The sequence below is a fragment of the Eublepharis macularius genome, chromosome 11 (genome assembly GCF_028583425.1).
Source record: "Eublepharis macularius isolate TG4126 chromosome 11, MPM_Emac_v1.0, whole genome shotgun sequence".
Taxonomy (NCBI): Eukaryota; Metazoa; Chordata; class Lepidosauria; order Squamata; family Eublepharidae; genus Eublepharis; species Eublepharis macularius.
In genome coordinates this window covers 57,206,201-57,494,558 of record NC_072800.1, presented here as the reverse complement: position 1 = coordinate 57,494,558, position 288,358 = coordinate 57,206,201, and the positions used below count along the sequence as shown (strand labels likewise).

Sequence of the window (288,358 nt, the reverse complement as noted above, 5' to 3'; positions counted from 1 at the left end):
GTAAGAGGGCCTTGGTGGCTGGATGATGGGCTTGCCAGGTTGGGAGGGCTAAGTCTGACTCCGAATAGTACTGCGAAGCTCCTGGTTATATGAAATTCCATTAAAGCATCTTTCTCTCTCCTCTACTGTGGAACATACACATAATCTTAAATAGCCTACACAAGTACAAGAAAGAGAAGGCCTGAACATTCAATAATACTCCTCTCCAAATGTAATATTAAATTACAAGGAAAAATTATGAGAATACTTCCTGAAACAGAGCAGCACCTCACCAGCAACACTTGGCATCTACTAAAGCTAGAGAATTTTTTAAAAAGAGAGCAATATTTTGTCAGCAAAGCACCATGCTTTCTCATAATGTCATGCGTCTCACTCACAATAATTCTTTCTTAATAACATCTTAGGTACAATTTATTTTCCTCTCAGGCTATGAAGGCAAGTGTGAGTGTGGCGGGCTCTGGTTGGAGCTGATAAGACACCCTATAGAAGCAACACTGCTGGCACGATGAGATTTGTAAGGAAGACAATATCCCATTGGCCTCAACAAACCAGGCTGTATATCAAAGCTATCAAGAATAATATCTGCAAAACAATGCCTTTGTGCATCTGCCAACAGCCACAGAAAGCTCTCTGGTGTTCATCTGGAAATGTTTTCCCCTCTTTCTCACTTCCTCCTTTTTTGTCGCTGCTGTGGGGCTGACACAAACCATTAAAAGGATACCTGGCCAGATTGGCTTTACTGTCTAATAAATCTAGATGGGTGTTCTAAAAACTAATGTATTTAAATATATATCTAAAATTTCACAATCAAAACATTATAATTAATCTGGTTGAAAATATTCTTCTTCTCTCCCCAATAGACTAGCATTACAGTCCTGAGATCTATATCCATTCAGATGTATACAGTTGTTTTACATATGTGAACTCCATCGACTTGTAGAATTATCTTCATAATTGTCAGTAGCTCTGATCCAATGATCACTTTTCACTAGGTGATAGGAACTTTGCACATGCAAAATGCTTCAGTTGGTGCTGTTGTACAAGAAGTGTGGGGTAAATTCAGTAATGGATGTCAATTTATATGTAGAAAATTACCTGCCCAGAATGGGAAGCGCATCCACTGAGCTAGATGCAGGATCAGGCATATGTGATCTCACTCCCAACATACGATGAATAAGGGCACATCTTCTGATTTATTCCTCAGTGCAAATGCAAATGCTTTCCACTTCTGATATTTATGCTACTATGCACAATTTCCCCAAATGTGATAACAGTCAGATGCAAAATCAAACAGAAGTCAAGTAGTGCCATAAATACTAACTGAATTTATTTCAGCATATGTTATCACAAGTCACATTCCCTTCAACGGATGCATAGCATGTACATCTGTAGGAGATATATTTGCACTGCTCATAATTTTATGTATAAATATATTTCCTATGGATGTACACTTTGTGCATCCGACAAAGTCAGCTCTGGCTCAGGAAAGCTAGGATAAATTGTGTTAGTTTTTAAGGTGCTGCTAGACTTCAGTTTGATTTGCTAGACTAGCTCAAATATTTGGCCATAAATTGAATTTCATTTAGGCCAATTAATCTACCAAATGTCACTAATCTCTTCCAAGAACAACAGCATTGTTCCCAGTCAAGAGTAGACATGGGCTCGAATGAAAAAAACCCCAAACACCCTGTGTTGCATTGCCATCCACGAACAATGAACAACGAACATGGATGAACATGAACTGTTCCCAGACATGCTCGTTGTTCATTGTTTGTGGGGACCAGAACCACCACCCCAACCCCCCCACTTAGCCTCCCTCCCCTCAAACCCACTTACTTGGCCCTTTAAAGATCCCTTTAAACTATCAGCTGGCAGGCAGCAGGGGGAGCTGATAGTTTAAAGGGCCCTGTCCTGGCAAAAACAGCAGTGTCTGCTGGCAGCTAGTTTAAGGGGTTACAAAACTGACCTTCCCAAAGTCCAATACCCACCAAATTTGCAGGGGACATAGTCCTCATTATCCTCTGAAGACCCCCCAAGTTTCAGAGAGATTGCACCCCAGGAAAGACATGATCCACGAGTCTCCCTGTTGGCTGTCATTGTCTCTTCACAGTAGCAAAAACGGGACTCTCTGCTAGAAGTACTTTGAAGGGTTAAAGCCAGAAGGAAAGCCAGAAAGAGTTCAGACAGAGTTCAGTCCTCCCTGTCTCCAGTTGCCAAGGGGATTGATTGCAGCATGTTCCAGACTGTTTGGCTTGCCGAACAGCTGCCCAAGGCAATGAAGGAGACTTTTAACGACTACCTGTTTGTTTAGGATGGGGATTCACAGACAGCTTGTTCGAGAACAGCAGATTAGGCTGTTTGTGGGTTTTTTCTGTTCGTAATGCTGTTCGCGCCCATGTCTAGTCAAGAGTAGTGCTCTCTGATGCTCCAGAGTAAAGCAAATAACTCGTATACTCTGATTCCTCCTTCGCTCTTTACTAAAGTTGCCAACTCTGGGTTGGGAGCTTCCTGGAGATTTGAGGGGTAGAGACTGGGGAGGATGAGGCTTGGGAGGGGAGAGACCTCAGTCTACTCCCCAAAGCTGCCATTTTCTCTAGGGGAACTGATCTCTGTAGTCTGAAAGTAAATTGTTATGATCCCAGGAGATCTTCAAGCCCCATCTGGAGGTTGGTAACCCTACTCTTCACCCATATATGGTTGTCATTATCACTAAGCCAGCACTGCAAGTTGCAAGAGCTTAAAAGGTAACCACTTATTCATTAATTTTTGTTATTATTATAGGAAAGAGACCAGTAGCACCTTTAAGACTAACCAACTTTATTGTAGCATAAGCTTTCGAGAGCCACAGCTCTCTTCGTCAGATGCAGGCTAACTCCTTTGTTATTATTATCTAATCAATATATTGATTTGTAGTTTAAAATATATTCAAGGTGTGTATGGGAACATCACTAAAGGCAGTGCTGGAAAAGAAGGTAGTATGTGAGAAGTATAAAAGTGAGATAAGGTTGAAAGCTGAAATTCCTGAGAGATTATAAATGATGCAGTAATAAATGAACTGGACAATCATGAGGGTGGTAAGAAGAAACAGCAAGAAGGGCAAATAGAGTGAAAAGAAGATGTAACAGGATAAATGTGCTAATTGGTGGTTAAAAGCAGAAATATATATCAAGTTATGGTGGAAGACCAAGTTAAAAGCCAGAGCAGCTCTAAAGGCATTAAGGGCCATAAAATGGTAAGCCAAGGTAAGCTAGTTGAATCCAGCTGAAATGGGAGAGTTCTCCAAGACAGACAAAGACCTTGAAACCCTACATAATGCTCATGGACTATGAAATAAGTTGGAAGATTCTACTTAGTTTACCAGGCGGGTGCATCAACTACCCTTTGTGTCTCCTGCCTCAGCTGGATACCCAGTGTTCATTCTCTTGGATTTTTCCAGTGCCTCATATGGAATAATCTTGTACATCATAAAAGAAGATTTTCTTCCATTTAAAAAACTTTCTTCACACCAACTTTCTTCAGACTACAACAGTCTTCCATTTTGCAATACCTCATGTGAAGGTCTGGCCTGCCCCTACATGAGTGGGTGAATTTGATGCTTTTGAGTGTGAGTGTGTGTGTCTCCTTTTGTTCATCTTACATGTCACGTATTATTTCCATAATAAACATTACATGCTTGGTGAAGTAAAACAAACAAAAAAATCACATGGTCCTCTCACTCATTTCTTACCTAAAGGATCCCTACATTTAGGACAGCAGGATCCCCCTGAGGACAGCTGGTTCCTTCTGAGAAGAGTACAGAAATCCAAACAAGAATGCAGCTTTGAACTTTGTGGTCTGATTGCCCAAGAAGGCTCTTCAAATCCAGAGGAATTTGAAAGACAGTTTGGGAATTGATTGAAGAAACTGCAGGTAGAAAATTGCTAAAAAATAAAAACGCATTACACTCACCTGTATCCACCCCACTACTGGAATTTAAAATGAGAGCCTCAAAATAATTTCACTGAGATGTCCAGTGAAATTCAGGCATTGATACTTAACAAGAAGTGGCCAATTGTGATATGTTATTTCTATTTTTTAGTGCTGGAAATTTTGCAAAATAGGGGGGAGGGATTAACTATGCACAAAATAAAAAACTCTAATGCCTCTAACTAATTAAGCTTTACCAACAGTATTATTGTGTCTTGTACATGTTCAAAGTGAAAGAAATATATTAGATTCCATGGGCATTCTTACAAATACATTTTTTCTTCATTATGCAATACAAAGTTAAATGATAATTGTGGGAAATAAGCTACTTACTACTTTTATCTTGCAATAGTTTTATTCAATAATACAGTGTAATGTTGCCATTGTTTTCTAAATGTCATATTCATGTTTGACTCTCCTCCAATATGGACTACTATAATGAGGCTGAAAATATGGGGTCAACATTAAATGAACCATATATTAAATTTTCTTTGCCCCTAGACCCAGCCTGTAAATGATAAGAGGAGAGAGGAGGTCTCTCATTAATCAGATCACCATAGGTCAGAGGTGACTTGACAACACATAACACAACACACAGATCCAGCCTGTGTGTTCCATAATGTGTAAGGAGGAGTTTCTAAGAACCATAATGCCTTTTAGAAGGAGATGAAAATGCATTTAGAAATGTTTGTATGAATAATCATTCCAAAGTGGCACTTGAAAGGAAAATAACATCAAAAGTAGACTGTGAGAAATGGACATAAGAATTAATTCATACCATAGGAGGATTCCATTTTCGGAGGATCTTAAAATTGTTGTTTCTGTAGGTTATAGCACAAGCAAAAATTATACCTGGGTAACCAACTCTATTCCCCTCCACCAGGGATAGAGAATAAATGGCATGATCCAGCCCCTTCTCTCATGATAAACTTGAACTGACACTTTAAAGTGGTCTTGCACAGCTTTCCCTATGTTTTAATTATTGCTTTTTTGTGCTTTCAAATATGTATTTCTGTTTTGGTTTTAATTGTTTTTATGATGTGTTTTTATAATGCCTGTATGTAAAGTATGCATACCAGTACATGTGTTGTTATTGTAATAACATCCTGCCAACCAACTTCCAAACTCACAATCTGTTTCTCACACACACACACACGCTCCTTCCCCCTCAATCTTTGAACTGGGGATAAGCTGCCAATCATATTCCCCTTAATCTTTTTGTATCTTGATTGCTTGTTTTGTTTTTAGGTGAAATTGAGTATTGTCCAGTTTCATCATACCAAATTGTTGCCCAAATCAATACACCCATAGGGCCCATAATGTACAAAATGTCCTCTACATTTGTAAGGTTGGACCACGTCACCAGGGTAATTATTTTAGGGGTGAACAGTCTGGCCTGATTTGGCATAGCACTCCAATTAAGAAAAAAAAAAGAGATTCCCGTTCCTCAAAAAGAAATAATCTTTACTCCCCTAATAAACCACAAGACTAAAAAGATGAAATGCAAAGGAAAACAAAAACCTGAAACAATGTTGCAATGCAGTAACACAATCCTAGCAATGCTATCCTCAGTTGTTGCTTTATTGTAATAAATGAGGAATCCAAGGGGGAAATGAAGGTTGAAAAGAAAATCATGTGTTGTCTTATCTTGAAGAGAAGAGCTGCTGGGCTGTGATCCAGAGTAGAACAGAAGGGAAGATGATCTGGGGTAAAAGAAAAATCCAAACCAAAGCCAGCTAAGAAGTTGGGGGCCTAAAGAGGGGATTCAATGATTCAGCAAAAAGGCCAGGAAGCAAACCATAAAGCCGGGAAAGCAGGCTTGGGTACAAAACTAGCTACAGGGCTGGAGGGATTTCAGATGCTACTTTTAAGGTCTTGGGAAGGATGAGGTTGGGATCCACATAGATATTAGTTCAAGAGATTGATTAGATTGAGGTTAGAAATGGAGATGTTAGTGTCAGACTAATATCTGGAAGAGCCAGGTTCAAATCCGCGCTCTGCCATGGAAACTTGCTAGGAGACCTTGGGTCAGTCAGACACTTTCAGCTTAACCTACCACACAGGGTTGTTGTGAGGAAGAAATGGAGGAGAGGAGAATGATGTAAGATGCTTTGTGTATCCATCGGGAGGAAAGGCAGGGTATAAATGAAGTAAACAAATACATAAAAATTGAACCTGGGAAGAGCCATGTTGATTTCAGGTTAAGTGTCTGAGTTACTTGAGCAGGGACTGGGTGGACCAGGTTCAACAAAAGCTGAGCAGTAGCTTGCAAATATTTCCCTAGATACGAGATTAAATTACCAGGGTATACTGGATGAGGAAGAAAGATCTGCAGCCTTATATTATTAACCAGCAAGCCTGAGTCAGTCAGTCTTGGGTGTGAGGGAGCTTTTGGAGGCTGAAGACAAAAGAATTTATTTATTTATTTATTTATTTATTTATTTATTTATTTATTTATTCTATTTCTAGCCTGCCCTACCCGTGAACGGGCTCAGGACGGGTTACAATAAAATGCTCAATAAACATTAAAACATCTAAATTACATTTAAAACCAAAAAACACCACAAATACATACAATAACAGATGGCGGGCCCCCTCCAATTTCCCCAATCATGATATAAACAAGTAGAAGAAAGCCTTTTAATCAATGTACTCCTTGGAGCATTCTAGCAGGTGGGCTATTCTCTCTCTCCCTCTCCCCCTTATTCTGTTCTTAACTTACTAGTTTTAAGCAGACTACTAAAATATAAAAACTAGACTACATTTAAACAGTTGCAAAAATCAATCACAAGCACACAAAAAATTGCAACTGAAAGAGTGATGGGTCTACTATTATCTTTGAATAAAAGACGTAATGTCTCCATGTCATCTATATTTTGGAGTGAAGAAAAAGTTAAAAGATTCCAAGCCTCATAAAAATAGCTGAATTCAAAAGTTAGATGATATAGAGTAGACATGGGCACGAATCGGTATACGAATCATATTTCATGATGAATCAGGCTGATTTGTGTTTTGTGAAATGCATTTTGCGGTGCCATGATTTTTACACAATTCATGACTTTTTGGCCTGATTCGTTTGATTCATGAATGATTCGAGATGCTAGACAGGCTGGCACCTCTTACCTGGCTGATTCGTTTGATTCATGAACGATTCGAGATGCTAGACAGGCTAGCGCCGATCCATTGATTCCCTAGACAACATAGGCCCGGAATGTCTGCAGACCTTTTGTTGCCATTGGAAACCCCACTCTTAGCCCACATAACCTTGATAGGCAGGTCTCCTTGCCAAGTGAATAACTTCCATTCTGCCCTATACAGTGAGGAGCAGGGGGGTTAATCTCCTAGGCAACTGAGGAGATAGGCCTTCTGCAACCATGGGAACACCAATCTCATCCCTCCAAACCCTGTTAGGTAGGTCTGTCAGCCAACCACAGACCTCCTGTTCTGCTCTATGTGAGCATTTCTTATATAAGGCAGAGCTCTCTGCCTCGTGCTTTTCAGTCCCAGTAGACAGAGGGAGAGGGAGGACCTGTTGCTGGGATTTGGAGTGTGAGATAGAGCGGAATTGAGCTGTTGGCTGCTGCAGGTTTAAAAGAGACCGAAAAGCCTCTTATTTTCAGCTCTTGGCCTTGCTGGGAAGGTCTTTGAGGGAGGGTGCCTTTTTTTCCTTTGCCTGGCTCTGGGGCCTTTGCCTGGCTCTGGGGCCTAGCTTGACTGAGGCCTCTCTTATTTTTTTTTTTGCTTGTCTTTGTTTCCTCTTAATTCTTTCTCTGCTCTTTTGAGGCTCACACTCTTGTTTTTTCCTTTGGTTTTATTTAGTGTCTCTCTCCCACCTGGGCAGGTGTCTGTGTGGTGGTTTTGGGGCCCTCCCCCCAAGCCCAGGCTTTCTGAGTATGAAGGGGGCTGTTGAAGTTCCCCAGGGTTCTGATGAATCATGAAACTAACGAATCATATCGCAAAACAGGACAATTTCATGGAACTTTATGTTTTGTGATTCATGGAATGTGACGAAACACGAAAGTCTCATTTTGGTTTTTTCCCATTTCATGCCCATCTCTAATATAGTGTCCATACTACCTACAACACAGTTGCATAGTCTGTCAGAGTATCATATCCTAGCAGGTGGGCTACTGCCATGTGCCAGCATCCAGGGAACATTCTTGCTAGTTCAGAGGTAGGGTTCCCAAGTTCCCTGGTTGGAGATGGGGATCCCCTGCTCCCAGCACCCGCTTCCTGTCACCTCTTACCTGGCTGGCAGAGGGGAGGTGCGGGGAATGAGAATGGGAGCTCCAGAGTGCTCTCCTGTGCATTTCAGAAACTTCATTGTCACGCCGGAAATGATATCATTCCTAGTGCAAAAACTAAGGCTCTGGAGTGCGCACACACAGTAAGTTTTACCCATACACACACACCGCATACCCCTGTCCCTGGTTTGGGCCCCAGGAGACCTGGCAACCCTATTCAGAGGGCCCCATGTTGATATTAATCTGGATCATTTTATCCAGGCCTCTGGCAGGTTAATCATATATGGGGATCTTGTGGTTGGCAGCCTTGCTCGCAACAAAATCTGCATTTTCTTTTACAAAGTACAAAATTTTATGCAAGAAAATGAAGTGCAAACCATGTCAGATGATCATATGCAATGCAGAACCTGCAAGTGATCCAAGGCACTCAGTGAGATTTATAACAGATGTTGGAATTAAACAGATGATGGAATTAAAGGAATTAGAGTAGCCTCCAGTCCTACATTCTGTCTCTTGTTGGTGACATTTGACACATATGATGATGAGAAACTGGACTGATGACACTATGGCTGTTTCTACACATCCTTATTGTAGCTGCACACCATTGCTATTCCACTGTTTTATTCACATCAGTACACATACCCTCGTAATCCAGCCACACATATCCTGTCATTTTCCCATTATTATCACACTTTATCCAAGAATGCACATATGCCATTTTATCTGCTTGGAAATGGAGGAGTTTTTAATGCATAAGAATGCTTACAAATGCATCTTAAGAGAACGTCCACACATATTCAGACACTCCTCCTATCTCGCTTTCCCCTCCCTCCGAACATCAATCATCCTAGGGTTTTCCTAGTCCATTCAAAAGTTTCTACCATTTTTTTAAAAAAATTATTATTAGGTTCTTGTTGTACTATTGTGATGTCACACTGGAAAAGAACCTTAATTGAATAATCCTGACATGGAGACAACCCTGGAAATTCCTCACAGATTTTTGTTTTACATGATGGTCCCCTCCTTGTGTGGATAATGCAAGCTCTGATCCTTTATATATATATATATATATATATATATATATATATATATATATATAAAGGTAAACAGCACTGCACAAATGCTTTTACATTCAGGAATGTACAACTTCAGTTTTGAGTGGGAACATAATGGTCAGAAACTGTTTTGAGCATCTCTTGTTCCCTGGTAACTTTGGCAGGGGGCCCAGTCCTATTTTCAAGATACTCTCTGCCATCACTGGTGCTGAGAATGAGAGTCCTCAAGCAACCATACACACTGCCTAGACATGTTATCATCAGTATGAACCAACAACAGAAGCTGGGAGAGAACTTGAAAGATTATCAGAACTCTCAGGAAGTTCTTTGAGCATCCAGCAAGGAAATGTGTACCAGTTCCAAATTGAGTCAATGTCAGTTCACCCACCACTAATAACATATTTTTTTGTTTAGCTGCTTCAAATACTCCCTTTTGGTTAATGTCCTTGCCAATGTGTCCATGTCTGGACTATTTTAATCAAGCCTATTTGATGAATATAAACTTTACTGTGCTTTGCATTACTGTTTGAGAGATCTATATGAGCCCCTTCCCCATACACAGAAGGATTAACCAAATGACTCATAAATCTTTTGCAATAACACCCTCCTGTTGTATTTAAAGGAGGAATATCACAATCCAAAATTACAATGCTTATTTGGATAGCCTTGACATTCTGAAAAGTTCCATTCTTTTGAGTAATTGTTTCTTCCTGGCTTTCTTTTTTATTCTCATTCATCTTTCAGTGGGCAAGGGGCAGAAGTTAAAATTCTTTTCAAATGAAAAGTAGCAGATTCTGCTCGAACAGTCATAGATTCCAGCAAGCCTTTTCTATTCCCAGGCTTTTAGCCCTGTGTTTCTTTTTCCACCTTTCCCCCCACTCTTTGAGAGAAGATGAAAAGCATTAAATCTTACCAAGTGTCTGACCTTTAGTACCAACAGCAAGCACTATAAAACTCTGGACATTGTTCTGAAAGATTCTCCATGTAATCCTTCACTTTCCTTCCCACCCCTTTTCTCTACTATCATGTTCAGAAAAGTAAGTAAATCCATAAAGAGAAAAAATGAGACTCTTTCCACGTAAGTGTAATTTCTGAGTTCCATAATGCATACTACATGGGGATGGAGATGTGGAGAAACACTGTGTGTGCTTCTGAATTTTGAGGCTGATATTTAATGCGTGCTATAATTTTTTGCTTTGTTACAAGAATACAGAAGGGCACAACACAAGTAGTGTAGGGAGACTATTGTGAAGAATAGTGTTAAGAATGACTGGCGTAACTCTGCTTAGGACTGCATGGTTAGTCTATGCCAAGTTCTTCTTGTGGCAGCTCCATACATGGGTAGGAATTCAACCCCAGCTTTGTCTAGCTCCATAGAGGGATGTGAGCTGTACAAAAGATATGGATGCTGGTCCTTTGCAAGACTTTACCCACTAAGTATAAGGAATAAATATAAAATGAACATTATTGAACTACAAGTGTGAGAAATGTATGAACAACCACCGAAATAAATTAAAATGAAAGAAGCTATCAGATCATCTAGATAAGCTTGCATTATATGCTTCAAATCGAAATTACTCTGAAACATACTTTTCAGCCACCCTGTATTAAGAATAGAGATGGGCACGAACCTAAATACAACCCCAAAAAAACACATGAACCAGGTCAGTTTGGGGTTCGTGAACCAGGGTTCATGGACGCTCCTTTCCATGCTGGTTTGTTGGGTCATATTTACAGGGGCAGTTTAAATGGCCATTTCCCCAGGGAAATGGCCATTTAAACTGCCCCTTTCAGGGTCCTGCCACAGCAGGTCCCTTTAAACTATCCCCCCTGCTGCCTGCCAGCTGATAGTTTAAAGGGACCTGCCATGGCAGGGCCTTTTAAACTGCTCAAACCCCAGCCCCCCTACCCCCCAGCCCCCAGCCCCAGCCCCACACTTACCTTATCCTGCAGTGAAGCATCCTTCCTCTCCTCCCAGGAGGGGTGGAAAGGTCATTTTCAGCCTCTTCCGCCACCCTGGGGGCCTTCAGGGTGACAGAAAAGGCTGAAAACGGCCTTCCTACCCTTCAAATGGCTGCTGCGGCAGCCATTTGAGGGGCAGGGAAGCCAAAAATGGCCTTCTCGCCCCTCAAACGGCTGCCGCAGCAGCCATTTGAAGGGCAGAAGGGACATTTTCAGCCTCTTCCTTCCCCCTGCAGGCCTCCAGGGTGGCAGAAGAGGCTGAAAATGGCCTTCCCGCCCCTCCTAGGAGGAGAGGAAGGACTGAGCTGCAGGATAAGGTAAGTGTGGGGCTGGGGCTAGGGCTGGGGCTGGGGCTGGGGCTGGGGTTTGGCCAGTTTAAAGGGCCCTGCCACTGGCAGGGCCCTTTAAACTATCCGCTGGCAGGCGGCAGGGGGGATCCACTGGCAGGCAAGGCAGGAAAGGGCCCTTTAAACTGTTAAATGCCCCTTCCCCTGCCCTGTTAAGGCCAGAAAGGGGCATTTAAACCCTACAAACCATGAACCACGAACTGGTTCGTAACTGGTCCAGTTCCATGGTTCATGGTTCTTTTTTTTTGTTCCGTCCCCATGTCTAATTAAGAACATTCATTCATTCATTCATTCATTCATTCATTCATTCAATTAAGATTTCTGTGCTACCTTTCTGCCCAATCAGGGACACCAATCAGGCCCTAGCAATTAAAACAAGGTGTAATAAAACATATCTTAAAAACAAAAACAAAACTAAGATACCATACTTAAAAACTCATAAAACAAGATGATTGGGGGAATACCAGTCTTCACCCATTAATGGAAAACAGTAACAGAAGGGGGCAGATAAATACCCCTAGGGAGATAATTCCATAGATTTGGTGTCAAGGTCCTCTCCTGAGTTCCTAATCTCCAAAGTTGGGTGCATCCAATACAGGGCCTCAGAAGATGACCTTAGCTACCATAGTGGATTTCAGGCATCTAATATTCACATGAGTGTTATGCAAGCAAGTTCTCACTCGACTGCAGCAGCAAGTTGAGAATTGCATGTGTGAATGAGTCATTATAAATCAAATACCAGAGACAAAACTTACATTATGAGTTCAAACATAATGCTTTCCACTGGATTGTGCACATTTTAGCTTCTTCAAGCCATGTGATGGGGGAGGGGTGTCAAATATTTTTCATGCATGTGTAAACTGGCCTAAGGCTTTCACAGGTTGTATGAATTGACCCCTACTCAGGATGAAAGAAGGTGGGGGAAAACAGCACAGTGCAGCCTAGACATAAAAACAAAACAATAGAGCTGAATCAAATGTATATAAAGAAAACAGAAACCCCTTATTTCTAGAATATTGTATTCATTTTGTTATCCAGAGAAGCTGAATCTGCTATTCTGACTAAAGAAGATATCTTGGTTATAGTATGAATTATACTTTTAAAACATGCTTTCCTATGCCTTCCAGATTATGTTTACAGGTACATTTATTCATGTCACCTATAATTAGAAGGTGTTGTGCTACCACATGCACACATACTAACATGAGTAGGCTTTCTAATAAATAGCTTGTAGGTACTCCTAATAGTGCCTTTCTCATTTATTTAATACATTTGTTACCTTCAAAGATGTACAGTAAAGTGGAGACACCATATTATTCTTTTTTGTAAAAAAAGAAATGTTGGGAAATGAGGGGCCTATTACCTTTGCATTTTATGAGTTGCTTGCTCTTTGGTGTTTGGCAAGAAAAATAGAATTGCATAGTGTGAGTGACTCAGAACAGAACCTCCATATCAATCATCTGCCTAGCTCTCCATAAATTCTGTAGGGCATTCAGGACATTTTGCTGTCTATGAATATTTTAGACAAGAAGAATCCCTGAAATCTTCTTGATGGATTGAGACAGGAAAGTGGGATTTCTTCCTTGTCTTATAGCTGTTTGCCCAAATGCTATTGCTATTACAGCTCTTTAGTGAATGCATGCTTCTTTAAACAACACCCCCCCCAAAGGAAGTGGTAACCCACTGGAATATTGCCAGCTATCACATACACAAACTCACTGGAAGGTAATGATATTTAATATATGAATATTGTATGAACTATCCAGAGGAGAATGGGAGGCTCTATAAAGCTTTAAAACCTTTTAAGGCAAGGGATTGATTTTAGGAGTGATTTTTTTAATGGTTGGTTTTATAAAATGTTTCAAATGCAGGCAAACAGCCAACATCTCTCCAGAGTTCATCTAGGCCATGGTTGCTGTTCTTATGACCCACCAAGCCAAAACCATTTAACAATATGGTGGCTCAAATGGAGCACAGAACACCTCCAGTCACTGGAGGCAGTGACACCTCCAGTCACTGCCTGGGATAACAAAAAAAAACAAAAAGGGGATAGACAGGAGTATCAAACTCCCAATAGCCAAAATAATAGGCACATAGGATATTTTCATCGTACTGTCTACTCACAGAAATATCCTCACTCATAGAGAGCATCCACAAAGGCCCTGTTCAGGGTGCCCCTGCTTTCTGAGATAAAACTACAGGTAGAGCCTTCTCTTTAGTGGTGCCACATGTTTGGAAAGCCTTCTCCCAGAGATGATGTCTGGATGGCACCTAAATGGAGTCATTTAAGCTCCAAAAATGTCTGTTCTCTATAGGATTATTTTGTTTACTGCTGTTTGTTGCCACTACCCTTAATGTCTCAGATACTTTGAAATTAAGTGATATTTTAGTGTTTCTATCCATTGTCCTTGATTTATACCTCGACATGGCTGATCTGGCCACCTGGATGCATGTCATGGTAACATCAAGACTTAACTAGTGTAATGTGCTATACATAGATCTCCCATCTAAGTTAACTAGGAGACTCCAGTTGGTGCAAACACTGCAGCTCAGCTGCTATCAGGAATGAGCAGAAACATAAATATCACTTCCATCCTGCAGACCCTCCATTGGCTACCTGTCAGTTACCATGCTCAGTTCAAGGTATTAGCTATCACGTACAAGGCGCTTCATGGCCTCTGCCCAGCATACATACAGGACCGCCTCTCTCCCAATGTCCCTTCACGGCAGCTTTGCTCATCTGAACAGAGTCTCCTGCAGATGCCAACATGCACATGGGTGAAATCAACAGCTGCCTGTACACAGGCATTTTCTGTGGTAGCCTCTGTCCTATGGAACAGTCTGCCTGAGGATGTCAGGAGAGCCCCCAGTCTCCTGGCCTTTCTGCAAATAATGCAAAACTGAATTATTCAAAAGGGCTTTTACACAGATAAGAAAGATGTATTGTAGGGAGATGATCTCAAAGAGATGCTTCACTAATGAGTTAGGGACATAGACGTCACCATTATCTATAGCTTTAAGTATGTGCTCCTATGAACTATCTGTTGCTTTAAGTATGATCCACTGGGTAAGTTCTATGTTGTCTAATGTCAGTCCTAGAATCGCTTATGCTCTGTTTCAGCATTTCTTCAACTTTGTATTGGATTTTTGCTAACGTTATGTCTTTGTAAACTTGCATATTTATCCTACGGAATTGTTTATTGAAATGTCCTTGATATTGACTGAGCTAATCTCATTCTACGTAATCCGCCTTGAGTCATAGTGAGGAAGGCGGACTATAAATGAAATAAATAAAATAAAAATAAATCTAATGAGTTCTAGTGTAGATTTGAGTTAGTTACTGTCAGACACTTTGAATTTTATTTGATTATTTACTTCCTTTACACCCCAGTTTTCTCCCCAATGGCGATCCAAAGTAGCTTACAACATTACTTCTCAATGACCCTGTGAGGTAGTTTAGGCTGAGTGTGTGTGACTGACCCAAGGCCACCCAGCAAGCTTCCAAGTTAAAGTGGGGATTCAAATCCAGGTCTCCCAAATCTTAATCCAACATTCTAACCACTATACCATGTTGGCTTTGTTTTGTGTTTATTTTTAATTAAACCAGCTAACTTTTCCACTCAGTGATCAATAAGATCTTTTTAATGATTGGTTTCAACTGCCATGGCTAAAACGTAGTCTTCCACTGAACAGCATTTCTTCTTTTTGAAATATTTTATATATTTGTTCTCACAACACCACTCTTGTCAAAGGATCCTCTTGGCAGTAAAGGGTAACTTTCAAAGGGATCACAAAAGAGGGAATTTGTTTCAAGGGATTTGTGGCTCTGTGGGTCGCCACAGGTCAGAGGCAAGTTGACAGTATATAACACACACACTGTCAATTTCCTTTCTCTTCCAAGGATCCTTTGGGTTTTGGGTATAAGCTGTTAATTCTCCTTGAAAGGACTGTGGAGAGTAAGGGGCAAAGAATTAGATCCATGCATCCTCCAAGCTTAATTATTTCCTGAAAAGGATCCTTTCAGCATTGAAGGAGGTCTGCCTCTACCCTAATTAAAGGATGGCAAGATGTGAGGAATTGAACTCAGAAAATGCACTGCCTGTCAGCCAATTCTTTTAACCCTCCATTTCTCCTGTGCATTATCATAGTTTCCACTTGTTAATATTTCCCATCCAGCAGGAAGAAGAATTCTTCACATACATTGTAGACATTGGTTAGTTAATTGTTTTATTATACCTATGAATGTTATTCTAATGGACTGACATGGTTACCTACCTCAGATAGAAATTTTGTAATTTGGACTAATCTTTTTGCAAAGGTATTATAAGAAACAAAAACCATCACCACCTTTATCATTGTCTTCTTAGACTATGGTCTTCATCCTCTTTAGCCTATAAGACTCCAAGTGAAATTATGGGTCTGGAGTAATTGGTTTAAGAATTGTAGGCGTTTGTGTTAAAACTTCATAATTTGTCAAATGACAAAATATTTTTCTTTATTAGCAAATCTATTAAATAGGACTCGGCTAGTATCAGTGCAGTACATCTGTTGTAGTAATGGATATGAATTTGCCAAGCCATTCTCTCATTCTGTGAAGTACGAATAGAACAAGCCCAGCCCATTAACAAGGACTAGGCAAATGATCGCACTCTATCATTTTCAAAGGAGCTGATGGAATGTGAAATGAGTTTCCTGGCAGTAAAATATCATGGAAGTATAGAAATTATAGGATGATGCATGGATGGATGGGTAGATAGACAGATAGATAGTACTGCCCTTCCCTCTCTCCTTATGCCTACATCACATTCATAAGGTTGCCAATTCCTCACTTGGGGACAGCATCTGTGCTTTTAAATGGTCCAGAGCACAAGGGAACAGCTGATTTGCATCCAGCATACTCTTTCCTTCCACTGGTCTTCTCACCCATCCTTCAATAAAATTTTTATGGTTTACAATAGGAAACCTGATAGTGCAAAAAGAGATATCATTTGTATCCTACCCTGTCCCATATATATGGGTAGGTAACAGCTGTTTTTAAAAAGAAGATTCCAAGTTTTCTCACAACATTAGAGATCAGTGGTGAAGATAAAATTTCTGAACGATCAGTCTCATCCTGATTTCTCTGATACACATTCCCTGACATGCTATTATTAGCCCTAGTATGAAAAAAAGTCAGGCAACTTCACATTCACATGTAGCGAAAGCAGGGGCAGGATCTTTAAACAAAATCAGAGCATATAGGAGAGAAAATAACTGTGCCATCCTAAGCAGAATTAGCCTCTTCCACGAACTAAGACCCCTAACTCAACTCTCATAACATCTCTTGCAGGAAAGGGGGGAACTGTGCAGGGTTTTGTTGCTGATGAGGCATCCCCTACCAAGAACTTCTCCAGTCCAACACACACACACTCCTTCCCTCCTCCCCCCTTCAGTCCTGGAGCAGGCAAGGGCCATGGCTGGCTGTCGCCCCTCTAGTTCTAAGGCTTGGCTGTGGAGGGCCTAGAGTGCCCTCCCTACACCTTCCCCCAGCAACTCTCTCTTCAGTCAGGGCACACCCAGCAATATGACTGAGTATGAGGCATGAAGGACCCAGGCAGAGTGAATGAGACTAATTTATTAACCAAATTACCTAAGTAAAAGAAGAGATATGGAAACATAGAAGAACATGTGGGGATCTGCCAGACTCGTGTGAGGCTGATCCCATCCTCCCCCTCCCCTACTTCTCTACCAGGCAAGTCATTTGCCAGGCAGCTCACTCACTGGCAGTGCCTTAGACACTACACCCCTCCCACCCCAGAGCTGCTCACTTGCCTTGCTCACCCACTGTCTCCCAACAATGGGGATGGGGCAGCAGTAGAAGCTCCATCCTCTCCACCCATATTGCCACCTCTCTGCAGCTTACACAGTAGCATTTGGGAGGACAGCAGAGATGGCTCCTGCTGCTCTCCCACCTGCCTTTCCATCTGTCTACCCATTTGTACTCCACCCCACCCCATCCCACTTAGCAGTAAGGGGGCAGTGGCAGCTCCTTGTCTTACCCATCTGCCTGCCTGCATGGCTGAAGAAGCAGGGGGTGGCAGCAGCTCCTGCTGCTCCCCATCCCCCTCAGTACCACCACATCATTAGACAACATGTTCCTGTGTTTTGGGGGTAGGTTAACCCCTCCCTCTATTCTAGATTTTTTCCTGATAACCTGGGGGAGTCTCCCAAGTTTCTTTTTTCCTGATAACCTGGGGGAGTCTCCCAAGTTTCTTGAGAAAATCACCCTTCTCTCTACATGGCTCCAATCCATGGATTTAAGTATCCATAGATGGAGTCATGTTGACTAATACTTACATTGATTAACACAGGGTACACTGCAAAAACACAAGGCAAAAATTCCAGGGAAAGAAGCAGCCTGGAAAATAACCTAACAGTCTTTACTAAACTTCTAACTACACTGATACCTGGTCCCCTTCAGGTCAGAATCAACACCACCCTGGGGTGAGGGATCAAATCCCTCTAAAAGCAGCCTCACTGCCACCCCGCTTCAGGGAGTGAAAACCCTCTAGGGTTGCTAGTTGGGCTTGTCACTCCCGTGGGAGCAAAGCGGGGGAGGTGGAGTGACATTGTAATATCACTTCTGGTTGTTTCAGGAAGTAACCCTCATGAGCGTGTTCCTTTTGCCCAGTAGGGCGGAGTCAATGACTGGAGCTAGGCAGCTGAGAAAGAGGTTGGTTGTTGGGGAGCTAGATAACATTTTATGCACTCTAATCACCATGTAAAGTTAACTTGAAACATATTGTATGTGAAAATTAATGAGTAAAAGTGGGAGTGTGTGTTATATTTAGTTTGGTATAATTACCAGAAATATACTATTATTGCAGGAGTGTACTTTCTAAACTGAAGACTGAAGCCTAGGTTCCAGTTTGTTTCTATAATCAAGAGGACTATAGCAAGGGACTCTGGCACTTGGTAGACCCCAAAAATTTGACTTTGCTCACCCCAGAATGGATATCTCTGTTGCACCTGTGCATTTGATTACAAAAATCTAGTTGTATTGTTCTATTAAATGATTTTAAAGAAATTATTTAACTTACAATTATCTTGTAAGTTTACTTCCTAATTTAGCCACATAGAACCTATACAGAAAGAGGTTTACTGACACTCTAGGAATTCCTCAGTTTCTATGGTAAAAATCATAGTGATTCAGGGAATTCCTGGAGCATTGGAGCATCACTTCCCACCTCTCATTTTTGTTCCTGCTGGAGTGAAGAGCAGCAGTGGGGGCTAGGACAGCAGTTGAGGATGAGACATTTCCTGCCATAGTAGGCAGTCTGGTAAGCCTAGCACTTTTCCTTTCTGTGCAGATTCTTGTATGCTCTCTCTCAAAGTTCTGCCTCCTTGATGACAACTGGATCCTGATTTTCCCTCCAATTCCAGCTGACTTCTCCCACAATTACAACTTATCTCCAGGCTGCGGAGGTCAATTTCTTTGGAGGAAATGGCAGCTTCTGAGAGTAGACTCTATAACCTGTTTGGAGACAACTTTTAGTTAACTGCACTTCAGTGAGATCCATAGCTCTGCCATCATGCAGGACAATTATGTCATTTTTTGGTACAACAGGGGAGCACAGTAGGGCACATAAGCAAGAAGTACCCCTCTGCCCCTCCTGCTCCTTGCCACCCACTTGGGTCCCCAAGGGATCTGGAATCCCTACTTCAGGAATATTTGCCATAAGGCCTTTGTGTTAGGATGTCTTGAGGCCTATAGGCCACTCCACTTCTCAGCCTCAGGCCTAGATCATGACGGTTTCTTGGCTGTCTGTAGTGTCCAGCTACAGATTCTTTTTACATCAAGAATCTATCAGAATGCAAATTGATTTTGGAGGTGCAAGAAATATATATTTAGGTCTTTATTAATGGGATGAATCAGCTAATGAAATGTGTACCTGAGGAGATTTATAATCAAAACTTAACAATGAAAGGAAAAACTATAAGGAAAAACATATTAGCACATAGCTTCTGACTGAGTGACAGAAAAATTATTATTTCTGTGACAACATCACTGATGTTCAAGGCTCCAAATATTGTCTGCCAGGTGTAAATATGAAATGATACCCCTTTTCTGAAAATTCACAGTCCCAAATTTCAAGCCACATAATTTATCTGGTAACGTTATGAAAAATAAATGTATGGAAATTCTTTCCAAGTTTTCATGTTGAAGGTGTGAAATTAGTTTTGTACCAGAGCATGTTTTCAATTGTTGGGGATTTAGAATATCAAGCAGCTTAACCATTGATGGAATAATTGCTTCTGTTCTATTACAGGAATGATAAAGAAATTCATATAGTAAAAAGAAAGAGAAAAAATAGATTTGTTATAGAATATGTCATGTGAAATTAAACAGTGATTTTTAACACAGTGCTGGGTATTCAGAGCATTTGTAGGAAATCCTTGTTGAAGCCGTTGAGTACGTTAGTCATCCCACCCATTCCTACTAATTTTTCCTCTGAGGCCCCTTTACATTGCAGTTATCACAAATTCTCTACAATAACAAGATCATTTTGTTTACAAAAGCATAATCTTACCAAACATTTGCATCACTAATGTAATTAAGTACTTGTGGATATGATAATAAGCACCACCTAATCTTAGGTTTGCAAATTTTCATTTTGATGCAAGGGATGGAAATTATAATTTTGTTCCCGTTTTAGTAAATGCTTCAGGGTTTAATGATGAAAAATTACTTGGCTGACACTGCTGTTTTTGCAGTAGCTGAGAAATCTGGGCTGAAGGGAATTATTCCATTACAAACCAATAAATAAAAAATAAAGCCGCTGACAATTTACATTTTGAAAAACAGGGGAATGAGGGACATAAAGACGGCTCAAGAAAAAGTACTGAGCTGCTTCTACCTGTTGTTTCTGCAGTTTGTATGAATCCACAAAACCAAAAATTAGTCTGGAATCTTGATCACAATCATTATGCCTAATTTGTATGGACAAGCTCTTACAAGATCAAGAATTTCTGGTGGGCTTCAGTACATGGTTTTAATAAGCACCACCAAGTAATACAAATCAGTACAATATAAATCAGAAAATGAGTTTGCCGTAAGGTTCTAGTAGGGTGTTTGTTTTATTAAATCACTCACAGTTTTACTTGGTAAATGAGCCGGAGGCAGTCTCACTCTCATACGCACTCTCTGTACAGTCGCCTTCCTCCAACCAGGGCCTGGAATTCTCCTGAAACGGATCTCCAGGCTACAGGAAGAAATGGCAGCTTCAGAGGAAAGAATCTCTAGCATCACATCTCCACTGAACTCCCCTCCTCCTCAGATCCTGCTTTGTCCAGGCACCATCCCCAAATCTTCAAGAATTTCCCAAGCTAGAATTGGCAGCTCTAACTCTGACTCTCACTTAGCCTGGACTATTCAGCCTTTGTAGTGTAAGAATAATGAGAACCACTTTGAACACTGAAAAAGCAGCACAAGCACTTAAGTGTTCTTAAGCAACTTTCACTTCTCCCTGCTTCTCCCACATCTATGCTTTTATGGGAAATGAGAAAAGGACCAGGGAAGACAAACTACCTTTACTACACATTACTGCATAGCAAGTAGGGTTGCCAGCTCCAAGTTGGGAAATTCCTGGAGATCTAGGGGGTGAAACCTGGAGAAACCTGGAGAAAGTGGGGTTTGGGGAGGGAAAGGACCGTGGCACGGTATGATTCCATACAGCCCACCCACCAAAGTAGCCATTTTCTCCAGGTGAACTGATCTCTGTGGCCTGGAGACCAGTTGTAATTCCAGGAGATCTCCAGGCACTACCTGGAGGCTGGCAACCCTAATAGCAAGCTTCTATTGCACAGTCTGTTTCAACAGGGTTTTTTTTTTTTTGCTTGATCACGTTAATGAGAACAGTAATAAAAAGGATCATTAAAGTCATCATTTTGAAACTGTACATATTAATGAACAATTTTTTCCTGCAAAATGTATTTATTTATTTCCTGCTCTCCTACCATCAGACATAATTTGTGACATTACTGCTGTGACCCAGATTCTTCAGCAACAATCAGAAGTGCTCCATTTCTTCCAAACCTCATTATCTTTCCATGGTTCTAGAATGAAACTGAGATGAAAGATTTTCAAATTGAGGCAGACCAAATTCTTGACTGCTATCATACAAGTACTGAGCTGCACTTCAACAGTAAAATATGCATCTTTTGTGCAGAAGGTCCTAGGTTCAGTTCGTAGCCTGTTCACTTTAAAGATTTCTGGCAGCAGGTCTGAGCCCTTGCAGATCCGCTAGCAGTCACGATAAACAAAACTGGGTGGGCCGGTGGCTGTTTAAAGGAAGTTTCCTATATTCACATATACTGAGATTAGCTTGTCATGTTCCAAAGACTGAAGAAGCATTGCAATGTATTGTTATCATCTCAACATTTTCTGAGTTAGTTTACAATGAGAGACAAGGCCAGGAATCTTGTATGGAACATCATGGTGGAGTAAGGATTTCCACTTAGGTCTCCTGTGTCCAACTTTACATTCTAACCATCTGTACACATTCTAACCATCTACTACACGGAGGCATCAGAGTAATGAACTCTTTTTGTGAGCTGGCCACCCTTAAAAATCTAAGCTCCTAAACAGGAATGCTCCGAAACTGGAATGTTTGCTCATCTTATGGTTTAACTCATAATTTGTCACTTGCACTTTGGAAAGTTGATCATTCTACAAACTCTTTGTCAGTGCTCAAGCACATTAACAATGATTGATTGCACTAGAAAGCTGATTAGGCATGCACAGTCTCATACTGCTTTCTCAGAATTTTCCCCTAGCCTCAGCCACTTCCTCCCCTATCTTCTCTCTGCTTGCAGTTCAGCACGTTTTTATTTAAAAAAAAATTCAGTGACTTACAGATAGACATAGGCACAAACGGGGGAAAACCCCGAACAAACTGATCATTGTTTGTTGTCATCCACGAACAACGAACAATAAACAGTAATGAACATGACCCTGTTCACAAACATGTTCATTGTTCATGGCCCCTTAAAGATCCCTTTAAACTATCAGCTGGCAGGTGGCAGGAGGAATTCCCCCCTGTTGCCTGCCAGCTGATAGTTTAAAGGGCCCTTTCCTGCCACATGCAAGGGGCAGGGCCCTTTAAACACCCCACAAACTGACCTTCCAAATGTCCAATACCCACCAAATTTGCAGGGGACATAGTCCTCACTGTCCTCCAAAGACCCCCCAAGTTTCAGAGAGATTGCACCCCGGGAAAGGCATGATCCATGTGACCCCCCCTTTGCTGTCATTTTCTCTTCACAGTGGCAAAACTGGGAATGCCTGTTCAAAGGCAGCTACTTTGAGGGGTTACAAACTGACCTTTCCAGTGTGCAATACCCACCAAATTTGCAAGGGACATAGTCCTCACGGTCCTCCGAAGACCCCCCAAGTTTCAGAGAGATTGCACCCCGGGAAAGGCATGACCCATGGGTCCTTCCCTTTGTTGTCATTTTCTGTTCACAGTGGCAAAAATGGGACTCTCTGGTGGAAGCTACTTCGAGGAGTTACAAACTGATCTTCCCAGGGTCCAATACCCACCAAATTTGCAAGGGACATAGTCCTCACTGTCCTCCAAAGACCCCCCCCCCAAGTTTCAGAGAGATTGCACCCTGAGAAAGGCATGATCCATGGGTTCTTCCCTTTGTTGTCATTTTCTCTTCACAGTGGCAAAAACGGGACTCTCTGCTGGAAGTACTTTGAAGGGTTAAAGTCAGAAGGAGTTCAGAGTTCAGTCCCTGCCGTTGCCAGGGGAATTGATTGAAAGGCCCCAGACTGTCTGGCATGACGAACGGCTGATGAAGGTAACGAAGGAGGCTTGCAACAACCACTTGTTTGTTTAGAATGGAGCCTCACGAACGGCTTGTTTGCGAACAGACGAACGGGCTGTTCGTAAGTTTTTTCCTTTTGTAATGCTGTTCGTGCCCATGTCTACTTACAGATAGGAGGTAAGTTGCATCCTAGTCCTTTATCTTGGCATTTGTTAAACCCAAAGGCAGGCAAAGTGCCTTGATGTAGATGAATTTGGCAATTGTCACACTGCCTCATGAGAACTGTAATATCACCTCTCCACCTTTCAAATTCATATTGTCAGAAGTTTGTTCAACTAACAAAAAAGCATCTGAAGGATCCATAGCTTGTGTTTGTAGACCACCATACCCACATGATTTGGAGTTATTTTAATAGGAAATTTAGGTGAACTGTGTATGATGAGAATACATCACACATATGTATTCTTACACTTCCTCAAAGGAGTTGTTCTTACCCAGGAAACCATGTGACTACCAAGGCACCATGAAAAAGAGCTGTTCTGCCCAGCTGCCTTCACATACAGATACTCATGTCCTCATAGCAATATGTGCAGAAAAACCTGTAAAAGAGGCTACTGCACAATTACAAAACTGCTCAGCGTGGCATTCAATTCAAACATCAAACAAAAACATCAAGGTGATTTATTAAAGGGCTTGACTCATGTATAAACAAACTGTTTGATCACAGTAAGTTCAACTGCTGTTCATATTAATTTCAAAAGTTTTCCGTATCCTGTCTCCTCATTGGTATTTGTGCTTTTGAGCTATTCTATAAACTCTTAAACAAAGACGGTGCCAGTAGTGCCACAGAAGTACCATGATAGAATAATTGTATAAAACTAAGATCTTTAAATTCTAAACTAATTTGGAGAATGCAAGACTGAGAATTAAATATGAGTAGCTACTTTCACTATGAATTAATGTATTTTAAACTATGAAGAAAAGAATTATTGAAATCTACTTCTCATTCACTTAGCATACTTGACAAATGCTAAGACACCCTTGGTGAAATTTTCTGCTATGAACCTAATACCTCGTGTATTGTTAAAAGTTCTGGCTCCCTGCTGTTGAGGTCTCTATAAGGTTTAATAATTCCTTGGATGAGAGATCGCTGGAAAATTATAGTATCTCCTTATTTGCAAATATCCAAGGAGATGATAATGGAAGCAAATAGACTCTCCTAGAACAGGCACCAAAACCACTGATCCCACAGCAGATTCTCCAGTGTAACTTCAAGAGCAGCCAACAAGCCGCTCCAAGTCCAGCTAATTGTTTCAGTCTCAAACAGTGCAATCCTAAACAGAGTTACTCCTGTCTAAGCCCATTGAAGTCAATAGGCTTAGACTGGAGTAACTCTCTTAAGGACTGTGTTGAAAATTTATTCAATCCGCCCCCCCTCGCTGCCTACATAGTGCAGAGTGTTGATCTGTGCATCTAACCTGCAAGTAAATTGTCATCCAAGAAAAAGTATCCAATCTTTATGTCCCACTGAAGAAATCTCTATAAATCACTATGAAGGGACATTGGTCACCTAACATTCATAACAAAATTTTAGTCTAATGTTAAGGTTACAGAAGACTTTGAGGTTATCTGAGCTACGGGACAACATCCTTCTTCTGTGGTAGTTCCAGAGGCCACCATCCAGGTAAGAGGCTACCCCTCTGCAACAAGTGCAGCCACATAGATTGCCATCTCCCAACATTCCTGGCAGAGTCTTATACACTACATTGCAGAGGAAGTCAAGTGGGTTTGGTTAGTTCAGTTGAGGAGCTTCCTGTTCTCCTTTTGCATCTGCCCCAGTATCTTAGTTCTAAGGATTTTTTTTCTCCCAAGTTTTGTTGCTCAATGAGGCTCCTAGTTTGCTATTGTGTATAGTCAAGCATGCTGATCCAAACCAGGAGCCCTATCTAGCAACAATAGTAATGCCTAAAGCATTATACATTTTAAAAAAATATACTAGACAACACGCAAAGTGCATGCAAATACATGCTATGCATGGTATTCAGTGTGTACTCAAGGGCTTCTCAGATCCTTCCCCTCTTTCCAGTGGCTGACTCCCAAAAAGTCTTGCCTCCAAAACTAGTAGAGTCTCCACCATTCCATAAAGTACAATAAGCTGCCACTTTAAGGAAAAATTTACCATCATTGTTTTATTTACATATGCATAGGGTTGGGTCCTGGACTCCTGGCCATTTTCTCCAATATATTTATTGCAGCCTTTAGCCTGTTTGCATGAGTAAAGGCTATAGTATTAATACTTTCTGTTGGTGCTTGGAGGAAGGAAGACTGTCTTGATTATTGAATACTATCTATATAAAGTGATTTATTTTTTAATAGAACTGTTGTAATATAAGCTTAAATCATATTAATGTAAAAGTATGCTTCCTAGCCCATTAAAACTTAAATCATGCATATTAATATACTTTTCCTTCTACAAGGCTGCTTCAGAAAGTAATGGGGGATGCAGTATATTCTGAAATAAACTTGATTATTGTTGTGAATGTGTATGTATTTTTATGGGTCTACGTGCCTGAGAGCAATTGAACAGGAAAGACTGCATGCAATGTCCATGCCCAGTATTGGCTTGGAGGTGCATAACTTCCACACATGCAATTGGTCATAAGCACCAGTGAGGTTACAGTTTATGGACAGCACATTTTGAAGAGAATTTGTGCAAACATTTCCACCATTTCAAATTTGCTGCCTGCCGCATGAAGGTTGCTGAAGGTTGGTATCATTCTGGGATGTCACATGATAGTTACTATTTTTTTCTAAAATAGCTGAGCTGCACCCCATTCTGTCAGAGGGTTTTCTCCCCTAAACTCATACAATATTTTACTTTGGAAAATTTTTATAAAATGGAATATATCCAGATAAAACAAAATACGACTTTTTTGACAACTGTATAGTAGCTGTAGAGTTCTTTTATACTAACCTGCTTTGTATTTTAAGTATTTTGAAAACTAGACCATTCTCTTCTTTCTCTCCCCCACCCCACCCCATCACTTGGGATTTGGAAAAATTCCTTGATCTGTGCCAATATATAAGTGTACTATATTTTTTAAGAGATCATCATTTATATAGAAAGACAAGAGTTAAAATGGAAAGGTGCTGAAGAACACAGCACTCATAAAGTGGAAAAAGTGCTAGATAGCATCTAGATGGCATAACATTTATCAGTAAAATGAAAGAGCTGTCTTAGGCAACAAAGATAAACAGCAAATGCCTTCAACCTAAAAGAAGCTCAGAGCTTCCAATTAATGTCTGAAACGTAAAGCATCCTCTTAGTACTGAATACATAGGACCAAAATAGAAATTACATCTTCCACAAGTTGTTTTAAAGACAGACTTGACCTCAGGAAACTAGTATTCCCATTCACTCAGGAGGCTGATTCAGCCTGGGAGCATGGCATGGGGGGGGGGAGCTCCAGCCTCTCCCTACCCTCGCACCATTTTCCCATGCTGAAATGGCCAGGGCGGGGGGACGGGACTGAATCACCCCTACCTACCACACCAGGCTCCTGAGCTGAATGGGAACATTAGTTCCCTGATCTCACATGTGTCTGCAAAATTAATCAGGAAATCCTGATCCAACTCATGGCAAATGTAACATCTAATTTCAAGCTAAAAGGAAAAAGAGAAGGGACACAGGATGGGGGGACATACTATAGGTTGTTCTATCTCCTCATGGTTCATTTCCCACATGTATTCTTCTAACTTTAAACCAATGTAATCCTTTATAAACAATCCTTCAGTTTATCTAACAGTCCAGTCCTAAACAGCGTTACTCCCTTCTAAGCCCATTGATTTCAGTGGATTTAGAATGTTGTAACATTACGTAGGATTGCTCTGCAAATATTTAGGAAGTCTTCCCAGAGACCATTGAAACAAATATACAACATGCAATAAATAAATGATGCCGTTATTCTGGAAACTGTGCTTTTCCCATGCAACAAAAGTTAAATGTGTGGTATTTTGGATTTTAAGCATAAAATTCTATGGTGGTGATGCACAGATCCTCTTGCTACATGAGTAACAGTCAGTAAGAAGAGAAAGGAAGTGTTTGTCTTCTTTTCTCTCTCTCTCTCAAACAGCTCATCAAGACAGACAGATTCAACAGAATTATCTGTGCAGTGGTACATGCACAGTGTGGGAGTGCTCAGGTGCTAGATGCCAGATACCCCTATACACACATACAAGAACAAGTTACAGTGAATGCATGTACAATCCATGTACAGTATACACTTACTATTTCTTTAAAAATACATTGAATACTCATGTTACATCCAATGCATGTACAGCTGGATATATGACAAACTCCATATTAATACATGTACTGGTCCTCAGTTTCATTTGTAAAGTGAATGCACATTGATTCTTATTTACAGATGCACATGCTTACATGCAGGATGTACAGCCATTCACTGTAATATGTGTACAGGAAGAGAAGGAGAGAATGTTACTGGGTGCATGGCAGAGTGATCTGCTTAAAAATCATCTGCTTCCATGCACTCATCACCTGGGGTGCATATGTTTAGGCAATTTCAAATTCTGTGGAGATAAAATTGCTTGAATCCCAATTAAGAGAAAGAATTAGTATCTGCTCCCTTGAAGTTCCTTTTTAATTAAGTAAGCGAGCCAGAATTAATGCATTGTATCCAGGACAAAAATATCATTTTAAATGCCCTCCAGCAGATCAAGCCAAATATTCCTGTTTCCAAAGATACCTCATTAAAGTTGATTGGTGTGATTGGTTTTGATTAGGCAAGAAATGGTCAAATATACAAGAAGTATATCTCTGTACTGGGAAAGCTTTACATTTCTTACTGATACACAAAGTGGAAACTGAGGATATGATCCACAGTTGAATAACCCCTGTTGTGTCCCTTTGTGGATATGATCCACAAAGGGACTCTGCTGTGGTGGTGATGTCGTACCTCCTGATCAGAGGTACTTGAGCCCTCCTAGCAAATCCTGTGCATACTTGGGAGCAAGATACCATGCTGCCCAAAGGCCCTGCAACTGCAGCCGATTCTTCCCGTTTCTAACTGGGAAGTTTTGTGACTGCAGTCTTCACTCTTTGGTTTTACTCTTGAATAAGTATTGTGACATGTGAATGAACTAATTAAGTTTAAAACATGAATACATTTTCCCTTTCCACAAAAGAAATCTAACTTCTTCAAATGAAGTGCAACATCAAGTGGATATGAGGAGAAGCTTATCGAAGTGCCCCCCATTTTCTATTGTACTTGTGTCAAAAGCAGATTTTGCTAATTAGATTGGGCCACAGGACAATCCAAAGATAATTATATTTTACAATGGGCAAATGTAGCCACAGACAAATTACTTGAATCAAGCTGTAAAGCTATTTGAGCATTAATGCATCCTTCACAGCAGATTAACTTGACAGTTGGCAGAAGTCTCTTACACCCGGATCCTAAACACATGGTAGAGATATAGTTCCAATGAAATCAGTGGGCCTTCCTGATAATTCTGTAGACATGGACTTTTATTAGTTATGGGCAAACTTCTCAGCATCCCTAGTAGGTCTTTGTCGACTTTGGGAAGAAGGGATTTCTTAATGGTCCCAGTATCTGATTTTGGCACAAATTGACTAGCTCGCCACAGAAAGTAACTGTTCCTCTTTAAACTGTTCCTCTTTACGTGTTTTATTCAATTTACTTTGAAAATTCATCTGTAGTTATATTTAGGTTGCACTAACTCCGATTTGATCTTTTGGGGGTTTTTTACTGGATCTTGTTTTGTATGTGTGCTCTGCATAGTAACGAGAAAGATCCTAAGCAAGTCTACTCGGAATCCTATTCAGGTCTTTCAGTGGTGCTTACTCCCAGGAAAGTGTTTGTAGGATTGCACTGAATGAGTTATATTTATCTCCCATATCACTGGGCTTTCTAGTCTCATTGTTTAATAACATCACTCCCTTTCATACTTTTCCTTTTCCTTTCCCTTTTATTCCCTTAGAAGCTCATTTATTCATAAATCCTGAACAGCAGTTTCTGAAGTATAGGGGGACGGTTGGTTAATTAAAGACAATATAATAATCCCTTATATTTTTGGAGAACCCACATTCGAGCAGGGTATGAGAGGATGTATCAATCCTATTAAGGCCATAAGGGTAAATTCTGTCGAAAGAAGGCCTATTCAAAAATCTCCCCTGTAAAACCATTGTGGCTGTAATATTCAGTCTTAAAACAGGAAAGCTCTGTAATATCATGGGATGGTATAGATTATGTGAAAGAAAGACCAAAAGATAGGGGTGAACAAACTCTTCAGGCTCTCAAAATCAAGCTGCTATGGTCAATTTCTAGGACAGAGTTTTTAATCAGAGAAAAAGCTTTGGATTTGCTCATCTCAAAAATATCAATCAACATTCCAACTATCATCATTTTATCACCCAGGGCTTTCATCTACGGTGATTTGTGGATATCCCAATTTAGAGCATCTAACAAACCATCTTCAGCACAGAGCAATTTTAATCTCCATTTAAAGGCATCTAACCATGCTCTTGCTTCCAAGGAAAGCTGTCCAAATTCTGCCCGCAATTAAACACGAGGCACACAACAGGGGTTATTCAATATTTTCCTAAGAAATTATGTTAGGGTTGGTCAATATTATCAGAGATTGCTTTAATCCAAATAGCTGAGCCATAAAGAATAATGGAGGGCCACTTCCAGATTAAAAGCTTGCATTGCTCCAGGAATATACTTCCCTCCTCTATTGTTGAAAAATTTATGTATAGCATTTGTACATTGTTTTGCTTTATTAAGCACTGTTCTAAATTGGGGAATCCAGGAGACATCTGCCAAAACTAGAATCCCCAAATAGGAGGAAGTCTTGACTTGCTCAGTGTTGGACCTCGGTTGATAGACAGTTGATAGACCATTGAGATGGATTTCATTTCTTAGTTTTGGTGAAAACTAAGATCTTAGATTTCAAGTAGTTGATCATCAATTTCACACGAGAGCAATAACTGGAGAAAGATTGCAGGGCCCTTTGCAACCCCTTTCACATTACATTAAATTAGTTAGGCTTTAAGTGTCTGTGATATCCATGTGGAGGCAGCTCAACCATCTCTCCGTGGAAGAAGTTTCATGAGGGTCGAATCCACATTCACCCATTACCCGCATGTTTATCGGATATCTTCCGTTTGCCTCCAATCCGTGATTTTTTCCTCTTCGTTCACATTCCTGCTTCCAATCCGTCTCTCTCTTGTGCGTCCCTCCGGTCACACGGCCGCTCAAAAACCGCTTTTTTGGGCGCGACCTTTTTTCCCCCGCCCATTTTTTTTTATTTTTTTAGCGCACTTTTCCGTTATTTCGATCTTGCCTTATAAAGAAACATCATTGAAGATAATGATGCCTCTCTTTCCCCCACTGACAGCACTGATGGCTCTCTCCTGTTTCTTTTTTGGAAATTTGGAAGCATGTGGGAAGCTTTCGTGGGCATTTCCTATGCAGGACAGTTCAGTGCCTGAATTTTACTGAAGTTTCACTTCCTTGGAGTGTCATTATTTCGATATTTCGTAATTTCGATATTACAGTAATATAAAATAAAAAAAATAAAAAACAGTTAAAAAGGAAGTTTCGTGAGTCCATTCTGAGGATGGATTCACCCCAAAATGATTTTTCAAACTACCAGATTTGATTCAGAAACAGCATAATCAATAAATCCAATGCTATGAAGTCAAAAACAGTCTTTTGCAGACTACGCAGCACTTGCAAGTTGAATCAGCCAATAGGATCTCTCAGAACGGCCGGAGAGACAGGAAGGGGGGTGGTTTTTAAAAAAACCACATAAATTGCGCATTGGCCTGTTCACGGCCACCATGAAACTCCCGTTGAAAAGCTGTGACCACATATTCGGGAGAAATGCGAATGAAATGCGTCTGTTTAATGAGGTAATGTGACCGGCACTCGGGATTGCGTGGGGAATGCGGGGAATATGCAACTTAGAATGAGTAATGTGGATTCGACCGAGATCTCTTTTGAAAGGTTATGGAAGCAGCATGACTGAGGGCTAAACTACATGTGATGTTTAGAATCCACATAATGTTTTGGAATTGTTTCAGGTCCCCACTCCCCACCAGCATACCTGAAACAATAAAAGCAATAAAATACCATACACCATATAAAAATAAACAACAAAGACAAGGATTAAAAGACATTCTAAAACCCCAGATTTAAAACCTGCCTCAATCAAAAACTCCTTGAAATAAAAAAAAGTTTTCATCTGCTGATTAGAAGCTGGGGGTGGGGAGCAAATCTCTTTGCACAGGAAACTCCATAGATGGGAGAAATATATACTGCGATCCTATGGAGAGTTACTCCTGTCTAAATTACACTGGAGTAACTCTTCCTAGGATTGCACTGTTAATGTCTCAACACTGAAGTAGCACAGGGCTTAATCTCAACCAGAGCTTAGACTCCCAATTTACCAGGTAAGAACTATCTTATATAAAATAGAATATATGAAATAAAGGCAAGACTATGTGTACTTCCCTCGGAGCTGAATAACCCCAACTCATTCGCACAGTCCAGAGATTAGCAAAATGATTAACATGGTGGAAAGAGAAGTATTCAAGCAATCTTAAATCCCATTTCTCTCTTTGTGACAACTGTCGAAGTCTACCTAGTAGAGGATGCTGGAAACTGTTACTGAATTTACAACATTATAATTATCATTATCATCATCAGAGAAAAGTCTATCTGACATAATTTGGTTTGCTAAAGTCTTTCACATCCTGAAGGGCAATGCATTGTATTAATGTGTGATGTGCACTTCATCATGTTATCGGAATAATACTAATCACCCTTCTTGCTTGCATCTACCATCATTCTTCAGCTCTTAATCTTAGTATCTGAATCAATCTAAACTCATTTATATTAATCATGTCTTGTTTGTATAGAAAAGCATCAGCCATGAGTAATATGCAAAAATACCGTACTGCAACCTCATAAAAGGGACAGCCAGAGAACTTTAAAAGAGAACTATTTTAGAAAAAGAGCAGCAATGTATGTGTGCACTTAACAATGACTTGCATCGTTGCATAGACTGGGGCATCCTGCATGAGCCAAGCTGTGTGAAGTGCAACCCAATATAGCATGATAATAAATCAGCCTCACAATGAACTTGAAAGTTAAGCTACGTGGAAATAATTCTACAGTTTCACTGCTGGCAATGGTGGCAGATATCTTTGTAAAGCCACAGGCCAGACCTAAAGAACTTTCGACTTCCAGAACCTTGCTGTAGAGTAGTAGCATAAAAGGTGACTTAAGAGTCATACCAATAGCCTGACCGGACAACCAGTCACAGGGCCACACAGAATTTCTCAGAAGAAGCCATAGATCTACTTTAGGGTACACCAGGGAAAAGAGATGTGCTTATAATCATATTATGATGAGTCCATTGTTGTTTTAATTTGTGTGTGTGTGTGTGTATTCTTCTCTTGAGATGTTGCAAAGCATAGGACTGTGTGTTAGAATTCAAATTGTGTTGGAAACTGACTGGTTGCATTAGTCAGTGCTTTGATTTCTAAAATGAAAAGTTCCAACAGTATACCTGCTTGCAAAACACACCCTCCAACAAAGATATTATTCCCAATACTGCGAGATCACAGTGTTGTGAAGAAAAAGTACATTTGCAGAGTGTTCACAGTACTAGAATTCAGTGAAGAGATTACTCTTAGCTCAAATTTATGAGAACCTCTGAATCTAGGGCTGCCAGGCCCCCTGGTGGGGGCAGGGGATCCTTCACTCTCAGCCTCGGCCCCCTACCACCACTCACCTGGGGGAGGCCTGGGGAATGGGCTTGGGTGGCAAAAAACCTCCAAGGCCAACATGCTGCCACCAGATGCAACAACATCACTTCCTTAAGTGACATCATCGCGGCCGGTAGCAGGCATGCTCCTGCCCTTCACAGGGACCAATTTGGGACCGCCATCAGGTGTAATGACATCACATGAGAAGATCGTGAAGGTAAGTGCAGGTACCAAACCCTCCCCCCTCCACCGGGAGGGTAAGGGGAACTGGCAACCCTATCTGAACCCCCTCCACCTTTTTCTTGTTTTTGCAGTGTACAGCTTAAGACTGCCTGGATATTATATCTCCCCAGCACTTTTGTATTCTGCAATGAAGTAGAAGTACTTTTTCTACATTGAACATTTCCAAAATTTTCTACATTGAAAATTTCCAGAATTTAAACATGCTTAAGCATTATGCTGATCAGTCCTTTAGTCCTAATCCCAGATTTTGGGAGGACGGGAACTTGACAGTGGCTGTTCATTGGAGAGAAAAATGCATTCTACACATGCTCAGTGGCATATGTTCTTTCACACCAGCAAATTACACCAGGATGTTTGCAATTAATTACTATAAATAGATGCTAAGCTGGATGTAACTGCACTTGTAACTGGACTCTTTCTGCTTCTGCCCCACCTCCTAGTACCCCACTAACTCTGAAAGCAAATTCCCTGCAAACAGAGGAGGCAACTACCAGACTAAATAGCACTCCAGTTTTCTACTCTGTGTTCTTACTTGTTACTATGACTTGTCAAAGAGGAGTGAAACAAGGAAAGAAGCAAAGGGTCCAGAGATAGAAGAACAGAGCAGAAGAATAAATTTTATCTGGAAGGGTTTAACTAACTGCTCCAGCCATCTTGTAGCTTTCCTTCTCTCCATAATAAAAGGAGCTAGAAACTTACTTTTTTAAAATGGGAATTCAAACAGGTGCTGTGCACAAAAAAATTGGGGCCATGGAGTGCAAAGCAGGAAAAAACTGAAAATATGACAAATGAGGGACCCTCAAGGACTTGCAGGGGACAGCGCATTTTCCCTTCCTCTTTCCCCTCCCTGAAAGTCCCCATAGCCTCTCCCCTTTTCTGGCCTCCTTCTTTCCTTCCCTCCTACTTGCCAACCTTCCTTTATCTAGAGATCTCAGGTGCCTGCAGGTAGCGGACAGTATCCCGGAGCTTTTGGGCTGCTCGGAGATCACCTGCCACTGTCAGGCACCCCAGAAACTTGTGTGGCACAGGCACTCCCAGTGCACACGATTATATCACTTCTGGAAATGACATCATTGTGCCAACTATGGGACTACTCCTGTGATTCGTTCCAGACTGATTTTGGCCCAAAACAGGCCAATTCTCAAAGAATCAGCTGGGCCCAGAGCACAGGAGTACTCCCACAGCTGGCGTGATGATGTCACTTCCAGAAATGACAGCATCGTGCAAGTGCCAGGAGTGCACGCTCACTTTGTCCACATGCAAAAACACAGACACAGAAGGCAACCCAACCTTTATCCCCTGCTTCAGCTTCATCCTCTTTCCCTCCTTCCAGCAGCCCCTCCCTGGGAAAACACCAAGCCAGGCCCACTTCCATAGTGGGGAACTTCTAAGGACTTGGGGGGCACTTTGCAGGGCAAGCTTAAGGCAGGTGTCTAGTGCAGGAAAAATTTATGCAACAGCTTTGCTGGATGAAAACAGGCCACAACTTTATTGGTTACAGAAAGGAAAAGGAGCGTTGGCAGCGTAGGGCACAGATACCAGCATCGGGTGACCCGCCTGTCAGCCAATGACCCTCTCACCCCCTCAGCACACCTGCTGAAGGGGGACACCCCGGGATGATGCTTGAGGGGTCCACACCGGGCGGAAGCCTCTGTGTGGTTCCCCCATCACCTGGAAGCAGGCATGCCTTGGCAGCCCCCCGAGCTGGGCCTGCCGCTGCCATGCCTGGTCCAAGATCCCTTATGGGGATCCCCATCTATGGGAAAACAGTGCCTCCCAGCCTTGATTTTCCCCACAGGGATCAGTGCCCAACACCCAACCGCCACCCCAAGTTGTGACAATTTTATTGTAACAGCGAGACTGTTCCAACGAGTCTCTTTATTCAACAAATAGTTTCAACAGTATATTAGACATTAACACAGAGCGCTAGCCGTATGCTAATACAAAGCCAAACCTACTGCAATGGAACCAGAGAGCCACTGACTACTGATGTAAAATAGCGGAGGGTGGGAGGGGTTCGCAGCTCTGGAGCCGACTGACGTGCGTGCGCGCCGGCCCCGGCTTAAATGGGTTATGCGAGGACCTGAGGGAAAACTCCTTCCCTCAGGTCCTGCAACGGATCCACATTCGAATTCCCAGCCAGTGTCTGATTGGCTGGCTGGGAAACACTTTTGCGCAGCTCGGAATAGAGCCGCGCAGATCGGCTGGGGCCGGAGAGGAAGAAGCCGCTCCTGCACGTCTCCTGTCTGCCTGCAAGCCCCGCAAATGCCGGCCCCGGTAAGAACGGGCCGGGGGCTTCCTCTGTATCTCTTCCCCACATGCTTTCCTCTTTCCCACTTCCTGGCATACTCCATATCCTCACTTTTCCCTGGTTCCTTTTCTCCTTTGTACCCAACAAAAAACCTTTTATCTGCCCACCTTCAGCTGCCTTTATTATTTGTTTACTTCACTTATACTCATCTTTCTCCCCAATGAGGACCCAAAGAAGCTTACATCATTCTCCCATCCACCATTTTATCCCCACAATGACCCTGTGAGGTAGAGTAAGCTGAGACTGTCACTCAAGGCTTTTTTTCTGGGAAAAGAGGTGGTGGAACTCAGTGGGTTGCCCTCGGAGAAAATGGTCACATGGCTGGTGGCCCCGCCCCCTGATCTCCAGACAGAGGGGAGTTGAGATTGCCCTCCTTGCCATGGCACAGAGGGCAACCTAAACTCCCCTCTGTCTGGAGATCAGGGGGTGGGGCCACCAGCCATGTGACCATTTTCAAGAGGTTCCAGAACTCCGTTCCACCACGTTCCAGCTGAAAAAAAGCCCTGCTGTCACTCAATCTAGCGTTGGGGCTGATTTTTACTCAATCGGCCCCTAGTATGACACCGTGCTTCTGTGTCACATTGGAAATGACATCATTCCCGGCATGATGAAGAAGTGCTCTAGAGAATGTGGGGGCACACTGCGGGGTTCTTGGTCCTGTTCCCATGCCTTTTCCTCCTGCCAGTCACATGAGAGATGGAAAGAGGCAGAGGCTGGGAGAAGGGAATCCCCTGTCCCACTGGGGGAATGAGATTCCTATTTAGTAGAGTAGGAATTTGAACCTGGATCTCCCAGATCCTAGTCCAAAACTAACCACTATGCTACACTGTTTTTTCATGGAGTGTCTGCTGTTGGACAATAGACCTGACTGAATTAGACAGTTGCATGATAGCAAGTAACTCAGTGGTTGCTGTCAGGCTGGATCACAATGATTCCTCCCTCAAAGGCCAAAAGAGCCATAGAAAGTGTCCTGCCTCCTCCCCTGCATTTTGCTGAAAGAAACCAAGGCTGCCAACTAAGATTGTGGTTGCCTTACAAAGTGCATCTGTTTCTTAAGCAACAGGCCCCCAATATCTATATCTATATCTATATCTATATCTATATCTATATCTATATCTATATCTATATCTATATCTATATCTATATCTATATCTATATCTATATTACAATTTCAGATTTTTCTGTAAACCTGTGGCTTTTCTCAATTTGTAAAAAGATCTGCCCTAACTATTCATGGTTTCAGTCTTTGGAGCCAGAGATTTTGCTGTGTTGAAATATATTGATATTAACTAAACCTTCTTTTCTTGTAGATTCTCACATTGGATAACTTCTGATTCTGGTTCTTAGTTTCTTATGTAAATTGGCCTTGATAATAACAGAAGATGAAAATGAGGTGTATTTGAGAGCTATTGCTGCATACCGACAGCTTCTTTGCCATTTGGATTCTATGTTGAATCTTTTAACAAAGCCATAATACTGAAATGTAATACTTTGAAGAAATCTAGACTAGGGGTTATGGAAACATGAACTAACCAGCTTGTATCCGACAGCTCAGGGTACTGTTCTTTTCAGACAGAGTTAAGATGTCACTCCTTTTATTTAGAACTAAGAAGTCTGGAATTAAGAGCAGTTCTGCCTTTAACTTCCTCTCAACAATAAAAAGGGGGGGGGGTTGCAGACTGATCCAGAAAGCAAGCTATACTCATTTGAATGTTAAGAAGGAATAAATATATAAAATTGTCACAGATTTGAGCTACTGGAAACTATCCAGTCAGCAGTAATTTATTTGTCTCATTTTGGTTCTATACTCAAGAAACATAGGATAGGATATATTGTTCTCTGTTGTGGAGAAATGCTCTCTATTCAAGAATTCATCCCAATATTGCAACAGTTGGGACTGCAATCTGTCCATGAGTTGAAACCCAGCTGTAAGCTCACAGCTGGCAGAAAGGAGGGAGCTACAAGCCATTAAGCTACAAACACATAGCACTCAGATCTTGGTTATGCTAATGACTCTGGCCAAAGCAGGACAATAATTTACCAACCCACACCCTGTTGGAAGGTGATGTGCAAGGACAGAGAGTGAAACAGCCAAATTGTTGCCAAATCTGAATGACCCCAGGGATGGAATCTGCCAAGGGAAGGTAATAATTGTCTGGACACAGAAAAGGAGGTCTCTTAGCTTCAGGCAGGCAGCTCAAGCCACAAAGGGCTGTCTACCTAAAGAGACCATCTTGTCCATGCTGCAAGGGACAATGGGGAGAAGTCCCGGCCATGAGACCTAAGATAATGCTGAACTTTGACGGCTTCAACTTTAAATAAAGGTAGCCTGTCCTACTTAAACATAATTTCGGGTAAGTACCAAGTGCAGGGTAGAGAAAGCTTTTTCTTTTTCTTTTTCTTTGTACCCTTGGTCAGAATGTGTGGACTCTTTATTCATTTATTAAATTTGCTGTTGTTTTGAATGCTCTAAAAGCCTGGTCGCTGGAAACACACCACGCCTATTTGACCTTACTATCTCAAGTGTGGTAATGCAGGGGGAGGGGCAGCAGGTAAGTTCACCATTCCAGGAGCATGATAGTTTGAAATTGTGAAATGGCAATTGATTGCCCATGCACTAGCTTGTAGGAGAAAAGCAGACAAGCGCAGTAACTATGTGGAGCCTCTAAATAGTAACACAGGTATTGTACGCTAGATGTGTGAGTCCTTTAATAGTAGATACTTTCAGAGATGCTGGTTACCCAGCAGCAGCAGTTACCCAGTTTGTATTTGGCATCCCTGGGGTGCAAGGGGAAGAGGCAGCATCACCAAGTGGAGACTTGAGATGGCTGCAGGGTTTTCTAAGCTCCTAGGGAGCAACCCAAAGGAACAGAGAGTGCTTGTAAGTCCATTCTTCCATATATGCTGAGATGGGGTGGAGAGGGGCCAAAAGTCATCCAATGACAGAGCTGCTGAAGCATAGTAGTTAAGTGATTGGGCTGTGACTCAGCACTCTGCTGGTTCAAATCCCATAACTGCCATGAACTCAACAGGTGACCTTGGGTAAGCCACTCCTCTCAGCCCCAGACCCCAGCTGCATTGTGGGGATAATCACACTGTTTGCTACTCTGAGTGGGCACTAATCAGTTTAGAAGAGTGGTATATAAGTGCAGTTATTATTGTTACTATCTTCATGGCAGAGCCAAGATTTGACCTCTGGTCCCCCTAGTCCTACTGTATTACTTTAGCCACTACACCACAAGGGCTTTGCTAATAGCAACAATATTTAGACCAAGATTACTCCAGGTTGCTGGCCAACAAATAAGAATCTCAAGAGTCTCCATCAATTTGGCCCCGATTAGGCAGAAAAGCAAGATATAATTTTTGTAAATAAAAAAGTTTAGGGTAAAAGCAGACATGAAAAAAGCCGTGCATCTCCATCTATCTATACAATTTAAATTTGCTTTGGGACCAGGTGGGAAAGGAAGAGGAGGTTGAACCTTAGCCTTAATCAAAACTAGGTAGCCAATAGATGCATTTTTAAATGCATTTTTAAAGAACACTTCTTTTTTTCCTTTTCTTTTAAAATGCTAACTGCAGTGTGAGAGCTGGTGTGTAACTAGATTGAAAAGTTAAACCCTCTCCCCTTTCCATGCATGGTCTCAATTCAAATCAGGGCTGCATGAACCTGAAAGGCAAATGGGGCTGTATCTGTTTTTGTCTGGTGTGATTTCATGATTTCTAAACTAGTCTTTTCATTTGGCTCCTACTTATTTCTAGCCTGCATTAAGCACATTGAGCTCTCTTGTTCTAGCCTCACGGGGCTTGTGTTAAAAAGCTAATTGTGTGACTATTAAATGCAAACCTTGTAAGCCTTCTCCAGTTCATAATAAACTCTATGTAGCCCTTGGTATGGAGCCCGTTGCCCTCTTCTTCTTACAGCCATTTTCATATAATGTATTACAAATGCAGGTTTCTTTCCTCAGAAGATATCTGAAGAATCTTGAGAGAGAGAGGAAAAGTTGAGAAGGACCAAAAGTCAAGTATTATAAGGAGAATGAAAGGAGTTCAACATTCTTCAGAATGTGAGATATTATGAAGAGGACTACAAAGTACAGAAATTCATTTTCCCCCCAACTATAGGACTGGATAAAGAGAACTTTCACTATAAAAATAACTATTATTGAATAAAACTTTCTCTTGGTGTTGATTGCAGTTTGAATTACAGTGTTTTGAATATTTCATATCCTTAATCAAGACCAGTAAACAATATCCATTCTCCAAAGCAGGTCTTTCAAAGTTAATCAGGATACTTCTATTATTTATTTGTTTATTCAAAAACATCTGTGTGCTGCCTTTCCACCCAAAATACAGTCCCCAAGGCAGCAAATATTAAAACACTAAAAACAGTTTAAAACAACCATTTGAAACTATTTAAACTTAAAACAATATTTAAAATAGTATAAAACAATTTCATAAACACAGTTTGGTGTGGGAGCCAGTTTGGTGTAGTGGTTAAGAGCGCAGGACTCTAATCTGGAAAACTGGATTGGATTCTCCATTCCTCCACTTGAAGCCAGCTCAGTGACCTTGGGCTAGTCAGCTCTCTGGAACTCTCTCAGCCACCCCCACCTCACAGGGTGTTTTGTTGTGAGGAAAATAATGACATACTTTGTAAACCGCTCTGAGTGGGCATTAAGTTGTCCTGAAGGGCAGTATATAAATTGAATGTTGTTGTTGTTGTTGTTGTTGTTGTTGTTGTTGTTGTTGTTGTTGTTAAAAACAGGGAGGAGAGCCAATAACAGTTATTGGGGGTATCCCAGACAAAACAAAAGAGTCTTCACCCACTTGTGGAAGATAGTAATAGAGGGGGACAGATGAATTTCTCTGGGCAGGGAGTTCCAAAGTTTTGATGCCTTGAATGAGAAGGCCCTTTCTCAGGTTGTCACCCATCTAGCCTCAGATGGTGGGGACACATGAAGCAGAATGATCTGAAAGAATCCACAGGTTTATATGGGAGTAGGTGGACCTTAAGGCATTATGCATTTATTGTGAATTGAAGCCCTGGAAAACCACGTATCTCACATTGCCTCTGATTTACCTAAAGCCCTTATGGTTTCATCTTTCTACATAGAGCTACCATCTCACAGCCACTTGCATTCCAACATGAGATCTGTTTAAGACAGACGAAATGCAGTAACCATATAGGTAGTTGCCAACTGCTGATACATCCTCTATTTTTTTCAGTGTATAGCATGAAGTAACAGTGGGGTACATGGGTGATTGCCTAGCATTGGCACTGTAATAGGATTGCCAGGCCAAGTCTGTCAACCAGCAGGCATGTTGGGGGTGGGGACATGGGAGCATATGATGTTGGCATTGATGTCACTAAATCACTTCTGGGTACAATCCCAAAGAGACAATGGGTAGCTCTAGGAATCGCTGGAAACTCTATGATAAATGGTATGATTTTACCATAGAGTTTTGAGCAATTTCTAGAGCTACCCACTGCCATTTCCAGGTTGTACCCAGAAATGAAGGTCACTGGCCTTTTTTTGTTTATTTTTCTTCCACCACAATTTGGAACAGCAGCAGGCAGCAGAGGTAATCAGTGGGAGGCTGTTGTTGTTCCACAGCCTAGTCCCTGGGTTAGGTGGCCCATCAGTATTGTTAAATATCTATTCTGGATTAGGAAAACTGCCTCTAATCAGCACATCAAGGCTTGTAAGAATATTATCAAACTTCACTAGTATGAACAGTTAGAAGAAAAGCTTGATATTCTTAGGAAGAATTCCTACACAAGTGTCCCATGCTATGCTAGCAGCACAATCCCTATGCTGAATTCCTCCAGTCTAAGCCTATTGAAATGAATAGGCTTAGACTGGATTAACTCTGCCTAGGATTGCACAGTTACCCATTAGAAGTATAAACTGCAAGCAAACAGCTTTGAACATAACACATTGCTTTAATAAAGTAGCATTGGCAATGTAAGCAGAAAGTACACTTTTATCAGGTAAATCTTTGTGGCAGCTATTATTTTAAACATGAAAATTTAAACCAGATAAACATTTTCAGTGCCATTATTTTAAATAAATCTGTGATTAAAAATAATTACTTGGACCAAGAACATTCCATCATGTTTTGTATTGACCAAACACATTTTTATAACCTATCTACATTGTTAACTCTTCGAAACAGGCTCCGTAACAGAAGAGCTGATAAAAATGCAAAGCAAAGGTATGTGAACATGATGTTCTAATTGACAGAGGAGAGCTACAAAGATGTCATTTGGGCTCTCTGGAAGCCAGTGAAACAAAGAGAGTGTTTTATATACAAGCTATTTTATTTCTGCTAAAAAACTGAGTTCTATAGTCTTGACATTTCATTTTTGTTTGCACACAATTTGTATCTCACTGACTAAATAATTTCAAAAATCACCTTGATCCTGTCATCCTCATTTATTGCTTGACATAACCACCAGATTGTTTTTGACCAATTTATATATCAAAAGCATTTGCTTAAAGAAGCAACATGTGTGGTTCTCTTTTAATACAGTCTCAGATTAACCAAATAGTAACGAAACCTGTATGAGTAGAGATCAAATCACATTTGATAGGAGTGTGTTTCAAGACCCATTTAAATTAGTAGGAGTCCTTTACTTTTGCCCTGCAATGTTCCACAGGTGAAAATGGGAGACAGATATGCCTGTAAGTAACACTCCAGTTCTCATAAGCTCCTCATCAACATTACACATTAATGCTGAATCTATGCTGTATTCATTTATTCTGCTATAGTTTGTTTTTTGTAGATTCTGAGCCAAGAGGGTGACATTCTTTAAGGTATACTAGAGCAACATTACTGTCCTGCAATATGTTATCGACAGTTCAAACTATGCCTCAGACACTGCAGAGTGTGAAATGGCAAGGCTGTGTGCAATCTAGTTGGAACTAACCAGATGAGTTACAGGTAGGGTTGCCAGGGGCATGTCTGCAAACCCCAGGAGACATTGGCGGGACATGGGGGTGGGGGGAGGCATTGTGTACAAGTTGATGTCACTTTTGGCAAAAGCCTGAAGGTGACATCACCAATGCTCTAAGTTTTACCATAGAGACTGGTGAAACCCTAGAGTATCAGTGATACCACTTCCCCCTTCCATGTTCATTTGAGCAGCAGTGGAGGTAAGGAGTCAGTAGCAGGCAATCACCTGTCCTAGCAAGTCAGCTGGCAAGTCTAGTTACAGGGGGTAATGGGTTAGGCTGACAAAATACCTTGAACCAGTTCTGGACACTGGGAGATCATGATTAGATCCCCTCCCAAGCAATTTTTAAAGTACATGGACATGAGCTAGGCATAAGATGTATCCCTTTCACCAAAGCAAATCAGGGGGAAACCTGGAAATCTGTGTGGATGCTCTGAGAAACACTGCAGCAGTTTGTAATCCAAGGCAGAGCAAAACAGCCATGTGGATATTCCCTGAGTGAGCAGGATTCTTTGTTACCAGTTGCCCTAACCTGTTACACTTTACTTATGAGTTCCCATTCTGAATATCAGGCCTTCTTTCCTCCCAGTTTCAGTAGATATTTATAGGCCAGGCCAGCAGCTCATGCCAATAACAAGGGCGTGTGTCAGTGTTTTCGTGTTATCATGTACATATGCGGTGATATCCATATGGCTGTTTTGCTCTGCCTTGGATTCCAAACTGCTGCAGTTTTTTTCAGATTATCCACACAGATTTCCAGGTTTCCCCCTGATTTGCTTTGGTGAAAGGGATACATCTTATGCCTAGCTCATGTCCATGTACTTTAAAAATTGCTTGGGAGGGGATCTAATCATGATCTCCCAATGTCCAGAACTAGTTCAAGGTATTTGCAGGGCCGGATCTAGGGTTGCCAGCACCCAGGGCAACCCAAGTCTGCCCCCCACCCCGCATGCACTCCCGGCGCTGCGTGATGATGTAATTACTGTGACGTCATCATGCAGGGGCAAAGCATGCCACCAACGTGGTAAGCCAGCTGCCCCAGCGCACGGTGCGCTGCGGAGCTGGCGGCGGCAGCGCGGGCGTCTGGAAGGCCACCTGTGCCACTCACCTGCTCCGCTGAGGGGGCGGCCAGCTTGCCGCAGGCTCCCTGTCTTGCAGGGCAGGCGAATGGTGTGGGTGGCCTCCCCCCCTCCACTCAGTTGCCCATGCTGCCACAGGCGCACTCCTGGTGGCTGGCAGCTGCGCCCAGCACCCCCTCTTTGGTGGCACTGGGGGCAGACTACCCCCTGCTCCCCCGTTGATCCAGCGCTGGTATTTTGCCAGCCTAACCCATTACCCCCTGTAACTAGACTTGCCAGCTGACTTGCTATGACAGCACACATATGCTCTAAGGAACTATAGAAACCACCATTTTCAGATTACTGGATGTAAATGCACAAACTCTGCTCTGCCATGTGGCAATATATGTTTCAAAAAGGTGCTTCTGCAGTACGTATGGACTCCTCCACAGAAATAAAACTGTAATACTGAAGCCTCCTTGCACTGGTGGGTAGGAACACAAGGTCCTTAACAGACATGGCACTCTTCTGGCTAAACATGGAATTTAGAGAGAAAAGTCAAAATAACACTTACAAAGATCAGAGGCAAAAGAAACTGGTTGCTCTTTGGGCAACAAAAGATTTCTACATGTGCATAGCAATAGCTTTTATTCAAGAAATTCTGACAAACGTGGATCTCTCAGACCATTGTGTTCTTCGTTTTAAACAGACCTAGCTATTCAGAATGAGTGAAGAGAAGCTGCTAAGTAATATCCAAAGTTCCATTCAAATAATGGCTTATTCTGGAGCTATTTAAAGAACATCACTATCACAATAAACTAGGGCAACATGCTTGCATAAAGTTACAGAATATTACCTTCAAAGTATTTTACAGCAGCATTATTTTTAAAAGGGTATATTTCAATGGTAGCACCTCCATCTACTCTGAAAGCAGCTTCTAAATGAGGTAAGACAAAGATTCTTGAGCTCGCATTCTGCCCTAGAGCAAAATGACTGCTGAGGTGGGAAAACTATAAATCTCTTGAAAGCCAGTAACTTTTATTTTTGCCGCAGCTGCAGTTCTTTGCAGGGAAGAGCAGCTGGAAGATTTCCTTTTTTTGCCAGAGATCATGTGCATGTTTTCAAAATAGTTTTCCCACATATTGAAGATGGAAGCTTGCTGCTAATTTTAAAGGCATTTATTATATGCATTGCTTATAGGTGGTGTAACCATTTCTCTGTCTATAAGCCAGCTCATTCATACAATATTTTGATCCTATAAATGAGCATTTGCCCACACATCCCAAAATGCAGATGTAAGGCTCATATAACAGGTTAAACTAGAGTCTTTCAAGTGACAGCTGAACTGCAAAACTTACTAAGTCTCCCCATCCTTTTGGTAAGGGTTTCCCAAAATGTAGCCTTAAGCAGTTAGGACAATCTCACCCTGGCTCCAAACTACACACAGTAATGCTGATGCTTTTCATTCTTCCTGGCCTGTACACAAACCTTTTCTGAGAGATGCTGTTCATCAACCCCATTCCCCTATGTTGATCAGTATGAAGGCTCAAACAATGATGCTTACCACCCCATAAACCTTGCACCCCCTTTTGTGATGGTAATAGAGGCAAAAATGGCTCCCTTCCCAAAATGGCTCCCATTCCAAGACTGGCGGGAACCAGACTTGTGCCCATACCACATTCACATAGGGAAGTACATTGCATGAATTGATGGTATCCCAGCATCTCCAGTTCTTATGGTGTTACAGCTACCAGCTAGAAAAAAAATTACAATCACAGAAATCTGAGTATCTGTAAAAAGCAGTCTAAAAACAGGCCTTAGAACATTTTGAAGATTAAATGTTTGCTTATTTCATCTCTTTATAGACTTTGTTGAACAAATTATTGAAGGTTACAAATTATATTGCATAAAACAAAGCAATATATCAAAATATAGCAATATAGCAAAACATAAAAACTACAAAACATAAAACTACAAGAAGCAATGGAAACATACAATACCAAAAGCCAGACAACAAACTAAAATGTAAACTTAAATGACAGCAGCCTATTAAAAAAATCAAGAGCCCTACCCACTATAAAAATAAAAAAACTAATGATCAAATATTAGTACAGCAATTGAAAAGCAAGAGTAATACGAAATAAATAGCAAAAAAACAGCAATACAGCCTCTTGGAGAAATTCTTCCATACGAGCAGGTGCCACTTTCGGCTTATATATGATTTTTAAAATCATTGGGCAGTAGTATAACGATTGGCAGAAGCACAGAAACTTATCAGAAGAGTCTTCTTTGGAGGTGAGATCAATATACCCTCCAGGGCTGGATCGAGGGGGGGCAGGGTATGGCTGCCAACCACCGGGTGTGCACTGCAGCTTGACGTGCAGGGGGCTGAGCACAAGGTTGGGAGGCCCTTGCTTGCCCCGCTGATGGGGCAGCTGGCTTGCCGTGTGTGCAGGACATCCCAGCCCTGCACTCAGCCACACGCATGGCAAGCCAGCCATCCCAGCGCACACCTGCGCCACCGCCACCAGCATAGGGGCACCAGGCACCGGGGCGACCAGCCTGCCGCATGGGCGGCACAGGGCAGCGGGGAAGGTGAACCAAACGGAGGGCCTCCTAGCCCTGTGCTCAGCTGCCCACACGGCAAGCCAGCCACCCCAGCATATGCATGCACCGCTGCCGCCAGCTCCGTGGTGCACCAGGCACTGGGACAGCCGGCATGCTGAGCGGGCGGCATGGAGCAGTGGGGCAAGCGAACCTCATGGAGGGCCTCCTAGCCCTGCACTCAGCCACCCATGCAGCAAGCCGGCTGCCCCAGTGCACACAGGTGCCGCCGCCGCCACAAGCTCTGTGACGCACCAGATGCTTTGGCGGCCAGCTTGCGGCGGCACACAGAAGTGACATCATCACACAGTGCCGGGAGTGTGTGTGTGTGCACGCACAGAGGGCCGAACAAGGGTTGCACTGGGCACCGGCAACCCTAAATCTGGCCGATACCCTCTGCTGGTTGGCCAAAAATGTCTACCATTTATATTATCCACTGACTCAACCTCTCCATCTGTTGCTGACCTCATCTGACTGAAACAGTGTCAGCAAGAAAGTGCCAGGATATGAAGGGTTAATGACCTTCCCTGATGATTTTTAATGTAAATTTTCTAGTACAGATTCAGTATAATATTAAACAACAGTATTTGGCTGAAACATTGATTAATCATTTTTAAACTTTTATTTAAAAATATTCACACATTCCTAGTTTGAGCCAATGTGTATTTATGATTAGATGAGATGCATATGGAATATAACAAAATGGTAAAGTTAACTAACATTGTTCTGGTTATTAGATTAGCTTTATTAGTCTTAAAAGTCTGTTCTACCTGTGAATTGGCTCAGAGTGGATAATATCAGTATTAAAATTTACATTAAAATCAAAAAGAACATACAATTCAGTAATAAAACAATTCTAGATGGCGTCCATATTTCCCAGCCCCAGCTAAGACATTCTATGAAGTAGGAGATGAAAAGAACAGGAGTGGTCCAACTGGTGGAAAAGCCAGGGAGGTTACACTTGTCAGGGCTTGTTGCTGCCGCCGCTGGGCGGGGCGCCGGCTGGGCCGGCCCTGACATCAGAGGGGCACCAGGGATGCTGCAGGACCTTGCTCTGTGGAAGGAGGGGCGGTATACATCACCCTGACCCCCTCTCAATCCACTCGCTGGCCTGCTCAACCTGGCCTGCTTACCCCCTGCGTCCTCCATCATATCCTCCTCCCAGAACTCTCCTCCAAGCCTCCATTCTTGCACTGCTCTGCTCTCATTCCACGCCATCACTCCTTACTCACACCACCACCTCAGAGCTCTTCCTAGCCACCTTATATAGGGTTTCCTTTCCCCGCCCCACCCTCCTTCTAGGCTTGTTCCCTCTCCTGACTTGGCCCAGCTGTGCCTTCCCTCAGGTGTTTCCCTCCTACCACTAATCCCTTCTTGGCTTCCTTGCCTTGCTGGCAGGGTGGGGTTGAATGCAAGCCATCCCCAGCTGAGGTCTCCTTGGCCTTGCTCGTGAGGAGCTGCCCCAGTAGGCCTTTGAACTGCTGAGCTTGCCTGGCCTTGCTCGCGAGGAATTGCCCTGGCCAGCTTCTGGGCTGCCTGCTCATTGATGCTGGGCGGGGCTACCCATCTCCTCCCCCAGAATACCTGTGGCAGCTCCACCTGGAGGGGCTTGGCTCCTAGCAACTCCTGAGCCAGGTTACTGTCCTCTCGCCGGGGCGTGGCTCTGGGCTGTAGTGGCTGCTTCTCCTCCTTGGCTGGTAAGGGCTCTGTTTGGGCTGCTGCTGGGTCCCTATTCCCCCTGCCTTGGCCCTTTCCCTCTGTCCTACTTAGCCCCCTCTCTTCCCCCTGGAGGGTGGGACTGGCTGGTCTCTCCCTGCTCCCTCCAGCCCTCTGAGGCTTTGGCCTTTCGCCCCTTCCCCCTGGAGTGGGCAGGTTCTGGACCTGGTTGCTGGCTGGGGTGGTAGGACCGCTGCCTCCCAGTTGCCTCCCACTGCTCCCTCCTGGCAAGTCTGGGGGCTGGGACTCAGACCCCGGACAACACCTCCCCTCCAATAGGAGACCAGCGAGAAAGTTCAGCCATAGCCCAACTTCAACCATATGCCTGGTGGAACATCTCTGTCTTACAGGTCCAGCAGAAAGATGCTGGGCCCGGGTTTCAGCAGACTGAGTTCCACCAGGCTGGTGCCAGGACCTGGAAGATGAATGTATATGATAACAATACACAGAAAATGTCAAATATAAAAATTTCTATCATATGAAAATATAAAATGGATGACATAAGAAATATAAAACAAGCACCACATGTACAAGCATTAGCAATAAGATATTACCACAGAACAAAGAGCATTATTTCTTAAGATGTAGGTGGAAAATTCTCCTACCCACCTTTCTCCTTGAAGAAACCATACGTGCGCCTGTCTTTTACTCACTTGGTACAGATAAAGGAAACCAGGCAGTGACAGAAAAAGTAATCTCTCACACACAAGAGCCACTGGGCTTTACATGCCAGGAAATTGGGAAACAGCATGGCTTGGCCATAAGAATCCTACTGACAAGTGGAAGATGCAAGAGTGAGTAGGACTTCCCCAGAAATTGAATGGAGAAAGGGATAAGGGAATAAAAATGGAACAGTAATTGAGACCCCCAAGCAATGTACCTGTTTACCAAAAACATTTTAAGGCTTATCCAAATAGAAAATCTGAAGAGCATTCAATATGCCTTTTTTCCTCTCCAAAGCACTGAAATACTCCAAACTGCAGCTGATATATTCTGCTTTAGGGGCATTTTCAACTCCAATTTGTAGCAAAATTGTGTCATGAACTAATGGGCAGAGGGGGAGACTTTCCACTTCTTCCACCCAGCATTTTTCTCCCAGTGGGGGGTTGTAGTGTACTGGGAGCTTCAAGAAGAAAGCTTTAGTAGCAAGGTTCTGTACAGCTGCATTCCAATTGGCCGGGTTGTTGAGCTGGCCAATCAAGATTCCCCTACAGACTAGTGAACCAGCAAATAGGGTTTCTGGATACCGGGTGTTTGCTATTGGTTGAATTTAATTGTTTGAATTTAATTTGGTGGGGAGTTGAGTGTTCTATAACTGCTGTTTTGATGTTTGTGCTTTGAGTGGTGATGTTCCTGTTAATAAAAGAATTATTGGAAATCATGTGAACTGTCATACCCACTATATAACAGGGGTTATTTCTGGTCTCAGAATCCCACTGAGAGAAAAACAGTTTGGGTGGGAAAAGTGGCGGGCAGGATACAGCGCCCTCCATTGTTCCCTTTAAATCGCCCTCCCCCATCCCACAGCTTTCTATTAATTTCACAGCATTTACCCTTGTAAAGCCCCCAATTGGCTCTTCAGTCTATACAGTCTGTTTTCTTTTGCTTTCAGAAAGTAATTTAAAACTGTTGGCATATTCATTCTTTCTTTTTCCATGTCCTAATTCACGCCACATCCTAACAGTACAAAAGTAAATGAATCACATTTCTATCTAAATATTGTGAAGCCCTGAGCAGTTTTTGCATTTCTCATCTATGGTTGCAGTTTGCATTTCTCATCTATGGTTCAGTTTGTCCTCAATACAGGCACCTCTTTCTTTTTTTACTTTCTTTTTCCAAAACAAACTAGAAAGAAAACCCAATTCTAGTTCTGTTTTCTTTCTCCCACTTTTCTCTCACTGTTTTAAACATAGTTTGGCACAAGCAAGCAAACATTAGCTGAGAGAGAAATCCCTTCACAATGCAACATATTGGGTAGCCTCGGGTTTTCCACATGGGTTTTACCACTGGTTCTGGCCGCATACTGCTTCAATTTATCCCCTGGTCTTCATACGGATTTTTTCCCCTTTAGTTTTTACTTTGGATTTTTAGTTTCTCTCCAGGTTTTTTCCAGTTCTTTTAAGATCTCTTTTACTTCAATCTTTTCCTGGAACAGATTTTGGGTTTTTCCTTGTGCGTAATGTTGCTTTTGATTTTGTATAACTAAACACCTAATTTTGTTTTGGTTTTGTTTGTTCTGTCCTCTCCCACCCACTTCCAACCCATTTTTTGATGATTGGACTTTTATCATTGTCAAACCTCCCCCACATTCTTTTCTCTTCTCCTGGTTTCGTTGCCTATCTTTTTAAATTGTCATTTTCATAGTGTTAAATTGACCTACCACTGTAACGATGCATGTAGCAGATTCTCTGAATTCCTAGCTTTCATTTAAAAAGTAAATCTCCAGCCTGTTCCATTGTTGAGATGTGTCTTTTCCCTTATATCTCTGCAAGGGAAGGAGCTAGAGACTTACTTAATTTTTTAAAAAAGAAATCTGGGGATTCAGAGAATCTGCTGCATGTATTGCTACAATTACTATTTTTTAAAAAATCAGCCCCTATATTGATGTAATGTTATAAGCATGCACAAAAAATAAAAAGGGGATTGCTGTGAAGACACCAATGATGCCATCGACGACAGCACCCTCTCTTGAGAAAATCCTGATTATTTAAGGCATGTGCAGAACAAAATAAACCAGCTCCACAACTGTAAAAATGTAAACAGAAGGTAGACTTATGGAAGAACCATACCCAAACCCATTCCAATGCTTTGGGGATTGACTGCTAAGAAAATCAGAAATAAATCCAGTGTGCAGAAAAGTCCCTGTCTTGCTTTTCTTGGATTGTGTGCCATTGGTGTGGATTGATAGCATATAGGGGTGTGCACTAAAAAGAACTGTTTTTTTCATTTTCAGGTATCAGGAAGCCAATAAATATTGATATCCCTAACATTTGGGTCCAAAAATACCAGCACAGTATTCTGATTCCAGTTCTATTTGGTAATCCAAATATATTTGGCTCCATTATTACCAGTTGGGGAAACTATCCAGAGGGCTGGGAGGAGCGATTTTTGGTCAAACTCCACCAGAATTGATGGGAACCTACTTTTTCCTTTCCACTACAAACTTCCCCCACCCCAGGTTTCAATATGGTGACAGAACAGAACCAACAGAAAAGAACACCAATTACCAATATCAACCACACAGTGATAGTGTAATGAATATCAACCTAACAGCCCATCCGAGTGTCTTGTTGATTTTCTCTCTTTTTTTTTCATTTAAGTGTGTGGAGCAGAGGTATTCCAAGAAGAGTCTCTAATAGATGGGTAAGTATTTAACAATAATGTAATAACGTATCTCTCTTTGTTTTCTTGCAGGTGGAGAAAAAATCATAGGAGAAAAAAATCCCCTCACAAACCCAACAAGGGACCAGCTATCAAACTCTTGTTTCATATCAAAAAACTTCATCAGGGGTCATGTACCCAATCCACCATGCATCCACAGACACACTTGAACACTCCTGTGTGTCAGAGCGGAACTACAAGTGACAAAAGGCACAGGTTGGACACTTGTCAGTTTCCCTCAAGTTTTGATGGGAAATGTAGGCATCCTAGTCTTGCAGCTTGGCTCTCTGACTGCTGTCCAATGGACTTTTCAACTGTCACTTGTCCAACATTCTGCCAAGCTGCCTACATTTCCCATCAAAACTTGAGGGAAGCTGACAAGTGTCCAACCTGTGCCTTTTGTCACTTGTAGTTCTGCTCTTAGTCTAGGCACACCCCACATCTTGGCTGTGCATACCACCAAGAGTTTGACAGCCGTGCAGCCTCAAGTTAACAACAATAAAAAAAACCACCACCGCCCTCCCACAGCAACAATAAACAACCCTTTAAGTGTGGGACTCTAATCTGGAGAACCGGGTTTGATTCTCCACTCCTCCGCTTGAAGCCAGCTGGGTGACCTTGGGCTAGTCATGGCTCTCTGGAGCTTTCTCAGCCCCACCCACCTCACAGGGTGTTTTTTGTGTGGGGATAATAATGACATACTTTGTAAACTGCTCTGAGTGGGCATTAAGTTGTCCTGAAGGGTGCTATATAAATCGAATGTTCTTCTTCTTCTTCTTTTGTTGTTGTTATATTGCAACACAATGCCAAGAAACAGGCAAAAAATCCTGTCCTTCCTGTAAAATGCAACAAGTATTAAAACAGAACAAGCAAGACAGCAACAAAACCCCTTTAAATTTTAAACTCAAGAGAACAATTCAGAACACAATCCAAAGGTAAGAAAGAAACACAGCAACCACCCTCCCCAAAATAACCTGAAAGGAATGAAAAGAAAAATAACTTTTAAAAGTAAAACAGCAACACAAAACTTGAGTTTAAAAAGTTGAAAAAATAAAATCAAAATTCACTCCCAACCAAACAATTATAGATTTAAAAAAAAAAACAGAAACCCTTAGAACCAGTGCACCTCCCCAACTAAAGCACCAAAGAAGAGGAAATTTTAAAAGGAATTAGAAAGAAAAGGCTACACCCCCCCTCCAAACCAAGAAAACACAAACAGTAAAAAATTAACTTTTAAATATTAAAAAGGGGGGATGATGTCCGCTCCTCAGGTCTCCCTCCAGGAAGGCAGTAGCTCAGTTGGTCCAGACTCCAGGCAGGCAGCAAAGTAATCCACAAGGCAGACACTCCAGAGCAGTCAGAGGCTAAGAGCACTCGATAGCAGGGTCTCCAGAAATCTCACTCTGAAATGGAATCTGCTCTGAGCCAGACCTGCTTTCATATTCTTGCAAGAATTTGAAAAAGTTTCTCCTATGAAAGACTCCATGATGAGCCAAACAACTAAAGCTCCTCCAGCACCACATCCCATTGATCACTCTCTCTTTCTCCCCTTCCCTCCTGCCCTCTCTTCCCTGCTGTTTGCCTTGAAGGTAAAGCCCAGGGAAAAACAAGCCAGCTAGCTTTAAAAGGCCTGGCGTAGGGATTCCCATATAAATAACTTGGTATTTCAAGAATTCAGAATTCTCTATACTTGAATATATCTGGATACATTCAGGTATGCTGAATAAATCCAATCAATACCAGTAAGGTATTATTTGGGTATATATTTGGCTTGGAAATACTGAATCACACACCCTAATAACATATAAACAGGTTTTGGAATATCTTTCCCTTTTCTTCTCCTCTCTTCTTCCAAAAGCTAAATTACGTGCTAAGAAAAACCAAATACTGGCAAGAGAATAAGCTATGAAAATTAAGGGTCTTTAAGCTACTTCCAATTTTAAAAGAATTTGAATATATTTAAGAAATGGACTGGAGTGACAGAAAGCATCAAGTGAAGAAAATATAATTAGAAGATGATCTCATAAAGACCCTTTCTGTTTGTCTGGAAATTCAGAAAGTTGCACTGCCATCCTGGGTCGCTAATCAGTGAGACATCATTTTTCTTTATTCTTGATTTACCAGTTTATTTGAGTATTGTCCACTGCCATCAACTAATCTGGAAGAATATCTGCTGCTAAAAGGATCAGTACTTCTCTATAGTGCATTGTCATTTAAAGGTACTGTTTACTGCATCTCCTGCTTTGCTTGTACTAGCTAGTGTGGGGATGCCCTATCACATATTTGCACTATCACATTTTAGGGGTGGTATGTTAAACTGCTGCCCATATGCTTTATGACTCTTTGGAAAGCATGACTGAATTATGTATGCTATGGGTACAGAGATCAAGCTTTAGGCATTCAAATTATAGGAAAGTTTAATAAAACAAATAAATCATACACATAGTTTGTAGAAGTAACAGACTGAGTCAGGATAAAAAGAAACGGTCTAAACATGCAGTCCTCTACACATGAACTCAATACATACCTAAAGTTGTTGAATTAAGATAGGTTAGTGTAACTTTTAAAACTGCAACATTTAGAATCTTCTATTAGCTTAGGTGCTCAAAGTTTGGGGCTAATTCTCTTTTTAGAGCAATTATCCCTTAAATTTCTGATCAGATGTAACTCTGGCTTTTTCAGATCTTTATCTAGTCCATCGTTCTATTTCAACAGCAGCTAGCTAGTAGACATGGGCACAAATCAAAATACTAATCAGATTTCATGACAAATCGGGCCTAACTGTGTATCACAAAAATGCGTTCCGTGGGGCTGCGTTTTTCACAAAATCCATGACTTTGGGGGCTGATTCATTCAATTTGTGAATACTTTGTGATGCCAGACTGGCTGGCACTGATCCATTGATTCCCTAGGTAACATAGACCTGGTATGTCTGCAGACCTTTTGTTGCTGTGGAAACCCCAATCCTAGGCCACATAACCTTGATAGGCATCTCTCCCTGCCAACCTGAGAGCGCTTATTCTTTTCTATGAGAGTAACAAGCAGGGGGGAGATGGGCCTTCTGTAGCCATGGGAACACCAATCTCATCCCTGCAAACCCTGTTAGGCAGGTCTATCTGCCAGCCAGACAGCTCCTGTTCTGCTCTATGTGAGCGTTTCTTATATAAGGCACAGCTCTCTGCCCCATGCTGTCAGTTCCAGTAGACAGAGGGAGAAGCTGTTATTTTCTCTTATTTTCTGCTCTTCCTTGCTGGGAAAGTTGTCAGGTGAGGGTGCCTTTGAAGTCTCCCTGCAAGTTTGGCATCTCTGGGTATGAAGGGGGCCGTTGTAGGGCCCCAGGATCTGACAAATAACAAACCTAACTAATTGTTATGCAAAACGTGGCAATTTCATTAAAGTTCATGGTTCGTTGAACACAACAAACTCAGGGTTTGTTTTTTCCCGTTTTGTGCCCATCTCTACCAGCTAGCCTCTGGGCACTCACCATTAGGAGTAGGGTACTCACAATACAGGAGATGGATTCCCCCTATAGTTTGTCCCCAGTACTTGATACCCCAATACAAGGTGAATGGAGCCGCTCCTGGACGTAGAGGCTCCATTCACCTATCATAGTTCATAGCACTGGTTATGTAATGATTAACCAAGTGATAGGGTGATTTTTTTCAGCCTGGTAGGTAGTACCCACCATGGGCGTTAAGAATGTGCTCTATAGCAGAGAAAGCAATAGTAGTGGAGTAAGGAAGAAACAGAAGTTCTTGACAACCAACATATGATTTTGTTTTCAGATAAAATGACAGTAACAGAATAAATAAAGAACACAAATTTTCTCATTCTATCTAGGGGTCAATATCATGAACATTAAATCTCTAGATAGAAAAATTGTTTTTATATGGTTGCATGCTTATAAATTAAGTTGGTTAATCTGATACTGATGTAATTTACAGGGTACAGTTTATGGTAAGGAAGATTTCTGTCTGAAAATTAAGCAGCTAGGGAGTTTTAAAGTGCAATCCTAAACAGAGTTACACCAGTGTAAGCCCATTGGCTTGAATGCGTTTAGAGCAGAGTAACTCGGTTTAGAATTGCACTGTTAAGATGAGGGGCATCTTTCTTTAAATGTATTCATTTACACTCCACTTTTTTTCCTCCTTGGGGACTCAAAGTGTCTTACAACATTGTCCCCTTTTCTCTTTTATCCATACAACACCCTCTGAAGTAGGTTAATCTGAAAGTGTGCAACTGGCCCAAAGTCATGCAGCAAGTTTCCATGGCAGAGTGAAGATTTGAACCTGGATCCTTATCCAATGCTCTGACCACTGACCACAGCTAATGTCATATATCAGTCCTGGCAAATGGAAGTCGAAATTTGGTCAGCCAATCTGTGCAACAGCATAATTTAGCCAGTTTAGTTTTGATGGTTGTTGTGGATTTTCCGGGCTGTAGTTTAGTTTTGTTTATTAATGAAAAAGCATAAATCAGGGTACAAATTTAATGTAAGCATTTTTTAAAAAATAGTTTTCCAGGTTATTTGGACTCTGTTACTATTTTGTTACTTGAAAACAAAAGGGCACATTGGTTGCTAGAAGCAACATTTATCTCCGGTTTTTGTTGCTCACCTACTGACTGCGGGACAGAGCAATCCTAAACAGAGTCAATGAAATTAGAAGGATTTAGCTTTGTTTAGGACTGGAAATGCCCTAGACATGAATCACCCAAGGTTAAGCTGTTCAGTTTTTATGGTTTGCATTCAATATGAAAAACAGGCCTTTATATTTGTCTCTGAATTGCAGTCCTGGTCATCACCTATATTGTGAAATCAAAAAGAGTCCAGTAGCACCTTTAAGACTAACCAATTTTATTGTAGCATAAGCTTTCGAGAACCACAGTTCTCTTCGTCAGATGCATGGAGGGCAGAAAGAAACTGGTTAAATATAGAGGAGAGGGGAGGGGAGGAGGAGAGGAGGGATGTAAACAACTCCTTTGATACGGAGATGCAAACAGCTCCTTTTGATGTGGGGATCAGTTTGCTTGTGTAAAGGTTCAAAGGAGTTTGCCGTGTTAGTCTGTAGTAGCAAAATCAAAAAGAGTCCAGCAGCACTGCCAAGACCATACAATTCCACTGCAGCACAAGCCTTCGATAACCACAGCCCTCCCCGCCAGATGCATCTGACAAAGAGAACTGTGGTCCTCGAAAGCCCACGTCAGGTGCCACTGGACTCTCCCTGACCCAGCCTATGTAAATGAAATCAGTTACCTGTGATAATGAGATAACCATTCATAGTCCCTATTCAGTCCCAGCTTGAAAGAGTCAAATTTACATATGAATTCCAATTCAGAAGCTTCCCGTTGGATTTTGTTTTTGAAAGGTTTCTGTTGAACTACAGTGACCTTTAAGTCTTTGATGGAATGTCCTGGTAGATTGAAGTGTTCTCCCACTGGTTTCTGGACGTTGCCATTGTCAGGGCTTGTCGCTGCCACCGCTGGGCAGGGCCCCAGCTGGGCCGGCCCTGACATCAGAGGGGCGCCAGGGATACTGCAGGACCCTGCTCTGTGGAAGGAGGGGTGGTATACATCACCCAGACTCCCTCTCAGTCCACTCGCTGGCCTGCTCAACCTGGCCTGCTTACCCTCTGCATCCTCCATCATCTCCTCCTCCCAGAACTCTCCTCCAAGCCTCCACTCTCGCACTGCTCTGCTCTCACTCCACACCATCACTCCTTACTCACACCACCACCTCAGAGCTCTTCCTAGCCACCTTATATAGGGCTTCCTTTCCCCGCCCCGCCCTCCTTCTAGGCTCATTCCCTCTCCTGACTTGGCCCAGCTGTGCCTTCCCTCAGGTGTTTCCCTCCTACCACTAATCCCTTCTTGGCTTCTTTGCCTTGCTGGCAGGGTGGGGTTGAATGCAAGCCATCCCCAGCTGAGGTCTCCTTGGCCTTGCTCGTGAGGAGCTACCCCAGCTGGCTTCTGTGCTGCTGAGCATGCCTGGCCTTGCTCACGAGGAGCTGCCCTGGCCAGCTTCTGGGCTGCCCGCTCATTGATGCCGGGCGGGCTACCCATCTCCTCCCCCAGAATGCCTGTGGCAGCCTCACCTGGAGGGGCTTGGCTCCTAGCACCTCCTGAGCCAGGCTGCTGTCCTCTAGCCAGGGTGTGGCGCTGGGCTGTAGTGGCTGCTTCTCCGCCTTGGAAGGTAAGGGCTCTGTTTGGGCTGTTGCTGGGTCCCTATTCCCCCTGCCTTGGCACTTTTCCTCTAGCCTGCTTAGCCCCCTCTCTTCCCCCTGGGGGGTGGGACTAGCTGGCTTCTCCCTGCTCCCTCCAGCCTTCTGAGGCTTTGGCCTTTTGCCCCTTCCCCTTGGAGTAGGCAGGTTCTGGCTCTGTTTGCCCGACAGAGCAGTTGAACTACTGTCTCCCGGCTGCCCCCTGTCAGCAAGTCCGGGGGCTGGGCTGCTGACCCCGAACAGCCATTTCTAATGTCAGATTTGTGTCCATTTATTCTTTTGTGTAGAGGTTGGCTGGTTTGTCCAATGTACAGAGCAGAAGGACATTGTTGGCACATGATGGCATATATCAGATTGGAGGATGAGCAGCTGTAAGAGCCAGAGACAGTGTATTTGATGCCATTGGGTCCTGTAATTGTAGATATACAGGTAGATATAAGGGCAGAGCTGGCATCTGGGTCTGTTGCAGGGCCTGGTACCTGTGCTGGTGACTCTGCTAGCCGATTCATGATTGTAAGTGAGAAGTTGTTTAAGGTTGGGGGGCTGTCTGTAGGCAAGGAAAGGTCTTCCACCCAGGGCTTCTGAGAGAGAGGTATCATTTTCTAGGATGGGTTGTAGCTCACTGATGATACATTGGATGGGTTTGAGCTGGGAGCTATAGGTGACAACCAGTGGTGTTCTATTGTTAGTTCCTTTAGGTTTGTCCTGGAGCAGGCTGTTTCTGGGTACTAGTCTGGCCCTGTTGATTTGTTCCCCCACCAAATGGTACTTCTTGAGAAATGTGAACTAGCAGTTCATGCGATAACCAGATAAACACTGCAGATTTTTTTGTTTTGTTTTAAAGGGGCATGAACAATTCATGGCCTATGGCACTGTAGAACAAATTAACAGCCTCCTTTTTCAAATGATCCTGCAAGTAATAACCATTAGTTCTCATTGTCTCAGAGGAAGTGTCTCTGTCTCAATCAGTTGAATTCAAAGTAATAGTTGGAATATTGAAGAGGATAAACTGCTTTGACTTCTCTGCCCATTTGAAATTATTCATCACTTGTTAAAGTATGCTATCAGCCTTTAGAACTCTTCACCTTTGACTTCAGAGAAATATGACAGTTCAATCCAGCTTCAATGGAGCAATTACTCAGTTTTATAGGTCATTATATAGCCATTCTTCCAAGTCACCTTTTAAGACAAGACAGAGTTAGGAAACATATCTGCAGTATGACTTCTCAGATTATATTTGACAAAAGAACCCATGCAAAATTAAAGTAATTCCCTTCAATGCTAGGCACAGATTAATTCATTTTAACTTCCAACTGCCTGACATTCCTGACAAAATTTTATACCCCATTCTTTTGTGCTGTTCTAGAAATACAGAGGGCATTATAGCATGCCCATTTGTCACATTGTTTCAGATGCAATCACTTGGAAAGGATATATTGGCTCAATCCTAAATCAACAGCATTAAATTTACATCTTATCACTTTCTTTTAAGGTCTGTGAAATTGGAGGTAAAGAATTGTCCTTTAATTAACTCCCAATAGGTGCTCTTTGCCTGAAAAATAATGCTGATAGATTGTCTTAGCAGTTCGCAGTTGTATAAGTTTCTTTATAACAACCATTCTGATTGCACACCACTGTTGCACAGTTGCTAAAAGAATGGACTATGATTCAAGAGGTCCTCTCTTCAATCTCACCTCCACCATGCACTCACTAGGTGACCTTAGGCATGCCAGGCTCTCTCAGCCTCAGTTACACATCTGCAATACAGTGATAATAATACTGGCCTACTGACTTAAAGATGACTGTAAGACAATGTGTATACAGCACTTCGAACACTCTGTACAAATGCTTTTACTAAATGAATGGTTCTCTGTCATTCAAATTTATATACAGCTTTACAACAAAAATGCTTGGAGCAGTTCTCAAACACCCAAACTATAAAAAATAAAGGATTAAAAGAGCAATAATTCATCTTTAAATCACCTCAATTTTCAAATTAGATTTCCCACCCTCATTGAGGTCAAACAGATCGATGCCAAGCAAGTCTTCCCGACCTTTAGAATTGGTGATATGTGGCCATATATCTTATATGCCAGTAGCCATTCAGAGGTCAGTGAAACTGACCAAAGGGCCTCTTTGGACAATATCAGTAGACTGGGGAGCTCTATGGGAGGAGGGGCATTTTTCAGCTAACTCACAGAGTCTAACTCATATAGGACTAGAAAGATCAAAAACAGCCCTTTGAATTGAACCAGAAACAGACAACTAAGGCAATTCTTTTAGCAGTGGTTTTGCAAAGTCCTGGCAATACTTCTGTCAACTGCAATTTAGACCAATTGAAGTTCCAAACGACCCACCCACAGTGGATTACAGGAATCCAAACTAGAGGTTACCAAGGATAAAACATGGCCGATCACACTCATCAAGGAAAAGGAGTGACAGACATATCATGCAAACTTCTGGCAATATGTGTCTCTTGAAAATCCAGGAGCAAGGATAGATCAACTTACCATACTGTAGAGGCACTCCTTCAGTGGAGGTGCAACATCATCTACAGTAGATCGTTCTTCACCTCTGTCTTACCTGTATAAAGTTTCTATTTATTGGCCATGCATCCTTCTATAGCTCTGTTACTTTCAATGCCCCATTGATGCAGCTCCATGAATTATAAACATGTGGCACTGGTGCCTTTTCCCTTCTTAGTGTATATGTGCTGGTGTGGTGTAGTGGTTAGTGTTGGACTAGGATCTGGGAGACCCAAGTTCAAATCCTCACTCTACCATGGAAGTTTGCTGTGTGATTTTGGGCCAGTCACACACACTCAGCCTAACCTACCTCACAGAGGTTTTGTGAGAATAAAATGGAGAGGAAAATCTGCTTTGGGTCCCCGTGGGGGAGAAAGGGGACGTATAAATGAAGTAAGTATGTAGATACTTACTAGCTCTCCTGGTCGGGAACACTGGCCATTTGAAGCCGTCTTCCTTTGTGGACTACCCCTCTTTGTGGATAGGTAATTATCACCCGAAAATCTCTCAAGTCTATTCCATTTTCACCAGTTTTTCCTAGGAATCTTGCATGCCTGTGTATTACTTCTTGTGTGTGTGTGTGTGTTTTCTCCTTTAAATAAAAATTACTCTTCGACTTTGAAGAACACCCAGCTCATCAGTTTCTTTGGGGAGGGGACTCCGTAAAAATGGGTGGAGTATTCCACTTCATTACCCCTCTCACACAGCCTTCTCCTTGCCACTAATTCCCCTCTCTTACTCACAAGGAGTTCCATTCAAGTAATATTACTAGCATAATTGCTCTCTGTGCACTATTGCTATGGCTAATAACTATTGTAGCATAGTGTCTCACACATTTCTACCACAATTTAACACTACTATTAGTTTGCAGCCAGAAGCAATAACTAGTGTCAAGAAACCTTACCAGTTTAATTCATAATTTGCTAACCTTTCTTGGATAACTCTGAGAAAGAATGGGGTATTTCAGAGTTCAGTAAGAGAACTTGGAAAAACCAAGCACAGAGCAACTGCCCCTTCCCTTACTAACTTGGAGCAATGGAGGCTCCTGAGTGTGCTCAAAAATAGGCATTGCCTATGGAGAGGATAGCTCTTCATTCACAGGTTTCCTGCCAGTAACAGATGCTTCCCTAAAAGCATCTTTCTTACCTCCATTTGGGTGGAGCCAAATCAAGTTGGTTCAAAATTCTAGTCAGGTATGTAATAGACTGGCGGGAGCATATTGACTCCTGAGCTTATTATTTCAGAAGCCTTTTAGGTTACTAGTCTTAGTGCCATTACTAGTTATATCAACTGTCAAGAACGAAAAACAAGAGCTGGAATCTAAAGTAGATTTAGCTAAGAATCCTCACTGCTAAAGCTACCAATCCAGTCTCATCTCTTGACCGTAGCAGAGAATTTTAATAGACAGAATGCAGCCTTTTGGGGAAAAAGCACTGAACAAATACCACGGTATTAAAACTAAAGCTGTTAATTAGACTTTCAGGTTTTCAGGAATAACTCAGATACATATTGGAGGAGGTTACTTGGAAAACTTCATAGTTCATTCCTTTAATAAATCAGGGGGAGGGGCCTGTGGCTCAGTGGTAGAGCATCTGCTTCGCAGGCAGAAGACCCCAGGTTCAATAGTTGGCATCTCCAGGTAAAAGTACCAGGTAGTAAGTGATTTGAAAGACCTCTGCCAAAGAAGCTGGAGAGCTGCTGCCAGTCAGAGTAGACAATACTGTCCCTTGATGGACCGAGAGTCTGGTTCAGTATAAGGCAGCTTCAATTAAGTTCTGTTAAGTCTCTTTTTTAGTTTTTCTTTGCTTAAACTATATTTAAATATGGTTATCTAAAGATTTTAAATTTTATGATCGATTTATCCTGTAATTTATATAACTCTGTAATTCAAATAAAATATTTGGGCAGTCGTTTTTTTTAAAAACTACAGCTGGAGCATGTATACTTGAGACATCAGTAATTTCTCAATTGTCTACCTCAATTTCTGTTCAAAACACTAGTCTCAAAGCAGAATAATAGTTCTAACAGTGTGACTGAGGCCCTTCAGAGTGTGAAGAAAATGGTAGGACTGCTTACCCTTACATGCTCTTCTTTATTAAGTCTTACGGAACTTGAATGCTTCTAAGATTTCAAGTGTAGGAAAGTCAGCTGGGCCAGCCCAGCCCTGCCCTAGTCTCTTCAAATACTCAGAAGGGAAGCAATTTTATTTTAACACAGAGAAATTAAGAACACCCCAACACTAAGTCTTCAATACTATCCTAATTTATCTACTTGTTTTAGCTGAATTATATACATTGCCAATATCTTCTTATCTCTTTTGCCTATTTTAACAGGTCATTAATATTCTTTTCCAGAGTAGGGATAAAAGCACTCAGGACACACTGTGTCTATGATTTACAATATGGATCTCCAGCCTCACCTACTAAGCAGATAGATTCATTCTTTTTGGCTGATTTTCCTCTGATCTCCCTACAATGACATTTCCTGGATCACAGAACAAAGCATGTAAAGCTCTTTGTGTACAGTGGAAAGAGACACATTTTCATTATTGCATTAGTACAAGCCTAGCAGCGGTGAACTAAAGGGTTAGGAGTGTTATTTTCTGGGTATTCACATCTGACAGCTGTCTTTGAAATTCACAAAATAAGCATGCCACTGATACTGTATGAGACTCCACTCGCATTTTGATGACTATGATTACAGTTTTGATTTCTACATAAAGGCTTTCTGTAGTCCTTCCAGGTGCTTGGAAGTTGAGCAAAGTAGAATGAAGCACGTCTTAACCATAGTTTGCTTTCATCTTCACAATGCTTTGTGTTTCAGAGGAAGACACAGCAGCGTTTATAAGGGTAGGAATGGTAGAGGCAAGATAGCCTATGACTGACAGAGCCAGTTTCAAAAATGAAGCTGTAGTTTAGAGAACCACTATGATGTTTTGCATGTAATATATTTAATTTGGATTTTATTTTTGCTTGTTAATGCAGGATTTTTAAAATATTTGTTACTGTAGGTTTAAATGCAGATCTCTGAGGAAAGGAGGTGGGGGGCTGGATGGGTGAACGGAGTATGCTCTGATTGGCTGGTTACTGTATGGGGGGAGGGGAGTTTTTAGTCAGTGTGCTGAGGAAAAGTGTTCATTCTGGCTAAGTTAGACCAACTGTGTGGAAACCTGAAAGGGGTCTCATTCCATGTATCTGTGTGGAAGCCTGACAACTTAATTCTGGCTAAGTCGGGTAATCTGTGTGTATGCCCGGGTCAGTCTGTGTATTCCTGAAAGATTATCTTGTCTAAGTCAGGCAAACTGTGTGGAAAGGACTGAGTGACTATATGTCTGTGTGGATAAAAGTTTATTCTGTTAGTGAAGATCTGTGTGGAAAATTAGTCTTGTGTGACTGAGTCTGTGAATATATCTTCAAGAAGATATACTTATTTTTGAAACCATCAAGCTTAAAAACAATTCTGAAACCAATACGCTTATCAAAACTTTGCTACCATCATGCTTATGTACTTACAAATAAATTCTACTTTTAAGTGGGAAAAGATCTTTTTTTAACCGCACAACCAACCCCATATGCTAACCATTCTGTTAAACTACAATCTATAACAAAGCCTTCCTCCTGTAGTACCAGTTAAGCAGAAGAGATCTAAGGCTAAAGCCTTTGGCGGGAGCAAAAACCTTTTGGGAAGGTAGCAATATACAGGTCACACAAACACAAAAGGGAAGGTGTTCTTGAGGTAACAGCTTGGGTAAAGTACGTGGAATTAAAAAGTGTGTTGGCTGTGACCACAGCCGTCCTGAGGTACAAGTTTAAGGTAAGGTAATGTAAAGAGGAGCTGAACTGAAAGTTCAAAGACAAAAGTTATTTAAAAAACAGCAAATCATTACATACACCGACTCATATATTGCTTGAAGTTAACTTTGCTGCTGTGTGGCTTCAGAAATTCCGTATCAGTTCATAAAATTATTCACTTTATTCAGTACAGTATTTAGCAATAGCATACCCTCAGTGATTTCACAGAAAGGCAAACCATAGAGACTTGAATGCAGGTAGGCAGAGGAATGCAGGGAGCCCGGAACAGAAATTGGGCAGTCACACCGCAAAAAAATGTATTTCCCAAGCAGACAAAATTTTTTCAAGATTTTCCTGTTCACATAAAAGCTTGCTGGATCAGACCCATGTCCAATCTAATCCTGCATCCAGCTTCCCACAGAAGTCAACCAAATGCCCCTGGAAATCACACAAAACCAGTACAAAAATCCTTCAGTTATTGTCAGCACCACCTGCTACTGAATTATACTGCCTTTGAACATGGTGCCCCCATATAGCGACCTAAACTAGTGGCCATTGCTTAATCCTGGGATAGTACTTTGGATCAAATTACAGAGTCTGTTCAAAGCAGCTAAATGTACAGAGCTCAAGCAGCGGAAAAGAGGAAGTGATGTTACAAGAAAAGACGTTGTAAAACAAGAACCAAAGCGTAATCAATCCATTCAGAGGGGTGAGAAGCATTTTCAACTGTGGTAAAATGGATTTATGTTAATCCTGTTTATTTATTTACATTATTTATAGTCCACTTTTATTGCTGAGACTCAAGCTGGACTACACAAGTCAATACAATCAATGGCTGGAACATTCAATAAACAATGCAACAGGATACGCAAATCTGCAGAAATTTAAAAAGTAGCAGAAATACAATATACAGCTGAAACAGATCATAAGCAATTAATCCTGACATATTAAATAACGCTGAAATTAACCAGTAGGGACATACTTAATGCAACCGACAGTACAGAGTAGTATGATCTCAACATACCTCTTTGTTCCATTTCCTTACAATACAGTCCTCCTACCTGTATAAAAAAGGCTCTCCTGAATAATTCACTTGTGCAGATTGTGGAAAATCAGGAGAGCGGGAGCCCACATAACCTTTTCTGGCAGGCCATTCCATAAGGTGGAGACCTCAACAGAGAATGCTTGTGCACAGGCAGTTGATTTTGCCCATCCTAATCAGAATAAGGAAAGCTGCCATGGCAGAATGTAAGGACAGAGAAGGTCCCAAAGATATGAGGGACCAAGGCCATGAAAGACTTTGTATGTGACACTCAAAATGTTGAACTGAGTCCAGTAACTGATGGGTAGCCAGTGGAGTGACTGCAGAATGCTGTATTATGTGCTGTTGAGTCCCTTCTGACTTATGGCAACTCTCTGAATGAAAGACCTCCAAAACAACCTATCATTAACAGCCTTGCTCAGATCTTGCAAATTGAAGGTCATGACTTCCTTTATTGAGGCAAGCCATTTCATTTTGGGTCTTCCTTTTTTCTACTGCTTTCCACTTCTCCTAGCTAGAGGTGTGCACTTCGAATTTCCGATTTGAGAAGATTTGGGATTTCCAATTGGGCCCAGAATTGCTGAGCTGATTTGGGAATCCAAGAAAATTCCTTACTCCACAAGGTATTGTGCCTGTGGCTTGAGGGATATAGAAAGTACTGAACATGTTCTCCTGTACTGCTTATTGTATTGTGATATTCACGCCGTTTATCTAGAACCTTTGCTTCAAAACCATGAAGGTCAATCGGATGACAGTAAGACATACCTTTTACTGTCCACACATAACCATGGGATCATTGAGTCTGTGGCTAAATTTCTTTGTTGTGCATCGAAGAGGAGAGGAATGTTTTTTTTTTTTTTGAAAAATTTTTATTGGGTTAGAATCCATTATTTCCACATTTACATTCAATTTTCCCCAATTTTTTCATCTCTAACCCCCTCCCTTTCCCCCCCCCTTTTTGTTGACTTCCAACAGCTTTCCAACCCTTTGTCCCCTTTCCCTTACTTTTATTAGCTTGAGGAGAGGAATGTTTTAAGTGATGAGGCAAGGGATTTTTTTTTTGTCTCCTTGCAGACTGTGCATATGTATGTCCTGTTATGCCAATAACGGTATTTGATTCGATGTGAAATACAGATTTGGGAATCCCGAAGCAAAGCTTGTTGAAGCTATTCATATTGCTTCGGGAAGCTTCAGGCAAAGAGCAACACTTTTTTTGCCGCTTGCAAGTGGCAAAAAAAGTTTTGCTTTCAAACTTGCGAAGCAAGAAAAGTGTTGCTGCTTTCAAACGCCAGCAGCTTTTTTCAGCAGATGGGGGATCCCCCTCCCATCAGCTGTAAAGCTGCAGGGTTTTGAAAGCAACACTTTTCTTGCCATTTGCAAACAGCCAAGAAAAGTGCTGCTTTGAGCTTCAGTATGCTTTGTAAAGATTCCCGAATCCTTACAAAGCATACTAAAGCATTTAAACATCTGAATCCCAAAGCAGCTTGCTGCTTCGGGATTCGGGTTTTCCTGAATTGTTTTCCCACTTAGGGCAAATGTGTGCTATTCCTAGCATCATTGACTTTTGCAGTGAGTATTGTCTTCTCATGATATAACCAAACTATGATATCCTCAGTTTTATCGTTTTAGCTTCTAGAGAGAATTTTGGCTTTATTTTATCTAGAACTCACTTATTTGCCTTTTTAGCCATTCATGGTATCCATAAAACTCTCCTCCAGCACATTTCAAATGAATCAATTTTCTTTCTGTCAGCTTTCTTCATTACCGAACATTCACATCCATACATAGTAAAGGGGAATAACACAGTGTGGATTATCTTGATCCCCAGTGATACATCCACATCCTTAAGGATCCTTAAGGTACTGGAGTAGTCAGCAGTGGGGAATAATCTTTCATTAGCCTTGTTATGTAGTGGATTTAGGAAAGGTACATCTGTTATGGCTACATATAAATTCAAACTATTTTTCATAATTAGGCAGGAAGCATTCTGCACCTTTCCTAAATCAACTAAATGACAAGGCTAATGAAAGATTATTTCCCACTGACTACTCCAGTGCCATAGTCACTGATCAATTAACAGCTTTCACTTGTAGAACACCTAATACTGTATGTTTTCAGCATTCCCTTCTTACTATTCAGAGTCACTTTTCAAGCAGCTGCTTCTGTGCAGCTTTCTTAATTTTTCAGCCTTCCTCCCTGACCCTGTAATGTTCAAGATGCAAGTACACTCCATTCACATTTATCTGTTATTTTAACCCAGCAGTCTTTAAGCTTTTCAGACTTGAGATGCATTGAGTGGTAGACACAAGAGGGTTATATGACAGGGAGTATAGTAGCTTTACTCTCTATTAAATCAAACTAGAAGCATATCCTTCTTTTAAAAAAGGATTTCAATAGGGCATTGCAACCCAATGAGAGTCTATTCTGCCAGAGGCAGAGGTTTTTCAGAGGATTTGGAAGGTCAAAGGAACCCAGAGTCTGGCACAATAAACAGGCTTTTAAATTGTGAAAAACAGGCAATCCACATAACAGCAATGCCTTAAAAGAGGGGGGAAACAAAACATCAATCCCTTAGGTTCTGCTAGGGGTGGGGTCCATACAGCAGACAGCACACCCCTCAGCACCTCAAGATCTCCAGCGCAGGCTCTTCCTCCTGCTCTTTTATACTGGGCCTCTGCTTATCAGGCACAGCTTTGTAGGACCAGGAACACCAGGCAATCTGTTAAGTCATGCAGGCCTAAAGCTACTGGCTGCACCTGGCAGTTCCCTTAACCCTTCATTGGATGGTTACAGGAGCAGGTAATCTTGCAGCTACTTGCAGCTATGGAAACTAGATACCAACATGCTGGTAGTCAGAATACAGATCACCTGACAACACCTTCTTGGGTGTTCTTCTGCATTTGCACTACAGGTTTCCAAGCCATGGGGTTGAATGTTATCTAAGAACTGAAGAGGTTTTCAAGGAGAATTTGGAATAGATAATAGGAGAGCCATATGGGGATCTCATATGCGCTGTTTTATGCCACAAAATGCTTTCTATAGGATGCATTTAAGAATAAGAACAAGTGAAACAAAAATAAACGCCTGTATTTTTGGAAGTTTTTTGAGAAGTCTTGGTTTTCACATATAATTCACATAAGCAGTTGTAGCTAAATTGTACATTGCATCAGCAATAACATCTAATTTAGGCAACTGTCCATGCCAGAAAGTTCTTATTTCACAAATGACATTAAGATTTCAAGCTTCAGAATCTTATTAAGCTCAACAAGCTTTTTCCAAAACATGATTAAAGAGCCATGTGCAACAAAATTCAGTATTTCCTGAATGATTAAGCATATGAGTTGTGCGAACAGCTTCTGGAAGACCTAAAGACCTTCATTTTGTGCAGCTTGTAAATGGAGTAAGTTTGTTCTTCAGTAGTCTGGGCCTTCTTTTTTCAGCTTACTGTAGTCCACATTAACTGCATAGAACTAGAGAAAGGAAAGATGTTAAGACAGAAATCATGCTAGTATAAAGGTTACATCAGGTTTTTGTGAAGATGTACCATTTCATACTGCCTTGCAAAGTCACTGCCTGCAGTTATAGATTCATCACTGTGGGCCTACTGCAAAATCCTGCTTTATTTCCATTTATTTCTAAAGCTTCAATTCTTCTTTAAGTTTGAAAACTGTGTATTATTATGCAGTGAAAGGGCCTTTTGTGAAAGCACTCTCCCTTTAAATTGTCCAATTTCTATGATTTAGACAATGTGCCTCTGTTGGCCCACAGTGGGAAATGGCGAGGACAGCAGCTGCCACCATACAAGCCAGATGGATGCAGGGGGTGGGGCTGTATAATCATCTCAGCCCCATACAAGTCGTAGTGCAAACTGTAACGACCATTCCTCCCCCTCCGCCCCCCCCCGGTGTACTATCGGCAGGGGTAGGTTATATTAATTGCCATCTGGGGGCTGTTTTATGAAAATGTGGTTTTATTGTGATTTTAAAATGTAATTTTTACTTGCTGTAACCTGCTCTGAGCCCGCTTTTGGGGAGGGAGGGCTAAAAGCCTAAATAATAAATAAATAATAAAGCAACACTGCAAGTGGGCAGGTGAAGTTGCCACTGCCGCCATCAGTCCCCCCAGCCTGGTGGAAAGAAGGCCGGAGAAGTGGGCAGGCAGGCAGACTGAAGAGAGGGAGACAGTTGGGTGTGCACAGCAATGGGGGTTGGTGAGCAAGATTCTACCTCAAATTTCTCACTAGTTCCTAGAAGGCGGGGGATTCCAAAGATGGATGGGTGAACAAGCTGGGGTGGGGGTGGCGTTCCTGTCCCCCCGTGAATCTCATGGGTTCCTGCTTGTATATTATATTCCTAATACGTCTGAATGCTAAAAAGCACTGGTGTGATTCAGTACAGCAGCGTTTGAACACTAATGCGAACAGCACAATACCAAATGCTAGAAACATTCACCACATGTTCCAGCAGTTGTACAATTTCATGGGGTACAGATACCATCATAGTTCTGCAAAATTCAAGCCATCTAAAAGCAAAATCCATTCCATATCTTTGCATTTCTTTATAAGAAATGTACTACAATGTCAGTAAAGTTAATGTACTGTGTTAATGGCCCTGTTCTCCAGAGTGCAGAAAAATGTGTATCTATGCTAAGATACTTTGAGGCAGAATCAGAAGAATTAAAGAAATTGTAGCTAATTAATTGTATAAAGTTTTAACCAATTGTATTAGCATACAACTGCACATAAAAGCTTTGAAGAAATGCACACTAAATTGAGATGATGCATGACTGTGTCATGGCAGGCATGTTCTCAGAAGAGACAATCCCTTCCGCCTCACACAAGAAAGCCTTTTCTAAGAGCCAAGCTACAAGTGACACCTGACACAGGTTGGACACTTGTCAGCTTCCCTCAAGTTTTGATGGGAAATGTAGGCATCCTGGTCTGACCCCTTGTCTCTCCATTTAATTAAAGTTTACAGACACCCCCCCACACACACACACACAGCGGAGGGGAAGGGGGGTGCCCGGCTGCACTCCCCTCCCGACTGCATGTTCTCCCTCCCATAGACTGCCACTCTGTAAACTTCTGTAAGCTGCAAGACCAGGATGCTTACATTTCCCATCAAAATTTGAGGGAAGCTGAGAAGTGTCCAACTTGTGTCAGGCGTCACTTGTAGCTTGGCTCTAAGAGTGCCCACTAACTATAGTTTGTATCAGTACTTTTTAAAGTGTGCCAAGTTTTAACATCGTGAGTTGCCTAATTAACTGGGCTACCTTTGTAATCAACTAAACACTGTGGCCCTATTAAAAGTGCATAATAACATTACCTCACTGTTTCAGTATCTGAAAATAGTTAAGTTCTACAGATATTGGAATAATGTTTTCAATTGTGTGATTTCATATATCTGCCAAGAAAATGTTACTAAAACATTTGAAGCTGTTTTAAATCAAGTATACATCTTTATTCTTTCCACAAGCCTTTACAGTCCCTTTTAGAAACACAGCTGGATGGCATCTTTTATACAAAACCAAATAAGGGAGAAAGAACATTCTTCTTTCTTCTGCAGCGAAGCTAAGATTGCCCTAACTAATAAGCTGTTACACAAGGGCAACCAGTTTACACTGAATCTGCTTGCAAGACATTTTAGTGTGACTGCAAATGATCCTCTTAGACAATAAATAACACAAGAAAACATTTTCAGACTAAAGAAACAAGCCCAGTAGATAGAAACTTCACACGGAGTTTTTAATTTAATTTTAGTATTCTTCTGGGTCTTACTATAACTAATTATTAGTTTATATTTGCTTCACACTAAATACATTTCAATTGTTTTTGCTTCTCTTTCAAGTAACATTACAGCTGACCCAAACTACGTTAATTCACAAACTGAAAAATCACTAACAGACCAGAATCAGCTTGGCTAGAAATACTTACAGTTCAACATGCTGCCAAAGAGATATCTGATGTTGCTAATTTGACTAATACATTTTGCCATCTGAGGGTTCTGCCTTCTAAATTTTTAAACTAGTTCTAATACCAGATGAAATGGAAGAAAATCATGCCAGTTATATACCAAAGCATGACATCTGCTATTTACTGCTTTGTTTCCAAAAGTGCTTTTTGTAACCCAGATCCCATCAGCAAGGCTTAACCACTTGTAATCTAATCTGAAGTAATGTCTGGAAACTGGCCAAAATAATGAGCATTAACAGGCTGAAGCTAAAGTCAGACACAACAGAAGGGATGTTAATAGAAAATCTACTGCTCTAGGAACCAAACGTTCTATCAAAGATGAAACCTGGGGATATTCCAGAAAAGGCAAATGTAATGGCACCTTCTAATATAATGGCAATATAACAGCAACATTGGGGGAAAGGGATTAAAACCTTGCCACTGTCATCAATGCACCTGTATCCTCTAGTACTGACTATCAAAATGAATTCGGCACATAGAAGATATACTACTGGTATATACTTTTTCTTATGGACACTGATCTTTTTCTTATGGACACTGAAGTAGGGGGTTTGGAGGCATCAAGGAACAGAAAAGGCAAGGAGCCTCTCTGTATATATTGTACTTACAGAAGCAGGAGCCCTTCCAGCAGCTCTCTGTAACAGACTTATTCAAGAACAGCGAAGCATAAAATGGGGAGCAGCAGTAAGCTACATTGCTACAATCGTTCCATAGGAAGAAAAAGTACTTTTGTTTTCTAGTATAACTATTTCCTTTCAAACCAGGGGGGCCATAGGTCTATAAGGCAACCAGTTACAAGCTCTGATAGATACTTTGCATCATACCTTGTACTGGTCATTGGGTCCCAACTTGTTCCAAGGTTCTGGGTTATTCTTCTTGTCCCAACTGCATAGAAAAATATGACAAAGTACAGTTACCACTACATGCTCATAAAGAAAGACAGCACAATGTATGGCATAATTTTTAGTTGTACATGGCCATGAAGACTCTTGCTAACATAATAACTGTGTCCTGTCCACTACCACTTAAAAGCACAGAGCTCTCCTGTAACCCAGGCTGTTATGATGAATAGGCCATCTCAACAGCCACAGTTTAAGATACCATTTAACAGGAAAACAGTATTTTCACAGATATATTAAATTTTATGCTACTTAGTAGAAGATGGTGGCAGTTTTGACAAAATAAAGGGTAATGCTTGAAACTCAATCCGGGATACTCTGTAAGCAGTTTAACCTCTATACTTTCTTAACTGGTTATTTCATTTTAAACTGTACATATTTTAGAAAAACTTAATTATTAGTTAGTTAAGCTATTCTTTACTATACACAAAACATAACTTTTTTACAACTCAAGTACTGCCACAATGAGAATGCTAACCAGTAAATTTTATGCTATAGCAGGCCACCTTCGTCTACATAATTAAATAGGAACACTACTTAAAAATCATATTTACCAGACATCAGGATTGAAAAATGCCAGACGCATGGTGTACAGGGCAGCACCAGCCCCTCCAGCTCCAATAAACAAGAAGAGAGGGATCAACTGTAAGAAATAAAAAGTTGTGATGTTAAAAAGCACACCTGAAAGTTATTGTTTAGCTGTCAGTCTGGAACCATATAATAATACATAATAAGTAATCACATAGGAATTGAATAAATGGAAGCATATGGAAGAATATGGAAAACCTTTAAATAGAAAAGGAAGAGCAGCAAAAAATGCAGCTACTGTGCTAGCCAAAAATATGCTAAACCTTCCAGCAATCTCAAAGAAGACAGAAGACTCATAGGTAAGAGAAATTAGTCCTGCAGGATTCAGAAGGGTTTCCACACCATTGTTTTCTACAGGAGGCCTTCCTAATCTGTTGGGATAGCAATTTTTGAGATGCCAGACCCTCTAGAGGTAAGGCACCTCACCTACATTTGCATTAAAACAAAGCTTCCGGCTAAAACGTTCAAAGAAATATAGCAATTGTAGTTTTGACTCTCCAACAAACCCCAGTTCATAAAATACTTTTGGAAACTGAGACCAGCCGCCTCAAACTAGTTTGTATTTGCAGCAGAAAAACATGAGGAGGGGTATTTAGACAAAGGCATGTGAGGGGAGCTTCCATAGAGCCCCAGATATGAGTCAGCCTCCATCTTCCACAGGTTTTAACTAAAGCATAGAGAGCCCTTAACACACCAGGCTAGCATCAACACCACCTGTTGTAGTGGCGTGAGAAAAATTAACACATTAAAAAAAAACACGTGCACTTAGGCAAATTCCAAACACATAATGATCTGCCACGTTTCCCCCTCAAATAAGGAAGATAAATGAAGACGGCAGAGGAAGGGAGAGTGGGAAATCACAAACAGTTAGCTTAGGGACTAACTCATTTTCAAGCCACTTCAGGGCTAGAGACTGAAAAGGTTAATCCATCTGCATACATAAGACCGCCCACTGCAGGGAATATAGTGAGTAAAGCAGCCTGCACAAAAATGCAGCCCTTCATCAGCCTCCTTCCTATTTGCCCCAATTAAAAGAGAAGAACTGGAAGCTGCTAGGGCTTCACTGCCACACAAGGAAGTTTTTTTAAAAAAAATTATTTCTCTAGAACTAAAAACGGGGAGGGGGTCGTCGGGAGTGGTACAAGAGGACCGGTGCCCGCTTCCGCCAGCCCCGCCAACACTTACGCTTGGGTGCTTTTTAGCCTGGCTCATCATGAGGCGGAACATGGTGGCAAAATAACCAGATACCCCCCCGCCAAACAATCTCCTCTTCTACCTCCGTCCGTTTCTGCTATTCTTGAGGGAAGCCCAATGTCACTTCAGGACCCCTCAAACCCTTCCAAGGAACTCATAGAGTTTGTCTAACACAGCGCCTGATTACGACTTTCCATTAAGAAAGCACTCACTGCCCTGACTCGTACTCTCAAACCAATGATATTGGTAGCCTAGAAGTGCATCGTGAGTTACTCGATCCCTAATTAGCCCTATAAGCCGCTGTTCCCCTTACTCCATGCTGAGAAAACAGGCACTAAGTTAGACACTCGCAAAGGACGCCCGCAACAGGGGATGGCACATGCTCGAGTGTAAATAGCAAACAATCAGAAGGGGGCGAGGCGGTGCTGGTTTCGCAGAGCCTTGGGATTGGTGGATTTGTTGCTATGGTGATGGTGGATGCCATCGGTAACGTGCATGAGATGGGCGTTTGCCGAGGAAGGTTGTGACTGGATGATGCTTGGCGTGTTGTTAATGTCACTCTTGAGTACTTCCAGACGGGTCGCAGTCTTATGTTAGTCTATAGCAGAAAAATAAACCAAGAGTCCAGCGGCATGTTACAAAGTAACACGATTCATCTCCATATAAGGTCCGACTCACGAAAGCATACGCTAGAATAATTTTTGTCTGGAAAGGGTCAGGGAACTCGTGTTTTAGTCTCCAGCACAGGAGGTGTGGTATCCCTGTTTCCATGACAAGGTTCACTACTAAGCGCTGAAGAACAAAACAGTGTTTTGTGACACTTTGATTTGAGTCTAGTGGCACCACAGAGACCAAGATTTTCAGGGTGTAAACATTTGAGGGGATGTACTAAAAGGAATGACAGGATTGCACATGGAAAATAAGGGGAGAGGCTTGAAGGACCATTGGAAATAATGGGAACCAGGAATGTCCATTTACTTACATGGGCTCCATTGAAACATATTACAGCAAAAAAAAAGTTGCACAAAAATGTGGAATGGATTATGAAGGAAGGTCTCTGGGCCCAAATAGACTATTCACGGACTGGAATGATAGGCCTTTGCGTGGAATGATGGCCCCTGGGCGTGACAGAAAGGCTCTGAGACTGGAATGACAGGCCCTTGAGTGGAATGAGCTCTGAGTCTGGAAAGGGGATGTTCTAAAAGGAATGGCTCACAAAAAGAACTCTGGCTCACAAAAGTTTCTGTCACAATAACAGTGCAATCCTAAGAAGAGTTACTCCAGTCTAGGCCCATTGAAATCAGATATTCAGGGTGTAAGCTTTCGAGAGTCAGAAATCCTTTCAGGTCTGAAGAAGGGAGCTCTGAGTCCGGAAAGGGGATGTACTAAAAGGAATGACAGGATTGCCCATTGAAAATAATGGGAGAGGCTTGAAGGCCTATTGGAAATAATGGGAATCAGGTAGGGTTGCCAGCCTCCAGGTAGTGGCTGGAGATCTCCTGGAATTACAACTGGTCTCCAGGCCACAGAGATCAGTTCACCTGGAGAAAATGGCTACTTTGGTGGGGGGGACTTCATGGAATTATGCCATGCCAAGGTCCTTTCCCTCCACAAACCCCACTTTCTCCAGTTTTCAACCCCCAGATCTCCAGGAATTTCCCTATTTGGAGCTGGCAATCCTAGAACCAAGAATGCCCATTTACTTACATGGGCCTCCTTGAAACACATTACAGCAAAACAAAAGTTACACAGAAAATGTGGAATGGATTTTGAAGGAAGGTCTCCGGGCCCAGATAGACTATTCAGGAACTGTAATGACAGGCCATTGAGTGGAATGATGGTTCCTGGGGGTGACAGAGGGGCTCTAAGACTGGAATGACAGGATCTTACTGGAAAGATGCCTCCTGGGTGTGACAGAAGGGCTCTGGGACTGAAATGACTGGACCCTGACTGGAATGACAGCCCCTGGGTGTGACAGAAGGGCTCAGAGACTGGAATGACAGGTCCCTGAATAGAATGACGGCCCCTGGGTGTGACAGGAGGGCTCTGGGACAGGAATGACAGACCACTAACTGGAATGACAGCCCCTGGGTGTGACAGAAGGGCTCTGGGATGGGAATGACAGGCCCTTGAGTGGAATGATGGCCCCTGGCTGTGAAAGAAGGGCTCTGGGACTGGAATGACAGGCTCGTGAGTGGAATGATGCCTCCTGGGTGTAACAGAAAGGCTTTGGGACTGGAATGACAGGCCCTTGAGTGGAATGACATCCCCTGGCTGTGACAGAAGGGATCTGGGACTGGAAAGAAAGGCTCTTGAGCAGAATGACGACCCCTTGGTGTGACAGAAAGAACCTGGGACTGGAATGACAGGCCCCTGACTGGAATGACAGCCCCAGAGTGAGACAGAAGGGCTCTGGGACTGGAATAACAGGCCCCTGAGTAGAATGACGGCCCCTGGGTGTGGCAGCAGAGTTCCGGGACTGGAATGATAGCGCCTTGAGTGGAATGACGGCCCCTGGGTATGACAGAAGGGCTTTAAGACTGGAATGACAGGCCCCTAACTGGAAGGATGGCCCCTGGGTGTATCAGAAGGGCTCTGGGACTGGAGTGACAGACCCTTGAGTAGAATGACAGCCCCTTGGTGTATAAAAAGTGCTCTGGGACTGGAATGACAGACTTCCAAGTGGAATGACGGCCCCTGGGTTTGACAGAAAGGCTCTGGGACAGGAATGACAGGCCCCTGAGTGTGACAGGAGGGTCTGGGACTAGAATGACAAGCCCGAGTGGAATGAAGGCCCCTGGGTGTGACAGACATTCTGGGACTGGAGTGACAGGCCCTGAAGTGGAATGACAGCCCAGGGGCTGTCATTCCTATTAGTGATCTGTCATTCCTGTCCCAGAGCCCTCCTGTCACACCCAGGGGCCGTCATTCTATTTAGGGACCTGTCATTCCAGTCTCTGAGCCCTTCTGTCACACCCAGGAGGCGTCTTTCCAGTAAGGTCCTGTCATTCCAGTCTTAGAGCCCCTCTGTCACCCCCAGGAACCATCATTCCACTCAGTGGCCTGTCATTACAGTTCCTGAATAGTCTATCTCGGCCCGGAGACCTTCCTTCAAAATCCATTCCACATTTTCTGTGTAACTTTTGTTTTGCTGTAATGTGTTTCAAGGAGGCCTACGTAAGATACATGACCGGCACATGCAGTTAGCAGGGAGTTCAACATGGTTGTGCAGTGGCAGCTTGACAAGTTGTTTGTAAGTGGATAACTTGAATTGCTGCTATATGCCAATAAAGGCTAACTTGACTTGACTTGACTTGACAAGTTGTTGCCTGAGGCTTCTGTCCCTTGCATCCCGTGAACTGGATCCAGAATATCTAATGCTCCTTCCCTCTTTGTTGCCCAGGTGTTTCAAAACAGTGCCAGCTCTGGGTTGGAAAATTCTTGGAGGTTTGGGGGTGGAGCCTGGGCAGGGCAGGGTTTGGAGAGGAAGTACCTCAGCAGGGCATAATGCCATAAAATCCATCCTCTACAGCAGTCATTTTCTCTACGGGAAGGGAGCTGAACTCTGTAATTTGGAAATCACTTGTAATTCCAGGCCCCACCTGGAGGCTTGCAACTCCAGTAATCATTATTGGTGCAGGCTAACCATTTGCTGGCTTGGTTGGGCAATGGAGAACCAGTGTGGTGTAATGATCTAGGAGATATGGGTTCAAATCTTACATTGCCATGAGCTTTCTGGGTGATCTTGGGTCAGTCAATCACTGTCAGCTGCACTTCTACCTCACAGGCTTTTTATAAAGATAAAATGAATGATATACACTGAGCTCCTCAGAGAAAGAGCCGAATAAAAATGTAGTAAATAAATAAAAAATGTATGGCCTAGTGTCATTTTGAGTACACCTGTCCTGTCAGTGGAGTTCATCACATGGGCACATGCTCAGAATTTACTGGATTGAACTGCAGCTACCAGGTGGCTGTCTGAGAATGTGTAGATAAAATTCAGAATACTAAATTACATAAATGTGTCTGGCTGTGGGAGTAAGGCAGGCAAACTTGGCAAGGCTGAAATACTAGACATACCATACCACCACTCTGTAAGTAAGGCCCAAAATAACCAAGGAAAGCACCTTTTAATGTTTTAATCTTGGGTGGATTGGGCAGATAGCAGATGCGGTGGTACAGGGATAGCTGTGGAAAAGCAGCGTGAGAAAGGAACCATGTGCAAATATAATACAATTAAGAGCACTTCTGAGCTTTCAAAAAAGTGAACACATTCTTGACTGTTCAAGGGTGCTACTTACAACATGATCAAATTGTGATTTGATCAGAGGGGTTGTTCACACCATTTTTAATTCTGTTAGGAAGAAATTCTGTATTCTTCTCTGTAGTCTATCCCAATCTCCTGCCTTCCCTGGATGTCGCTCCTCATTGCCTTCCAGCACTCAGTGCCAACACACTATTAAGTTCCTTGTATCCATCAGCTGGAAATAACAGAAGTGAAGTTTCTCTGTCACTAAATGTTCCATGTCCATATCTGGGCTTAAACAGGTCCCCAGTTACTTTCAATGGCTATCTATGGCTGTTTCCACACGGCTCCCCGCTGCTTGTAACAACCCGGAATATCAAAAAAAACCCGTGGAAGATCGCGTTTTCTCGTGTGAGATTTGCGCGACATCACATGACGTCGCACAAATCTCGTGCAAGAAAACGCGATCTTCCACGGTTTTTTTGCGATATTCCGGGTTGTTATGAGCAGCGGGGAGCCGTGTGGAAACGGCCTATGTTAGTTTGTAAAAGCAAAATAAAAACAGTAATCCAGGGGCACCTTGAAGACTAATAAAATTTATTCAAGCATAAACTTTTGCCAGTCAGTGAGCTATGGAATGAAGTTTGTTAGTCTCCAAAGTAGCGCTGGACTCATGTTTTATTTTCCAGATGAGAGTCTCAGTTTGACAGGTTTGGGTCAGGAAATTCCTGGGGATTTGAGAGTGGTGCTTAGGGTAGGGATTTGCCCTCTGAAGCTACCATATCCTTCCTCTAGGTGAACTGATCTCAGTAGTTCGGAGAACAGCTGTCATTTCTGGGCAACTCCAGGTGCCTCCTGGAGACTGGCAACCATATGGGGGTTCTGCAGCTTCAGGTAGCAGCACTGCATATTAAGGGAGAATGGCAGGGAGGAAGAGGAGAAGCAAGGTTCTTTCTCCCCAGAGAAGCTGGCCATGTTTGGAAACAAGATGGTCTTCTGTTTCAAGCTGATCTCCATGGAAGAATGCTGAAAAAGCAAGGTGAAGCAAGGTATTTAGTTCCCAGTGCAGACTGGATAGTAGATCTCTGATAGCAGAATGGACTGCCTCTCTAGTACTATTGTCGACCCAACGGAACCTTAGTTCTGCTGGAAGGTGTTGTTCCTTGGAGAAGACTGCTGGGAATTTAAAGGGCCCATGCTTGCTGGAGGAGGCAAACCCCCCAGCAGAGTGAAACTGCCAAACTATGTTACATATTAACGCGGGATTATCATGGGGACTTGCATCAGGACTCCAGTTGCAATTTCTTAGTGGGAACTCAATTCTGAAGCAGTGCAGGGGCCAGATTTTGGATTGGAACCATGGTACAGGAGGAGGAGAGGCTTCAGCCTTCCTGCCCTGTACCGTTTTCCAGACCCCAAATGGTCCGGTGGGGTGGGGGGAATATTGGCCCTGTGAAGGGGCCTACATGTGTAAATATTCTTTGATGAAGGAGAAAGGGCTACTTCCATAAGAACAGGTGAGTGGGATTCCCATGTGGCTTGACTTTTCCCATTCTCCATAGAGTCTCAGTGAGTGGGGGAGGGGGTGGTTAACTTCCTCTAGGGTTGGTTCCTAGACGTGGATCTCTACCTCTCAATCTTCAGATCCTGCCTTAAGAAGGAGGGGTCCAGAGTCTTGGCCCATGATGATTGCTCACAGAAACAGAATGCTGGGCATATCTCTGTCTGAAACAGAAATGGTTGGTTTGTCTCTTTAACCTTTTTATGTTTTTAGTCAAGGAGTGTGCCAGTCACATGCAATCCAAGAATTGCATCCCAGAATAACTTGTGGCATCACAAAGGGGCTTTGGATGTATAGACAGAATTTTCTTGGATTTGTCCAATGTTTTCTATTGGTACTCTCACTTTTATCCCAAATGAGACAAAATAAAACTTCAAAAGACAGCTAGGAAGTATGATGCCAACTGCCTGGAGAAAACCTATTAAAAGAACACTTTCCCCCATGCCTATTGCCAATCTTCCTTAGTCCTGTCTCCAGAGAATGAATGCCTCAGTCTTTTTTTTTCTTTTTAAGTTTATGGAGGCTCACACCTTAGACTGCATACTGCCTCACTGGCACCTTAGGCTGCATACTGCTTCACTTCACTAGTGGTGAAGTTGCTTGAGTTTGAGTTGCTTCTGTGAATAGACTAGTCCTGAGATTTTCAAATTGGCACAACATATCCTCATCAAAGCATCTGAACGATGAAGATTTTGAATAGGAGCAAGCACATGGGTCTTGTTATTTTGTCAGTGGAATATGCTGTTCTCTTTGCCTTTGCTTCTATAAAGATACACAAGCAGGTTGATGATCAAATCTTTACTGTATGTTCCCGTTCACTCCTCCCAGTACATGCTTAAGATGGCCTGTGTTACTTCTCATTCCCCCCCCCCCTAAAATGTCTGAGATACTAATAGTGGAATCCTAAACAGAGTTAATCGAAACACATAGATTTTAATAGGTTTAAAGGGGGTGTAGCTGTACTTATGATTGCTGTTATGTATTGCTTGAGTAGGAACGAAGGCTCCTGAGGCCTACAAGACTATTGGTCTTTTGAGCCAGTAATGGCCAATCATAACTGTTGCCTTATAGTCGAATCGCTGTAGTTAGGGCTGCCAATCCCCAGCCTGGGGCGGGGGATCCCCTGTTCCCACCCATCCCAACCCCACTTACCCGGCCAGTGCAACCCCAAGCCCCACAACAGGCCCATTTTGGGCCGAATCGGGCCTGTGGGGGGCAGATTCAGCCCTTTGCCGCGTGCAGGAGTGCACGCCGGGCTGCCCTTTGACCCACGTGATGATGTCACTTCCCAGAAGTGACATCATCACACATGTCAGGAGCGCGTGCATGCACACATAGCACATGCACGAGAAGGGATGCAGATCTCCGCAGAGGGTGGGTGCCAGGTTCGTCCCCCACTGGGGGACTAAAGGCACCTGGCAACCCTATATATAGTTCATGCAAATGAAGGATTCTAGCTGCTTACCTTGTATTGGTTGTTGTTAAAAGTGGGTGTGGCTTCTTCAAGTATAAATTAGTTACTGTTGAGCCTGTGTTGTGTGTCTGCTTACAGCTTCCAATAAAGATGTTTACTAAAGAGCTGTTAATCTCACTATATAATAACTGCAATGCAAATAGCCCAGAACTTTATGCAGTACTTATAAAGAAGCTCCTAATTTTTTAAAAAAAAGTTTAAATGAGCTTGGAGAAGGAAGTATGCTGACTTTTAATCTGCATAGGTGATGGTCATCAGGCCTTGTTCTGAAAAGAGGAAAGGGCATTTGTGTTTCACAAAAAGGGCCATTAATCAGTACTATAGAAATCCATCTTCTCCTAGAAAAAAGAACTGATCTAGGAAAAATTGCACATATGTGCTGCATCTTCAGTGTGCTGTATCTGCAGTGAGCGTGATGCTTCCACAGTAGGATCATGACTTGTTGGTGCAATCACTCTCTTCGTGGCTTGGCCACAAGTAGTTTCCTATCATGAGGAGCAACCCTCATGAAGATAGTTTTAATTCAACATGTGCTAAGCACAGTTTGTAGAGTTCCACTATAATTAAAGGAATTTACATATGAATAAGTGCATGTTTTAGGACCACAGCTTCAGTGTGCCAAAATTATTCATCAATACGGCTAGATGTAATAAGGCATACAAAAGCAGGTGGCAGGTTGGTTCAATCTGATAGCTTTATGGTTTTGCTGATAAAGAGCATGTGATGGGGCCGGGGTGCGGAAAACTGAAAGAAATTGCCAGGGTTACAATCTTCATTTTGGATTGCAGCTTTAGGAACTTTCTCTATTTTGTGTGCTCTACCAATTACTGTGGAGAAATATTTCCTTTTTCGTAGTCTAATATCTTTGTTCTTAAAGACATTTCCATTTAAATGTAGATGGCTGCATTAGTACATTTCTGAGGGAAGGGATAATGAGGTGTTTTGATGTGAGCACTGAGGCCTGTCTTCCTCCTTTGAAGCATATGTACAATATGTCTGCAAAAACCACATTGTATGATTGTGTGTAATATATAGCTGTGATAAGACTTCAGAGATAGAAATTCTTATCTTCCTTTATTTGATCAGCACAGTCTAGACTGAGGTGAAAATTATGTGATAAGGAAAATACAGCATATTTTGACTCCATTTTTCTTCATGGAGCAAAGACATCAAAAAGTTCCTTTGAGCATGGGGCCTCATCACACAAGCCGGCTCAGTGAAAGAAAAATGGGGTTAATAAAGTACTTAGGTGTTACTGTGTGAAATAGTAGGTTTCTCCTTTGCAGCAAAAGGAGAAAAATCAAGAGTTAGACAGAAAGCAGATTGTTTACTTGTTTCAGAGTCTTCTCAGCCTTGAAGTTGATGGCAGGAGATCTCCTGTCTTTCACTAAACTTATTCATCTGAACAAGTCTCCAAGCTGTACCTTGCTCCATTGATGCTGTCGCTGCCCATCTGCTTTACCTCTCTGGGACTTGCCTCTTAAGAAACAATTCCTTCAGGATGCCATTCTCCATTTACACAGGCATGATCAAAGCCCGCTCCCCCTCCCCCACATTGCTATAACCCTTTAATCATTCATTACATTGCTAAATGGCTTGTGTGCCCACTTTTTCTATAAATATTGATTGCCACAACCCACATTTTTTTAAACAAGAGAGTCCTTTGTCCCATCAAATGTATTTTTCCCCACATCTATTATCAGTCCAATTCATACAAGTGTCTTTGTTAGAGGCAGGACATACCTTCTGTTCCTTTTCTAACCAACATAAAGAACATCTAAACACCCCACAGTCTCCCTTAGAGCAGTGGTTCCCACCCTTTTTGATATGTGACCAACAAGTCCAAATTTACTTTGTATGATGACCCAAGCAGGGCTTGAGAGATTGAGACAGTGCTGGGGTGGGGGGCATAGAGATCAGAAGATGCAGAAGATGGCAGATATCATCAAAGAGGTGGGTGGCAAGTGGCTTAGTGCTATACATCTCTCACTGCAGGTAAAGGGCAGTGAGGCACTGCAGGGACTGGGCAAGAGGTTGGGCTGCTGAAGGAGCTGTTACAAGACAGAGCCCACCCTCTCACACACACCTCTTTCTCTCCTCTCACTTTTCCATGGGCTAAACAGCTTCTACCTACTCTCCACCCCACCCCACTCCCCCTTATTCCAGGTACTATCGTAACACTAGTGGACAGACAGCTTTTCCTCCCTTATTGTTGCAAAGGGGAGGGCAAGGCAAGAATGTGAGACGCTGAAAAGGAGAGGAAAAAAAGACAAGGGTGCACTGCACAGGGCAGGAGTGGCCATTAAGGATGGCTGGCCTACAAAGCTCAGGCCACTAGCAAGTTTAGAGGCCCCTAGTCGTAATAAAAATAAAAAATAATGACACATGAAAACAAAATTAGGCACCAAAAAAGCGAGACATAATTTGAATATTGTTTGTCTAAATTTGAGCCCCCCTCCTTGAATGTGAGACTCAGGCAAAATGGTCCTCTGCCCTCCACCTTCATTATTCTTGACCACTAATTTCACTACCCTTCCAAGTGTAGTGACAAGGCCTCCCATACGGAGCACAAGAAACACCAAGGATTATATTGGGGAAAGTGCCCCTTCAGTAGGCTGGTTCCGGAACCTTTAGGGATTTAAAAGTCAAAACTGTACCCTGTGTTCGGACTAGAAGACCCTCTGTGGTACAATGAGTTAAAAGTATTGGAAGGATTGTAACACTCAGACTCAAATCGCTGCTCATTCATGAAGGTTGCTTGGACTTGTCAGTCTTTCTCTCAGCTTTACCTACCTCACAAGGATGTGGTGAGGACAAAATGGAGAAAGCAACTATGGTGCCATGAGCTGAGTAGAGAAAGGGCAGGACAGAAAAATGGCACTAGATGCCGTATTTAATTGAAAAGACGATGGCCCTAAATGTGACCCCATAAAAATGTTATGCACACACACAAATTAATATTGAACATAACTTTAACTTGTATGTGAATATACGATGCCTCCTCCCCTTTCTATGGCATATCTGTCAAAAAACTAGTCTTGCATTTGAGAAAATACCTGTGTTAGCAATTGTCATCTAGTTGAAATAGCTGTAACATTACTATTACGTGACTCCAATGAAATACCCTCATAAGAAAATGGGATAAAATATCCCACACCAGCTGAAGCTACTGGTAACTGATCAGGGGTACCCGTACACAGAATGTGGGAGAAAGGGACACACAGATTTTATGGTGCTTTTAATATGGACTGTGTAATAGTATCTTTTCCCCCCAGCTATAAACATAAGAGTTGGCTGTCTTATTATATACTAGCTCGTGCAAACAACGGGGTCTATTCACACTCCCTTGTTTTAAGAACAAAAGTTTTTCTTTGATGTGCCTTGTCTTTTTGTCCAGCAATATATAATGTCTGATTTAAGATAACCTAGTTTGGTTGGGGTATAACTCTTGACTGAATGTCCTGCTGTACAGGCTTAAGCAACCCTTTTATTTTCTTGCTGGTTTATCAAGGAAGTTGTCCCTCACTGTGCATGAAATATCAGAAAAACAGGTTTCTTGAGCTTGGCATTTTGATTAAAAAGTCAGCAAGAGGCCACTTGAAAGATTCCCCCCCCCCCCATTATTGGTTACACCTCTCAAACTAATCAGTAAGTGAAGAAATCTGCAGGACTGGCTGGTTTCTATAGGGAATCATATGAAACCCTGAGCCTGATTTTACCTTTGTTTATAAAATGGGGATTCGCTGGTATGGTCTCAGTCTTCAGCTACTCTGACTGATTGACCACCCAATGGAACTATTTAGTAATAGAAATTGGTCAAGAAGCTAGGAGACGTGCCTCCAGCACCATGAAATGGTAACTGAAGATCCACTACTACTCATCTATTCACAGTTAGTTCAGAATAAATGCATGAACTAATGTCTGCATGGGCTTTATACCTGCAGCTTTAGGATTCCATGACTGCAGAGCTTGGGTCTGGTTCATATAGTCCACAATTATAAGAACATGTTCATGACAGTAAGCCCCGTGACACAATGCCTCCTTCCACCACACATATAAAGTATGATGTTGTGTGGGCTCTCCACATGCTGCTGTATCCAACTCTCAGAAATATACTAATGCAAGTCTTTAAGAAGAAGGTTGTGAATATGCTACAAAAAAACATCACTATCTAGGTGCATGTAGGTACCAATCCCTGAAAATGGGTCACTGTAACCCAGTGTATCATGGTAAAGGTGATGGTTCACTCTGTTGGGACTTGCATGTGATCTCTCTAGGTTGTGAGCCTTGAGAGGTCATGTGGATACCACCAAGCATCTAAAACAGGCCTGTGATTGTTGTTGTCCTCTACTCTTTCTTTCCTGCTGAATGTTACGTGAAGTAATCTTTGTTTTGTCTTCTCGGTTCATAAAGCTGTTCAGTAGGTACCAGTTATGTACACGCAGTTATGTACATGCAGTTATGTACATACAGCCATCTGGGCTCTGAGAAGGAGAAGGAAAGGGACCTGCAGTTAGAAGCGTACTCTTGGAATATACTTGGAAGGTGATGATGTCGACAGAAGGCCCCTTTCCAGTCACCTACATGGAGTGTGTCATGTTTCTTTTCCTCCCGGAAGAGAAGACGGACTTCACTTGTCAGAAGTGTAAGCTGGTCAGGCTTTTGGAGGAGAAGATTCAGAGCCTAGAGAAGAGGATCACCACCCTTCAGGAAATCAGGGAAGGGGAGGATTTTATTGAGAAGAGCCTGGGGGCTCTGGACAAGCATGAAGAAATAAGTCCAAAAGAAGAAGGAAGAGTTGATCTCCCTTCTGAGCTTCCTCTCAGTTCTGCAGTACAAACCGGAAGACGTGGACTAACGTGACACTCTGGTCCACTGGAGTTCAAGAATCGTTTTGAGGTGCTTGAGATGGTGATGGAGACGAGAGTGGAACGAGAACCACAAAAACCTGGAGGGAGTGAAGAGGGCATGGGGCCACATGGAAGTGAAAGGAAATGGAAAGTGGTGGTCATCGGGGACTCTCTGCTAAGGGGTATGGAATGTCATGTGTCCAGGCAAGATCCCCTACTCTGAAAGATGTGTTGCTTGCTGGGAGCCAGAATTCAGGATATTACAGACTGACTGCTGAAACTGATCAGACCGACTGATCAGTATCCATTTGTGCTGGTTCACATGGGAACTAATGACATGGATGCAAATACCATTGCAAGAATTAAAGAGGGCTATGAAGCTCTTGGAAGGCAGTTGAAGACAGTGGGGGCACAGGTGGTATTCTCTTCTATCCTTCCTGTCAAAAGAAGAGGAATGCAAAGGGAGCAGACCATACTCGAGGTGAATCGTTGAATGAAGTGGTGGTGCTGGCAGGAGCGCTTTGGGTTCTGGGACCATGGGATAAGTTTCCTTAGAGAAGGCCTTCTAGCACATGATGGGCTTCATCTCTCAAGTTCAGGGAAGAAAATGTTTGAAAAGAACCTGGAGAGCTTCATCAGGAGAGCTTTAAACTGATGCCACAAGGGGAAGGGGAAGATCAACATGGGGATTTCAATGAAGAAGTGATAACAGCGGGGGCCCACCTGAGTAGGACAGATCAAACAAAGGTACAAGGCTACAAGTGCCTATATACCAATGCCTAAAGTATGGGTAATAAGAAGGAAGAGCTTGAGCTTCTCTTGCAAACAGAGGGCTATGATATAGTAGGAATTACTGAGACTTGGTGGGATGATTCCCATGACTGGAATGTGGTAGTGGATGGGTACAAGTTGTTCAAGAAAAACCAGAAGGGTAGAAGAGGAGGCGGAGTGGCATTATATGTGAGGAGAGGGCTTGACTGTCAGCAAGTTCTGGAGAATGTGGTTGACAGCCCGGTGGAAAGTATATGGGTGGAAATAAAGGGAGGAAGGACAAAGGTTATTGTTGTTGGAGTCTGCTACTGACCACCGGACCAGGGAGAGGAAATGGATGCTGCCCTCCTTGAACAGATTGGTAGAGTATCCAGACATTAGAACCTTATAATTATGGGCAACTTCAACTTCCCCAATGTGTGCTGGGAGACAAGCTCAGCAAAGCAACAAGACTCACACAACTTCCTGACCTCCCTGGCAGATAACTTCCTTTTTCAAATGGTGGAGGAAGCTACCAGGGGCTCGGCCATACTAGACTTAATATTAACAAACAGGAAAGAATAGGTAGATGGGGTGAAGGTGGCGGGGACCTTAGGGGGAAATGACCATGTCCTCCTTGAATTCCAGTTGCTGTTGGGGGCCAAGGAAGGTAATAGCCAGACTCATAGGTTAGATTTTCGTAGGGCCAACTTCAATGAACTCAGAGGCTTGATGAGAGTCATTCCGTGGGGGAGCGTGCTGGAAGGGAAAGGAGCGAGTGAAGGTTGTGAGCTTCTCAAACCTGAGCTTTTGCAAGCTCAAGCCCTCACTATTCCAGCAAGGCGGAAACATGGTAAGAGCTCCAAGAAACTGATATGGATGAACAGAGAGCTCCAGAATAAGGTAAGGGAGAAAAAGGAAATCTTCAGGAAATGAAGAGCAGGACAGACCTATAAAGAGGAATATATGAGGGTTACTAGGTACTGCAGACCAGCCATCAGAGAAGCCAAAGCTCAGTATAGACTGGATCTGGCCAGGGAGGCTCACTACAATAAGAAAAACTTCTACAGATATGTGAGAAGCAAACACAAGGTAAAAGAGGCAATTGGACCGCTGTTGGGAGTGGAAGGAGAAACTCTGATGGAGGACAGAGAAAAAGCAGACAGGCTTAATGACTTTTTTGCCTCTGTTTTCTCCCTGAGGAACTTGAGCCCATCTAGAGATTGTAGTAGACACGACAGGACACCTGGGGGGCTAGCTGACATTGACAGAGAGGTTGTGGAGAGGCACCTGGATGCACTGGACGAATCCACATCCCCTGGGCTGGATGGGGTGCACCCAAGAGTGCTCAAAGAACTTTCTAGAGAACTTGCAGAACCCCTTTCTTCAAGGCCTCCTGAAGGACTGGTGATGTGCCACAAGATTGGAGGAGAGCTAATGTTATCCCAATCTTTAAGAAAGGGAAGAAGGATGAGCTGGAAAACTACAGGCTGGTCAGTCTGACTTCTGCTGCTGGGAAGATATTAGAGCAGATTTTAAAGGGATTGATCAGTAAGCATCTGAAGGACCATTTAGTGATCTGGGGAAATCAACATGGTTTTGTCCCCAACAGATCTTGTCAGACCAACCTGGTTTCCTTCTTTGATCGAGTGACGAGCTTACTGGATCGTGGGAACTCTGTTGACATGATTTACCTGGATTTCAGTAAAGCTTTTGATAAGGTTCCCCATGACATTCTAATGGGTAAACTGGAAAACTGTGGACTGGACTATAGGACAGTTCGGTGGATAGGGAACTGGTTAGAGGACCACACCCAAAGAGTGGTGGTCAGTGGCGTTTCGTCAGATTGGAGGGAGGTGTCCAGTGGGGTGTCACAGGGCTTCATTTTGGGTCAAGTACTTTTCAGTATTTTTATCAATGATCTGGATGAAGGGGTAAACGGGCTACTCATTAAATTTGCTGATGATACCAAATTGGGATGAGTGGCAAACATCCAAGAAGAGTTAAAATTCAACAAGACCTGAATACTCTGGAGAAGTGGGTGGTTGTGAACAGGATGCAATTCAACACAGATAAGTGCACAGTATTACATCTGGGCCACAAAAATGGGAAGCACAAATACAGGATGGGGGAAACATTTCTGGGTAGTAGTGTATGCGAAAGAGATCCTGGAGTAAGAGTGGACTGTAAACTAAATATGAGCAGTCAGTGTGATGCAGTGGCAAAAAAGGAAAACTCAGTCTTGGGTTGTATCGAAAGGACCATTGCATCAAAATCGAAGGAGGTCATCATCCCTCTCTATACTGCCTTGGTCAGGCTGCACCTGGAGTACTGTATGCAGTTCTGGAGGCCTCACTACAAAAAGGATGCAGAGAAAATTGAGAGGGTGCAGAAGAGAGCGACGAGAATGATCAGGGGTCTGGAGACTGAGCCCTATGAGGAAAAGCTGAGGGCCTTGGGAATGTTTAGTTTGGAGGAGATTGAGGGGGGACACAATTGCTCTCTTTAAATATTTGAAAGGTTGTCATTTGGAGGACAAAGAGCTGTTCCAGCTAGCAGCAGAGGATAGGACTCAAAGTAACAGGCTTAAATTACATGCAGAAAGGTACTGACTGGATATTAGGAAAAACTTTTTCAGGATCAGAGTAGTTCAAAGGTTGACTCACCTGCCTAGGGAGGTGGTGAGCTCCCCTTCACTGGCAGTTTTCAAGAAGAGGCTGGATGAATATTTGTCAGGGATGCTTTAGGGTCATCCTGCATTGGGCAGGGGGTTGGACTAGAAGGTCGGTATGGCCCTTTTCCAACTCTGTGATTCTGTGAATCCAGAAACATTTATCTCCACTTCAGATTGCGGTGGAGGGTTGCACGATCAAATACTGCTGCGTGAAAAAGATTCCCTGCGTACAGAATAACAGCATGCCAGAGAGGAAATTTGGCTTAGTCCTGCTCTCTGACTCATTCGTTGTTTATACACTAGGAGTACTTTTGGCAAGGGAGCACTCAGATATGTAGCTCCACACATGCAGCCTTATTGTTGAGGAAAAGCTTTATCGTGTGATTCTGCTGCTTGTACAAACTGATTTGTGGCCTGATCAACATGCAGTAAAATGAAGTGGGCATCCAATGGCAGAATGCACTTGAACACTTTGGCTGCGGTGAGAGTTGCTTCCCGCATTAAGAAAAAAAATCTGCAGGTTGTGTTGGTCTGTAACAGAAGAGCAAGATTTTAGTCCCTTGGTATCAAAGGGACAAAGGGAGCTCTGGCTCTCAAAAGCTTATATCTTGGAAATCTAGTTGGTCTTTAAGGTGCTACTGGACTCAAGTCTTGCTTTTTCTGCAAGTATACAAGGAACAGGCCTTTCTTTCCAATGTGATTAGTTTTTTTTTTAAATGTAAGTTTTTTTAAAATGAAGGAGACCATTTAAATGTTATCCCACACATGCAGTCTGGTCTAAAGTGGCCCAGTTTTCATTACCTGAATTCTGTCTCTCATTCTGTTTGTATGTATAGGCCAGGCACCTGAGAGAACCGAAGGGTTGTCAGATCTCTAGCATAGCCTTTTTGGTGAACAAGTGCTAGCCCCTTTATCATCAGCATAAAAACTGCTTGATATTGCATAGTGAGGCAACAACAAGCATCCAGATCTTCTGATTTAAATGTTTATTTTGTACACTGAAAACTTCAGGGCAGATAACTTGGCTTGGAAAGGAAATGTAACAATGCATTGGATTCAGACTAAATCTCCAATGGCAGAATGAAATGTCCTGCCTCCTCCTCCTGCTGCAGCCCACTGATCTCCACAAAATGCTGCTCCTGGGAGATAGAGGGCCCAGAAGAATGATGTGAGGGTGTATGTAGGAAGGGGCAATTGGTGGAAATTGGCAATGTAGTCTGGAGGATCCAGCCCAACATTTAACTTTGTTTTTTGATCATCCAGGGCAGGATTGTTCTGGCCTGGTTTTGACCAGTTTGTGTAAGACCAGCACTCCTGCCGGTTACTAGCAGGCAAGGAAAGTGAAACTGTGTCCTTTCTGTATTCCTTGCACTATGCCGTCTGGATTTATCACTTAAAGAGGCAACACACAACAGCTGAATCCAACCTTGTGTGAAATAAGTTAGGCTAAGACAGAGTGACTGGCCCAAGGTCACCCAGCAAGCTTCATGCAGAGTGGGGATTTGAATCTGGGCCTTTGCACTCTGACACTCTAACCAATGTGTTATACTGGCTGTCTCTCATTTCCTGAGCTCCAGAAAAATCAGGGACTCACCGGTACTGAAAAATCTGTGCATCCTACAAGAAAATGCAAGAATGGGCTAGGAGTTCAGGTCATCAGCTCCCAAGGAGCCCCATATAGTCTGGTTTGAGAGAATCCAGCTGGTGTAGACCCTACCAAAAGCTTACTGGAAAACCAGTGTGTCCTCAGCTGTAGGTGCAAGAGATACCATGAATGCCTGAAGAGGCAAGCAACGGCCCAAGACAATGTGTGCTGTTTCAGGCTTTATAGTTTTGACTTTTCATCTCTGCAACTGCAAACGGAAAGACAGCATATTAATGTATTAAAAATACATGCAAATAAATAACTCACTGGGCTAGTTCCCAGGCTACTGTTTCCAGGGGTGTGAATCATGGACCCCCTGAGTCCAAAAGAAAATGCAATCCTATGCAGAATTACTCCAGTCTAAGCCTACTGAAAGAAATAAGATTGCATTTGTGGTTTAGGGGTTTGCTGAGTTTAATCTTGCATGTGGTCTATTTCACGCCCCCCCCCTTTCTACATAGTCCACCAATGTGCTTTAAATTTATAAAGCAAGAGTACACACTCAAGAAATCAGGCATAACTAATCTGTGTTAAGGGATCCCAAATATGCCTTGTTGCTAAAGAAACATTAAAGAGTGCTTTGCAAGATCATATACAATTCAGCACTTTTTGCAAAAATTCCCGCAACCAAGTTGGCCAGTGGTCCAGGAGGCTTAGTTGTGTTTGCAACCGTTCTAATATGGGGATTATTAACCTAGTTGTCACCAATAGCATACGAGAAGGTAAACTTTTGTCTTGAATGTATTACTTCAGACTGTACTGATTACATAACCCTTTGCTTTCAAGATTTATTTAGTTTATTTATAGTTTGTCTTTCTCTTTGAGACTAAAAATGGATTAAAACAAAAAACAATACAGTAAGAACAATATAAAACACAACAAACAGTGAATCAAATTGGGTTAAAAATTAGAGAACAGTATGATACATACACTATAATAGTATAATACATACAAAATTATTGTATTATTACAAATTATGTAATTTAGTTCTGTGAAAGAAGATGAAACACAGCTTTCTTTCGTTTATATCAATTTGCAGCCCAATCTTGAAGGTTTTTTAAAAATTAAAAGGTAGCTCTCCCTCCTTGAGCACAGTAAGAACTTTTACTGGATTGGATCAGCGCTCCATTATTTTCCAACAGCAATCAGACGCACACTTCTGAGAAGTTGACAAGCAACCATGAAGGGAACTGCCCCCCCTCCATTGTCTGCCCCCAGCTACACCGTGTTGTACCTTGAAGGTTTCACTTATCATGCTAACGGTTTTAGGCGGTTAGCTATGTTGATCTTCAGCAGAACAGCAGGATTTGAGTCCAGTGGCACCTTAAAGACCAACAAGATTTTCATGGTATGAGTTTTCCAAAGTTAGAGCTCCCTTCTTCAGATACAGGGAGGAGTGGAGATCCCTGAGCCTTTATAACCCAGTCTGGGAGGTCGGTGGGCGGGGGCAGGACGGGGACCTGAAGACAGAGAGTCAGGATGTAAAGGTACAATGCAGCTTGGTTGGAGCAGAATTTAGCATCTGTAGTGAGATCTCAGGAATTTCCTTCTTCTATTTGAAGAAGGGACTTCTGACTCTCGAAAACGTATACTCTGACTATCTTGTTGATATCTAAGATGCCACTGGATCCAAATCCTGCTATGCTAGCAGCTATTTCTTAACTGATATTATGCCGAACAATAGAATACTCAAAGGAATCTCTTTCGTTCTCTCTTCCCTCACTCCCTTTTGTACATAAATGGAAGACTGTCATCGACTGCATACAGACTAGCCTGCTTGCTACGTTTCCAACCCATATTTCCATTAACTGCAGTATAAGGTGGGAATGAAGAATCTGTAGAAGAGACTTCGAATTTTTTTTTTTAAAGATACATGCCTGGACGTGCAAGCGGCTGCAGAGAGCGCAATGCTAGCGGCTGCCGCCTCTACAGCCGTCCTGCATAACTTCGCTGCTCTTAAGCACCACCTCCATAGAAGAAGCGGAGCTCTGTGAATAAGAAATCCCGTTCCCATTGCGTTACAGCCCAAACCTTGCCAAGAGCGGGCACAACTTCCATTTGCCGAACGCGCAGATGCGGATGCTATTTCGCGGAAGTGGTGGCGCTTGGTTCTCGTTCTCTTACTGCAGGAGAGAGGAAGTGCTTCCGGGTCGCGGCTTTGCCTATTGTCTGGGTTACGGTGCTGGGTTGGGGACGCTGCAGGCACTTTTTCCAGCCTTAGCTGACCGAAAGGGGATCGAAGCGCCCTGCCGGGCTTAGACTACTCTCTATGGGCCCGGGAGCGGCTGCTCGGCCCCAGCGAGTAAGTCTAGCAGCGCCCGCCTGGTGGGGACCCAGCCTTGCCCCTTTCCTCTCGATCTCCTACCAACCGCTCCTGCTGCCTGGCTCCCTCAGCGCAGTCCTCACGGGAAGCTGCCCTGGCCTGTAGACATCCTTCTCGGCTCTCCCATGCCGCTTCGTCCGGTGCTGCTTTGTTTTCCCCTCACCTCACCGCTCTGGCTCCTTCTCAAAGAGGGTGTTGAGCAGGGGGTGGGAGGGCTCTTTTAAAAGCTTTATTCTCCTCCCCCAGTACCTGAGCTGCATAAAGCAAGGCAGCCCCCCTCCTTTCCTCCTGGCTAACCCACCTATGAATGTGGGAATTAAAACTGGGTTTTGCGTGTGACGGGTCTGACTGAAGGGTTTATTCCCCCTTTCACCTCTCAATTTTGTTCCTGCTGGTTCAGAGAGGACCCCAAAAACCTCTTTCTCTTTTTTCCCCCCATAGTGGATCGGAGCTCCAAGAGGAGGCAGGTGAAGCCTTTGGCAGCTTCCCTGCTAGAAGCTTTAGATTATGACAGCTCAGATGACAGTGACTTTAAGGTTGGAGATGCTTCAGGTAAATGCTTCAAAATACTTTAACTCCCTCCCCCTGTGACTTTTTATTTTTAAATGTTAATCTTTTAAAATTAAGATGTTTTTTGGTGTGTTTTCAGTACCTTAAAAACAACAAAAGCCCAGGGGTATAGATAACAAGTATTTTAGAGATTGAAGTTTAAACTCAGTCCAGTTTAGCCACTGAGGATATGCAGGTGGGAATAGTTAGGTGGGATGTTGCAGAATTTGAGTAGTGGCGACTTGTTAGAGCCCTGACCTGGATAGTCTAGGCAAGTCCAGTCTCATCAGAACATGGAAGCTAAGCATGGTTGGCCTTTGTTATTAATTGGATGGGAAACCTCCAAAGACGATCAGGTCTGCAGAGGCAGGCAATGACAAATCACCTCTATTAGTCATCTGGCAGAGGTTGCCATAAGTTAGCTTGATATGACAACACTTTCTATCGCCACGAAGTTATTAGATGTGTAGTCAACCCACAGTATCTCTTGACAAGCCTCCAAATGCTTGTCACTACATTCGTCGATAGATTCTTCTCCCCCCCCTCCCCAAATTCCTATACATGTCTTCCCAGCCATCTTGCTAATCACGATTTTTTGCCCCTTTTTTATGTCCCCCTCCCATTCTCTGGTCTCCAGGATCATTAATTCAGTGTTACCTCATCCAAGTTTCTAGCACTAAGATTTGTCTAGCTCATTTTCTTCCTTTTCTTGTTCACCAGCTATAAGATTCTCATCACTTCCTGTTAGTTTTCCTGTCCTGCACCACTTTTCCAAGCCTGGTCTTCCCCTCCTCCTTTTCCTCCTCCTAATGTTTTATTAAAGCATCAAAAAGGCCTAGCTAATGGTTTAAAAACTGGCAGCTGAAAGGTGAGGCAGTCCCCAGTGATGCATCTGTGAGAGCTTGGAGCTTTGAGTTGGGTAATTTGATGGGGCCCATTGCTCTTCAGCTGACTGACCATAAAATCCAGTTAAGCTGTTCCGAGCCTCCTGAGTTTTGTATGTAGGAAGGACCTTATGTTGTGGACTATCTGGATAATGTTCTTCTTTTTGCAGTAGATTATAAGGTTAACTTTATGGTCTTTTGCTAGCACTATCATTGTCTTTAAATTTTGCACAACATAAGGGCAACTTTGGATGTGTCAAGTTTGCTTTTTTTTTGTACAAGTGGTGAACTTCCTTTGGCATCTCTGTTGTCAGCACAAACATACACTGTTAGTCAATTCCAGTAGCAAACTTGAAAATAAAATGCTATTGGAATACAATATTTTTGAAAATGAGGGCATGTTGCTTTTCACATGCCTTTTTATGTGTGGTGTGGAGCAACTATGACTTTTTTAGCAACCATTAACATGCTAAATGTCTACCCAAAGATATCTTAAGGTAAGCATCTCTGTAAATGTTAAATCTGAACTTGCAGTTTAGGATGCAGTTGTATATATGCATTACTATATATTTGGGTCAGCTTTATTGAGACTAAATTTTTTTGTGGTATTTGATGTGGTAGCATGAATTGGTTTAATATTTTATAGGCCTGTGAGGCATATTAGCCATGATAATGCACAATCAATACATTTTGTTTATAGAAGTAACCCACATACTGTGCCATCTTTAAGTGAATCTTTTACTGGTAGGAAAAATGTAAATACAAAATATATACAAGTATTTTTCTAATATAAAAGTATAGTGAAATCTTAATAACTTTGTGATCTGTGTACATAAGTCCTGATTAGCATAAAGAAAACCATGTTCATCGATTGTGTTCTGCTAGAAACAATTCTGCCAATATGTTTAACCAACAATAAAAACTGTCTCAGGAAAAATAGCTTACAAGTGCATCGGGTAAATTAGATTCAAATTATTGTTTGAAATCAATGACTTGTAATTTTCGCTCATATTAAAACAAGCTGGTTTTAAGTGGATCTTGAGATGCTGTACCTAATGGAAGTTTGTTAGAGTTAATGTTCCAATAAGTTTAACTTCTGTTTTGGTGGAAAAGTAGGTGACCTGGGTATGTCACTGCTACTGCGTGGCCCTTTGGGGTTCTGAGTGCTTATATGTAGCTGCCTCAAGGTATCTCATGGTAGAAGCATAGAGTGTTGCTTGTATTTAGGTGTGTGGCTTTATATAGCTTTAAAACATCCAAGAACAGGGCCTTGAGTATATAGTAGGTGTGCTTTATGAGGTTGCTTGACGGAAAAAAAATCTATAGTAGAGTTGGGCAGTTGATCAAAGAGTTGATCAGTTGACCATCAAATATTAGTCAGTTGACTGTGAGCCAGTTTGGGGTAGTGGTTAAGAGCGCGGGACTCTAATCTGGAGAGCCGGGTTTGATTCCCCACTCCTGCACTTGAAGCCAGCTGGGTGACCTTGGGTCAGTCACAGCTTTCTCAGAGCTCTTTCAGCCCCACCCACCTCACAGGGTGATTATTGTTGTGGGGATAATAATGACATACTTTGTAAACCGCTCTGAGTGGGCATTAAGTTGTCCTGAAGGGCGGTATATAAATCGAATGTTGTTGTTGTTATTATTATTATTAAATAATAATCATATCTTGAAAGTATTAACTGTCAGAACAATAAAACAGGTAGTTTAATTTTTAATTATAATTTTGCTAATTATAAAAACAGCTTAGTTAAAAGTTACTTTTTTACATGTTTATACTCCAGTTTTCTCTTCAGTAGAGACTGAGAGTGACTTACAAAATTCTTCTTCCCTCCTCCTTTTTACAACCGTGCTCTAGTCTGTTATTCAAGCCACTCCCCCATGCTTAATGAAATAATGACGTTGTTTTTTCAGATATAATGAACTAAAGTTTAATGAATGGCAAAGTCTTAGAGATCTTATGCTCATTTTCAGAGGTGCCTGTTATTATAGCAAATGATAAGGGGATGTTTTGCTATATTGTTAGGTTTGACCCTGATTACTGCAAGCCCTTGTGGTCAAATAGCACCATAAGGAAATTAAAAAGTACACACACTTCATGGAATATTGACAGTAATTGGCTATGGTCAAATAATAGGCAGTTGATTGTCAGAATGTTGACTACATAGGCGTAAGAGCATGGAATTTTTTTTAAAAAAAAATGCCACCGTCTTAATCAGCCAGACTGATTCCTCCTGCAAGTTTTTAAAACTATATTTTTATTGCCCGACAGGGTAAGTATTACTGATAAATACTTGGAGTGGAGGACAGTTGTAGCTTTGCCTACAAAATGTCACAGTGCCAGTTCACTTCATAGTTACGGATGAACAGCCACTATGCATTGACTACAAAAATATATCTAAGTGACTTCCATCTGCTTCTATATGGTGAACTGTTAGATTGAAAGAACCTGCCACACAGAGAAATCTTCTTGGGCCACACAATCACTTCTAGCCCACCTGATATGTAAGTAGGTGATGATACATGTGCCATTTCAGAATTTTTACTAGAGATGCAGCCTCTCCCCTGCCCCAACCGGTGAATTATGTATTCACGTTGTGGCAGTTCTCTATTTGCATTTACATTTGAATTCATTAAACAATACTCCTTTAAAGTATGTGCCTTTCTAAGTTTTTTTTTTAGACTTTTACTTGTGGATAAAATATTAGGTCTCTATAAGAGACCCAAATCCATATTGACATAAAGCTAATTGGTTCCACTGGACTAGTCACTCTAGATCCTGTGTATCTTGTAGCGTTTTTTAGAAGTGAAACAAGATATTGAAACAGTTCCAGTTTCCAGTGCCCTTTAAGTAGAAAGCCTTTTCACAAAAGATGACTAATTATGTCAGAGAAAAATTACTTGATATAAGTTTACTATTTAAATACAATTCTCATAACTGTATAATTGTTTTTGCAAAGCCCGGAAAACCCACAACAGCCATGTTTTTGCAAAGATTTTTTTATTCCTAAAATAATAGTATTTTTGTTATTATACTTTAAAAATGATTGGTTTGATTCATTTTAATCTATAAAGGTAATATATGTTCAGGCTTACTGAAAGTTTTTGTTATAATAAAATGTTGAAGTTCACTCAGTAGTTGAATTCTTCAAAATGTTGAATGCAAAATAGCAAAGCTCATAATTTTGCCCCTCGTTTGTTTATAGTTTTCTATCCAGTTTGACCCAAAGCTTTGATTTGTGTATTTCTGAAATTTTTAAATGAGACTGGCCACAATAATTATAAGTATTTGGATTTTTTTCTGTAGTCAGGGTTACTTGAGATTGCCACCAAATTAAAATCTCTGGCTAGTACAGCCTCAATTTTTAAAAACTCCTCCAGTAATTTACATATGACTTTAGGAAACTTAACACACACTAGCCTTCTTGAATATTGGAGAAAATCAGCCCTATTTGTTCGCATTATCACTTGATGTGACAGGTGAGTTTAGCTTGAGTTTTTACCATGGCTTCTCTGATTTGCCCTTGAGCATGCAATCAGATTAGAGATTAAATAGAGCTAAGATTTTTTTTTTTAATTCAGAGCGGCATAAACAAGCCATTAAAAAAAATTGGGGAGCTGATAAGAGACCTTTTTTTACCTTCTCTGCAAGCCATGGAACCTGTTAGACAGTTTCTTCTTACATGTGCTGTTAGATATGCATATCCTGCTTCCATGACCACAGCAGATGAAATGGGGGCCCAGTGTAGAAAACTCCTATGCGTGGAACAACATGCAAAAGAGAGGCTGGGTAGGATGAGAAGAATGACTGGATGTTGCACTTCATATTTATAAAATAAACAAACGAATGTACATTTTAAGTGCTAAAATATTATATATCAAATGACTTTATACCGGCTAATGAAATAATAATTATCTGTGTGGGTAGAAATATTAAGTGTGTGTGTGTTGTGTGTGTTATGTATATAAAATTTAAAGGCAAAAGATATAGATAGTTTAATATTATAAGGCTTAATTATTTTCACACAAATATGGAAGCTACTGAACGGTTTAATGTAATTGTATAAAATATGAGTATTCTACTTCCATGAACAGCACAGCAATAAATATTCAAGAAATATTAGCACCACTTGACCTGCAAGGGTCTTTTTTTAGCTGCTTTTTAAAAGTTTGATTTGCTGCTTCTAGATATTTTGATATTCCATCAATCTGGAAGGAGACTTATCTTGTTGACAAATTGACAAAGATACTTTAACTTCATGGTTTCCTGTTCTTCAGGCAGGGCCGACAGTTGCAGGTTTTTTAAAACTGGTCATACTTGATACCTGTGCAGCTTGAACCTCCTCCTTCTGTGGCTCCTTCTTCAGATTTTTTTCCATTATGTATAATACTTGGGTTTTGTGAGGATTTTTTTGTTTTTCTATCTTTATAATTTGATTTATTTATGCCATTTATAGTCTACCTTTCTCACTGAGACTCCCCAGGCGGATTACATAGAGTGAGATTAGTACAGTCAATATCAAGGGTAGTACATGGGAGCACATACTTAAAGCAATGGATAGGATGTAAGGCAATATAGTGGTGAAGTCTGTGGTCCCTAACTTGTTAGTAAAGCATCTCTTTGACACAATTTCCCTATAATATAGCCCACCTATTTGAGTAAAAAGCCCTTTTGAATAATTCAGTTTTGCATCATTTGCAGAAAGCCAGGAGACTGGGGGCTCTCCTAATCTCAGGCAAGCTGTTCCATATTTTATTATATAATTATTTTTAAATTCCTTTATCTTATTAGATTGGAACATGATGATGGCAAGGGGTCCTAAGTATAGACTTGTTTTACTAGACATTTGTTAGCAATAGTGAGGAGGCATTAACATTGACTCTGTTTGTTCCCCTATTATGTACATGCCTAAAGTATTGTGGAGCTTTGGAGTTGATAGTGGTGAAGCCACTCTCTCACTACTTCTGCCAGAAGTCAGTGAGATATGAAAACTCCTCCTACTCCAAATTCTGGGTGTGTGCTAGAGGGCTGATGAGAGGTCTCTCATATTGTGCTAGAAGTAACACAAGAGTTTCTCATTTCTGCCTGCTCCCATATTTAGGGCAGCTTCAGGAAAAGCACAAACCTTACTGTGATAGGGAGTTTTTGATTTTACTCTGGACTATTGAACAGGTAGATGGGGCATGCCAGAGGACATGGAAGAAAGGAAAAACAGTGGGTCATGCTATAGAGATGATAACAAGAAGAGAATCCAGAAACTGTCTTAACTAGATATTAACTAGATATCAAGATTAGAAGAATAAGGACTTCATCTTGTCCTTGCTGTTACAGACTAATTGTAAAAAATAATGTGTATCATGAGAATTTTTTCTAGACTATCTGCCTCATTATTATGTCATATAAACACGCTGATGCTAAGTTGGGCCTTCATATACTATTGTGCTTTTTTCTCCTCCTGTTTCATAAATAATAGAGTGTTTAGATGTTTAGAGTTTTCCACATGCTTTATGTTTCAAGATCCTTGAAAATTCATTCATGTGAAGAGCATAATGTGCATGCATCTGACCATGGATGCACCCATCATCTTCTGGAAGTGATTTCCGTGATTTCAGCAGCACATTTCTCAACATTCTACACTCATGGAAATTTCTTTCAGAGGTTGTGGCCAGACCTGTGGAAGTACCAAGTTGTATGTTAGACTCTCCACACAAATTCTCTGAACAGTTAGAGTACATTATGCAGAGAAAGTTTTAGGTATCTAAATTGCAAGGGCAGAATTTAAGAGACCCAATCCAAAGAAAGCTTCTTTTAAATGGATGCTGAAGCTAATAAATCATTCACATTGTTTAACATTTTATACTGCTGGTTAGGGATGGGCATGAATGAACCACGGAACAAAATTCCGTATGGAATGGCTGGTTCATTTGTACCAAAACATGCATTCCATGGGAACACGTGTTTACGGAACAAACAAATTTTTCCAGCCATTATGTGGCCGGGTTCAGAGTTTCACAGACCCCACACCAGTTTCAGCCCATTGCCTGAACCCAGTGCAGGGGGTCTGTGAAACTGACAGCCCCTGTGCAGGAGAAAGGGGCTATCAGTTTCACAGACCCCATTCTGGGTTCAGTTTCTGGGCTGAAACCAGCGCGGGGTCTGTGAAACTGACAGCCTCTTTTCCTGCTGCCTGGGCTGTCAGTTTCACAGACCCCGCGCTGGAACAGTGCGGGGTCTGGAAAACTGACAGCCCGGGCAGCAGGAAAAGAGGCTGCCAGTTTCACAACCCCTGCGCCGGTTCCAGCGCGGGGTCTGTGAAATGACAGCCTCTTTCTCCTGCTGCCAGAGCAGAGCCCCCGTGCCAGTTCCAGTGCAGGGTCTGTGAAATGACAGCCTCTTTTCCTGCTGCCAGAGCAGCCCAGGCAGCAGGAAAAGAGGCTGTCAGTTTCACAGCCCTCACACCAGTTCCAGTGCAGTCTGTGAAATGACAGCCTCAGGAACCACAAACTGGGAAAAGGTTGGAAGTTCGTGGTCTGTGGAATGCTACCAAAAAAACCCAAAACCCCATGTGATTCGTGATTTGGGTTTTTGGGGGTGGGTTCGTGCCCATGTATACTGCTGGTGAAACTTGGAAGTCAGGTAAGCTCACAAGTGTGTCACAATTGATTTTGATTCCATTTTTGGTCCAAAAGTTTCTGCATCCTACACAAATATTAAAATACAGCTTACAAGGCAACATTAAAAGACCTTGGTGGAAATTTTTTAGTCTTTTCAGGAGGAAATTGAGTCAGGAGAATCTATGCATAGATTGTATTGTGCGTTATGGGGATCTATACTGTCTTAGTTTGTGAGTAAGATCCTATGCAGAATGAAACTGGGCAGTGACTGCTGATGATAAATTGTAGAATAACTACGCAAACCCTGGCACAGTTTCAGGGTTTCAGGAAAACAATGGTTACCTACTTATTTATTAGGTAAAATGTAAGCTTGTGAAAGAAAGTGTGTAGATTCCGTCATAAACCTATAATGTTAATGTTAAGATTGGTGCGCTGTAATATCTTGTACTTATACTGCTTTATATTTTGAAGTGCTTGTAGCTTATTAAATCTTAATTTTAATAATGGTTGTAAAACCTCAGATTTAGTACAATCAAAGATAATCTTAAAATTATATGATGTAATGTTCTTAATTATGTTCCTTTACAGGGATTTTACTATATATTTCCATAGCACATATTCAGTGTCAGAATGGCTGGTTTAAAAAACTGTATCTCAGGGCGTAAATGTTGAATGCTTATTGCTTATGCCTATACAAGGCTTTAAAAGTTTTGTTTTTTAACCAATTGATCAAAATTTGAAACACCTGGGTAACATTGCTGTCATAGTAAGGCATAACTTGTTCTGAAATGTTCCATAGTCAAAATATTGTAAATTACTTTGCTTACTGACTTGTTTAAATCAGTTACTCAGTTTAATGTAGCATGCTTCAGTACGGGCTTTAAAATATGGCTTCTTATTCATATTATGACATATGATACAGACAGAACTTCACATGATTCTACCAAATCAAACATTCTTCATCAGTAGGTTTACAACATTAAAACAGCAATGTCAAGTGAAAAAATTGGGCCAGTGAAAAATAGGCTAAGTTGCCATTAAGGGAAGGATATTTAATTTGACTTAAGTTAGTAACCTCAGGCCTTTTAAAATTCTTTTTTTTTTTAGTTCATTTTGTTTTGGAACACCTTTTTTAAATTTTCATATGCTCAACAGATTCTGAAGGCAGTGGACATGGCAGTGAAGATGGATCAAAGGATAGCGGAGAAGGATCCTGTAGTGAATCAGAGGAAAATGTCTTGGAGGAAGACCTGGCAGAAGGAGGAAAGATAGAGGAAGAACAACCAAAGAGCTCAGGTGGAGAAGAGCTGCCAATAATGGAGAAAGACGTGATTAAAACTGAAAAAAAAGATGAGGAGGATGGAGAAGAAGACAAACCAAGAAAGAAAAGAGAGAAAGAAAGACCTTCTGAAACAGATGTCAGCATTGATGAGCAAACAAATGAACCAAAAAAATGGAACTTGCGAAGAAACCGCCCTTTGCTAGATTTTGTTTCCATGGAGGAGCTAAATGACATAGATGATTATGACAGTGAAGATGACAATGACTGGCGACCAACTGCTGGAAAGAAGAAAGGGAAAAGCACATTACGGAAAGAGGGAAGTGATGGAGATAATGAGGATGATGAAGATGATGGGAGTGGAAGTGATGAGGATGACAATGAAGAGGAAGGCAATGATGAGGATGAGGAGGATGATAACAGCAGTGCTGATAGTGATGGTGGATCCAAGAAGAAAAAAGCGAAAGCTCTTAGCAGGAATAGTGCTGATGATGAGGAGCTGACAAATGATAGCCTGGCCCTTTCACAAAGCAAGAGCAATGAGGTAGAACAGCCACCTTTCTATAATACCTCTGATGAAAAATGGAAAATACTCTGCAGTGTGATTGTTTTGAAATTGCTCCCTAAAGCTAAGCACAGTTACTGGACAATGATCACATTAATGAGCTGCAGAGTTATGCTGAATTCTCATTAAGATATATTTGCATCCGCCTTTTGTCGGAATCCAACAACCACTGAAGACAGTGGGAGCCTCCCGTTGCCTTCAGTGTATCTTGGATTGGAATTTTAGATTTCACTGGAAACCTTTACAGGCAGTTAGCTTTTCTTTTATATGCCACATTGAATGTGAAACAGCCATAAAGCTATGATGGGTTGCCCTAAATGCAAGGCAAAACAGAACCTAGTGAAAGCTAAGGTAGCATGGCCCAGTAGGGTAAGCCTCTCACTGAACAATGCTTTTTCATTGTTACAGAAGCTGTTAAATACTAGAAGACTTAGTCAGAACATATGGATTTGTTGTAAAACCACATGGTAGTTTTGTTCTTTTTAAAGTTATGAAGTAACCTAGCAAAATTAAAGAAAAATGCAGTGTGGAATCTCTTTAGTTGTACGGTTAACACACTGAGTACTAAAGGTTGTATGCTCCAGCAACATATATATTGTATTAAATAGGGTTTTTTATGGAATACTGTGGCGTGGAGCATCTGAGTAACGTATATTAGGGGTATTTTTTTACTTTAGCATTTAAATCTGCATTGGTAGAAGTTCAAATTTCTTATTGTGTTACTATAGTTTAATGAGGACCTGGTAAAATTATATGTTTACTTAAGCTTAATGTGAGAGATCAGTCCCACAGCCTGAAGTTTTTAGTCTCTAGACAATATCAAATGCTAATTTGAAACTTTTAGTTCGTAATCTTTCATCTAACATGTATCACTGTTTAAAATTCTTGAATAGTGTTTGAAATCTTATTTGGGTATTATTTGCTATGATAAGCTATGAACCAGTCCTTAACTTGCTGTGTTAATAAATACGTTTGTAGAGCTGAGCTTGGGATTGCAAGCCTGCCTGCTTTTGTGGGCTTACTATTTGGAACTTCAGTGCAGCACCAGATTTTCCAAACATGGTGAAGAGCTAGCTTTGCAAAGATGAGTTTTTTTCTGTTGAGACACCAGCAGAAGCAATCAGGATCATGATGTCATTATGGAAAGTCTGAGCTATGGTGACCAGAGGAATGCCGCAAACTTGAAGCAGGCTGAGATTCACTGTGCCATTCCTTGAAGTCCACATGAATTGCGTTGAGGACAGCAGTGAGATGCTTTCTCTGATGCAGTGCATTTCTAGGTTGTTTTACGCCTTACCATGCATGATATGAGAGAAGTTCACTCTATAATAATTGAATCCTTTGATCTTCTCTACTAGTATAATTTTTGTAACGTCTTGTTTTCCTTCAGGCAAATATTCCAATCAAGATTCTCCCATTTTGCCCCCTATCTTTGCCCCTAAGTTGACAAGTGAATATCATGACTGCAGTCCAAAGAAGTGGTGCAAGCTTATGAGAAAGGTGTTCAGTTGAAGTATTTGAAGTTTTCATTGTGATACCACTTGCCAAGCTCACAAGCCAGCTTTAAAAACCAAACAACAGCCTATATATTAGTGAGAGTTGCAGTGAAAACTTTAAAGACAGCTCTGGCCAGGCATGAGAATTTTGAATATTTGCATACATTCTTCACACTATAAATTACATTTCTGCTGTAAGGAATGAGGAAAATGAATACCAGAGAGATGAATTGTACAGAATTCAACACAGCGTTGAACAATTTTCGTTCCACTCATGGCGATCAGCAGAGAATTTTACTGGAGACTGTCAGGGACACAGCCAGCTTGCCCAGTTTTCCTAATTGTCAGTCTTCATCATCCATCACAAATAGTCTTCCTTTTTCCCAGAACAGAATGCATCAATTGCTCCATATTTCTCTTCCATACTGCAATTCCCAGAGCTTTTTAATTATTAACACTTGGAGAATTTATTTAGGTTAAAACAAATCTATGGAAGTGAAACTTGGTCTAAATCTTTTCAATATGATTATGTTAAGAAACATCTGTGGAGCACTTGCAAGATATGTCTCATGTACTCACATCTGACCATTCCCACATTAAAATATGTATGTGACCACTTTAATGCCCACTTTCCTGCATGTGCATCCAAAATACAGCATTGGTTCATGTAAAGATACTTATAGGGTGGGGTTCCGGAATGTAATGTAGAACAGTTCTCCTTTGTGGCACTGAATCAGATATATTTTGTGTTGATGACAAGTTATTTACCATGTTTTCCTCCTGCCAATGATTAACTTGGCTTAGTGATTTCAGTTGAATTTGGGCATAATTAATGTTTCTGGGCTAACTACTCTTGTCTTGTTTATATCTTGATAGACAATTACTGAATACTGTGTGCAGTATTTCTAGTACGTCTCATATTGAAGGCTTCCATAGTATTTTGCTAATGTAGTGAACCCTAAAAATGCCGCCTTTATCTGAGTTTGTGAAGAACACAAAGCACTTGAGCATTATACAGGATAAAAATAGTCAGACTGACTTACAATAGATTGTAAAGTTGCAACAGCTAAATTCCTGCATGTTTAACTGTAGGTTAAGATTGTGTTGATTCTGTAGGTTCATTTCAGTTATTATCTAAATATTTTCTTTGACACATTTTCATTGCACCTTTTCTCAGCCTTTAAAAAGGGATTTCAGGAGATGTCAAAGTAATTAACATACACTCAGTGAAGAAATGTGAAGAAACCAACCCTGCTGTAGCGAGTTTCATGTGCCTAGACTCCTAGCCTGACTGTCCCTTCTTATATTGGAATACAGTGGACTGGAGATGTTTGCTCAGTGGTAGAACTTGTCAATCATTTAGTCTGTCTTGACCTGATATAATGTTGTATTTTGCAGCACATTTTCCTTATCTCTCACTTTTTCTGTAGCCTCCCTCATAATTGTAGAGGAAGTAATCTAATGTTTCAGTTTTAGTGTTTTCGTAAGTGTCAAGCTTTCAATAACAAACACTTGAGTGGATTTGCTATTGATTTCTTTTAGTCTTTATTTATGCCACCTTTCCAGAAAATGACAATGAAATCCATTTTTAACAGCTGCTGATCCCTTTATTACAAACAACTCTTACCGAATCTGACTTCAGAGCAGCAGGCTGAAGTTTCAGTAGATCTCTGCAGATGCTACTGATTTCGTTTTAAAAGGCTGTGGGTTATTTTTATATCAATCAGTATCAATCTAAGAGCAGACTTAGATGACTCACTTATAAGCCAGCTGTTTACTTGGTAATAAACTCAGTATACTCAAATTTGCATATGATGAAAAGCCGTTGCATGCTGAAATCCTGATTATTACTTGGTAACTATAATCAAAAAGCATTGGTTGTGGTACTCTATGATATTCATGCAAACTTTTCAAATGTAACTAGTGGTTGGCCTGCTTTTTAGTTTATGACAGTGTTGCCTTCCTGTCCTTTATATTAAGAAATACCAGTATGCGATATAAGTAATAATTATCACTGATATTAATTATCATTGATATATAAACTTCTTTCGTGCTATGAAAGGGAAAAGTCAACTTAAATTGTTAGTAAAAATATTAGGGTTTTCCCCCTAATTTTGTATTTATATAACCTTTATTCTTCGGTGGTTGTATGATGGGACAATACTATAGATGCTGCAAGAGATTTACCAAGTCAGATTGTTCCAAGAGCTGTAAGTTATAGATGTCAGTACTTGAATAATAATTTATGAGTTCTTGCACTCAGAAGATCAATGGCTTTTTCTAGACCACTGTCATTTTCTCATTTTTTTTAATGTTCCAGAGGGATAGCCGAGTTAGTTTGTTGTTAAAAAAAAAAAAGGAGACTACTATAGTCAAACAAATTTATTGTGGCAGTTTTATGGCATCTGATGATGAAGTGGGCTGTAGTCCACAAAAGTTTATGCTGTTCTTTAAGATGTCGTAAGACTCCGTTCTCTTCACTGTATCCATACTGGTGACAATGATATTGTGCTGGTATTTGTGGGGAAATAGTGCTAAAGATTGGATAATAGGGAATGGAACAATGGTTGAAATCTAATATTAGTAAGGAACCAAACCCATGTAAATGGTACCAGAAACACGGACACGTCAATTGGAGTCTGTAGTTATAAAAATTCACGCATCAGTTAATTTTGGCTAGGATCAAAAGAACTACTTGTTGACCTTTTTTTCTTTGAACAGCTGACCACCAACAGTGTCCCAAACTATATTTGAAATTTTATTTAGGGACTAAAGTAGTTTGACACATCCTGGCCTATAGCATTTGGAATCAACTTTTCTTATAACAAATAAAAAATTTGGTTGAAAAGTTAAATTTTGAATAGTGTGATGATGTAACTTTGGTTAATTGGCTGCTTCAGTGCTTTGTAAGATTATCTGATGCCAGTGGAGTCTTGATATTATGCTCTTCTTCCAAGGATCTCATAGTGGTATTTTAGTCTTAAAACAACCCTGTGAGGTATGCTGAGGAGGAGATGGTCAATTACCACCAAGGGCAATAAATTATTTACTCAAAATATTATTATTCGTGTCTTGCTCACCATGTGAATAAAAGATATACAGTCAGTCAAATATTTACAATGTGTACATATACAATTACATAAATACACACATATGTCCCATAATAGCTGCAAAGAGACAATGGTAATTCTATAACTTCCGATACAAATTTGCTGGAGTAATGACAGTTCTTGGAATGATTCTTCCTCGTGTCCTCACACTCCAAATATGTGGTGATGCCAACAGGATGGTCAGTATAAGGTAAGTGTTCAAAAACAGCAATGTCAGAAGAGCCTGATAGGATCCCTCTGGATCTCCAGGTAGGTGGCAACGAGCCCGCCAGCTTAGAGTTGCTCGTTTCGGTTTCCCTTCATCCTGGCCTCCTCTATGCACATGATAGTCCTAGTCACACTCTCCAGATAGAAACTGTAAATTAGCGTTGATTGGAATTGGAAAGTTTCTATCTGGAGAGTGTGACTAGGACTATCATGTGCATAGAGGAGGCCAGGATGAAGGGAAACCGAAACGAGCAACTCTAAGCTGGCGGGCTCGTTGCCACCTACCTGGAGATCCAGAGGGATCCTATCAGGCTCTTCTGACATTGCTGTTTTTGAACACTTACCTTATACTGACCATCCTGTTGGCATCACCACATATTTGGAGTGTGAGGACACGAGGAAGAATCATTCCAAGAACTGTCATTACTCCAGCAAATTTGTATCGGAAGTTATAGAATTACCATTGTCTCTTTGCAGCTATTATGGGACATATGTGTGTATTTATGTAATTGTATATGTACACATTGTAAATATTTGACTGACTGTATATCTTTTATTCACATGGTGAGCAAGACACGAATAATAATATTTTGAGTAAATAATTTATTGATTTATTGGGTTCCTAGGGCATCTTGCCCTTGGTGGTAATTGGCTTTGTTGGGACCCTTTTCTCTTTTTGTGGCTGTTGGAGGAGGAGATGGTGACATGCCTAGGGCCAACCAGTGAACTATGAATGTTAAAATGATGGTAAAGACAGAAATTATATAGTGAAGGCAACTGTGATTCAGTAAACTAGAGCTGTGTTACTGCTGCTTCAGAAGTTGAAGGCTGAGTCAGGAATCATTTGTTGTAGGTCAGTTTGGAGGTGTTATGTAAGGAATATGGCAAACAGGAAACAGCAGTTAGGTACAAGCATAGCGATAGAGGACTCCTACCCAGTTCCCAGTTCAGTCCGGAATTAGACCTCAGCAAATAGCTGTTTTCCAAAATAATGAGAAAATAGTTTCTTCTGAGCTCAGTGTCAACATGCGCACCCTTCCATGCTCTGAGTTGCATAGTCCATAGGGTGATAAGATCTAAATGCTTTTCTCAAGTTGCTGAATTCGGCTTTATTGACCTTTTACCTTTGTTGACCTTTTACTTAATTTGTCTTGTGGCAATAACAGGGAGGCCTAGCTGGAGGCCTCCCTGAGAGTTCCCATGCCTTAGTATCTCTACCTGGAAGCCAGTGACATAGAGTTTGCAGGCTGGTTTGACATCCATACTGACTCAGGTGCTCTAGGAAACCTACAGAGGGCCTGGCAACTCTTCAGAGGTTGAGGAAGGGAGGTCTTATGGCTACTCTGTAACCAGGCTGGGGGGTACAAAAATATCTGTAGCTTAACCCCTAAAAAGCTCTAAAAATAAAACAGCCCACTTAAAAAAAACGTTTAAAAATGGTTTTCCTCTGCCCTGTTCCACAAGCCACTATGGAAAATGAAGGGTCAAAGGTAGCACACAGCAGTGTTTGGGGAGAAAAAGGCCTTTAGATGTTAGGGTCCTGGTCCATCAGGAGTTTTAAAGGTTACATCCAGCACGTTGAGTTGAACTCTGATACATACCAGCTGTCAGTTTAAGCTAAAGTGTGCCATTGAGTCTCAACAAACTCATAGTGACCCCATGAAATTCCACCTCATGAGGTTTTCAAGGCAAGATATGAGCAAAGGTGGTCTGCATATCTCTTGCCTTTAACTTCATGGGGGTTGGCTTCCTCCACATGGGGGTTGCCTTTAACTTCATGGGGGTTGGCCCCAGTCTTCCTTGATGGTCTCCTATCCAAGAACTGACTTTTTAAAGCTTCTAAGCTCTGATGAGATCAGGCTAATCTGGGCTATTAGAGCTGTTAAAACAGCCAATGTAGCTGTATAAAGTGTATTCCCTGCTAATAGGCTGGTGGACTCTGAACCAGTTTCTGTGTATTCTTCAAGGATAGCCCAACGTGGAGCATGTTACCATAGTCAAACAATGAGGTTACAAAAGTGTGCATTTGATCAGGGTGGCTAAGAAAGGAGAGTTGGCAAACCAAATGAAGCTGATAGAAGATGCTCTTCATTGCCACTGCATCAACATGCTTTTCTAACAGCCAGGTGGGTCCATGAGCACTGCACACCCAAGCCCTTAACCCACTCTACAGATACCAACTCGATGCCATCAGGACAAGTGGATTCATTCCCTTTAAAGATCAGCCTTCACAATCAATATTATCTCTTGTTTTGTCTGGATTCAGCATCAGCTTATTCTGCCTTAGCCACTGGACCACAGCCTCAAAGCCCTGGTTCAAAGCCAAGATGGACACATCTGGTGGCTTAGATAAAGAAATATAGAGCTGGTTGTTATAAAAAGGATAGCAATAGATATGAAGTAAAAATTCTGAGGAATAAAGTTAGTAAATATACCCATTATGAATATGAGCTTACAAGCACAAAATAAGTATATTAATGTAATGCTCTTTCCAATGTAACAAGTGCACTTTTACTTTTCAATAATAGGACTCGCTGATTCTTGAGAAGTCTCAAAACTGGAGCTCCCAGAAAATGGACCATATTATGATTTGTTGTGTTTGTCTTGGGGACAATAGTGAAGATGCTGATGAAATAATCCAATGTGACAATTGTGGGATAACAGTGCATGAAGGTAATTTTCCCATGTTGCTGTTTTACAACAAATACAAACTTTTCTTAGTAAAACAATCAAGACTAATTGTTTATGTATGATTTTAAATAGATGCATTTATTATTGATTTTTAGTTGTCTCTTAGTATTACAATTTGTGTGGGTTTGGACATTGGAATATTGTGGCATTTTTTGAGTAAAAATGGTGTACATGAAGATATAAGTAATTAATTACCCTATCCTGAGTCAATCTGAGAAGCAGTTGGGTTTTTAAAATAAAATTTATTATTGATTTGTTTAAAATATTTGAATGTCACCTTCCCACTCAAATAGGTCTCCTGAGTGGTGAACATTAAAAATAAAATAAAATAACATTTTAAACAATTTAAACTTAAAACATTTAAAATAGTATAAAAATTGCTAAAAACACACAAGCACCACCAAGAAAAGGAAGAAGGGTCAATAATATTTATTGGGGGTGTGCCAAATAAAGCATTGCTGGCAGAAGACAGCAATAGAGGAGAGGGTGTTCCAAAGTTTTGGCACCATGACCAACAAGGCCCTTTCTCAGGTTGCCAGTGCCACCTGTCTGGCCTCAGGTAGCAGGGACATCCAAAGCAGGGTCTCTGAAGATGACCACAGTGAATGTATAGGTTCATATGGGAGAAGGCAATCATTAAGGTATACTGGCTTCAAACCATATGGTGTTTTAAAGGTCAATACCAGCATGTTTGCCATTGGGAGCCATTGTAGATGGTCCGAACAACCCACTCCAGTCATCTGGTCACAGCATTCTGTATTAACTATAGCTTTTGGACAGTCTTCAATGGCAGCCTCACGTAGGGCACATTGTCTAGATGTCACCAGGGCCTGTACTACAGCGGCAAGATCTTTTCTGCCCAGGAAGGGCTATAGCTGGCTCACTAGACAAAGCAGGTGAGAGGCACCCCATCAGCTGCTGCCACCTGTTTATCCAACAAGAGTCCCATGTCCCACAACAACTCCCAAGCTATGAATCCTCCTCTGGGGGCGGAATGCAACTCCATCTAGAAGTTCTGGATTTTTCTTTTGTAATCCTAGGGTTTTTTCCCCCTGGGAAATGTGTACCTAGTTACCATAATTCATACTTTAGAAATCTCTCGACAAGACTGCTATAGTTAGCCTTATGGGGGGGGGGGGGTTACTTTGGAAAGTGTTCAGAAAATGCATGTGGTCCAGAATAAATTCACTAAACGGGCACTAGCCAAAGAAAACACACAAACTCCATTTCTGAAACAATTGTACCAGTGAGTTTCCAGGTCCAATTCAAAGTGTTGACTGTATTCTCTGAAATTCTAAATGGTCTGACCACTAAATAGCTGAACGAATGCTTCTTGCCATATCATTAGACTTACGGGAGAGACCTATTAAGTGTGTCTGCCTCCTCAGGTGGGGCAGATGGTAATCAGAGAACCTTCTCCATTATTGATTTTTTGTTGTCAGGTGAGGCTTGTCTGGCTACTCCCCTTGCTGTGTTTAAAAGACTGATCATGGTCTTCTTTTCGGGAAAGTTTTAATGCTCCAACTATAACTGTCACTAACTTATGCTTTGTGTTGTTTGATTCTGATTTTATTATTGCATTTTATTATTTGAATGCATTTTATCTTTATTGTAAGCAAGTTCAAGGCTCTTTTTTGGTTGAAAAGCATGGTATATATTTAAGGAATTATTATTATGTACCATTATGTGTTTGGTTGAATATGTCTTCCTACCTGATTCTTTAATTCCTTGTCATACATTCTATAAGTTGTATTTCAGAAACTAAATTAAATATAACTCTTACCCAGTATAGAAGAATTGGATTTAAACTGACCAAGCATTAATTAGCTTGTTATACTATTTATTTTTGTCATCAGTATTAAAATTTAGCACTGTGGTAGCATATATTTGAAGAATATCTAGATCATCCTGCTTCCCTGAGGTAAAATGCCATCCAACTTACAATGCCCTTACTGAAAATGAAATGCATGAATTAATTGTCAGTTATAGTTCCACGATGTTTCAAGTAAACATTTGAAACTTAAATTTAAAGGAGATATATAATATATAATATATATTCATCTGCAGTCTTCGGTGCAGTTCCATATAGGGGACTGTGCTTGCACAGACCAGCCGATCGGAATAGGATTCCTCAAACTTTTAGGCTATTTGGGGCGGGGTGCAACCTCGCCCACGGGCCACTCTGAGCCATTTTTTCCCATCAAAACAGTCACGGGTGAAGAGGCCCCCTCCATTTTCCCTCAGTTCATTTTTTGCCACCGTGGAGAACGGATGCTGTTCAAAGCTTAGTAGTTAGTAGTGTTATAGTTTTTGTTGTTGTTAAAAAAGTAGTAGTAGCATAGCGTTTATAGAGTTAGTGTTTGCTAGCTATTTATAGTTAGTGTATATAGTTCGTCTTCGACTTCGCAGAAGAATGAGTCGACTCGTGGAACTTTCTTGCTTGTCGAGGTGCGGCTTTATAAATTGTTGGGGGATAAGTCTCTCTTCAAGAAATGTGAGGATTGCACGACCAAAATGGCAAAGACTGATAGCTATTCGTTGTGCCTGGCTTGCTTGGGTGAGGGAAATGTGGTGGAGCACTGTAAACACTACCAACTGTTTACTTCCAAAGCGCAAGGGGACTGAGCAGGGAGACTTAAAGCTATGCTCTGGGAAAGAACTATGTCTAGTTTCTCAAGCCCTGCAGCTAAGAAATCTGCACTGGCGGAGCGTCCCACAAATCCAACTTCTGGAACCGTAGCAGATCAAACACCGGCATCAGATCCAATGTCTCCAGAGTCGCCTCTGGACCCCTCGGTTCCAAGAGCTCAAACCTGACCACGGTCTTCAGCCTCAGCTGGCACCCCAGCTAGCATTTTGCTAGTCAAAGGCGATCTCCCAACTCCTAGAAGTGGAAGGTCGAAGTCCCTGATTCCAATTGGAATGGAGGAGAGTGCTGTCAAACCTCTCCAGCGCAAAGATAAGAGCAAACATAGATCTTAGCTGCGAGCAGCTTCACCCGCTCCGACCCCTTCATTGGAGCCAGATCATCAGATACCTCCACCCTTGTCCTCAGTGAGGAGATCAAGCTCCGCTTCTCCAGCATTGGGTGACAGCACCTGTTCGGCGGAGCGTCAGAGGCAGAGATAGAGTTCCAATGAGAGATCTCGGTAGTACCAGGCGAGAGCACTTTGGTATCTTTCATACCCTCCACCAGGTTATCCGCATGACTGGGAGTACTATCTGACATACCCTTTCTCTGCTCCAGGATCATCCAGGTTGGTTCCAAGCAGGTCACACGAGTCGGATCTCACATGGTACCCTCGAGCCTATCCATCAGGTTTGAAACAAGGGTCTGACTTGGATTCAGAAGAGGAATTTCTTGGATCTACATGGAGCCCTAGCTGTACTTCAGAACCATCATCAGAGGAGACTGTGGGAGAATCAGAACGGGAGTTCCCGACCATTGACTACAATTGTATGGTCAACAAATGATGCATATGGCAAAGTTGTTAGAAATTGATGTGTCAGCACCCCAGTCCAAGGCCAGGGATAATATCCTGAAACATATTTATGCTGACACACCAGAGGTTGTAGCCTTTCCAATGGTAGAGGGCTTTGTTAAAATAATGGATGAACTGCGCCAGAAACCTGCTTCTATCCCTGCAACAACAAAGAAAGTAGAGGCTCTCTACAAGATCAAAAGACAAGTGTGCTTATCTCTTTACTCACCCACCAGCATCGTCCATGATAGTGGAGGAGTTGCAAGCAAAACAGAGACAAGGTAGCTTTGCTACTCCAGCAGATAAAGAAGGAAGGAAGCTGGATGCAGTGGGAAGAAAGTTTTATTCAAGTTCTGCCCTCACTATCAAAATGGCCAATTTCTTAGCCATCATGAGTGGCTACCAAATTTTCCTATGGCAGAAGATGGCTTCATACATAGATACCTTACTTGAGGAAAAGAGACCACTTGCTAAACTCATTCAAGATGAGGCTACCATCCTTTCTAAACAACAGATTGGCACTAGCAAACACATCTTGGATAGAGCAACAAGAGGTTTGAATACGACTGTTGCCCTAAGTAGACACGCTTGGTTGAGGGCCACTGCATTGCCCCTTGAGACAAAGAATAAAATAGAGGACATGCCCTTCAAAGGGGCACACTGTTTTCAGAGGCAACAGACAACTATTTGTTGAAGAAAAAAAAAAGATTGATAGGCAGCCAAATCATACGGTATCCTGCCTCAATCCTCTGGATCGGCGTTTTCCTACCAAAGCCCTGGCAGGAGGAGTTACCAGTCCAGGAGGGAATACCGTTCATATAGGTTTCAACCTTAAAAGAACCAATATCCCTACCGAGCTCAATATCAAAACCAAAACCAGTCTCGGAGATGGCCCATGGGAAAGGCAAAGTCGAGCCATCAAGCCCAAGCCCAGAAAACCCACCTCAGGGTCGTAGGGAGCAATTATGACTAGTCAGTTCGCAAGCTGCCAGACTTAAGTTGTTTTTGAACAGTTTGTCACAGTTTTTTGAAACTTGGCAGGTCATCTCTGAAGATGTGTGGGTTCTATCGATTATTAAAGAAGGTTACAAGTTGGAGTTTAATACGTTGCCTCCTACTTATTTACCGAGACAAGCTCCTATGAATGTTCTCTCTGAGTTACAACAGGATATTGAATCAATACTGAGTAAAGGGGCCCTGCAAAGAAAGTCTACCTCAGATAACCCCTTTGGGTTCTACTCACATTTCTTCCTGGTAGATAAAAAGGATGGGGGAAAGAGGCCCATTTTAGACCTGAGTGGCCTGAATTAATACCTACAAATTTCTAAGTTCAGGATGGTCACCCTACCCTGGGTAATTAATATGATTGCTCCAAACATGTGGTTTGCTGTGTTGGATTTGTAAGACGCATATTTGCATATCACCATATGTCAAGAGCATAGGAGATATTTACGTTTCAATTTCAAGGTGATATTTTTCAATATACAGCACTGCCCTTCGATCTAGCAACAGCCCCAAGGGTATTTACCAAATGTGTGGCTGTAGTGGTAGCCTACCTTAGGAAGTTAGGTTGTGCTAGTTACCCATATTTGGATGATTGGCTAATCACTGCTCAGTCACCAGAGGAGTTACAATCTCACATAAGCCTCAAACTCACCACATGTAAAAACTTAGGCCTCATGGTGAATGAGAAAAATCCAATTTGAAACATAGTAGGACAGTAAAGTTCATAGGAGCAACCCTGGACGTCACAGCCAACAAGGCCTTTCTGCCTCTTGACTATAGTGAGAAACTAAGAGCATTGGTACAGTACTTCTGAAGGAATAGATTTCAGTCAGCCCAACAGGGAGGGACAGTCTCTATAAAATTGTGTCGAGAAGCTCTCTGATTATGGGATTGGGCTATTTCCCAAAATATTACACTTCCTGCGCTCCATATTGCAGATTCCCAAAATATCACAGCAGATTACCTAGGCTAGGGACCATTGTGGAACTATCTGGGTTCCTGGGGCGGGGTGGGGGGGGGTGGGAATAGATTATATAGTCCCTTCAGGAACAGCTTAGAAATGAAGTGGGAGAAAATTGTTTTACTGTCCACACTGGTATGGAATGCCAAAACAGCTGCTAGGTAAACTTTGATAGATGAGGAAGCTAAGCCGGAAGCCTGTAGTGACACTAGATAATAAAAAATATCACTTAATGGGCAAGTATCAGGGGCTATGCCCGTAGAATCAGCCCGTACGGCAAGTCTGTTCCACTTTAAGGCATATGAGTTTCTAATTGAGGGCTTGTGAGTGTTTAAGATGATGTTCGCAACTTCTTCTGAGAATTGGACGTTGAATGCTCTATGGGCCATGCTGTCAGTTGCATTCTGCTCAGATCATGGTGCCATGTTCGCCCAATGCACAGTAAATCCGGTATTAACAGGAGGTGCACATAGTTCCCTTTGGCCATGCCCTTGAGGGTATGGAACCATGGCTGTCATGCCCAGAATGGGGCTATTGGGATACACCTGGTCTGATCTGCACGAATTTTGCAGATTGCCCTCTGGATTAAGGGAGTTGAAGGCATAGAAGAGACTTCCCACCCACTTCATTTGAAAAGCATCCCCTTCTGAATTCCTGCACATGCCTCCTCTGGAACAAAAACAGGGAGCCTTTTTGTTCTTCCCCAACCTTTACTCTCCAAGAGAACAAACACTCCATATGTTGGATGTAAAAAGAACAATTTTATTTTACATAACTAGAACAAAGACATTTCTCAAGAGTAAAACATGCTTTGTGTGTCATACAGGCTAAAACAACGGCAAAGCAGCATCCTCTCAAACCATTTCTAGATGGGTAGTGTCAGCAATTAGACTCAGCGACAAGATAGTAAAAGTCCCTTGTCCATTTAACCTGAAAGCACACTCACCAAGGGGACAAGCAGCATCAGCAGCATTCCTGCGGGGAGTGCCATTGGGAGACATCTGCAAGGCGGTCACATGGTCCTCAGAGGAGCCGTTTGTCAAGCACTTCGCAGTGGATGTCATCTCGAGAAGGGAGTCTGCTGTGGGACAAGCGGTTTTACAGTCACTCTTTGCTTGAGAGCATCACCCCACCTCCTTGATGAGTAGCTTGCTATTCTCCCTATGTGGGACTGCACCGAAGACTGTAGATGAAAACAGAGTTACACTTACCTGTAACTGCTGTTCATCTAGGTCTTCGTGCAGGCACACATTCCCTCCCTCCTGCCCCGCTGTGAGCTCTCTAAGAAGTATATTTATGGAAACTTGCGGCGGTGTAGGAGAAGTGAGGGAAAATAGGGGGGGCAGCCTCTTCACCATGTGACAGTTTCGGCTAGAAAAAACAGCTTAGAACGGCCCATGGGAGAGGTCGTCCCCCCAAATAGCCTAAAAGCTTGAAGAATCCTCTTCCGATCGGCTGGCCTGCACAAGCAGAGTCCCCTATATGTGCCTGCACGGAGACTTAGATGAACAGCAGTTACAGGTAAGTGCAGCTCTGTTATCCCACCTGTTCTAGTGTTCTGGCTGTCTTGGTCATACTTTTTTGTGATTGGGAGTGCAATCCTTTGCAGAGTTATTCTGGTCTAAGCTAATCAGTTTCAACAGGTTTACACTGAAATAACTGCATAAGATTGCAGCAAGAGCAAGCCTCTGTAGGTAGGAGCTGTTCTGCTCTGACTTCTGTTAAATTCTGAGAAAAGATAAACTGGCTGCAACCAGAAAGATTATTGAGAAGGAGCAAAACCACCACAATACTGGTCATCAGAGGAAGGTTTTAGTGCTCACTTGGGTGCAGCACTGAGAATGCTGCTTTATTTTCTCTCATAAATGATTTTTTCCCACTCAGACCAGTCTAGGGGTGGTGGTGAGTAGAACAGTAAAGGATATAATTTGGCCTAAAAGGTAAAGATATAATTTGGCCTAGAAGGTGGAAAATCTACCACCTTTCCCTGATACTGTGTGGCAAAACCTCCGCAGCATGAACTTGTCTGTGTTCTTTGTAGTAGGACCTTCTCTTTTTTTAATATATAGTGACCCTAGTTATAAGAACAGGCATTTTACTTGTTATGATATTTAGAACTCTTTTCTGTTAAGACTTGGATGCCAGATGTTCTCTAACAGTGCTTGGTGAGGCTGTTGTTCACCAAGTCTGAAAATGTATAATTAATTTTTAAGTGTTCCTTTTTCATAGAGAGACATGTCATCCTGTGGATAAATCCAGTTTTTAAAAATAAAATTCTTCTGCTCAGTCCTGTCATTTTGGATTACTGCTTTTAAGCTAAGCTCTCCTAACAGAGCCCCCCAATTGTGATGTCAGTTCGCTGATGCACTGATTGTAGTGTGTCTGAAGAAAAATGTCTGGTACATATCGTAGCATATGACATAAATGAAAGTAATTTACTTGTTGGAAATCAACCTTGGATAGTTGTTATAAATTAAAGGCATGCTACAGTTTTCCTAAAATATTTTGATGTTTGTTTATTCTGTTGTCTACATTATATATGCAGGAGTCTCCATGCCCCTTAGAGTTTCATAATTAGGAATCTTGGCCTGTAGTAATACTTACCCTCTGCATAGTCTTTTTCGGAGTTGACGCTTTCAGGTACCACTTTTATAAAATGTTCTTCCATTTTCTTCAGGGCTTTCCATTCTCTGAAGCAGGCCTATTTGTTTCCAAGTGGTGTTTTGTATGTTAAGTAGCATAGTGATTGGGGTAGCAAATCAGCATTCTGCTGGTTCGAATCCCACTGCTGCCGTTAGCTCAGCAGGTAACCTTGGGTAAGCCACTCCTCTCAGCCACAGTTCCACAGCTATATTGCGGGAATAATAACACTGACTTTGTTCACTGCTCTGAGTGGGGTGCTAGTATGTCTAGAAAAATGGTATATAAGCACAGTTTTTGTTGTTGTTGTTGTTATAAACAGAATGAGAACATAGTCATTGTTTTAAATTCTGCAGTATTTTCCGATGTGTTGTGAATGAAGACTGGCCACTCTGAAGTAAAGAACAAGCAAGTGTGCAAATTAAGAAAAATAACTTACTGTCAAAGATTGTAGCAGGTTACAGTTACACAGGATTGTAGAATACAATCCTTAATGAGTCATTTGGTAGCACCTGCAAGTTTCTGAAAATCGCATCTTCCCCTTGCAGAGGGCGCCGGCTGCATGTCTAACAGGGAAAAAAACATAAGCAGTTTTTGTTTCTAATGAGAAGGTAGATTTCATGTGGTTGTGGTATATAAGTTTATTCAGGACAGCTCTCTCTCTTTCCCATTATAAATAAGGCTGTATAAAACAGTAGTATTATCAGAGAACTGAAACAGAGATGCTATAGATAGACCATTCAGCCACTGGGTAACAACACACTGAGTTTTTTCAGTTCAGCTAATCGCTGTCAAACATATGGCAGCTAGTTTAGTCATGTACTGGTTTGGTCACTGAAGATGATGGATCACAAAAACTTAACATGTGTAGCTTATGGAGGTCTATGTTTTTAAAAAGTAATATTCTAAAATGCTCTGGGGATTTTAGAACTTCACACACATGCTCTGCTGAAGCTGTAGTGGGAGCTTGGAAAGTGACACTCCTTGAAGCCCTAGACAAGGTTGCTCCTTGATTACCTCTCTCACTCTTAAGGTGGAAGCCAGCCCCATGGTTCACCGCAGAGCTGGGTGACCTAAAGAGGGCTCAAAGACATGTAGAAAGATGGCAGAAAGCTCATGCTGAATCTGATAATGTGTGCTACAGAGCCCATTGGAAGACATGAAGCAGTGACTATAGTGGCAAAGAAACATACTTCTCTGCAGCCATTACATCAGCTGGTTCATGTCCATCGCAGTTGTTTAAGATATGTCGGCGTCTTCGGACTCCTAAATCTGAACCTCTACTGGCTCAGGAACAGGCACTATGCTGTGACATGTTTGCTAAAAGTTATTTGCTGATAAAATAGCATGAATATGCTGTGATCTGGATGCCAGATTTAATTTCAGCAAAGCAGAAAAATGCTTAATACACTATCTGGTCCACTTATGGGTATTTTGACCCAGTTACAGTAATGGATATGGATAGGACAGGATACTGCCATCTGTGAAGATCACTACTTGTGCACTGGATCCTTGCCTATCTTGACTGCTAAAATAATGCAAGGACTACATAAATGAGCCCTTGATATCTATCATAAATCAGTCCTTAACTCAAGGTGCCTTCTCTTGGCCAATCAAAGAGAAGGTTGTCTGCCTGTTACTTAAAAAAAAATCTCTAGACAAAAATGATGTGGCCAGTTATTGCCCAGTCTTTAATCTGCCCTCTCTGATTGAGAGAGCAGTAGCAGAACAACTACAGGTTTTCCTGGACAACTCTTGTGCTGTGGACCCTTTTCAGTCTTTTTTCAGGCCAGGCTATGGAAGGAAGGCAGCTCTGGTGGCTTCAGTTGATGACCTCCATCTGAATATAAACAAAGGTTATGCTTCTTTGTTGCTTCTCCTAAACCATCTGCAGCCTTTGACACAATAGATCATGCTATTCTATTGAGACACTTGGAGGCAGAAGTATGTATTAGAAGATGTGCCTTGAACTGGTTAAAATCATTCCTTATGGACCAGACTGAAAGGGTTGCTGTAGGAGACCAGCCATCTTCAGTCTCGAAATTATCTTATGGGGTTCTACAGCGTGGAATCATATCCCCCATTTTATTCAATCTCTGTGTGAAGCCTTTAGGAGAAATAATTCGTAGCTATGGAATTGGATGTTCTCAATTAGCGGATGACACCCAGCTCTCTCTTTCTATATCCAAATCCCCTGCTGATGTGGTTGAAGTCCTGAATCGTTGCCTGTCACCTGTGGTCAGGTGGCTGAAATTGAAACTGAACCCAGACAAGATGGAAGTGATGCTGGTTGGGAAATCAGAGACACTTAAAGATATTGTTCTCTCCACTTTCAGTGGGGTTCAGCTGAGTCTTTCAGACTGTTAAAAGCCTAAGTGTTATACTGGATCCAGCGGTGCTACTAGAAAAGCAAGTTGATGCAGTTGCAAAAAAATGCCTTCTACAAATTCTGTTTAGCCCACAAGATGGCGCCTGACCTTGACATGGCCAATCTGGCCCCCCAGGTCCACACCATGGTAACATAGAGACTACTGTAATAAACTCTACATAGGTTTCCCGTCAAAGTCAGCTCAGAGACTTCAGTTGGTGCAGAATGCTGCAGCTCAATTATTATGAGGAGCTAGGCATAGTGTAAACATTAACTTCCATCATGTAGTCACTCCATTGGCTATCCATCAGTTAACAGGTTTAACTCAAGAGTTTGGCTTTTGCATACAAAGCTCTTCATGCTCTTGGTCTCTCATATCTATGGGACCTCCCTCTCTTTGTTCCATCATGGTAGCGTCTCTCCTTTAAACAGGACCTTTTGTATCTCTCACCCTGCAAGTGGGTGAAATTGGCAACTGCCTTTACACGCTCATGCTCTATGATGTCACCTTGTGAAACAGCATGCCTGAAGAGGTCCTACTGTCAAGGCTGTCTGCAAACGGTGCAAAACCAAATGTTTCAGTAGGACTTTTTTACACAGATAACAAAGCTATGCTGTAAGGAAGTGGTTTGGAGAGATGCTTTGATAAATGGATAGAGATGGTAGACTATACTACTGTGTATCATCTGTTGCTGTAATTATGTTCCTACTGAGTAGTTTCTATATCTATTATATCATGTCAAGTTTCAGTATTGTAAGTTTTGTTTCAGTATTGTAACAAGTCTGTCAGATTTTTCTGCTTGTTTTCAATTTCTGTAGTCTATAATCTGTACTCTGCTTATTGAACGTCTCATTTGTTGATTGTATTGACTCACACTAAGTAATCCAGTGTGTCTCAGTGAAAAGGACAGACTATAACAACAACAATAGTAGTAGTAATATAAAGTATCCATAAGCAACCTAAGTCTGTATTTGTGTCTCTTGTTGCCATTCCAGACTTCTTTAGCCATGTGGTGGTGAACTGGTTTATACATTGAAATGTAAATAAATAAATGCTTGTGGTATGGTACTTGGGTAGATTATGAGTAGGTTAGAACAACCTAGCAAAAATTATGGACTCACCCTTCTTTGTTCATTTCCTTAGATCATTGCCCATTCTCCTAAAAATAGAAAAATGTTATGAATCTTCCTCTTGAACATGCAACGATGTGTATATCTTTCAGGAGGACAGACCTTCTAATTCTTGTTATTTGAGCCTAAACATTCTTTTAGTCAGTACTTTATGGCAATATGTAAATGTTTTAGTCAACTAATAACTGTCTGTTCTGAAACTTTCCTATGCAGACTCTATATAGCCTTTTTTTTTTTTGGCCAGAGAAATAACATGAGCATGTGAGATAGGGTTGGGAAGTCAGGTGTCAAGTCTGCTAATTATTTGCCAGACTACATTAAGTGCTCAAATTTGAATGTAAGCGACATCATATAATATGCTATTTTCCCCCTTATGACTTTAGTTGGAAAAATAGTTGTGTGTGAGAAAATGTGAATGGCTTTGTCTTTTCTTTTTTAGTTCTTATTCAGTTGAACTGTGTTAAATTGAACTATATTTGGTCTTGTGTTGCTTGGGAATTCTAATTGGAAGTCATGTATGTGACTCACTTGCTTTTCTTTGTTTTAACTATCTTCTTTTGTTCTTGCCAAACTGCTTTCTGATATTTCTGAAAATACGAGATTTTTGTAAGTAATTGGAGTGCCCTGGTATGTTTATTTATTTAGGGTACCCATATGTTGCTTTGTACCCATGTGGATCCTCAAATCAATTCATAAACAACATCAGAAAGTATAAAACATTAAATTAAATTTGATTTTATCTAGTTCAGATTAAGAAAGACTTCTACTGGCTACACACAACACAGCCTGTAAGGGTAGCATTTACCTACTGTAGGAGAGAATTCAACAGTTTGGGTTAGCAGTTGGTTCAGCTAATACTGGTTGCTGTAGGAAGGCCCTTGACCTCAGAACTGTGGCCAGTTGACAAACTTCCTCTTCTTCAGAGCTAGATTGTAGAATAAAGGGTTGTAATCTCAGCCAACGTCCCTAATTATGATTGTCTTGGAAATGGTTTAAACACATTTGGGTTGAAATAGAGACAAGAAAAGCTCTTTGATCCTGTAGTAAATTTTAGAGTCTCTGGAGCTACAGGTTTTTTTTTAAAGATTTAATTTCAAAATGTTCATTATATCTGTGTGGAGCCATAACTGGAGACTGTTCTTAAAAATAAAAATAGGTCAAATTGTTCATTTCACCCCAAAATATTACTATTTAAAATGAATTAATGTTAGGTTTTCTCCTACAAAGTTGACATGTTTTGTGTAATGGAAGCTAGTACCTCTGGAGCACTGTAAATGAGCAAGTAGAATACACAGTGAAATCAAATTTTAGTATGTGTTTTTATGTTTGAACACATATATTTGCAGAAGCTCTGTTCATCTATTAAAATTAACCAACCACCTCAGGTATAAGGGAAATTTCAGTGTTTCTATGTCTGTTGACCTACAGCACTCTTTCGTGTAGATAGTTTCAAGTGTTGGTCTGCGATCGAAGAGCAAAATCTGGGTCCAGTAGCACCTTAAAGACCAACTAGATTTCTAAGACATGAGCTTTCAAGAGTAAAAGCTCCCGAGAACAGCCTCATTTATGCCATTTGTTGCACATTTGTAAACCCAGCTTGCCATGGTTGAGCATGCCTAGGGTATTACACAATTTTCAGAAGGGAAGAAAATAGCGCCCCCCCCCCCCCCCGGTGTCCTTATACTGTCTCTTTTTCCATGCCTTCTCTGGCTCCTAATAAAATCTCTTGATATAACCTTCCACTTTGATTGGTTTGCTTTTCCTGCATTCCTAGGTTGTTACGGTGTTGATGGTGAAAGCGATTCTATTATGAGCTCTGCTTCAGAAAACTCCACTGAACCGTGGTTCTGTGATGCTTGTAAATGTGGTGTATCTCCAAGCTGCGAACTCTGTCCCAACCAAGATGGAATCTTCAAGGAGACAGATGCCGGCAGGTGAGTTTAAATGAAACACTAGAGTGATAGGTCTCTGAAAATCAATCTGTTCCAGTCATGTGTTCTCCACTGAGTCAGATATAGCTCTTCTCCCCTCTGAGGAGCAACTGAGAAAAAAACCAGCAAGAAACCACAACACTTTCAAGTCAGATCATTCTTTGGATAACTATTGCCCTGTAAATTGATCCATAGCAGTAAACTTGTGGCTCCCAGTAGAGTTCTGAACTGTTAGTAATACTAAAGACGCAACTGGGGAGAGACCAGTAGTATAAGCCCCCCGCCCTCCCCTCCCAATATCTCCCTCAGTCGTTCTCTTCCATGGCCTAGAGCAGTCTGTCCTCTCATTCCCCTTTTCCTTTTATCAGCTGATCTTAACTTTCTGTCCATTGTGGAGCATATTTAGTCTTCATCAGGTGAGAGCATATTGTGAGTTTTCTGGGGGCGGGGTTGGGGGGGTGTCTTTTAGTTAGTTTAGAGTCATTTCTTTCACATACCTCAGGAGCCCCTCAAGTAGGAAAAGATTCTTATCTTTCCTGCGGGTGCTCTGTTGCACTGTTTTTGTCATCTACACAGTGGGCAGCTCATTTACTATTAGATATATAGATATGTTTTAGTGCAGTAAGAAAATGAAAAGTGACAGGAGTGCAGTAGGACCAACAGAAACATCACAAAGTAATGAGCAGTCTTTGTGTTTGGCAGAACTAGGGTTGCCAACTGCCTGGAGAAAAGAATGTCCCTTGAATAGAGTCTCAGTGGGATGCCTTCAGCTGCCCATTTCCTCACATTACTCGTCTATTAAGAGGCAAGACATTTTCCTCCAGGTATGATAGCAACCATAGGCACAACTGGCAATCTACTTTGTACCTGATGGATTAACTTTACTAACAGTGCCGTCCTAAACATAGCTACTTTCTTCTTCTAAGTCCATTGAAGTCAGTGGACTCAATGGACTCTTCTCAGGATGACAATATAAATCTATGTGACATCTCCTGCTCTCCAGGTTGTCACAACCAGCATATTGGGCGCTTTTTCATTATGCTCATGAAGAGTTCTCTCTCTCTTCCTTTCATTTTTACTGAATTTCTAGCTTCGAGAAGAATTTTGGGGAACTGTAAAGAAAGCTGTCTTTGAATCTTTTTTTTTTTTTGCAGTAACAATAAGAGGCTTAAATTCTTTGTCCCAACCACATAATCTGAGTGATTAAAAAGTACATTTTGCGAGACTGTAGTTTTTATCATGTGATTCGGTTGATGCAGGTTAGAGTGGTATATTTGAAAATGTCAATGTGTGTGACAATCATGCTCTGTATCAAAACATGCCACTGTTCTGCAGTCCATGACCCTGTTTTGGAAACTGTTTGGGGGAGTTGTAGCTTGCCATGCAGCTTTTCAAGGCACTGGAGCAGATTTCTGGGCCAAGTGTTAAAAACAAGTGGTCCAGCCATGGTGCTTTCAGGCTTAGTCAGTTCCATTATTCCCATTGTTAGAACAATACCCCTGAAATTCAGTGCACAGTGGTAATTGAATATAGTTCTGTTTGCCTTTTTGTATTTAGAGTATTCTGTATATGCTTAAACAGGAGTCCTAGGGATCCTAAACCATTCATGATTTGGTTGTATTCATAGCATAGATTCATCAGTTTGTATTTGACACTATTCTAAACATTTCTTATTGTTTTAGCATTTGAAATCACAGCCAATAGGCTGTAATTTGACTGTTTGCAGTTAAAATAACAGCATTCTGGTTTTAAGAATACTACCATCTACCTTTCATATAACTGCTATTTTTTGTTCGTATAAAAAGTGTACAAAAACAACCTATTTTGTAAGCTCCCCCAAGAGCTTCATAAAACAAGGGTTGGTAGGGTGTATGTTCAAAAAAATAAATTTAACCCAGCTCCCCCTAAAAATAAAATACCTTTATCTATCCATGTGGAAGTATTTGGCAGCTCTGGCTATTAACAGAGAGTTTATATAATATTTACATGGAATTTTGCAATCTACTATCAAACTTCCAGTATGCTGAGGACACAGAAGTCCTACACACAAGATTACATAGCTTTCGTGTGTGATTTAAAATTATTTGTGTGTTACATTGTCAGATAAATTTCTCTTTGTATGAAAAATGATTTTTCTGATCTTCTATATGAGAAAGAAATATATAATATAATGAGTAATTAGAACCAAATATATTTTGTGCATGTGTTACTTACAGCACAATCCTAAACAGAGTTATACCCTTTTTAAGTTAATTCAAGTCATTGGGCTTAGAAGGATGTAACTCTGCTTAGGCTTGCACTGTTAGTTTCATGCAGATATATATCTATGTATAGTGAAAATTTTCTCTTTTGCTAGACAGCAGAAACCTGCCCCAAATAAGACCATTGTCTTTGTTGGGGGGGGGGTCCTCCCCATCCGCAACATCTGTCATCTTTGCTCCAAGCAAACTGGATGGGAAAGTAACAAGAAAGATTATTCTTCGTTGATTACCCAATTTATCTTAATTATAAGGTTCTCAACACATGCAGCTAAACAAATGAGCAGGAAAACATTTAGGCTTTGGTATTAAAAGCAGCTGAAGCTGCTTCAGCTGTGAACTTGACTGACTTCTGAGTATTTTAATAAAGATTCAGTCTGGAGTTAGCACATAGGTGGCTCCGGAAATGAGACACTTGTGTGCCAATCATACTGAAATGGCAGTTTAAATCTGTAATACTACAGTACTTGTGTCACATGTACTAAAACATTTTGAGAAGGTCAGTAGGAAGCAAGCAGCCAGCTGTTGGGTTTATCATAGATAAACTCCTATAGAGTGCAGCAGCATTTAATACACCAGTGGAGCTTGAAAAAACTGTGCAAATTAAATTGAGAAGCAGCTGCTTGTTGAAGATGCGTATCTTTATATTGAACTCTGCTGGGTGCAATGAGGAGGATGTATTAAAACTTTCTATCAAACATCGGCTGCCAAAACCTTGGTTCCTTAGAAGAAAATATAGAGGATAATGTGATGATGGGTAACTATACCCTCCCCCCCCACCCCCACCCCGGCCTTCGCTGGCAAAATTATTCTCTGTATGACACATTAATGTGATTTGACAAGAAAGGAAATCCCCCTAGATTTCCAAAATGATGAACAGACTCTCTTAGGTTATGGGCCTCATTTGTTGTTCTTTTGTTGTTGTTGTTGTTGTTGTTCTGTGTTCATGGGTGAATTGCTTGATATTTCAATATAGGTTGCCTAAAACAGAACTTCAAAATATTAATTAAAGTGTGATGCTTTAAATGAAGAGTGTGTGTGTATGCACACGCGCGCACATGCAGAAAAAAGATTAAGCTTGTACTTTTGATTCTTCAGTAACATACCAATAGAAGTAGGTATGAACAAGCTGTTCTCACCTGTGGAGTATTGTTCTTCTTGAGGCTTACCTAACTCCTTCTCTTTTTTAGGTACTAGGACAAAACACTTTTACCTATGCTTTTATCTAAGGGATTTGATCTTTTAAATTGTTTTTCTAGTCACCTTCTAGCCCAAGAACTGTTTCACAAGGATCATTTCATGCTGTTTTTATGCTTTGGCCAAGTTTTTCTTGGCTTTTATCCTGCTTTACTATTTCATCATCATATTTTACCTTGTGAGCTGCCTTGAGCAGGTCCCTCAAAGCAGCATATAAATTTTCCAGATAAATAAAATTGAGAACAGAATGTAAGTAAGTACATAATATATGTACTTAGCTCAAGGTATGAGGTACCACGTATATATTTTTATATATATATATATATATATATATATATTTTCTGGATTCAAAACAATGAGCACCAAGTAACTGAGCTGCACAGCACACATGGAAGTCTGCTGATGGGCCATTTTGTGGAGGAGGAAGAATGGGAGGAGGTGGTGGAGATGCTAACACCAAGGCTCGTCCCAGACAGTGGATTGTTAACCTTTTTTAAAGGTGTCTTGGCTTTTGGATCACTGAGCATCTATTCAGAACCATGGTGCACAGACCATCCTATGTTGAGTCAGTGTGGCACCATCCATAGTTTCCTCAGCTCTCTTCAGCTGAAATATTAAAAGATCCTATAATTTGCTTTATAAAGGCCTAAAGAGGATTTGTGAACATTTTTTTTCATATTGATGAATTTCTATAATAAGAAATAATTATGCCTTATTGTATGAACTTTTAGCTTCTAAGGAATACACTCTCTCCTGTCGGTTAGCCTTGTGTGTATGTATCTATTCTATAGTGAATTAGACCATAGTTCAGTGGTTTTTGACCAGTTTTCCAGGATCTTTCTGGGTCTAGCGCTTAAGATTCTTTTAACTGGAGGTATCAGAGGTTGAAGCTGAGACCTTCGCAGGTACTCTATAGCACAAGCCATAGCGAGTTTCGTGGGCCATCCCTCTTTGGTTCTTTCAAAATGGTGATTTTTAATATAAATGCTAAAATATTAGAAGACTTTTAACTATTGCATCACTTAAGCACTGTGTTCTTGTGCACGGCACTTCCTTCTGATGTCTTGTTCTTTTTATAAGCAGGAGAACACTGTTCTTCTGCCTTGTTGTAACCTTGTTCCATTGAAGACACAGTAAAATATTTTCCTTTTTTCTTATAGGTGGGTCCACATTGTTTGTGCCCTCTATGTTCCCGGAGTAGCATTTGGAGATATTGACAAACTGAGACCTGTAACGCTTACAGAAATGAACTATTCTAAGTATGGAGCAAAGGTAGAGTTAAGAGCCATGTTATATATTGTAAGCAAAATTCAGTGTTTCTTGCTTTTGTATTTTCTTTGGCATCCTTTGCAACTGAAGACTCAAATTTTTATGAAGATAGGAATAGCATGCATTTTTTCCTCATAAACCTTTGTTGGATGGCATGTAAAACTACATAAATAGTTGAACGTGCCTAAGAGGTCATTGACTTGTGTTCATAGCTAAAGCCTGGCGTTGACAGGTACTTAGAATAGGACAGTCTTGATTAAATGCAAGGCAGCTCAGCTAATGCCCGGTGAAAGGTTTCAAAGCAGTTTCAGTTTGAGCTGGATTTTACTTAGAATATTTTAATCTCATTTTTTCCCCAAAGTGGGGACTCAGAAAGGCTTAGAAAATTAAATACAGCTTAGCACCCACACCCCCAGACTTCTAGCAGATCATGAGCAAGAAGGATGTTCCAAGATGGTTGTGGTTTTGCCAGGATAGTCATGCTTAGACTTTAAGCTGTCTGTAGAATGGGTGGAACAAATGCACAAATAGATGTTATTCAGCTGGCTTCAACATTCCCAGTTCTTTGCACCTCTGGCCCATGCCCAGAAAAATTTGAAACAGTTGAATCGAGTGAATTCTTGAGAGACCTTACTTCTGCCTCTTGACAAGAGGTTTTCCCACACCTGACTCCATTTATGAAGTTTCTCACATTTGACTTCCTCTTCATGGTTTTCACTTTTAAGATGAACTTGAACCTTTATGCAACATATCAAATTTCCTAAAACAACGTTTTGGAAAAACATCAGCTTAAATATGGAGTCATGGTTCTGTCTGTGGTCTTTTATGTATTGCAAATGCCAACACTAACTAGATCTTAATTATGTTTTTAATAGTGGTTGCATATTTCTTCCGTTTTTCCCTTTTCCTATTTCCTTGTTGTCTGTTTAATAGTAAACTGTTTTGGGAGATACTTGTTTTCTTTTGTGAAAGTATTTAATGTGTTAGACACTACGTAAGCAATGTTCAGATTTAGTCAGTTTTGTAATCCTTACTCTATACTTCGATCTGTGGCAGGAATGCAGTTTCTGTGAAGATCCTCGTTTTGCCAGGACTGGTGTTTGCATTAGTTGTGATGCTGGGATGTGCAGAGCTTATTTCCATGTGACTTGTGCTCAGAAAGAAGGCTTATTGTCAGAAGCAGCAGCAGAGGAGGTAGGTATACGAGACTTCATTTTTAAAAAAAGGCAAACAAATGAACTCGAGCAAAAATATCTTAGTTAGTATATGTTTCCTTACCTCTGAAATCCACTTAGATGGGCTGTAATAATGACTAGTTTTATAAGAAATCAAAACAATAAAACTGATGTATGTCTTAGGTGTAGATCTATTTTGCTTGTTGAACTTCTACCAAATTAGAAAAGTTAAACGAATCAATACAGGGGCTCCCTAATTAGTGCAACTCATCACCCCCAACCCATTTGGCTGTTACTCCATGTGGATCCCACAACCCCAGCAATCAGTTCTCATGGGGTCAGAAAAACTGCTGGAGGGAAGGGAAAGATCTAGTATCCTTGCACCCACAGATTGCTGGTTCCAACTTATCATTTCTTTTCCTGACTCTTTAGAACTATTTTCTTTGGCGAACTTTCCTGTTTCTCCTTTTCCTTCTACATTAGGATATTGCAGATCCTTTTTTTGCTTATTGTAAGCAACATGCAGACAGGATGGATAGAAAATGGAAGCGCAAGAACTATTTGGCTTTACAGTCTTATTGCAAAATGTCTTTGCAAGAGAGAGAAAAACAGCTCTCCCCCGAAGCTCAGGTACTGTACCCATGTCAATATTACATTTACATTTATTACAGTATACAAAACCAGACTGTTGGAATTGCTGTGGTTACAAATAAAGCAAGGATGCCGGAAAGTAGTGATTCTCAAAATACAATAGGCTATTTACTTTCTTGCACACCGTATAGCCTAACATGTTCTCTGTCCATGTCTGAACATTTACATTCACCTCTACCAGCTGTGTAATCTACCCACAGCTCTATTTCTCCATAAATCCAACTTAAATTCCAAGCCTTAGTCTTTACTGTTATGAGCGATTCTCTTTTCCACTGCCACAATCCCAAGGCTTTAATGGCTCTGTGTCACCGCATGCCCTGTTGCCGTTGTCAATCTTGTCAATATCTATCTGAGCCAAGGTTGCCAGGTCCCCCTTAGTGGTGATACGGGACCGCAGTGAGATGGCTTACTGACTACTGAGTGCACTCACTGGTGTTGTGCTAACATCACTTCCAGAAAGTGACATCAGCAAATCACTGACCTGCTGGAACCACTCTGGTATTTGGGCAAAAATTCTGTGGTTTTTGCCTGAATACTCAGCAACTTGCTGACCTCAGTTCCAAGGGCAAGGGAAGTGACATCAGCATATTTCTGGATAAATCTTTGTATTTGGGCAAAAATCATAGTTTTTGCCCCAACACCAGAATGGTTCTAGGAGGCTGGCGATTTGATAACATCACTTCTGAAAGTGAAATAAGCATCTCGTCAGCAATGTGATTACATTACCAGCAAGCATGCCTGCAAGTACAGGCATGGTTACCAGCTGCTAAGTCCCTGTTTTTTTTCTTCTCTACTGGCCAGGTGAGTGGTGGTAAGAAGAATTGGCTGGGGAAGGGGATCCCCTTCCCCTATCAAAGGGATCTGAGCTCAGTTAGGCAGCTGAGGGAAGCTTCTTACTTTGGGAAATAAATGGCTGATGCATTCATTCTTTGTGGATTTTTGAAGATTTTGTAGTATGGAAAACCAAACTTTTCAGAGTGATAGAACAGATGGCAATACAGGATTTTTCTTGAATGTCTAAATATATTAATCTTGTCCTTGCACTTGTAAGAATGCTTTCACACCTCGATGTTTTCTGGTCACAAAGAGTTAAGCGTAGAGGTGGCTTCTCCTCATTGTAGGAGTTTTCACAAGCAGAAGTCCTTCTGTGATTGGGGAGGCCCATTTCATTCCAGCCCAGAATATCATGGTCACTGTACATCATTACTTTACAGGCATTTATTTTGTACTATTAAGAGACATTTCCCCCCTATTAAAACATTTGTGTGTACATACTAGGAATGAAGGTGAGTGTTATGACCTTTACTTTCTTAGGGTAGATATTTCTTTTAATCTATCCCTTACACCCTCTGGGTAGTTTGCTGCCACCAGGAATATATTATTCCAAGATATTTTATTTAAATTTTCCCTTTGGTAACGTTCCAAAGCGTCAGGCTCCTTTGTGGTTCTATGTGGCCCTGAGGATAGGAATGGGATATAACAAAACAAAATAAATGTTTATTTTTCAAGAAGCGTATTGGTTTCATAAAAGTAGTTCTTAGTTCTTAAAGTTACTTCATTTACTCTAATTCACACAGATCTCTTCTAAGGCTTCACACACAGTTAGCCTCTTTCTCTAACTCAATATTTCTCTCACAGAAATGCTTAAACTCCTCAGGCAGCACACAGCCGGCCTCTTTTTCTCTGACTCTCATTCACAGAAATATTAAACCTGCTCAGGCAGCACACAGCTGGCCTCTCTTTCCCTGACTGAGTGTCCTTTCACAAACAAGCTCAGTTCAGGTTCCACACAGGTTATATTTCTCTCATAAACACTTCAACATATTCAGGCAGCACACAGCTAGCCTGCTTTCTTCTGACTGACTGCCACTTTGCTCTCTCTCTCTCCCAGTCTAAACTGCATTCACTCCGCCCACAATCTCAGTCAACCAATCATATCGCTCACTCATTCCTCTCTTTCACCCCCACTCTTCACCTAGCTCAAACCAAGCATTTAAAGATACATGCACCCATTTCTTGAAATCATTACAGTGAGGTTTATTAGTGAAGGTATTTTTTCTACTTATTTTTATATTTGTATGTTTAATTATTAATTGTAGGCACGAATTAATGCTAGACTACAACAATATCGTGCCAAGGCAGAATTAGCACGTACCACAAGGCCTCAGGCTTGGGTACCAAGGGAAAAACTGCCCCGACCGCTCACCAGCAGTGCTTCAGCAATTCGTAAACTGATGCGCAAAGCTGAATTAATGGGGATCAGTACAGACATCTTTCCAGTGGATACTTCAGATACCAGTTCCAGCGTGGATGGAAGAAGGAAACACAAACAGCCAGCTCTGACGGCCGATTTTGTGAATTATTATCTTGGTAAGGGAGCAAAAACACTTGCCTTTTACAGTTGCTTAGTGTTTTTCTATAAGTAAAGATTGCTTTAGTGACACATGTATGAGCTTGCACATTCTCTTTATCTGTGTGAATGTGTATATTAAAGAATTTCCCTCTATTTCTAAAGAGAAAAGGCTGCCACTGATTAGTCAAGTAAAAATTCGCTTATGCAGTGCTTAAGAAGTGAGTGAGAAGCATAAAACATTTTTTGTTAAAGCCCTTCATATTTAAAGATTGGAAGCATTTTCTAAGTGTTAATTGACCATAATACTGCTACTTTTTTTGCAACCATTGCTTTGTGGTCAGGAACAAAATTAGCACTGTGCAAACCTCTAGTAATTTTATTAAGGGTTGTTGCTTCTTGTTTGTCTTTTTCCCCTTCCTATTCAAAGAATGAGCAGCTTACTAATATGGATCTTAATCTTCATGATGTAACTGTTTCAGTCAAATAAATACATTTTATTGTAAATTTATTTAGCCCATAGGTAGCTGAAGCTGATTGTGATAGTAATGTGTGTGCACCTGTGAATATATATATGTGTCCTTGTATGCTTGCTGCTACCTGGACTGATTCCAGATTTTTTACTTGATATTGCTAAAATGTAATTACAGATAACAGTAACTTTTATTTCAGAGCGAAACATGCGCATGATCCAGATTCAAGAGAACATGTCAGAACAAAAGAAGATTAAGGATAAGCTGGAGAATGAGCAAGAAAAACTTCATGTGGAGTACAACAAGGTAAAGAAACAACTTCACACAAGGTGCAAATTGAGTGCTGTGCTTCAGAAGCCTGTTTTTATAGAGCTAAAATATAGTTTCATACAAAATATTGACCTGTTTTAGTCCCAAACTTTGTTAGATTAAATCTTGAAGTCACTTTTTGTTGTGACCACGGTCCACTAAGGAGTTAATCTATTGCAATGTGTTCTTCATGCATAGTAGAATCTTTCCCCATATGATATCAGAGCCTTGTTCTCATCACATTTGCTGCTTGTGTGAAAAGAGTTGTTAGTGTGAAGTAGAAATCTCAGATTGTGTGAAAAGAGTTGTTAGTGTGAAGTAGAAATCTCAGATTAACATAACCCCTCTCATAATTCATTTTGGAAAGGCAGCTGATTCTGTAGTAACATGAGATCATAGTGATTAGAATAATACACTCAATATTATGATCAATAAGGTTACTGTGAAGAGAGAAACTGCGGATTGTATTGTTGTTCCCATTGTCTTTCAAAAAGACACATGTGCATGAAGGAGGCCCTTGCTGTTGGGATTGTCAGAAATTAAATAGGAGACAACGCAATTCCCAGTTAAATTTACAAAGCATAACATGGTTTCATATTTGCTTTTGTCTTGTATCAAGTGTGCAGGTGTGTAGCTCTCAGATCTTGATTCCCAGTGTAGAAATACTTGGCACAGCTTTGCAGATGAAAATAACAGAGTGGAACTGTTGTGATGTTTCTTGACTGCCATTATATAGCCTTACTGTCAAAGTACTTCTGCTTCTCTCTTACTAACCAGATGGATGCCCATGTTTTCTTTCTAGTGTTATTGAATGGCTGATTAACTTTACTGATTCCAGTTGCATTGACACAAATGAGCAATTTTATTATTTAATTATCTATATATAAAAGGTACTGTAAGTAAAGGATGCCTCCTCCTGGATAAAAACTGCTAACTAAATTCAGTGATGCTTTCTTTTGCAGCTGTGTGAGTCTTTAGAAGAACTTCAGAACATGAATGCAAAACTACGAAATGAAGGACAAGGAATGTGGGCTGTGCTAGGTAGAATAATTGGGCAGGTTGGTTTTTTCCCATTCTTTCTGCCTTTCCCCTTTTCTTATATCTTGCTGGCAATATTCCTAAGAATAGGCTTTTCTGTTTGTCACTTTTTGTGGCTGAAAAGATATATTTGATAAAGTCCTGGCCTTATCCTGTGGATAATGATTTCTGATTGAAATATATCTAGAGCTCTGCATGCTACCTACTGGGAACCTGTAGCTTAATTTTGTTTTTGTATTAGCTATCTTGTTTGCAAAATTCTTTCATTTGCTGTAACTGATTGACCTGTCATTTGTGATGAAGCTAAACCTGAAGCACAAGTTAATCTAGCTGTATTCCTCACTATTTTTTCCTGTTCTCACACACAATTGTAGTTTTCAAACAGCAGGTTCTACTGGGAGGGGTATATTGCTTTGTTGAGCCCCCTTTCCTGGATTTCTTCATGGTTAAAACTATGCACTATTGCTGTAGTTATAAATTAGCTATGCAGATTAAATGTTTTCCTTTTTAGCAAGTAATGGGGATCTTGTTTTTTTCCCTTCTTGATAGCATTAATGATGACCCTTTTGTAGATTGTGACAGGTGGGTGTTACAGCCTACCAATTACTACTGTACTTGAGTTATAAAGAGTATGTCAATCATAAATCAGGGTAATCAAATATTTTTATAGGGCCATATTTTCACCTATGTTTAGAAAGGTCCTGGACCTATTTTTCCAGTTTGGGGCTTGTTCCACCACCGTTTCTCAAATTTGTGCCAAAATACATAGCTGGCTGTGTCTGAAACACTGATAATTTCATTGGTCTTTCATTTTTGTACTTCTCATCACAGCCTTCACAGAAGGCTGGTATTCAGCACAGTTAATAGATTTCTCAAGAATGTGGATGTATTTCATGTCATTCCCAATGTAAAGCAGGTCCTGGATTTTGTGTACATTCTGTAGTTAACTGTTTACGATTATGTAAAGTGAAATGCTGCGAAATGCTCTCAAGAAGTTGGACCTTATTCCTGAGTGTCCTTCTGGTTTTTGTTAACTATTGGATTAAAAATGTCTGCAAATGTTCTGTTCTGCTCAAATGAGCCGGAGTTGGATTGAAGAAGGTTTATAGGCCTGTCATATGTGTAAGAATCTGTTTTCCATTAATAGAAGTTTTAGTAATACTTGCCTACCTGTTTTAAAAAAAAGGATTTCAAATTCACAAATGTGTTTGCTGGTGCAATCATTTAATAATAATAAAAAGTAGCAGTTTCATTTGCACAGCTTGCATGACACTTTTTTCCAGTTGGTTGAACAGATGCAGGCCCACAGGGCCACTGAGAAATGACTTTGATAGATGGTTGCTGTCTGTGAAGCTAGCACACTGCAGATTAGTAGAAACCCGAAGAGAATCTCTCCTGCTTTGTGGAGAGTTTGGTCCAATAAGATAATTTTTCTAATTAACCTATGGAGCACCACTGTAGCAGGGATGCTGAGGAAAATAAACTGCCTCAATATTCTTTTGTGAAGCGTAGTGGATTTTTCTTTTTTCTTTTTCCTTTTAACCTTCTAAACCAGCTTGTCCTTGTCTGTCTCTGTTAAAGCTTCCTCTGTTAAAGGGGAAAAAGTTAAAAAGCCAAGGCTTTTTATATCTCTCTGCCATTTTTTTTTGCATTCGAAATATGGGAATGCAATCTCATTTTTCATACGACTAGCTTGGGGACAAAACATACAGTGTAGTCATTTTTGCGACCTGACTAAGCAGGTTTCTCTCATAATTTTTAGTGTATTGGACATAGCCAAATTTCACTGACTGCTGCATGTAAGCAAGGGAGAATGTTGCATTACATATCTCTCTCACAAATTATTCTTGTATTTCTTCAAACCCAATAGAAATTGAATATACCAGCAATTTTGCGTGCACCCAAGGAGAGAAAGCCAAGTAAAAAAGAAGGTGGAACCCAGAAGACTACAACCCTTCCAGCAGTGCTTTATAGGCAAGTAGTAGGAATATGTTGCAATATCTGTAGATTGTAAATAGAGTAAGATATCTATATAAGCGGAAGCATTTATTTTGAATTACTTGAAATTGTTTTTTATATTTTTAAAAGTAGAGACTCTATTTGTGGTTGTTGGGGTTTTTTTTATCCCAAGAGTCTCTGGGGCCTCTTGAAGTCTGATTTGCACCCATGCAAGCTAATTAAGTCTATAACACCTCCTGGCCTCCCTTTTAAGAAAGCTTCAGACTGCAGACTTTGGGCTCTGCCAACATGGCCTGAAACATTGTTTTTCCCCTCATCTCCAGCCTGATTAATGGTTCTGAAGAAATCTAAAGTTTGTGCCTTACTGCTTTGTCATATTTTGGTTGGTCCTAATAAAAAAGCATTGTTGGGATTTTGGGATTTTTCCACGGATCAACACAGCTACATATAATCTTTGAATATAAATTGTTAATCTTTTGTCTTTATATCTAGGTACAACTGCCATGTTCTTAACTCAGTTTTCTAAATAAAAATGTTAATGTTATAACTATATTAGGGTAAGAATATCAATACTGACATTTCTCCATCCATTGGCAGCTCTTCAAAAAAAAAAACTTCACTTATATTTACCATATTGGAACCTTTTTGTGAATGAAAGACCTCCACAATACAAGTTTTGCATTGTAGACTGTACAGGGAAAAACTGAGCACAATGACTATGGATTTGTGCTTGTATATGGAGAGTTAATATATAGAATATTTAAAGTTTAATATTCCTTTTCCTGCTGGAACATCAGTGTGTTATTAATGTTAATTACATTTATTTGTTATTCTACTTTTTCTTTTCACCATTTGTCATTATGTTACTAAAAACCATAAACCATTTTTTAAAAATGTGAGAATGTTCTTGTTTGATCAGCTCAGAACATGTTTTACACTATCATTCTGTCTCCAACAGTAGCTTTCCAAATACTCCTGGGAAGCTCTCAAATGGAGTGTGATAATGATGAGTGTTTCCTATTCCCATCTGATAATCAGAAATGTACTGCTTCAAGACATGGAGGTTCCATTTAGTTATAACTAATAGCCATTGATGTACCTGTCCTTTATGATTTTGACTGATCCTTTTAAAAAAAACCATCTCAGCTCGTGGTCACTACCACATCTAATGGTAATGAATCCCTCATATGAGTTCTACATGGTATAATGAAATACTTCATTTAAACAAAATCCTGAATCTACTGCCAGTCCATTTCAATATGAGCCAGATTCTCTTTGCCGCACTGTTCATAACTGTATACGTTGCTGAAGTTACTCTATTAACTTGTTCTAACACAGACTATGTAAAATTAGCACTTAATGACCTCTTAGCCATTTTGCTGTTTTAATTATCTAAAGTTGGATTATTTTTTAATGTGCCTCACTACATAAGTCCAGGAAAGAGGATGGTTTCCATCAGTGTTGTTGTTTGTCTCATGTTTGCTTGGTTATAGGATTTTTTAAAGCTGTTACTTGATTGTTTGCAGTTTCTCAGTAACTGAAAATAATAGGATTGATCACGGTGCACCTCTTGCAATATGGAGAGAGTTTTCTAATTAAATTTAATTTTCCTCACAGCAAAGTAAGTGACTGCTATTATTTTATAGATGAGGACTGGAAAGTGAGTTCTTCAGAGGTGGTTAGGGTTAAAGCAAGGCCTCCCCCATGTCAGGCCAGCCCTCTCCTTGCAAGACTTAATTGACCTCAGTGGCAGAAATCACAAACAGCCATCACATGTAGAGGAAATATTAACCATGTAAAAATTAAGATAATTCAGTAAAGTATGTGCATGGTCTCAAATGAAACTTTTCTCCTGCATTTCCAAGTTGTGGAATTTGCAAGAAGAACCATGATCAACATCTCCTTTTGCTGTGTGATACTTGTAAACTGCATTATCATCTTGGATGTCTGGACCCACCACTTTCAAGGATGCCAAGGAAGACCAAAAATAGTTACTGGTAAGAATATTGTAAATGAATTTTACCACAACGCATTTTTAAAAACCTGGCAGCTTAAACCTACAGATAAGAGGATCGTATCAGGCTTTTTCCTGTTCTTCCCAGACTTTTATATCTATGCTTTATAAATCTTGAGTCCTTCTGATCTTCATTCCTATTGAGTCAACAGTCAAAAGTTTTAAAATATTTTTTCTGGATGTGATAAATGGGTCTGAAAGAGGAAGGCTTCTATTTGAAGTCAGTTAACTATATAGGCATTGTCCACACTGCCATTTTTCCCACCCAGTAAACAGAAGTCTGTCATTCCTATTTTCTAAAAATGGTTTAAGTTTCATGGAGGTTTTCAGTTAATAGGAACACTTAGCTTTTGTGGGTTGTGCAATAACTATTTTAGTCTTTAATGCATGGAGCTGCTCTCCTTTAAGGCTTCCTCATGCAAAGATTGTTACTGTGTTCATTGTCTCTGTTTTTAAAAAAATCAGCCCTTATATCAATATAGCGATACAAAAATGCTTAAAGGGGGAGTAAGTGCTGTGACATCACTAATGTTGCCACTGATGGCAAAAGCACCCTCGCTTGAAAATCTTGATTTAAGGCACATGTGGAAGAAAATAAGCCATCTCCACAAAATGCAAATGCAGGGTAGACATGCAGAAGAACCATGCCCAAACCTATTTCTGTACTTGTGGATTAACTGCTAAGAAAAAGTGGAATAAGTCAAGCGTGCAGAAAAGCCTTATAAGGAGCCAAACAGCATTTTGCCCTATATCCATCACGCATCTAACAATTCTTAGCCTGAAAAAGATTTATAGAATGTTGTTACAATGCAGAAGCCTCAAATTTGCTTTGGAAACTGTACCGTTTTACTCCTTAGGTTGAATGTAACTAGAAATTGTGCAATAAAGGTATGCAGTATTTGAGTAGAAGTTTCCAATGAAAGATTTCCATCCATGGAACACAACTTTCTTTCTGCCCCCATCCATTGTAGCCCAAAATGCCTTCACTAATGCTGCTACTAGGGGAAAGAGGAACCCCTCAAGAACAGTATTTCAGGGGCGTTTGGGGGCTTCAGAGAGAGGGGTCCATGGTCCATGGGTGGAAATTCCTTCATCCATAGAAATGTGCTGTTGGATCCAGCCCACTGACACTACTGAATGAATATTCCTCCCAGGCCTCTCGAGTGTTTCAGATGTTTTAAAGAATTTGCTACATTTTAGTATATTTAAATATTGTAGACATTTATGTTTTTGTTTGATAACCTTAGGAATAAATGAATATATACAGACCCAGAAATGGGATCCTGGATAGGCTTCTGCAGATAAAGAGGTGGGGCTGGAGCCTAGTTCAGTTGTCAGTGACTTCAAGTAAAATTTATATAATGCGGTAAATGGGGTTTTCAGTCTTTTGCTCTAGACTTGAAGTTATTTAGGGAAAGAAGTCAGTTTTCACCCCTATTGATCAGTGATGTTGATTCATAGTTTTTTCCTCCTTATATAGCTATGATGAAATCATGTGAGAATAGTGCTTGTTTGTTTACTGCATACTTCACCTTGCCTTTCTCCCCAATGTGAACCTAAAGGGGTTATGTAGTTTTCTGTCTGTCTGTCCTGAAATCACCTAGCGAGCTACCATGGTAGAGTGAGAATTCGAACTAGGGTCTCCCAGATCCCAGTCTAGTGCTAACATTTACTCTACAATGACTCTCATGCTATGTATGGAAACACTATTGTGGTGAGAACACACCATCCATCTAACTCTGACAGTGAAAGATGGGGTCTCACAGGGAAATGTAATCTGCAGGCTTCTGGAGTAGTGTCCCTGTACAGGTTCTAAATATATACACCATTGCTGACTGGCTGTAAAATTGGCTGTCTACTTCCACATTTTTTTATATATATATAAAAATGTGTGTGTGTGTGTGTGTGTGTGTGTGTATATATATATATATATATATATATATATATATATACACATATACACATACACATATATACACACACACGTTCCTTTTGTAGGGGCTCACTAAGAAGGGATTTTAAGAAATTTTCCCCCTAAGGGGGTAAAAAAGGGTAAAATGAGTTTTCCCATAGGGATACAGCTTCCCTGTGTGGCTGGCAGGCTTCTCCTCCCCTGCCAACTCTGCCACTCTTCCCTGATTGGGCTAGCTTTCAGGGTCATTTGCATATGGGGTCAACATTCTAAACAGTTGCTAAGGGAGTCATTGAATGTGTCCTGAGGTAAAAAGCACCTCACAGTCTTCTCCTAAAAGTTCACTAGGGTTGCCAGTCCCCTTTGGTGTACCGCCCAGAGCCCCTGGGGATGGGCGGTATATAAATTGAATAAATAAAATAAATAAATAAGAGTTGCCAACCTCCAGGTGGTGGCTGAAGATCTTCCAGAATTACAACTGATCTCCAGGTGACAGAGATCAGTTCCCCTGGAGAAAATGGCTGCTTTGGAGAGTGGGCTCTATGGTATTATACCATTCTGAGGCCCCTCCCCAAACCCCACTCTATCCAGGCTCCACTCCCGAAATCTCTAGGCATTTCCCAACTTGGACCTAGCAACCCTACTGTGATGCCTGCCTTCTTGCACCCCCCTCTCTCGGATGGTTCAGTTGTGGAACTCTGTGTTCTGAGGTAAAAATCGGGTCAAGAAACTGCAGACAGTTAAAGAAAGACAGTACAAGACTCCTGAATAGGTATTTTATATAAAAGTTAGTATGGCAACTGAGTTTTTAAATGGTGCATGACCTTTCTAGGGGCCATTTCAATGTGAACCTCTCACATGAACCTGTCGAAGTGCCCACCACACCACCCCTCCCTCAGTCCAATTCCACCTCACGCCTCTTGCAGCCATCACAAGTCCCATGGGCAAACACTGAAAGTAGCAGGAATTGACTTGAGGGAGGATTGCTTCTCACATGGGCAGTTCTACGTGGCCTGCTCCAGAGTGAGCTCAACTAGCAACCTGGTGATCCTAGCACCTGAGGGGGAAACCACCAATGTGGTCTACAAAGAGGTCCTTCAGTAGGAAAAAAAACAGCTGTACATATTTTTCACTTTATTTATTGCACTGCAATCTTTTCCTTTTAAAAATCTTTTAAATAACTGTTACATTTCGAATTTCTCTTCATCAGTTTTCGGCATCAACACACTTCGCTTTATTCAAATACTTTTGTGAAGTTTGGGAACTATGCTATTATACTACAAAACCAACTCACCCCCCCCCCCTGCCACAAACCAAAAAATGTTACATACCCATAAGTATTATAATTGGACTTAAATACTGTAAAATACTTGGACTTAAATACTGTTAAATATTGTAGCAAAGCATGGGCATCAAGCTAGTCTCTGTCTGTCTCTCTGTGTCTGTCTCTCTCTCTCTCTGTATGTGTATACACACACACACACATATATATAATACGCACGCAGACTGTAAACTTAATAGTAAAGTAGGTCGCTCATGTCAATCACAAAAGCAGCAAAGCCAGCCCTATGACACATAAGGAAGGAGTTTCTGCAGAGTTGATGGGCTGCCAGTGTATGTAGAAAAAATGATTTTGTAAAGTAATCAAAAGAGAAGAATCTCTTTCCCTAAAATTTTAAGGGCTCAGCATGCTCTGGGATCCCAAAAAAGAGCCCCCCCCCCCCAGCACAGAATGTTGAGAGCCGTTGAAAAGCAATTAGACGAAGGAAGAAAGGAGGGATTCGCCCCCCTTAACTCCCTGAAAGCATTTGCTATCCTGGAGAACAATATGTGTGTATGTGCACTCATGCACGAGCAAGTGTGTGTGTGCGCGTTTGTGTGTGCATGTGTGTGGAGGGAGGGGATTTCCAGATTGTCCATCCTCTTCCAGTTCTTCATGGACCTCCAGCTCTTAGCAAACTGCATGATTGTTTTCATGGAGGCACTGAAAGGAACCCACCTGCAGAGACAGGAGAGGTTTCTGTATGAAAGTCCAAGGGTTTTTTTTTAAAAGGTGATGCTGCACTAAAATAGCCTGATGAGGCTTGAGTACTCTCAATGCCCTTGGAATGTTTGGAGCAAATGAGAGTCAGGTAAACAGAGGAAAGAAGCGAGGGGAAGATGGAAATGTTATATGCTTAGGTCCCTAAGAGTTGAAAAACCCTGAATGGAGAGATTGAGGGGGACACTTCACAATAATTTTTTTCCATACTCACCCCTTCCCATTGATTCCTTACTAGAGATGGGCACGAACCACATTACAAACTTCAAAACCCCACGAAAATGGCGATCACGATCCGGCGGTTTGTGATCGGCCATGGCCAATGAACCAGCGGTCGGTAAAAGCCTGGTTCGGTGCATTTGGCTGTAGTTCGGGAAGCCAGACACTCAGGCGCCAGCAATCAATTCCCCTGGCAACGGAGCCGGGGGAATGCCTGAACTCTGTCTGCGCTCCTTCTGTCACCCTGGAAGCCCGAATGGAAGCCCAGCTTGCCTTGATCGGCAGGTCTTCCTTCCAACCACGGAGCTGCAAAGTGGTTACAAGTTGGAAGAAGACACCCAGGGGAGGGAGGGGGAAGGGGTGTCCTGTAGCCACGGGCACTCCAATCTCATCTCTGCAAACCCGGATAGGCAGCTCTGATGGCCAAACAGACCTCCTGCGTTGCTCAATGGGACCTGTGCTTATAAATAGCCATGGGCTCCCAGGCTGGGTTTCACTTTCAGTGAACAGTGGAGTGGAACAGAGCTCTTGCTTGCCACTTGCTAGCCTTTGGGGAGAGAAACTGAGAGCCTCGCTACAAGTGACATCTTACACGCGAACGGCACTTGATCATTTTCGCAAGTCTTTCTGGGTACTGAAGTCCCTCTCCCACACCCCTTTTCCTTCTGTTCCTTCCCCTCTCTGTTAGAATGGCTACCTGAAGAGACGGGGAAAGCCTACGACAGCAGCTTTTGCAAATCGTCTTGCTGGGGGGTGGGGGATGCTCTGGAGAAAGCTGACATGTCGCTGAAGTCCTTCCCTCTCTGTTAGAACTGTTAGAATCGCTGCCTTAAAAGTCAGAATCAGAAAGAGTCCAGTAGCACCTTTAAGACTAACCAATTTTATTGTAGCATAAGCTTTCGAGAATCAAGTTCTCTTCGTCAGATGCATGATACAAACTGGTCAAATACAGAAGAGGAGGGTGGAGAGGAGAGAGAAGGCGACATATATCAGAAGGGGACAGAATGCAATTAGCGGGGAGGCAACCAAAACATTCCTTTGCTAGTAAACATAAACATCTCCTTTTGGTGTGGAGTCAGTTTGCCATGTTAGTTTGCAGCAGTAAAAGCATCCAATTCCTATGTAGTATAAGCCTTCGATAACCACAGCTCTCCCTGCCAGATGCATCTGACAAAGAGAACTGTGGTCCCCGAAAGTCCACACCAGGCGCCACTGGGCTCCCCCAGACCACGCCACTGTAAAGGAAATCTGTTACCTGTGATAATGTGATAACCATTCATCTCTATGAATGGTTATCACATTATCACATCTCTATGAATGTCTATTCCTTACAGGTTCTATAGCTCATTCATTACAATAAGAAAAGCATTTATCAATCAGTGCCTCCTCCCATTATGGAAGATATCACTAGAAAATTTCAGCAATCGATAAAATGAATGAATCAATATGTCAACTATCACTAAAGTGCTGTTGCTGTATTATTTGTATGTGAGATATAGCCAGCTGCCTGACGGATGTACTGTATGTTGGAATCCTGAAAATCTCATGATATATTCCTTTGAAGGATGCTTTGGGCATTCTGATTTCATGGATGAACAGCTGTAACACTTGTCTGTCTTGTTTATCCCCCCCCCCCCCGCACACGCACACACACCAGATGCACCTTTTTCCTGTTTTTGTTTTTGCAGAAATGAACAGAGGTAACTTTTAAAAATGTGTAGCTTCATCTAGGACTAACTATATTAACTTTAGGGATTCCCCCCCCCCTTTAAAATCTTAAATTTTGTTTTTAAACATTTAATAAGTTTTCTTTAAATTTCTGGTTGAAATGTAGATGAGATAATGTAATTGTATTTTGCTGTAGCACAGTTGACTTTTAATCATTAGGTTACATTTTGTAGTCATACCCTATTTTTATTTTGCTTTTTAATTGAAAAAGTTTCATTCAAAGCTGTCTGATCAAGAGGACATGTAAACTATACATCTCTGTGATAGTAGGTCAGGGAGGTAGCAAGGCTTTTTCTTTTAAAAAACTGGCTAGTCTGTGTCATGAATTTCATGCATCAGCTACACTTCTGATTCCAAATGTGGCTTTCACTTTTAATTTAACTAGGGTATATTCAGTGGAATAAAATTGTAACAGAAGAAAGTGCCTTATTGATTGCATCCTTTTCATCTTTAGATATGTCTTGGTATATTCATTTCAAGATATGGGGGAAGGATATAGAACAGCCCTTGTTAGAAATAAGTAGTTCAAAAGAATGTTTCCCGATTGTATAAAGCTTGCTATTTCAGATGTTTATTCTGTTAAGCTGTTAGTTAGCTCTATTGGTAATTCATATTATTCATGAAGCATCAAGTTATAACTTTCCCTTCATTTTACTATTAATGGAATTTAGTTTGACATTAACAGTACAAGTGGCCAGAGGTTCTCAAGACTGTTCTTGTGGAGTTTGTTGCCCAATTGAATTTCCAAGGTGGTGGTGTAGATCCTGTCCCTACCACTCTACTGGGTGAAGTTTGGAGCCTTCCTCCAACTTAAGTAACTCTATCTTGTTGGATCTGCACCTGAGGATGGTACACTTGTGATTAAAACAATCTTGTATTGAAGAGAGTAAAAACGCTTAAATTTACAACCGAAAAAAGTAGGAAAAAAGAAACCTTTATTTAAAAATCACTTTTCAAGCTTTGAAATTGACTTGAAGACACATGTATTAATGCTAACACAAGAGAGGGATCAGCAAACGAGCGCGAGGGAAACCAACTCCCAAAGGGTGCCAGTGTCATCTTACTCTATCTTCCCACCTTCACCCAGTTTTTATTTCTTCCTGTCTGCCCACTCTTCTGTCCCTTTTCCCCTTGCTTCCCCCCTGCCAGTCTGCTTGCTTGATGGCTCCTTTTCACGGCCTGTTTGCTCTTCCCTCCCTCCATCCACTTTTCCTGTTTTCCTACTATGTTCCTCCCTTCTGCCTATTCACATTTCCAGCCTTATATGGCATGATGAAGTTAGGGTGAAAAAACAGGCTGGTGGAGAACTGTACACAGTTCTAGCCTCTCCATATCCTCGTTTTAGGTGGCTGTTACCACTATGTCTTTGCATGGCATCTTAAGTTGCTACAGCAACCCAACCTGCAGCCCAAACACCCTTCTCCTCCCCTCCCTTGCACATGACATCTTAAGCATGTACTGATTCTACTGTTGGTGTTATTTCCCCAGTGAAATTTTCTGAGTGTGGGCATTTTTATTGACTCTTTGATTTTTATAGGCAGTAGTCTAATCCTCTATAAAATGCCCAAGCTCAGAAAATTTCATTGATAAGCCTTCATAAACACTGTATGACTAAAAAGTTGACAGTCATTGCTATCTTCTACCTTTCTTTTAGCAGACTCTGGATTGAATGACTTCCCATACTTTTTAAGGATAAAAAAAATCCATTATTTTCTTTGAATTTGGTCACCTACCATCTTTTAAGCAATGAATTGATTCCCACCCCCCTCCCAGAGGTGACTTTTCCCTTGTCAGTTCTCCAGCGAGCAAATGTAAATTTAGCATGGGATTAGAAACAGCTGCAGCTAATAAAATAGTAAGGATATATAAACACACACACAAACAGTGTTTAAGTAATTTTTAGTTCTGAATTTCCTTTTTATGGGTGTAAAAAGGGGGGAGGGATTTTGAGCAACCTAGTTTGGGCCTTGTTCCAGAGACCCTTTTCACATACACAGACTAAACCCAAGTATACAACTTTACGGCACAGGGTTAAGCTGTTTTTCTGTACAGATGTCCTTCCCATTATAACGCTGCATTTCAAACTTCTTTTAAATCTCTGAGCTTAAAAAGCTGAATATGGAAGGGCGGGGGGTGCTGCTTTGGAAAAATAGCAAAACCTTACGCATTCTTCCTGTTCACCTCTTTTTTATTTGAAAATGTTTTGCATTGTAGTGAAAGCGTTTGGGTCTTTGGATTTTGTTTTTTCAAGGCTGCATGCAATTCTTTTTCTGTGATATCTGTTGTCTTCATTGTGAATTTTTCTGTGCTTCCAGGCAGTGTTCAGAGTGTGACCAAGCAGGTAGCAGTGACATGGAAACAGACATTGCCATGGAAACTTTGCCAGATGGTACTAAGCGATCAAGGAGGCAGATCAAGGAGCCAGTGAAATTTGTTCCACAGGATGTACCCCCAGAACCAAAGAAAATTCCTATCAGAAACACGGTAAATGACTGCTGAGTCAGAAATACTGTCTTCTCATTTAAACTCAGGATTCTAAAAGCACCAGGAACTTCAGTGTTAAAGATTTATTATATTAAAAATGAATATATTTATTTAAATATTTGTATCCTGCCATTTCCTGTGTACCTAGTTCAATTGTTTTAATTTTAGTGGAGAGATATTTTGAATGCAAAAGAGGATGCATAAGAATATAAAACCATTTTGTTTTAATCATGTTCCACGCATATGCCCTTCATGTTTTGGGATGATTATGTCACAGTATAGTTTTTTAAAGTTTTACTTCAACAGAGAGACACTGTCTACTGGAGTAGGCATATATCGTAATTTTAAGTGCTGACATTCAGAAAAGCTATTCCTTTTGAATCAATTATCTTGGATGTCCGGGTCAAATAAACATTCCACATGGAAAGAGTTTTTGATGAGGTAATCCTTTTCAAATAAGGACCATTGACTGAGGTATACTCTGAGATGGTCACATGTGAGGGTAATGTTAGGTGGACCTGGACGCACATTTATTTCTCTTGTGAATGCAGAAGACTTTCAATATCTTATTTATTAGCTATTTTTTCCAGTGTTCATGGCCAAGTACTTCATGGCTTCATGATTTTTTTCTCTGAAGAAACAGATCATTTCTGTGTGGTGTAAATATATTTATCAAAATGGATTTCAGAATACTCACCCACGCAAGTAGTTGATACATCTCCCTGAATCATTTAATTTTAGGGTAATATTTGCTACCTCATGTGTGATGCCAAATTATTTGACACTTCTAGACTTGGTTCTAATTCTCAGAGGCAAGGTGTGTGGGGTTTTTTTTATTTATTTAGTAATTTTGTCTTGTGACAATATGTTCTGTATGCTATAACTAATCTATTTTTAATGAGGTCTTGCTACAGTTGCTTGTCAAAGCTAGACAATAAACTTAAGTCACTTAAATCCCTTGTTCTGGGATGTGTATGTGGTTTGCCGCCTTGACAAGATTAACCTTCTCTGTGTAGGCTATGGCCTGCTGTGGGTGATTAAGTTCTGTTTTATAGAAAATGTTCTGTGTGTAGCACTGCCTTCTATTGCCTTTATTAATGTTTGACAGTATTCTGTGTTACAGTTCAAGAAGTAAGAGGGAATAATATGCTGGAAAAAGCAACTTCAGTTTCTCTGCTTTAAAAGAACTCCTATGAATGAGTACAGTTATTTGTCAAGTGTGTAGTATAACATCTATACATTTATTTCTACCAACAAAAAACCCTGTCATGATACAGTTCAGTTACACTTTGTACTGGTCCTAGCTAGATATGAATTTAGATGAATTTATGTTGCAAGGATCTAACCCCAAATGGCGCATAGATATTTGAGTACAGACACACTTTTCAGTTCAAAGCATGTTTGGTAAAAAGTCATAGAAATGGTCACTGAAACCCATGGGTTCCCACCTCACGTGGTATGGCAGCTGCCAGCCTTGTGCTGTCTTCCTCCTGTACCTGAAGCCATAATGATGGGTGGGGTTCAGATAGAGAACATAGTGCTGCTGGGTTTCTCCAGGCAGACAAAACAGTATAAGGCAGCTCATCTTACTTTATTGTCCTTAACATATTTCTGTTTCACCTTTCTCCTGAAGATGGCAAGACAGCTTGCAAGCATATGCCTGCAAGGCACCAAACAAGTTAAACTAATACATCATTAAAATCCTACAGTCTGGAGCAAACAACCATAGAGAAACAAGAACATCAGCATCTAAAACAACAAATTGCCTTCTGAAACAGCATTACCTTACATCTTTATTTAAAATACTGATATGGAAGGTGTCATCTTCATTTCCCTGGCAAGCTGTTTTATAAAGTTAGGGCAGCAACTAAAAAGCCCATGCACCGACTGAGGAAGATGCGTACTTACCATCTTAGAGCAGCTCTGTTAGAGCATAGGATTATAGGGTCCATCAGATGATCTTTTAGCACTTTCTTTCCAATGACTAAAAGCCAGAAAAGCATGTTACACCCAGCCCTGTGGATGCATGGAAGCCACGTTCATTGCTCGCCTGGGGCAGCTGCAGTGCACTCCAGGATAATAAAGAAATAGCGTGGCTGAGTTACTATTCAGGACTTGACAGTCTTATGTTGTTCTTGATTATATTCAGTTTATTTATTCAGTTCATTCAGTTAAATTGTTACTCAGATTGAATTGCAATCTACTGTTTTCTACCATTTTGCTTAATTTCTTTTGTACTACTTATTTTATTCTCTCAAATACTTTATTATTTCTTATAACTTTATTTCAGCCTCAGCGTAGAAATCATTAAAATCTAGTCAATAGTGATATTTCATTGTTAGCTTACTTAGGACATGTTATGGGAACAAGATTTTTTTTTTGTTCTGGCCATTTTTCTTCAAAACTGAAATAAAATTCTAAAATTTTGGATTGGTCCCAATATGAAGAAAGTTGTTCAAGGAAGGAGGTATCCTGCTCTTGCTAGAACTGTTCAAGTGTGCCACCTACTGTCTTTCCCCCAAACTGTTTCTGCAATATATTTTTGCTCTTTAGTGGCATCATTAGTAAAAGCCCTATTTACATTAATAATGAATATTTACAATGAAACATTTTAATGTTAGATTTAATTTAGTTTGGCTTTAAGACAGTCCTTTCCTAAAGACAAACACTGGATAGATCCAAAGTAATTGAGTATTTGAACATACAGTGATTGAAAATTGTCAGAGAATACACTTGACTCATCTCTGTTGCACTTGATTGTGTAGAGTAGAATTATATGAAGAATGTATACATGCTTAGGAGGGGACATTGACTAAAGTATCAATATATCTAATTTTCAACTTAAAGCCAGAGACTGAATTTAAGAAAAAAGTCCTAGAAAAATCTGAACTTTTTTTTTAAAAAAAAACCCTGGGGGCAGACGGGAAAGATGATGGACTTAGCTGGGATGGCCAGATTTACAGCATTAATTAAAGACAAAACTCTCTCTATATTCATGGCAAATGGGACATACTTTATGGACTATCTGCAAGAGACAAAGAAAAATGAATTAATGATTTGTAGGTTTGATTTTTAAGAATAAGGAGCGGGTATATCAAGAAGATTGATATGTAGGCCACTGTTGGCTCTTTGTTGTTGTGTTTTTGTTATTTTTTATTTTCCTTCTTTTACTCTATCTTTTAACTTTTTCACAATAAAAATAAAAAATCTAAAAAAACCCAAGAACATTAACCCCACCTCCCCAAAACAATAGAAGCAGCACCTGTAGCTTTAAGAAACAAATGCCCTCTGTGCCCATTGCTAAGCAACCAAAATAATTTTGCCAGCTGAAATCTTAGTTTCTGTGAGGAAAAGATGGGGTAAGGGTGCAGGGCCCTTTCCAGGGCACTTTGGCCTTTGAAAGAGGACTCGTTGGAACCAGGCCTACCAGCAACCACTGGATGACTTGATAGTTCTGTGACTCACCCAGACCCAGCTTCTTGCTACCATTCAACAGCAACCACCAAATGAAAGCCAGTGTGGTATAGTGGATAAACTTTCAAACTAGAATCTGGGAGATCCATGTTCGAATTATCACTCTGCCATGGAAGCTCATTCAGTGACCTTCAGCCAGCACATTCTCAGTCTAATCTACCTCACAGGATTATTGTGAGGATGAAATGGAGGTGAAAAGAATTATGTAAGCTGCTTTGGATCCCCATTGTGGAGAAATAAAGCAAATAATAAATAAATATAGCTGAAGGAGGGGAGAATAAAAGGTTGGTGGGTGAGAAGGGGAGAAGGAAGCAAGGAAAAGGGAGAGGTTATGGGGGTTGCTAGGAGGTGAAAAATAGGAAATAGTGTGGGAAGGGAGATGTGAGGTGCTGCTTGCAAGTTGTTGGGGGTTCTCTGCCACACAGCTGGGCCTGGCACAGCAGCCAGAGCCATGCAACTTGGACAGAATTCAAGAAGCCAAGGCGGCTGAGATTCACAATATAGTAGTATGTCACCGTTGACATCTGGTGTTGTGCCTATGATCACAGTAAATATATTGATAATTTTAGAAAGATTAAAGTTTACTTTAATAGTTCTGGCCATTAAAGATATTTCTTGGTTTTCCCTTCAGACTTTATGGAGGTGTTTTCTCTCTTCATATAAAGGCACTATTGTGCACAATGCTTTACTGAGTTAAAGCAGTGGGTGACTTGTGTATATTTGAGCATATGTAATCTGCCATTAAGCTCAAATGAGTTTTCAGAGCTGGGAACAGTATTTAAAAAGAACAATAAATAAAAGAACCCCAAATTGAATCTGAAACTTTCATCTTAACAGCAGAGATATAATATAATAAGTTTAACTCTATCACACAGGTTAAAAGCCTGTGTCCAAAAAAAGCAACAGTATCTGAATAGGCCAAGCTTTCAAATTTGATGAATCTCAGATGGTGTTGTGAATTCCATATAAATATGGCACCCCAGTAGAGAATCTCTTGATTAGTGAAGGCAATTTCATCTCTGAAAATGGTGGAACCCACAGCAGAGATTCATAAGTGAGTCAGGCAATTACATTACTGTACAGGCAAGCACGTATGTGAGTAGGCATTTCCTTAGTATCCTGGCTCATGTGGTGTATGACTATAGATAAGAACAAGTGTCATGGAGCACTGGGAACCAGTGGGGCTTCATTGGAGTATTGTTGATTCTTACTCATACCCATCATATTAGTGCACAGCTTATCAAAAAGTGTATTACATTAGTCCAAATGAGAGCCTGTGCAACAGTGGCAAGATACTTCTTTTACAGAAAGGATTAGTTGAAGCTTGACAGAATGTGAGCCTAATTGCAGCCTCTGCTTGAGAACCAGAAGGAGCACTGCATCCAGAAGCACCTCCTAAGATGTCTTCTTGAGGGGCAATGCAACCGCATCTAAACCCAACTTGGCCAAAAATAGAAGCATAATTCCTCCTGTAGTTTCTCAGTTATCATGTGAAGATTTTAAGCAGCAGTTTTACTATTGACTCTTGCAGATTAACTGGGACTGTGACCACACACTGAAAAACTGTTGTTTTCTCCTGGCTCTTCAGTGCTGATCAGGATGGATGTCAGTTGATCAGATGTGTTGTAGAGTGAAAAGAATCATGTAATCGGCCTGGACTTTTGAGGGTCAGTTATTGAAATGATCCAATAAAATCTAACTAGAAGAAGAGGTGGGTTCTGCTTCTTTTGATGCTGAAAGTCATAATTGGAGCAGTGTTTATCTGCAAAGATCTTGGCAAAATTGTTACAGCAGGTCACCCAAGGTCCACTAAAGAAGGGCCAAGAAGAAGTCTCAGCTTGATGATATCATGTAGATGCAGTGGTAGCAGAGAAGTAAGGTTTCATCACTATCACGGCATAGAGAACGTGCTTTAGTGTTTTTAATGTATTTTTATGCGCTTTCGCCACTTAAATGTTTAGTTGTCATTTGCTTAAGTTCCTTTTATGTTCTAATTGTAATGGCCTTTGGCCCTATCAATGAATACTACTACTACCAGGAAAACTTGCCACTTTGGGGGCCTGCAGATATTTAGAATTAGGCAGGCTCCCTGCAGAGGTGGCACAGGATTTTTCCAAATAACCAGTATTCAGGCATTTAAAACAGAGCAAAAGCCCTTTTTTGTTATAGGAAAAGAAGCTTTCAGAAAATGACAGCTAAGCTTTAGTCTGCTCTTAACGATACCATTTTAAATTCAACAGTGCTGTTTTTTTTTTAAAAAAGCATTGTAAGTTACTGGTGATATCTGAGCACTGAAAGATGAGTTTGGAATGTAATACCTAAAATAAGTAGTTGATTTCAAATCTATTGGATGTCTCATTTTAAAAATTCTCAAATGTGTGTTGTTTGAAATAATAAAAAGTTTCAAACACTACCCTTTCCTCAAGACCCCTGCTTTAAACTATGTCTATCTCCTCTATTTCTCCACTACTAACTTGTCCTTCACCTCCCATGAATCTCAGTACATCAAACAACTTATCCCTTAGGTTCCTTGACTGCCAGCAATTCCTCTTGTCTCAAGTTTTATTACATTGTTCTTAGCTAAACTGACCTTTCAGTTTCCTTACAAAAGCTGTACTGTTTGTTAGTGTTCTGTTACTGATGCTTCCCCCACGCATGTTTGTAAACAAACTGTGTAACAACAACTCCACCAATGGGTAGAAAGCTCATGAATGAGGAAGAGGGATTGCTTTCTATTTTGAAGAAATTAGGAGATTTTGGATATATTCCCTTTATCTGCAGTAAGATGTCATGTAAGATAGAACTTAGAGACTATCTTTAGGATGTCATCCCCAGGGCAATTGGAGATTAAAGCACGTGTGTGCATTCACAGACACACACACGGTCAAACTTTTCCTGATGCAAGTTTTAATTAATTACATCTGGGTTTAATTAAAAAGAAATATAAAAGTACCAGGTGCTGAAACGATGGCCCTAAAGCTAACATCTAAATGGTGAGCAGAAATCAGGCTGATGAGCTTTAGCAGGGAAGTTGATTTCAGTTTCAGTTGGGCTAGTAATATAAATTAGAGGAAAATAGCTGCAACCAGTACATAAAAATGTTATCGAGAAAATGCAATGTTATTTGACAAGCAGCACAGCTTGACGATGTCACATAGATGCAGCAGAGAACTTCTGAGTGATGTCTCTGATGCCATTACCTGCTTTGAGACTATAAACCAACATCTCAAACCTTTATTAACAATATTAACAATAAACCCCTTAAAATCACCTCATTCCTAGGAAAGGGGTGGTTTGACTGAGAAGCACAAATTTCTGCACAAAATTGGCATGCACACTATAGTCAGATTTTTGGTATCTCTGTTTTGGACTCAGTCTCCTGGCCTGTGGCTACATCTCCCTTGCCACAATGGCCTCCTGTTTCAGAGACTGAGATGAGAGATCTTATTGCTTTTCTTTCCTTTGGCAAATCCTCTGGTAAAGATCTGATTCCCCCAGAGATGTATAAGCTTTTCTCTGATTGGTGCTCATCCATTCTGGCCAAGCTTTTTGTAAGGATGCCAGGCACCTCTCAAGAGACTTCACTTCAGGAGTAAAAGTTCTTTATTGATAAGATGCCAGTATTATACACTTATGCCATCCTTACTAGGACTGGCAGCTACAGACAAGGACCAAGCAGAAATAGGTTCCCCTTTCTCCTAACACTCCTCTAACTCTGCAAGTACGAAAACAGGCTGTGTGATTAATGGACTTCTCATGGTCAGGCAGGCTCCCAGACTCAGGAGAGAGTACAATAGGAACAAACACCTCCTGTTCTCAGTTTCCCACCCTAGGTTCAAATAACAGAATTACCCCAACAGCTTCTTTAAGCTTGCATTTGCTTCTCACATATCTGTAGAAGTTTTTCTTAGCTTATTCTGTAGCTCTCTGTTCACCCACATCAGTTTCTTGGAGCCCTTACCATGTTTCCGTCTTGCTGGAATAGTGAGGGCTTGAGCTTGCAAAAGCTCATGTTTGAGAAGAGCCCACCCTTCACTCACTCCTTTCCCTTCTAGCGCAGACCCCCACGGAATGACTCTCATCAGGCCTCTGAGTTCATTGAAGTCAGCCCTATGAAAATCTAACCTATGAGTCTGGCTACGAATTTCCTTGGCCTCCCACAGCAACTGGAATTCAAGGAGGACATGGTCACTTCCCCCTAAGGTCCCCACCACCTTCACCCCATCTACCAATTCTTCTCTGTTGGTTAATATTAAGTCTAGTACAGCCAAGCCCCTGGTAGCTTCCTTCACCATTTGAAAAAGGAAGTTACCGGCCAGGCAGGTCAGGAATTTGCGTGATTATTGTCGCTTTGCTGAGCTCGTCTCCCAGCACACATCAGCGAAGTTGAAGTCACCCATAATTATAAGGTTCTGATGTCTGGATACTCTACCAATCTGTTCAAGGAGGGCAGCATCCATTTCCTCTCCCTGGTCAAGCGGTCTGTAGCAGACTCCCAACAACAATACCCTTTGTTTTTCCTCCTCTTATTTCCACCCATATACTTTCCACCGGGCTGTCAACCACATTCTCCAAAACTTGCTGACAGTCAAGCCCTCTCCTCGCATACAATGCCACCTCCTCTTCTACCCTTCTGGTTTTTCTTGAACAACTTGTACCCATCCACCACCACATTCCAGTCTTAGGAATCATCCTGCCAAGTCTCAGTAATTCCTACTATATCGCAGCCCTCTGTTTGCAAGAGAAGCTCAAGCTCTTCCTTTTTATTACCCATACTTTGGACATTGTTATATAGGCACTTGTACCTTTGTTTGCTCTGTCCTACTCAGGTGGCCCCCCGCTGTTATCACTTCTTCATTGAAATCCCCTTGTTGATTGTCCCCTTCCCCTTGCGACATCAGTTTAAAGCTCTCCTGATGAAGCTTTCCAGGTTCTTTCCAAACATTTTCTTCCCTGACCTTGAGAGATGAAGCCCATCATGTGCTAGACGGCTTTCACTAAGGAAATTTATCCTATGACCCCAAAACCCAAAGCGCTCCTGCCGGCACCACCACATCAGCCAATGATTCACCTCGAGTATGATCTGCTCCCTTTGCATTCCTCTTCCTTTGACAGGGTTAGAAGAGAATACTACCTGTGCCCCCATTGTCTTCAACTGCCTTCCAAGAGCTTCATAGTCCTCTTTAATTCTTGCAATGGTATTCGCGGCCGTGTCATTAGTTCCCACGTGAACCAGCACAAATGGGTACTGATCAGTCGGTCTGATCAGTTTCGGCAGTCGGTCTGTAATATCCTGAATTCTGGCTTCCGGCAAGGAACATATCTCTCGGAGAAGGGGATCTTGCCTGGACACATGATGTTCCATACCCCTGAGCAGAGAGTCTCTGAAGACCACCACCTTCCGTTTTCTTCCACTTCTGTGTGGCCCCATGCCCTCTTCACTCCCTTCCAGGTTTTTGTGGTTCTCGTTCCACTCTCGTTTCCATCACCATCTCAAGCACCTCAAAATGATTCTTGAGCTCCAGTGGACCAGAGCGTTGCCTTAGTACACGTCTTCCTGAACCCTGAATCAATGTTCAGGAAAGGGTTAGGAACCATTGACCATAACCTGCCTGTTTATCAGTTGGCTCAATAGAGCACTAAGGGTCCAACCAAATTCTTGTTCATGGCATTTGTCAATCTAACCTCATCCTTCAATTCAGTTGACTGGAACCAATTATGGGTAAAATTAGTGGGCCCAAGCATGGACTAACACTGTTCTTGTTACGGGAATTCCATTCTGCTAGAATTGAAGTGGGTATTTCAGCCTTTAGACATAGCATCAGCCCACATTTTCTTGACTGTCAAGGCAAACTATGACACCTTATAAGAGAGCTATTGGTCTGTATCAGAAAGAAAGTATTACTTGTAGAGCAATATGCAAAAGTATACAGAATATATATGGAAAGATTCTTTAGGCGACTGTTTTCTCAAACTGTAGCTCACTCCTGGAATATGGGGTTATCTTGGTAGTTAGCAATGGTGTAGCTCCAACTTCCAGAATTAAATTCCAGGAATGGGCTGTTAGCTAAGTGGTTAATAGCAAGCAGGGAAGACTTGAATGGCAATGAAGGAAAGACTTAGAGCTGATTTGAAGGTCTGTGCTGTGATAGTGATGAAATCTTACTTCTTGATGGAGAGACTCGAAAGTTCCATCTATCAGATTCTGGGCAAGAGTAGTATGCAAGTATGAGAACCATTTAGTCCTCCTTACATTAGGTTGGAATCCTGCTAATGGATCACATGCTGAGCTAAGAAAAATATCTTCAAAATCAAGTGCTAAGATTAGGGAGTAATGATCACTTTCAAACCTATTTCCAACCTCAAAATCATGCATATAGGATAAGAGTGAAAACGAGACTACAATATAATCTATTGTACTTGTACCTTGGGAAGAAAGATATGTAAATGTGTCCCCTGAGATGTCAGACTTAGTGCCTTCCAGGATGTGCAGCTTGTGGAAGGATAATAATTCTACCATTCTCAAACCCAATTTGTTGATGACAAGATCCATTGACTTCTGGTTTAAAAGAATAGCTTGCTCCACAGTCAGGTCACCAACACACCTCATGGAATCTGATACTCCTGGACTAATTCTGGCAGTTAGGTCACTGCATAAGATAAGATAAGAATTGGGATATTGAAAAGACACGTTGTCCAAGGAGATATTCAGCCTGTCTCAGATGGTCTCAGTGCCCTGAGACAGTGAGGGGTTTGGGCAGAGTAGGGATCCTATGACTGGATCTTTGATCAATAAATCTTCAATATAATCTGTGTATGCACATTCCAAGGAGTAAACAAGTTTCCTTGGTGCCCACAGTTCCTCTATCCCAGGCCTCACTTTCTTCGCTTGTAGGATAACGACTAAGAAAATCCTGCTATTCTCAGAAGGAATGTATCTTCTGGAAGTGGATAGGCATTGTAACTGCCCCATGACAAGAACCTAGCACTCATCTGGTGCCACATGTCTTAGGATGAGCCACTAGTCTTTAACTGATTTTAGGCATGATCAGCCATTGCACTTTTTCGTACCGTGTTAGTGTTATGTCCTCATTAGGATCTGGGTAAGCCAAGGTAAAATCCCTTTCTGCCATACAATTCGCAGTGTGACCTTGGACAGTCATTCTGTCACAGCCTAACCAAACTCTCAGGCTTGTTAGGATAAAATGGAGGGAGTACAAAGTAAACTACTTGAAGGGAAGGATGGGATAAAAGTGGAATAAATAGAATAAAAATAATGTGCTGGAGCCTAGATATGTTGAGATTGGCACCACGTCAATTTTCTATACATTAATCACTTCCAAAAGTGGGAAATTATATTTAGTTAACAGAAATGTTGGCGATAGACAATGGAGGTGTGTATGCATATGCATCAGCTCTTGTGTACTGCAGTCGGTTCTCAGGGGCTGCTGCTTAATGTAGTGAACTAAAGTATAGATGAATGTGAACTGGTATGAACTTGAAAAAAATATTTTTGAAGCATTCTATTTTCTCAATCAGTTCTTACTATACATCGCTAAGGATGGGACGGTCCTTTAAGTGCACATTTCTACATGTTGGATCAAGTGATTTGCACGATACCTCAATAATGGGAGAGTGGGCAACAGGAAAGTACATGTTGCAGTGGACCTTAGGAGGGAAATAAATTCCTTTTTTTTTTGCCCTATTAACTTGGCAAGTTCTGTTTGTGCTGCAGTGGGAAACAAGTTGGGATGAGAAGGATACTGAAAGCAATCATAAGCAGTTCTACTCAAATGTAATTTATTCAGCAGGGCTTATTCCCAAAAAAATGTTATTAGGATTGCAGGCTGAAACTGACACACAGATTGGTGCAAAATAAGTCACAACTATATTGTGTACAGAGCCCAGATATTTTGGCATTTGCCTAGAAGGGAGCCTCTGATACAGCTGTAAGACTACTTGTTGGCAGTAGACATTCCCCCTCTCCCAACCTGACTGTTGGTGTGGAAATCTAAGAAGAAGACTAGCTAAAATCTAACCTGGCATTTGCCCTTTTTGCCCCCTTCTACTCGTAGGCTGGCCATGTAGCATGTACCAGCAAGTCATCTAAGGAACCAGTGTCCATTTGTTTCTAATTATGGTTCTTGACTTCTACATGAATGTCACTAGGAGATAGCTTCAGCCTTCCTAATTCCACTGCCAAACCTGTGGAATCTGTCAAAACAAGTGGTGATGATAACTCTCCCAGGTCAGTTTCCAGTCTAAAACTGGAGGGCATACTATGGAAAAATCTGTACTTCAGTCTACAGACTGGCCAGCTTTGCACCTCCATTCCCCTCTCCAGTACAAAAGTTCCTCCTCTGAAGACTCAAACTTAGAACGCATGAAAATGCCTTGATGGGCAGTTCCATCTCCGATATGCATGTCGGAAATTGCTTGTTTGACTGTTCTCTCAAAGTAATGAAGTCTACTTGTAGATGCAAAGTTAGTGCTTCAGGTAGAAAGCTGTCATTATACACGGTGGGGGGGGGCGGAATTATAGCATGTGGGAAATAAATAATCGACAGTGCCAATTTATTTTGCGTAATGATAACAATAGAAGCAATCTGATTAATTTGCTGCTGGTTGTGGTAGTGGTTTTTAATGTTTGTATGTTGCCTTTCCACCTGGATTGGTCTCCAAGGTAGTTTATGAGTAATTAATACATGAATTGACCCCCTGCCTCACTGAAGGCTTCTTCAAATATGACTCATAGGTCTCATCTAGTATCTTCCTGTACCCTCCAATAGTTCCCTGGAAATGGCCATCAGAAAAAACCTGGCAGCAGTTGTCAGTTGCATGAGTAGGGGTTTGCAGCTGTTGGGTTGCAGATCTTAGCATGACCCCCTGCTGCTGTCTTGTTCTCTTCAGTGGCTCTGTGTGGCAGGAGCGTTTAAAGGGCAACATGAATTGGCAACAGTCTTCACCCTTGCCCAGATGTTACAATTCCTTGTTTGTAAAACCACAGCAAAATGATAACTGAAAAACTGGCAGCAGAAGGTAGTTAGAAGGGGAGGACTTTGCCATCACTAGGTCACAGATCTCTGTGTTTTTAACCATTGTGATGTTTTTACTTTATTCATGGACTTGGGATGCTTTTTTTCCTTGTAACTTGTTGCAACTGTTGGCTGCCTTGAGTCCAAGGAAATAAGCAATATATAAATTATTTACATGAATAAACAGCACCTGGCAGTTCTGAATCACAATAGCTCCAAGTGTCAACCAAATAACATTTTTATAGCACTGAAGCTTTGAAACTCTCTGATACGGATTGTGATACCCACCAACAAATAAGTTTAGGAAATGTCCAGCTACCACAATGGGAAATGATCAGGACATAGTGGAAGGACATCACTTAACTATTTTTTAATATAAGGATTGGAGCATCATAATAATTCTTCTGTGGTGATCTTATGTTTTCTTTAGATCTAAAAATGGTTACTGTTAAATGTAAATCTGTCTAGATTTAATCAGGCTTTTACTGTGTTCCTGAGATGGATTTATTGTTACTTAAAATGCACTTAACATTGCTATTTTTTGAAAAAAATATTCATTTATCTCATTCTGGATGTCCACATATGGCTTGTTTGATCTGAAAAATTAAAAGGGTAGTGTGATGGTTCACTGAGCCTTCTTGTGCTTTTTAGTTGGTTTCCTTTCCTTGACATTGTTAGTGTAAATTAAATTATGTTTCACCACCAGTTGGCAGTGCCGAAATAGTTGCCGCTTCTGGTGTGATAACCATTCCATCTGCTTTCTGCTGGTAGCCAATAAAAGCAGATGGTGTTGCACTGTGTTGAAATATGTTGTAGATTTCATTTTTTTAATAAATGGAGAGTTTAGATTTACAATTTGTTTTCCATGCTTGCTTATTTTCATAGTTAAAAAAGAGTTTTGGTTTTTCCATATGTCTGTGATGTATTATTAGTGCTGTAGCTTCATGAGTGCCTGCCAATAATTGTTAGTATCGTTTCTTTCATGCATTTCAGTCTACATTAATCCAAAACTCTATAATTTGACAAATAGGTTTGACTTAATTGTCCTAATTAACATTGAACAATTGGCATTTTTTTGGTTGAGAAGCATTTCTTGCACTTGCATAGGATTAACATTTGGAGAGATATAATCAAGGTGTGTAGGTGTGCCACCAATGCGTTCCATTGTTTATGCTTAATCAATTTATGGTAATAAGACAACTTCATAGCAATAATTCTGGCTTCAGAGCAGGACTCTGAAGAAGTGGCACTGAAATATTCTAAATAAAAAAATATGACATCTGTAGTATTAGGACCCTTCCTTTATTTTTCTGTGCCATTTGGTATTTGTTCAGACATTGGAGTACATACTGTTTTAAAAATTGTACATTTATATTTTTTGTAATATATTCTTTATTGGTTTTAGTTCCAGTTCACTCTGATAACAGAATCAGTCGAAATCTTACATTTTTTTGTTACATGTTATATACCATGCAGTTCATTCCATCTCTACAATTCCATCATATTTATATTACCTTTCACTAAGCTATTGCCATTGTAAGTCTACCTTCTTTTAGTTCTAATACTTCTTTTCTTTTTTTCTCCCCCCATTTAATTGCATTTTGCTAGCGTGCACCTAAGTCCCTATTTTATATTTTCGTTCAATCCATCTACAGAACAGGGTCCATTTTTGTTTCCCATTATGTCTACTTTCTTCTTTTATTAATTCTGTCAGTGTGTCTAGTTCTGCCGTCTCTAAGATTTTCTCTGTCAATTCTTCTTTTGTTGATGTATCTGTATTTTTCCAGTGTCTGGCATATACTATTCTTGCTGCTGTTATTATGTGAAGTGTCAAATATCTATTTTCCCTATTTATCTCATCCGGCATTATATTTAGTAGGAACATTTCCGGTTTGAAAGGTATATTCACTTCTAGCGCCTCATGCAACAATTCATGTATTCCTTTCTAATATTTCTTCACTTTTTTGCACTTCCAGCATTTATTGGGTACTTCGTGATACCTCTTTGCTAATTTTTCTGGTGTAACATACCACCTATAAAACATTTTATATAGGTTTTCTTTGAAGGTGGCTGATTTTGTTATTTTGATATTTATTCTCCATATCTGTGCCCATTGTTCCATGTCTATTCCATACCCCAGGTTTTGTTCCCACTTTGCCGTATAATCTTTTAGTTCCTCCTCTTCTATCTTCAATTGTTTTATGAAGGCATATAATTTTCTAATTAGTTTTTCATTTGTTTCTAGCAGCAGCTTATCGAAAGGGCATCGTTCCATGTAGAATCCCTGAGTTTTATCTTTAGTAAATCTGGATTCTATTTGCGCTTTTAGCCACCATCCTGTCTCTGTGTTCTGCTCTTTTAGCTCTTCTGTTGACTTTAGCTTTCCATCCTCTCCTAGCAGCTGTTCATAGGTGTGCACGTTCTCCCATTTTAATAAATTTGGTTGGGTAAATGCTTCCACTGGTGATATCCATCTTGCTTCCACTTGGTGATATCTCAGTGAGAGATCTCTGTCTTTTGGTGCTACACCTCTGAAGATGCCAGTCACAGCTGCTGGCAAAACGTCAGGAACTACAATGCCAAGACCACGGCTATATAGCTTGGAAAATCCTCAACAACCATCTTCTTATTTTCTCCATCAAAGGATCAATTGCTTCTATAGGTTCTTCCAGAATGCATATCAAGTCGTCTTCAATGCTTGTAGTTTGTATTCTTCTCCTTTTATTTTTGTTCCTTTTATTGCTTCCGTCTTTCTAATTTCATTGTTTAGCACTTCCAATGTCAAGATGAATAGGAGTGGCGATAGAGGGCATCCCTGTCTTGTTCCCTTTCCTATTTTTATGCTTTCTGTTAAGTCCCCATTCACACCTATTTTTGCCTTTTGTTCCATGTATATCATTTGAATCATGTTTATAAATTTGGCTCCACATTTCATCTCCTTTAATTGTTCCACCAATTGACATTGTCGAAGGCTTTCTCCGCATCTAGAAATATTAAGGCCATTTGTTTTTCTGGGTGTGCTTCGTAGTATTCTAAAATATTTAATACTATTCTAATGTTGTTTCTTAACTGTCTTCTTGGTAAAAAACCCATTTGGTCTTGGTTGATTATTTGATTCAATATTTTTTTCAGCCCAGCTGCTATTATTGGGGCAAATATTTTATAATCCACATTTAGCAATGAAATAGGTCTATAGTTCTTAATTTCTTTGAAGTCTGTATTTTCCTTGTGGATTAGAGATATAATCGCTTCATTCCATGAATCCAGAATCTTCTCTCCTTCGTAAATCTTTTCCAATAACTGTTTGAAGGGTATTGCCAAACATTCTTCAAATGTTTTGTAATATTCCAACGGGTCCTGGTGCTTTGTCTCTATTTTGGTTTGCAATTGCTTCAGTTATCTCCCTTATAGTAAATGGATTGTTTAATATTTTACTTTGTTCTTCCGTTAACTTTGTGTTTATTTCAGGTAGTTCTTCTGTTTTTCTGGGCATATTTCTACTTTCTGATATAATTTTAATAGAAATTTTCTAAGATCTTTTTTAAGTACGATCTTCGTACTTCATACTACGATCTTCTTTTCCATATTTCTCTGTTCCTTCTTCGTCTTTTAGTGTATTTATTATTCTTTATTTTTATTATTTCATTATTTTTCTGTGCCATTTGGTATTTGTTCAGACATTGAAGTACATACTGTTTTTAAAATTGTACATTTATAAAGCATTTGTATAATGTCTGTGTCATACATACGTAAATAATATGCATCTGTAATCTCTGAAACGCCTAGGGAATGTAAATCCTTCCTGCTTATCGAAAGATAGATAGGTATAAACTACTGCCTATCAAATCCATAATGCCTTAAATTGCCACTAACAACTCCAAATAGGTAGGGTATGAGGATTAGTTTATGGATTGTGTTAAAATGGTAGCATAAACTCCGTAAAGTGAGTAGGTGCTTAAATATTTATTTAGAAAACTAAACTAATTATATCTGAAATAATATCCTAAGCCTTTGTGACTCAAAGGTGGTTCAGTTTCATGTTGCTTTTCTTACCCTGATTCTAGAAAGACAGTCAAACAAATGCAATATCATTTGTTTCAACCTGGATTTCTTGATTGGAGTTTGTTTCAGATATCTGACGAAGGAAGCTTTGACTTGAAAGCTCATACCTTGGAAATTAGTTGGTCTTTAAGGTGCTATTGGACCCGGATCTTGTTCTTTGATTGAAGTTAGTGTACATAATATTGCTATCATCAATATGTCATAATACACGCTGCTTCTCCTTTCATGTACCTAAAATGTTTTTTCTTGTATCTTTAGGGGCAAAATACTCATTTTCAGAATTTTATTAGACTGCTAAGTTTACAAAACTGATTACATGAAAAAGGATATGGTATTATAAACACTTACTGATCAGTTTCATGTCTGGTGTGGACCCAGAGTATCTGAAGCTTTAGTGGCAATTGCATAAATAATAATGTTATATTATCACAGAATTTTGCTGCCTGTTTTTTTTCCTGTTAACTGATTTCAGGGAAAATTACACCTGCTTATTTATTGAAAAGGAAGTGATCTTGGTTTCGGTGGAACTCCTATAGAACTTTCTCTGGAGATGTGCTTAAGATTACTGCTGTAACACATCTTTGTGTTTGTAATCCAAAGTATATTGGCTGTGGTCTACAGGGCTAATTTTAAGCATACCAAAAGCTTTGGCATGCCCACTTTTAACTTTTAAACTTTTAAATTTTAAACTTTTAAAATTTTAACACGAATCCCCTTTCCATATCATAAACTACTCTTGAAAGCCTTCTCAGGTTAAAGAGTTTTGTCATGAAGGATTGGAGAGGTTGCTCTTTGGAAGCAAGCCTAAAGGCACCTTTGGCGTGTCAAATTACTTGCATGTCCTCTGGATTCTGGCCATAGACATCAAAATGTGATTATAGTGGAGGTGTAATATCTTTTTGAAACAGACTGTTGGTGAAATGCTTTCTGCATTTAAAATATTTGGTTTTAGTCTTTTTTTTTAACCCAGTGTTTTCAAGTTAAGTTCAGGGAGCCATGTGCAAGTTCTTGAGCAGTTATACTATCTTGAATTTTATACAACTGTGAATTGTGGCTCTAATGAATCATGAGAATAAAGACCATATATAATGTTTCTAGTCTTTCACTAAATTTCCAGACTTTCTGTTATTTTTTTTCTTGATGAAATGATGTTCTCAGACACTCAAAGCACCCCCTCTGACATTTGAGACACCTTCAAAGGACTGTGCCCATAATAAAGATTCTGGAGAGGCTGATGCTTCTCTTCATGTCCTAAGTCTCCTCGATAAAACCCAGCCTCTGGATTGGCTTCTGGCCAGACCAGCTAACCAGCTGCACCTGGGTTTGTACAGAGGCACAGGGTCTTGGGGAGAATCTATAAATCTCTCCTTCTGGGAAGCCAGGTGTATTTTTCTCTGGAATCAGTTAACAGAAGAAAAAATACACAGGCAGTGAAAACTGTTGACACACCTACTCCAATCTGAGCCCATTGAAATCAATGTTATCACATCCCAAGAATCGTGCATGATATAATGTATACATGAGTGTCCACTCATCTAGTTCAACAAACATAACTGTTCCATGTTGGCCAATGGGGCACCTTTAAGGTTCACTGTCTATATCACTTGTTAGTTCCATATCAGATTGCATATTATAATATCACTTCTATCATGTTAGAGGATGCATATTAATAATAATTTTAACTTTGGCTATACAGTTCATATAATAACCAATCAGATAAATTCGTAACTGGATTATATTATTATTGTATGTATTTGTATTTTGTAGTTCTTTTCCTTTCACGGTATGGCTTTACTGGCCATAACCTTAAGCCTTGTGTTTGTAGTTGCATTTCACTCTCCTTCCCATTTATAAAGCAATAACCCATACACTCACAAAATTGCTAAGGATAATCTCCTGAAAAACATTAATTACAATCTTGAAATTGCCAAGCTTGCTTAATATTGCATTACTAATGACATCCATTCATTTTTATTAATTTTATGAAACAGTGAATTTTTAGGAATGCAATTTTTTCCATAGAAAAATAAAGCACTGGAAAACTTTATGGAAAATTTTTCACCCCATATCTCTGAAAGGAAGTAGTAAATTTTCCTAATGATTTTCTATACAGAGTTATTTTTTATAAAAGGTTTGACTGCACAAAACTTTCCCCCATGTGAGCCCTCAGAACTGACACATGAATGGGAACACAGTGTTGAATCCCCATTTGTTTGTGGAGAGTTTCCTTTGTAGAGGAGAATGAACAGCCTCTGATCTTCGGACTGTTCTGCTCAAGTTGATTGGTCTTAATTTTGAAATGTATTTGTTTTTAGAGAACTAGAGGACGAAAACGGAGCTTCCTTCTTGAAGAAGAAAAACTCGAGGTTGGATTATTGTAAATTTATTTTAAATTGAATTTATGTTCATATTAATGTTTGAATAATGTGTTCACCTAAAATGCTTTTGGTTTTCCTGTTTTTTCAATAATAGGAACGCATTCCTAGAGAAAGAAGACAGAGGCAGTCTGTAGTACAAAAGAAGCCAAAATCTGAGGATCTAAGAACTGAATGTGCCACATGCAAGGGGACTGGAGACAATGAAAATCTAGTCAGGTATGTTTGATGTGACCTTTTCCAGTGGGGTTAAAGTTCCGCCGTCTTCACTTTCTCATTATGGCTATAATGAACCAGCTCTGAATACAGAATGCTTTTTAAAAAATCTGATTTGGAGGAAATGTTACTTTGGCAACATTGATTTGATCCAGTTATTGACTTGCCACATACATTTATCCTACAGATTTAGATGCAACAAAACAGTATAGTCTGTTTTTGTACCATAAGTGAATTTTGCCTGAGTCAGTTGCCAATATTAATATCAAAAATACACGAACTAGTTATTTTGACAGCATATTACTGATCTTGCAGCCAAGAAAGCTATGTGAGAAGTTAGCTTTAACTCTCATGTTATATGTAATATAATAACCATAGCTGGCTGTTTTAAAATATTTGGTAGTTTCAGTTTAGTGCAACCTAAAAATTCTCATGATGGTGTGTCTTCCTCTGTTGAATAATAGTATAACCTGACCTATTTAAGATACTGTAATTCAAGCCATGAAGTTGTAGTGATCAGACAATGGACTATATAACCATTAACTACTTAAATACAGCAAACAAGTTGGTCTGTGGCTTTATAACTGACCCTTTGTTTGCCTTGCAAATGTGGAATGATTTCATAAAAAGCTTGCTTAAAAACAAAATAAAACTATAGACATTAATATCTCTTTCAGACAAGATAACTTAATTTATCTTATAATAACAACAGTGTGCTTATATACTGCTCTTCTATACAGATTAGTGCCCACTCAGAGCAGTGAACAAAGTGCTATAATTATCCCCACTTATGATGAAGTATAAGCTGGAAGGGGGATTGCTTTTGCCCTTCTCTGTAAGGAAATGCACAAAGATCCCTTAATTTTTTAAGGAAAGAAGGAATCCGATAAATTCAGACTAAAAGATGGGCAGGATCTTGCTGGCCCTGGGTCATAAGGATAAAGGGTTTCATTAGGAACTTGGGAAGCCACTTAGGGAAGCAACAGAATAGTCTGAAGTATGCTAAATAGTATGTGCTATTATTGTAGAAGAAAAAACAGTAATACAGAATCAGAAGCAATGATTGACAATATTTCAGTTGGGAGTTTATAAAGATGTATTTAATGTTTTACATTTTACTAAAAGTATTTCATTTTTGGTTTTGGGGAGATTAATACTAAATTGCATATGGAAAAGGAAGCTTTTAGAATTAGAGAATTTCTCTTAAAAGATGTACAATTACTTATAAAGTATGAAAACCACAGTATTCCAAATCCCAGTATAGTTTCCTTCTACAGAGGTTTTATGCACCACAGCATGGTCAACTCAAGCTACATACTTTGTGTTTCTGTGTAATATCCCACCAAACATTTGCCCTTCTGAATTGTGCTCTTTCTATGGCCACCTGTGTCAGTTACAAAATTTCAAGGAACTATATAGCAGGTATCTTGACAATGATGCTGTATTTCTAAAAGTCAGCATTACATTCTTTTTGTTGTCTGTGTGGTTTAAAAGAAAAGAAGAATGTTATTACATGTATTAAAGTAGTGGTCATCGCTGTGTATATCTGAGACTGTATTGAAGAGTTCCCTAAATGCAGTGTCAGAAATGAGTGTTTTATATAAAGAGCTCATGTTTAGCCTGAGGATTTATTTTAAGATGTTTATAAGCTTTACAAATGTAAAATGCATTACTGTCCACACATTGAACTATATGCCTGTTGGGCTAAACAAGCCTGCAGCACAGATGCGGTGTCTGTCTAATTTTGGTATGCTAATGCAACATAATTGGGCAACTGTGTAGTGAAAAGTAGTATGCATATATTTAAATAAAATGTAATATATAAATATAGTGCAGGAATTCATGGGAACAGATTATTAATACACTAGTCTGTTTGCATTTTTATTTAAGATGCAGTCCTTACTGCTTCTTAAAAATGGATGGATACTTTTTTAAAACCTTGGAACCCTTCTGTTGTCAAAATTTGTCACTGGAGATCTTTGAATTCCCTTCTTTTATAGTGTTTACTTTGCAGCAGCCTTTCATCAGCAGTGTCATTTAAGAGACAGGGTTTGGTGTTGCAGGAATACCTATTGAGAATGGCTGTTAAGTCTGAGAAGCCCCATCATTCCAACAAGGTCTATTATTAAATGCTTCTCATTGTCCAGCAGCCAAGGCTGAAATTGTTCCCAGTTCCACCATCTGTCAGCAGTGTGCCTTTGTTTTAAGAATGCACTATTTTTTAAAAACAGGTCACAAGAACAGCTTCTGTTCTGCTTTTCAGCAGTGGCTAGAAGCATTATTGATTGAATTGATCTCACTTCTCAGACAAAGACTGTATTTAAGAGGATGTATATGATCAATTGAAGTCCTTTGCTCTAAGAGACCTCCCTAGTTACATGAAAATTTACAACATTATTTGAAGCTCACCTCCTATTTTTCTTCTCAAGAATGTGGCTTGCATAAACCTAAATACCTTTATTGCTTTTTGAAGTTAAACAGTATGTGCCCCAGGTGAGATGCTGACTGCATATTCACATAAAATACCAGGCCAAGATTGTATATTGTTATTTACTTTTCATCTGCTGTTTTTGAAATGTTTTTCGTTCCACAGCAAGCAATATAATGATATATGCTAGGTGTTAACCTGTAGTTGGGAAAAAATATTGATGAGACTGAAATCAGATCAATGCAAGTCTTGACATAATTGGGGCTGACAGGTCTTAGGTTCAAAGAAGGAAATGAAGGAAAGCATTAGTATGGGAAATGGAGATCTCCACTCAGCTTATTGCCAAGATCTAACATAAGTATCTTATCCAGGGGCAGCTACACAACAAATATGTGACTCCCCTGTAATTGTGGTTTCAAACATGGTGGCTCAAGATGTTTTCCAATGCACATCCCTCCCCCAAGTCTTACCGCTGCTGTTCCTGCCCAAGAATCAAAGATAACTCTCCTTACTTCTTTGCCCTACCTCTCTTTTAAAAACAGCACAGCAAACCATGCATGCCATGTTCAGCTTCTTTAACTGTCCTGAGATGGGCCCCTGAACAAGCTACCCCTGGCCACTCACCATTATTTCGTATGGGGGGAAATGTTTCAGGGATCTCCAGGGCAAAGAAATCTTATGCAAAGGCAACCTTTAACCAAAAGCTAGTCCCAATGCAAGTCCCACTCCCAATGCAGGCTGAACCAACAAAGCTCAACAGAACCAAGCTAAATCAAGGGAACCGACATCAAACCAGAGACAAAGCAGAACAGACCCAACAGGTCTATGACATGCATTTCTCTCCTTTAGATTAAATGTTAGTGTATATAATACAGAGCCAAACTGAAGTAAAGGAAAAACCCCAGAACCAAACTGAAACAAGGGAACAAATATCAAATCAGAGAATCGCATTAGAACCGATGTCATAACAGAGAATCCCACAAAAAAGAAATGCAATGGAACCAATGTCAAACCAGAGAATCCCACCAGATCTGAATTAAGAGGACCAACATCAAATAAACAAACTTCAGGTCCTTTAGGTAGTTCAAAATGCTTCAATAAAGGTTCTTAACAGAGAATGCTGCAGTAACCATACTATTCCTGTTATGCAATAATAACAATAACAACAACAACAACAACAACATTCGATTTATATACCACCCTTCAGGACAAATTAATGCCCACTCAGAGTGGTTTACAAAGTATGCCATTATTATCCCCACAACAAAACACCCTGTGAGGTGAGTGGGGCTGAAAGAGCTTCAGAGAACTGTGACTAGCCCAAGGTCACCCAGCTGGCTACAAGTGGAGGAGTGGGGAATCAAACCCGGCTCTCCAGATTAGAGTCCCGCATTCTTAACCACCACACCAAACTGGCTCTCACTTCTGGCACATAGAACTACACTGACTTAGAGTTTGCTTTCAGACACAATTCAAAGTTCTACTTTTTACTTGTAGAATGAATCATAAAGTTTCTGGCTCAAGATATCTGCAGGACCACCTGCTCTAGTATGAATCTATCTAATGATCAAGATCTGCTTTGGCAGCCCTTTTCTCAGGATTGGACCACCTTCTCTGGGGCTACTAGAAATGAAGTGGGCCTACTGTCACCTTTGTTGTGATAACATATCTTTGGAATACCCATTTCTGAGATCTGCCAGAGACCTGTACTTATTATCATTCAGGCTCCCCAAGGAGCCTTTTCATTTTATGGAAATCTTTTTTATTTTATTATGTTAGCTACTTGGTTGCAATGTGTATTTGATCTCAGGTCAGTAGATTTACTTGTTGCTGGTTAATGTAGTTTTATTATAATTGTGTTGTTGAGAATTTTCTGTAAGTGCTGTTTAGGTCTGTACCAGGATTATATACAACTGAGCAAAAAGTTGTATTTTTAATATATTCTCCCATATCTATTTTACTCAGCTAAATGTGGAGACTTCCTCTACTCTAAGGAGCCTTTCTCTGGAAGAAGAGACTACTTGTTGCACTGGAGGAAGGTTTCAAACTTAGCTGAATAGACTGATAGGTTACAATTCACAATTTTTGTATGTCTACTTTAGGGTTGTTTTATGCCTTGTTTTCTTTGCTGTTATCCCCTTTCTTTAGATGAGATATCTGATGAATAGACATGTAATAATAAATTAATAATAACATAATTCAATACTGGCTATTTAGACAATACATTTGAATACGTAGTAGAGGACCCAGGTGTCCTGACCATCATTGCTTTAAAAATATCCTATATTGATTCTGATTATAGAAAATATACAGGCTACTATGCAGTCTTCTGTTTCTTTACCAAAGCACACTGACTTTCATAGGCTACTTGAATTCAGTCAACGGTTTGCATGTTCTGAGTTTAGTTTGATTTTTTTCTACAGATACAGATTCTTCCCATGTCATATCCCAAACTGCTTTTGAAAATCTTGGGTTTCTTTAATGGAAAGCTTTGCCATGTGGCAAATCACTTTTGAAACTTTAGGTACATAGAGCTATGTGCCAGAAACTTTCTTGCAAGGCTGCAATTGTCATATTTAATTTTTCATGTAAATTTTTAAAAGTAAAGTTCTATGGAAAATATTGTTTAGGCATTTGTATAACCCTGGTGTAAACTAGTATTTTGCAGTTGTCTGGCAACGTGTGTTTAATCCAGTGGTCTTCATACCATTGGTTGGAACCCTTGAATGAGTTGTGGAACCATGTCTGTTGGCTCTCAGTCCCCAAAAGATAATGTTTGGGGCTATTTTTTGAAAGTACCAACTGCTTTGTGTATGAATAGAGAGCAAGGGTACCACATGTCTTTCTTCTGTTTGCACATATACTGAGAGAAGCAGCAGGATGGCGAGTGGATTCATCTGTGGCTCTGATCCATAGCTTGTCCTTCACTGTGGTACACCACCTGATGCTGAGCTTGTATCTTATGTCTCAGCTGTCCTTGTCTGTTGACCACGGTTCTGGCCATGATATCAGCAAGGTTGTTTGGCTAAGTTACTTCTTGCCATGTGCCATATGCTTCCAGTTCAGTGGATCCTGGACCTACAAAAGATGCTGTTGAACACCTCTGGAATTCACTTATGGAGCAATGTCAGGAGGACACCACAGAGTTATTTTAAGTGAACAGCCTTGCTTAAGATAATGTTTTTGGAAAGCAAAATAGCCATTTTAATAGGTTTGTGAGCAAAGCCAAGAATGCGTGCATAACACCTAGACACTTCAAGGCCTTGTTTATTGTTGCTATCATAATTTATAGGTGGATCATTTGTGGTGCAATCATTGAGAAACTGTGTTCTACTACTTCCCTTTGGGTGATTTATTTTGATGCTGTTGTGCATCAGTTTGCAAGGAAAGCCTGTGGAAGAGTAGAAATAATTGTGAAAAAGATGTGTGTGTGTGTGTGTGTGTGTGTGTGTGTGTGTGTCCATCAGCTTGGTAACAACTCTTGCCACTTGACTCCTCCCAGAATTATTTTCTGCAGTGGTTATCCTTGTCTGGTCATTATGTAACAATTACTTAGGTTATTTTAAGATTTGGTGGTTTTTTTCTGTTTTGTTCCTGACCCCTTCTTTATTTTGTGCTGTATATAATATTTAAATCCTAAATAAATATTTAAGGATAACTCAGCACATCAAACAGCTAGATGATCTAGATGTCTCTTGTTCTTAGGAATAAAAGTTACAATCTCACCATTTCTCCAGTGAGCTCAGGGTGACTTCCACAGCCCTCCCCTTCTCCATTTTATCCTCATATCAATCCTGTGAGGTAAGACTGAAAGAATAACTGGCCCAAGATTACCCACTGAGCTTTTATGGTTGTTTGGAAACTTGAACTCAGGTCTCTGTCATTGCATTCTAAGAATCTAGCCGACTCACTGAAGAATAAGTAAGACGTTACATGCTTCTTCTGTCCCTCAGGGTGGGGGAACATAGACGATGAGCCTTGGGCAGAATCAGCAGGTAACAAAAACATTCCGTATTAGTTACTGTTGCTCTGGCTCATGATGTAACATTAGTAGGTTGGCACAAAGATTTATGACTTTGCAAGAGTTAACATTTCAAATATTTTGCAGAGCCTGAAATCTCAGTTATTTTGGAGAAGTGTCAAATCAGTACTCTTTAAATTATAACCTCAATAAACATAAAATCAATAGAAGTTTCCTATGATTTTGCAATAAACTGGATGTTTGGATTGGAAATTTGGTTTAGCGTTATTTGCTAAATCTGGAAAGGCATATGTTGCACCAATTTTCAGTACCATGATGAGATAGAGCAAAAATAATAAACATTTATTTAAGAATGGAGTGAAATCAAGGAAATAAAACCAGGAAGCATATTTTCAGTGTTGTATTTGTAGTGGTGCCATTGGTACTGGAACTGGCAAAACACTATGTGACAGAATGTGGTGGTGAAAGAGGGAGAAAAGGAGTGGGTTACTTGTGTGATCATTTGGTTTAAATATTTATATCCTGCTGCCTTCCCAGTATGTGTTGTGGTTTGGAATAGTTTTAAAAAGAAAAAAATGCAGGGCAACACCAACATAGTAGGTTGCCGAATGTAAGTTGTCCTCTTGGTTTTCTAACAGTGAAATCCTAAGAATAGGTACTCCAGTCTAAGGCTAAGCCCATTGAAATCAGTGAGCTTATATTGGAGTAACTCTGTTTAGGATTTCACTGTGAGTGACATGAACAAGACATAACTGACTAAATTGAGTTGCCCTCGAAGACAGATTTCTACCAGTGAGTGTTGAATCTTTTAGTCACTCTAAACTGTTATCTAGTTCCTCCTCCTCCTCTTCCTCCTGTTGCTTTGTAATAATATAGGCCATGAGAATAATTTTAATCTTAAATTGAAGTTAAATAGTAGTAATGAGCCACAGTTGTAACAGAACAGTGGTAAACCAGCAGTAACAGTTCAATAGCTGCTGTAGTCTTGTTCCTTCATGCAACTGTCTTTAGACACTGTAAGGAAGAGGGCTTTTCCAACTTGTGAAGAGAGTCTTTGCAAGCAATGAATTGACTATAATTTGGTAATGAATTATGTTTTCTAATTTTTATTTTTTTATTTATCTCATTTATACCTTGCCTTTCTCCCGAATGGGTACCAAAAGTCATTCTTCTTTCCTCCATTTTTTCCTCCCAACAGCCCTACAAAATAGATGACAATGAGTGTGTGTGACTGGCCCAAGGTCATCCAGCAGGCTTCCATGGCAGAATGGAGATTTGAACCTGGGTCTCCTAGATTCTAGTCCGACACTCTAACCACTACACCACAGTGGCTTTCTAATGTGCTCTCGCGTATCCTTAGTCCTAACCTCAACAGGTATAGATGAATTGACTGTGTTCATACATGTTAACCCTCCCATTCTTCCAAGTAGCTCAGGTTGGTGTACATTATCTACCATCCTTCGTTTTATCCTCACAGCAGCCCTGAGGGTGAGTGCGTATAACTGGCCCACAGTCATCCAGCAGACTTCATATCAGAGTGGAGATTTGAACCCCACTGTAAAAAATGTATTCTTGTCTTTCAATTCTTAAGCAGTAAAACAACCCAGTTTATAAAAGTTTTGAAATGTAAATAATGGAATGCTTGTGTAGGATATATAGGAGGCACCAAACAGGCTTTGAAAATTTGATATAGCAAATATTTATAATACTTCTGAGCTCACATTACCATACTTGACATTTTTAGGAGATGTTTTAGTTGGGTATCCCTTCAGAACTTACGGACATGCTGTAGTTTTCCCCTAGAGCTGCAACAGCAACAAGCGTTTTCTCTAATTCCAGCCAACTCTCATATCTGCAATGAAGCTATGCTAAGAGAATGTTTAATGGAAGCAATGAGTTGACATTGCAAGATTGCGTAGTAAGTGACTTTTACCACTGCACATAAACAGAGCAGTTATTCTAAATCATAGTATCCGTTTCAGTCAGATAACCACTAAAATCACTGCACTGTGGTCTGCTGAAAATGCCATCATCCTTCATCTGCCACATTAAGCCCAGGGAGAGAAAGCGGCAGTAGTGCCTGCACTGTTCTGCAGAGGGATGAGCCCTGAACCAAGTGAAAAAACGTTCTGAAAGAACCGTAACCTTTCCTATGATGTGTGCCTTTTCCATTACATTTTTTTGACACAAAATGCTGCCAAATGATTTAACGGTGACATTTTGTTTTGCTGACTTCTCTTTTTCCCCTCATTTAAAAAGAAACAAAAGTTGAATCAGTGAAGGGACAAGTAGCCAGGCATTCTGAATTCTGCGACAGGAATCCTAAGTTGTAAAATTACTAAATATAAGATTTTCCTGTATTCCCACTAGTAAGTTTTATTTGATTGTTTAAAATATACTTTTAAGTATGTACTTACCTCTTCGTGACTTCTGTGCAGTCCCACATTGGGACTGTGCACGTGCAGTCCAGCCATGGAGAAGATCTCCAGAGCTTTCTAGAAGACTAGGATCATCCCTCCTTCTTTAGAGTTTTCCCCACCAAAACCATCACATGACCAGGAGGATGGACGCTATTCCTTCTGTTCTCATTTTGCCACCATGGAGAGAGGATTTCCATTGCTGTTCTCTGTTTTTTCTCACCTAATTCTTGAGGTTGAGGAGTCTTATTTCTCTTAGTCAATAGTTATTCTAGTGAAGAATAAAACTATATTTAAAGAAGAAAAATAACTGTTTTTCCCTTCATTGTTTTGACTCAAGAGGCACCTCTTCAAGATTGTGTTGGCTGCACCTTTAAAATGATGCTGAAAAACTTAATTCTGTGTGCCTTATTTGCCTGAGGATTGCAAGGTAGAGCTGCCTGCTCTTTCTATCACCAGTTTACCCTGAAGACATGATCTGACAGAGTCTCCTCAGAACAACTTTTGCTCAAATGCTATAGCTGTGTGCCAGCCTGATTAAAGGTACCTGCCCCTTAGTTCTGAAGGGAGAAGCCCAGAAGTGTGGCCTGTCAGAGCCCTTGGTTCTGAGGCTGAGAGGCTCTTTCCCCAAGGCTTTGGAAATGTGCCTGCCTGACTCAAGGAATCCCGCCTCTTCCCCAGCTGTCCTTGATTCTGAAGTGAGATCCCTGGAGACAAGGGTTAGTAGAGTTAACACAGTAATATAGCAGCTTCAGAACCATTACTGTAAAGATTGGGGCTCTGCAGCTGCCTCTGTTTCTAACAGAGATGATAAACATGCACCTCTAAGCACAACGTTTTGGGAAAGGCAGTTTTTTTTCCTGAAGGTTCCATGTATGCCCACATTTTCTTCTTCCTACCCTGGAATGGTGCTGGCTATCCCCAGGGCTCCCAATCTCATTGCTACAGTCATTCAGGAATGTGCAGAGAGGTTTTTTTTAAGTAAACACAGATTAACTTTATTCAGTAGAAACAAAGAAAGTCTAACCGAGGCATTTCATAGCAGTCCTTCAGCCAGCTTACACAGACATGAGTAAAACCTGGGCTAGAACTAGTCCAGATTCTAGTATCCTGGGACTAACATGAAACAGATTCCACAGCATTACAATTGCTACTGTTGAGAAAGGGTTCTTATCTCAATTGTGGTCAGCCTGTCTCTGGAGTCATTCCTACATGCCACCGTTTCTAACAATTGTCAGTTTGGTATAGTGGTTAGATCATTGGACTAGGATCTGAGAAATCCAGCCTCAAATGCCCTTCTGCCTGAAAGTCCTGTTTGTGACCTCGGAGCCTGTTACATTCTCACAGTCTGGACTGCTTTGCAGGGCTGTTGTGTGGGAAAAATGGAAAGATGTAAAATGTTATAGCCACTTTGAGTCTCCATTGGGGCCCAAAAATGGGATTTAGATAAACTCCATACCCATCTTTTTAAAAGATGTTGTATGTTTCTACTCAGAATGAGTGCCCCAGGGCAAGAAATCCTTGTCAGACAGGCTTTCATTAAATTGATTGCTCTCAGAGCCCCTACTGCAATTCTTCAGTAAATGTATACTTCCAGTGGTCATTGATATTGTTGTTGATGGCCTGCAAATTAAATAATACTTCATCTCTAATTTAGTCATTGTAGAGAATGAATGCTGTAAACTGTTAGTCTAGGTGGGAAGCAGAATTCCCGTGCTGCAATTTCTCTTTAAGTTGCTAATCAACAAAGCCAGTTCTTCTTCCCTTCCTTCAAATAACTTGGTGCCTCAGGCTAGTGCATATGTTTTGCATGTGCAAGAGGCCAGTTTCTGTCTCTGGCATCTCCTATTGAAAGAGTTTCTGGTATCTAACTTATGAAAAATCTTTTAAATTTGTTTATCTATCCTCATTACTCTACAAGAGAAAGTACAAATTCAGTGATCTGCTGCCTTGTCCAACACTCACAGGTTTCCTATAATTTTTTTTTGTTCATGTATGTGTTGTTTTGTAGGCTTAGAGCCAGGGCCTAAACCACCTCTCCTCTCAGGGGAAGTTGACTGCCCTATTAATTGAACTGTTCAGTTCAGGACTTTTCTTGAGACAGAAAAATGATGTTATTTTTGAGTGCTACTTACTTGTTAAGGAGGACAGATGAAAAAGCCTGTTTTAGGTCCAGATCATCTAATTTTGTGTATTGTAATCTTTATAGCTTTGCTTGGCTGCCTTATTCATATATCTCTCTACCCTTCCTGCGTAGACTCCCTCTGCTTTTGGGGGTGCAAAGCAAACTGCTAGTGTCAGAGTTCCAATGCCCCCTTTTTATTAATGGTTAGGTCTTGGCTTTTATAAAATGCGCAACAACCAACCACTTGAGGCTGCAAAATAGTTTTTCTCTGCTCTGTTGATGATTGGTTATTGGCCCTTTCCAGGGCAATCTCTTTTTGTCCTACTAGTTGAAAAAGAATTTACCTCTACCTTTTCAGTCTTAGTTGATCCACTTTTTACTAAGATTGTTGAACTCTTTCAGTTTCACAATTGCAGTTCCTGTGTTCTTACATACCTGTATGTGACGCCTTGGCAGAGTTTGGTCTTTGGTTTAATTTCACACTTCAAGGGATACCCAGATTTGTGTTCTGAGTTCCTAGACAGAACATATGGGCACCATTCTCATGCTCTCAGCATTCTATTCTTCCCAGGACATGCTTTTGATGCTGTGCTATCTCAGGGACCACCCCATAGGTGTGGAGGCTCTGCTATGAGGATGTATCACCAAGTATTTCCTGGTCTTCTGCAAAATGAGTGTCATACTACTTTTACCTAAAATACTACACGTGCCTTACTTTTCTTCATTCTTTGTTTTAGTACAAATGCTCCACATCATTGCAATTATGTTTTCTTCAACTAACTGGCACCAGTTCCTGAATACTCTTGATTGAAGGCCTGGACTATTTGACCTAGACACACACTGTGACAGTCCATGCCCTACCCATTTCTTTACTCCTTTGTTGCCAGGGATTCCCTGTTATTGGGGAATGCTCTTGCTAATCTGTTGGCAAGGTAATCTGTCTTTATGTTTTTCTCCCTGACTGTTTTTACTGCTCAGATTGCTTTTCCAGCAGCACTCTGTTCATTTATGGTACATGCTGTCCATCCTCTCCTTGGCCCCATCAGTTTGCTTCGCTGCCTTTATTATTCTGGTGCAGATCTGCTATGTTTTCACTCCAGCTGATGACTCTGGAAGTCAGCTCCCTTTCCTGCACTATAGCAGTAGTCACTTGGGGGGGGGGGGGCGGGAACTGCCATTCCTTGACTACCATATCTTGGGTAGGAATCTCTACTGAGGAAATATCAGGGCTTTGATCCTGCTTCTTGTACTATTGATTATGTTTGGTATTCAAACACTAAAATTTTCTCTTCTGTATTGGATTTCCAAAGACATTCCAAGTAGGGGTAACCATTCATTAACTTTTTGCACCTCCTTGGTGCTTTATTTTTAGTGTGCAGCACTTCCACCTGTGGAATGAGGACATTGTGGGTTCTAACCTATGTCTCCCCATTCACAGCATTAATGTGCCCAATACTCTGGCCAAGACTCCCTACTAAAGAGTGGCTTTCAGTCTTCATGTCTCACAACACTATCAGTTATATTAGTCATTCAAGATAGACCCAGCAGTATCCTCACACAGCTGTCACCTTCTGTCTTGAGTGCTTGACTGTTTAATGCTGTTTACTAGCATAGCTCTCTCCACTTGAGAACTGTTTTTCTTCACCACATCCCTGCTTGTACTTTGGTAGGGATGCTTGTAGAGAGCTCCCTGCTTCTTTATAAGCACCTCTGGGTGAATATCAATGAGACACTAAGCATCTGGCGGGAAGGCTGTCCTCTATAGTCTCTTACTTTGAGAGCTTCACACCCGCCTCCTTCAGTCACTGAGCTTGCTACTGTCTTAGGGACTAGCGCCCTTCCTCCTGGTCATGTGATGTTTTTGGCAGGAAAGTGCCAAGGGGAGGAGGGGTGCTCCTAGTATTCTAGAAAGCTCTGGAAATCTGTGTGCATGCAATCCCAGTGTGTGCCTGTGCAGAAGATCATTCATTGAGCAGCAGTTACAGTTTAGTGCAATCCTGTTTTATCTCATTAATTCTTTTAGGATACGTTATATTGTTTGTGAAGAAATCACAAAGTAGCTTAAAAAACTAGGATCATATTGTTTCTAATTATTCTTTCTAATTATAGTCCTTATGTATTACATTGATGATACTGATCCCCCCTCTTTTTGTAGAAAGGAGCATATAGCAGTCTAAACCCAGTGCAAATGAGCTGAAGCCATGATCAGACATTTGCACAAATTTATTCTGACCATGCAGGATGTTTCCCTTTAGGTGAGGGAGGGAGACAGAGAGAAAGCCAGGAGAAAGTTCTTGAATGCAGAAGTAATATTTATTAAAACTATACTGAGGAATTTACAAAAAAATACCTTACTGTATTCCACTCATATACAGGCATGTGTCTGTACATTCCAAGGCCAGCTTTAGATGCAGCTGATACAATTCAAATTGGAGAATCCCAACAGGTGGTGAAGGACATTCTGCTCCCCCTTGCCCTTTGCTGGTTTTGTACCCCCTTGTATCTATGGCTTCATGTTGTTTTCACCCTCCTTTTTAGGAACAGAGTAGGGATCAACCAGATTTCTTGGGAGAAAATTGGGAGAACAGCTGTCTGTTTGGGATAGCCTGGTGAAAACTTCTCCTTTACCTCCTGTCAATTGTAGTCAAATGATTCTGTTGACTTGGAAGGGCTTTATCCAGGGGCAACTTCAGTACCTTGGTCAGAGGTTGCCAGCACAGTAGCCAAGATAGCATTGTAGAAAGGCTGAGGTGGGAGAAGCAGTCATGCACACAATGTCCTTATGTGTTCCCTGCAGACGAGAAAAAGTAGCTTCTGCTCTTGTGGCTTGTGTTTGCTGCTAATAGTGGAACAGACTCATCTGCTTGTTGTAGCTTTTCTTTGCAGGCCTTCCAGTGGAAACAGGCACACCCAGCACATTTATGCCTTCATCCTAGTATTCCATAAAACAAAGAAACACATAAACTCAGTTACACTGGGTACAGGCTAACATTACGTATTAGTTAAAAGAAAGCATAATTAAATCAAGCATGGATTATTTCAAAAAGGCATAAAGTCAGCAAGTCATAAATTCAAAACTCTTTATATGTTTTCATAGCAGGAGACATGGTACTCTGAAAGGTCACTGCTTGCCACAAGGATTTTTTTTTAATGGAGAGCAAAAGCACAATCCACTTCCCATTAATAAATAAAGTGCAGAGGTATATCTACATTTTAAAATCATACTCTCTAAAATATAGGAGCCTGGCCTGGATGGTCTATGTAGCCTGAACTCATCACACCTTGGAAGCTAAGTAGGATCAGATGGGAGGCCACCAAGAAAGGCCACAGTTGCTACACAGAAGCAGGCAATGGCAAAGCACCTCTGAATGCCCCTAGCCTTGAAAGCATTATGGGGTGGCCATAAGTCAGTTGTGACTTGACGGCACACAGATGCACAAAATGTGGGGAGAAAAGAAAATGTTCCACAGTGTAAAACAAAACTCTTCTCTTAAGAATTGATGGCACTTGCATATTTTGTTTGCAGAAAAATTTAACTTCATTGAATGTGCCATTCATTTTGGATAATGCACAGTGTTCTAAGAACTTGTTTCACTCTGTCCTGAATGGGTTGTACCAAGACTAGATTGTGCGTGATGTGCCGTGTAGTAAACCTATAGAGACATTTGGTCTTTTCTGTAGAGTAGTACTTCTGTAAGGGCTACAGTGCCTATCCCCCAGCAACTGTGGTTTGAAATAACAGTGGCCTTCAGACCAATAGTGGTTTCACTAATGATAGTCTAACCCTTGAAAGCACTTTATCTACTAACTAACATGAAGTGGTAGAGAAATGATCTATTGTTCATAAAGTGAATGTAAAACTGTCTTCAGCAGGCATATATCCCATTCTTATTCTTTTGAGTTTTGTCTAGAGTTCTTACCTTTCCTTGGTAAGGGATGATTGGTGCCTTATTGGTGATTTTTGAAAATTAAAAGTGTGGGTGAAACTTGAAACACATTTGTGCCTTTGGCATTTATTCTGATTGTGTACAACAGGATTCTTTTGTGGACATAGGTCAGTGTCATGGGGGCAATGTTCTCAGTTTGTTCTCAGTAGAAGGGTATCTGAACTTAAAGTGGATGCTGGGAATGTGAAACTTGCTACCAACCAGGTAGTTGGTAGGAATGTGAAACTTGTCTCTGGTAAAGATTTGACTAAAGGGGTTACTCAGCTTAGGATACATTCTCAAACATTAGATTTTTGTAGGGTTGATACAAAGGGCAATTTCTGCCCAACTCTTCAAAATTAATCTTTCTATTTAATCATGGTTGTTTGTATTTAACCCGAGATGTTTCTGCCGCAGATGTCAATGATGTTTGGTATATGATGTCTGTTCGCTGGAAATGTTTGTTCTTGTTGCACTGGCAGTTGGAAAGTAGTTATATTTCTACTGGTGTGGACATGTGCATCTGCAGCCGAATAGGGACACTATTATTTTGGTTAGGTTTCTTATCTAGAACTTTGGGAGATATAAAGCAATATAAATATCTAGAAATGATATAATAAAAACTCCATAAATATTAAGGATATGTTCAGATAAGATGCATTTTAATGTAATATAACAGAATGTAAATTGAGCTAATGGAGATTCTTAGCAATGCAAGTATAAATGTATCACCCAAATTGTTGTTTGGAATAGTGTAAGCAGAAATGTCCTAGCTTTACCTTTGTTGACAGCTACTACATCCAAACATGCTTCCCAGCAGTATCTGTGCTGGACAATAACATCACTGTGTGTCTGGCAAAGGCCAGTTCGGCAGTTGGCACTTTCACCCACAGGCTTTGGAATGAGTGCAGGCTGCGGGTTAGATTTCAAATAACAGGGAAAAAACCTACTGTCAATCTTCCTTCTTTGTTATGACTATGATACTTGGAAATTTTTCCATTAGCATTGTAAGGAGTTTGGAAGGCTTCAGTCTTTGCTATCACATATCTGTTTTTTTTAAATTAAATAGCAAAACAAAGATTTTGGAAAGTTTTCGGCTCCCTAACATCAAAATCATAGGATCTAATTCTCTTGGTTCAGATACGGACACAGCAATAGTCTTCAACCTTTTGAGACCCAGGATCTCCCTATATTCTTCATATGGCATGATGGAACCACTGAGTTCACAGTCACATGACAGGAAGAGGAGGACCCAGAGCTATGATGTAACTGGTGTCAATGCCAAGACCATGGGCACCAAGCCCAAGAGAAGAGGAAACACAAGCCAAGATTCAGGATTTGGTTCACTGTTTTGTAGCCAGTTAGCACATTTTCAGTAGTGAAAGTTCATAGAAAATAAGCTAGTAGAATGGTCTTCAGTAAAGATACAAATTTATTTAAAACAAAAAATTACAACATATATGCATGAGCTCAACATATAGTATGACAAGCTGTAGAAGCTCACAGAGAAAAGGCAGAGGATGGTATAAAGAAGTTACAGGAACTTATGTTGCATATAGTGCGAACCAGAAAATAGCCAGACAAATGTGTAAAAGATCTAATAAAAATACTGCAGGAAAGACAGTTACATGGCTGTTGGTCCCTATATGTGACAGATGACAGTTCAGGAGAAAAGCTGCAGTCCACCCAAAGTCACAGAGCCCATGTGGGAGCTGTCAGAAATTGATCTGAACAATTATAAAAAATGAGAAAAAGACATTTCCATGACAAAGCTATAGAACTAAAGAAAGCAAGTCTGACACTTGTCAGGATAAATTTCCGCCTTCACCACTACTACATCTTATTGATGAAGATGTCAGAGGAGGGTTTTTTCCCTTTGCAAGAGATCAGCAGTGGCTTAACCAGTGAACCTAAAATTGTGAAACTTAAATATCCAGTCTTCACAGAAGATGGATCAAGTTCCAAATGTGTCTGAAATGAAGGCAGAATCACTCCCATTCCTCCCTCTACAGAGTCGTGTAAAACTGTCTAGAAAAGAAAAGCAACTTTTTCATAAAGGTTCATATACATGAACCTAGCTGAACAAGAATGTACAAGTCTTCTCTGAGGGCAAGCAGAATTAATTCAGAGGCAAGACAAGGCCCATACAAAAGGGTGGTGGAATGGCATTCAGCTTGTTACAGATATGCAGTGAGTAACTTCCGTGCAAAAGATTATTGCATTATATATTGATTCACATTGTAAGCTTAAATCCATTTGAAAGAGGAGTCATGGAGTGGTTAAGGCTCTCTGCAAATGCTAGAAAGAATCAAGAACCATGTGGAGGGCATTATGGTTTAGGCAGCATTCTGATACTTTATTCAAATATAGTTTTTGCAGTCTCAGTGCAAAAAACAAAGGAATTTTTTTTTAGGATGAAGTCTGTGCCAAATTACCTTTTGTTAATAAATGGTGGCATCTCTTGATTAAATTAATGTCATTGATTCAGCGCATACTCTAATTTTCCAAATTGAGAGTGGATATGGGCTCTCTTCTGTTGTACAGACTGACTGGAGTAATTCACCCTCACTTCCTTTCCATAACCATAACCATGGTTTTCATCACCTTTTCCATAACCATGGTTTTCATCATTTAGAACCCCATTTCAAAATGAGTTTTCAGTCCCTTGTTTATATTAATCGGGGAGAAGCCATGGTTTAGTAATAGAGCATCTGCTTGGTATGCAGAAGGTCCCAGGTCCAGTCCTCAACATCTCCAGTTAAAAAGATCAGGTAGTGGGTGATGTGTAAGACTTCTGTCTGAGATCTGGGAGATCTACTGTCAGGCTGAGCAGAGAATACTGGACCAATGGTCTGATTCAGTATAAAACAGCTTTATATGCCCATATATAATCTCAGTTTGTCAATACACATGAAAAATCATGATAAATACTTGGAAAGGTAGAGGGAGCAGATCCAGACAGCCGATGGGGGTAGGATAGTGAGTAACACTCCTCATCTGTTCACTATGTGTAAAAGTTGAGTAGCATGCAGAGCCATTTTGACTTAATTATGTGCCAGCACTAGTAGTGAATCTGTCCTGCTGTATCACTACTGCTAACTGGAATCGGTGATTGCAGACATATTGGCCAAGATCCAAAGTGAAGTGGAGTTGGCTTTTGCAGAGCCAGGTTGACGGTGCTCATGGACCCAACCTTGATGCTTGAAAAGAAGGCTGGCATAGTGTCCATTGGCCAAGTATCATCTGTACCTGGTTCACCAACATTCTCCTTTCATAAACTCAGTCCTGATCTGATCACGCTGACATATGATTTTTAATTTTGTGGTTAGCTTACGGTAATGTGTTCTGCATAGGGTTGCCATTGAAGACAACCTGGAACTTGCAGTTGGTTCAGATTGTGGCAGTTCAATTATTGTCAAGGCTAGCTGATGGGAACATACTTCACCCCTCTTAAAACAGCTACTGCGGCTGCCAGTTGGTTTCAGAGTCCAATTCAGGGTACTGGTTATGATGTATCAAACTGTCTCCTCCCATAAGTTCCTATGCACCAACTATTGTCTTCAGGCTTCCACCTACTAGTTGTTTCCCCATCCCCACTTAAGGTAGCTGGCCTTGCATCTACCAGAGCCTGTGCCTTTTCCACTGTAGCACCCACTTTGTGCAGTAGGATCTGTGAAGAGCACCATTGTTAGAAATCTTCAAGAGGCGTTACATGGCTAGTTTTTTCTTCAGGGCTTTTAACGAGGTACAGAGTGTATAGGCATCTTTTGGGGGTAAGGAATATCTGATGTTTTCTTCCGTTGGTTTTAAATTGCAATGCTTTAACTGTGACTTGTAAGCTGTACTGAGCTACAAGGAAAACCAGGATATAAGAATTTTAATAAATAATAGGTCTTAGCTAGAGAAAGGCTTGTCCAGTTTTATGGATGTGATGATTTCAGGTGAAGGGACCGTTCCAAACTTACTCCAATTTTCCCTCTGCACTTTGTCTGTACTCCCCCTTTCTGATTTTGCCATCCTACCTATTGATCACTTTCTCCACATCTACTTTTTCTCCTGCCTTACTCATCACCCACTGTTATCACTTATTTTGTACCAGCTGTTTCTTTCCATATGAAGGCACAGGAAGGCTGTGGTTCAGTAGTAGAACACCTGCATAAGGTTTCAGGTTCAATCCACAGCTTCTCCAATTAAAAGGATCAAGTAGGAGGTGATATGAAAGACCTTTGCCTGAGACTCTGGAAAACTTATGCCAGCCAGAATAGACCATTCAGATCTTGATAGACCAGTGGTCTATGTGTATATAAGGCAACTTTATGTATTCATATGATTTAGATTATGCACTGAAAGTTACCTCTGTGTGACCTGTAGGTGTGTGCAGTGGGGAAATATTTGGTTTTCCCACTTCGGGTTTACCCGAAGCTGGAAAATGATCCAGAATAACCCAAAACCCGGGTTGTCAGAAATCGCTTCTGTATGCTTCGTAATGATTTGGAGCATACCAAAGTGAGGTTCCCACCTCCCCCCTGAAAACCCCCTCCCCCAACCCCTCTTACCTTCCGAAGGCCAGAGCAGGCTTTCTGCTGCCGCCACCGCGGCCAGCACAGTGGTGGGGAAGGCTGCAGTCAGTGCATCTGCCGCCTGCGCCACTACTTTGGCCTCTGTGGCGGCCAGCAGGGCAGCAGTGAACGCCGGCACCTGCACTGCCTGCACTGCCACTTCGGCATCTGCGGCAGCCGGCAGGGCAGCAGTGAATGCCAGCGCCTGTGCCACCTGTCGCAAAGTGGTAGCAAACGCCAGCGCCTGTGCCACCAGAAGGATGCCCCAGGTAAGTGGAGTGGTGGTGGGAGGGCGGGCATCCTTTAAAAAGGCCCCGAAGCTTCCTGAAGCAATCCGAATTGCTTCAGGAAGCTTTGATTCGGTATTTCTGAATCAGGGCCCAGTTCAGGGTTTTTTTTTCCAAACCAGGAACCCAAAGCGCACACCCCTAGGGATTGGTATGTGGGCAAGTCTTCCTTTAAGAAAGAGGATTGGGCTGTGTCAGCGATCTTAACATATTCAGATCTAAGGTCTGTCTTTTAATAATATGAGACCCGCTTTTTTAACTATACCTAACTTCCTGGTTTTCTTTCCAAGGCAGTCAGATGTAAGGGAGAACAGGGCTCCGGTACTTTTAATAGTTGCATAGAAGAGGGCATTTTGGTAGATGCAGCTGTTGTCATACAAAGATGAGAAAAGTTGTGCTTGCTAAAATTTCCCTTTCTATACAACTGTTAGAAGTACTGGAGCATGTCTTCTTTTGCCTTTGGTCATTCTCTCTTGGTCTTTTCTTTGTCTTGTTTTGTTTTTTAAGGTGGTGATGCCACTGCAGCGACCGTCGTTAGGTCAGGGTGCAACCTACTTGTGGGTCCTGAACCAATGAGCTATATGGTCTTTTTGATCCCTTCCAGCTTATGATTGTTAATGCCTTCTTCTATTTAAAGCATTCATCCAGCTTAATGGTAGGTAGTACACATTATTTTAAATATCACAAGATAATAGATTTGCCAACAGCTGGATAGGTTATGGCTCGACATAAAATCAACAATACTGTTTAAAGAATTTTCCCCAGCTTCGCTGAGAAAACTATTGTATGAAAAGCTACTATGGATGCTATTGGACAGTTTAAATGAGCAGGAAAAAAAATCTGAAAATCTAAGTTTCCAAAAACAAACCAGCAAATTAAAAACTTTCTTTTGTCTTCCTCATAAACATTGGACAATAAATAACAGACTTTCTTACCTCCACCCCAATGTATTAATTTAATCTCCATGGAAAATCTAATGCCAGTGATCATTAATTTGTAGTGGAGACATGTTGCATGTTATAAACACTGTATTCAAGTTTCTTGCAGTTGGAGCAGTGCAGGTCTACAAACAGCAAATATAAAGTTAGTGTTAGGGGCCTTTCTAGATGGCAAGAAAACTTGTAGGTATCTTTTAGAAGGAAAGAGTGCACATGTCTTGCAGGCCAGATGCATAACTTCCTATATAGACGTAGAATTTCTCAATTTTTTTCTCTTAAAGAATGCAAGTCCTCCAGTGCTTTACATGCAATCAAAAAGGGAATTTTTAAAAAATGCACCAGATTGATGCATTGGGGAGGGATGTATGTAGCACTGCTACTCAGCCCATTTTGTATTTTACATGGTTAGTTCTTTTTAAAAAAATGTCTGGAAAGATTGTGGTACTACACATCAGAGTCCAGTTCTGATAGTGTCACATCCATGATACTAGAACTTTCCTGGAGATTAATCATAGAACTGCTAATTTGAAAATTGCTATTATGTATACTTTGTGATGTTAGTAAGAACTAGGAAAGAGCTTGGCTGTTCTGGATCTCAGTTGTTTCTTATCTGCCTACAACACGTGGATGAAACATAGTAGGCATTCAAATGTACAAAATGACACAACAAAAGATATCTAGAGGAGGATGTAAGAAGGAACCAAAGAGAGCTAGTTGAAATCCAAATCTTTGACTATCTGTGACTTTGTGATGTTGTGTTTCTCACACTTAAAAATGTCATTGCAGAATATATGGCTCTTATTGCTAAAAAGGTTTCTAGCATTAGTAGTATGTGTCTGTTGTTTAAAAGTCATCACTTACTCACAGAGCTAAGAATTTTATATTGCCACATAGCCTCATATTTGATGAGATAGTACTAAAAAAAATCATTGTTTTTTCTTGGGTTTTGTTAATTTAAGATGTAATCCATCATCATTCTAATTTGACTAGCTATAAGTAGACATTCAGCTGAAACTCCCTACAGTAAAACAGGGCAATGCAGAGATCATTGCTGCTGAATCCAGATCCCTCTTTCATCCTCTTTAAAAGTTAGCACAGTGATGTCTCCCTTGTGTTCATTCTAACTGAAAGGAAATGCACAAGGAGTCGGTATCGAATGGTAATGTTCTCTGGAAGAGCACATTGAAGCTCAGTGAAGAAAGCATGGTAAATAAAATGGATTTAGTTATGTGCAAGAGAAAGTACATCAATCAGTAACCTGCATTTCAAGTGACTGGTCATTTCCTAGAACAGATTTCTCTTGTCAATTTACCCATTGTTGTCAACATTGAAAAGACCTTGGTGTCACAAGGTCTTTTTTTTAAAAGTTATCTGAATTTCATGTAAAATATAACATATATTGACTGAGACATCTATGGGTCTTCAAAGCAGCTGATTACAAAAGTAAAATAGCCTATATTGATTTTATTGTGTAATTTGCATTTTAAATTATGTAGATTAAGGCCCAAATGTAAAATTAAACATAAATTAAGTTTACACTCATTTGTCAATTTATCAGATCATCAAACAATGCTTCATCTTTTTCCATTACTGATTGGCAGATCTGATGTAATATTACATTCCTCCTTCTGTTGCAAGTTTTATATTCTTAGGTGTGGCTGTTTTAGCAATTTTTTTCTTCATGCATATGCATCTGTTTTTTTAAAAAAAAATACGCTGCTTGGATGTGGAATTCCAGCACACACTTTATCCTTTGCTGTTTTGTCTTTCTTTCATAAGATTTTTGTTTGAGTTTATGATTTCTTAAATTTAAAATAACCAATGAGTTTCCATCAGAAAGTTTCAGAGTTTATTAAGGAGTCTGTTCACATGATGGCTTTGCAAAGTAAAGATGGGATAAGAAAAATTCATTTGATTTGGGTATACAAATTGTTTCATGCTATCATCCACTGAAACGTGGCAATATCTTTTGTGTTTCCTTTGACTCTGAAGTATGATACCTACTGTAAGACTCTTCTCTCAGTCTTGCTAGATTAAAAGTAAAATATGTAAGTGCCTTTTATTTTCCCTTTGTTAGAAATTTCTGCATTAAAGCAACAGGTGCAACTGTCAGCCTGACAGCACACCTCATGGTCATATTGGTTTGTCACAAAATCTAATCAGAGAGTATAGTTTCTTAAAAGTTGTCCTGCAGTGGTTATATTTAAATAAACATAATAAAATTAAGTGGGAGAAGACCCATTTGGTTGTGTGTGTATGATTTGACATATAAAAGCAGAACTTTCCCTTGAAAAACCTCAATAGTCCCAACTTGCTTAGATAAAAATTCCAGAAATTTTGATGCCACAGGGAGAAAAAAAAAATGTTTTTCTGTCTTGGGAGAGGGGGATTTGGGGGAAATTAAATATATGCAGTATGTTTTTCTAATCAAAACTAAGTTTATTTTACTGCTTTAACAGCATAAAATACACAAATTATAATGTAGCGTACCAAATTGTACCATTTGACATACATTTATGGGATTTAGAAGTATATATGTATCAATATCTACAAACAAAATTGTGATAATATGCAATACTTGAGATCTACAGATTGCAGCATTATGCTAGCTTAGCACGTTTTTGCAATCAGAAAGTCAGAAAAATAGAATTTTAAAATAAAAAATAATAATATTGTAAACAAAAGCAAGTATTGTTTGAACCAAGAATCACAAAGTTACAATAGGACTAGAAGCATATTTGGATTTCAAGTTAAACTTTAACAATTGAAAACATTGAATTCTTCATTGGTGTATCATTATAATGCACATTATAACATACTTGTTGATTTCATTTTTACCTTATTTGTAGACATAATTAGTACCATTTAACCAATGAACACTAAAAACATTTTGTAAATGCTTACAGTATACCCAGCAATTATTATGCTGTAGATAGTCTTTCATAAAATCTTTAAATAATAACTTGTCTTAAGGTAGGTAGCCATTTTGGTCGCATAGAACAATGGGATTTGAATCCAGTGGTGCCTTAGAGACCAATAAGATTTTTAGTGTGTAAGCTTTTGAAAGTCAAATCCTCCCTTCTTCAGATATAGGCTTGTATCTGAAGAAGGGAGCTTTGTCTCTTGAAAGGCTATATGCTAAAAATCTTGTTGGTCTCTAAGGTGTTACTGAACTCACATATAATCTGTCTTAAAAAGCATTCATCTCTGTCTATAAGACAAATATTACATAGTTTTTTATCAAAGCTCCTCACAATGTCTAGTTTTTCAGGGACGGGGGATTTCCTAAGGAATTTGTTTCCTAAGGATTTTTTTTCCTGAGCCTTCACATCTCTATACTTGCTTCAAAAGAAGCCAGGTAGCCTATTTAAAAATATTTTTGTGTCATAATGTTTTTGTTCTTAATCAATACTTGCTATTCATGATTGTTCAGAATATGAATATGCCATGTAGATAAGAATATGAGAAGTGTGTATGTTTGTATAATCATGCCTGCTATGTATTTACTTTTACTTCATTTATATCTTTCCTTACTCCCCAGTTGAGACCCACAGTGACTTACCTTGTTTTCCTCTCCATTTTTATCCTCACAACAAACTTGTGAGGTAGCTTAGGCTGTGTATGTGTGATTGGTCCAGGATCACCCAGTGAGTCTTTATGGCAGAGTGGCAGTCCAAACTTGGGTCTCTCAGATCCTTGTCTAGCACTCTAAACACTGTCCCATACTGAGTCTGTGGCCAAAAGCGCAATGTTTCTCCACTTTGTGCACCTAAATGGCACTTCCTTTTTTATGAAGCTCAGTGAAAAAAGGAAAATGGATGCTACTTGAAAGATACTATACCCTTAGAAATGTGACACTAATCCTAAATTGTCACTTTTCAGTTGGAATCGATGATGTTGAAATGTTTCATAAGACAGGAGAATTGCTAAGAATGGTAAATGTTAATCTTTTTTTTTCTTCTTATCACTTTACTGTGTAGATACTCTTCCTGAGACACTACTCTGCCACAACTCATCTTCGGAGGCAGTCCTGGAAACTTCTTTTATAAATGTGTTTTTTAAAAAACTGTGGATAAAACTTTCAATAGAATACATACTTGATGAAATCATTATATTATCCTGTCTGTATTGTTAGTTGTGATAAAAAATAGAGTTTACTTGCTAGGTCTTGTAGAATGTAACCAATTGGTATGTTACTTGGACTGACAAGGCAGTTAATTTACTAGATATTTTCTTTACGCTAATCAGGCACATTTGATATGTGCATTGCTGGAAAATGCTGGATAAATGTCTTGTCAGAATTGTTCTGTTAAGTAATTTTGTCTCCCGTTGTGATTCCTTGGCAAATGATGATATACAGTACTTGGACTCACTGAAGAGTGACAGGAGCCTATGGGACTTCATACTTTATATGATACTGAATGGAAAAAGCAATGCTTTGTCATTTGTTGGCTGTTCTGCTTTCTCTGCCTCTTAATAAGCATATTCCTATATAAAATAATGTGTTGTGTAGTTACATGTAAAGGGCTTCTTTTCTGTAAAAATGTCAAGTGCAGAGCAATGAGATGTGTAACACATTTTACACTTTCTCATAACAAAACAATAGTTTGATACAGAGGAAGAGATTTTGTCCGTATTAGTCTGATCAAATTGGTTTCATTTCAGAATTCACTGAGTGAACAAAAAACACATTTTTTCGCTAGTTAAATGGTTGTGATAGAAGAAAGCACAAACCCTGTGAGACGGACTGGGGTTGTGTTCTGGGTGTTCCAATTGTTGCTTTCTTCCCAAATAAGTAACACTTCTTGCGGTGTTCTGGGGAAATAAAAAGTTGACTATCTGCCATTGCCAAGCAAAGGTTGTTCATTAACCTTTTATTTCAACAGCAAAAGTCTATTACATACTTATTTAATTTTGCTGTGTTTGAAAGCAGTTTGTTTCCATGCATTTATGCCTGTATCACTGGACTATATATGCTGCAGTTCATCCAACATATATACACACGTGGAGGGTCTTTGCTTTTACTGCTAAAGAGGAAAGATACTGTATTCTGAACTGAAAGGTAATTTGGCTTTTCAGCATTGAAAGAAACTCCAAGGAAACTCTCCCTGCAGACACCTATATCTTTGTTGGTATTAGAAGTTCTTGATATATGACAGTAAGGTAATATCTTGAAGTATTTTGCAAGGTATATTTTTTCCTGTTTTAAAAGATGCTCCATACCCACAGAGTAAGACATGAAAGCTGTATAACAACAAATGATCAATCAGTGTATTGAAATGGTCATGGCTAAGAGGTTATATTATACAATATTTGGATTGTTCAATAAAATAACTTGATTTCATCAGTAATATTGTTTGAAACAGGCATTTTTGTCAATACAGTGACACTCAGATGAACTTGGGATTTAACTGTGCACAGGATCAGTTGAAAAGAGGTTAAATGCATCAATGGTTTGGTAACCTCATGTAAATGTTGGTATACCTAAAGTTAATTATGCTTTAAGAATTGTGTATTTTTACATTATTGATTTTAAACCTTTTTAATAGAGATAACAGAATTCATACATTATGCCCCTTTAATTTAGACTTTACCTGTGCACTATTAAGTAATAGGTATTCCTTTTTTATAGCAGAAAGTTATTAATGAATATCTCATTAGTATTTGCCAATGACAGACTTCAAGAAAAAAATCATGAAAAATAAATTATTTTGTCTTGTATGTTTTGATCTAGCAGTTGTGTGTGTGTGCATGGAGTTTGCCTGCCAGTATTGATTTTGTGTGTTTTACTTTATATTCTCTTGAAAAGAGCTTGATACTGTTTTTGTAAATTGTGTTCCCACAAAGGGATGAAGTGAATGGCATGTAGAATTCTCCTGGGTGGGGGGTGGGGATGAAGCAATAAATAGGTTGGCTTACATATTAATTTTGTTCTGTATTTGATAAGCTATTCATTTAGTGCTCTTCTAATTACATATCCTTCACTATTCATTTGTTTTTCTCTTTGAGAAGCTGTCTTCACAATTATTGTGACAACAGATATTTCAGTATTGAAGGAGTATAAGATGCAATCATTTTCATGTCTGCTTCTAGACAGTGCAGTATTGCAAAGGACGATGTTTCAGCTGTATGTAGTGATGTTTGCATACTTTCTCCATGTAATGGCCTGGCTCATTTGAAAACAGCTATCTTTTGTGATGTAATGCAAGTTGCTGCTACTTCATTTCACAGATTAAATTACAGTTTCTTGTACCAAAGGAACTAGACTACAGGTCTAGTAGTGAATGTTCTATAAGAGGTGTTGATTCTGAGTTCCTGGTTGTCTGTGTGTGGTGTATAAATTACACACACACACCCCAATTTAATTCAAGTGACCAAACTTGGGGGAAGAAACATAACAGTCAAGGATACAAAAAAGTATGTTAAGATGAAGTATTATACTTAGTGCTTGCTTAACACCATGGCTTTGTATATATGATGTGATGACACTCTGGCCTGTGTCTGAATTAGAGCTTGCAAAAATAATTAAGTGGGTCACAGTGGTTTGTTTGAAAATGGGTGTTAAACTTGAAGAAGCTTGAATCTGTAATGAAATGGTTGAACTCCATCTCTTGTATCCAAATTGCAGGGGTAACATAATTAAGAAATACTATACTTGTCAAATGTCAAGTTGTAAGCTCAGTTTAGATTTATTTTCAGTGCCAGCTTTAAACCTGAATTAAAATGTAAAAATTGTGCATACTCATATGCCACTGCTCCTAGTTGGAGACATGAAACGGTATCCCTTCTGAGATCTGCTGCCCAAAGCATCTGCTTTTATTTGCTCCACAAGCCTGGTTGTGTCTGTCAACCTAATAGGGGTGTAAAATTCTAAGTTTGACCATTTAGAAGTTTAAAAGGTTCCCAGTCAGGTATTCCAATACCGGAAAGTGTAGTCATCTGCTTCAAGCTCTTTCAGTCTCATATATCTCATCATAAAGTCATTGTAATGTGTGGCGCTCCAGCAGGTATTCAAACCTTATTTGTAGGGTTTTTTAAAAAAAATTGTATCTTTTGAGAAAGACTCAGTAGGCAGTGTTAAGTGGTGCATAATTGAGAAAGAAGAGTTCTGCTGGTTTTGAAGCAGTAAAGACTTTAAAGAGTATATTTATTAATAAACTTTTTTAGGTAATTACTTTTACAACTAAAAATGTTTCAGCCTGTCTTGTGATTGCAAAATATTTTTTTTAATTCTTTGGAGCTTTGATGTTTACAATTAGCTGCAATGATTTACAAATCTATAAAGCTTAGGCACATTTTTCTTCATTGCTTCATTTAGACAAGCCCAGCCCCCCCTCCCCCCACATGTTCATTCTAAGACTTCTGCAGGCCAGCTGATAAGACTCCCTCCTGCACAGGTAAGCGCGATGTAATGAAATTGGACGGGTGCGCTAGACTTTGTAAATAGAATGAGATTGACCCCCAGCCATTATCTCATTTATCTGATTTACATTGTAAAATCAGGATCTACAGTATTGATTAGAGCATAATTAGCTAATTATGAACAGGAAAATACAGAGTTATGTGGGATTTGAACACAGCAGGCTGAAGTGCTGAAAGATTTCCAAGGGCATGAGCAGATGGAGATCACTTTAATAAAGAATAAAACAGACGTGTTTCAGGTGTGGAAGTCTCTAATAAACTTCTCTTGCTGTGTAGAGATATTTGACCTCAATATGTATTTTTGTTTGTGAAAAGTATTTTCTGTCAGCTGCTAATTTTTCTTTGTTTTAGTTTAACATCTTGATCTAGTAGCTACTATCATTGGACCTTTTCACCATTCTTCATTATTCAAAAGCTGGAATTTACTTAGTTGGCTGTCTGGCCTAGAGAACAGAAGTGATTTACTTTTGGTCACAGTGCTATGATGTGTTCAGTTTTACTGTGTGTTTCATATGTGCATGACTCATTTTTATGATTAGAAGCAGAGAGAACTTAAATCAAGCAGCCTTACCCTGACACTTAGTACATCAAACATGCTTAGAATGAGACATGCGAATTGTTACCCTAACAGTAATGCTAGTGCCAGTTATGGTAGCACCTGGAATCTCTGTAAGGGTGGCAGCCCAGTTCGGATAATCGGCTTCAGAAGGTTTGGATCCAGGATTTCTGCTTCTTGAGGATTTTCTAGTCAGAAAAGATAACAGGCTTGTCAAAGCCCCAGTTGACCTGTGGAATGCCGAGAGAACTGTCCTAGAGTGCCCTGTCCCCTTCTTTGGAGGTTGAAATAACCCTTGTATAGCAGAGAGATTGGGGCAGTGAAACAGGCCAGCAGACGGTTAGTGTGCAAGTAAAGGGAAATTCGAAGTGCGTGAAACAAATGGAGGCTAGAGTGCAATATTGAGCCTGTATTGTGGTGGTTATGGCAGCAAAGCAGGCTCATGTCTCTGCTATCTTTGTATCAATGCAGTGTTTTCCAGCTGAGTTTTTCTGGGTTATGAAGAGGCTCCTATCTCAGGATGAGGATATCTGACAGTGTAGACCCAGAAAATGTACAGCCTCACTGTGATTTTTCTACTACATTTTCTACCACAGATAAAATTGCTTATATCTTCCATGACATAGATGACATGGTTAGTTCACTTCAGATCAATCTCAGAAGTATAGTCTGGTTCTAGGTTTACAGATGGTTTTCAGTTAGTGAGGCCTGATGAAATGAATAGACTTCCAAGGTCTGCCCGGCCATGCTTACATTTGACCCTTGCCCCTCATGGCTGATAGTATGAAGCTGGTGCAAGTTGTCCAGGTGGGTCTGAGAAATAATAATCACTTCTCTGCACTGAAAGCCGGTGTGGTATAATGACTAAAGAAGTGGACTAGGAACTGGACTAAAAAGTAAAATAAAATAAAAAGGTATTGTTCCAAGCATTCTGAAACCCCTCCTGAAGAAGGTATTCCTGGAATCAAACTAATTAGCACCTAGTAGCCAACATACCATTCTTGAATAATGTGCTTAAGTGGTTAGTGGGTTACACTGCTTCAGGTGGTCTTTCCAGAGACTATCTAGACTTAGTCTGTTTGGATTTAGGCCTACGTTTGGGAAGAAGCATCAATGACTATCTTCACTGGAGAATATCAGGGGGATTGCATCCCTGTTGATTCTCCTGGATACCAGAGACTATGGTATCCTTCTGGAGAGACTGGTTGTTGTTGTTTTAGTTGTTTGTCATTATTAATTTATAGTTTGCCTTTCTTGCTAAGATCCAGTGGGGATTAACCAGTGCAAGGGGTTGAGGGGCTATCATGTTTTGGCAGTTCCACTCTTACCTGGCTTTCTGGTTCCAGAAAGTGGTGTGATAGACTGCTGTTCATCCCCACAGCATTTATACTATGAAGTTCCAGAGGGGCACATCTTGTTCTCCATCCTGCTTTAACATCTGCATGAACCTGCTGGGAGAGTTCATCTGTGGATTTGGAGCAAGTCTCCACCAGTAAGCAGATGACATCCAGCTCTCTTTCTCCCTGACAACAATGTTGGGTGAATCTATGGAAGTCTTGAACAAATCCCTAAAGAATTTAACAGGATGGATGAGGACCAGTAAACTAAAGCTTCTAGATGCTGTTGGTCCATGATAAAGCCACCCGAGGAATGAAGAGTCAGTATTTCCTGGAGGTGTTACACTTTCCCTTAGGACCATGTTCTAAGTTTGAGGGTGCTACTGTATCCTAACCTACAGTTGAAGGATCAAGTGTCCTCTGTGGCATGTGATGCTTTCTATCAGTTTTAATTGGTGCCCCAGCTATAGCTGTTCCTCAGAAGACATGCCATGGTGACCCATGTTTTGATCACATCCAGTTTAAATTACTGTGATGTTCTTTATGCGAGGCTTCCCTTGCAAATGTTCAGAAATTTCATCCAGTCCAATATACCACAGCCAGGCTACTGTCAGTGACTAGACTAAGAGATCATATCACCCCTATGCATAGGCTGCCTGTTTGTTTCCCAGCACAGTGTAAAGTGCTGGTTTTTACAACCCCGTTGGCTTGGGTTAGGGTAGCTGAAGGACTGCCTCATCCTGTACTGTCCAACCAATCAATCAGTTAATGTCCTCTTACAGTGCCTCCCCCCAACCTGGCACTTACTTATAGACATCAAGCCAAAACACATATCTTTACTTCGGCTTTTACTGAAAGGCTCCATCTTTTTAGTGGAACTTTTTGTGACCACTTTTTGAGGGCTGTTTGATAATTACCATGTTGGACTTTTGAATATCGATTTATGACCTTAATATAGGCCATTTTTATGGTTACAGAAATATTCAAAGTTAACCTGCAAGCAACACAGTAGCTTGGTTTCACAAACAGATATTGCAACTGTGGTCTGAGTGTTAAAGTCCCCTGTTCAAGCACCGAGTCATTACTGACCCATGAGGGGGACGTCGCATCACATTGTTTTCTTGGCAGACTTTTTACGGGGTGGTTTGCCATTGCCTTCTCCAGTCATCTACATTTTATCCCCAGGAAACTGGGTACTCATTTTACTGACTTCAGAAGGATGGAAGGCTGAGTCAACCTTGAGCCGGCTACCTGAACAGCCAGGATCGAACTCAGGTCGTGAGCAGAGCTCAGGCTGCAGTACTGCAGCTTACCACTCTGCGCTACGGGGCTCCTTGTGGTCTGGATGTTATTGAATCTGTAACCCATGTTTTATTCAAATGTCCCTGGCACAACAAAGTGAGACAGACATAGATCAAATCCCTGACATTATACTGTACAGAGTTAATATCAGGTATTTTAGTTCCTAAATTGCTAACAGACTCAAGAGTAGAAAATTTATTCATTTTAGCCAGATTTTTAGTTTAGGCTATGAGAATTCAGGCAACTTATAAATAATCAGCCTTTTTGTAGTTTATGGACTAGCTTTCTCTGGCCTGAATTCTTCTTTTCTTCCTCATATTCTCAGTTACTACTTAAGACTTATAGTTCAGAAGAGTAAAGTAAGAAAGAAAGAAGCAATTTGGTTTATTCATTTATTATTTATTCATTCATTTACAAGGCTCGTGGTGAAGTAGCTGGTGTGCTACCTCCTCTTATGCATGTAGCTAAGTAAAAGGGTTCAGGCACTCCACAATTTTACACAATCCTTCACCTACATGTATGCCTTAAAACTGTTTGCAGATTTTTCATACTGGATTGGATCTCTCTGGTTTTACACAATAGGTCAAACATTGCTAAAATAATGTGATAACATGCTGCTATGCTTTGAATATAAATTTCCTGCTTCTCTTAACAAACATGAATTCTTTTTCCATCTTTTGGTGTCTTTATCTCATATATTACTGCTAAGCCTAAACGATATTGCCAAGTTTTTTACCAAAATATTTTTTTAATATTTTTATGCCACTGTTTTATTTTATTGATTATGTTGATTGTTTGATTGCTGTTATTGTGTCTTTGCCACTGGCATTGTTTGGACAAACGGCTACCAAACTTATTTAAATAAAATACTGCTAGTATTTCAATCAGTTTCAGCTTTTCTAACCTTTGTTCTTCAGCTGTAAAAGTTATTGGGAATGAATATAGAGTGGTGGGGCACTTTTGGGGAAAAGTTGCTTGAGACTTAATAAATGATTTTTTGATCAGCCACCATTGGTTGGAATAACAAATAAGTCAACGTGGGAAATGAACGTCTTGCTAGTCCTGTAGGATATAGCTTGATTCTCTTGACTCACCTGAGGTATTTGCTTGATGGTCAACTTTTTCAGTACCATTTTATTAGAACAGTTCCCTCAAATGGATGGGTAATCTGAATAATCTCATAATGAGGATTAGTAAAAAGGAAGAAGCAAAGAAAATAAAGGCTAATAATTTTCGTCCTTTTTATGGTGGCAACTGCAAGTCAAAAGCTCCCTTCTGAATTATTCTCATTTTGAAGAAATAATTGTTACTCCTGCCATTTTCTACCATAAAGAGTAAGTTTGGAGAGGAAAATGTCCCAATTCTTTTTTTTTAGATAAAGCTATGTGCTTCTGCTAAAGCATCTTCTTTTTAGATAGATAGTCTCTACCATAAATTTCTTATTATAATTCAATTAAAATATTTAAACAGTGTTATCTCAGCGGTATAAAATGAAATTCACATTTAAAAACATTCCTTCTTACAGTATTAAGCTTTATATTGATTTAGCTGTTTCCTTTATATGAAGAAATCAGACTAAATTTGTTTTGAAAAGGCATGCTCATTAATTCATAAAAATAGGATATATGCAAATGAAGTGAAAACAGTGGTTTGTAAGAAATGTCTCTCAATGTGGTGTAAAATTATTCATCCTGTTGGGCATGTTCTTGTTCTGTTCTGTATTATGTAAATACTTCTTTGGACTAACCTCTGCATGTTGAGTTGAAGTAAGCCCAACTGTTCCCAAGGACAAGAGCACAGGACTGCAGTCTATAATTTTTTAAAAAGGAAATGCTTGTTCACTGGCAGGAAGGCTATCTTCTGTAAGAATTTCTAGTATAGGAATAGTAGCATAGAAATTATCAAGTCTTATCTAAAAAAAACCCAACATCACAATAAATTTTAAGAATTACATTTCTGCTAATAGTTTTTCAAAAAAATTGAGACATTTATATAATATTTGGTTGTAAAAATAAGCAAATATGAGGTAAGCAAGAGTTATCAACTATCTAATGGAAATCCTGCAAGCCCTTATACCTGTCTCCTGAGGCCCACGTAGGCTGGGCTACAAAATAAGCAAATTTCTTCTACTTAATTCAGAGGAGGGGTCCTATTGTAGTCATAGTAGTTTTGCATGCTCAGGACTGCCTGTTTTGCTTATATTTAAAATGCTGTATTGCCACAAAGCAGTTGAAATTTAACTATATCTTCCGCAAAGTTTAACATCATTATAAAAATTGTATCAAAATTTAATAAATAACACTTCTATTAAACATTGAAGTCTGTTGACACAGAGTTTCCAGCGTGCAGTTGAAGCTTCCTCACCTACCCAGGCATCTCTTTTGCATATATATTCTACTGGAAAATGTAGCTGTTATTGGAAGACTTCATGTACAACGGACAAGCAGTTGTGCACAGCTGCCATTATGTAATATTTTAACAGAAATATGTGTATGGTGTTTGAATGTTCAAGTTGACTAAAATGGCTGACAGCTTTATTTTATGGCCAACCAGACTTTCAGAATGTTCCCATTGTGTTTATGTCCCTGATTGTATTTTATATTGTGAACATATTTGAAGCAAAGACTTCTGAAAATGTTGTATATAATTGGCTTGACATTGAATACTGAAGAAAAATATCTATTTTTGATGCAGGTGTGATGAGTGCAGGCTCTGCTATCATTTTGGTTGTTTGGACCCTCCCTTGAAAAAGTCGCCCAAACAAACTGGCTATGGGTGGATTTGTCAAGAGTGTGATTCTACATCCTCCAAAGTAAGTTCATGAATCTTATGCAAGTGCAAAACATTTAGAAAATATTTCACAGCTGTTGTTCTAAATTGCATGTGAACACAGTGTTAAAAAATCTATTCTGTTGCTGCTAAATATTACTGTGAAAGTATCTAACTTATGCTAATAGCCATACTATTAGTTGGTTTTGTTTAATATTCCTGAAAATATTTTGCTTCTTTTTTTTTTAACTAGCCCAAGATTTCTTTGAAAGTTTTGGTGACACATTTAACTGCAGAAAGTTTTACACTTTTTAAAGTTTAGTAGTAAGTGTTTCTGGAAATATATATACTGAATTGTTTGAAGTTGCTTAGCCATTTTACCTTAAAAAGCCCATCTTCTGCATGTTTTACAATGAAATCCTAAGCAGAGTTACTCTAGTTTAAACCCATTGATTTCAATGGGCTTAGACTGGAGTAACTCTTCTTAGGATTTCACTGTTAGTTTAGTAAAAAACCAGATTAACTGTAATCTGTAAAGACACTTAACAAGATGTCAAACTTAATTGAAACATAAGATGAATGTCACTTGCTATCACTGGCTGTGCTTGAGATCTTTCAATGAACTTATTTGTAAAGATTTTATGTCTTGGCTTTGTTAGTGTAATAATGTTGGTGAAACAGTCTGTTTTTAGAAACAGACAACCTCACTGTCCAATATACTGTTTAAATATTTTATTTTCTAAACTTCTTTAGTAGCTATGGACATCCCAAAATCATAAGGTAAATTGTGAGTTTTACATTGCATTTTTACTTTCCAAACTGGAGAATGCGGTGTGCTGCAATATCAGTTATTAATCAAACCAGTCTTCTATAAACACTGACTGGTGTAGCTTGGACCCCTGAGTACATCTTAGCACCATTTTGAGGCAACGTTCAGTATTGGTATGAATTAAAATTGATGATGAATTCCTGAGAGCCCCTTCAAGTAACACGGCTTTTCTGTTCCATGAATTAAAATGGCCGGTTAGTCATTGAAGATTTCTTACCAACAGCATTACTTCTTGATGATAACTATAAATTTGAGGCGTGATATAATCTTAGGTTGCATTGTTTTCAGCATGGGCAAATTTAATGGCATCTGAATAAGCAAATGGTACCCAAAATATTGTCTTATGAGGCCTCCTTGTGGCTCTTTCACGTCACTGTTTGTCACTTGTTTGCTTTCATTTGAAAACAGCTTATGCTCTTTTGTGTTGCCAGAATTCAAGATAAGCACCGCACTGCGTACCTCTTTGCTTTTAGTGACAGTTTTATGAAAGTGACTACTTGTTTTAAAATCAAGCCTTTTGAAACATTTATGCACAGTGTACATTTAATTTGTTACAGGATTCTATGCGTTTTGCAGACTTTGGCTCAGTCCAGGGAGTGCTGTTATCACATTCAGATAAATTGGGGGCTGGGGAGGAATCAAAGGGTTGTATGAGATATACATCAGTGGGAATTCTGCATCCAGCAATCAGATGTAGCTGTCAGTGGGTGGGAGAATCCTCTACAATCTAATAACTGTGCTAATCTAGCCCCCAAAGGTACTGTCAGCATAGCATCATACAGGCAACTTTCCGCTTTTCTTGTACTTTTCTAGATCATGGCCTTAAACTTACTTGTGCATGCACACACACTTTCTTTCTCCTTGACTAGAGTACATTGGGAACAGTGCCCAGAAATCTGCACTGACTGCTGTTCTCTGAATCTCAGAGTTGGGTTGCCACACTTTCTGCTACTTTTATCCATTGAATCCAATTTATGTTATGAAGCAGCAGTTTACATATACAAGAAATGAAATAGCATTATGTCTTTGGTACTTGACTAGTGGAGAAATCAGAGTTCGAAAGCACCATTTCCAAAGGCAAATTAATAAGGAAAAGTAAATGTATTCTCCTTTGTTCAAACACTAACCTAATGGTACCGTTTGTTAATTTAAATTAATACTGACAATGAATAGTGTTGTTCCCAAGTGATTTATGAATGTACATTTATGTAGTCCTTGTTCATGTTGCTTGTTCAAGCCAAGGTTGACAATTACCAGAGGCAATCCTGCAAGTTAGCTCTCGCATATTAACCTATAACCAAAAGGGCAATTGTATTTCTCTAATCCTAATAGCAGTCTTTGTATAACTTGCCTTCATAATGGAAATATCAAATATTAGTGTCTCAAACATTGTTGCTTGCATGCTGAGTGATAAACTTAATGTGATTTTCCCTAATAAGTACAAACACTTTTATATAGATATTAAAACATTGTATCCCATTGATGCAGTCTACTTATATTTTGTTTATAATACACCATGCAACTCTCCTGCAATCTTGTCAAACTATTTCCTCGTCTGTGTAACATATTCCCATATTACCCCAGCTGTCAAATAATGACAGTGACTTTGATTCAGGGCACGAGGGCAGCTTCTTCTCTGCTAGTAATAGTGTCACTTTTATGGAATGGGTGATACTTACCACAAAGGTCTGACAGGCTTTCTCATCTCAACAACATAGAAAAAAGTTTTTATGCCATTTAAAAAAACCAAAAATAGTTTTTTCTGTAGGCCAGCATCCTTCCTATCAAAATATGACCGCTTTGTTTTTAGTAGTGCTCACTTTAATGTCCTAAAATAGAAAAAAAAATAACAAAATTTGGGAATTCTGACATTGAGTCATACTTCACTTCAACAATGAATTGTTTTATCTTCACAAGCAATAGTTGTCAGATGTGCATACATGTTTATACATGATTGAAGAGCTGCTCTGGGTGATGCACATATGGGTATCTGAACAAGTTGGTTGCATCTGGGAACACCCTTTTAAAACAGTGTCAAGAATTGGAGAGAATGTCTCACCTTAAATGCATATATATCACTGGCCAAGGAGAGAACCAATGTGTTGTATAGTGGTTAGAGCAAAGGACTGAAATCTGGGAGATTCAAGTTCAACTCTCACTCTGCCGTAAAGCTCCCTGAGTGACCTTAGGTACACAATCTTAACGTAACTTGTCTCACAAGATTATTGTGAGTGTAAAATGGAGGAGGGGAGACCAATATATGCCATCCTGAGCTCATTTGAACAAAACAAAGGATTTTAAAATGTACTAAATAAACAAACATGTAGACAAGATATACCCCCTCCCCACCCCAGTTTCTAACCATGCTTTAAAAGCAATTCTCCCTAGATTAGTCAGCAAGGCTGACCTCCTGTATGTGCAGTCAATATATTACAAAAGAGTTTGTATACATGATGTGGAAGAGTGAGGTGAGAGAATGGGATACTAGATGGTAGTACTGCTGATGTGCCTAAATTCCCTTCATTGAACATTGCATGTGATTTGATTAAACAACCCCCCTTCCAAAATACGTTGTCTTTGCCCAATACCATCCCCAAGTGTTAATTGTGATGGACAATCACCCAAGAGCTATTGAAACACAAGAAATTAACTGTTGAAACAACAAGTACATACACATAAAAATGACTTCCTGGCTCCATCAGTTAGCAGCCAGTTAAGGTGCTCACTAGGACTGTGCATGGGTGGGGAGATTCGGTATTCCCGCTTCAGGTAAAACCAATTTGGAATACCCCCAAGCCGCTTTGGATTCGGGGTTCGGGAATCGTTTCGGTATGCTCCGTGACGATTCGGAGCATACTGAAGCAAGGGGGGAACTCCCCACCACCACCCACCACCCTCTCTGGGGCAACCCCTCTACCCCCCCACCCCCCTGGGGAGACCCCTCCACCCCTCCACCCCCACCCAACCCTGGGGAGACCGCTCCTACCCCCACCCACTTACCTGGTGGCGGGTGGGTCATCAGCTGGGCGGCGGGCCACCACGGCTGCTACCGTGGCGGCGGTGGCGGCAGCACAAGGCAGCGCGGCCTGGAGCCAGCCGGCTCCTTTGCCAGTGCCCCGCTGCCGCCTGAGCCTGCGGGGTGGTGGGGAAGGCTGGAACCGCCTCCTCCGGCCTTTCCTGCCCCTCCAATGGCCACAGCGCCAGTGGCGCGGCGGCCATTGGAGGGGCAGGAAGGGCTTTCTCCGCCTCCTCCGGCACTTCTTGCCCCTCAAATGGCCGCCGCACCACCGGCACGCTGTGGCCGTTTGAGGGGCAGGAAGGGCCAGGGGCGGCGGCTCTGGCCCCCACCACCCCGCAGGCTCGGGCGGTGGCGCAGCGGCGGCAGAGGAGCTGGCCCAGAGCCACCGCAAGGTAGATGGGGGAGAGGTGGGGATTGATGTTTAAAGGGCCCCGCCGCTACTTGCAAGCAGTGGTGGGACCCTTTAAACAAGCCCCAAAGCTTTCCGGAGCATTTCCGAATGCTTCGGAAAGCTTTGCTTCGGTATTCTGAAGCAGGGCCAGCATGCTGGCCCCACTTTGGGAATACTGAAGCTTGCCGAATCGGGTCCGCTTCGGGTATCTTTGCCCGAAGCAAAACCCAAACAGCACAGCCCAAGTGCTCACCAAAGGATAATGTCAAAATCTCTTGGACTGAATATCATGGGTGGCAGGAAGGAAGAAATGGAGGCAAAAACAGTGTTGTAACTTCACCTGGATCTTGGTGCCTTCATAAACCTCAGCAGCAGATTGCAATAGAGAGTGTCCCTCTAGAGCACCATTTCTAGTCCTGCCCTCCATAAATGAGTTGGCTGGCTAGAAAGCAGTGCATTATGCAGCAAATGACAACCCTATCACCATGAAACTGCACTACCAACAATATTAGTGTCTTTTCACTTCGGCCTTGAGCACAAAGGAATGTTCCTACCATTCAGGAAACTGTGTGATTCTGGACATACAAATGCTTCACTTGGCTGATGCCTCATGCAACATTTTATTCTCATTGATCTTAGGGAAGCAATAATGAAGGATCTAATGTGGCCTGAATGGCACTAATTCATTATCCATATTGATATAACATGTTTAATTGGATTCCCACCAAATGGAATGTGTATCGTAAGCATAAAGATTAAATTCATATGATCTTTTAAAAGTCTTTTTAAAATAGTATGTGTTTTAAATCTTTTTCATTCTTATATTTTCTGTTTTAGAAGAACTTTGGCATTGCTGACTTGCTGCATTTTATTCCATTCTGTAAATCTAAAAACTGAGAGATGTGTTGACTATCTATATAGTCAAAACATGCAGAAAAGCAAAAGCAGTCAAAAGTTGTGCAAGTTGATTCACAGGCAGTCGCTGCCATTATATGCACTGTGCATGATTATGGATTTGAATTGTAAATCTCTTTGAAACCTAATCTGGCTGAAAAGTGAAGGTATCCTGTGTAATAAAAATTTTGCGAAATATTTAAAAAGTAGAATATTTGGAGGCTTGTTGAAAAATAATGCAATCAAATTGTTAGGTATGTGTAGTTTCATCATATTCAAAATAAACTATATACCAGAGAGAAGGAAGCGTTTTCTGAATGCAATTGCTTATTCACACTATATGTAACATCTGATATCTGAGAACAGAAATTGGGATGTTTTCCTTACAAAAAAAAGCAGCTGTGGGGACTAACTCTCTCCCACTGCCATTTCCTAGAAAAAATCATTTGCTGCACGATTTTCCATTATCAGTCTTGGTATGGGAGAAAAACTGGCATCCGTATCATACTTGTCTTTTTCTCCTGCTTCTGCAGCTAGTATCAGCTGTTGCGGGGGGGGCAGGTTTCTGTTAGGCTGTAGATCATAACCCAGTGCTAGGTTCCTGATCCAAATCAGGCCTTTTTGCAGCTACTTTTCAACATGAATGAAAATATCTGGGGTAGATCATCCCACTCAATGAAGTACTTTTCATATAACTTCCATATTCCCACAGGCAATACCATATTCTTCATAGAATCATAGAGTTGTAAGGGGCCATACAGACCATCTAGTCCAACCCCCTGCCCAGTGCATGATCAGCCTAAAGCATCTCTGACAAATATTCCTCCAGCCTCTTCTTGAAAACTGCCAGTGAGGGGGAGCTCACCACCTCCCTAGGCAGCTGATTCCACTTTTGAACTACTCTGACCGTGAAAAAGTTTTTCCTAATATCCACCCGGTACCTTTGTGCATGTAATTTAAGCCCATTGCTTCAGGTCCTACCCTCTGCTGCCAACTGGAACAGCTCCTTGCCCTCCTCCAAATGACAGCCTTTCAAATACTTAAAGAGAGCAATCATGTCCCCCCTCAATCTCCTCTTCTCCAGATTAAACATTCCCAAGGCCCTCAGCCTTTCCTCGTAGGGCTCAGTCTCCAGACCCCAGATCATCCTCGTCACTCTCCTTTGCACACTCTCGATTTTGTCCACATCCTTTTTGAAGTGAGGCCTCCAGAACTGCACACAATACTCCAGGTGCGGCCTGACCAAGGCAGTATAGAGAGGAGCTATGACCTCCTGCGATTTTGACTCTATGGCCCCTTTGATACAACCCAAGATTGAATTAGCCTTTTTTGCCACCGCATCACACTGACTGATCATATTTAGTTTACAGTCCACTCTTACCCCAAGATCCCTTTCACATATACTACTGCCCAGAAGTATATCACCCATCCAGTATTTGTGCTTCCCATTTTTGTGGCCCAGATGTAATACTGTGTACTTGTCTTTGTTGAATTGCATCCTATTCACAGCTGCCCACTTCTCCAGAGTATTCAGGTCTTGTTGAATTTTAATTCTATCTTCTTGGGTGTTTGCTATCATCAGCAAATTTAATGAGCAGCCCTTCCACTCCTTCATCCAGATCATTGATAAAAATATTGAAAAGTACCGGGCCCAAACCTGAGCCCTGCGGCACCCCACTGGACACCTCCCTCCAATCTGATGAAACGTCGTTGACCACCACTCTTTGGGTGCAGTCCTCTAACCAGTTCCCTATTTACCGAACTGTCCTATAGTCCAGTCCACAGTCTTCCAGTTTGCCCATCAGAATGTCATGGGGAACCTTATCAAAAGCTTTACTGAAATCCAGATAAATCACGTCAACAGAGTTCCCCCGATCCAGTAAGCTGGTCACTCGATCAAAGAAGGAAACCAGGTTGGTCTGGCAAGATCCATTAGGGACAAAACAAGGCTGACTTCCCCGGATCACTGAGCGGTCCTTCAGATGCTTACAGATTGATCACTTTAAAATCTATTCTAATATCTTCCAAGTAACAGAAGTCAGACTGACCAGCCTGTAGTTTCCTAGCTCATCCTTCTTCCCTTTCTTAAAGATTGGGATAACATTAGCTCTCCTCCAATCTTGTGGCACATCACAAGTCCTCCAGGAGGCCTTGAAGATGATGGACAGGGGTTCTGCAAGTTCTCTAGGAAGTTCTTTCAGCACTCTTGGGTGCACCCCATCCAGCCCAGGGGATTTGTATTCATCCAGTGCAGCCACATGCCTCTCCACAACCTCTCTGTCAATGTCAATTAGCCACACAGGGTGTCCTGCCACATTTTCTACTGTCTCTAGATGTGCCTGACTTCTTCAGGGAGAAAACAGAGGCAAAAAAGTCATTAAGCCTGTCTGCTTTTTCTCTGTCCTGCATCAGAGTTTCTCCATCTACTCCCAACAGTGGTCCAATTGCCTCTTTTACCTTGTGTTTGCTTCTCACATATCTGTAGAAGTTTTTCTTATTGTAGCGAGCCCTCCTGGCCAGACCCAGCTTGTACTGAGCTTTGGCCTCTCTGATGGCTGATCTGCAGTACCTAGTAACCCTCATATACTCTTTAGAGGTCTGTCCTTCTCTCCATTTCCTGAACATTTCCTTTTTCTCCCTTAGCTTATTCTGGAGCTCTCTGTACATCCACATCGGTTTCTTGGAGCCCTTACCATGTTTCTGTCTGGCTGGGATAGTGAGGGCTTGAGCTTGCAAAAGTTCATGTTTGAGAAGGACCCACCCTTCACTCGCTCCTTTCCCTTCCAGCACACTCCCCCACAGAATGACTCTCATCAAGCCTCTGAGTTCATCGAAGTTGGCCCTACGAAAATCTAACCTACGAGTCTGGCTACGAACTTCCTTGGCCCCCCACAGCAACAGGAATTCAAGGAGGACATGGTCACTCCCCCCTAAGGTCCCCACCACCTTCATCTCTTCTACCAATTCTTCCCTGTTGGTTAATGCCAAGTCTAGTATGGCCGAGCCCCTTGTAGCTTCCTCCATCTTTTGAAAAAGGAAGTTATCGGCCAGGCAGGACAGGAAATTGCGTGATTCATGACGCTTTGCTGAGCCTGTCTCCCAGCACACATCGGGGAAATTGAAGTCACCCATAATTACAAGGTTCTGATGTCTGGATACTCTACCAATCTGTTCAAAGAGGGCAGCATCCATTTCTTCTTGCTGGTCAGGTGGTCTGTAGCAGACTCCAACAATAATACCCTTTGTCTTTCCTCCCCTTATTTCTACCCATATGCTTTCCACTGGGATGTCCACCCTGTTCTCCATAACTTCTTGACAATCTAGACCTTCCCTCACGGGGGCGGGCCATCAGAACTGCTGTAGATGGACACCAGCTGAGAGAGCTCTGTCCACCCCAACCCAAAATTGCTTCAGCAACCAGTTTAAAAATCACACTTTAACCTCTTATTATGGGGAAGAATGATCTAGACAAAAAGAAAACTCAGGTAAAAGCGTTTAAAAACCTTCAGGATTTATTTCCTCCCCAAACTAAAAGCGGTCAGGTTTTAAAATGGCGAGCTCACAGCACAGTTCTGAAGTGAATCAACCAGTAACGGCAGAAATTCTTGATACAAAATTACTAAACTTAGAACGTAACATTCAGCTACAATTTGCCTCAGCGATTAAGCCGCTTATTGATCAACTCGCTGAAATGCGTGTTGATCTTCAAAAGGTAAGCCTCAAGTCAGAAATGGCAGTTGAAACAAGCATAACGGTCAGTAATGAGGTAAAAATACTTCAATCACTCAATAACAGCTTACAAGACCGAGTTTTAAAATTAGAGCTGAACGTGAGACAGAGAAATATTAAGCTGAGGGGCGTGGAAGAAGAATATACATGCAATGTAGATTTATCTACATTTATGTAGATTTATTTGCCTATCTTGCTTCCTGGATAGCGTCCCAAATAGGCTCTGAAACAAAGGAACCTTTGTGCATGAAGGCAAGCCTGTTTTAATCCTCACAGATCTCCCAAGCGAGATACTGGAGAAAAGGAAAACTTTTAAAGCTATCACAGAAGCCCTTCGGAAAGAAAACATCAAATACAGATGGGTGAATCTCACAAAGTTATCAGTCTTACAACATGGTAAATTGTTCACTGCAATTGACGAAGAGTCAGGTTTAAAACTGCTTCAGGACCTGAACATAGCAGCAATGGACATTGAGAGACCGTCTCAAAAAGGGAAATTATCACAATCAGTTTCTCCATCTTCAGCAAAAGAGAGCAAGATTCCTGGACGTTCTACATAAGTTTAGTTACTTAGTCTTGCTCTTTCAATGTTAAAGTTTAAAAATACTCTTTAAGTTGCAATTTTGGGAAGGGGTGGTTGTGTCTTTTTTAGTGTAGCTCCTAGGTTCGTAGCTTAGTGGTACCAGGAAATTGACATAAATCAATACTGTGGTGTGTTTTAGCACAGCAGGACTTAGATACTTTTACTTATATTAACTGTTTACTTCCCCCTTGCCACTATCTCCTTTACTGGCGTTCCCACTCAAGTCACTAACTAGCATATTATAGCATTCGATTATATTCATTTTAATATATTTTCAATTACTTAATTAAAACTAGTGGGCTGTTTAGCGTCAAGAGGCAAGAGAGAAGTTGGAGCTTAAACTGGGATTTAAAGGGAGGGGGTTGGGGTAAATTAATAATTTAATCTCATGTCATATTCATAATAACAACATTACTAAGATAAAGGAAATTACTTGTTTAAAAAATTAATTAAAAGAAAATTTCTGATTATATTTAGTGAGGGGGTATGGGGTAGAAAGGGCAATAGTTGTATGAGGTTTATTACTGTTAAGAACAAGTGTTAGGGGGAATCGGAGGGAGGGTCTGGAAGGGGTGGGAAGTAGATTGGGGGATAGCTACTTAAATTAGTTTACTCAACAGATATAAACTGTCTGATTATCTTGTTCATCTTATAACAAACTACTTGCTATTAATTCACATTTTAATTAATTCACATTTAATTGCTCAACTCATAATTTCTTCACAGATCTTAAGTGACTATATTGTCTCACTAATCTGTAGATACTATTTTATTTATTTTAAGCGGTGTTTGAGGGTTAATATTTCAAACAGCAATAGTATTAGATTCACATCTTAATAGTAGTGTACTGTAACATTACTGTTCATAGACACTATTTTTTAAGGAAAATTTAGCTACTGCCACTTAGTACAAGGTTTCTTTGTAAATCAAATCAAGTGGTACTTGGTTAACCAATCTTGTATTTTCATTTGCTCTTGCTAGCCTGGATTATAAAACTTTGTTATTGGGAAGTATTGTTGATTCTGCTATTGTTGCAACTGTTTATAATTCTTTTAACACTTTGGTTATTCACATATATCTATTTGTTTCAATATTGTCTAAAACATAGCTCACAAAACATACTTGATTAAAGTAAGGGAAGTGTGTTTTGGTCTCAATTATTCAAATCAGACCACTAAACTTACACTATTTCCCATTTAGCTGCAATTCATTTGTTTCGGAGTTTATCATTTTTTATTTTAAAATCTTTAGTGTCCTTCTGTTAGTTGTGTGGTCAGTAAGACTTTCAATACTCTCAGACGTGCAGTTAAGTCAACCACAAGTTAGTTGGTAATAGTCCCTTAGATAAACATGTGCTCTACCATTAAAGTCACCTCCTACATTATACAAAGATTAGGTAATCCAATTAAGCGTAAACGTATTTTAACTCAACTAGCCAAATCATACTCACACGTTATTACTTTACAAGAAACCCACTTCTCTCCACAACATGACAATGATCTCAAAGTGGCTTGGATTCAAGCTCAATATCACGCCACTGGCTCATCAAAATCCAGAGGGGTCTCAATATTAATTTCCAAAAGTATTTCCTTTCAGCATAAGAAAACTTTGGTGGATCCCAAAGGCAGATTTATTTTCTTAACAGGTTCAGTAGAGGGTTGCATATTCACTATAGTCTCCATCTATGCCCCAAATTCCAATCAAATCTGTTTCATTAAAGAGGTTCTGTATAAACTTTCTCTATTTAAGGAGGGAGATTTAATTATAGGGGGAGATTTTAATTATTTAATGAACTACAAGCTTGACAAATCAAACTTCAATTTAAGAGATAGAAAACATAAAAACCTGACAACAAAATTGACCTCTATTATCGAAAATAATAATTTAACAGATATTTGGAGGCATCTTTACCACAATGAAAAAAATTACACTTATTACTTTCCACGCTTCAAAGTCTACACAAGAATAGACTATATCTTGGTATCAGATTCATTGTGGACAAAGTTACTAACTCTGATATAGAAATGCTTTCAGTTTCAGATCACTCACCAGTTAATGTCATACTAAGATTAGATGGAATGGAACAAAAACAAAGCAATGGTGTCTGCCCCAAAACTTGCTTACTTCAACTTCTGCATCTAAAGAAATTGAAAAAGCTCTAGAACTCGCTATCACCGATAACTCAACTAGTAAAGTCACACCAGATATCTTATGGGATACCATTAAAGTTGTAACCAGAGGACATATAATAACTCTATCAGCCCAAGTTAATAAAAAAAGAAATGCTCAGAAAAAAGACCTGATCAAGAAAATTAAATCCCTAGAAGAACAACATAAAAAAACAGGGAGTAAAAAAATCTACGATGAATTACTGACACACAGCAAAATGCTAGAAACTCTTGAAATAAATAAAATCCAAAAAGACTTACTTTACACTAAACAAAGATACTGGTTCAACTCACCTAAAGCACTAAAATTACTTGCATATAAGGTTAAAAAACGCTCAGCTAATAATGTAAACATATTATACGATCAGAATAAAATACCTCACTCTAAATCCTCTGATATTGTCAAAACCTTCAATAAATTCTACAGTGAGCTGTACACCTCTAGAGACCCTACTCAACATAAGATCTCTAATTTTTGGAATTCGCTTAAACAAGTTAAAAAATTAGATGACAAACACCGTTCACTATTGGATAGCAAAGTAACACAAGAAATATTAGATGCAATTAAAAACTCAAAAAACAACAAATCTCCAGGCCCAGATGGTTTTTCCTATGAATTCTATAAAAAAATTGCTTCCTTGCTATCAACTCCACTCATGGAAGCTTGCAATTCAATAGTGGACAATGGACGAATTCCCCCTTCATGGTCTAAAGCAACAATTTTAGTTATACCCAAACAAGGGAAGGATGCAACTAACCCAGCCTCATACAGACCCATATCTCTATTAAATCATGATTACAAAATTTTCACCTCAATCCTTACAAAATGCATCAATTCTTTTATCTGATTATATTCATACTGATCAATCTGGCTTCATTCCTGGTTGCAATATAACTGATAATATTTACAAAACTCTAAACTTGATTTCCCACTGTAAAGCCAACAATCTAAAAACATCATTTCTTTCCTTAGATATAGAAAAAGCATTCGATTCATTAGAACCATTTTATCTATGTGAATTAATAAGCAGTTAACAGATTGATATATAATTAGATATATAGAGGTTAATAGATAGAATATTGACAGAAAATAATTAATGATAAGGTTTAAATATAAGGAGTGAATAACTAACAATATTTTCTTTCTTTGATAAGATTTATATGCACCAAACTGAATGTACAGAAGAGTCAAATTGATTGACTATGTGATGTGTTATATAGAATTACCATAAAAAGATAGAATGAGGAATACATAGAAAATAAGTCAAATTGTTTGATTTAAATATAAGATTTTTATGGTTTATGATATATAGAAATATTAGAAACTGGAAAAGGGGATAAATTGTTTACTTAAGAGGGAAACAAAGACTTACAGTTTGGGTATATAATGAGAAAAGTAGTTAAGGATGTACTGCTTAATATAATAGAAAATGTATATATGTTTAAGATAGAGGAATTTAATAGAAGTAAGTGAAAAGGGACAAAGGGTGGGAAAGCTGTTGGAAGTCAACAAAAGGGGGGGAAAGGGAGGGGGTTAGGAATGAAAAATTTGGGGAAAATTGAATGTAATGTAAAAATAATGGATTCTAACCCAATAAAAAATTTTTCAAAAAAAAAAAAAAGAACCATCTTATCTATGCAGGATACTCCAGTATATGGTATTTGGCAATAAATTCCTCATTACAATCAACTCAGTATACTCACAGCCCTCTGCTAACATTAAAGTAAACGGTATTTTTTCAGATGCCATACCTATAAAAAGGGGGACCAGGCCCTTTATCCCCAGCTCTATTTGCAATCGCTATTGAACCCCTTGGCCATTGCAATTAGGGACCACCAATTAATAAAAGGCATTCAAGTGGGAACTCAGACATTTAAGGTCAGTTTGTTTGCCAATGACATGTTAATTTATCTAACCAACCCACTTATGTCACTGAACCATCTACAATTACTATTAACGGAATTCGGTACAATCACAGGCCTAAGGGTCAATTTGTCAAAATCTCACATCCTCCCAATTAATTTGTCCAAAAACATGTGCAAACAAATTAGCAAGAACTACAAGTTCCAGATTGCTTACAAACAAATCAGTTACTTGGGGATAACTATTCCAGCCAACATTAACTCCCTCATAAATATAAATCATATGAAAATAATGAAACAGATCAAAACACTTATCAAAGATTGGAATGATCAACAACTCTCCTGGTATGATAGAATACACTTAAAATCCTTTATTTTCCCTAAGCTGCTCTACCTTTTTAGAGCTATCCCAATTGTTATCCCACGGACACAAATTAAAATCTGGCAAGGAACATTGAACAAATTCCTCTGGCGCAATAAAAAACCTAGAATTGCTTTTGAGACATTACGTCGGAAAAGATCCAATGGTGGGTTTAACTACCCAGACCTATATTTATACCAGATTGCTGTAAGATTGGTTAATATAACACTTGCGTCATTCAGATCCTCCAAGTTGGGCCATCTTATTCCAACCTCTGATTAGACACTACTCTATAAGGGATATCACCTGGAAACACCCCATAGATCGCCCCAAAACTATCCATAACAATATTTTCTTGGGCTCACTACTAAAGGCCTGGGATTATAACAGAAAACATTTAGTTCCAGCTATTTCTTGCTATACTCCCTTTATACACCAACACTGGTTTCCATCAGGTCAAAGCAATTCCTTCTCTGAATTTTGGACCCAGTTAAATCTGACGAGAATTATAGATGTGATTCCAAGAAAGGGCTGTTTGAGAAATCTAAACTTGAAGATATCTCAAAGAATAAAATACATTGGAGTATGTATCTGCAACTATCTGGTCTCGCTGATCAGATTGATCTAAAGAAACTATTACTCACTCCTACTACAGAATTTGAATGTGTCTTTTCTCTCAATAATGAAGGCCTGATTTCAAAATTGTATAATGTAATTTTAAACACTCTTAAATCTAAAGAATTGAAAATGCAAGCCCAATGGACCCAAGACTGCCGAATAGATCTTAACACTGTTATCTGGAAGCGAGTTTGGTCCTCCAATATATATAATTCCAAAACAATCCTCACTAAAATACAAACTTACAAGGTAATAAATAGATGGTATCTAACCCCCCCCCCCAAAACTTTCTCAGTTCTCGTCTGCACAGTCTCCAAACTGCTGGAAAAATTGTGGTGAAATAGGTAGTTTTGATCACTGCTGGTGGAAATGTAAATATATAGAAAAATTCTTGAAGGAGGTGCTTAATGAAATACACCAAATCACAAACTTTCATATTCCGTTGTTGCCAGAACTCATTTTTTTAAATCTTTGGGATAACTGTCAAGTTAGTATACCAGCAATAAGGAAAGATCTCATTGAAACTCTGCTAGTGGCCGCTAAGAGTACAATTGCTGGACTTTGGAAGTCAAACACCAACCCTTCAATCAATAGTTGGTATATGAAAATCTGGGATCACTTCATTTCAGAGAAATTACATGACAAAATCCTTCAGATGGAGCGCTTCCCAAGAACCACCAATTTTTTAGAAAAGTGGCTTCCCTTCCTTGATTATCTTGAAATTAATAGACCCCATCCAGGCTTAAAACAGTTTTATTTACATACATATGTGTAAATTACTTTTATGTTTCTTTACTAATGTTAAGTGTTTTTATGCATGTTGGTGTGTATCATAGAATTCATTCGCCTTCTGACACAAGCAATTGTTATAATTTATTACTTTTTATTATACAGTATTTAATCTAGAATTTTCTGTAAATGACAAACTACAATCTTTATCTTCTGTATTTGAAGTCAATAAAAACTATTTTTTTAAAAAAAAATGACCTCTCCTCACATATAACGCCACTCCACCTCCTCTTCTACCTTTCCGGTTTTTCTTGAACAACTTGTACCCATCCACTAGCACATTCCAGTCATGGGAATCATCCCACCAAGTCTCAGTAATTCCTACTATATCGTAGCCCTCTGTTTGCAATGGAAGCTCAAGCTCTTCTTTCTTATTACCCATACTTTGGGCACTGGTATATAGACACTTGTAGCCTTGTACCTTTGTTTGACCTGTCCTACCCAGGTGGGTCCCCACTGTTCACTTCGTCATTGAAATCGCCATGTCGATCGTCCCCTTCCCCTTGCGGCATTAGTTTAAAGCTCTCCTGATGATGTTCTCCAGGTTCGTTCCAAACGTTTTCTTCCCTGCCCTTGAGAGGTGAAGCCCATCATGTGCTAGAAGGCCTTCTCTAAGAAAACCTATCCCATGGTTCCAGAACCCAAAGCGCTCCTGCCAGCACCATCATCTCAGCCAACGATTCACCTCAAGTATGGTCCGCTCCCTGTGCGTTTCTCTTCCTATGACTGGAAGGATAGAAGAGAATATCACCTGAGCCCACAATGTCTTAACTGCCTTCCAAGAGCTTCATAATCCTCTTTAATTCTTGCGACAGTATTCGCACCCGTGTCATTCGTTCCCACATGAATCAGCACAAACGGGTACTTATCAGCAGGCTTGATGAGTTTCAGCAGCCGGTCAGTAATATCCTGAATTCTGGCCCCTGGCAAGCAACACATCTCTTGGAATAGGGGACCTGGCCCAGAGACATGGCATTCCATACCCCTGAGCAAAGAGTCCCCGACAACTACCACCTTCCGTTTTTTTCCACTTCCATGTGGCCCCATGTCCTCTGCACACCCTCTTACAGGTCTTTGTGGTTCTCTTTCCACTCTCATCTCCGTCACCATCTCTAGCACTTCAAAACAATTCTTGAGCTCAAGTGGACCAGAGGATCTTATATTGGTCAAGTGGACTAGAGGATCTTATATTGATAGAGGAAAGGAGAAAGCATGGAAAGAAAAAATCATGCATCAGGTCACTGTCTAGCCCTGTCTTAATAGCCAGGATGTTCCTAGAAAAGATGCCATGTTATCCAAGAGAATCCATTTTCTGTATGCTACCTGTGCATGGAGAGTATGTCCTAAGTATTATGTTTGCTGGAAAGATGAAATCTGACCTATACATTATGATAGGCCCTAAACAATATGGCTTTGTGCTGTTTAGTATATACTGTCCCCATATAAGCTTGCTATAGATCATCTCATAAACTTCCCTGGGAATTATTGTTAGACTGGTTTAGTTGGAGTGAGCCTTGGGCCACAGATTTTGAGCGCAACTAAAAGAACCTAATATTGGAATACTGACTTGGTGTTTTTTGGTGTTGTGTTGTTTTTGCTAAGATACTTGATAACCCCTGAGCATGTCCAGATTCCAAAACTGGACAGATGCTGACATGTACAACTATGATACACTACAAAAGGCAAGCATTTTTCGCACACTCAGGTTGAGAAGCCAGCTGGGTGGATCACACCTCCCCAACTAGTTCCTGTTAGTTGTGTGCAGTATCACAGACCACTGGAGAGGCTGGAAAAAAATCTGTATACCTAGATTGTGGGAAGTACTTCATCTATGTCCTTGCTCTCCAAATTTATGTTGGTGGGTTTAATACAATAGTGGATTATACTATTTTTAGATTTCTGTTGTGATGTTTAATTTTTGTGCACTGCCCTGAACACCCAGTGGAAAAATACTGATTTTTAAAAAATTACTTCCATTCCTCCCCATAGGCAAAAGAAGACTTGCCATTACTTCTGTGAACTGCAAAGTTTTGTCCTAGCTACTTATCATATGGGCTAGTGAGCAGGTACCATATTCACTGCATATTTCCACACTAAAGTAGCCTGTTTCCTATACAAAGGTTTGAATGGGGCAAATGAATGCCTTAAGATATGTCTACAGGTCATATCTCAATATCCTGACCTTAATATACATGCATGGATCAGTTTTCAATATCCTGACCATTGAGTTGTACAGAGAAGCACATATGATGTGGGACACATTTGGCTGACGTGTTATCCAGTAGGGAACCTGATTTTGAACTGTGCAGCAAGTGGTCTAGGACAATCAGATGTACAGCATAAAAAGTTGATCAGGGAAACTGAAGCCTATGTTGAAAAGTTGGAGTTTTGGCAGTACTAATTAGTGTAGAGCAACAGAAGTAATTTAAATAACTGTAATTTAAAGTAATTTAAATAACATGTCCTCAAAATAACAAGTTTGAAGAGGAAACTAGTGTTCATTTTATATAAAGAAAATGTTTGACTTCTTTCCTGTTGGCCTTAATAGTTGGGATGTTTGTATTCTTATAAATATTTAGTAATCTCCTAAAGGTTGTAGTGCTAGAGCAAAATGGAAATGAGATAAACCCTTGCTTCATACTTTCAAATCAATTGGATTAGATTTTATCTCATGAGTGAGATGGAGGCGGGGGATGGGAATTCTATAACTATGACCCAATGAAAAAAGATCTTTGAGGGGATGATCTTACTGACATTTGATATTAGTAGCCTTTTTGTTTCCACCAGTAAGTTAGTGCAATATATCACTTGTTTTCACATTCAGATCCATGACTAGTTCCCATGTTACTGTCTTAAGGGAGCACGTATTTTCAAACCCTTGGAGTATATTGGCCTTCAGAAAAGGGGATGTGTATCGTTCCCTCAAGCAGCCAATATAGGTATCTGTGGCTAGGTAGCTTTTATTTAGTCTTTGCTGTGCCTTAATTTTTTAGCCAAGAGATTGTTATTGACCTTCTCACTCACTGAACCAGCACATAGCTTGCCTTTAGCAGCAACGCAGTGAATGGGGCGGGGGGACAAGTTGTGTGTGACCATCTGGTGAACACTTTCTTTTCATATCTGCTGACAACTGACATCCTCATTCTTTTGTGACTTAATATGGCATATTAGAACATCTTTTCTGTCTTCTTACTATTCTGTCAAATAGTAACTCATAATTTTAGTATCTTGATTATTTTGTTTTCAAATTAATAACGTGTGTGTTAATTCTCCCATTGAAGTTAATGCAGCTTAAAAGTGCTTAACTGGCTCTTCCCTGTGCTTTTCATTTCTACTAACTGCAAAATACCTTATGTGTTAAATATAGGGAGAAGTGGATGGAAGGAAAAACAAGTATCAGGTAACTGTTAAAACATGTAAAATTAGATATCTATTATGTAATTTTAATACATAGTAATAATGGCAAAGATATATACATTGACTTTAGCCTAAAGACAATACTTTTAAAAGAATGATCATGAATATTAACATACGCATAATTTCTCATTATGTACTGTGTATGACCACAGATTTTTGAGATCTGTAAATGCAGAGCAGAATGAAACCAAAAGAGATGATCACAGTGAGCTGGAGTGAAACAAGCTACACCTTTCATTAGTAGGCACAGTCAGTTACATTTTGTGGTAGAATAGTTGGAACCTGAGAACATATGAAAGTAGTCTGTCTCCCTAGCTGAAATTCCAAGGAATAAAATGGGAGAAGCCTTCCATAAAGCTAAAGTGAACAAAGGTCGAAGTCTGCTCCACTGAAGTAACTCCTGAGATTAGCAGCTTAATCCCTATTTATGAAATCTTCACAGGGCACCTGAAGCCTCTTAAGGAGGCCCATCTCCATGTTTGGAGACACTTTAACATATTCATGCCAACTTGTGTCTGAGTTCCTGCCTTCTGATGAGATTACACAGGAAACTGACAGATAATAATTGTCACTTTAACCAGTGGTTCTCTACTGATGGGACACATGTACTACCAGTGCAACTCAGAAAGAGGCTGTGTTGAACACAAAGTTTTCATAACAATTGTTTAAGAATTCTCTGTCCCACAATCCACATGTTTACTTACTTGTGAACAGCTGTGGCCTTTTGGCATGCTAGTAGTAATCTGGACACTCAATGTTTCTCCTAATCCCATGTTCCCTCCATTAGCAGCAAATGTCTTTGATGTGCTGAGTCCTACTGACTTTACCTGCCAGGAATTATCCATTGTGTTTCTGCTATCTCCTTGGCAACTGTTTTAAGTCACAGCAATGTCCTAATCATTAGAGCAAATTTATCAGAAATATTGATAAAGCCAACAAGAAGTTCTTGAAGATGAAGCTTCTTGAAGATTGCAAAAATCCTACTCTCAAATGTTATGTATCACATTGAAAACATGCCATGTGATATTGCCCAACTGAAAAAGTCAGGTGTTTGCACTTCAGATTGATGAATCAGCAGGTATTTCAATGGACTTTTAACAGGATTTGTTCAGTACCTCAGTGAAGAGAAGTGCTTAGGGATGTGTTCATGGTTCACAGTATACCCACACAAACAGCAAGTGTGGAGATATTTCGCATTACTGATGAATATTTTTCAAAGAATTATCTGTATTGGAAAAACATTGAACTGAGAGTGCTGCTGAAATTACAGGCATCCTCTCTAGGGTCGCTGCAAAAATGTGCACAGTTGCAAATGCTATATGCAAGTTACACACAGTATGATCCATCATGAAGTTCTTCCAAGCAAGCATATGATTCCTGAATTGTCTGGTTTGTTGTCTGATTGCATAAAAATTATATATCTTATTAAAGCCAGTGCAATGAACAGCTGGATCTTCAAGGTACTTTGTAAGGAGATTCATGCTGACTGAGCACAAAAGCTTGTTGCTGCATACCAAAGTGAGATGATTGTCACATGGCAAGGTGCTATCCAAGCCTTTGAGCTGAGAGAAGAAAGTATTTCTTGGTTAAAAGGAAATCTAAAGTAGAAGGATTGGTCACTAATATTGATAGATCTTGAAACTTGTTTATATGGTAGACATATTTGGGCTCTTCTCAGAAAAAGTGGGCTGGTTTTTTTTTTTCCTGAGACCCAGGTTATTTGTTAGAGCGATTGGTGAGACATAAGATACAAAAGGTTGCAAACCAAATCATTTTTGCCAGTTGGAGTGCAATGTTGCTTGTCTGTTTAACCATGACATTGTGCTGAAGATGCAGTAGAAGATGGAAATGGGATGGTGTTAAATCCATTCACTCCTCCATTCACCCTTAAGTTTTATCTCACTTCTGGTATAATATCTGGACCTTTGCCTGGTTATTAAATATAAGGGCAGTTAATTGTTAAACTTTTCAAAATATCCTTCTCCAAATGAGAAAAGATAAGATTAGAACATAGGAATACAAGAATAATCACCTACCATATTGCTGAAGGAGAGAATTAAAAAGCCCCTGCTCACAAGGTGTTCAGGCTGAAAGAAATCCATCATTTAAAGGATTTCTGCCAAGGCCTCTATGCCAAATGTTTCCTGCATTAACTAAATGCTGTTTTGTTGCATGGGCTAAAGTTCCCTACTTGAGCTCTTTCTAGAAGATGGAGAACTATTGTTTATTATACACGGATGTTTAACTGAGCAGTTGGCAACTGTAAGTAACAGTTACCTTTAAATAGAATATCTATTTTTTTAATTTATTTGTTCAAAAACGGAAACAACAAAAAGAAACAAAGAATATTTAGAAACATGAATTTGCCATAGTTGACTCTGTTTGTCTGTCTACCTGTCTGTCTGTTAAGCAAACATAATGGGTAACTGGTACCATAAAGAGAATTCCATAAAAGCAGGGAGGAAATTAACATAATACTGCACTTGGTTCATGAGTAAAAGATAATCTCATAAAATGCTAGTTACCAAAACACTTCCAGAGAAGGCAGAAGTTAGGACTAGAGATGGGCACGATATGAATTACGATTTCAAAAAAAACCCGATTTTGGCGTTTTCGCCATCGTGACTCAGCTAATCGATTCTGTCCATGGCAACCGATCCAGCGGTCGGGAGTTTGCTTGTTCGGGACTTGATCGGATGGGTCAGTTTCTGTTTGGAATTGCAGACACTCTGCCGCTAGTAATTTATTCCTGGGGCAACAGAATCAGGGAAATGAGCTGTGTTTGCCCTCCTTCTGTCGCCCTCGAAACACGAATGGAAGCCCAGCTTTCCTTGATTAGCAGGCTTCCTTCCAACCACGGAGCAGCAACCCAGGGGAGGGAGGGGAAAGGGGGTGGGCACAAAGGAAAGGCAAAAGGCAGCACGGGAGGCTGGGAGGCCGCCTGCGCCGTTTGCCTTTCCCCAGGACAAGGGGCGCGTGGGCAAGCCAGCCGCCCCTTGTCCTGAGGAAAGGCAAAAGGCAGTGCGGGTGGCTGGGAGGCCGCCTGCGCTGTTCACCTTTCCCCAGGACAAGGTGCGTGGGCAAGCCGGCCACCCCTTGTCCTGGGGAAAGGCAAAGGCAGAGCGGGTGACTGGGAGGCCACCTGCGCTGTTCGCCTTTCCCCAGGACAAGGGGCGCGCAGGCAAGCCGGCCACCCCTTGTCTTGCAGGGCAGGTGAACGGCGCGGGCAGCCTCCGAGCCACTCGCGCTGCCGCCAGCTCCGCAGCGCACCGGGACAGCCGGCTTGCTGCGGGGGTGGGGGCGACCCAGGAGCGCGCACGTGCAAGAGCCTGACTACGGTTGCCCTGGGCGCTGGCCTCCCCGATTCCCGATTGCGGACTGGAAACGAGAGTTGATCGTTTAGAATCGGTGGCCTGTGTTTGGCAGCAGCCCAGATCCACGAACGGCTGAATCAGAATTTTTTTTGGATCGGGCCCATGTCTAGTTAGGATTCGGAGCCCTTAATTCTGTTTAAAAATACAAGTCTCAGCCTTAAGTGATAGTTTTTAAGGGTTTTTTTGTAGTCAACAGAAATCAGTATTATATATTTTAAAACTAATTTCTGCCTTTTGCTTTATGAATTCATTTCTGAAACCTTGGACAAATTGTTCTTGGTTGGAAAACAGAGAAGAAAATAGAGATGTAAAATTTCAAGACATTTTGAAGCACTCCCCCCAAGTTTTTCTGGAAAAATGGAACTTTTTTAAAAAAATTAAAATGTGTAGTTCTTATTTTCCTATCAAACTTAAACATATTGGTGCTTTAACAGCATAACATGCATCACATAGCTTAACGTGTAAAATTGTACTAAATGTCATATCATTAGAATATAAAAGCAAAAATGCCTTAGTTTTCTACAAGGAAAAGTACAAATATACCCAATGCTTGAGAAAGAGAAGAGACAGCTGCACCATATGCTGCCTTGGCATATGTATTTTAGGCTGCAATCCAAAAGTCAGTTTCCTAGGAGTAAGGCCCTTTGAATACAATTCTACTTAGTTCTTAATAGATCTTCTTAGGATTGCTCCCTTAATTTTTGCTTTCTGAGAGGCAGAAAAATTTCAGATTAGAAAACAAATTTTGTAGGAAACAAAGTAAAGTGCATTATTTGGACAAAAACAGTCTCATACAGTTACAATAGGTAGGATTACCAACATATCAGTATATCTAATTCCCAACATGGCCCCTTCTGCAGATACTTAAATCTGTGCATCAAGACCATGTACAGACTAGGAATATTTCCTGCAAAGTTCGGCGGTGCAAAAAAATCTAAAACCCAAAGTTGTGATGGAAGTGGATTAATTTCCCCAAAACAGAGGAACATTGTCTGCATGTGTAGAGATAGTGTGCCTTTTTTGGAGCCACTGCCTCATGGCAAAGGTGGCAGTGCTATAGGTGAGTAGGGGAAGGAGGTGGGTAGTAGTATGGAGCAGGCAGATGGAGGTATGGCCTGGTGGGTACAGCAGTGATGAGACAAAGGTTAAGTGAAAATGACCAAAGGAAGCAGGAAAAGGGGGAAAGGCTATGGGAGACCAAGTAAAGGAAAGAGGATATGGTGGGCGAGGGGAAATAAGATGCCCTGCAAGTCACTGTTGGTTCCCCACTTGTCATTATCTAATACTGTAGATTCTCTTATGTAAAACTGTTCATACAATTTTCGGAAGTTGAACCTTGTCTAAAAAAGTATTTTAGCCATTTGAGGGGAAAAAATCATAATTTTCAGTACTCTCACAAAGTTTTCAATTTCTTCTTGGGGAAAAAGTCCTCGTGAAGCAGACTTTTTGTAACAATCACTCTACACACTCCTCTCCTGCCAGTAAGTTGGTTACTCCAGGGGAGGACTGGTGTAGTCCTCGGACCTCTAGTTACTAATCCCTATTCTAGAATAAGGTTAAGATATATTTCAGATTCCAAAAATAAAGCTTTTGTAATGTTCCTTCTTGCATTGCTTCATAAGATGTATACCATTGATGGGCAGAAGTACTTGCTTGTCATAATCCTATAGTTAAAGAGGCTGCATCCATCATTATAACAACACCTACATATACTCTGTTAGATAAATGCATTTAGATCTACTTCCTTAATGTAATTGGTGTTTTTTTTTGGAGTTCTTTAGATTACATGCTTTTAAATAAGCATGCTTGTAACTAAGGTCTCACTAACAATAACATTATAAAAAAAAATTGCCAACAAATGATAGTTCACTATTACTTTCTATTAACTGTTTGTGATAGTAAAGGCTGGGTATTATTTACTTAACTACTAGAGCACACATTGACTTTTAATAGAGTAAGACTCATGGGAAAATAGCTTTTTAAAAAAAATGGAACCCTCATAATAAACTGTTAATGGCTGTGAAACTGAACTCGCTAAAAGATAAATGATGTCAGAGGAGGGATGAATGAACATGCAGGATGCAATGTTAAAGAGACTTTCAAAATGCTATAAAATCATCTTGGAAATATTCATAGTAAATTATTTAAATATCTATTATCTTTTGTGCTCCTGAGTCCTGATCCCTGTAAGAAGGAAATTGCTTATTGAGCTGGGGTCCCTGGGAAGATGCTTGGGGATTTATCCTTTACTACCATTTTTATTGGAGAAGTTGTATGATGGAGCATATCAGAAATGTGATTGTAGTAGAGACACTACTAGAGCACTACTTCTTCCCAGCAACCAGTCATGAATGTAGTTTATATACACAACTAAAATTCCTAGTGTCCTAAAAAAATTTCAGAATGCTTTTGATGGCAGTCTCATTTCTAGTTACTGTGCGTCACTCATGGATTAAATTAGATGCAGGGAGGTTGAAGAGATTCCAACATTTATTCAAGTAGTCTCTGAATGACCAAATGAATAGCCTTTCCTTTATTTGTACAGAAGCAAATGTCCTGTGTTTTATATTCAGATAAAATGTTTCATCATAGCATGACTGGTGTTTTGTATCTGAAGCCTTAAAAACTCTTGCACGCTTTGTGGCACAAGCTTTTATGAACCAGCACCAACTTAGTAAGATGCGCCAATATTTTAGTTTGTTTTTGTTTTTTAATGTGGCTCCATGGTGAGATCTTTATGAAATTTTGTCTTGTGGAACAGTCTCACACTCATTCAGATTTCTGAAACCCAAGTAAAGGACGGGTTTTGTTCCTCTTAAGTGTTTCGGACATTTTCTGTAGGTTCTCTGACGAAATTGTTGGGTGAATGGTACTACTACTGAGTGAGACAAGCTATATCTGTCCATCCATATAACTAACACCAGAACGTGAAAGGTAAATGTCATTGATTTTAAAGATATGTCACTTGTCAAATCGGATTATTAATGCTTCTTATGCAAAAAATCATCTCATGAGGTTGACTAAAATGCTTTTAAATAAAAATCCTTTTCATATAAAATTGGCAGCATTCATTTAACTTTTCACAGTGAATGGTGGCTATCAGTACTAAAGTTGGAGGGTAGCATTCATGAGTAACAGAGTGATTCAAATTTACTATCTTATTTGCAAAAGACAGCTGGGGATTTCTAGTTCGTGCTGTCAGCTGTGTAGTGTACAGAAAAGAAGAGAGGCCCCAATTACTTTAATTCTTTCTCTTCTTAAAAAAGTTTCTTCCTTTTAAAAATTGGTTCCATAAATAGTTAATGTGTGAGTATAATTTTAAGTGTGTTATAATTAACTCTCCCAAGAGATTGCACAAATATTTTTGTGATTTTCTAGCTGGCTTTAAAAATATCTTCTCTAAATCCTAAAGACGTATGCTGCATTGTTAAATTCTGGCAGCAATTAAGTTTATCTCTAGCTTTTCACTAAACATATCTTTGGTAAAGGATGAAAGTGATTATGTGGTTCAGTGGTTTGAAAACTCCTTTGGGTATGTTTGAAGAGTCTTGCATATTTTGCATCTTCTGCCTTGAAAGTTCATATGCTCCAAAATAGTATCAAAAGGTGAGGAAGCTTGGCAATACTTAGCTGCCAGAAGTTGCTAGCTTAACAGTGCAATTGTAAACAGAATTATACCCTTTTAAGACCATTGGTTTAAGTGGACTTGGAAAGAATGTGACTCTGTTTAGGATTCTACCAGAGGAACTTGAGGCAACAAGTGCTTCAATAACAAAACGTTCAAAAAATTTTGTATTAAAAGCCGGCATGAATACTTTGCTCAAATGTATTTAAACAATTGTAATATTATAGGAACATTTATATTTAGCCAGCTTCTTTCCATTAATTTGGACTGGCACCTTGAGTAGTCTTTAATATGTAAATATTTGAATATAGGTCTCAGGGGAAAAATCTGAGTATAAAGTATGTTAGGAAAATTAGCTTGTGTGAAAATAAAGGGAATATGGAAAGATGCCAAAATAAAAATGGAAAATGGAAAAGAGGAGAGACTAAGATGTTGTGCAGACTGTGGGCAAAATAAGAGACATACATTAGGTGTGTACTACTACAACTTTGTGACTTCTGTTCTGACTAGGGTTTCCAGGCCCCCTGGAGCCCAAACTAGGGGAGTTGGGGGAGGCATGCTCCTTGGGAGTACTTACCTCATGTGTGTGTACTCCAGACCACTTCCTTGTCACACCGGGAATAACATTCCCAGCATGACAAGGAAATGCTCCGCAGCATGCTCCTGTACACAGTGGACCTCCTGGGCCCATTCCCTGCACATTTTCCCCTGCCAGCCAGGTGAGTGGTGGTGGGGAGCAGAGATGGAACTAGGGGTGTGCAGCAGGGAAAAGATTCGGGTTTTCCACTTCAGATTTACCTGAAGCGGGAAAACGATCCGAAATAACCCAAAACCCGAAGTGGCAAGCCACTTTGGGTTCAGGTTTTCGGATCACTTCGATATGCTTCAAAATGATTTGGAGCATACCAAAGAAAGATTCCCACCTCCCCTTTGAGCCCCCCCTTCCCACAACCCCACTTATCTTGAAGGCTGGAGGAGGCCTGCCGCGGCCAGCAGGGTGGCAGGGAAGGCTGCAGCCGCAGCCCGCGCTGCCACTTCGGCCTCTGCGGCGGCCAGCAGGGCGGAAGCAAATGCCGGCACCGCCACTGCCTGCACCGCCACAGAGGCCAAAGCGGTGGCCAGCAGCACGGCAGCAAATGCCATCGCCTACCCACACCACCGCAGAGGCCAAAGTGGCAGCCAGTAGGGCAGCAGTGAACACAGGCACCGGTGCCACCCACCCACACCACCGCCAGAAGACTGCCCCAGGTAAGTGGGGTGGTGGTGGAAGGGCGGGCGGCTGGGTACCCTTTAATGCCTCGAAGCTTCCCAAAGCAATCTGAATTGCTTCAGGAAGTTTCGATTCCGTATTTCCGAATTAGAGCCATCATACTGGCCCCGATTCAGAAATACCGAATCTTTACAAATCAGGCCTGGTTCGGGGTTTTTTTCTGAACTGGGAACCCGAAGCGCACACCCCTACTGGGAACAGGGGATCCCCCACCTCCACTGGCGGAATGGGATCCTTTGTTCTGACGTGCATCCTATATGGAGCCTTTGAGGCACTGCTATCTCTTTTCTTAAATAGTAGGTATTTGCCCAAACCTTAAGTTTGTGTTCTAATTCAGAGGGGTTGAGTGCTGCATAAGTTGCTGTGCATCCTGTGAATTAAAAAAGACAATGTAGTGTTTATAGGGATGCCAAATACCATACCCTGTCTTACAGCACAATGGTTTAGCATATCTCTGCAAACACCCCAGATGCATTAGCACAGCAGCTCATGGGATTGACCCATAAGTTCAATGTACTGAAATTTTGTTTGCCGTATGAAACTGCCCTTATACAATATAACTGGAGTGCAGCAAAAATTGATGTAAGAATATGTCATTGTGTACTTGGAAAGTCATGAAGAAAGGAAGAGGGTGAGAGAACAGAGTACCTGGGATAATTTGATAGATCTAGAGTTGCCACCTCCTGATTGAGAAATTTCTGGAGATTTGGCAAGTGGAACCTGGAAAGGACAGAGTTTGGGAGGGGAGGGACCTCTGTGAGGTATAATGCCATAGACTCCACCCTCCAAAGCAGCCATCTTCTCCAAGGGATCTGATCTATGTGACCTGTAGATCAGTTGTAATTCAGGGAGATCTCCAGTCACCACCTGGTGGTTGACAGCTCTAGATCTAACCCTATGTAGGATGAAGTGCGCCTATAGGAAGGGCCTATCTTAAAACATTTTAGTGACTTTAGCAGAATAATGCAATGCATAATTTTCAGTGCTTTTTATTTATTATCACTGAAGAATTTCTCAGGTGTTGAAGCAGCACTAGTTTGACCTTTCAGTTACTGTGAGCTCAGCAAAGGGTTGCTGATTAATTTTGCCCCTTAAACTGTGGTAGCTGGGCTGTTCATTCCTTTTTAATAAACAGATCGAATTTTAATGCTGCTGACTTAGATGTAATAAAATATTCTTTGTGTTAGGTTTCTACTATATTAATAATAGTATCTATATTAACAGTTTACAACTAAATGGTCCAGGAACATTCAGCTAGCTTGCATTAAATCAATTTTATAGCAGGAGTAGTTTGTCTAATGCTTGATACTCTTCAACCTTCTAGGGCAAACCTGTTTCTAAATAGAATAGAATGAAGTAAGATCTTTTGAGAAATCTTACAGGAAAAGAAGATTTATTTCCGATACCTGTTTTTAATCTTACAATGCAATCCTAAACAGAGTTACTCCAGTCTAAGCCCATTTAAATCAGTGGGCTTAGGCTGGAGTAACTCTTCTTAGGACTGTACGGTTACTGTTATAGTTAAGTATTGTAACCATAGGGTAGAAATAAAAATTGGGTGAGGAGAAGAGCAAAACTTCCTTATGGTGAACTAAACAATTTTGAAATAATGTGATTTTCATTCATAATTTTTGTTCTTGTCTTTGAAAAATACTGTGGTAGCTAGCATGATCAAAATTGGATTTTCACAATATTTTAAATGGAGATGAAATAGCAAAAAAGAAAGAAAAAGAAAAAAATGCTTTCCCCATTCTTCCATTTTTTAAGAAATGTTTTCATGACTTTTATGTTAAAGCAGGACTTTTTCTGTTAAGCAGCTCTGAATGACTGTCTTCAGCTTTTGCTATTTTTTAAAGTCTTTATTAGTAACTTTGGTTCCCAATTCATTACTGCAATCAGGTAGTTCAGAGCCTGGTGCAAGAGATAAACTCTTTTGCAAATGAAGACAGCATCCATTTTCCTTCTACCTCAGGCCACACAGAATTGATTGGAGTAATAAAATGACAGCACCTTGTAATATACTGACGGCTCTTTAATTTGAAAGCTAGCTCAAGCCTGATTCAAAGCTTGTTTAAAGCTAATTTATGGCTTGCATAATTTTCAGCTGAACCCGGGGTAAAGGATGATGCATGAAAACTGATAGTTAATATAATATACTCAAATTGTCATGTTGGGCTGAGGCTTTTTTATTATAAGTGTTGGTGATTTTAAAAGTGTATGTATTTGGTATATGATGTTAAATATGAACATAGACCTTGTGGTGTGCTTGTATGTCATAGAGAATCATCATTCTACTATTTTCAGAATTAAGGAGTGCTTGATGCTTTCTTATGTGTGTATAACAGCTATTGTAGCATAAGAAAAGATGTGAATAGGCTATTCTTAGATGCTGTTATGATTGCAAAAAAAATTGTAGACTGCTACTCTGTCTGCAATTATTGGAATTAACTGCTAGGTTCAGTGGAATACTGCCCAGTATCAAAGGAGCACCCTCCCATGCCCCCCCTTCCATATAGCTAATAAGCAGCTGGCATATGTGAATTCCCTTCATTAATAGATGCCTCAAGGCATTTTTGAATTGATTTTGAACTTTGTTTTCTACATTAAGCATGAATGCTTTTCTATTAAATGTATTTGTTTTGATCAGTCATTTTATATTTCATGTCAAATATATGTCTCTCACACACTAAGACACATAGGAGCTCTTTCCCATGTGGCTGTGGAATTTACATGAATACTGGAAGGGGTGTATTGATTTTTTCCTACCTCAGGGAACCACACAATTTTCCCACCTACATTGGCAGCACATACACATTCTAGCCACATGGAAAACACCATCATGTGTAGCAGCAGCTCCCATGTAGTATACATTGTGTGACAGATGGAAGGCAGGAGGCTCTCACTTTTTTTTACTTTACATTATTTCAGTATTGTACTGTTTTGCATCTAAATAATTTAGATTTTATTTCTGCTTGTTAATGTAGGGGTTTTAATATATATTACTATGGGTTTAAATGCAAGCCTCTGAGGAAAGGGGGGCTGGATGAGCAAATGGAGTCTGTTCTGATTGGACAACAGCTGTACCCTAAGTGGTGGAGTGAACTGCAGTTTTTAGTCAGCAAGCTGAGAGAAAGTGTTCTAGTTAAATCAGGCAAACTGTGTGGAACCTGAATCCGTGGTTTTCTGTTTCTGAGAGAAAGTTAACCAGCCCAGAGATTCTGGTTAAATCAGTCTTTAGGTGTCTCATAGAAAGGACGCTGGCTAAATCTAGCAAACTGTATGGAAGCCTGAGAACCTAATTCTGTCTAAGTCAGGCAAACTGTGTGCGTGCCTGGCTCAGTCTGTGTATATCTGAGAGAGATATTAATCTATCTAGGTCAGGCAAGCTCTGTGGAACGGCCTGAGCGAATCTATGTCTGTGAGGATGAGATGAGTTTACTCTGTTAGTGAAGACCTATGTGGAAAATTATAGTCTGTGGATATAACTTTAAGAAGATAATTATTTTTAAAACTACCAAGCTTAAGAACTATTCTAAAACCAATACTCTTATCAAAACTCTGCAACCATCGCATTTATGTTCTTATAATTAAATTCTACTTTTGTTTAAGCCCTTTTTTACAGAACAATTCCTTCGTTTGCTGACCATCCTGTCAAACTACCATGTATAACAAGCCTTCCTATATAACCAGTTAAACTGAGGAGGTTTAAGGCAAAAGCATTTGATGGCATTGAAAACCTTTTGAGGGAGTCAAGGAGGCAAAAATATAAGAGTCACACAAAGAGAAGAGGGAAGGTGTTCAGGAGGTAAAATCTGAGAACACCTGAAGCTCTGTGTGAATGGAAATAAAAAGTGTGTTGGTTGTGACCGCTGCCCTCCTGATCTAAAGTTTAAGTTAGGAGGAGCTAGATTAAAGGCAAAGGTTTAAAAAGGTTGTATGGTTTGTAAATAAACAAGCAAATCATTGCAAGAATATTTAGAATGGTCTCAGAAAAATGATGTAATTTATATGAATCTAAAGAAATAGAATCTTTCTACATTTGCTTAGATTCATTTTTTCTTTTCATCTTTTTGCCGCCCATGTCTGATTTAGCACCAATTATGTATTCCCTCTTGTTAGAGTGACCCCCAGCAAATCAGAGAGTCACATAGCTGTCCTTGTGACATCAAGGACACCTGTTACAGTTCTGCAGGGCCTGTAAAACGGAGATGTTCCGCCGGGCCTTTGGCTGAGTGCCAGCGGGTGTCTTCCTCCTTCCATCTAAGACCACCACTTTTTCTGGGGCTGCCCTTGGCCATCTGCTGTGCCCATATACGGACTCCCAGTATTTGTTTAAACAGCCTGCTCCTGGACTATTTTAATGACTTTTTAAAAATTATTATTGATTTTATGGTTTTGTGACTTTTAATGTATTTTTGAATGTTGTTAGCCACCCTGAGCCTCCCTGTGGGGAGGGCGTGGTATAAATAAAATTAAATAAATAAATTAAAAAATTTACAACATAGCCTAACTTGATTTGATTTGCTATGTGATGTCATTGAGGGAAAACAAAGTGGGAGGCATGATCCTTACTGGAATGCATGCTGAGAAAATAATGTATCCCTGTTGCTTAAGCAACCTGGTCTACACACTCTTTCTTCTACTGTACTGCTATAGTTTAATAGCCTGCCCTCATTGTCACCAGGGTGGTACTGGAAGTGTTGGCCTGGTTGTATTAGCAACAGAGGCTCTCTTACCCATAATCATGTTTGCCCCATTTTACTGCAGCCCTGAAAAAAAATCTAAAGGGCTTATGCTTTTTTCAAGAGCTAGAATGTTTATAAAACACACACTGTTCAGCTCAGTGCTGTTTTTTTAATTCACAGCTAAGATAGGTTTGATCAAACATATGTTTCCTAATCTTTATCATATTGTTGTTGTTGTAATCTCTGCTAACCTATAATGTTTTCACCAGAAGCAACAGATGCCACTGTAAAATTTAGTAGGACATTATGATTGTCATCATCATCCAGTGTTGTGAGCCCACAGCATCTGGTTGTCAATGTAAGCTGTCTAGAATCCAAAAAGCTGTGTATACACCAATGCTTTTTGGGGGGTCCTTCTTCTCATTGCACTCTGAAAAACTGCTCTTGAAGACCAAATACACTCTAGAGTGAGATTGGATGTGGTTTAAAGGGATGCTGCCAGTGCAGAAGTACAGCTTTTTGCTTGTCACATTTTGCAGCTAAATGCTATTGAGCATGCTCACTTATAACAGGACATACTCAGTAGCAACAACAATCAGATTTAACCACAATATAGACAGATGTGATCAGAATAAATTATGGATGCATGCATTAATTCATGCAGCAAAAATTTTTTGGCTACATTCAATGCTCTTTGGTTCCTGACCACTTTGTGTGTAGAGATGGTTGTTATTTTTCTGAAAGCTTAAAGCTCTGTTAAACTCAACAGTGACTCTTCCTTACAATTTATTCAACATGTATCAGTGGTTCTTAACTTTTAATCCACCTTCACCCACTAAATATGCAACATGATTATCAAATGCAACCAAACCACAAGTAAAAAACTGAGGATTAGAACAGCTCACCAGACAAAATATGTTTGTAATAGTGCATTTATGATATATGTTGTTGCAGGTAAGAGGGATTATGTGGGAGCTTGTCTACTATGGAAGTTCCTCCAGGAGTTCTTTAATCCCCCACATGCACTCCCCTCACCTTCCTGTTCCCTTCAGCCCTGGAGCAGGCAAGGGCCTTGCTGGCTGCTACCACTCAAGTCTGGGAATTCAACTAGGAAGAGCCCAAAGCACACAGCCCTTTCCGTTACCCTTCCTAACAGCATCCCTTTACTGGTGAGGGCATTGCCAGGTGATTGGTCAAGCTTGAGACATGAGGACCTAGTCAGACTGCTTTATTAAACAGGCAGTCACCAATCAGGTGGGAAATAAAACACTTGTGAGCATTGGTTTAATAGGAGATATGTTTTTAACAAGCTGGGCAAAATCAACACACAAAGGAATCAGCAAGAAAACATTAAAGCCTGCTAACACAGTTGCCTGACTGCCTTACTATACCTGGCCCTTCCAGCATCCAACCCACCCTCCTTGGGTGAAGGAACCTCTCCTGCTAGTAGTGACATCTCTGCTACTCAGCTCCTCAGATAAGAACACCTTCCCCCTTAGGGGGAGCTTATATGAGTTCTCTCATGACCCAGACTCCTTGGTGCCGATTGGCTTTCTTTTCCCCTCTAATTTCATCTGGCCCCATCTCAGCCTTGAAGGGCATCTGGAAATGTAAGCCCAGAAGGAAACTCCCAGAAATGCCCCAGGGTTCCAAGTGGGAGAAAGAGGCTGCACCAAGGCCTGCAGGCCACTCCACCAATTAGCTTTGGGCCTAGGAGAAGGAAGGCAGTGTCTGAATTGTAGCACAGGGATCCAGATTCATGACACAGGCATAAAGAGATCTCATGCATAAATTCAATGAGACCCATGTGCCAGATCCTTTATTTTAGGTCTGATTTCTGTTTTCCAAATGCCATTTTTAAGGGCTGGGGATGAGGGGCGTGCTAGGATCTGCAATTTAATCCTTTCTACAGGATAAGCAGTTAAAACAGTTCTTGCAGTCAAAAGCCTTTGCAAGTGGGAAGATGTTGCTTGAAATCCCTACCCACTCACCCTTCCCTGCCCAGTTTGCCCCCCAAAATTTTGAATGTCTTCCTAGATTTCTAAGTTACCTACTCAAGGGCCATAAAATAGAACAAAATAAACTATAATCATTTCAGGTTGCTGATAAACAGACCTCTATAAACTGATCAGAAAAAATGCTATTTTAATGAAATAATAATTAGGATTATTATAATGCAGTGCCCATTAAGCAATACAATGAGCTTTCTTTGCCTTGGAATGATACAACCAAAACTATCCACATATTATAAAACTACTTTAAAATATCCTATAGAAATAGTATGTGAGTAGTTTAGCTTTTGTATTTATTTATTTATTTATTTATTTATTTATTTATTTATTTATTTATTTATTTATTTATTTATTTATTTATTTATTTATTTATTTATAGTCTGCCTTTCTCACTGAGACTCAAGGCAGATTACGTAGTGTGAGATTAGTACAATCAGTAGCAAGGACAAGGGCAGGCATTTCCATACAGTATCAAGGACTTTTCCATAAATAATGCCATAGGGTAAATAAATACAAGTTTAAAAGACACAGTATTAGCAAGGATCCAATACAGAATTGAAGAAATGCTGAAACTGAACATAATCAATTCTAGAACTGACATTAGACAACATAAAGCACAAGTAGTATAAAGGAGTACATATTTAAAGCAACAGATAACATGTAAGGCAGTACAGTGGAGAGATCTGTGGCCCCTAACTCATTAGCGAAGTATCTGAGACCCCCTCTCTACAATACAACCCTCCTGAGTAAAAGCCTTTTTGAATAATTTGGTTTTCCATCGTTTGTGGAAAGCCAGGAGAGTGGGAGCTCTCCTGGCCTCCTCAGGCAGGCTGTTCCACAGTATAGAGGCCACCACAGAGAAAGTCCATCTATGGGCTGCTGTTGAATTGACCCATGTGCAGGCTGGCACCTGCAAGAGACCCTGTTCAGATGAGCGGAGCTGTCGTGTGGGAACATAGGGAGGGAGGCAGTCCTGTAGATATGCAGGACTAAGGCCATGAAGAGCATTGTATGTAATCACTAGGGGGGGGTACGCTTCCAGTTTCCGATTCAGAAAAAATGCCCGAATCGGACTCAATCTGTAAAGATCTGGGTTTTCTGAATCGGGGCCAGCATGCTGGCCCCAATTTGGAACAGCTGAATCAAAGCTTCCCAAAGCAACTTGGGAAGTGGTGGCCATTTGAGGGGCAGGAAGAGCCTTTTTGGCCTCCTCTGCTGCCATGCGGGCCCACAGGGCAGCGGAGGCAGGGCAGTGGAGAAGGCCAGAGCCACTACTGCTGGGCCGTGGCCTCCACTACCACAGCAGCAGAGCCAAGGTAAGGGGGGTTGTGGGGTTTGGGGCACTCTGCTTGCAAGCAGCTGGAAAGGGCCCTTTAAACTATCAGCTGTCAGGCAGCAGGGGGGGATCCCCTGCCGCCTGGATCCCCTTTAAAGGACCAGGTAAGTGGGGACGGGGGGACTAAGTGGGAGGGTGAGGGGTGGGGGTGGGTAGGGGTTCTGGGAGAAAACCCAGCCCCCTAAATCACTTTGGAATGCTCCAAATCTTTACGGAGCCTTCCAAAGTGATTCAAATACCTGAATCCAAAACGGCTTTCTGCTTCAGGTTTTGGGTATTTCCAAATGTTTTTCCTGCTTTGGGTAAACCCGAAGCAGGAAACCCGAATTTTTTCAGAGTGCACACCCCTAGTAATAACCAATACCTTGAACAGAGCAAATGGAGTGACTGCAGAATGGGGTGATGTTCTTGCTCCTGCTAACAGTTGAGCAGCAACATTTTACCCCAATTGGAGCCTCCCAATTATCTTAGATGGGGAGATCTATGTATAGTCTCTTCTAATTAGGCTCTATTTCAGCCTAATATCTAAACATGTATGAAACACACACAGACCTCTCTTGGCTTATGTATATTCCACTTTATCTTTGAACAAGAAAAGTTGTATTACAAGATATGATTGAAAGATTAGTCTTGTAGAAAGTAAGAGAGTACTATCTTTTGAAATAGTTACAGTGGCCCTGTTATTTAACTTGTGCTAAGTGAAACAGTCCATCTGGTTTTCTTGGCAACTACTGCTAGGAAGACTCAAGGGGGTGTAATTACAATATGTGGCTTGAATTCTTTGCAATGTTTTTGCCTGGGTCAATTCAAAATATTATGACACTAATAATGAAGTACTGTAAAAGCTTTATTTAGCTGCTTCTTTCATCATCTTGTATTGAAATGTAAGATAAACCTGAATGACTTGGCTTGGGAATTGCTATAATCCCAAGCCAATATATAAAAGCTGCGTAGAATTCTGTGTTAAATTCTGCATGGGTTTGTATATCAAGGTTGTCTCTCCAGTTCCAAAGTGAGATCGTATTGTTACTTCTGGAAACCTTTGGCAAGTACAATGGTGACCATAACTAAAGTAAAGGTTTGTGTCACAGGATTAACTTCAGAGTTGTTCTTGTAAATTGGAGACAATCCTGCTTCTACCAGTAGCATGTGATGGGCAGAATATTTGTGGGCGTATGCATGTAAGATCTGAGAGTTCAAAGCGGTCAATAGTCTACAGGAACTTTATTTCAGTCCTTGGAGGACTTAATATAAAGACTCCCCCCATCAAAAATTCTGTGTCAGAGCTATGCAAAATGTATATCCTAACCGAGCATCCAGTAACCCAGGAGCCTACCTACCTGAATTTCTGTGCAGATTGTCATGCTTGAAGCTGGCCAGTAATCTCAAGAGTTGACCTGCAATTATGGGTGTCACTAGTTGCCACTGAGTGGGAGTCATTGGCATCCCTGAGGCTGAGAGGAAAGGTATTGGGTTCCTGGTGGCTTCTCCATTGTCTTCCTTGCCTCTCCATCTCTGAGGTGCCATCAAGGCCTTCCATCATTCACTGTTCATTTGTGGCAAATTGGTAATTACAGGTATTGTAACAGCTTTGGCAACTGCATTTTGTCCCAACTTGACAGTAGTAAATTGGTTCAAATTGTATATAACGTGGAAGGGGGAAGTACACTTCATACTGTATTCGTGCACCATTATCTTCATTACTATCTAGTATGTGAGGAGACTAGGAGTGAAATTACTCCACATAAGGAGCCAGAAATTTGGCACAGCATATTTCTTAATACCAACATATTTAAGTGCCTTCCTGGGTGTGGTTTGGTTTGGGTGGCAGTTCTCTGTTTTCAGCCCTGTTAGTCACATAGTTGGCAGAAACATTTTTCAGCTGTCTGCAAAAAGGACATTTCAGATCTACTTGCATTACTTCATATATATATATGTATAGATAAAAATATAGATCCCTAAGTTCTTAAGTCTTGTACATTTCTTATAGGATACTTTTCTTTCCAAAGGTCCTGCTGCTAGTAGACTATACAGGTATTGCAGACTATGCATGAACATATTCAGGTCAGTTAATAAATACAAGAAAGTATCAGGAGGCTATTAAAAGTATAATGGTAGCTAGAAGCCTTTTGAGCAGTAAATCTCTGAAGTTTAGAACTCCTTTATAGTCCTTGGCTTGTAGCAATAAATATACATAATAGTGAAACTTTTTCCACATCCAGGTTCTTCTTGTGCCTTTCCCTTTATAGTGAAAATTCCTGCCTGAAAATGGATTGTTGGCCACAAGTTTTAAGTTACCAGCTTTTATTCGCTCGCCATTTGTAGCCAAGTAATATGCTAATTCCAACCCTATAAATACCGGTTTGGCTGGTGGAAGAGGGGAAGGAACTTTATTTAATAAAGTCATGTGTAACCTTTCAGTTCCACACTCTTCAGTTCATTCCCAAAGTTACTTACTAGAGTATGTCCTTGCAACTATTCAAGGGCAGAAATTCATTTTTGATTAATATTCAAAATAGCTCTGTGTGGAGTATCCATACCTCCCTTCTACAAAGAAGCACAGAGGCTAAATGGCTTTAGTTACACGGAAGAAAATTACTTTAAAAAAAAAACTTGGTTGCGATTACAGTGTTTCAAATTTTCAATGCTTTAGGACAGACCACACTGCCTTGCTAAAACTCTCTTGCAGAGTACCACTTTGGCACACTATTGAGGGGTCTATTTGTCTCTGTTGCCCTCAGGACTCCGAACCGTCAAATGAGGTGGTCTCAGAGGCTCCAACTAATGTTGTACCCTCTACCTCAAGAAGTAGTTCTGAACAGCTGTTATCGGTGGCACAGAAACATCCAGAAGAGGTAGGAATTCTGTGTCTATTATCTTACTAAACTGATTGTTGGGTTCTTAAAAAATTGTATCCAACATTTTTTCTGCTTCATATTGGTTGGTTTCCATTCAAAAAGACAGAGCACTAACTCCAGTTTGTGTGTCGTGGCAATCAGTGTATTAACACTGCCACTAGCACAGCTGTTTTTTATACTCATGTTTTTGTTTTCTTAGACATAAATGTCTGAAAATAGTTGGCAGCATTTAAATTCCATGTCCAAGGTCTCATTTGAGATACATGCGTGCACACACACACGGCTAGTGTAAGTTCATGCATTCCATATTACTGAGATAGTCTAGTTCTATAGAGGTGAAAGCCTATGTAATAATAAACTCTAGTTATAGTAGGTTTTAGTTTCTTAATCTTTCTACCCAGAATTCCACAGAAAAGTTAGGCTGATAATAAATTTTGTCTTGCAGTGTCTATCAGGTAACCAATTTCCCAGGTTTATAAATACAGTTTTAAAAGCTTGTGAAATAACAGAACATCTAAAGGTTTAGGACAATTATGTGTGAGGAATACAACAGGAAATTGAAAGGAAGGAGAATTGTTAAACTGGTGTTTGGATGAAAGGGCACATACAATCCAGTGTGCAGGCACATTTTATCCAGTTTGTTTCCTAAATGAAGAGGCAGTGTGTAGCAGTTCAAGTGATGGACTGGGGATTGGCAAGGCCTGAGTTCAAATCCCCATTCTTCCGTTAAGATCACTGAGTGATCTTGAGTAAGTTATTTACTTTGTTGTCTGGGTTCAGTAAAGCTCTGCTTCAGTTAGTCTTTTCTGGCGCTGTTCCAAGGCTATTTCATTCAAAAACTGAAGCTGCTAAAATGCTCTTCTGCCCTCTTGGTGTTGTGTATGTTGTATTACTTCTCATCCTTATTCTTCCTCTGATATCAGAGGTACCTCTAATGATGAAACTGGTAGATGCTAACTATGTTCTTTGTGGTTAAGGTTCATTGCATTATATTGTTCCAGGTTATGGTTTGTTTGTTTGTTTGTTTGTTTGTTTGTTTGTTTGTTTGTTTGTTTGTTTGTTTATGTAATTTATAGTCTGCCTTTCTCACTGAGACTCAAGGCCAATTACATAGTGTGATATTAGTACAATCAGTATCAAGGACATTTCCATACAGTATAAATATTGTGTTATACATTTAAATGGTATATTTAAAAAATTTCTTCATTTTGGTGTCATGCTTTCCCTCCCCACCCCCATTAGTAAAATATTTAGAAAATTCTGCTGTCAGTTGCAATTAGGTATGATGAATACATTTTCTTTTAGAATTTTATCTTCATTGAACATTAGTTTAAACTCCTGATACACTTTGATAACTTTTGGTTCTCATACTATCTAATGGCACACGCTTATGATTTAAGGCGATATCATAGGAGACATTTGACAGCCTTGTGTATACCACAAACAGCTTAACCCAATCAGTATAGTCTTAAGGGGCATGGAATATGACCAGAGATTGAAAAAGAAATAGAGCAGGGAAATCTGATAAAGAAATTCCCAGTGAAATTTGTCAAACACTTTTCTCAGTTTCTGTTGACAGTGTCATTAGATGAGTTTCTATTTTCTTTCTTCATTTTAATGCCTTTGCTATTAGGAACTGATATGCTAAATTTTATGATATATTTTTAAATTTGTTTTCTTGGATCTAAGCCTCCAGAAATCAAGAACAAAAAAATCACCATTGCTATCGCTTCATATATCTGATTTTTCAAAGTACAAAGAAGTCACACTCCTGCATTTTTGTCAACAAAGTATGCAAACATTGAAATTGCCAAGGTTCCCCTGCCCTGCTTTTTAGTAATGGTTTATATTGCAGGATAATCTTTAGCTGGAACACAACAAGCTATTTCTCCTTAGCCACAACATGTAGTAAAAGATTAGTAAGTAAGAATCTGCTGTTGCCATAGCTTTCTGCAAGCAACTTTCAGATATTAAAACTTTGGAGAACAAGACTAATCTAAACAAAAATTGTCAACCCCAAACACTCCACATTATTCCATTCTTGTTCATGGCCCTGTAAGATCCTTCCCATCAGCAGTTCACAGCAATAGTGTAGTCCCCTTCATATGGGGAATGGTGTGTCATCTTTTTCAGTCAACTGGTATTAGATGATACTCAGCAAGCCATTTATAGCACAACCTTATGCACTATTCAGTGCATTTTAGCCTACTGAATCCATTGGTTTAGGTACTCCTAATTCTGCACCAGATTGCACTTTAAAAGAATGAACAGACTTTGGCAAATTTCTTGTGAGATATTAAATCCATTCTGTTAGCAATTATTCTGTTATTGCAAATATGAACAAACATAATTTGATTTGAACGTCCATGTTTGGCAGCTTATGTTTAAATTTGTTTTTCATCACTTGTCACATTTGATCCTTAATTGAAACTGTGTTTGTTGAGCCTCACTTTCTTTTTGGTTCTCCAACAGAAACTGGCACTTGGGTGTCTTGGGCCTTAAAAGCCCAAGACACCCAACCTTATTTTTAAAAAAGAAACACTTCAGTATTGCAATATGCCAAAAATGCAGATTTGTTCTCAAGTATTTTCTCTACTTTCCTCTTTGACTAATGTCAAATATTCATTGTGCTAATGCAAATAACTGAAATGTTGACCAAAAAGTTCCAGGAATATTGTAACTGAGTAAAAAAAACCTCAGAGTTTGGGTGGCAAGATTACTGCTTCACTTTTTTCAAAGCCTGTAGAATATTTGTTCATATCAACACTGAATTTCATAGTCCATTTCATTCCTAGCTAGTTTTATGATAGCTGCTTGCTATCTGAAGTAGACATTACTTCTAATATATTTTTTAAATTTTCTGTAGATTTCTCCACTATTATTTTCCTTTCCAGGTAATTAACAAACATTTGCGGAAACATACTTAGGTCCCAGATACAGATCCTGGCACCCTAGTGCTTGCTACCCTCCATTGTAACATGGGAAAAGCTGATTGAGAAATCATCAGTATATCTAATTATCAACTTGGCCAAATCTGAGGATGCTTAAATCTGGAGATTGGTGCTCCAGAGGTTTCTGCAAACTTGAGAAAAGCCCCAGGTTTGCAAAAAAATCTGCAATCTAAAAAAAAAAATCATTGAGGGGGTTAAACCCCTCGTGGGCAGGCAGCTCCTGGTCCACTGCCTGCATTAGGCCTACAGCACCTAGTCCACCTGAGGAAAGCAGCACCCAGCCAACTGGTTAGGCAGTTTTCTTCTTTTCCTTCATTTGGGAGGGAGGGTCAGGGTTGAGCACACCACCTCTTCTGCCCTCCCTTGGGTGTGCAGGCAGGGGGAAGGGCCTTTTTCCAATGTTTTCACTTCACCCCACTCCTCACATGGTTGTTCTGAAGATAAAATGGAGGAGAGGAGAATGAAGGTTTGGGTCCCCATTGTGGAGAAAGGTGGAGTATAAACGAGGTAAATAAGTAATAAAGCTGAAGATTGGTTGGCAGATAAAAGGTGGGTGGATAAAGAGGAAGCATGGAAAGGTAAGGATATAGGGGTTGCTAGGAGGTGGGAAAGAGGAAATAGAGTGAGGAAGGTGATACAGAGGAAAATGAGGTGCCCTTGCAAGTCCTTGCAGGTTCCCCACTGTGCAACTGGGCCCTGTCCAATAACCTGCATTGTGCAACTGGGTCATATTTTCTCCAGGTGGAGGCTGCCAGGGAGAGGGAAGAAGTGGAAGCTGAAGACAGGGAGCAGATAAAAGAAGGCTGGCTGGTATGTGGGAAGGAGAGAAGGAAGCAGGAAAAGGAGAGAGGCTGTGAGGACTTTCAGAAGAATCTATGGAGGCCTTCAAGAGAGAGAAAGATACAAAAGTGGGTGATGGGAAAATGAGATCCCCTACCACAAGTTTTTTTGGGTCCCTCTCTTGTGTTTTATAAAGCCTGATGTTGCATGTCTTTGACAGACAATTTTTATATAAAACTACATTGCTAAAGATGTCTTCTGAAAACAGGATTTATTTTCATATGAGGTCCAGGGATCATGATGCATCATTTATATTCAAGTAATATCAGATATTGTTTCATCTTATTTAAATATTCTTTTAAACTAGTTAATATATTTGACTAGAACTGCATTCCGTTGGTTTATTATGTGCTGTTTTACAATGGCAGTCCTTATAGCTGAAATAACTTTTCTGATATTGAGAGCTGAATATCAGAAGGAGAGATGGATTTGTACTTCCATAGCTGATTTAACTGTGACGTTCTTAATATAAATTTGGTGAGACAATTTCAGAATATTACATTAAAACCAATTCTGTAGACACAACTGGAAATGTGCAGATTTGCCGATGTATTTTTTGTGTGTGATATGTAGACATGGGCACGAACAGAAAAAAAAACGAACATGGAGTTCGTTGTTCTTTGCCATCCACGAACAACGAACACTGATGAACATGATCCTGTCATGAACATATTCGTTGTTCGTGGGGGACAGCAGGCTCTCCTCCAGCCATCAAGATCCCCACTGCACCACTCCCAGAAACCCTACCTGAGCAGGCAGCAGGAAAGGTACCAATAATAAATAATAGCTTAGCCTCAGAGCGTGGCAGCACCCCTGGAACCTGAAGGGGTAGATCCCTATCCCACCACACACAAAGAAAATTCAAGCTCCAATGCACTCACTCTGTCTCTCTAACAGCAGCTGTCTCTCCCTAAAAGCCAGAGCTGGGAGCCCCCCCTCCCCCCGGTCTTTTCCTCTTGTAACAAATTTGGAGCTCCAGTCCACACTTGGAAGGAAGACCTGCCTATCAATCTAAATTGGGCTTAGATTGGGGTTTCCAGGGCAACAGCAGGAGTTCAGACAGAGTTCAGACAATCCCTGCCTGAGTTGCCATGGGATTTGATTGCAGGTGCCAGACTGTCTGGCTTGACAAACAACAACAAATGAGGCTTGTAACGACCACCTGTTTGTTTAGAATGGGGCCTCACGAACAGCTTGTTCGCGAACAGCAGATTGGGCTGTTCGTGGCTTTTTTTTGTTCGTATTGCTGTTCGTGCCCATCTCTAGTGATATGTTCTGTGTTGTGACAAATATGGTCACTCTCTAGCATTTTGTGTTTGCTTCTGAAAAATTTGAATGTTTATGAACATGTCATAATGTCTAATTGCTAGATAGCCTGTGGAGTATTTGTGGAATGGTTTATGTTCCTCCTTCCACCTGATAGTAACTGGGCTGCAGTTCGCTTGAAAAACCGGAGATTCTGAACTGACTGAAAGGGCACACTCATATAAAGTTATGTTACAATTAATTACAATATAACTGAACCATAAATTAATAATTGAGGGAATAACATTTTTAGCTCAATTGTCTTACATTATATGAACAAATAAGAACAATTTTTATGATGTGCAGTTGTTTCCTGTATACAGTCAAAGGCCTTATCAACAGCTGCCCCTGCACTGTGAAATGACCTTCCTCAGATTTTCATTAATCCCTCATATTACAGCCCTTTTTCCATCTCTTGAAAACTCAGTTATTCCAGAATATCTTTGAAGTAGAATTGATTTTTGTCCTTGGGTTTTAATTTGTATTGACTTCACAGGCTATAGGTTTTTGTGTGCTGCTGGATTTTATGGTGCTTTTCATTCTTACGTTTATTTTACCTGTGTTAATTTAATTATCTAAATAAATAAAAGCATGGTTTACCTCATCCCTTAGTGTTGCTACTGCCAAGACTGCATCTTCTCTTCTTTGTATCAGTTTGCAATAATGGTGAGACTTCCGGTGAGCCATGAAGGGGCAGTCCTTAGGGGCCTTCTTATTTGCGGCTTTCAATACATGTAATGAAAGAGAGGTTTTTGTTTGGGGGTGGGGCAGTATTTTAGTCCTGTACCTGTGCATTAAAAATCCATTTATTTATCTCTCTCTTTCTCATTCACATGTGCACATTTATTGTTTTATTGTTAAAAGAAACAAATGTAAAGCTCTTTTATGATGTACAAGAAAACAAAAACAAATATGGTCATGCAAGTTAATTTACTTTGAATGTTTAAGCTGAGGTTGCTGAAATAGAATATTGTTTAAATATGAATTAGTTCAGTCAAAACATTTCCACAAATAAAAGGCATTTGTCTTTATTTAACCTTTTCTTTAAAGTACACTTGGTCCTATTTCTGTTACTCAAGAAGGTATTTAATACATGACTTAATGACATTTGCATTATACAAGAAGATTAACTTTACAAGCTGTGCTATTAATCTGAGTAGCTCTACATACTGACCTGTGAAAGAGCATAATTGTTAGCTTAATTAAGTTAATTAATTGTCACACTCTGGTGAACTTAGTATTGAGAGGAAATTAAAGGCAAACAGAAATCACCATTCTCTGGTTAGAAGTCTTATTTCACAGAATTTTACAATGATGCATTTTCTTCACATGACAGCAGCATCTATTATATAACTACTAGCTTAGCAGCAACTAATATTTAAAACCAGGAATTTTTGTTCACTCTGGCTAATAATTTGACAACCTCTCCAAGATCAGGTTAAGATATTCTTTGAAAAATTTATGGTAAAATTGCAATGTGTCTTGGGATAACTCACTCACATTTGTTTTAAGCATGTCATGCTTTTGAATGGAGCAACTGCATACAAGAAGTTACTTAACAAAAATACAGGTTCTGTTCATAGCAGGTGGATCAGAAGAAACCTCATGCCCTAGTGTTATCTGTGTTGGCTTGTGAATATGGTGAACAAGCTCATTTTTTGACTGATTTATTTGTATGGAGTTAATTAATTTGTAACTAATTTGCTGCTATTCAGCTCTTTCTGTCTGACTCATAACAATTAAAGAAAAAGTTGTATGTTAAAACACAAAGAATATAGTAAAAACATAGTAAAATAGAAACATGACCCTGTCAACAGAAATGAGTCAATCAGTTCAGGTGACTTGCAGCAAACTGAAGCTGCCTTGTATTGAGTCAGACCATTGGTCTACAAAACATCCTGTTGTCTGACTGGTCTCCAGTTGGAGGTCTTTCATATCACTCACTACCTGTTATTTTAAGTGGAGACTTTCTGTAAGCAAAGCAGATGCTCTGCCACTGAGCTACGGCCCCTCCCTACCCAGGGGGTCAGTTGCAAAAGGGCCTCCTCATTCTTGCCTCAGATCAGGGAGAAGAAATTCCTTTAGGTACTGTGGTCAAAGCCAACACCTTGAGTTGGACTGGGAGGCAAAGTGAAAACCAATGTAACTGTAATGGGGAAAGTGTTGTATATCAATCATGTTTGGTTTGAGAAAGAACTCTTAAGATGTTGAACTAGTTTTTTAAAAAATATATATATTTATAGAACTTTTTTCATTACAGTAACAACAACCAAGAAAAAACATGATATAAACATGAAGCTTCTAAATTGTCTTCAAGGGCAACCGCACACAGTATATGTTGCACTCTGGGTGCAAAAAGGGAATCTTTTTAGTCTATTGTACACACATTTCTCAGTTTCACCACAGTAGAAGGGAGACATGCCCAAGAGAGGTACAAAACAGAGAAGGGAATCAGGATAGAAATAGTACAAGCAGTGAACAATTGCAACAATAGAGCTGTAATTTGCATGTGAAAATCCAAGAAAAACCAATCCTCTTTGCACAATCCTAGTGTGCTTTAAAGCTAAATGTATTTATTATTATTATTTTTATTTATTCATTTATCGTCCATCTTTCTAATTGTAATCCAAGGCAGATTACACAGTGCAAGTGAGATACAATATAATCAACAGCTAGGACATTCACTGAGCAAGTACCATAATGAACAACAGGATATTTATTGAAACAGATACAATAGGATATGGCAGCAGGAAATTTGAAAACAAGCATAAAGTTGAGCGTAGAGATGAACTCTTCTGAAACAACATATAATTAATTTACATGACACGTTAAGCAATGTGGAAACTCCCTAGTGGTGCTTATCTGCATTAGCAGACAGTACCCAATAGCATAGCATATAGTTCATGTCCCTACCAAAGCATCTCTCTGAGCTGTAATCTGGGTAGAAAGCCCTCCTGAATTATTCAGTTTTGCATAGTTTGTGGAAAGCTAGGAGAGTGGGAGTTTTCCTGACCTCCTCAGGGAAGCCATTCCACAACATGGGGAACCCCACAGAGAAAGCACATGTGTGAGCAGATGTTGATTTTGCCCAACTGCAGGGCAGTATCTGCAGAAGGTGGTGTTCAAATGAGTGAAGCTGCTGTGGTAGAACTTGGGGCAAGAATTGGTCTCATAGATATGAGGGGCCAAGTCCATGGAGGGCTTTGAATGTGATAGTCATGACCTCGAATTGAGCCCAGTAACTGATGGGAAGCCAATGGAGTGACTGCAGAATGGGAGTGATATGCATGCTCTGTCTAGTTCCTGTGAGTAAGCAAGCTGCGTGTTCTGTACCAGCTGAAGTCTCCAAGTTAACTTGAGGGGAGACCTATGAAGCGTGCATACTTGTTACTGTGCCATGAATCCTGGTGGCTAGATTGGCTATGTCAAGGTAGGGGGCCATCTTCCAGGCTAGTCTGAATTGGAAGAAAGTCTTTTTTGCAGCTGCATTTACTTCTGTAGAAGTAGTGCTGGGTATAGTATAACTCCAAGGCTCTTAATTGAGTCTGCCAGGGTCAACTGAACCCCATCAAAGATCAGAAGCACAATGTCCTCCAAGATCTCTGCTTTACCAACCAGCATCACTTCCATCTTGTCTGGGTTCGGTTTCAATTTGTTTGCTTTCAGCCTGTTGATGCCTGCTGTCAAGCAGCAGCTTAGTATCTCTACTGCATCACCAGGGGATTTGGATAAGGAGATATAGAGTTGAGTATCATCTGCATATTGATGGCATCCAATTCCATAGCTATGAATTAGTTCTGAAAGCTTTACACAGAGGTTGAATAACATTGGGGATAAGACTGTGCCTTATGGAACCCTACAAGATAATTCCCACAGTGAGGATAATTGGTTTCCAATAGCAACCCTTTGACTCTGTCCCATAAGAAATGATTTAAACAAATCCAAGACACATCCCCTGATACCTACTTCTGCCTCCAAATGCCTCAACAGAATGACATGGTCTCCTTATCAAAGGCCGCAGATAGATCCAGGAGGAACAATAGTGAAGCATGGCCTTTGTCTACATTCAGGCGCAGGTTATCAACTAGAGCCACCAGGGCCATCTTCGCCCCATAGCCTAGACTAAAGCCAGATTGAAAAGAGTCTAAGGCACCAGATTTGTCAAAGAAGGCCTGGGGTTGGTCAGGTACTGCTCTCTTAACCAGTTTCCCCATAAAGGCAGATTAGAGACTGGGCAATAACTGGCAACATCATTTTTGTCTAAGGATTTTTTTTTAAGTAGTGGGCAGATGACCACCTCTTCTAAATTATGTTCTTCCCACATCACTAATCCAGAGAAAACCAACCCAAAGAGAGGAGGGGATACCCATAGAAGGACCAAAAGTTGTAATAGGATAAACATGGAGAGATTTTTGACAAGATGACAAGAGGAGACCATAGCCAGGTGAGCATACTGAAATCACAGGATTCCACACACTCCCTTTCCACAACCACTACAAGCTGAAATCACTGGACTCTCCTTGTAAAGACAGGTAGAGTACGATTTTCTCCTTCTTCTATTCTGCTTCCCTTCTTGGAATTCACTCTCCTCATCTTCTAGTCCTCTTTGCATCTCCCTCACTGCCTCAACTGTTCAAACCTCCCTATAAGAGAGGAGTTGGCCTGATGAACAGAGTTCGTGCACAGGATCACAGAGGGAGAGGCAATCCTTCAAGTATGTGGATCTCAAGCTGTGAACAGGTTTAAAGGTTAATGTCAGCCCAGAACCAAATCCAGAAACACAGCACAAATCTGCTTATCCATCAGCAAAATACCCACAGGCTCTTCACCCATTGTGCCAGTGACAAAATTACCACATCAACCATAGTTCCCTCTTGACTTTTAGATTTTTTTTACCAGCCTCACCTCTCTCTTACCTGAAAGCAGCTTTAGCTTGTATATTCTTAATAATCTGACCATGACATCATGGCAATAGCCAGGGACAGAGATGGTTGCCTCTGGAGGTTTAGTTAATATAGAGCTGTTTGTCCATGGAAGGTCCCATTTAATAGTTTAATATAAACAACATGGGTGAGAAGACCAAATTGTGGAGCACCCCACATGTTAACTCCCAAGGGACCAAAATTACGATTTCAGAGTTCCCATTTAAAGTATTAATTGAAGTAAGGCCAAGTTACAAGTACACGTGTGTTCATTAAAGCAAGCCTTCTCTCTAGACTGTCTTCTAAATATAAAAATAATAGCCACTTGCCCAGCTGAACACAAGCAGGCATCCTGAGCTAGTAATCTGAGAAGTGGGGGCCCTGAGTGCAGAAGAGGTAGATAAAGGAAAAGGTTTATTAATATCCAGCGACTTGCCACTGGTTCTTGTATGCAAAGTCTTCATTAACCAGAATGTTATTCGTTTTGAATGTGTTGTGCCCTGGCGTTTACTCAAAAATTACATTATATAAGTCTATCGTCTTCTGTCTTGAAATGAAATTCATTGTGGTAAAAATAGTTATCATTTGTGTATTACAAAAGTGGTAGCTGTTGTGTTGCTCAGTAACCTTTGGCACCTTCAAATTAAAAGCTGGCAAACATTTCATGCCCTTTGCTGTTCTAACAATAACATAAGTAACAATTATTCATTCTCCTGTAATGAATCATTTTTATCAGTATCTTATGTCTCTTCTGTATATATAGAATAAATATTTATGTTTTCTCATTTTTCTGAAGTAGAAGATACAGACAAAATAGGTTTGAAGTGTCAGCTATAATTCATTGCTTGCAAAGAACAGTCTTATTCTGATACTGTGTAGAAAGGAAAAAACTCTCTAAATCATTTCAGTGGCAAGCTTATAACCAAGATAGCATCAGCATTTTCCTCCTTGAAAATATATCCACCATAAATTAAAGAAAATCTTCTGTATTAAAATGTGTGTGACAAATTTAACTCCATCATTGCCACATACATGTGGAGTACCAAGGAATTTGTGTATCATTTTAAAAGGACAAATGAAAGTTAAAATAGATTTGTAGTCTGCTGTCCAATTGGTCTATAAATGATACACCCAAACAAACTTGGTTGTTGAATATAATGAATTACATACATCATTAATTTATTTTCTCAGCCGTATTGGAAGTATGAATTTCTTTGACCGCAATTCTGTAGAAACCAGCTTTTGTATAGCTGAGCATATATTTTGTATGTAACTGGGTTTTTAAAATGAAATATGCCAGTTAGAACTCTGACATCAGATCTGAGATCCCTGTTGTCTCATTTCAGATTTCTTTTTTACTATATTTTGATATAGTATTCAAATATAGAAATCACAATATCTTTTTATAATGTTTTTTAATGTTTAATGTATATCGATCAGAAATAATACCACCGTTAGAAACAATCGTCATAAAGATTTTCCCACTTAACTGTTTTGAAGTCAGATTCTCAAAAATACATATGGCCTGATGTCATTAAATTTATTGTTTTAAAATGATGGAAACATTGGCCATCTTTTAAATAAATTAATTTTGTGTCAGTCTTCTGATTTGCCTATAGTGTGTTATTTTACTGATAATACCTATGTTCCATAGTCTATAGAAGCATACATTAATTGTGAGTGGGGGTGCTATTCTCAGATTCTGAAGGATGATTTGTAATTGACTGATGAGGCAGGAGAAGGTATTTTGCAAAGGCTTAAAACACACTTCCCTTTTCACTCATCTTGTGGTTGTAGCTACTACATCATGTGGGGGATCAGGAATCAAGCCTTATTGTTCAAGATGGCATTAAAGGCTGGTGGTGGTTGTTAGAGAATGCATTGCCAGGGCATGGCAGGAAGTTGTGCTTTATGCTGTATTCCTGAATCCAAAGAGCTACTATAGGTGTACCTGTGAAACAGACACTGCTCATCCAGACTTAGTTGCTGGACTAATAACATGGATTGATTATTAATCCATGGTCAGTGTGTGCAGTTTCAGCAGTCTTTCTACAGGAATGAGGCTGGCCTTTAAAGCTCATGATTTTTTACCCTCTTGGTCTACTTTCACAAGTATGGTCTTTAATAAAGTTAAATCTTTAGTATCTCAGTATCCTTTCAACAAGTGGTCATGATCAAACGCATCTTTCTCTTGTTAATGAAAAAAAATAGTACTGTAATTAATGTTCTTAGTCTGGCTATGATTTTAGAAAATGGTCCCTTGAATTCTAATTATTGTGAGCAGAAGTCCTTTTGTAGAAATTGGTTTTCCCGACTTCCCTCTTCCTGCTAAAACCTCCCAGACTCCCTGAAAAACTACTGTTGAGGATCAGGAGTTGTGTGATGTGATACAAAAGGCTGTTACAGAATGGGGGGATGGGGATTGGGGCTGGGGATTCTCTTGCATGAACATAAGTTGTGTCCAAGCCAATTTGTTTTGAATATATTGTGGAGGTTTTTTTTTTTTTTTAAGAAATTTGGTTTGCAGTTTTATGCACCTACAGCCACAAAAGTGTGATGACACAAGTCCTACTGTAGCTTTAGAAAATGGAGTTCTGGGTCTCTGGTGACAAGAATAATATAACTGATCATGTGCTAGTTTCTGTTTTCAAATTGCATTAGCATTTCAGTAATGATAAGAATACTGTTAATGTGATGCAGAAAAATTAATTGCTATGATAAGGCAATGAAACCTGTTTAATAGAGCATAATCAGTAGCTTAAGTTTTCAGCATACTTTTATTCTTCTGTAGGATTAAACATGGCTATGTTAATGTCTGCTTAACTATGAACAAATACATTTTAAGGCAATACATGAGCAAGGAAGTATTTATGTGCTTCCTTGTTGAGTGAAAATGGTTAGTGTATTGAGATTTCCAATCTTGTAGTATATTGGATTTTTTTGTGGATATATAGGAATGGCTGTTTTATGAGTATACGGTAGAGCCATAACCTTTACATGTGCATGTTTGGTATTTTATGTTGGTACTACAGTCTGCTGAGACAGTGGAGCTCCAGTCTTTGACTTCCTCATAATAATACTAGATGAATTGTAAAGATATATGAGAAAGAGAAAATCTGCCAGCATTCTGGTTGGCTGATATAACTATGTATATAGCATAGCACAAAGTGTCGATGAGTGGAACCAGGGGACAAAAAAGTTGACAAAGCAAAATATGTGTCCTGCTTTTCTGAATTCCTTCCCTTGCAACTCCTCCCCCCTCCACATACCTGGAAGAAAAGATACCTCTGTCCTTGCAGTTGTTAATTTTCCTCTTGCAACATGTACGTCTGGAACATGAAAACAAAAGGAAAATATGAGGACCAAGTAAATAAATATATATATATTAAAATGAAAGATCATCCCACATACAAAGGATCAGGGCAGCTTATGAATCAATGGTTTGGATTGCATTACTAATAACAGGTTAAACAAACAGCAGGTCAGAACATACCATAACAACTTGGCATTGTCATTTGAAGTGCATTCAACTGTCCCAGTGAAACCACTCGTATCAGTTGAAATTATTTTCTATTGGGAGGCCATATAATTAGGGAAAACATGCAAAAGTGAAATAGTGCTGGTTTTTGTAATGGTAGTGAAAAATGAGAACAATTGTTATAATGTAGAATTTATTATGTACTCTTTCTGTTACGGGAGTATATAACTCAAATTACAAAGAAATTGTACTTTGCTCTGGATCCTTATTTACTTGGCATAATTAAATTCTACACTGCATGCACAACACCCAAATTGTTTAATTCTGTAACTGTCTTATTTGTGGCTACATATGTTGTTTCAAAACTGTACAAAAGCATTAGTAAATAACTAGGTTCATAATGGCTGTGGGCCAGAGAAATCATGTGTAGCCAGCTCTAACCAGCTACTGTGGAAAGCCAAGAATTGCATCGCAAACCATTGAATAGCTAACAGTGGGAATTCATTGGCTGGACTTGGAAATACTCCCTTGCTGGATGGCATCCAGAGTATAGGATGGACCAGTGTCTGTTCTTTGGCTTTGACTTTGACACTTGAGCAGGAAGTCGGTTTTCCAGTTTAGATTAAAGCTACGATTGGTTGGATTTGTGTGAAAGTAATAGAGAACATTTGAAGGCACATAACATTTATAATTTTCTGAAGCTAGGTATTACATTTCTACAAGTGAATACCTGAAAAACATTGGCGTATGGCTGTAATAATTTCTTGCATGCTTCTTGCAAGTGTACTGTGTATGTTATAAGCACGCCTATATACACGTGCACTTAGCTGTTTTGACCTTCATGAGTAGATTTGCTGGAATAAAACCTTTCACAATACAGCAGGTTGAGTGGCTTCTTTATGAGTAGATTGTCTCTCAGGGATGCTTCCAAGCTTGCTGTGATTAGTATTGAGATGCTAGTCTGGAATGCTTCTTCATGACTAGAACCATAAGGAGAAATCCGCAGAGAATCACAGCAAACTCTTGCCCCGTTGAAGTAATTATGTGACCACTTTTCTTTGGGCTCTTCAGTTAGACCAAGTTGCTCTTATTTTGTGTATTTAACATTAAGCCTTGTCATGGATATGGCTAGAACTATAAGGGAACAATTGCTGGATATGACCAAGAAAGTTATTCAAGACACCTATGCACACAGAAACAGAATTAGCCTGGCCCCATAACTAGATAGGCCACAAAGGGAGTCTAGAGGCCTAGAATAAAACAGCTTTGGAGGGGGCATAAAGCAATAGAGTTACACAGCTGTATTACCATATGTAGATTAGAAGAGCCATCTAACTCATACAAATGTATACAGTGTACCAAGGCCCAGGTGCAGGGAGTACCTAAAAATGGCAGGAATGTCTAACTTCATAGAAGCTGGCAATATTATAGATGTACTGGTGGAGGCTAAAAGATATTCAAATGTATGAGAAACTTGTAATAACTAATTCTACATAGACTTTGTTAACACAAAAACCCTATAAATATGGCAAGCTAAACTGACAGAGAACTTCTTCTTAGAAGGGGCTCCTCCTTCTTAGAAGGGGCTCCTTGCCTGTGACCTCCTCATCTTCCAATAAGATATTTTTTGGACTCATGTAATCGCTCTCTTTAATGGTCTTTATAATTTTTATAATGGATGATATGATTTTCTGTTGATCGAGTTGTTATTAAGAATGCTAAGTCAGCATGCTATAATAATAAAGTCTTAAAAATGAAGCAGAGACTGGGTATAGTATACCCAGTATTGTATTACTTGTATTACTTGTATACTATACCCAGTAACAAACGTAAAATATCTGTGGTGTACCTCTGGCCAGGAGTTAAATGATTTGATATAGAAATTTTATTAGACGCTCAGGGCTTCTTAAGTACATGTTTATATCTAAATCAGGCCTGACCAGAGTCATCCAGACCAACCTGCTTTGGAACTAAGCATGTTTAGTCTGTTCTTAAAGTGAGATCTGCTGGCAGATTACAATTTGAAGGTTCCTTTGGAAAGAGAATGTGCTTTATGCCATTGTCCATAATGCAAGGATTTCTTGATTACCTGAATGACAGGGCATGATGGCATAAAAGTTTGCAATGAATTGATTAAACTTAAATGTAAGTTATTTTGGATTTCACAAGGTCATTATATGAAATAGGTGACCATAAACCAGTTGTTAACTCTCCTATCACAAGTTGAAAGTAGTACAGAATTGTACACTAATTAACATACTTTCTAAATAAAGAAGAAAACTAGAAACTTTTGTAGTATTTCATTTACAAACATTGTTTGTCGATGGCTATCTCCCCTCTGACACTCTCCGGATATAAAGATGAGCCTGACTTTTGGTGGACTTTTAACATTTATGTCACAGATGAAGTGTCAAATGAGATCTCTTGAGTGTTTTGCCTGGAGGCCGGGAAAGAGATGAAAAATGGCAAGGTTTTTTGTTGTTGTTTGCTCTTTATAATACCTGTGGTATTTATCCTACATGGTCTCATCTCAGCAACTAGTAATGACATGAAAGATACTCAATTGCACAATATATAACAAACCTTCATTTTTATTGAAGTTTCTGGTAATATCATAGCCCCAAGAGTAAAGACTGAGTGAATTGTTAATGTCATTTTAAAATTGAATGACTGCCATTATTTGTGAATCTGAAGGTGAAGTTAATGCATATTTAGCATCAACTTGTATATATTCTCTGTGACGGAGTTGTCCCTTTTTTCTCATTCAGCTATTACAGCTTCCTTGCTGGCTTCATTATTTGGATGATATAAGTATAGTATTGCTAAAAACCACTTTTGGAAATAAAATGTTCATAGGAGCTCATGGGAAGAGACCGTAACTCAGTGGTAAAGTTTATACTTTCCATGAAGAAGATGCTAGATCCATAGGGATTTGCACAACCCCCCCCCCAGTATTTTGGGAATTTGGGTTTCTGAAATACCATATATATTCGGTATTCCCAATTATCAGGTCCAAAAATATCAGTATACTATTCAGATTTGGGTTTTATTCAGAATTTATAATATGTTCAGTTCCATTATTCCCTATGAGAGAATTTTTCTGGGGGTTGGAAGGGGCGACAACCAAGCTACACCAAAATTACAGGAAGCCTAGTCATGCCTGTACACTAAAGACCTCCCAATTTTCGAGACGATTGGGTCTCTGGGTCAAAGACAGAAGCCTAAACAAGAGCCTTGACGAAACACACAAGAGCATCCACACTGGCCAAGCCTTCCAATGTAAACATAACCAACAAAGCCCAATAGAATCAATGTCAAACCAGAGAATCCCAGCAGAACCAAACTAAAGCAAGGGATGCTGTTACAAGGCCAACAGAACCAGTGTCACTCACAGGTATCAGACAGAACCAAGGAGTAATGGAAGCCCAACAGAACCAACATCAAGCCAGAGAACCCAAACTGGCAAGCCAGTAGTACAAAGGCAGCCAGCCAGATTTGGCAATGGCATACAGCAAGCAAGCAACACTGACACACACACACAGTAACGCTGCCTTCCTTCCCCCTCTCCCTATAGGCTGGGAAACCTGCAGATGGAGGGAAAACAAGGTGCTACAACCTTTAAAATGCAATTCTTGAATATTCTTGGATTTATATGGATAATTTGGGAGTGTAAATACTGGTTTATCCAGGTATACCCGAATAAGACAGATATCTGGATATATCTGAATAATACCAAATTGGTATTTTTGAGGTATGTTTTTAAACCAGATCTACCAAAACACATACCCCTAGTCTCCAGTTCAAGGACCACAAGTGGTAGGTGTTGGGGAAGACTCTGACCTGCAGAACCACTGCCATTCAAAGTAGGCAGTATTGAGCTTCATGGGTTAATGGTTTGATTCAGTATAAGAGCATATGTGTATTCAGTTGACACTTGTGGACATTTATTCTTTCAAACATAACTAAATTTCTCTACGAGACTCTAATGAAAGATTTTATTGAAGGCCAAGAGGGAGGACAGAAGAATTAGAGGTTATCTTTCTCTAGTTTTTATGCAAAGGACAACCCAATGCTGCTGATAGTTTTAAATTAACAGTAAATGACCTTTACATATGAACAAAGATAAATCAGATGTTATGCCTAATGCTTCTGACTGTGTCCTCAACTGGATGTTTCTAATCTAAGTTGTAACTGCTCTGTTTTTCTCTTTCTTAAAAACTTAAGTTTCATCTATGGCATGTTGCCTTCTCAAGCCTTCTCATTGCCAACTATAGGATCTCCAGCACTGACCTCATGCTCTTTGTGCTACTTCTGAATAATGTTACTGGCATCGTTGTTGATGTGCAAATTTTGCATGAAGCTCCTGTGCTGTCTCATTGGTCTTGCTTTCTGCTTTTCACACAATGCTGACTTTGTGGAGTGGAGGAATAAATGGAGGAAAGAGTCATTCAAGGAAGTGCCTGCTGGGTCCTTGATCATGCAGATGTATTTGGCCCAGCTTAAATGACTACAAGAATCTTAGAAGTTACTACAGTTCTGCATTGCACAAACTCTTTACTGAGTACCTGTCATCACATATTGTTCTACACTTTCTAATTGATTGAGGATCTTGGAATCAGAAAACAGCTCATGTAAAGGAATGATAAAAGATCACCAGTCAATTGCACATATCTCTTAATTCCCACCCTCCATCAGTAAATGTCTCAGACATGGAGATTCCTTTACTGGCTATCATGGCTAGAATTTTGGAATCCTTTCAAGCCATCTAAGATAGTTGCCCCCACCATATCTACTGATCAGAGTTAATGGTTGTAGTACAAGCTTCCTTTTTATTTGTCCTAAAAGTACTGCTAGAGAGCCTGTTTGGTGTAGTGGTTAAGAGCGTGGGAATCTAATCTGGAGAGCTGTGTTTGGTTCCCCACTCCTCCACTTGAAGCCAGCTGGGTGACCTTGGGCTAGTCACAGTTCTCTGGAGCATTCTCAGCCTCACCCACCTCACAGGGTGTTTTTTTGTGGAGATAATGATAACATACTTTGTAAACCACTCTGAGTGGGCATTAAGTTGTCCTGAAGGGCGGTGTATAAATTGAATGTTGTTGTTGTAGTAGTTGTTATCACATTCCAAGTTTTAGTGTTCTGAAAAAAGAGAATCTCCTACACTAACTTCCATCTTATCTCCCCTTTCACTCCCCGAACTAAAATGTCATAGCCTGTTAAGTTTTCTATAGAAAAAATGCTCCAACTAGCTGCCCGTTTCTGCCCCTTTTATTATTTCTATGATTTCCCTTTTTTTTTTTTTTTTTTGAGATAGGGTTGTGGGTGGGGTGGTACAGGATCCCCCTTCCCAGATGTGTGCTGTCTGCTCAGACCCATCTTGGCTAAATTCGTTTTGGCAACCATTTTAGGATCTAATAATGCCATACTTTGCATAAGGTGAGGCCAAGGCTCTCCTCAGGCCATGCTAACAAGTGGCCATAACTTTGGGCAGGAGATTGATGGGACATCTGCATGCCTGTCCATCACCACAGGGGCTTGCAACCACCTAGATCTATCAATGTATTCTCATCAGTAAGGACAAGTCTTCCTGAGCACAAGATCTAATTACTATCAAGTAGCCAGGTGGACTGACACTGAGCTTAATTCTCCCAAATTGGTTCTGGGTAAGTGTCCCAGTCCAAGTTGGAGAGGCCATGCGAGTCTAAGAATACACGTGAAAGGGAGCACATGTGGTAATGGCAAAACTGCATATAGTGTTCTAAAGCTGTGAGTGTATATACACAGGCTTTCTCTATGATGGCCCCTATCCTGTAGAATAGCTTGCCTGAGGAGGTCAGGAGAGCCCCCACTCTCCTGGCTTTCCATAAATGATGCAAAACCAAACTATTCAAAAAGGCTCTTTACTCAAATGGGAGGGCTGTATTGTAGGGATGGGGTCTCAGATGCTTCGCTAATGAGTTAGGGACCATAGAATTCATAACTATATTGCCTTACATATTATCTAATGCTTTAAATAGGTAGTCCTATGTACCACCAGTGCTCCATGTTGTCTAATGTTAGTCCTAGAACTGATTATGTTCTGTTTCAGTATTTTTCCACTCTGTATAGGATTCTTTCTAATACTATGTCTTTTAAAATTGTATCTATTTACATTATGGCATTGTTTATGGAAATGTCCTTGATATTGTATTGAAAAATACTCGATATTGATTGTACTAATCTCGTACTGTGTAATCCGCATTGAGTCTCAGTGAGAAAGGCAGACTATAAATGACAAACAAACAAACAAACAAACAAAAGAGGTTGAATGCCAATATGTTTGATACTTTAATTTTGGTGCTTTTCACATTGAGCACACTTCCCACCGTGAGCTTTCCGCTATGGGTTGAATCCTGCCAGCTTTTTTGCTCAATCTTGCCCAATTCCTTCCCTTATTACAACCCCCCCCCCTTCACACATGGCTTTTGTCTATGCAGGCTACGTGATCCCTGACAGAGCCTTTTTTAAGGACAAAGGGACCCCCCTCCTTCCTTTTCACTAGTGGAAAAGTTAGTTGGATGCAACCTTAGGACCTCAAGGTATATTTCCTGAGTAGTTACAATCACATTAAAATATAAATGAAATCAAAATTGTTTTATTTTGTTTCACAATTTATTATTTTGCATTTTCCCTGAAGTACTCTCCTGTTCTGTTGCCTGTAACAGAGAATAGATGGTTTGCCATCTTGAATACTTGGGTGCCAGTAAAAAAATGATGTTGAGCATTCCCTTATTTTCTCCTTTCCCCATTTTAACCATATCACTAATTTACAAGGGATTCATACTATAAAGAAGATTCTAAATACTGCAAAGCTAATGCTGATAGTATTGTTCCAATGTCATGCATATTTTATCCAAAGTCATTACATGCTTCAGGTCTATATTCTGCTTCTTGTATTAATGAAGATTTTTCCTATTTTTACAATAGTCCAGGGTTTTTTTCTTTGTAGTTGTAGATATTAATTTCCAAAGTAATGCAGCAACATATACATCTATTACAAATGTCCTTTCTTCTAGCATTACATTATATGTGAGGTAACCTTATCAAAATACCATTAGGTGGTTCCCTACTCGCTACACTAGGACCTGATAAATCACTTGCAATACACATTCCCAGTGTTTTTTAATTGGAGGGTACAGCCGTACTTCATGTAAAAATAAAAACAAAATCTTAACCTACAAAATGATATTTCAGAGTCAGCTTTAATTCATTTTATATGCACTGTTGTGTTTTTGATGTCCTGTAGTATTGATGTATAGGCTTACTGACATTCATTCATGTTTGAAACTTAAATTAAAACATTTATTCACCATTTCAAAAATATAGTTCAACTAGGTTCTATGTTTTGCCATTTTACAATTTCTCCACTGTTAAAAAAAACATCATTAACTTATCTTCTTTCATTTAGTAGTCTTCTAGACAGTCAATATTTGCAAGCGTTTTTCAGATTCTGCCAATTCATAAAAGTAAATTATCCTCAGTAATTTACGAAAATGCCTGATCTATAAATTTTCATAAAATGTGGATTGGTGCCTTGCATATCTGAACCATTTAAACCTATTGCAACCTTATATACTCTTACAAGTATGAAAGGTATGCTTTCCCACATATTACCTATCTAGATGGTTGAAATGATGACTCAGCATAGGCAACAGAAGAAATTTGAAAGAAAGATAATAGTATCCTGTGGCATTTGAAATCTGTACAGTCCGTTTAACAACATATGCAGTTCATAAGAACAGAAAATTATTTCTCAAGACATTCATTTTTGAAGTGTTCTGCCTGTTTGGGCTAACTTTTTGAGATCAGGCCTACTGCAGCAGAGAGGTTAAATTTTTAGTTTATTTGTTAGGCTCTTTATGTAAGTCTTTTAGGCTCTCTTAGGACGAGTTCAAATCCTTTTAGTTTCATGGATTTGCTGAGAATCCATGTTAACTAATGTGCTTAAATGTACTGTAGTGCTTTAACCTTGATCATATTAAATATGATTTTTTTCTGTTACATAAAACAACCTTCAGTTCTTTCTACAGTAAATTTAATGAAGCATTTCCTGTAAGTTCATTTTAGTATCTGTCATTGCCCACCAAAATGGGAAGTCATTGTAGAATCATAAATTAATTGCCCTTTATACTAAATGAAATAAGAATTCCAAATATGCAACATCAGGAAATTTAATTGTGTTCCTCAATTGCTTATCCAATGCATTGGAAAACTGAATCAAGACAGAAGAAAGCAGCCAAAGGTTGCTAAATGTAGCGTATAACATGGATTTTGAACTTTACTTAATGATCTGAATGTTTATGACTATGAAATAAATGCACCATTTCAAGAATTACAGTGGAATTGTAAAACATTAAAATTCTAATTAATTTTGGTCAAGACCATGCATTATGCACATTTTGCCTAAAATGGTTTTTTTTCCAATATGACCAACATTTCCAGTAATTGAGATAAATTCATCCTCCTCATGCAGTGCTGGTATCTTTTATAGGTGGAAGTGAAACTATAGTTTCATTGTGATTCATGGATACTCCTTTTAATTTGTTTATACGGACAGGAATTTTTGGACTGAGTGGAAGTACAAACATGTATTTAATGTGATTATGATGCAACAGTGTTACATTGACTGAAGTCTAGCATTAGATGGGTGTTGTACCCATAAACTCTAGGATTCCTAGAGCACAGTCTGATCAAAACACAACTCATAGAAAAGGGATTCTCAGTCTGACTCCCTCTTCCAAGATGATAATAGGTATCTGCCTGAAGCTCACAGTTTTAGGTGGGGGGGGGCAGTTCTAGATCTGGAACAGGGTTCTTGCTCTCTCTCTCCACTATGTCTCCACAGTTATGGGCTGTAAGACTCTTCCACCTAACAAGTTACCTTCATGAGGAAAGGACTGTGTTCCAGTCCCAAAAGTTCCAGTTGTCTGAAGAGCAACAATGCAGGCATCTAGTATGAAGTCCTGGGTTTCTTCAAAGGAAGTTTGTCAGGTCTTAGGATAGCAAGTCCAAAGAGTTTCTTCTTTGTCCCAGCCTTCACTTTCCATTCATGGCATGAGCGGAGCAGAAGAAGAAGTTAGATAAGTAAACAAGGCTCTCCCAAAACTACTTCAAATGTATTCTACATTAGAAAAGCAAGGAAGAAGTAAAGGGCTTAAGTATCTCCAAATTAGCATGACAATTTCATCCAGTGAGACAAACTGAGGCTCTCAGCACCATAGACAGGAAGGAAGTAAACAATTAGGACATAAAAACAGCATTCCAGACATCTTTACATCTATACATCTTTATGAAAAAAATCTGGGATCTGGAATTCTGTCTTGGGTGCAAAGTGAGCAGAATAAAACAATTCTCCTGCACTAGCTGTCAGAAGCCATTGCAGGTGGAGAGAATGGGCTACCTAGAATCCCAAATGTCTTCCACTAAGTTCTGACAGTCCATCAAGATTTGTTGCTTTTCCCCTGGGGAACCATATCGCTGCCATTAAAAACTGTTTATACATTGATGTTGGTTGCTTGGAGAACATACTTTCTATGTGTGCAGAATAAAGTCTGTGAAGAAGCATAAATTAAATTGGAAAAAAACACATTTGGCAGTAATTTGCATGTTTGAGGACTTCAGTTCTGTAAAAATTAACACAGGATGGCAATGAAGTTCGTATATGTGCAAGACAATGCTTATATTGATTTTTATATAATGAATGTTTCATGGGTCCATAATCCTGTAGGTGTTTCTGATGTATTGTTTCATCGGAATGTGGCTTAAATTAAATGGATTTGTTCCTTAGTTTATACAGATACTTCTTGAGTGATGTATCTTCTTAACTACCCTGCACTGAGGCAGGAAGTGGGATTAAGCTGAAAGGGACATTTAGGAACTTCTTTCCCATTATGCCTCTCTGATTTCAAAAGTAAGCAAATAAAATGTTCCAAACAGCAAAAGAAGTCTCATATTTCTTTCAGTAAAGTAGACTTGGCTGTACTTACAAGGTTCCAGTCACCACCTGCCCAGCTGAAAATCACAACTGTAGTGGCAGCTGTCCAAAAGGGCCACTCTGTGGAGAGACTTCCTCCAAAGCTAAAGAGGAGAAGAAACAGATGGAGACTTCAAGAGCTGGCATAAAATCCTAGAATGGTAGTGAGCAGTAAATGAATTCTGGCTTTGAGGAGTCTGCAGTAGTACACACGTCCCTTTTTATTGGAATTAGAAGCAAGTAAATGGAAAATACAGAATTTGGCAGACCATTTTTTTAAAACTTGAAGTTTTTGTATCAGCACAAATTAAAGAAGCTCGTTTTTGAGATAAACATGCAGGTGTTCATAGACCCTAAAAGGTTCTTTATTAAATCTAAAAGAGTAATGCTGCTAATCTATGTGGTCTTACATTGCCATCTAGAGTACTGTGTCAGTATTACGTAACTTAAATACTCTTCTCTATGTTTTCCTTCAGTTTTGGGTAGCTCTTTGTGCTGAACAAATGAGGGTATGTGGCTGCATTCGTTAATTGAGGTCAATTCTTACTTGCAGTAAAAGGTTACTTTGCTCATAGTCTCAATTTTAAAAACCATGAGATCTGAAATATTCATTGCTGGGAAATTGTTTGGGTTTTGACAGTGAGAATTAATGGAGATACACAATGAAAGGTAGGATTGTCAGCTTCCCAGTGGCCCCAGAGGGTGCATTTTCTTGATGGCTGGTTCAGAATATTTCATGAAGTAAATGTCAAATGTGTCAAGCTTGTCACTATGAAAATGATCCATGTAGCAAGGGTCTTCTTTCCTTGGGAAACAAACAGCTGCCTTATCACTAAATAGATGCGGTGACAGGAACCTGCCATCTATCATAAGAAATTTATATTTGCTTGTAATATCCAGTGCTAAAGAAGTGTTCCAGTCATATTCTCTTACTGTGCTTCATTATAAGGTTTGTCAGCCACACATTTTAATGGAGATAACATGAAATAGGAAAAGACCCCTTGTGCAATTGAGAGTTCAGTGTGTTCTCCGTGCTGATTTAACTGTTAGATTTGATTTATCTCTGAATCTATTGCCCTTTGAGCACACATTCTTTCAAACTTGGCACATTACATTAAGCAGGTAAGAAATCTGCAGTCACAAAAGAAAAGCAGAATGCAAAATCTGTGCCTTCTGAGGAAACAGTGAACATTTTAACAAGGAACGACAGTGTAGTGTCTATTACATAACTACTAAAATACATTAGTGGTCCTAATATAGCTCATGTTACAGTGTGCAGAGCCTGCTTAGGGAATGCATATTTGGCCATCTACATAGTTCTTTATGAGAATGTTGAGATGGGCAGAAAATAATTGGGTTTTTCTGTGTATATAAGATTATTCTGATATTCAGATATAACATTAAGTGCCCATTCATCTCTGAAGGGGGCTTTACCACATTTTCTTTTATAATCAAAGTTCTACATTGTGTGCTATTTTCACTCGCAGTTAAATTGGTTTTTTTCCCTCATCTAACCTCTAACATTTGGGTTACTCTTTTCCTTTGCAACTCAAGAGTTTCAATTGCTACCCTGTTTCTGCAGTTTATTTCCTGATTGTTTATAGTTCATGTGCCTTCCTCAAGATGTTGCAAGGAAATATGGAATTTTTAAAGCATTCAGAGTGGAATGTTTCTGGGAAATGGGATCACATAAGCATACCCCTTTTCCCCAGTGTATTTTTTTCTGTTGCGATTGCCGTGTGGAATGTAGTTGCATAGGCAGCTATTAAAGGCACCAGTTGGGTGTTGTTTGTCCAGGCCCACAGATTTCTCCTGGATGTTTTGCACCATGCTGTGAATCTTTTCTTTTTAAACATGTTCCCTATTGTACAGTTCCTGCAAGAAGGCAGTCATTAGCCATAGTTTTTTAAAGATGTCTAACAGCAGCAGTGCCTATTCCACAAACCAACACTTGCACTATTTCATGAAGTGTTCTGTTTCTGATGATTCTTTCTTCAAGTTTACACATAGTCATCTGATTTAAGGACAAAAAAGATTTTTTTTAAAAAAAAAAGTCATGGTATAAGTGCTTCCAGGAAAGCTGTGGAAAAGCCACACAATAGCCAGAGTGACTATTCATGGCAGCAAATTGAATGCAGATGGTCACAAAAAAAGCTGCAGTATGGTAACTGAACCAGCGAAATTAGGCCATGCAGAAGGGGTTTTAATGAGAAATGCTAATGTGAGAGAAGGTTCTTTCTTTGGTAGGGTGTTAATGCAACAGGATACTTTTGTGATAGCCCTGATTAATAGCTGAGAGGACTTGATTAACTGTCTAATAGTTAATCTCTTTCTAAGTACTGGGTAAGGCTTTTCTCTGAAACTGCTTTTATCCTCAGTAAATATGGGGAGGTTAGGCATAGTCCTATTCATTCCCCTGGCTCTCCTGCCATTGTTGTGGTCATGGGCTAAGAAATATGCTGGCTTATTCATGTAAAGACGGAAGAAGAAAAGCTGGTTCTGGTCTCAAATTGGGGGCGGGGGAAGGTGAAATATGGACCAAAACTTGAGGCAGCTTGGTGCAATAAACAGATTGCCCTGAAACCCTACAATTAAGGTCAGTTGACACCTAAAACTTCTACCCAAGTGGACCATCTTGAGTTTTCCCAGCTGTCCCCATGAATGAAGAAAAACTATTGTGTGGACCAACAGATTACTTGTATCAGTTACCAATATCCTACTGGCAATGGACATCACTGCTAGTATCAGTGATCTGTTGGGTACGTACATTAAATCTGGCTCTGCTTGTCTGCTCAAAAAATACGCTTACTGGCCCTGTGTCTCTGCTAGTCAATGTGTGATGGAACCTGTCTTCTCTCAAGCTAAGATTTGACCAAAAGGACACTTGGTTAGGATAAGCTTCCTCTGAATTTGATTTGATTTTTCAACTAGAAAACTGACTATATGGAGACACAATAAGTCAGCTGCAATGGCACACACATATATACACAGAACTGACCACTGGGCAGGGTCTTTCCCTGTCATTGCTTTTCCCTGCAAGATTTCCTTTTTATGCCCCTTAAGCAAACAGTAGGGCTCTTATTATGAGCAAATCTGATTTGTCCCAAATACAAGTGAATGAGTAAAGAAACCCTATACATTAACTCCTAATCACGTGAGTTCCTTTAGGATAAGAAGCTGTTTCGAATGTTGATGGTAATTAGTATAGCAAACACATTAAACGTGTTTAATCTTCAGTCTGTTCAACATCATTCCTTGATAATTAGCCTAAATAGTCCATTTAGCAGAAAGTTCAAACATTGCTAATCACTTTAGAAACAGTGCCAGTTAAATATTTTGTATACAAAGAGCTACTTAAAAGCACAGTGAAAAGTATTATCCAAAACTTCAGTGGAACTCTAATATTGCAGGTCTGTGCAGTTACTTGCACAGATATTACACTAATTTCATTGCCACATATGTTTGAGAAATTGTAAGTGGGATCAAAATAATTAGGGACTAGTAGTATACACAATACTGAATTGCAGGTTTTGGCTTCTAGATGTTAGGTTTAAGTTTTCAAGTGGATAGATACTATTTTATGTCAAGTTTGCAAATCATTGTAATGTAGTTTTACTCTAATATTATGTATAGGAACATATTTGACGCAATACAAAAGTCTAATTTACTACTCAGTTTCCATTGGCTCAGCATAACTAGTTTATGTGTAGATCTAATTATAGCAATTAAATCTGTATTTTAATAGCCTGCAAAAATGTTTAAAAATTCTAGAAGTATGCATATAATTAATGCATTCACCATTGATGAGAGTAGTTTACAATGCGCTGCCTGCATATCATGTTCCAGCTTCCATAATTAATTATTTTGAGGTCACCATTTAACATTGTGCACAAGCGCTATTCATCTCTATGGATACTGGCATTGTGATGTCACTTCATTTATTCAGGGGGCTCCAAAGAAGCTTGCCATGAATTATGAGCCCAACTTCTAGAGCTGAAGCTGTAGAATATTGTAAGCATACGGTTGCCTGACATGCTCATGTTTCCTATTTTAGACCTGACTGATCTTCAGATAACATATGGCGGTACAAGTAATTGGAAAATTGGCAGACCTGTCAAGAAACCTTGCTAGATGGGACAAAAATACGATGCTGTAGCGCATAAAGTGTCTCTGAAGTTAAATTTATTGTCTTTTATCAAATGGTGAAGAAAACATATATGGTCTCCAAAAAATGAAACACTTCTATTCAATGGCATATGCTGTTCAAAAGTAATTTTTAAGTACAAGGAAAGTTGTTGCATTTTAAAAGCTGTTTAGTGAAAAGTTCTGACCATGATCTAGAGAAACATGCTGAATGCTGACTTGTTATTTTAAGGCTTTACCAAATTCCCTCCTTTTGGAATTTCTTGAAGCAGCTAGTAAATTTATTGATTTTAAGGATAAAACAGGGTTCTATTCACAGCAGCGCCTGGATTATTATAGGAACTGGAACGTGCATCTTAAACCAGTACTTAAATTTTCTTCAAAGAAACAGAATTATGAATATATCATAATCTTACTACTGGAGTTCATGCATGCTAGATGCATGTCCATCTTAACTAGTATAAAGTTGGCATGATTGACTCATGACTTGGTTCCCCCACTGAGGGTATGAAAATTTCCATTAATGTTAAAAATCAGGGGTTTTTTTTTAAAATCTTCTCTGGACCCATCTGATTCTAATAATGGGAGGAGGCCTGAACTTCCTTTTCCATTCTAAGTGGTCACATGGCAACTTCAGGCTCTCTTATATGAAGTAGATATTCTGGACTCATTTCAATTTAGCTTCTTACCAGTTTCAGGTCTAAATACTTTGGTTACCTTAGTGGAAGAAGAAAGAGGAGGCATGACCCAGTTAACTCTTCTGGGCTCCTAGTAGCTTTCAAAGTCATTGATCATGGTATCTTTCTGGATCACATGTGGGAGTTGGTGTGTTGTAGTGATTCTGCTCTTATATCACAGGTAGATTCCATAAAGTAATTTGGAGATAATACTGTCTGACACTATGACAGTTGTTCTGCAGAGTCCCACAGGGTTCCATTCACTGAGAAAAATCACCTGAAGCTGTGGCATGAGATGTCCACAATATGCATAGACATTCAGCTCTGTTTCTCCTTTTCATCAGATACAGGTATAGCAGTGAGGTCCATCCATAGTAGACTGGATGAAATTGAATAAACTTAAATTCAGTCTAGCTGCCTTGAGCCATCATTTAGTGATGGGAAAGGCAGAGTATATAAATTATTTTAACAAATAAATACTTGAGTTGCATATGGTTGGACATAGGAGCACATGATGGGGACCCCAGTCCACCTGAAAGGTAAGATTTGCAGGATAAGTCTGTGTGATCCAGACTGGCTCCATGTTGCTTATGTGGTGACATAGCCAGACTCATGCTTCACAAGAGGCATCAGGTGAGCCCTGCCCTAGACAACAAATATCTTACTCCTCTACTGTATGCCTTCATCACTTCTTGGCTTCAACGATTTTAATGCATGCCACATGGAGCTGCTCTTGAAAGACTATTTGGAAGTTTCAAGATGTCGGGAATGCTGTGGGCAGTTACTATCCAGGACTGCATGCCAGAAGCATATTATGCCAATTTTGCAAGAGCCCCACTGGTTTATATTTGAGAGACTTCATCTACATGAAGCACTGAATTATGGTCCAGTAATGAGGTGCTATTATTGGGTCCATGAGATTGTCATATATTCGGAATTGTGCAGTCTTCATAGCTTCTATTCTGTAGAGCACCTTCCTTAGGGAAGGCAAACAGTTCTATACAATTTGTGCTTCTGTTCTATTAGGGCATTTAAGTTTTTATTGGACTTTTCAGGGGGGTTTTCTTATATTGTTTTTTAAAACACAGTTTCTTGTTAGCTTCGTCTGTTATTACGTTATCATCAGTATTGTTTGCTGATTTTGTTACTTTGATTGTATGCTGCTTGGAAACTGTAAACTTAAAAAGTGACTTATAAACTGAAAATAAATATGTCACACAAAACAGTTGCCTAGAAAGGTATGTTTCACATACAAGCAACAGTGCTAAATGTATTTTTTCCCAAACGTTCAATAAAACATCTCATATTCTTGTTTTACAGGAGGATGAAAATGAAATGGATGGAAAAAATTCACCTCCAGAGCCAAACATGGAACAGAGAAATATGAAAAAATAGAAATTACTGTTGTGTCTGAAATATTTTCAAGTAGTGCTACAGTGACTAATGTGTCTCATTGTAAAAATTAAAGAACATTGTCAATAAAAGACATTGGAAATTAAAATGTATGTTGCTTTGGGGAATTGTTTAATTGGCTCTCAGTGACATTTATGATTGTATGAAAACATACATTTTCAGCACTCAAGAGGAAAACTATTCTGTGTATAAAAGCTTTCGAGTTGTGGGCAGAAGGGAAATGCAGTCCTCATTACTGCTAATTTTTGCTATATTGGCATTCTTAATTGCATAGTTTTAATATGATATACTGAAAGGCCAAACATAACTCAGAATTTGTCCCATCTCCCACAGCATTAATGTATGGCTGGTTATTGGCTTTGATGTTTATGAGCTTCAATCAATGTGCAAGATATAGACAAAGATTTTAGGTCCAATGACAGGACTAATACCTTTTTAATGGGAGCAGCCAAAATATCACAAAGCAGTGAGCAAGCTTTTGCATTACTCAGTACTCTTCACCAGGCTAGATGATCATACAGTCTATCTTCGTATCCTTTGACTGATCTGGAATCCTTTTTGGCACCCAGCACTATCCAATTCATTAAGTCTATAACACAACTTGTATTCCATTATAAGAACTACAAACTTCAAATCAAGAGGCTTTATAATACCTTTTTTTAATACTAAACATACACCCTGGTGAATAGTTCTGGGAAATTCTAAAATTTGCTCACTATTTTGTGACATGTTGGTCCTGATAAAGAGGTAGTAATCTACTGTGGTTTTTACAGTATATACATGGTTATATGGAGTAAAATTAATAATTGGAGAAAGCAGGCAAATTCTTCTGAGATGCAGAAAAATCTTTGCCAAGTCTTTATATCACTTGAGCCTTTTTCTAAGCATGAATCAGATTGTGTATTGTGTAATCACTCTTTATGGGGTTTTGCAGCTTCTCAAACACCACCACCCCATATTTTACCCAGAATTTATTTTTCCTTTATCTAGTAAATGTCTCATTTGATCTAGCATCATGACTACTTATCTAAGGAAGAAGAACAAATCTACAGAGCTCTGTGACACCCATCTTCAAATGTAAAATTATGTGGTTTGTCCACACAGCAAGTTAGATTTCAAGCTGTAGTTCCCTTAACACAAACAGAACTCTTTCATATATGTAGAAGACTCAGGCACTATGATGACTTTTATTTTTATTTTTTCATTCAATCCTGGTTTGGGCCATTGATGTGTTAAATAGCAAATCAAAATACATTTATGGCAATTGTCATCTCTTGTCTAAACTTTCAAGCATCAATTTTGGATAAATGGGGAAAATAGATGAACCCTTTCAAATCACAAAAATGTGGATCTGGGTTTTTCTTCATGGAGTGGTTTGGAGTGGAGTGGACGCACGGTACACTAATCTTTGTTTTGAATGTTTATTGGTATTTATGCTGCACTTCCACTTTGAAATAAACATGGCCTGTTGCTCAGAATCTGGACAACTGTTAATCCTCTCCATTCTTCTGCTCCCTCTACTGATCATGAAAAGGGAGTATGCATGGTGAGGTACACACGTTGGCTTCTGGCAATAACGCTGCTGCCCTATTTGTATTATGAAAATATATTCAAGGTGCTCCAGTGAACACTGACAGTGCCATCCAGTGCAGTGTTACAGCTTTTTAAAATCGATTGAAGTCAATGGTGTTGGAAGAGTATAACTTTGCTTAGGATTGCGCTATGAATCACTCCAGCATGTTATATTTGATCTCGTTAAGAGGATGCATCAAATTTTGCTGCCAGTTTTATTGGAGAATGCAAAAGATTGAAGATTCAAGGTACCAGCACTAGCTAAGTGAGGGGCAAGCACAGGCTTGGACAAATTAGCTTGCCAATGATCCTCACTTACTCTGTGCTAGCAGCCATGATGGGAGCCACCTACCGTCTTATCTTCAGTGCATAGGTTACTACTAGGGGATCAAGTAGCACATGGTGCTGAACTTTTTTAATATGGAGGATGCATTAGCAATTCTCAGTAATTGCATGTTAGCTCATGTGCTACTTTCTAGTCATCAGTTAGGAGGTACTATCTGAGTAACATGCATGTACTTTTCCAGAGGAGCCTAGATCCTACTGAGTCCTCTTAGTATCAATAGCAACAGTATACAAGACCTCCTCTTTCACGTGCTTCAATAAAGAGAGAAATGTTTCTCCTTAGAGTCAACAAACTCAATCAAATTACAGGTTCTGTACAGAAGACCTCTTAAACAGTGTGTGAATATGTGCATATGCCCCACTGGATCATCACTCTAAAGGTGCCTACTGCCCCACTGTTAGTGCAGTTAGGATAGCAGTCCAAGTGCATGTACAGTATTCTCTTTTATATGATCCTTTAGAATATACAAAACTACATGCCATTCTGTTCAAAATATTTGGTGTAGGTTAATATTACTTAGCTATGTTACTTATTAATTGGCCATGGTTTTTCATCGTACATTAATACCCAGAAGACTTTGGAGTAGCATTATCTTGGATTTTCAGATGTTAACATCAACACAATTGATACAGAGATGTTGCTAACTATAGTGTGCGTGTTACTCATTTGTATTACTTTTATCCCACCTTTCTTCCAAGGGACTTGGGATGGCCCCCCTCCTGTCCAGTTTGATCTTCCTTGTGTGGTAGATTAAGCTGGCTACTCCAAGGTCATCCAGTGAGCTTCATGGCTGAGTCAAATCTGTCTGGTGGTGCATTTGTACAAATAACTTTCACAGGCAAATTTGTGTTTATTCACCAAGTGTTCTAGAAAACTGTTCATCCAAGAGAGAAGGAAAGATCTGAATTTACTGTTACTTCTGTCTTTATTCTGGGCCCCTACCAAAGCCCAATAATTCCTACTGGTTTAGTTTGCTTTTGCATCAGACTGAAAGAGACTAACTCTACCTGACACTAGCTTGAATAGGTTTCATGCTATGAAAAGTGAAGGTTGATTAGAAACCAACTCTATTTCACATGACCTAAAGAAAACAATTTTTACATACCAATGAGTGAGCAAATTCTGTTACTTCTCCAAACGACTGTGGTGTTGCCATTAGAGCAGGTAATAAATACTACCCTGTGGTGAATTCATTGTTGGATTCTATAGCGATGTTCTCTGGGAGAAAGAGGCAAAGCACTAAAGGCAACAGCATGAAAATGCAGGCAACTATGGTATAATTCCGATTTGTTTTAGAACGATTAATTTCCTTGTTACAAAGCCAAGTATGAACAACCCTTTAAACCCATTGAACCATAAAAGCCATTTCCTTAAGGGTTTTAAATTTGGGAACATACTCATGAAATTTATAGCTTTGATGAGATATTCTTTGCCTGCAGTCAAAATGAGAGTCAGATCATTGGTTTCTCAGCACGACACCTATGTATTCTTGTGTGCAGTAGATATCATTAGGCTCATAATAACACAGCTATCACCACTTAATGTCTGAAAAGGTTCGTGTTTGATACTTCATTTAAAACTCCTATTTACACCTCCAGAATACTAAACAGCTGAGTTTTAAGAAGATGGTACAATATAGTATTATATATAACTATATCGATGGATCGGTCGATAGATAGAGTTACCGTAAACCTTGTTTGGGCCCTGTTTTTGTCTCATCACTTTCTTTTCACAAAATAGCTGCGGAAAATATGCAATGATAGATGAAGAGGGCACTCTGAATACATCGCTGTGTTGCAAAACACAGTGCAAGTTGTTCATTTTGGTTTAGTGGTGCAAACTGGCAGTGGTGCATAACATGCTAATTATGCCTTTTTATCATCTTAAGAGTATAAGCTGTGCTCAATGGCACTACAGTGATTGAAAATGGACATATGAAGATAGAAGGTATTTATATACATATCCATTTACGTAGTAGTTTGCAGCTGCTTGTCTAGTGTGTGGTATCAGTTCCAAACAGACACCTTGTCTTTTAATGAAAGCTTGCACAACTTCCTGAAGTCTTTTCTCTCCTTACTCCACTACTCTGGACTATCATCAGACTGAGCTCAACTTGGTTGCTGACAAGGCATTGAATTAGCAGTAAAATCCACTCAAGTGAAGTAAATTTCTTCTTCCTGAGCCACACTCACTTTTAACATACTGAGCCTGAGGAAGAGGCTATGAGCACATGCACTGGAAGATGCACATCTCGAATGCATGTGGGGATTGAGATTTCAGGACTGACTTCATTATGGAGACAATTGTATCGGGCAGGGTGCTGTTGCTTATGGTCGCTAATATTACAGCCCATTGTCAAGTAAATAAGATTTGTATGTTGGCATGGTATAACACTCTGAAATTTAATTAAGTAGCTGCCTTAAGTAACTTTGAATTCCTGTGAACTCCTAATTATCTTTTCTCCATGTCAGCCGGACAAAAACTACTGAATTGCCCATTCACAGTTGACTGGGGTTTTTTCCTATTGTTAGCCTAATGGAGCAGTGCGAGCAATCCTTAACTCCCTGTAAAGAAATATCATTCCTGTGTTCTTCTGTTTACATGGATAATATAGGTGGGCACTGCTAGCAAATATCCATTATTTATAATATTTTGTTAGAATATGCTATTTGCCATTGCCATATTTTATAATAACTTTGAATAAGTTACCAGTCATTGCACTTCATATTTTTTTAAAATGAAACATTTCTTCCAATGTTTAATGACACTCTTGGGGGAAGTCTTCAAGCTGGTCACACAACAGGGGGCTGAAATTGTGAATAATGTAATGCCCAACACATCACACAAGAAAATAGATAGGTTATTATTTTACATATTCTAGCTCCAAGAAATCCCCTGGGGGTGTTATTAAGCATAACAAGAAGAAAGGACATTGAAATAAACCAAATGAATAAGCCACTTCAATGAGATCTGGTGGCTTCCTGCTCCAAACTCTATTTTTACTCAAAAGAGTAACTAACCTACTACACAGTAGATCGAGTAGATCTTTCTTAACATTCAGTGCTCCTAAATGTCTATAATTATCATCAAACATCAACTCCCCAAATGCTAACATTTTCAATGTTCAGATTACTCAGTGAATTGAGCAATCCTGTTCCAGCTAAAGAACACAACTTGGTAAGTACACCTAGTATTGAATAAAATGACACACAATTCTGTGGTGGCCTGAAGGCTGATAATTTTATGAAGGCGTGACTTCTTGCATCTTACAATTATTCATGCCACAACAAACTAGTTAGTTTGTCATCATTAATACAGTTTTCCAGACTGTATTAATGGAAACAATGAAGAATCAATAAACTGTGGACATGGTGGCATTCTGATGCCCTTATCTGTCAGAGGGCCAGCTCACATGTTACGAAGTCTGTGCAGTGACCTGGTGTGGGAATTCATTGCTGGGGACTTAATTCCCAGGCACACAGGGGCCTGGTTCAGATTACGACAGCAATGAGTGTGAAGTGAGGTTTTATTCCTTCCCCTGCAATGCTTTCATGACCAGAAATAGCCCCAGAAAGCTACTGTTTGCCCCCTTGGGAAACCTAAATGTACTTATATCTGCATGTAAATTACCCCAAGAGGGAAATAGTGGCTTCTTTAGGCAGTTCTATGTCAGGAACATGCTGCAGGGGAAATGCTTAAGTCCCTTCTCCCTGCCTACTGTTCTGAACTAAATAAGGCCCCTGCACGTGCCTGCCCTGAGGACTTTGTAATGTGTGAATTGGCCCTAGAATTCATGGAGGTCAGAGAGAGTGATTCAGCAGATTGGTAAGTGTCCCTCTCGCTAACATAAAATCAAAGCTAACACACACCTTGCTGCTCAAGAGAATTGCACTGATACTTCTGTCCAAACTGTTTCCTGCAAACAGAGCTAGCTCACCAGCTTGGGAAAGGCATTGGCTCTTTATGAGCAGCTAGAGCTATTCTGTGCTTTGGTTCTTTATTTGCTAGGTGCAGATGCAGAGTTTTGCTGATACATCCTGCAGATTTGACGGGGGAGGGAGAATGCAGTGCCAAAAACAGGCAAGTAACCCCTCCAGTGCTAGTTCCATCTGTCTGGGCCGGACAGATGGAAGCACATGTTTTATTGCCCCTGGGGATAACAGAGTTGTCTGTCACACCCTACAGTTTCCGGGCAGTGCCTGCCATCTTTTCGCAAAAAGATTTGTGCACTGCACTTACCAACTCAAACATTACAATGCCACTGAAGATGTGGGTCCATTTGTGGCTTTTAAAACAAAACTCAGTTCCCCCTGCCTCAGATGTGGGATGCAATGTGGGCTGCCTCAGGATGTTTTTAGTACAGTATTTATATTATTGCTACCAGTGTTTTATTATATGTTTTTATTAAACATATTTATATGTTGTCAATCCTCACTGAGCCCGCTTGTGGGGAGAGCGGACTATAAATTAAATAAATGAGGGAGAAGGAAAAACATGCAGTAATTTCACTGAGTGGACAGAGGGATTAGTAGGAAGATCTGTAAGTCATACCCTAACTTGATCCCATTCCCTGCATGTTGGTCATGTTACTGCTAAACATGGTGCCCACCCAATGACATTGTGTATGTATTGCAGGTATAACTGGGCTTTTCCATACTACCTGCTTCCTGGGATTGGACTGCAGAACACTTCACTCTGTATGCTCTTGTATATAAATCAGAAATTCTTTCTTCTATCTGAAATTTGGCATGTAGGATCCTTTGGATGAGGTATACAATCCCTGACAGTTTTATTCTGATTGGAAGGAATACAGGCAGAATGGTTTCCCATTGATTCCAATAGGTTTTTCAAAAAAAACGAATAAAGCTAACAGTTCAAACTCTAAACAACAAAACTTGCTTTTGTCTGTATTTGTTATAACCCACTTTTCTCCCCCATGAGGATCTGAAGAGGCTTATAAAATACAGTTTAAATAAACAAATGGAAATAACCAAGAATATCTAGACAGATTCCCAACTAACTTCAGGGCCTCAGCCAAGACCAAGAGGCTCAAATGACACCTGAGACAAAGGAGAGATAGCGGCTCAGCCTTGAGTCCATGTAGCTGCTCTGAAGATGGTCTCCACATTTGCTGTGATCATGAATATCCAATTCCAAGCATACTAAAGTAACACTGTTAGCAGGATTTGTGCCTTCTCTGAGTTCTGAATGAACATATTCTATGTGACTTGTGTGTGTGTTTTCTCTATCTCAGCCTGAATTATGGGACTATGCCACTTCACTCCTGCAGGTGTCTTGCTGTACTGCCAGGCCTGTTGACTTCTCATCCATGTAGCTTCCTCATAGCACGTATGGTTTCTCATTAAGTACCACCTATTAGGTATCTCATTAAATATCTTAGATTTGAAAAAACAGAGACAGCAATATTCAATCCTTCCAGAACATAATGGTAACTAGCTATGCAGTGATGAGGGAATTAGGTTGCCAGGTCCCCTTATCACCTGAGCGGGAGGTAGGAGCCTGGCACCTACCTTTTGCTGTCCCTCTCTCACTCCCGCCAACAGCAGGGGACTGGCAACCCTATAAGGAAAAGATAGACACATATACATATATATTCCCCCCCAAGGCTAAAACTAGGATTGCCAGCCTCCAGGTGGTGGATGGAGATCTCCTGGAATTGCAACTGATCTCCAGGTGACAGACATCAGTTCCCCTGGAGAAAACGGCTGCCTTGGAAGATGGACTCCATGCCAATATAGCCAGCTAAAGTCCCACCCCTTCCCAAACTTGACCCTCTCCAAGTTCCACCCCCAAATCTCCAGGAATTTCCCAACCAGAAGTTGGCAACCCTAGCTAAAACTGACATCAAAAGCAGGATTTGACCTCCAGAACTGCAATTAATGTGGGGCTAGTGCATACATTGCCCCACCTACAGGAATGATTTGTCTTGAGTTAAGAATTTTTAGAGGCAAATTAATTTTTGATACGACAGCTTATACTTGAAGAATGAAACCTACTTTTAAATAAGAAAATTTGAATTTCTAGTTTAAAAAAAAATCAGTGGAGTTGGATCCCTTCTCAGAAGTGAGGGTGGTTCTGTGCGGCGAAAGTGCCACTTCACCATACTCTGGACTTCCTGGTGTGTCCCGCCTCCCCAAGACTTCTACTGGCTCTCCATCATTCTCTGCAAGCTTGCAAATTCTCTTTAAATATTAAGACTGAGCATCGCTTGGTGTTTTAAGGGGTAGCTTAAATGGGATGCATTGGTTGTTTATGCAAAGTATTCAGAAACAGGTAAAAAAAATTCCAAATTTAAAAAAATCATTAACTTATATAATTCTGACTCCAACAGTGCATAGACAAATAAAACATACGGATTAATGTGGTTGGTCAGGTGATGGGCTTTTAGAAATTTGTTAACCTGCAAACAGGAATTTAGTAACTGACTTTCACTCACTGCTTTGAAGCCGCATCTGGAAATTTGACAGCTCAGCCTAACAAACCCTGCAACCAGAAATCATTGAGGGCAAATGGAGACCTTCATATTTTATTCCTGCTTATTACCACATAAAACAATTCTTAGGGATTGTTCAGTTAGCTTTAGCCTCTATAGTTTTTTTGGAGGCATTAGATGATGACAGTTGGGGATCTGCAAGGACTTGGGAGGCATATCATTTTTCCTTCCTCATCATGTCCTCTTTCCCTTTCCTGCCCCACCCAATGTCTCTCCTTTTCCTGCTTCCTTCTCTCCTTCCCACTCACCTGTTTTGACTCACTATGTCTTTCTCCCTTCCTACTCCCTTCCTTACTCTGCCAGGGGGGAGGGGAATCTGGCACTTAACCCTACTCAATCTCCTGGTATGCGTGCTTTGCACACATGTGCTTCCAGCAGGCACAACAACATCACTTAAGGAAGTGATGTCATCATAGCTGGTGGGAGTGCACCCGCTGTGCACTGGCCCAGGAGATTTTTTGCCTCTCAGGCCCATTCCCCAGGCCTTTCCCCCACTCCAGCCAGGTGAATGGCGGCTAGTGGCAGAGGCTGGGAGTGGGGAATCCTCAGCCCTCACCAGGGGACCTGCCAGCCTTACACCTTCTCCTTCTGACAGGCTCTTCCCTATCGCCCAGTGGTGTGGTGCCAGCTGAACCAGGCTTAGTTGCATGTTGGAGAATCTTTAAGGGTACTTTACTTTCCCCTATATCCCTTCCCCAGCACTGTTTCCTCTTTCCGTCTTCCTGGCAGCCTCCACCTTTCTCTACATCCTACTCTCTTTCAAACCTACTAAAATTACATTTTATTTGCCCCCCTTCTTTTATATTTAGTAATTTACTTCATTTATATTCTGCCTTTCTCCACATTTGGAACCCAAACCATCTTACAACATTCTCCCTGTCTCCATATTATCCTCACAACAACCCTGAGAGGTAGGTTAGGGTGAGTGTGTGGGACTGCATCAAAGTCATCCAGTAAGCTTTCCCAGCAGAGGTGTAATTCAAAACTGGGTCTTCCACATCCTATTCTGAAATTCTACCCACTACACTACAGTGGCTTTTGTGGAGAGCAGGGAACAGTAACAGGCAACCAGGTCTGAGTGAGTCGTGCAAGTCATGTGGTATCAGGTCATCTGGCAGTTGCCTCTGGGCCTGACCCCAATGACTTCTCCCTCAAAAGCCAAAACAGCCCTGGAAAGGTCACTCCCCCTGCCTTCTACTAACAAAAACCAAGCCTAGAATTCTGGTTAATCTGTTATAGTTGCCTAACAATAACCACTGAGGGATTCTTGTTAAAGCTACAGAAACTCCTTTTATCATTTGGGAGGGGGTTTGTATTTTTTTAAAAAAATTCAGATTTTTCTGAAAACCTGGGATATTTTTCAGGTGTGTAGGAAGATCTGTCTTGTCTGTCCGTGGCTCCAGTTTCCAGATTTAAGTATCCCCAAGTCAGGGCCACTTGGCTAATAGTATGTAAAATATATTAATCTGTATGCTTCTTATGAAGAAATGTATTTTGTTTGTTTGTTTGTTTGTTTGTACATACCTCACTTTTCTCCCCAACGGGGTCCCAAAGTGATATACAACATAATCCTTCCTCCTGCCCATTTTATTATAACCACCACCACCCTTTGGTGAAGGTTAGGCTGAGAGAGAGTGACTGGCCCGAGGCCATCTAGTAAGCTTCTGCTTCAAAATGAGGGTTCAAATCTCAGTCTTCCTGATATTAATTAGTCCAACACTCTAACCACTACACCATTTGGCAGTGAGACTAATTTTTTAAGCTTATTAATAAGTTATCCATATTGGTTCATGCCTCCCTACTTACTCCTTTTCTGAGTTTTTGAACTGAACACAGATTTACTTTGACATAAGGATATGAACTAAATGTGATAAAATGCCCAGTCCTGCCATTTAAATGCAGAGAAATACAAATGGAGTCTTCTTCACATCTCCGAGGACTGCTTCTGGTAATTACTTCCTCTTTTATTTTTTTATTTTATAATGCCATGCCTGCATTTAACATTAATCACCAGCAGTTGTAAGCAGGATTCACTGCACAAATTGCTGACAGAGAAACTCTGCCTTAAGAACAATTCATCTCTCTCCCTTCATCTGCAGAACAGCCATTTAGGAAAGAAGGGAGTCTGCAGAAGCTTATTAGAGAAAGAGATACTATTTTTAAGAAGACAAAGTACTTTAAAAACGGCAAAGAAAAAAGTAACAGCATAAAAAGTGAATGAGATAATATTGGGGGGGGGGGAGTTAAATAATGGCATCAACGTGAAGAGGTAAAAGTAAAACCAGAAAAGAAATCCGAATGGGTTTGCCGATTTACATAATTTTGCTTATAAAAATAAAATCACTTTTGCTATTATGTAAAAATGAGTTATTTAATTTAGGAAGGATTTTATCCTCAGATTTGTCTCAGTTAGCCTTAAAAAAATTTGATGTCTTTCTTTAACAGATGGGAATCCGAGGCAAAACAACTGGTAACTGTATACTAACAGTATATCACCCTTTATGAACTTGAAAACAGGCCTGTTTGCAGTCAAGAAAACTGCTTCAGTGTAACTGGTCTAACCCAAAGCTACTCAGTGAGAATATGGACGATGTAGGCTTTAAACTCCAATTTCTCATATCAATACTGCTTCATTTCCCCTAGTAATTCATACTGAAGTTTACATTTGAAATTTGAATTGTGATATTTTAATACATTGTACTAATGTAGGATACAGCTATGGTTGCCAGGTCCCCCAACCCTCCAGGCAGGAGGTCAGAGGCCCAGTACCTACCTTGTGCTGTGCCTCTTGCATGCGCTTCTGGGAACTGACATCATCGCACAGGGCATGTGCTGCCCTAAGAGTGCTCACTCTGCAGTGGCCCAATTTGGGCCTAATTCAGCCTGAATCCAGCCACTGCAGAGCGCAGGAGCACTCCTGTGCTCTGCAGCAGCCTGATTTGGGCTGAATCTGGCCCGAATTGGGCTGCTGTGGAGCGTGGGAGCACTCCTACACTTCTCAGCAGCCAAATATGGCCCATATCAGGCCGCAGTGGCAAACAGGAGCATGCTATGCTGTTACCAGAACTGATATCCTTGAAATAAAATGATTTGTGGAGGGAATTAGCAAGCAAGGAGAATGGCTATGCAAGAGGCTGGTAGCCACAGGGATCTATCACTAACTTCTACGAAGTCCCCTCCCTTATAACAAATGAGGCTGGTGCTTTAACGTCAAACAACAATTTTTTTATTAACGAACAGAGCTACATGCACATACATTCAGAGTTACTGGGGTAAAAAAAAATTACACACACACAAAGTCCTAGGAAGCTTAGCCAGAAATTGGGAATAGAGAAAGGGAATAAGTATATCTACCTATCCTGAAGAGGGGTCCAGTTCACAGGAGAAGAGAGTAGCTTTGAATGTCAGCATCCTTGGCTAGAAGAGCAAGAGGTTTGGGTAAACCTCAGGGGAACAGTGCTTTGGATCCGGTAAGCATGCACAATTTGAATGAGGCTAGGTCTCCACCATTATTGGTAAAATGTGCCCTGAGATGGAAGAGCCCACCTAGCCATTAGAACAAAGGCTTCAACAGTCAGTTCCTGGGTTTGACAAAAGGTTTGATCACCTTGATCGGTAGCTGCTGGGGTGTGTGAAAGCAAATGCACAACATGTTCTAGTGCAACATGTCAGGGCTTGCCACGGATGCTACTGGGTGGGGCACCAGCATGCCTGGCTCCGACTTCAGGGGGGTGTCAGGGATACTACAGGACCCTGCTCTATGGAAGGAGGGGCAGTATACCTCACCCTGGCTCCCTCTCAGTCCACTCGCTGGCCTGCTCAACCTGACCCTGTCACCACTCTTACTCTCCTCCAGCTCTTCCTTCATCAACTTTCCTCCTCACACTCTCTTGCTTCTCATCATTCCTACACAACCCACCATACCCTGTGAGTGGACTTCCCTTACATCCTGCCCCTCATCCCAGGCTCCACCTGCCAGGCCAACCCCTCTTTTGCCTTCCAGCATTGGCCTGGGCTGCCTCAAGCAGTTGCACCTGGGATAGCTAGCTTGGCTGCATTGGACAGCTACAGCTGTGCTTTCTCAGCTGGCTGCCAAGCTTCCTCTGTTCTGAGCTTTCAGCAGCCTCAGCTGGTCTCTATTACTCCCTTCCTCCCTGTTTGCAGCTTGGGGCGTGGCCCTGTGCTGCTTCTGCTGTCCTGCCGGTAAGGTAGCTGTCTGGCTGGCTGAGGGCTGGCTGCCCCTATTTCTGGAGGGACTACAAATCCAATCACCTCTTAATCACTCTGCATCCCTGTGCAGCATTCCATGCATGCTGTTTTCTCCCAGATGGGTTTCTGCAACTGTTGGAGGTCCTCTGGTGGCAATACAGCAGCCATTTTAAATCCAGAGGCCTAGTGATTTTTAATATCACAAGCAGCCATGTTAATGGCAATTAAAATGGCAGAGACTGGGCTGACTGCTTACAATGCCACCCAGGAGTGTGTCCCAGGAGGCATATCCCCCCCCCCGCCAGCCAGGTAAGCGGGGGCAAAGTGGAAGGTGGGAGTGGGGGATCCCCTGGCCCCAGTGTGGGACTGTCAACCCTAGGTACTGCTGAAAATTTAAGTGATCCATGCAATGGTCACCTCCAGGCTGGACTACTGTAACTCGCTCTATGCAAGGCTTTCCCTGGGTCTGATCCGGAGATTACCGCAGGTCCAGAATGCTGCTGTGTGTGTCCTGATGAGTGTTCCATTCAGGACATATACTACACCAATTGTACAGCTGCTTCACTGGCTCCCCGTGGAATTCCGGATCCGATTCAAGGTGTTGGTTTTGATCTTTAAATCCCTAAACGGACTGGGACCAGCATACCTGAGGGACTGTCTCTCCCCGTATGTGCCCCAGAGAGTGCTTCGTTCAGTGGTCAAGCAGTTACTGGTGATCCCTAGCCCCAGGGCCGCTCACTTGGCCTCAACCAGGGCCAAGGGCCTTTTCGGTCCTGGCCCCAACCTGGTGGAACTCTCTGTCTGCAGACACCCAGGCCTACCAAGATCTTGCATCATTTTGGCGGGCCTGCAAGATGGAGATGTTCCACCAGGCATATGGTTGAGGCCAGCATTAGGACATCATTGAGCCTCCTACCAGTCTCCTGTAAAGGGTGAGGCTATTTTGTTGTACTGAATTGCCCCAAGTATATATCCGGTAGCATCTCATCTGTGTTTTTCCTCCCTCTCTGTATATTGGGGGGCAGAAATGTGTAAGTGACCACCTTGATTGATTCTGCAAATGATTGTTTTTGAAATTGTATTTTATTATGTATTTTATGATTGTTGTACCCCGCCCTGAGCCTGCTTGAGCGGAGGGCAGGTGAACTACCAAATAAAATAAACTAAATGTTGAATTATTTTCCAGGGGCTACTTAAACATCTCTTTCTCATTGAAATCAGTGGGATTTATAACTTTTGCTGGACTTTGCCTATGTGGGTATATTCAGGAGCAAGTAATGGGCAAGCCCCACACAGTTCAATTAAAGCAAGTGTTGTCTGTTTACCACTGAAAATTCACACTTGCTATCCCTATCATATTCTTGCTTTTTGATCTGCAAGTTGTTGAGACCAGAACTGGGGGAAATACATTTTTTCCAGCTGTCTCCATCTTTAATATACAAGTTTCGGCTGTTCTAAGATATTTTTAACACTGGAAAAGGTAACTTCATCACTGACATACACCGCCCCCCCCAAATTCACAGTGTGCAGAACATATAGATAGAGTCTCAAAATTAGCTGGAGTACCATGATCCTGTAACCAGTTATGGTAGGGTAGGTTTGAAGTATTTGTTTAAACTGCCTTTGACCTTTATTACAGCTCCTCCTTGAGTTACCTTAAACTTTTTTCCTCAGGAAGACTTTGGTCACACAACCAACACGCCTTTTATTTACTCACACAGAGAGCTTCAGGTGTTCTCTGCTTTATCCAGGATTTTTTTTACCTCGAGAATACCTTCACTTTGGAGTTTGAATCCCACCCTGAAAATACCTGTGGTGTTTTGCCCTACCTTGTGTAACCTATATATTGCTGCATTCTGAGTTCCTTCAACATTCCCAAAAAGTTTTCACAGCCACCAAAGGCTTTCACTTTAGAGCTCTTCAGTTCAACTGATATGATAGAAAGGCTTATTTATAGATGGTAGTATGTCAGAATGATCAGCATGTCGGGGGTGGCTGTGAGGTAGAAAAGGGTCATTTTTTGTTTAATCAGAGATAGAATTTATTTATAAGTATGTAAGCATGATGGTTGCAGAGTCTTGATAAGCATATTGGTTTCAGAATAAGTCCATAAGCTTGTTAGTTTCAAAATCGTATATACTATTAGCTAAGTGGCCCTGATTTGTAAATACTTAAATCTGGAGATTGGAGCCATGAACAGACAAGACAGATCTTCCTACATACCTGAATAATGCCCCAGTTCTGCAGAAAAATCTGAAATCTTTTTTTTTTAATTGGGGGGCTTAAAAAATATCCTAAAATGATAAAAGGGCTGCCTTTAGCTTTAAGTGGCTCTTGCTAGGTAACCATAATAGTTTAGCCAGTATTCCAGGCTTGTTTTCTTTCAGATGAAAGCAGGCGGAGGGCCCTTTCTAGGGCTGTTTTGGCCTTTGAAGGAGGACTCATTGGGGCCAGGGCCAGAAGCAACCACCAGATGACTTGATAACATAAGACTTGCATATATCACCCAGGCCTGGTTGTTTGCCACTGTTCAAAAGCAGCCCCCCCCCCCCACAAAAGCCAGTGTAGTATAATGGTCAGAGTAAGATGTAGGCGACCCAGGTTCAAGTCACCACTCTGCTGTGGAAGCTCACTGGGTGACTTTGATGCAGTCACACACACTCAGGGTTGTTGTGGGGATAATATAGAGGCAAGGAGAATGATGTAAGCTGTTTTGGGTCCCCATTGTGGAGAAAGACAGTATATAAAGCAAGTAAGTTAATAATATAGTTGATGACGGGGGAGGGCAGATAAAAGGTAAATTGTTTAATGAGTTTGATGGAGAGAAGGATGTAGATAAATGTCAGCATACGGAGGCTGCCAAGAGGACAGAAAGAGGAAATACTATAGGGAAGAGGATGTAGGGAATAGTAAAGACCCCCCTAATTCCTTGCAGGTTTCCCACCATGCAACTGGGTCTGGTTCAGTCAGCACATGCAACTGGGCCATAGGGGAGAGGCTGCCAGCATTGGGGAAAGGTGAGGACAAGGAGCAGACAAAGGTGGGTGGGAAGGAAAGAAGGAAGCAGGAAAAGGAGGAAAGTCTATGGGGGGCAAGGAAAAGAAAGAGGACATGGTGAAGGAGGGGAAATTGAGATACCACCCAAGTCCTTGCAGGTCCCCTTCTTGTAATTATATATTCTTAAAGGTATATTCACAGACCCAGTCACAAAGACTAATTTTCCACATAGATCTTCACTAACAGAGTAAACACTCCTTTCATCCATACAGGCATAGATTCACTCAGGCTTTTCCACACAGCTTGCCTGACATAGAATGACATCTCTCTGAGATATGTAAAGACTGTCTGAAAACCTTTCCTTTTATTCTCAGACTAAAACTGCGGTACACTTTGCCCCCTAGGCTACACCCACCCTTCAATCACAGCTTCATTCACCCATCCAGCCCCTCTTCCTCCTCTCCTCAGAGGCCTGCATTTAAAACCACAGTAACGAATATTTAAAAACCTCACATGAACCAGCAAAAACTAAATACAAAAACTTACTTACAGCAAAACATTGCACTGTTCTCTACTTAAAGCTCTTTATGCCCTCTACTCCTTGTGCAACTATAAAGTTCCCTGGAATTTTCTCTTCTTCTTTGCATCATGGTCAAATTGTAAAAAAGTAATATAGAGGCAAGATTAAACATTTAATTTGTAGGGCACTTACTCCTGCCTGTATAGGACAAGAGAACTTTAAAGAAGGGCCAAGCTACACATGACGAATGACACTTGAACTGCAAGTGTATTTCTCCCTGTTCACTTGCCCTCCACTCAATCCACTTGCCGTTCAAGTGTCATTTGTCATGTGTAGCTTGGCCCGAAGACTACATGAGAGACCCATCACCTCTGTCCAAGGAGTGCAAGGCATTTCCCCTCATCTGTAGCAGAATCACTTTATTTATGGGTCTTACAGTAGACTCATATAGAATTGCCATCTCTGGTTTGGGAAATTCCTGGAGATTTGGGGGTGGGTGGGGTTTAGGGAGGAGAGGGACCTCAGTAGAGTATAGTGCCATGCAGTTCACCCTCCAAAGCACCCATTTTCTCCAGAGGAACTGATCTCTTTAATCTGGAGATTAGTTATAATTCTGGGAGATCTCCAGGCCTCACCTAAAAGTTAGTAACCCTAGACCTCTATGGTGGTTCAGTATGTCATCTAATGGAGATTGTCTTACAGCATTACAGCAGATCCTGTTTACATATTCTTTCAGTGACATCTTAGCGTAAAGTTGTTCTGTTGATATTTGATGGGCTGGGAAAATTCTCATTTCAGCAGTGCACTTTGCTTGGCTGTAAGGTTTTCTGTAAATTACTTCTGTACTGGAATAGATCAGCAAATCCTGAATATCAGAGTAACAATTAGAAATGTCACTGCACTTCATGCTTATTAGCCCTAAAAATTAAATGGTTAACTTTGTGTGTTTAGAAAGGCTTACAATGAAGAGTTGCCTGGATACCGTAATTAGCACTTTGGGTTGCCGTGCATTGCTGCCCACCTAGATGGCATTGCAGCAGAGGCATGATGGACGGTTGCTTTCAGGATATCTGGATTTTAAAGCTTATTTTCTCATCAGGAACACCAAGCCATCAGAAAGATGAATTAATTTAACTACTGTGACTTGAGGTTCCCATATGAGTTGCATCCCAGTTTTAACAACATCACTTTATCTACACTATGAAAAACAGAGCTGACCTTTATCAGCCTCTGCTACAACCACTTCTAATTTTAGTTAAGTTCCCCATTTGAGAGCTTTATCTCCAGACACTTTAAATCCAAACTCATCAGAATGGATGTCCAGCTATTTCCCTAATGGTATTTATCAATTAATTAACACTATAGATTTAATTACTTGTATATTAAATTGTGAAAGGATGAGAGCACTATAAATTTCTAACTCTCTATGCAATATGTACATATACACAGAGCACTGAGGGGGTGGCTTAAATTCACTGTGGGTACATTGATGTATATATGCTGAAGATGGATTTTTTTAAATACAGCGGGAGTGCACTATTTCCTTTTTGGCACTGTTGACATCACTTGAAGAATGGAACTATCTTTTAAAATATAGGTTGGATCCAGCCAGCCTTTTCCATTCAGCTTTCCCTAGCTCTTCTCTTTTCTACAGCCCTCTTGCCGTATGGCTTTTGTCCATCAAGATCCCATGACCTGCATAGCCATTTCAGATGGTCAAGGGGTCCCCTCCTCCCTTGTCCAACAAACATGCTGGTTGGATCTAACCCTATGTGGTTGCAAAGGGCAGAACATTGAATAAAAGAATTCTTTTGGTTATGTTTGCATTTTCTGTGTTTGGTTGTCTGTTTTTAACTCTAAGTAACAGGAATCAGTAAAGATAGTTTTACAAAAATTTCTCAGACTTTTCAATATACCATAAAGTGAAAAGACAGAAATTTTTATAAACTACTTTTAATGTTTCAGTCTTTCTCTTTGCATAGATGTCAATATGGAATGAAGCTTGGATTGCAATGTCAAGATGTCTTGTTTGTTTATTAGTCCATAGAATTATATAAAATTCAAAATTTTGCTTATTCTAATATCAGCATAGGGTTCTAATTTACATCTACCTGTAATACACATTAAGAGTCCAAAGTATTTGTGGTAGAAAGAAATATCTGCATAGATAGTATGGTGGTGGTGGAGAGTCACTCAAGTCAGAGTTGACTTATGGCAACCTCTGGTGGGGTTTTCATGGCCAGAGACTAATAGAGGTGGTTTGCCATTGTCTGCCTCTGCAACCTTGGTCTTCGTTGGAGGTCTCCCATCCAATTACTAACCAAGGCTTACCCTGCTTAGCTCAGACTCACCTGGAATATCCAGGTCAGGGTTCATAATAGTATATAAGCAATAAAAGAAGCAAGAACACCACAAGTCTTATTCATTGATTATGACTTGAATGCTTATATGAGACTTAGGACATGCATTTCCCGCAGTGTAAAACAGCTTTACTACCCTTTAACAGATTTAGTCCCCCCCCCCCCCCCGCCCATCTGATTTCAGAGACAGAAACACCTGGTATCCTAACAATACATAGCTTGCTTGTAAAACAGTAAAAGCAATTCATCTGTGGGAGGATTTCAGTAGCAATCTCTACTTGTGTCCTTTTGAACTCTCACTCAGCTGGGGCTTTTTCCTTTCCTCCTCTTGGACTGGGCAAGTTGGAATGAAGAGTACTGCAGTGGTAACATAATGTGGTTCTCCTGAAGAGAGTGAACTGACAGTTCTCTGCCAACTTTGGATAGCTAGCTTATCTTTGGAGTGGTATTGATTACCTCATGAGCAGGAGGCTGTATATTCTTGCCCTTATGCCCAGAGCAAGCTGATTTATGCCAGGACAGGTAATAGAAGTGACTGTGGGGATGGGGGAGGAAAGTGAGGCCACAAATGAGATAACTTACAACAGGCACTAGAAGGCTAGAAAAGGATCTGTGATAAAAAAGGCTGCAAAATCAAAGCACCCGGACACTCGTCAAGGAATAACCTACTCTAGTATGGCAGGCGCCAGGCCCATTCCAATGACAGATTATTATACGGCGATCTTGTTTTGCCTTTCTAAATTATTCGGCATCTGTGCCTTGTGAGTGAGCAGATTTATCGTGACACTGCAAGTGTATCACTAAGGCAGAGCACTTCTTAAAGAATTGCTGGGTCGTATGTCTTTTTGCAGGCAGTAGCTAGCCAAGCTCATCTTTTAATCTCAATAAAGGTTGGGTACTTGCATCCTCAGGGACCCAAAGCTTTATTTGCGCTATTGAAATTAAATGGTTATATTAGTTTCCATCATTTCTAAATGTAGATAGGAGGCGTAATGCCATGAAATTACAGCTACATCCATGAAAATTGAAACTCAGTCAACAAGTGGTGGACCCTCACTTGCTGAAGCCTGTACAAACAGTCGTGTCAGTGGCTATGATACGAGAGGGAATCTCTGATGAGGATTTTTGTGCCCTTGAGGGTAGATTTGGATGTGCTGTTAGCACGGCCTATCCAGTCATGCATGTCCATAATGATACTGTGCCACTGAAAAACCCAGATGAGGTGAGATTTATCAATGGTGGGCTTTCGTTATGGAGATAATCAGACATGCACACTGATGTGTGATGGGACTGTGGGACTATTCCAGATGGCTGATTATGTAAGTCCACAACTGAGCTGTGACTTAAATGCAGATCTTCTAGGCCCTTGTCTAACATTTAAGCATTAACTGTATGGAGGCTTCATTTTGTGCCAGAGTTCAGATCGGACAATGTTAGGATTTAATCCTAGAAGGTATGAAGTAGGGTAACTGAGAGTCCCCTTGACCAGGTGCATTTCATCATCATTGAGTATCTACAGAGTATCCAAATGTCCTGAGACATTTGGAATTACAGGGAGGGTCTCCCAGATGCCTGCAGCCTTATTCTTTCCTTTTCAAGAAATCAAATACTGAACATTTTACATCTTCCATTTATAAATTTGTGTATAGATACCTCAGGCTGGATTCAGAAGTTGTCTTCTACTTACGTGTGAGGTGTTTCCATGAGTAGAAGGATATCTTTGGATGATTATTGTTATTATTTATTATTTACCTTTCTGCCCAATGGAAATCCAAACAGCTTGTTCCGACAATTTTATCTCACAACAATCCTGTGAGGTATGTCAGGCCGAGTGTGTGTGGCTCTAAGAGCCAAAA

At 40.2% G+C, this 288,358-nt stretch overlaps 2 protein-coding genes and 1 long non-coding RNA gene across 11 annotated transcripts; 1 reads left to right on the top strand and 2 right to left on the bottom strand.

Moving 5' to 3' along the window:
* Nucleotides 1-64,748: 64,748 nt before the first annotated feature.
* Nucleotides 64,749-65,926, bottom strand: LOC129337702 (uncharacterized). Its single transcript, XR_008597843.1, has 2 exons — nucleotides 65,178-65,926; nucleotides 64,749-65,144 (listed from the first exon to the last, which is right to left on the bottom strand). It is a non-coding gene; the product is annotated as an uncharacterized LOC129337702 (long non-coding RNA).
* Nucleotides 65,927-68,115: 2,189 nt separating this feature from the next.
* Nucleotides 68,116-73,838, bottom strand: NDUFA4 (NDUFA4 mitochondrial complex associated). The gene is made up of 4 exons (XM_054992156.1): nucleotides 73,693-73,838; nucleotides 72,474-72,562; nucleotides 71,845-71,905; nucleotides 68,116-68,519 (listed from the first exon to the last, which is right to left on the bottom strand). The coding sequence occupies exons 1-4, from the start codon at nucleotides 73,732-73,734 to the stop codon at nucleotides 68,463-68,465; spliced, it is 249 nt and encodes an 82-aa protein (XP_054848131.1). The 5' UTR covers nucleotides 73,735-73,838; the 3' UTR covers nucleotides 68,116-68,462.
* A 19,211-nt stretch (nucleotides 73,839-93,049) lies between these two features.
* PHF14 (PHD finger protein 14) lies at nucleotides 93,050-268,076 on the top strand. 9 transcript variants are annotated; one of them, XR_008597838.1, is made up of 20 exons: nucleotides 93,050-93,203; nucleotides 93,666-93,776; nucleotides 102,428-103,095; nucleotides 110,458-110,602; nucleotides 123,982-124,141; nucleotides 128,754-128,865; nucleotides 129,919-130,056; nucleotides 130,521-130,667; nucleotides 132,788-133,058; nucleotides 133,711-133,817; nucleotides 134,783-134,878; nucleotides 136,729-136,832; nucleotides 138,683-138,814; nucleotides 147,047-147,215; nucleotides 166,102-166,152; nucleotides 166,259-166,380; nucleotides 200,351-200,468; nucleotides 217,659-217,735; nucleotides 219,037-219,069; nucleotides 267,892-267,944. XR_008597838.1 is itself a non-coding variant. In XM_054991572.1 (20 exons), coding segments are annotated over exons 1-20 (2,874 nt in total). In that variant the 5' UTR covers nucleotides 93,050-93,202; the 3' UTR covers nucleotides 267,967-268,076. The 9 variants fall into 9 exon arrangements, 6 of the variants coding, with proteins under 6 accessions (XP_054847547.1, XP_054847548.1, XP_054847549.1 ...); XR_008597839.1 differs by lacking the exon at nucleotides 267,892-267,944 and adding an exon at nucleotides 238,130-238,143; XM_054991572.1 differs by lacking the exon at nucleotides 217,659-217,735 and adding an exon at nucleotides 238,130-238,243 and having other exon boundaries at nucleotides 267,892-268,076.
* The last annotated feature ends 20,282 nt before the right edge of the window (nucleotides 268,077-288,358 follow it).

Bases quoted from the DNA above. Each gene is read 5' to 3' on its own strand.
- NDUFA4 (XM_054992156.1), bottom strand. From the start codon at position 73,734: ATGTTCCGCCTCATGATGAGCCAGGCTAAAAAGCACCCAAGC. The intron at 72,563-73,692 runs GTAAGTGTTGGC...TATTTCTTACAG, and splicing joins AGGCTAAAAAGCACCCAAGC to TTGATCCCTCTCTTCTTGTT. The intron at 68,520-71,844 runs GTATGATGCAAA...TCCTTTCTCTAG, and splicing joins GACCCAATGACCAGTACAAG to TTCTATGCAGTTAATGTGGA.
- PHF14 (XM_054991572.1), top strand. The intron at 134,879-136,728 runs GTTGGTTTTTTC...CAAACCCAATAG, and splicing joins TAGGTAGAATAATTGGGCAG to AAATTGAATATACCAGCAAT. The intron at 138,815-147,046 runs GTAAGAATATTG...CTGTGCTTCCAG, and splicing joins AAGACCAAAAATAGTTACTG to GCAGTGTTCAGAGTGTGACC.